General features: G+C 38.4%; 1 protein-coding gene across 2 annotated transcripts; it reads left to right on the top strand.

Annotated features, from left to right (window-relative positions):
- Positions 1–91,633: 91,633 nt before the first annotated feature.
- SEMA3D (semaphorin 3D) lies at positions 91,634–230,241 on the top strand. Of its 2 annotated transcripts, none has more exons than XM_061368179.1 (18): positions 91,634–91,762; positions 136,012–136,202; positions 151,605–151,765; positions 164,800–164,862; positions 166,553–166,672; positions 170,777–170,870; positions 174,146–174,274; positions 180,292–180,434; positions 192,471–192,585; positions 192,957–193,026; positions 194,371–194,515; positions 206,623–206,845; positions 209,861–209,949; positions 211,785–211,826; positions 213,113–213,270; positions 215,442–215,506; positions 217,739–217,878; positions 227,192–230,241. In XM_061368179.1, exons 2-18 carry the CDS (start codon positions 136,088–136,090, stop codon positions 227,603–227,605), a joined length of 2,286 nt encoding a protein of 761 aa, XP_061224163.1. In that variant the 5' UTR covers positions 91,634–91,762; positions 136,012–136,087; the 3' UTR covers positions 227,606–230,241. The 2 variants fall into 2 exon arrangements, with proteins under 2 accessions (XP_061224163.1, XP_061224162.1); XM_061368178.1 differs by lacking the exon at positions 91,634–91,762 and adding an exon at positions 92,033–92,230.
- Positions 230,242–288,358: the final 58,117 nt, after the last annotated feature.

The raw sequence follows: 288,358 nt of genomic DNA on the forward strand, positions 1-288,358 counted from the left end.
CGTAAAGTGGGTCTGACCTTTTTTTTAAAAAAACGAACTCTGGCTTTGGTCAACTGCCTTTGAGCAAAAATAACAACTGAGAAAAGGTCGATCAGACTCAAAGGCCATGCTACAACATGAATAATCAGTTAAAGAATGAAAGTAAATATAACAAAAATATTATAAGCATTTTTAAGAAAGTCAAGGAATTAAAACAAATAATAAATAGTGACTGGCAGATTGAGCAGAGGAGAAAGAGAAGTAAATATGCTTTGTAGATTGTTTTAGACTCATTGACAGCTCCAGCAATTTAGAAATAGGGCTTGTAATAAGTCCAGTAATCATGAGCCAGTACCTAGCTGTACTCTCATTTTCCACATTGCCAGTCAGACAGGAATCAAATGCCTAAACTGCATCACAAATAGCTGCATATTTAGTACTCATGCTTTTATTTTTGTGAGGTCAGGGTTCCTGATCTGCCTGTGTATCTAAAACTCTTATTCATACCAATGACTATTTTTGTAAGAAGAATGCTGTATTTGACCTCATTTCTGCAGAGAGTAAGGCATAGTAAACTTTGATTGCAAGTGGTAATATAGATATCACTCTAAGAAAACACCTCCATCTGGAGGTATATACTACATTCAAAGAACTACAGATAGCTATCTGGAAATGTACATTGAAAGCCAAATGTGTAAATGGATAAAATTGCAGAATCTTTAAATGGGTTGAGAGCAAAACTAGTAATACAATCTAAGTACAAAACTAGTAATATAGTCTAAGTACAAAACTGATCTGAGCTCTAGGCACGACCAGAGAGAGGAAAAAGATGAAATGGCACAGTTCATCTCAAATCCCTGCTTTGACATGTCAACAGGACTCTCAATCAATTGCAGTTTGATCATTCCTAATATGTATACTGTAATAATTCTGATTTTCTTCTTAATTACTTACATTTTTTCTGTATCTTTATGTGTCTTACAATGGAATTACTTCAATGAATAAACCAGCTTCACTCAAATCTTAATTTCCCCCTCCCCCCCCCTTCATGGTATGTTTTTATTCTTAGGGCCATATTTGTATTTCCAGGGACTACATAAAAAATGGGCTTACCTATAGCATTGCTTGAGTCATGACTCCTGTTGAGTTATGAGGTTTAGAGGGGATCCCCTTGCTTTCTAAACTCCTAAAGAAGCCTACTGGTGGCTGGATCTAGTTTCAGTCTTAGACTTAGTCAATGGTACATATATCTAAAGGGTTGCAAGTATACCTGTTTACTACAGAGGAAATTTTTACATGGTTCTCATCTAGCAGAAGTTTTAAGGTGGATCTTATAAAGTGAGACAACAGAATATACTGCACTTGTTATAGTGATTTATACAACACACACTCATAAAGGTACCTGCTAAAAACTCCCCTTGAGGTAGTGAAATATTCACATCTAATATCTCAGCATTTCTCTGTGGGCAAGGTTTGAGTGTCGAGGAGTGTGGGGGTCTTTAACTCAGGTCCCATCTTACAGTGACAGTTCACTTAGAGTTCACTCTCTAAAGCTGAGAGTTTGTGGTAACTCTGAAAGGCACACCACTCAGAGGGAGATTCTGGTCACAACTTGCTGTTGTCCAAGAGAACTCAAAGAGCCTCACTTAGGACCACTGTATGGTTGCAAGATGTTGGCTTTAGTCATTAATAAATTTCCATCCTGGCCACAACCTGGGCTGGTAATTACCAGAAATTTTTCCAAATTGCAGTGACAATGGTACCATTCCACTCAGGCTATAATCAAGACAACGAATGCCCTGAGGCTGTCAGAGAATGACTGATTATCCCTGTTCTTGCTTCCCACCTTCACCAGGTGAGAGGAGTCCCTGGTAAAATCAGGGCCTTCCATCTTAGACACATTAAGAATTGCTGGTAGGTCAAGGAATGATTCACCACCTGTCACAAAAAGACTATGAAAGAAGCAAGAACATGAACAAATGCTGCTGAGGAGAATAAAATAAACAGGAAGCACTTACTTTAAAAACCAGATCATTACATACTCCCTTGCAGAAGTGAATTGCAATCCTATTTTATTGTGTGAACCTCTATTTCCTGCAATACTACTGCATCCATCAGAGCACAAGATGAGCAGTATTTCATGAGTGGGGCCATGTGATATTTTTTTTCCCTTCAGTATAATGTTATGCCTTATTTACTTCACACTAGCTGTGCAGAAGAATCTTTGTTGGAACCCCTCGATTCTTGCTGCACGTCTACTATTTGAGCACATCTTCAACATGAACAAAATCCTTAGATGCCAGTTTGGGACAGAACAGTTTTATCTGTATTTCTCAGAGACAAAAGAAGAGGTTAAGCTACTTTCTCCATACAATATAAAAAGCAAGCATCAAGGGCTTGAAAAGTATCCAGTTTTCTCAGATTGCACTCCAGTGTCCTAATTTATAGAGCAATTAGTCTCTTGTGTGCACGGTGGCTTAAATCACTGTACATCATGCTTTCTCTACAATGAATGTAAGAATACTAAGATTAACAAACATTATCAGGGAGCAATGTGCTACAGGACATTGTTAAGTTCAGCTTTCCTTGCTCAGCCAACAAGCTGCATATGAGCACAATAAGAGCTCATCTAACAAAGCCACAGCAGCAGGGCTGATCACTTTAGTTTTTAACTGCTGTTTCCCAGCCAAGTGTGTCACTGAGACAGACCCTTACTGGTTTTATTGAATTGTTCAGTGGTAGAGGAAAGATCCAATTCCACTTTGTATTATGTGGGCAAATACTGGACCGTAGTCTGGAGAAAGGACAGCACTAAATGGTAGAAGTGACTCTATGATTCAACACTGAGATGGTGACAAAATAGGTGGAACAGCCTTCTTGCAGTGCCAGATACTGCCTTCCACAGCCAAAAGACCCAGTGCTTCCATTAGCTGGTCCTACATGGTGGGAAGCATATATTTCGGAAAATGGAGCTTTACTACTTCTGATGTTTGCTGACTCCTAGCAGAACTGCCCCTAGTGTTGCTCTATCCTCCTGCTGCTCTACTTGCTCTATTTCTACTACAGCTCTCGATTTGTAGGGGAGAATGAGACCTTTTTTTTCTTGTAGGTAGTGCAAATTCTCTGCAAGGAAAGAAGATATTTGTTTACTTTCCTGCAACTCCTGCAGTCATGATGCATTTGATACCCAGTGGTTAGCTTTTTTGATAATGCAAAATACACAATTTTTCTTTCATCCTTCATTTTTGCAGGCTGCATATGATAGGGAAAAAAAATCATTTGGGATTAATACTTGGACTGCAAAGAATCAAGCTATTCCAAAGGGAAAAATCTAAACTGAAAGAGGTCTCACATAAATTTTTGTGTAGCTTTAGTGACAGTGATTGTTTAATGTTCTGACTGTAACAAACTCACATTTCATTGGAGCTTTAACTCCATATGGGAGTCCAACTATGCATGTTGTAAAGTAATATAAAGTGGAAGGACAGTTGTATATTGAAAATATAGTACTGGGTGTCAGCATGTATGGATTTAAGACCTGGATTTGCCCTGGACTATGCACTGAAGTAAACTGTTTGTCCTGTTTCTATCTCCCTCTGAATAACTAGCTAGTTGCAGTACTTATATATCTCTTGGAGATGATGGACTGCTAACCTGGTTTCAAGGAGGGTTCTTTTAGGTTAACAGTACAAGTTGCTGAAATGCCATTTGAGACACGGGAAGTTTTCGCTGTCCACCCTTAGCATAATTCTCAATCATTTAGGTAAAAAAATATCAGATAGTTACAAGCTTTAGGCAGACAGTAGAAGTGGTATAATCAATAACTGCTTCACAAAATCACAGAATCACAGACTAGATGAGGTTGAAAGGGATCACCAGAGGTTATCTAGTCTAACCTCCCTGCTCAAGTAGGGTTACCTACAGCACATTACTCAGGACTGTGTCCAGATGGCTCTTGAATATCTCCAGATATTCACAAACTCTCTAGGCAACAAACGCCTAGGCACAAACTCTCTAGGCAACCTATTCCAGTGCTCACCCTCACAATAAAGAAGATCTTTCAAATTTTCAGGAGGAACTTCCTGTGTTTTAATTTATGCCCATTGCCTCTTCTCCTATAGCCTGGAACCACCAAGAAGAGTCTGGCCCCGTCCTCCTGACACATTCCCTTCTGATACTTCTATACATTGACCGGATTCCCCAGAGCCTCCAGCTGGTACTGAATGACAAATGGACAGCACCCTTGGGTATCAGTCACTCCTTCCAATTCTGTACCATCAGAAGACTTGTTAGGAAGTCACCCTATCCATTCTTCATCCAAGTCATTTATGAATACGTTGAACAATACTGGAGTCAGTATTGACCCTTGGGGAACACAGCTAGTTATGGGTCTCCAACTAAACCCTGTGCCACTGATCACAACTCTCTGAGACCTGTCATTCAACCAGATGTCCACCTCACTGTCCAACTCAAACTTTCTGAGCTTGCCTGAGAGGATGTCATGAGAGACAGTGTCAAAAACCTTGCTGAAGTCCATATAGACAACAACCACTGCTCTCCCCTCATCAGTTCAGCCAGTTGTCTGATTGTAGAAGACAATCAGTTGGTTAAGCATGATTTCCCTTTGGTGAATGCATGCTGACTACTTCTGACCACCTCTTTGTTTTCCATGCACTTAGAGATAGTCTCCCTGATGAGCTGTTCCATCACCTTTCCAGGGATTGACCATTTGCAGAAGTTTGTACTCCGTTTTTTTTAGGTATCTAAATTTAAGCTGCTGCAAGTCTAGACTTAACTTAGCAGAAGTCTTCCTGGGTTACCTCTATTACCCACAGAAAAGACTATCTGCCTCCAAAAGAACTTTTTGAGCATTTAAACCAAATTTTCCTTTAAAAATGACTTTCAGAAGAGTCATCACTGACTATGCAGGGAGTGTAATTAAGCATGGAAGCACTTCACCAGGTTTCAATGCGTGATGGCTACATGTCTTCACCAGAACTAGTCTTTTAGGCTCAGCGGGGAGAAATAAACACTTCAGAGTACAAAATATAAATTTCCCATATAAGATTCATGTTTGTCCAAGCAGACATAAAAAGAATTTACACAGCTGATATTAAGTAGACCTCATTCTTAAAGAAGTCTCAAGATATATTCCTGATGTCTGAATACCTTTTTTCTTCTACCTGCCCCTGCTTTGAAACAGATGTACTGATTATCCTTAGCGTATAAAGGCTAATACCTTGATTTTCAGCACAACTTGAAATGTTATCCCCAAAACACGAATTCTGGCAGTAAATAATTTGGTCTGCCTCTTACTCTGAAGTGAGAAAATTTTGTTGAACAAAATTCTTGGGTTCAGGATTTAATTTTAAGGTAGTGATGCCAAACCCAAAGAGGCCAGCACTCAGGGCAATCTGCCCAACTCAGAAGAGGAACAAGAGGTTTGATTCTTCTCATGCCAGATGAGAATCTTATCCTCCATGCTGTTGGCAGCTCTTCCCTGGGCCTCTCTTCGTCCTCTAGCTCTCACTTTCCTTCCCTCCCTTCCCCCATCTCTGGAAAAGTTTGGCCAGGTTTGACTTCCTTTGTTTCTCCATCAGAATATAATCACATTTTACAACCTAAAATCTGTGAAAAAACAGAAGCTTTGTTTTCAGGCCAGACTGCCTAAAGCAATCCTTAGCATCAGCAGGTCAGTTTTGCTTAGTGGTCAAAAGCCTCTGATTTAAAAAAGAAAAATCTGCATTGTGGCAAGCATTAAATGAAAAAAAAATAAAAAATTAAGAAATAGAAATTAAACTAGTCTCTCAAACCAACTTATAATGATAAAAAAAAAATTGTTTCCTTTCATTTTCTGGCTTCAATTTTCTGTTTCTATGTGTTCTAATTGCATTTCTGTGAAGAGATGTATCATTGTGGTCTTTTTGCTGTAGATACTGGTTTGTGGTAAACAGAATTTCGTCGGGGTAAATAAAATCATTCTAATTCTTTCTGAGTTTGGCTAACAGGAATTACACATGTTTTTTTATTTCCTTTCTTTCAAAGTATCAAGAACAAAAAATGTCTCTGTCTGAATGTTGTTTCCAGCTTAATTTTTACCCTTTTTTAATATTACTCTTTCTGCTCCTGTTAAAATAGTAGGGTTATGATCAGGGAGACTGTCACAGAAAATATAACTCCCACACAGAAGATTTGGCTGACCAAGGGTTACAAAAGTTTTGCTAACAGAAAAAGGACTCCATCATAGTCCTGTTGTGAAGATCCTGAAGTGACAATGCCTATTTCCTTTCGTCATGACCTTTTTTTCCTTGAGCTTGTCCATTCTTTGTCTTTAGTCTTGCTGCTCACTGCCTGTTCCACAGCCACCTTTTTACTTTTTCAGTTTTCTAGTTCTCCAAAATCAAGGTGCCTCCAGAGCCTGTGTTACAGCTGGATAAATCTGTTGCTTGTACACCCTAGACACTCCTATCTCTCCGGCCACTTGAGCAGTGACATTACTATGGCAAACAAAACTGATGCACTTATAGTGGATTCCCTGTGTACTGGGCTGTCAAACCTGAGGAAAGCCCAGGTGCTTTTAGGCAAGTGACCTCTGGTTCATTCCTTGCGTTAGAGGCTGTGCTAAAATGCTGTGCCATTAACTGCACAAAGTACATCAGCAAGTGCATGATGTTTCTGCTCTTTGTTTCTCAGCTGGGTGTTGACCATGTGCCCAGTTTCATACAATGCTTAAGAACATTTTGTTCTCTCTCAGAAGGTCGTTGCATACGTATTGGACATACAATGCAATACTAAACCTCAGAAGAGGTCTCTCAAAGTGATTTTATTTTTCTTGCTAGTAAAAAAGGGAAAAAAATACACTTCATTTTTCATTCTGAATCAAATGAAAATCAGAGTTGGCTGCTCAGGAATTTGTTCTGCCAGCGATGGTGTTACACTTAGAGCCCAGGGGTCACTAAATATAACAGTATGCTCTTACAAGAATAAAGCACAAAGATTTCTGGTTTAGCATTAGATACTAATGGTAATGCCAATTTGAACCAGAATCCTGCCATGATTTTTTAGGTCCATGTAATATCCAGATGCCTCAAACTTTATAATCAATTTCTTGCTTTCTAGTTACTGTCAACCACATTTTAGAAATGGGTTAAATGCTTCCTGTCCAAAACACTTTGTGTGAATAAGGGTAAATGTATGATGGTTTTCATCAGGAGAAAATCTTCTCCAGCCTCTTCTGGATGACAGGTTTAATACAAATACATCATGATTTCAAGCGCTGAACATCTGCTGGCTGGATCTGACCCTCTTCAGATCCTTCCTTGTAGTTATAATGTCCTACTGTTTTAAAGTTTTGGTCTAAATTATTGTGTGCAGTATGACATTTTGCTCCCAATATAATTGAAAAGAACAAAGAGGTTTCATTCTGCTTTTCCACATCCTGAGAAAAGAGATGGTATTTCACTATCTACACTGCTTTGCACAATGTTCCTCTAGTATTAATTAGCACTTCTGTTTAAATTAAAAGATTTTGAAATGGCAAAGCAGGCACATAAATATTGAATTACTTATTGTGGATAAAAGGTAGACAAAACATTTCCCCTTTCAAGACTTTATCATTTGTACCTCATTTTTAGGGCTAGAACGTAGGAATAAAATCTTGGTGTCATTGTGTAGGGTAAAAATTTCATCATTGCTATGAAGTCAAGTTTTCACAAAGGGTCTTCCTGATATATTGAGTTAAAGAAAACCTCTGTCAGCAGATGACAGCAGGAAAGCTTTTTCTCTCTGAATGCAACTCATTACAAAGTGTTGCAGCCATGAACACATAACCAGTGCTGTAGTTGGGATTGGTCTTGTTGCAAGTAATGAAATGGAATGATGCTTTTCGGGTCGTATCTAACATGTTGTTAGATACATCTCATGTAGATGTCTGTAGCAGATTGTCCACCTGAGTCTCCTTTCACTGACAGTGGAGAGAGAGCATAATTTTAAAATCATCCTAGCTATATATGTCCTATATGTATACAGGATGAAATGAATTGTTCCTCATGAATGCCTGTTTTCTCTATCACCTTTCAAGTGATCCACAACTGACTTTGTGGTAGCCCTCAAATCCCTGCATCTGGCTTGATGAAGTCTTTTCTCACTATCCAACTGCATCTGCGTGATCAACCTACGTTTTCCAATTGAAATTGCACTTCCCTTTCATTATTGCAATCCAGCTCCAAGGCTTCTCTGACAAATAAATCCCAGAGTGGTTTAGCATCTGCATATGTGACATACTGCAGACACAGTGCACTGAAATATATTATAAAAATTCAGATCTTACATGGTACTTTGAGATATTTGAGTGAAAGCACAAATTGTACAATCCAAGAGCAGATGTTCATTAATCAGCCTTGTATCCTATGTGTTCTTTACTCTTTATTGTTCTGTTTCAGAACCATATTTCCAGACTAGTTCAGTTATCTCCAAGACAACTTGAATCTTCCATTGTTTCATCAGTCTAAGAATATAGTCAAATTCTTACCTTTTGGAGAAGATATTTTGTCTGAGCAGTTCCATGTGTGCTAAAGCACATCCATCTGGCATCCCTGAAGAGAACTCAGCGTGATAAATATTACTGCAAATTAGCATGGTTTGAAACCCTGGCTCCAAAAAGAAGGTTTTAATTAACTGTATTTACTGAATGGTCTTGGGATGTGTTTTAAGACTACTCCCTGCAGAGAGATGAAGGTAAACAGAGACTTTGACGCTGCACGCGTGTGTTTGCGTGTGTGGACATGTCTCCTGTGATTCTTTTTCTTGTCCAAAATACATGTTTTATTTTCTTGTTCCAAATGGAATATTCAACAACTTAGTCATTGCCAGTAAAACTTTTGGGTGCCTTAACTCTTTGAAATAGAATGTCAATAGCTGGGTTTTTTTACACATGACTCAGGGTAAAAGTGTTATTGCCAAGGTTTATCAGTCATCAAACTTTCACTCAGTGAAGATACAATCTGTTTTCCTGGGAGCTGAAACAAGAAAGAATGTGTATTCCAAAGTGTAAAAAAAACAAAAACAGATCTCATACAACTATAGTGCTGACTTATCTTTGGTTAAAATAATTCCTGGAACAGTGACAGAACACCATGCACATACTTAGGTATTTGGTTGGTAAATTGATGGAGGTTCTCCTTTGCGAAACAGCTAATGTTAGGTGTAGGATGAGCTGTGGTAGAGAAGCGGTCAGGTTTTGGAGAAAGGGTAAAAGTAGCAGCAACAGACAATACAGGGCAGTTAGAACCACTTCTAGGTGGCTAAACAGGTGGAAATTAATTCACTTTCAAAAGTGAATTAAATCATAACAAATCTGCCCAAAAATTAAGACTGAGCAGAAAAAATACATTAGTAAACCTAAAAATTAAATTAAAAAATGGATCAATAAGTGCTCAGCTTTGATGCTTTGAGTGAAATAGAAGTCCAGATGGACTAACACCAAGGTAAGTAAAGGTTACATCAGAGGATATTTCAAATTCATATCATGTAACTAATGCTGATCCACCTGCAAAATCTCACACACTCACAGTAACGTTTTCAGGAAGACGGAAAGAATGTTACTTCACAGGCAGACACTGGGTCAAGTCCTCAGCTGATGTAAATTGGCTTTGCTACCTTGATTTCAGTGAAGTTATGATTTTTAATGGAATTATGCCAGTTAATTCTGGACTAGATCCTCAGCTGAAGTTTTTACTTGTAAAAGTTTCAAATATTTCATTTAATACCTTCTCTATTGGAAAAAAATCTCTCTTCCACCCTTCCTCCATACTTCTGATTTGGTCCTGTAATTTTCTCAGTCTCTTTTTGCAGCAATTAATCTCTTTTGCTTAATTAATTAAATTCGAACAAATACTTTCCAAGAAGGCATAATAGAAATAAGGAATGCATTCTCAAGGCAGAGCAATCCCAGTCAAAATGGTGTTTCAGTTACTCATTTTGGTAATCTACAGTTACACTGGTATTTGTCTTTTATTCTTTGGAATCTGGAGCTGACCTTTAGCATAGTTTTGGGGTTTTTACATGGCCCTTTACTTGACTCAGTACTGTACTACGTGAGGTTTGATGTCAATGTAGTATGCTGATATATGTGTAGTCAGCTTCTCCTTTGAGTTTATATCTGAAAAATAAAAATTGAAAACATGTAATATATAATATATTTTAAGGTATAATAACTGGCATTAAGGACTCATTTCTTAAGGTCCTAAGATATGGGACATGTAGTTACTAGTTCAGAGGTTTTCTACACTACCCTTGGAAACTGTTTACTCTTTTTTTTTTCAGTTTCCTTTTACTTCCGTTTAATGAGTTTTATTTTGTTCATTGTCACTAGTACCTGAAGTGTTAACCTGGCAGATACAGGTGAAATCTGATTCATTCTACCCAGCCTTTTCTTCTGTGCTGGGTCCTTTAGTGCTGTAGTACTTGGTCTACTTTCACAGACAACAGAGGAAAAGCTGCTTTCAGAATGTTTGTTCCCACCCATTTCATATTCTTCTCCTATGTCAAGGTAAAACAATCTCTGGGATGTCTTTTTTTCCTCCCTGGCCTAGAAAGAGCCCAGCTTTTTAAATAGCTTAAACATTCAAATAGCTGAAATTAGAGGACATGATCACACATATGGTCTGTACATTAGTTACATGTACAGCCAAATAAACAATTTTGAGAATAATAATATTTATAAATTGTGATATACATAAACCTAGTCACATAATCACTTATGTTCAGTTCTGGCTGGGAATTTTCCAACATTTCACAGCAGAAGAGTCTGAAGGAGGAATTTGAGGGGAAACAGACAATTGCAATATGCTATGGTTCAAGTAAGTCTTTAGGGGACATTTTGCAGATAAATTGTCAAATATCTCTCTGTTATTATCTCTCAGTTATTAGAAATGCCCTGCGTCAGTGCTTCTAACTGGAAGGGGGCAAAATATTAATGGAAACAAAATCTATGTGTATGATAGGTATTGGGAAGACATAAAATTAAATTCAGCTTAGTTTACAGAACCATTAGAGATGAACCATTACAAAATCTGAAAGCTTAAACAATGTGTCACCCTTAAGATCTATAAACATGCTTGTTTCATGGGCAACCCATAAAAGTGAGCTCTTATGCCTAAAGGGGTTCAGCTGTTCCTTTTGAGTTTTTTTAGCTTTTCCAATTGGTAGGTTATTGGGCAGGCCATAAACTCAAGACATTTGCCTGGAAGGCAGAAGCTCTCTGTTTGACCTGTGATTGCTCTGTTTTTGCCAAAGGAGGTTGCAGAAGCACAGACGAATAGGTTAGGTTTTTTTTGCCAGTAGGACACATTTGCTTGACATCAACTTGCTTTGCTATGGCTGCAGCATATGCCTGGAAATTAAATAAACTCTTTTAGTTCCCTCATCATTCTTCTTTACAGACTGTTTCAGGATGATAACGGGAAGTTTGATGCTCCCTTCAAATCCAGGATTCTTACAACAGTTCTTGGGCAGATCTTGAAATAAATATGTGTGCATATACCACATATATGAGTTATTTTTCACAATGATTCAGCACCAGCATTTTTAAGGTATTTATTGGAAGTTAATCTTCAAACTACTAAACTTTCAGATGGTTTTTGCCTTCTGAAATCAAATTTTTCCCACACTCAAAACTAAACACTATCTAGAAAACAAACAGAAAAAGATGAATCTGTTTCTCAATATATAATGGTGTTCATGAACTAGTGTGCAGGGCTGAGCTGTAACTACCACCAACCCCCATTACCATCAACTGGCACAACATATATTCCCCAAAACTGTTAAAAGACTGTTTTTCCCCCTCTGCAGGAAATTGAGATAAATCCATAAATTCAGGTACTGTTGGCTATAGGTGTAATTTAGTTTCCATATAGTTAGGGCTGTCTTTATTGAGAGAGTTCTTTCCTTGTTTGTTATCAGTTTGGACTCTTATCACTGTACCTACTGCTTTATCTTTACAATTTGGAGCTGTGGGTTTCATAACCTGCTCTGCTGAAAGCAAAATGATAAGGGGAGAAAAGTAACCTATCTCTCAGGGGAGAGTTGTGTAATGGACCCAATCTCAATGGCTTACAGTGACAATGATGACAGATTAGAAAATTTGAGTTCCAAAATATGTCTAAAACCCATTAGCATTAGCAATTACATTTACATCTCTCTCCACGTTTCTTTGTGATGTGGTATTTTTGTCTGCCTGGTTTTGTGTTATTATTGTGTTTGCTATATCCTGTTGCTTGGAGTATGGAGCTCTGCCTGGAGATGGATGAGGAACTAACCAACATCTTATGGGTCAGAATTAAAGGAAGGGCAGGGACAGATGACATTATAGTGAGGGTCTGCTATGGGCCACCAAACCAAGGAACACCCAGCAAAGAAGGCCCGTTATCAACAAATGAGAACAGCATCATGTTCCCAAGCCCTGGTTCTTATAGGGAACTTCAACCATCCTGATGTCTGTTGGAGGGACAATACAGCAGGGCATAAGCAATCCAGGAGGTTCTGGAATGCACTGATGATAATTTCCTTCTCCAACCACACTGCCAAAGTCACAGAATGCAAAGGCAGGAACTTGGAGAATGAAGAACCACCCGCTGTAGGAGAACACCAGGTTAAAGGAACATGAAGGTGCACAAGTCTGTGGGACCAGGTGAGATGCATCTGTGGGCAGAGAATGGATTGAAAGCAGCTCTGAGTAGAAAGACTTGGGAGTGTTGGTTGATGAAAAGCTCAACGTGACCTGGCAATGTGTGCATGAAGCCCAGAACGCCAACCATGTCCTGGGCTGCATCAGAAGAAGCGTGACCAGCAGGGGTTCGGAACTGGATGAGCTTTAAGGTCCCTTCCAACCCAAACAATTCTGTGATTCTGTGATTTTTCTAATCTAAGAGCTAAAAGGAAAGGCACAAAGTCTTATAATAATTTGTGTTTTATTCTTGTGGTTTAATCTCTGATCAGTACTCCGGATTGTCTCAGCTAGTTTAGGGAGCCCAGCAGTTTTAGAACATGGTAGGACTTGCAGTGTAGATACAGATCTACAGCATGAGACTCATTTTTTCCTAACATGCCACTCTTGGGAGATCTCCTACATGGAAACTTACTGACCAGCTCAGTGGAAAATTACAGAGCTATAAAATGCTGCTATCCTAATAGTAATCTATTGGAGTTTATAATATATATATTAGCCAAGATTAACTTCAGCAGACTGTACAGCTGAACTGATTTTTCTGCTCCATACCGAAAATTAGCTATGTGCTAATTAGCTATGAAGCTCTGTGTCTTTCATCCGTCTTCTCCTCTGGATTTCCCCTGCCTTCAGAGATAACACAGTGTCCCTCCTGAAGTTCTTCAGGCAAGCCAACAGTCACTGACATCATCCTAAACTTGGAGAGGGAGTCATATTAAGAATTCTGAAAGTGTATAAACCACACTTTATGAATGATATAATGAATACTTATATTTACCTTTTTTACACCTTACTAAAAACCTCAATGCATTGATAGGTTTTATTAATTTTTCATGGATTCTCTTGGGTGTTTTCATCCACCAAATTTAGAAATAAATATAAAAAAATATTGAAATTAAATCTACTACCACACCTTAAGTTAAAACCTCCCCCCATCTGTACACACACACTAACACAACTGGGTTACTTCCTTTTGACTGAGAGAGAAGCTCCAATTTCAGAAGAAAACCCCGGACTAACCTTACCCTTGCACACAGCTTCTTCTTGGTTCTAACTCAGTACCAATTAATCATCTCTCTGGCAGGGTCTAGGGTACAAAAAGCATCAAAGTAACTTAAAGACACTTTTGTTCTCCCCTTACTTATATGAGGAGCTACAAAATACACAATCCAACCCATTGTGCTTTATACCACTTCAGATCCAGCCCTCATCCAGTTTTCCTCTCACTAATGGCAGTAAAAGGGTCCTTACTAACTTGGGAAAAGTATGGTCTTAAATGATGATGGTTTCCTAAACACAGTTCAGATGGTACATACACTCAACCTTTGTGTTTCCTCGAATATTGGCCTAAACCACCAAGAAAAGTACAAAAACTTCATTCACATTTCTTTTTTTAGCAGGAGAAAGGGATATTATGTAACTTTGGAAATTTGATAAAGACTCAGATTCAGAGATTGGTTAGTTAATGGAAGCATTCTGGTTTCCTCAAAAGAACTTCATCTCTTTGCAACAATCATGGTTGAAGAGTCCCTCCAGGCTTGGAGTCCTCTTCTATACTGCTGAAAGGATAATATTTAGAACAGAATCTATCAACTATTCATCCCCTGCCTTGATTTCTGTTGTACACTTTGGATAACACTCACCCAGTAGCAGAAATTGTAAAAGCTTTGCCTATCTTTTAAGCCCTGGGTAAAGATGGAAGGGGAAAAAGAAGCTTGACTGGAATGGGTTGCCCAAGGAAGTTGTGAATGCTTCGTCCCTGGCGGTGTTCAAGGCCAGGTTGGACAAAGCCTTGGGTGTCAAGGTTTAGTGTGAGGTGTCCCTGCTCATGGCAGGGAGGTGGAACTAGGTGATCTCAAGGTCCTTTACAACCCTAACTATTCTATGATTCTACGAATGATTTACTGAATATGATACACTCTGGCATTGTGCAAAATAGTTATAAACACTTTAATGTGCTTATCTAGAAATTATCTTGACCTCAAGGCGTTCAGAGCTTCCTCTTAGTACTGATTTTGCCATGAACAAGGGCTATTTGGCTATGCATCCATTCTCTGAGGCACCATAGAGAGTGAGTAATGTAGCTTATTTACAGTGTGACATACAGTTTAAGGAAACACCCAGAAATATACAGCTGGATGAGGAGAGAATGTCAGAAGACAAGGAAGACTGTATTTATCACAGGTGAGTAAGGAAATCCTGAGCTTTGGGGAAAACCATGAGGTTAGGAAATGTAGGCACTAAGTCTGATAATTATGACAAGAAGAATTTTTGTTCAATGGTACAGTTTTGTCTGAGATGAGAATGATGTCTGATAGGTAAGGTGATTTGTTCACATCGTGATTAACAGTTTTGGCATAGCTCAAAGAAAATATAGTCCCCTTCTCTAGGCTTTTAGTAATCTATTAGGCTCTGGGCCACCCGGGTTTGCCTCCCAGTTTCACCACCCAGCAAGTTCCCTGTAGGCAGCAGCAGGGGGTACTGAAGAGATTATTCTTCAGACAGCAGCAAGGATAGGTCAGTGGTTGTCAAACTAGGGGTTTTTTGCTTCTCAATGGGAGGCCTTGGGATAAGACATAGTAATAATGGTTTGGCTTTATGACTCCCAGGAACTATAGCCCCTATCTGCTGCTTCTGCTTGTGCGGTCCATCTCTGCCCTTAATCAAAATGACTTTGACAACAGATCCTTCTCCTTAATGCTAACTGCCACTGTTTCTTGTGGGAATCTGCCTGACAATGTGTCCTCTCTTCTTTTTTAACCTCTTTCCATTAGTTTGAGAACTGTGATCTTAAGGCAGGTTTCACAGATTACTTTTTTGTTGTTGTTGTTCCTTTTAATTTTAAATTAAATGAGTTGGTCCTCTGAGGCTTGCAACTTCCTAAGGACTTTGGAATTGATCTGATGAATCATTTCAGGCTTTCTGCCATGGTAGTATCTTCTTTATTTTTTCCTCCTCTCTTTGTCTTCCAACTCTCCTTCCTCATTTTCTTGATTTGGGAGTAACAACCTTGGGGAATGGGGGAGGAAAGGAATAAACCCTCTTTTATCCTCTAATTTCTGTTTTACCTATGCTATCCTTGTTAAACACTAAAAGAAGCCATTAAGGTGTTGTCATTTTCAATCACTGGCATAGATTCAGAGTTCTGAATCATTTTGCTGAAAGGCACCCCTATTTCCCAGCAAATGACTTATTGGCACATGAATGGCTACAGCTGAAACTCTCAGGTGCTCTAAACACACATGGAAGTGATCCCTATTTTCTTGTTTTCAGTTCCCTTTCCTCTGAAATACATGGTATTCTACCAGCTTTGTGGAATTTTCACAAAATATCAGAACTGAGTCAGTTAAATTGCTGATGAATGGTGAGATGATATATAGAATCAAGAATGTATGAAGAATATATATCAATACTAATATATCAAGAATATAGAGGCCATATTAAGCTAGTCCGACCAATAAGGTGCTGGAGCATAGAGGTTTTGGAGTGTGTCCAAAGAAAGGCAATGACGCTGATGAAGGGGCTGGAGCACAAGTCTGATGAGGAGCGGCTGAGGTTGTTCAGACTCCTGGAGAGAAGGAGGCTCATCATCTCTACAGCTAACTGAAAGGAGGTTATAGTGAGGTGGGTGCCAGTCTCTTCTCCCAAGTAACAAGCAATCAGACAAGAGGAAATGGCCGCAAGTTATGCTAGGGGAGGTTTAGATTGGATATTGTGAAAAATTTCTTTACCGCAAGAGTTGTCAAGAACTGGAACAATTTAAAACTATTTTTCTGCTCTTCTGCTATGTGTATTTTTTGACTGTGTAGTTGATAAATGAAAACCATCAGATTTCACCATGAAACAAATGACTAAAGGGTAGATGAACATTTTTTATGCACATTTTGAAGTTACTGTGTTTCAGACATGAAAAGGTTTCATATGTCACAGAAAGTCATTCCAACAGTATTAAAGGAACTTTCTGGGGGGTTTGAGGTTATGGTTTAACTGGCATCTTACCTAAGAGGGAATACATACAGGCAAAGTGGAAAGGTCCTTCTGGATCTAAATGGAAATGGTTACAAAAGGTTTAAAAGAAGAGCTTAAGGAGAAAAGGGAGAACCTCACCATATACTGGCAAAATATATTCTTATTCTTATTGGCAAACACAATCATCAGCAGGTTAAAGCAGACAGTCGCAGGGAATTCTCCCTGTGAAGGTGCTGGACTCAGCAAAGTCATTGTGTTAGATGAATCCTCCACTTAATTGGGTTTTACTTTGCTCCACTCAATTGAGCATGGTGGGTTGACCTTGGCTACCTGCTAGACCTCCAAACAGACACTCTCTCAATCCCCCTCCTCAACAGAACAGCAGCAAGACTTGCAGTTTGAGATAAAGACAGTTTAATAAGAAAAAAAAAAAAAACTCCATGTGGGAATAAAGACAAAAGGAATTTATTCACTTCCCATCAGCAGGCAGATGTCCAGCCACTTCCTGGGAAGCAGGGCCTCAGTACCCATGCCAGTTGCTTGGAAAGATAAATGCCATAACCACAAATGTCCCCGCATCCTCCCCTTTCCCTCAGCTTTTCTTGCTGAGCACAGTGTCATGTGCTGAACATCCTGTTGGTCAGTTTGGGTCAGCTGTCCCATCTATGTCCCCTCCCAACATTTTACCCACCACCAGTGTACCAGCCTTGGTGGGAGGTGTTTGGGGAGAAGGTCCTTGATGCTGTAAAAGTGATGCTCAGCAATTACCAGATTATCGGTGATTTGACACTGTTTTAGCCACAAATGCAAAGCAAAACCCCACACCAGCTGCTATGAAGAAAGTCAATGCCATCCTGGATGTCCTTGTACAGACAGCAACTAAACAATTCCATCAACAAATCATCACAACATTTAAAAATATTAGTAGTAAGTGATCAAGTATGGTCAAGAAGTATAAGCAACTAAAAAGCGCTGAAGGATAAATTTTATAAAATGCTGAGGAAATAAATATGATCTTGCATTTATGAGGTATGCAAGCATTTTCATATATTTTCCTGACATAGTTCCTGATATAATTAAATAATGATCTTATAGACATTGGCATGCTTACTACAGTGCCTGGCCAGAAAGCTTTCACATACAGAGAAGAATGATGAAAGGGAATTATGCAGAAGAAGAAAATTCTCTGGCTTTAATTAACATAGATAAGCTTGATGGTTTCAGTACTTGGTATGGACCAAGTAAACTTTAAAGGTGAAGCTCTGTTCTCTTGGCTTTGCTCCAGTAGAAATTAGAACTAGCTGAATCAGAAGGCCAAGTCCATTTTCTGAAACTGAGATAAAATAGGCTTGCTTCTGGAATTTTTGCTTGGTTCCCACTGATTATTTGAAGGTAGAATGTTCCTATTTCTTGAAAAGAATGTTCAATTAAAATTCATATGCTGAACAAATATATTGCCTGAAACTGAACTACTAGCTAGTGCAGTACACCTAAAGCCCTGAGGTCATTAAATAGTAATGATAACAGAAAGGTGTACCTGTATAAGTCTATTTAAACTCTTAAACTTGTGAAAAATAAACTAATTTTTCGCACATTAAGATAAGTAGACAAAGAAAGAGTGCTCTATTAGGCAAACTCATAACTTTACCCACAAAGACTTGTGTCTTTATAGAATCATAGAATAGTTAGGGTTGGAAAGGACCTTAAGTAACAATCCCCCTGCCATGGGCAGGGACACCTCACACTAAAACTTATCACCCAAGGCCTTGTCCAACCTGGCCTGTAACACCCCCAGGGATGGAGCATTCACAACCTCCCTGGACAACCCATTCCAGTGCCTCACCACTCTAACAGGAAAGAACTTCCTCCTTATATCCAATCTAAATTTCCCCTGTTTAAGTTTTAACCCATTACCCCTTGTCATGTCACTACAGTCCCTAATGAAGAGTCCATGCCCAGCATCCCTATAGGCCCCCTTCAGATACTGGAAGGCTGCTATGAGGTCTCCACACAGCCTTCTCTTCTCCAGGCTGAACAGCCCCAACTTTCTCAGCCTATCTTCATGTGGGAGGTGCTCCAGTCCCCTGACCATCCTCATGGCCCTCCTCTGGACTTGTTTCAACAGTTCCATGTCCTTTTTATGTTGAGGACACCAGAACTGCACACAATACTCCAAGTGAGGTCTCACAAGAGCAGAGCAGAGGAGCAGGATCACCTCCTTCAACCTGCTGGTCACACTCCTTTTGATGCAGCCTAGGATACGGTTGGCTTTCTGGGCTGCAAGTGCACACTGAAGCCGGCTCATGTTCATTTTCTCATTGACCAGCACCCTCAAGTCCTTCTGCGCAGGGCTGCTCTGAATCTCTTCTCTGCCCAACCTGTAGCTGTGCTTGGGATTGCTCCCACCAAGGTGTAGGACCTTGCACTTGTCATTGGTAAACTTCATAAGGTTGGCATCAGCCCACCTCACAAGCGTGTCAAGGTCCCTCTGGATGGCATTCCTTCCCTCCAGCATATCAACCGAACCACAGAGCTTGGTGTCATCGGCAAACTTGCTGAGGGCGCACTCAATCCCACTGTCCATGTCAGCGATGAAGATGTTAAACAAGCCCTGTCCCAACACCAATCCCTGAGGCACACCATTCCTTACTGGTCTCCAGCTGCACATTGAGCCATTGACCACAACTCTTTGTGTGTGGCCATCCAGCCAGTTCTGTATCCACTGAGTGGTCCATCCATCAATTTGATATCTCTCCAAATTAGAGACAAGGATGTCGTGTGGGACAGTGTTGAACGCTTTACACAAGTCCAGGTAGATGACATCAGCTGCTCTCCCGCTGTCCATCAGTTCTGTAGCCCCATCATAGAAGGCCACCAAATTGGTCAGGCAGGATTTCCCCTTAGTGAAGCCATGCTGGCTGTCACCAAGCACCTTGATTTTCATGTGCCTTAGCATGCCTTCCAGGGGAATCTGCTCTTTAAGCAGTATAATGTTTTTATGCTGACATTTCCAAAATAAATCACTGGAAGATAGTGGAGATTATAAACTTCATTGTGAATGCTGAAATATTAAGACACATTCGTAAGCTTTGCTATACAAGTACTCTTTTGGGACAATAATTCTTACCAGCCCTAAAAATCACCAAGCCCTGACTCCACCTTCTGTGTCTAATATTGCACAAATGCACTGTCAATCACTACATTCTATACTGGAATTTTGACATTTTCTACATGACTGAAAGTGCTTATTTGTCTAAATCAAACTTATTAAAATACTGCCAGCTCCAAACCTTTGTAGACAAAAGGAGGAAATGCCTAATACAGATGCACTTAACCCAATTTAACCCTCATTTAGCTTGTGGGAATAAATCTTTTTTTTTTATCACTGTAAAGAATAATTTTGTGTTTATGTCATTGTTTTGAATATGTTGGATACAAAACCCATTTAAAACAATTCAACACTAAACACTGACTATGTTTTAATCATACACTCAGAGCTGGCAAGCGAAGACCCTAAATTCTAAGAGCATGTCTCAGTGGAAATGTTAAACAACTTGCTAGTGGAAATGGGCTATCTAATCTTGCATTAAATAGGAAATATAAATGTGCTTTGAAAGACCGTGACTATCCTGGAAGTCTAATAATTTGAGGCACTAGTTTGTTGGTTAAGAGAAAATTTTCTAGTTCTTTAAGTTGTTAATGAGCTGTGATATTCATTCCATTTCATGCAAGACTTCTAGAATTGTATCAAATTCTGGTGTATAAGCACTTTTAATTTTTTAATTAGAATTTTTTTTTGCTAATATTTTATATCAAAATAGAAAATATTTAGATTTTATGATTTTAGAGTTTGTATGGTTGAAGGTTGCCCTGGGTTCAGCAGTAGCAGTAATTTTTCTCCTTCTCAGTAGCTGGTGCAGTGCTGTGGTTTTGACTTTTGGCCTGGGAACAGCGCTGATAACACCGATGTTTTTAGTTGCTGCTCAGTAATGTTTAGTCTGACCAAGGACTTTCTGAGTCTCATGCTCTGCCAGGGAGGAGGGGAAGCCGGGATGAGGCAGAGACAGGACAACTGACCCAAACTAACCAAAGAGGTATTCCATATCACAGCATGTCATGCCCACTATATAATCTGGGGGAAGTTATGCGAAAGGGTTAGATCACTGCTGGGGTCAGGATGGGTATCGGTCGACGGGTGGTGAGTCCTTATATTCTCTTCCCTTGTTATTTCCCTTATCATTATTACTATTGGTGGCAGCAATAGTGGTTTGTGTTATGCCTTCCGTGGAGTTACATTCTTTCGATTATCCTCCCCATCCCTCTGGGAGAGGGGAGGAGGGAGGGGGTGGGGGGAGTGAGCAAGTGGGCTGCATGGCTGAGTTGCCAACTGGGTTTAAACCACGACAAAGGCGGATGTGTTAAAATACAAACTGTGGTGGGCATTATAATTAGAAAAAAATGTTTGATCAGAAAGAAGGAAATAAAAGAAAAAAAAAAAGAAGTATTTCATCTGTTACTATCCATCAGTTTTATCTTACCAGCATCAGACCTAGAAAAAAGACAGTGAACTGTGTTTAATATATAACTTAACTCAGTCAATGTCTAGCCTGATGGCTTAATTCAGATAAATGTTTTACATGAATCCTATCTACCAAAAAGACATTTGAAAAGCCTTATGCCCACATAAATATTCATTTCAGACTTTATAATTTCACTTGTGCACAAATAAGTCATTGCTTGAGAGTCGAAGACAGGAATTGTTCAGCAGAACCATTCATTTTTTGTCATTAGAGTAGTCAAAAGAGTTCTGAAAGGAGTCTTCTATATGCCAAATGAAAACAGACATGTAGGGAAGAAATGTTTTTTCTTTGATGTAATAAAAGAAGACTCTGTTTATTAGATGTTATTTAGGGGTTTAATTCAATGGATCCTCTGAATAAAACCAGGAAATATTCTTCTGGTTAAAAACTTACCAATTTTCTAATAACTTGGCTGTCCATTCTGAGATTTTTTGTTCTGTCTCTGGATCTTACACTGGACTGATACCACTAGTTACATTCATAAATATTTTTGATACCTTTGATATCAGTAAATTCTAATGCCTTGATCTTTTCTGGATGTCTTGAAATCTAGTTTATATGATGTTGCCTTTATATGCTTTAAGGATTCAAATTATTCATGCAAAGTGGAAATAAGTATATGATTTAAAAAAAACATAGACATTAAAATCTGTGGCTGGTCACCCGAGGCTTTCTTTGCAGGCAGTTGAATTAGTTAGCAGAGGTATGTTTCATCACATCTTAAAATAGATGTCAAAAATAGGTCAAGTGTATCACACCCTGGAAGTGCTTAGTTTTGTCTATTGACATTTGCAAACTCAGCTATTGATGGCTGTTGCAGAAATCCTAGCAGAAGTGTTTATGCTTTCATTGTCAGATGTGATTAGGAACTTCCACATAGCACTAATGTAATTGAAGAAGCATTCTGAGACCTCTACTGCAAATCTGGGCAGCTATTGAAGAGCTGTATTTATTTCACAATGGGAATTTTAAAAGAATCAGTTTAGGACTATAATGATAATGTTATTTTCTCTGACTAGGGATTCTAGTTGCATATGCAGGGGCACAGGTTTATTTGTGCTGATTGATTGCAAATGAGTGGGCAATGAAGGCTAGCATGAGTGCTGAGAGTAGTTTACATTTTGTCAGTAGTACAGACCAGAAAGAAATGTTAAATGATGACAAGTATTCTGTCTGTTGTAGTCATAGAAAAAAGGAAAGAGCAGGGCTCAGAAATGACTGAATTCCTTAAAGTACTAAAATAAGAAATTATATTTAAACCAGTTAAGCTGAAAAGAATGCTGATAAGAGAGGGAAAAGAAACTAATTATTACAGTGGAGAACAGTAGGATAAATGAAGAGACAATCACAAGGAGAGAAGGCCAAGTGGTTCTTTGCTGCTCTTTAAGAGTTGCTGATAATGGACAGTTCTTGGATTCAATCCAAAAGATTTGCTATATTTGATCTAAAAATAACCCTCATAACTTGGAGGTAATTTCATTAATGTATCTAGGAACACTTATCTTACCTCATGAAAACTATCTATTTTTTAGTGATAACAAGTTCATTTCTGTAGAATAGGGGAGAAAGAAGTTGTGGAAAAATTACTTCCAAATGTGATAGGAAAATAAGGCAGTATTTAGTTTAGAAGGTGTGTCTGACAGCAAATTTTAATTTATATGCCCCAAAGCCTTGAAAAATCTGGAAGAAAAACGTAGACAGAAACCTCAACCAAAAGAGAACTACTATCATTCTCAGGTATGATTTATCTCCACTAAGGGGATAATACACATCCTGTCTTGTGTCTAGAAAAGCCTAAGTATGTATGGAGATTATATTCAGTAACAATTAAACCACTGCCTCTGGAACACTGCATGCTTTCAGTTGTGTAACACAGGGAAACGAAAAACTTAAATTTATTCCACTAGATGAGAAAGAAAGATAAAGACAAAAATGGAACTGCATATATGTTATTTAATTCAACATTCAAAATAATAGTATCAGGACATGGGATTTAAGATTAAATTATCATAGTTTAGGTAGCTATTGACTGCCACCTTGCTCAGATTTTTTGGGCAGTAATAGATATTATTAGCCCACCCTCATCCATGAGGTTGTAACTTAGTTGTGAATCTTGAAACTGATTTGCATTGCCTCGTGTCTGAAACAGGATAAGCTGAAATATGGAGACATTATTGTGAACTTACTCTGCCTAATTCCAAGTTAGGCTGCATACACAAGTCATTGAGCCATTGGATCAACACGCAGTCAGAATCATTCAGGAATACGGAGTACTTCTTTTAGGTGTATGGAAAAAAATATCTTTATTTCCTCCAGTAACAACTTTATAAACTGGCTAGGACAACTTTTCCATTCCAAATCAATGTGATTTTTGAAGATGGCAACAAAGAGAACTAGCGCTGGCAAAAGGCAGTTTCTTTGATGTATTTTCCTGCAGGAATGGATTTAGCCCTATCAGATCAAAATCATACACTTTCAATAATATCACAGTGTTCCTTTCTGGGTTTTGGTTTTTTTCCCCTTCTTCACTGGGGATGTACAGGGAAACAAGTCTTGAAGTTTCATTAAAACTAATAGTCATGCAAATGGCCAAAACTGAGCAAGAATTTCACAGTTGCACCTCCCTTCAAGGAAGACCATCCCTGAAGACAATGAAAGATCATGGAAGACCATCCCTGAAGACAATGAAAGACCATGGAAGACTGAGTAAATACCAACTCTGTTCTGAAAACTGAGGTCTGGGGCCACTGGACTCACTGTAAGTCTAAGAGTTTAGACCACATAAAGATCTGGGACTTCACTGAATCAGGAATTACAGCCTACCAGATGAATCGTTCTTCCAAGAAAAATCATAGAAGCTGTGGTTTGACTGTTTTTTTTTACAGGGAGAGTTAGTCTAGGGAAAACTCCAATTAACCCTTTCTGGGAGTTAGCAAAATGGTCATTGAACTGGAAATGCTTCAAAACAATCTGAGTTCAATAAACCACTCATGAATGAAAGCTGTTAATTGAATTTTCCAACAAGTTATAAAGAAAACCATGAAATATTTCAGTTTCTAGGTGTTTCAAATCATAGTGACCAAAAGTAAAATAAATTTATAAATTTATTTCCAATGTAAATTAACCAGTTTTAGTATACATACAGGGGTCCATTTAGAAAGAGAAATGAGAAGGAGTTCTGATTGTTCAGCAGCCAACAGATTTATCTGCTCCCAGCAGAATCCCTTTGGTGAGACACACCACTCTTGTGTCTGAATAGAAAGCAAAAATTATATGCTTCAAGGAAATTCCATTGGTAGTGTTGGGTACTCATGAAAGATGGGATCTTTTTAAGGAAACTCGTTAGTTTCCTATATGCAATTACGAGCACGCTATGTTTTATTTTCCTTTAAATCTATTGCAGTTAAACATGAGCCAGCTTGTCAACCTATAGAAAAATTTACATTAAAAGATGCAATCTGTTCCAGTTACAGTAATATGCAACAATTATTTCATAATTCAGAACTGTGGAGGCGTTAAATCCGTACCTGAACCATTAACATCCTGAAAGGATATAAACAACTTCAGTGTGAAGGAGCCTCTTTTCCCACGAAGCTCCGTCATGGTATTAAAACTCATACCTGAGGCTGCAGGGTAGGAATGTTAACAGCTGAATTGGAATAACATACTCTAGATCACCTTATTAGACTTACTTGTCAGAATTAGTTTCACTTTGTATTCTTTCCATAGAGCTCAATGAATGCATTAAATGAAACTTGAGTATTTGTGTTTTAAACATAGATCTGAGTAAAAATAAATTATTCCAAGAAATGTATGGTTACATTTTCCACAATGCAATGACATTTTGCGTAGTTATCAGCTGCTAATGATGTCTTAAGAAACTGCATTTTTAAAAGTCAGGCTACGTGTGCTCATGGAATACATCTGGCAGGCTCAGAGAAAGCCTGTCACACTGAACAAGTTATTTCTTCTGTGAGTTATCTGATAAGTGGCCCATATCCCTGCAGAGCTCTCAGTTAAATCTTTAAAAAATGTAAGAAAGTCTCATTATGTTCACAATTTTGTCCTGGATGTTTTGTAAAGCCAACAAATCTCCCAGCCAACTTAATATTCCAGCCTTGGGAGGGACTCCTCCCTGTGTTTTGGGAGCCCTACAAGTTGTTTCTGAAATTCCAATATAATCACCAGTTTTATACCAGAAATCCCATGGAAGAGGCCTCATTGGAATGTGTGCATTTTAGAAGACTGTATCATTTTTTGTTAAGACTTCTTTTTGTAGCTCTGTTTAGTGGAATTGATTCCAATCTCAACCTTAAAAGAACATAAATACTTTCCTTCCCAACCTGTCAAAATACTGTCACTTGTTCGGCTTCAGAAAGAACATACTCATATTCCTTTCCATTCTGTCTCTCACACCACATCTACAAGACTATCTATCTCTTTAACTACCAAATACTTCCTTAAAATTGTTCCCTGGGCTGTTTACAAATAAGGAAGCTAACATCAAGGTAAGACTGTTACCACTATTAATGATCATCAGATTGAGCAATATTATTTCATTTCTTTTAAAGCCTTAGTTGCCTCTCTCTCTATATATATATATGTATTACTCACAGATTTATTTTTCAGCATTTGCTGATGCTGGTTTGAGATTCACTGTGCCTCCTTTCTTAATAAAATGTAGATACCATGGCACTGTTGAAAAATAGGCTGGCATGGCATTTAGATCAAGATTAATATACTTCTATGAAAGGCACATATGTGTGTGGTAGATATTTAATTTCCTTTTTTATTTGGTGACAGTATAGTCAACACTATCAATAGAATTTACTGAGCAGTTCAATTCACCTTTCAAGAGACACATAAAGTTTAGTTCAGGATCCTAGACTTAGGCATTTGAGATGCTTTAGAGTATTCAAGATAAAGAGACAGAACTGGCAGGTATGACACACTACCAGTGATCTTCTGAAGTAACAGTTTAGGCATTTGAAATGATACTGGGGATTTAAGATGCATTCTTAGTCTGAAATGGAATTCTACACTGGGCATGTAGAGTGTAATCTAGATTATGTAAATTTATTCTGTCATTAAGAGACACAGCCAAAGTATCTGGCAGACAATTTGGAAAGTTTATATGAGTGATGAGATACTTGGAGTTCAGTAAGAATTAGTTCATTTCAGATGTATATCCAAATTTCTACTTTTCTACAGACACTTCTTGAGGTTATACAGAAGGCATATCTGTTCATTTGGTGGTCCATATCCTGGTAACCTTTCTATTTCTAAAACCCTCACTGTTCTATGATCCTATGATTCCAGTGATTAATGCCTAATCTCAAGGCTAAGTGGAAAGACAAAGCATATGCCTACACTACTATTTCCTTCTACAACACTCTATCTGTGCTTGAGCCAGTAGCCTAGGGACTTTTAATGTTCTCTGTTCCCTGTGCTTTTTACACAAGTCACCCAATGCTCACATCCTACGGCCTGTGCATAACTGGGACTTCTGAGATCCTGAAACTGAGTCATTGATATGTTAGAGCAGTTATTCCTGCGGAGGTTCCTGCTGCTCCTTCTGAACATCCTCCTACTTAAACCACTGACTGCATGTATAGATAGAAGCTACTAGTTACCTGTATGTTTCCTCCTTTCTGAAAGGCTATGAAAAAGACTTATTCTGGTGCAGCCGATGGTTAAACTGGTACCGCTCTAGTAGTTGTCCTTTTAAAACACACTTTCTAAAGGACTGTAGCCTAAATTTAGCATAGTGAATGTTTTTGTTCGAAGGCCGTGCTAGTCAACAATTTCCAGTGCTGGAAAATATTATAAAAATGACTGGGAACAGCAGGCTGTCTGTTTTTTTCTAACAGCATTAGAAATTACCAGCTCTGAAATGAGACCCAGGCTCCTGGTTAGCCTGGAAATGAAATAAGAACCACCTACTTGTCCAATGCAGATCTTGAATTAATTCTGGCTTCTGGTTGGAAACATAATTCATTTCCCTTTAGTTTTGATGTTCTTGTGCTGTTTTTTTAATAAAACTGTAAGGTAATGTGACAGGAGAATGCCAAATTTGTGCTGTTTGTTTCTTGAGAGCAAGAAAAGCAGTTCCCTAATGAAGGCCTCATAAGAAAATGTCTGTAAGTTTGAAAGGAGAGAGGGGGTGGAGAAGGAGAGGGGAGAAGAGAGGGAGAAGGAGGGAGGTTATTAGAAAGAGGAAGCTGAAAACAAAGCTATAAGTGAAGACCACATAATTTTTGGGTTGCTGCTTCCAGGGTTTTGTTCTTGCTGAGTTTCCTGCAGCACTGAGTGCCTCCTGCACGCTATGGAAGGAGCAAGTCTGGAAAAGCATAAATGCTCCCTGGCCTAACCTCTCACAGCAGATTGGCTGGTCTGCCACTGCAAGTCAGTTTTACAGTGGAGACGGGAAAAGGTTGGAGACAGACTTCAGCATGGACTAGGGGTGGACTACAAAAACCCCTGGATCAATGTTCTTCAGAAATGAAGGTGACAATATTGCGATGAAAGCTTATCAGCTCCATCTTTGTAAAAAATGCAAATTTTTCTATCTTAGAGGCTTTAAGTGAATTTTAATATTTGCACAATTGCAAGCAAACACATTTAATGAAAAGGAATCTTTGAGGTATTCTAAAAATGCATCTTAAAAAAAAAGAAAAAAGGAAAAAACAACAAAGAAAAAGCCCAACCAAAACCCTGTACTACAAGTGCTTCAGTTTAGTTTATTCCAGCCTTGACTAGAGTAATTTTATTTTAGGAACACAGTTTAAGAATAAATCTCTGTTCAAGACAACACTGGAGCAGTTGCTTAATTTCCACTGGCACCTGTGGGACCTAAGCACATGATTCATATTATACATATGCTTAAGTGCTTCCCTGAATAAGACTGTTACACAGTGACCCAGCTCCAAAAGTGTATTAATGTATTATATGTGGTCCTTATAATATGCCAGCAACCAGAAATAAAATGGTTGCCTGTGCCAAAAGCATCTCATAATATGCAGCTTACAGACTGGTACGTTGTAGGTTTGCTACTGTAACTCATTTTTACCACTGCAAGTCAGCTGATACACTGAGAGAAAAGATAAACAGTGCAGAAGAATCGCAATGATTCTTCTGTACCTAAAGAGATTTATTGTCAAATAAGCTTAAGACAATTCCTTTTGCATTCTGACAGACAGCAAGCAGCTAGAAGAAAGGCCATGCTATTCTCTCAAACAGTAAAGAAATAAAAGGGTTACTAAGACATGGGTTGAAACTTTGTCATCATTCAGCATAAAATCCTCAAATGTAAGTGAAAGGCAGAAATACTCTACTCCAGATGAATAAATTCATTCAGCAGCTCTTCAGTTCAAGAGTTGAGAAATACCCTCCCCTGTGATAGCTAGGATAAGACACAGTTTAAGACTGTTTCCTTATTTTTATCAGTTTCCTTTGTAGGTGTTTCCAATTTTATAATTAAGAACCTTACTCTTTTGCTTAGATGGAACATAACATGCCTTCAGTCCAGAATTCCATCTAATTACATTAATTTGGGGAGTACATAATATATGTTCAAGCAAAAATATCCAGATAAATCAGTGTTGCAAGTAAGTTTGTTGCAGGGTCTACAGTTTAGAAGGAATTATGGGATCAAAAGAGATGGTACACTTCTTGATAAATTCCAGTGTTTGGATACAAAAAAGAAGAAATAAGAATTACTCCTAGATGGTATTCAGTAATTTGTGACTTTGAATTATAATATGGCATCGTAGAAACATGGTGGGATGGCTCCTATGACTGGAGTGTTGGAATGGAAGGTTACAGACTCTTTAGAAAAGACAGGCCTGGCAGGAGTGGATGGGGAGTCACCCTTTATGTTAGGGATAGGCTGGAGAGTATGGAACTCTGTCTGGGAACTGGTGAACATCTAACAGAGAGTTTGTGGTTCAGGGTCAAAGGGAAAACAGCGATGGGAGACATTACTGTGGGGATCTGCTACAGACTGCCTGATCAAGTTCAAACCTGTGGATGAAGCACTCTATAGACAGATAGGAAAAGCCTCATGCTCACAGGCCCTTGTTCTCATGGGGGACTTCAACCTCCCTGACATCTGTTGGAACAATGGTACGGCCCGGCACAAGCAATCCAGGAGGTTTCTTGACTGTGTGGAAGGCAAATTCCTTCTGCAAGTAATAGAGGAGCTGACAAGGAGAAGTGCCATGCTTGACCTTCTGCTCACCAACAGGGAAGGGCTCGTTGGAAATGGGACTCTCCAGGGCAACCTTGGATGCAGTGATCACGAGATGGTCGAATTCGAGATCCTTAGGACAGTAAGAAGAGCACGCAGCAAACTCACTGCCCTGGACTTCAAAAGAGCAGACTTTGGCCTCTTCAGGAACCTGCTCAGTAAGGTTCCATGGGATATAGTCCTAGAGGGAAGGGGAACCCAAGACTGTTGGTTGGTATTCAAGGATCACCTGCTACAAGCTCAAGAGTGTTGCATCCCAACTAGAAGGAAGTGCAGCAGGAGGGCCAGGAGACCTCCTTGGATGGATAAGGAGCTGCTGAGGAAAATTCGAATGAAAAAAAGAGGCTTATAAAAAGTGGAAGCAAGGGAAGGCGTCCTGGAAAGAATACAGGGATGTTGTCTGGGAAGCTAGGGACCAGGTTAGGAAAATGAGGCCCAGTTAGAATTAAACTTGGCTACGGATGCTAAGGATAACAGGACGGGATTCTATAGGTATGGAGTGAATAAAAAACAGACTAGGGACAATGTGGGCCCCCTCCGGAAGCTATCAAAAGAACTAGCTACACAGGATTTGGAGAAGGCTGAAGTTCTAAATGGCTCCTTTGCCTCGGTCTTCACTTGCAAAGGCTCTGACCGCACCACCCAACTCTTGCCATAGACACAAGGACTGTGAGAATGAAGACCTTGGGCCCACTGTAGGAGAGGATCTGGTTCGAGACCATCTTAAAAACCTGAACGTACACGAGTCCATGGGACCTGATGAAATCCATCCGTGGGTCCTGAAGGAGCTGGCAAATGAAGTTGCTAAGCCACTGTCCATCATATTTGAAAAATCATGGCAGTCAGGTTAAGTTCCCGACTACTGGAAAAAGGGAAATATAACCCCCATTTTCAAGAAGGGGAAAAGAGATGACCCAGGGAACTACAAACCAGTCAGTCTCACCTCTGTGACTAGAAAAATCTTGAAGCAGATTCTCCTGGAAGGCATGCTAAGGCACATGAAAATCAACAAGGTGCTTGGTGACAGCCAGCATGGCTTCACTAAGAAGAAATCCTGCCTGACCAATTTGGTGGCCTTCTATGATGGGGCTACAGAACTGATGGACAGCGGGAGAGCAGTTGATGTCATCTACCTGGACTTGTGCAAAGTGTTCGCCACTGTCCCACACAACATCCTTGTCTCTAATTTGGAGAGACATCAGTGGACCACTCAGTGGATAAAGAAGTGGCTGGATGGCTGCAAGCAAAGAGTTGTGGTCAATGGCTCAATGTCTGGCTGGAGACCAGTAACGAGTGGTGTCCCTCAGGGATTGGTGTTGGGACTGGTCTTGTTCAACATCTTTATCAGTGACATGGACAGTGGGATTGAGTGTGTCTCAGCAAGTTTGTCAATGACACCAAGCTGTGTGGTTTGGTTGATACACTGGAGGGAAGGAATGCCATCCAGAGGGACCTTGACATGCTTGTGAGGTGGGCTGATGCCAACCTCATGAAGTTTAACCATGCTAAGTGCAAAGTCCTACACCTTGGTGGGAGCAATCCCAGACACAACTACAGGTCTGGCAAAGAAAAGATTCAGAGCAGCCTGTGGAGAAGGACTTGGGGGTGTTGGTCGATGAGAAAATGAACACGAGCGAGCTTCAATGTGTGCTTGCAGCCCAGAAAGCCAACCGTATCCTGGGCTGCATCAAAAGGAGTGTGACCAGAAGGTTGAAGGAGGTGATCCTGCCCCTTTACTCTTCTCTCGTGAGACCTTACCTGGAGTATTGTGTGCAGTTCTGGTGTCCTCAACATAAAAAGGACATGGAACTGTTGGAACAAGTCCAGAGGAGGGCCACGAGGATGATCAGGGGACTGGAGCATCTCCCGTATGAAGATCGGCTGAGAAAGTTGGGGCTGTTCAGCCTGGAGAAGAGAAGGCTGAGTGGAGACCTCATAGCAGCCTTCCAGTATCTTAAGCGGGCCTATAGGGATGCTGGGGAGGGACTCTTCATTAGGGAGTGTAGTGATAGGACAAGGGGTAATGGGTTAAAACTTCAACAGGGGAAATTTAAATTGGATATAAGGAGTTATACTGTTAAGAGTGGTGAGGCACTGGAATGGGTTGTCCAGGGAGGTTGTGAATGCTCCATCCCTGGGGGTATTCAAGGCCAGGTTGGACGAGGCCTTGGGTGATACGTTTTAGTGTGAGGTGTCCCTGCCCACGGCAGGGGGGTTAGAACTTGGTGATGTTAAGGTCCTTTCTAACCCTAACTATTCTATGATTCTATGAAACAAAGGCAGACATCTGGAGATGGAGAAATTATGATAGTTAGGTGAAGATGTGTAGGACATTTACTCCACATGGTGAAGCCCATCCTGTGGAAATGAATGCAGAGGCTGGGGCTAACTCAGCGTATGGAGGAACCCTGGTTGGAAAACCAAAATGCAAGAGGTTATCTTGAATAATGGGATGCCATGTGGAAAAGTATGCCATGTGAGAGGGTGTTGCATGGAACATGTACTATAGAACAATAAAAATTTAGATATTATGATGAAAAATGTCACCTGCTGGCAGGTGTCATTGCTGTAAACCATTCACTTTAACATGAAAAGAGCAGAAGTAATTGGTTGCCATGCATATTTGCCGAGATGGATTCAGGGCACTCTGATTTCTTGTCAATGCAGTTTTATAAAATCCCTGCAGTTACCTTGATTTAAGGAAGCAGTAAAAACTACTGTGTTCTAGCAGTTTGCTCATCAGTTGCATTCAGTCTAAAAACTACAATCCTGACAAGCTATGACAGTAGTAACAGCGTCAGAATTCAGATTACCTGCTCAGAGATGATGGGAACAGCACTTCAAAAAGTGATCCACAAATATTTCCATGAAAAGCAATTTAGCAAAAATATAGTGAACAAAAGATTGGCCAGGTCTGGAAAGCATTACCAGGAAAACTGGGAGAAGTGAGGGCTAGCTCCTTCCTATGGGACAGAGGAGACAAGGAAGACCCTCAGGGTGGCTTAGCAGAACATCTCGGCAAAGGCCAGTCCCTCTCAACAGGAGCAGGGCAGGCCAGGGGCATGTGGGGCAGCCCTAGACATGGACATCAGACACATCCATGGGGATAGGAAAAGGATGAGACTACTCTGGGACACTGGCCTGTGAGTGGGGGTCAGGATCCAAATCAGCAAGGAGGATCAGAGCCAGCCCCAGCTTGGAATAGCCACAAGGTGGTGGGGATGGAACAATATGTTATGGGTGCCGATTCCTAAGAAGCCATATGAATACTGTAATGGGTAGCCATGGCAACATGGGCACTCAGAAACAAAAATGCTACAACTGAGAATTTCTAAATTTAAGTGTTTGTCCTGGGTTTAGCAGTAGCAGTCATTTTTCTCTTTCTTGGTAGCTGGTGCAGTGCTGTGTTTTGACTTTCAGCTGGGAACAGAGCTGATAACACTGATGTTTTGGTTTGGCCAAGGACTTTGTGAGCCTCGTGCTCTGCCAGGGAGGAGGAAAGTCGGGAGGAAGCAGAGACAGGACACCTGACCCAAACTGACCAAAGAGGTATTCCATACCACAGCACGTCATGCCCAGGATGTAACTGGGAGTGGCCCGGAAGGGGCTAGAAGGGACTGCAGGGTTGGAGGAGGTATCGGTCGGTGCTTGGTCGGGCTGGGGGGCGAGTTATCGGTCGGCTGGTGATGAGGTGTTGTATTCTCTTCCCTTGTTATTTCCCTTATGATTACTATTATTGCTGGTAGCAGTAGTGATTTGTGTTATACCTTAGTTACTAAACTGTTCTTATCTCAACCCGTGGGAGTTGCATTCTTTTTGATTCTCCTCTCTGTCCCTCCAAGAGTAGGGGGTGGGCAAGAAGGGGGGGGAGTGAGTTAACAAGCTGTTTGGTTGGGTTAAACCATGACAGTGTTGAAGAGGATTTAAACAACAGAGTTTAAATTACCCTGTTTAAACTAATTTCTATAGTTTCTGTATGGAATCTTAATTTTGGTACCATGACTGAATTGTAATCTACGTGATGAAAGACACACATGACTATTTCACATGTTGCTGCCAAATACTCAGTCAGTGCTCACATAGCATTAACACTCATTTTCTAAAGGGTCTACAGCATATATATGATCTGACTTGCCTGATATTTAAAATATTTGATTTATATTCATGGAAACAAATTCTGGTTTATATTGTTAACATGGGCCTACAGGCAAATTTTCTAAGTCCTCTCATCTTTATTAAAGTTACCCTAAAGATTCAAAATTGTGGGAAGTGCTCTTGGTCCCCACCTTAACCAATGTAGCCCCAAAGACTTGGCTTTGGTGGTGATTTCCTCCAGAGAATTTACACAGAAGACAACTGCTCTGAATTCCTGGGCTGGTACATGTCTGAAATCATCCTCCTCCTCTCTTTTTATTACCCACAAAAGAATAAACAAAATTCCACACATACAGTTAAATGAGCTTAAAGTCCAGTACACGAAAATATTTCCCACAAAAGACTTCTTGAGTAGAACCAGTTCTATCATTCAAGCGTGTTCAAATCCACAGTTTGCATGTTCTGATTTTTCGCAAAAGTCCTGTTAGGAAATATTCAAGCAGAATACAAGAGTTATTTGGTATAACAAAAACAAACCCCAACTGCTCTTAGCTTGATTGCAGCTGTAATATATTTGAGTGTCTAACACATCACTAATGTGTTGCTTTGTGAATCAAGAAGCATTTTTATTTGTAGATGTTCTTTCAGCTGCAACAGAATTTCTAATCAACACGAACAACTTTGTCTTTTGTTCCCTTGCTATACATTTTGGCACAGATCCTGTTCACAATGGTGTGACACAGAGCAGTATTTTTGCCTAGTACAATGTGGGATTGAAGATGTCTTGCGTAATTAAAAAGACATATCTTACCTGTTATCCCAGTGTATTTCCTTGCAAATATAGATCTGCTCTGCAAGGTAATGTCCCAGCCAGGTTAGCTGGGTCTGAAAATAGTAGGAAATGAGGGAAATTTCTTTCTCACTTCATTTGGTCTTGCTTTGTCTTCCTTCATAAACCAGACTGAGTATCAAGTGTATAATAACCACTTGGAAATAGAAAAGAAAATGAAGAACACAATGCATTACTTTACTGGTCTACTTCGTCTAAAGCAGACCCCTTTTAGCACATGGTGGTTGGCACGCGATGTCTGTGTTCAGACAAGGACTGTGAGCTGCATGATAAGACACTTCCTCCAACCCAGACTTTCCTCTTCCAATCTGTCAGATACTATTCATCCTTTTCCCTGCATCATTGTGAGCCTTAATCATTTAGGACAATGCTCATATAACCATCAGTGGAAAAGGTTAAGGGTCTTAATGTGCCCCAAGCATTTTAAAAGCCTCGGAGTAAAGGTTCAGTGACTAAACAATATTATCTTACAGGCGAAAAACTTTTTTTTCTCATTAATGTGTATAACTAGATGTGCTTTTACTGTAATGAGCAGAAGTGAGTGTTAGGGTCACTGATAATACTTTGTATTTATAGAACCACTTAGAAATATTCCTATCTCTTCACAGCATCCATGTGGAGGGGTTTTACAATCATTTTCTTTCATCATGTTGGCTAATGGAACATTTTTTTTATAATGGTTTAGATCATGGGTAGGACTTGGTGGAATACTCAGGAATTTGGATGTTTGTGGCTATGCAGTTTCATCATTTTCAGAATTTGTAAAACCTTTAATCCCTCACTGACTTTAGGAAGACTTTCACAGTTGCATATATAGGAAGTAACGGGTTTGCATAAAAAATCTCTGTGATTGAGGAGATTCAAGGAATTTATCCTCCTTTAAATATGAAAAAAACCCATGACCTACCTAGCTGATATTTCAGGTTCTAATCTTGGTAGCATTGACATCTCATATTCTCTTTGTGTTTCTGTTTTGTTTAAAACTAATGAAAATCTGATAGCCTAATACTGTTGTGACAGACACTATGTTCTGTTTTTTCTTTGAAGTGCTAATTTTGATACATCAACATACACTCTAAATTAAATAGTTCAAGTAACAGGATCAGTGTAGCCAGCTTGATTTCAAATTGACATAAGTTAGCCTAACACACCAAGTAAATCCTCAGGGGGCTGGTGTTAAGATGCCACAGATATCCTACCACTGACACCAAAATACTTCCAGCAAGTCCAGAAAGTAGTCATACATTTCCACTTCAGCATAGGCACATCCAAAAGGAAGGAGGGCTCACGTCTGAGGCATGTGGCTCAGGAGGCCTGCAAAGCTTTTGTCTGTATTGTGGATAAACAGAGTATTTCAGGCTCCAGGATGCCCATTTGGCACTTCTTCAAGAATGCAAAAAGCAGGCTTAAACAAGAAATTCCATGTTCTGAAACAGATGAATTTTTCTCAACAGAAGTAATAAGAGACAAAACACTTTCCTCCTGTACTGAAAGCTAAACCGTTAGTCCAACAAAATAATTCTAAAAGCAACAAAATATCTTTTTTTTTCCACAGGATGTGATCAAGTATATTTGTCACGGGTAGTTTGGAAAGTGCATGTCTCCAGCACTGTGATCGTCACAAGATTTGTACATAGCAAAGGCCTAGTAAAAGCCTGGAAAACAAATCCTCGCTCATTATAACTGGAGCATGGAACAGGCTGATATCTGAGCAGTGAGCTAACAAATGACCCATTACAGAGGTTATTTAAATGTTTGGAATAAAAATGGTAATGTCTCTTCAGGTATTGCCAGTGGTAACTCAGTGGCTTGAATACTATAGCAAGAACAAAATGTTACACAAGTTGATGAGAAAAGCCCAAACTATGAAGCCCTGTAAAGGTCACATTAATTGAAATCTATGTGTCAGCCATTTAACTGTAACAGCTTGAATTTTCCTTTTCTGCAGTTAGAGTCTATGATTATCTGAATGTTTTATAAAATCATAAAATCCCCCCACCTCATCCTTCAGCTGTTCCCCATCCCACTTGTGATCCAGGCCCTTCACCAGTTCCCTTGCCCTTCTCTGGCCCCACTTTAGCACCTCAATGTCTCGCTTGTAGGGAGGGGCCAGAACTGAACACAGGATCTGAGGTGCAGCCCCACCAGTGTACAGGGGAAAATCACTGCCCTGTCCCTGCTGACCACACTATTTCTCATACAAGCTAGGAAGCTGTTCAGCTATTAAAGTCCTTCTTTTAACTTGGACTAACATAAACTGAATTAGGATACTTCACTTAAACTGCGGCATTAGGAATTACCTCAGTTTCTTGGATAGTTAATGGAGAAAAAACACTACTATAACTGATACAGTTTCTCTTTTATGAGTGATAGAATAACATATGTTTGGTGTGTCCTGATGGATTTTACAATTCTTTATTTTTCTCTACATTTAGGTTAGTTTTTTAAAGTATTAAGCATTGGCAACCCAGTCACCTACAGTAGGCCATTGCCACCATACACATTCCTAAACATATGGATGTTCATCCAAAGACCTACCCACAATACAGTACTTTAATATTCTACACAATGAATGAAAAAGTCAGTAGGCTTTGAAAGTATTAAGTGTGAGGGTTTTTCTTTATAGCTGAGAGCACCTGAATTCCAGACTGGAGGTAACAAGATTAACCTTGATCACCTCACATACATACATTCTATAGATACTGCAGTCTTGACTCCTGTGCAGTGATATGCTTAAAAGGTGATTCAAATCCCCCATTACAGTATTGTTCATTGAGCGCAGTCCATCAAATATAGAGTGACTTTAGGCTGACTATTCCTGATGTGGATGTCAGACTACAGATCATAGTGTGTATGTTTACAGTGCCATTATGTTTACATTACCATTCCTGTAACATGAATGAAGCTGTATCTTTAAAACTTAAAGGAAGACATTTGTGTCCACGATGTGCTCCTGAGTATGGAGGCTTTAGAAAACTTTGATTATTTAACTGTAATATTAGAGGTTTTCAATTCACAGAAAAGCAAATAGGATTAATGAACACTTACACCTGAAAGACTTGGAGACACACTACAATGAAAACACACATCATCATCTTATACATCCCCCGAGTCAATCAACAACACTCTTTATCAGTCACTGGAAAAATAATTCCACTGGGTAGGTTTTGTTCTTCTTAAACATGTTCTTCTAAAATATGGTCCTCTGAAATCTAGGAGACCAAGTCAACCTAATAGCTTATTATATTTCACTTGCCTGAAACAACCATTCTGGTCTTTTGACTCAGAGACTTTTCAGTCAGTGGTGATGACTAGAGTTCAGATAACTGTTTTCTGTCTGGTCAAGCTTAAGTTTTGTTATCTGATACATGGATAAATCTCTATACAAACCAACCTAAGATAAACAAGACAAACCACTACCTCAGTAAAATGAGAACAAACAAAATGGTAATTGGAGAAGCATTGCATGGGGTGTAGAACATCACAGGCTTGCTATGCCAACAGCAGTTCAGTTAGAGCTGAGTGTTTTAGACAACATATTTTCTTCCCAACTATAATTTCACGTTTGTTTTTATATCATGGACATAAAAATAGCTCCTGCTAAAACACATTGAAGATTACTCCAACAAAGCTGAATTTGTTGCAGTAAACAAAGTTTTTACTTTGTGCAGATAGAACTCAGAACAGCTATATAGTTCTATAACTAGATACAGTCCTTCAGCAGAAAAGTTTGCTTCCTAACTAGACTGCATCACAGAAAAGGATATAAGTGACAGGGCCTTAGCAAAGCAAAGAATATTTATGGGAAACATCTGGCTGTACAGTAGATTTATAGATAATATTAGAATAATTTAAACTCAAGTCACATTCTCTCTTGTAATTAGAAAAAGTGATTTCAGATCATTCTGACTTACAGCTATGAGACTACTAAATCCTTAGCAAAGGTTCATACTTTCAGATCTATATTTGCATTGTCAATGACCCATTCAGGGAAACTGTGTTAAATTAGCCTTCTTCATCACATTGGAGACAAGCAGCACAGCATCTTCTTTCATCTCTTTCCAAATTTGTTTGTTAGGCTTAATTCATAGCCCTGTGTATGAGGTCCACCACCTAACAGAACTGTTAGATGTGGTGATCCTGAGTACGCTTGCATTTTTTTGATGGGCAATCTATGACCTCTCACCTGCTACATTTCACCATTGTTCATTTTTATTTGCATGTTGAATGATTATTTTGATATGCTCCTTTTACTTTAGCATCTTAAAACCAGTATATTAAGTATATTAAGCAGAAAAACTAGAGAGGAAAATATACACCAGAGTAAGCAGAAATTCAGTTTAAAAGGGACTGAATGAAAGTCACAGATGTTTCCATGGAAGCAATAACTTCCATGACTTAAACCAGGATAGAGATTTGCAGTACAACCTCAAATGAAAAGGCAAAGTTTTACTTTTAATTTAACATGTGAGATGAAACAAAAGATGTTTTCAACTAGACAGTCATTTGTAGGACTCAGGTCTGAATTTGGACGCCTAAATTTAGGTGTCTATTATGTAAGAATCTCCAAATGAGTGAAAGACGTTTTTTGATCTCTCATTGCTGGTCAGTAGAGACGTACGACATGACTTATTCATGTTAGATGTCTGGTGGTATTTAAGATAATTTAAGGCAGATGCCTGGCCTCCATCTGCCAATTGAGAAGGACATGGCTGTCCTGTAAGCATTTTGATGTATCTTCCAGTTTGAATGTGGTAGAAGCAAGAGATCACAGCTGGTCAAATGACAGGGTGCCTAAACATAGGTGTCTAATGCCACAACAGTATCTTGTTTGTGCTCCAGCATCACTGTATGAGCATACATCTTCCCTTTGGTCTGTATCATCTGACATGCCAGCATGTTTTTGAATGCACTAGATGCTTATATCAGGTAAATGAATCACGGCATAGATGTCTGATCTAAAAAGAGCTGAATAGCTTTTCCAGGTGCTGTTAACTCTATTATCAAAATCTCTGTTGATCATTATACAATCTGAGACACCTACTGAATATTAAAAAGTCTGCAGTACATTCTTAAATTTAGGTACATTTTAGACAAACTGAATCTACTCTGCCATGAATTTTTGTGTATGCCAGTCTTTTGATAGCTCTAAATAGCCCTCCAGGGGGACAGTCTTTCCACCTAACCATATTCAAATGCACAGATGCAGGAGAATACATCTGAAGGTGACTAATGTACTGATATAAGTTGGCAGTGGACAACAGTAGATGCTAGAACTCCATGATAGAATCCTGGAGACCAGCTGACCCCTGTTTTCGGCTTTGTGCTTCACACTCAAAAACATTCCTGAGTGTACCCAGTCCAACAGTGTTGCATTTTGCTGCCTAATGACTCAGTTAGACAGCAGTTCCAAATGGAATGCTGTCCAGGCCACCTGATGGGAGGCTGGTCGTAGATTGATGGAAGTAATAGCAGGTGTGGAGAGATACCTTTGGCAGCAAAATTGGCCGGCACAATTTTTGTGTTAATACCACATGTGTTCTTAGTTTCATTTGCATGAAACCTTTTCCGTTCACGTGCATTTATCCAGTTGAAATGTTAACATTATATAAAAGTACATATCTAGGAGATCTGTTCACATCAAGGCAGAGTTAGATTATTATTTTTTTTTATACCAAGGCAATTCAATGAAGTCTATGAACAATCTTGTTCTTGCAACAAAGCAAGATTTATCCCTTGCTGTGTGATTTGTACAGCTGCATTGAGTGCTTAAAGGGATCAGGATTGTCTCCTTTTTTACCCCATTCCTCAAAAGCTCAGCTTTCATTCAGCAAGGCCACAGAATCCTTGGAATAAAAAATAAAATAAAATATAGTATTTAGTCAAGAGCTCTGTTTGTTATATTTAGGATCTAAAAGCTCATGTTTGAGCAGTATAGGAAAGGTATACTTATTTTCTGCCTGACATTGTGGTTTTTGGGAATCTTTGATATGATTTGGGTTCACTGTGTGCCTCTTTCTGTCTACCTTGCAATAATGATTGATATTTCTGGACAAAAAAACCCAACAACAGAACACATTCAGAAACCTAATCCTAGAGGAACTTTCTGTTGGAATCTGATTATGAAGATGGGAGCTAAGCTAAAGCTTAAATCTTCTTCAATTTGTATTTTTCTGTGCTAATTTCCTAATAAGGTGTTTGGTAACATTTCTGTTTAAAAAAGCTTGTTGTAACCTGGAAGAAAAATATGGCTGTAATAATAATCTGTGAAAGTCTGAACAAACTAATTATGCTTAGGCATGCCTGGGCTGAGGTGTTACCCTAATTTAAGGCAACATTTTGTGGCTTAGAGGTGCAATAGTCACAAACCTTGAGGAAACATTGAAGAGACTGTTAAGTCTCCTGTTTAGCAGAAAGAAATGTGTGTGGTCCTTCATCCTACAAGTAGTCTCAGTAAATGCAGAAATCACTGGAAAATAAAGTTGATTAGTGGAGCAGGAGCAGCTCAGTGTAGTGAATAGCATCTCACATTTCTGGGTCAGCTGAAACTTAGGTATGTCCTTACTAAAGTTCAGGGCTGTTGTCAAACCCTTGGAAATTGCAGATTGTGAATGGAGCATTAATATAGAATGTCTGGGAAGCAGCCAGTTGCCCAAGCAGTTGTCTTCCCAAGAAATTTAAGGAAAATGCTTTGGGAACTACTTTGGGCAGAGAGCAACTTACTGCATATTATCCTGTTTATTTTATTGTTGCTCATTGCTAAGTCCTCCTTCTTACAATTGTTTACTTGTCTCCTAGATTGCAGGACTGAAGTTTACTGCATTGAGCACCTAGATAGCTCACTATAATTTTACCAATTTCCTCATTGGAGGGTATAATTTGTTTTTATTAATGATCCCCAGAAAGTTAACCTGGCCTATAGAAGTACCTGGTTGAAGGACTGCACATATAACACTGTATTTACTCTTTTCAACTCTACTTGGGAAACATTTCACAATTGCCCACTGCATTTCAGAATAGGATATCCAATCTTCAGTGAGCAACACTGATTAATCCTGGATGAGTATGTGACTAAATGTCTACCTAATCAAGATCATTATTGTATTTCTGGAAGCTGGTTTTTGTAGTTTTCAGATCTGGAATGGAAAACTAGGGTTCACATTTCGTTCACATTTCTGTTTGGAGTGGCACATTCACATCTCCAGTTGCCATGTGTTCTGCATACCTTACAATCAACAACTGAGTTTCCTAACCTAGCAAGAATAAAGAAGAACAAAACAATAAACAATAAACAATAAGACTGCTGTGAAATGAAGGAGTATTAGAAACAAACCAGTATGCCCTTTGTATCTTTCATATCTTGCTGACTATTCTGCATTCCTATGCTATTGCAGCAATTTCTGAGTATGAAACTTCCTTTTCAGTGGTGTGTGGTGGGAAGTTACAAATTAGACCTATAGACAAATGCACACAAATCTGGCATGGTATGTTAGTGTGGATGAGAAAATTTATCTATTCACCATAAAAGAAGGAGCCGTCTTCATTAAAGCTGTCAGTGACTCCACTATCCCACCCAAAATACTAGATAATTGTCTGTAGGGAAGAATTCTGGGCTGGCAACCAGCAGAAGTAACATTAATAGGTCTCCTCTACCTCCAATTTTATTTTTAATTCTTCCAAATCAAGCATGGTCTGGGATTTAACTGAAATATGGTCATTTCACTTACATACTAATAAAAACATGAACATCCAAGCATGATCTTTTTTCCACTTGTAAGAAAAAGTGTCTTGAGAAGTGTCACTCTAAGGAGTTAAACCTCTGAGTACACATACTTTGTTCCTACTCTGTGTTGCACTTCAATTTGCCTTTTGGTTTCCTTTCTTATTTAAAAATTCTCTTGTAACTTTAGGGAGATGTTGCTCTGATGATTAAACACAGATTTTAGTGGCTTGCTGTATTAACAATGTTTCTGTGTCTGCCAAATGTTGTAGCTTCAGGATTCTTCAGTGTGTACCAAGAGCTGGCACATCTTCTTGCATTTGTTCTGGCACTTTTCAGTCCCTACAGTATAGCAGCACAGGCACTAGAAGAGTAACCCAGCAAATTGCCCTGAGGATAGAAATGCCAACCAACCAAAGCCTGGCTTCTGTAATGCAGCCAGCATATTTAAACTGTCCTGGAAAACAAGAACTGGAGAATTGAATAGAATTTTATAAAATATGTTATTAAGAAAAGAAAAGTGGTTTGAATTGAGCCCAGTTGTAAAGCTAGTGTGAGCCTGAGTAAGTAGCAGGGCAGGAATTGAACTCTGGCACACATTTTCCAGGCATTGATCATTTTCTGCTTAGTGCTGGCTAATAAAGATGAGCTGCCTGCCATCCATCCCCATCCCATTCACTTGATAAAAACAAGGCGAGTTGTGACATTCCCTTATCACAAAGCTTCAGCAAGTTTCAGAAATTCAAATAGCCCCAAGAAGGACACCTACCTGTGTCCTGCACAGGACAGCAGGAGTTACTGTACCCATCATATGTGAGACATGAGCTCGCAGAGGTAGGAGGCATAAGCTCAAGTGTAAAGCTGAAAATGTAACTGCTTCATAACCAAGAATCCAAGTTTGCACAAAACAGCACAAAGTAGCAGTGTGAGAAACCTGACAACACACCGGCTATGATTTGAAGCCAGAGTTTCAAATGTGAAACCTGAAGTCCATGCTGTGATCTGCAGCATGAAATATAGAGATCTCCAAACTGCAAGCATTTTCATCATGGTTGGGTAATTAAATACACAGAGAGCTCCCTGTCATAGAAAACAGATAGCTAATGTACTGAAAACAGCTTTGTTAAGGCACCTTGGCCTCAGTCTCCTGGGGAGACCAGACGTGTTCCAGCTCTGTTCCCATACTGATCCTGGACTCACAGCGCAGTTGCAATGGAGCCAAGTTGCTGCCCTACCTGCAATATGGGAGCAATGGTTCTTGCTTAAACTGCTCTAAGATCTCCAGCAAACTGTGAATGATTGATTTCTTTGTTCACTGCTCAAAAGACCTCTTTCTCCCATTTCAAAACAAAATATTTCTTCTCAGATCAGCAATTATTTTTTTTTTTTTGGCTCTATCCCAAATAAAATTCTCTTTTTTGAGATTATTATTTTTCACTTATTCAAACATACGAAACATCTTATTAAATCTTTTCCAGCTCACCAACATTCAATCAAGTTTTAAAATAAATGTAATTTACCTGAAGAGTCACTTCTTACTACAGTATTTCTATAGAAGTGAATTTATTTCTTTGAAAAGGACAGGTGATATTTTCTTTCTTGCCTTTCACTGACATTTTGACAGTTTTTCTTGCCTCTACTTTCAGACAACAAAGAAAAACACATAAGAAATTACAGGGGATTTATTTACACTGAGTGATACATTCATCAGTGAGGTGGCAGTAGCTGCTGTGGTACTCACTACAAACATAAGAGCTTAAACACATTCCCAGACAGCTGTGATACCTACTGTCTCCAGCTGTGCTTCCCATGACAGTATTCATGTAACAAACTGTTACAGTATGCATGTAATGTAAAGGTTCCCTGACTAAACTAATAATCTTCCATTAAAATTCAAAAGTGCTGTTAATGGTAGGGATCTGTATATTTTTAAATATCATTGTATGCTTAACTTGTCTTTCACATGACTCCAAACATATAGTGCATCATTAATGACACTTTTGGCTGTTTTCTGCTATCTTGATTAATTAATCCAGACAGGTTCATCACTGTACGAAATCATACATTAATTAGTTGGAACACTGAATCTGCATTTAGTTGTCATGGCTGCATCTGAACACTTTTCAGATATTTAAGCCTTTCTGCTACCTCAACACCTTTTCAGAAAAGCAACCTCTCAGTTTTCTCCTGAAATTAGGTATCAAAGCAAGGACAATTACCATAACTGCAGAATGACTGAAGCATCAATCAGGAAGCCTAGGAAGAAATCCAACTGTTTTATGTTATTGATTCTCCCTTGATTGTTATCTCAATTGATCAATTATACACTAGTGCTCTGTAAGGTCATGCCGTTCCTGCTGCTCACAATCTCCAGTTCTGTTAAAAAGATACTGTCAGATTACGTCAAACTTGCTAACACGTGTTTCATTTTAAAACTGAAATCATCTCACACAGATGCAAATCTTGTTGCCACCACAGAGATTGCGCAAATTGGCATACACTATTTTTTAACTCGGTCGTAATGTCTCCAGCTTGTGTGTTCCCTTCGAGTAGCCTCCCTCCACCTGCAACATTATTCCCTTTAGAAAAAACTGCTTTCACTTCACTGGGATATGTCAGAAAGAACTTATTGGAGGCCAAAGGAGTCTTCCAAAAAGTTTTATTATAATTAGATTTGAATAATAAAGGCTTCTATGCAAGACTGCAGATTATCTACAGTACAGTTAGAGCAAAATCTCTTTCGCATTCAAATAGTCATTTAGAGAGAAACTCAGCCACCTAAAGAAACTCCTTTCCACTTCATCATCACTCTGGGAAGCATGCCCTGAAACTTGTCCAACAGCCTGATCCACAGAGTTAATTCTACTGGTGTAAAACTGGTGTAAGAGGAGAACTAGACTCAGAACTTCCAAGTTTTACATCTGTTAAGGACCTTCAAGTTAATTTCCTTTTTTGCTATTAATACTGAAAAATGTCACTTTCCTGAAATTCCTCCCTCCCTTTTTCCATTGGGATACTGAAAATAGAAGGGGTAAGACTCATGGCAACATTACAGAAATGAATTCATATTATCACTGCCTTCAGTTTCCCACTCCTGAGCACCATGCTTCACTAGCTGTTTTATATATATCTGCTAAATTATTTATGTAAATGTTATTAACACACAATCCCTTTTTCTTTCTTTTTAACAAAGTAATATGGAATCACTTTTCACTACTTTCAGAAATAGCTCACTAGGTAGATTTCTTACTACAAAAGCTCTTTGGCAACTCAACTGAGTTCCAGGAAAATTAAGGAAGGAATCAGAATTGGGTCATACCTAAACTAAAGGTTTGCTCTCTACAGATCAGTTTAAACATGGAGGTTTTTTATATCTTTATGACAAAGTTCCTATCTATGCTGTTGATGGTATGTTGCGGGAGTAGCACAGGTGTTTGACTTCTGCTTCATGGATACACAAGCACCATTTCCCTCCTCCTTAGGCCAATTATCTTATTATCTTACATATTTTCTATTTCAAAACCTACCAACTGAATTTATTTGCAAGGAAATAATACTTAAAGGATGTTCCTGTGAGTAAAGGATACTGTGTGCAAATGAAGGCAAAATCTGAGTCAAATTATAATACTGGCATTTCAGCTTTTTGGTTTCAGTATCCCAAGAGAATGACATAAATGTAATTTTCTTTTTGAGGTGGAAACATTAATTTTTATTGGGATGTGGCAACATAATTCCATATACATCTCAGAGAATTTTTGAGAAATCTGTGCAAAACCTCTCAGTTGGGTCAGTAGGTACTGGGATGCTCTGATGCAGTTTTCATGGTTGCTTGGAATCATCTAATGTAGAGAGTTATATTTTTTTTCCTCTTTTCCCATTGGAAACCCATCCTGACGGGTTTTGCAATGTACACTACCCAGCATTCTTCTGATTTAACGTTCTCTGCTGCCACATAAACAAGTTGAATAAACTGTAGCAATGGTATGCAGACAAATGTGTTCCTTTGTTTATAGCAACCCCATAAATCTGTGTGTATTGATACTGGTGCAGAGGATTCTGATGATCCTGAAAAAAAGAATTTGAGCAGGATATCAATCTCTTATGATCCTGAAATAATGCCACAGGATCTTTAACTTCCACTTGAACAAGTACTAAAGGCAGAGAGATGGAAACTTGGATTAACTGCTTATCCAAGTGACACCTCTCGCAATGTTTTTGACCCTTACTTTAAAGCTGTCACCGGTTGCCTTGATTTATGGAAACACTATCCTTTTAAATCCTCCTCCCTCTTATCTCTGCAAGCAGTTTCCTGATTTGCTTTTCTTTCTCTTAGATCATCCATATTATTTCTTGACAGGAGCTGTGTGGACAGCCACGCTTTAGATGGTACTCAGAAAGAAAAATGATTCTTTCTTTTCCAGTGGAACAGAAGATATGGACATTTTTAGTAGTTTCACTCTGAAGACTCCAAGTCTTTTTGTTTAAGTTTACAGAAAGAAAAAAAAAAAGGCAGAATAAAATCACTATAAACTTCATTTTGTCTTACTCTGGTTTCACAAGCTAAGCTTCCCAGAAAAATCAGAAGTATACTATAGAAACGGGATACTATTTCCATCATTCCAAAGAGCTTTCGTCAATAATAAAAAACCTGTTAGGATAACACCATTTCACCAATAAAAATAAAAGATTGTCCCAGCCCCAGAGATTGTCTATACTAGTAAATAGTCTAAAAATCCGTAACCAGTGATTAAGATGGAGTATGAACACACTAATATCTATGTCATTTAGCAGTTGCTATGCTCCCTATCTGTGTTTTAACTTGTGCCATTTAGCGCTGTCCAGATAATACCTGCATGCAATTCAGGAGACAGCATGTGTCTTTGTTTCCCATGGGCAGTTTGGGTATTTTCACCCTGGTTTTCTTTGGAGAGAAGTTAGTTAGATGAAGTGTGTGAAGGCAGGCCATGCCATGTCATTGGAGGTCAGGAGCACAGAACAGTCTTTGTTCATTGTTTGTAACACAGACACAGCCAGAGAGTCTGCAGCTGAAGCACAAGAAAAGTGGCGACAGAAGAACACAGTGGATGTCAGCTCACAGGAATTAAAATCTAGGAAAGAGTACATCACCTGGAGAAACATTGTCTATATCGACACAGCTTTGACAGTATTTAAAAGGAACTTTTCAAGAACCTAATGAAAGAAATCATGAAACCTGGTTTAAGTACCGAGAAAGGTAATAGGGAAGAATTATGATTTTTTGCTTTTTAGGCAGAAATATACACTAGTTTAAAAATTATACAGAAACTACCATTTTGTAATTATCCACTTCCCATGTGGGTAGATTTTACATTTTCCATTGGAGAGTGAACCCTCAAGAAGTTAATTCAGCTCTTGGAGAAAATATAGACTGATGACATGGGACACAAATGGAGCAGAGCTTGGTTCTCCTGCTCCACTGGTGGCTGTTTGACAAAAAACTGTACAAAATAGTAAGTTCCATGTATCACTTGAATTTGGACCAGTGGTCTCTGCAAAGTAATAATTTGAATGACAAATGCATTAAGGGGAGGGGTCAGACCCTTGCAATATGAAAATGAAAAATAAAACTACCTCCAGCAAAGTCACTTTCTTTCTGAAATTAGCATTGCAACATTCTTCTGCAAAGAGATCAAAACTGTCCCACCATAAATATTCTATGTGGAAAACAAATTAGGGACTCATGACACAAAGATATAAGTAGAATTTCATACGGTTTTACCTGGGTTTTTTTTTGAGGGGTTGTTTGTTTCTTTGTTTAACATGAACTTGAAGTAAGTTTCCTTTCCTTCTTTTCTGCTGGTAAAAACATGAACTTTAACATGAATGCCAGATCTTTCTGCAGACATCATCTCCTGCTGCTCCAAACCAGCAATTTGGGGCAGATCATAAACAAACAGCACAGTCCCAGTAGGCCCCAGACATCCTGAACTTCCACTTACTGAAACTGGGCCTGAAGATGATAAAATATGGCCTCCCCTAGAGATGTTTTTTCCCAAGAAAAAAGAGTAATACATTGAATATTTTAATTTATATTCTTTTACTCTGTCTCAAACTTTCATGGTGAACCAGGGAAAATGTAGTGTGATTTCATCATGTCTTGAATATATACAGTGTGAATATTGACTTTTTAGACATTAAAAGTGTAAACATAGCTTGCAGATTCCACATGGTTTAAACACATGACTAGCATAGTTTTTCAGGCTGTGGATATTTTAAGAATGTGTCAAGATTGTAGCTATCAGGAACAGATAATTTTACTCAATATATTTATTGTGGCTTTCTTAAATGACTTAAAACTTGCAAAGTCTAAGTCTTCTTTTCTCCAAAGTCAATTACCAGAAAGCTATGGGAGAAGAGCCTTTTCTTTTTTGCCACATGGAACCCAAATTCTTAAGCTCTGTTCACACAGTTGGGCATGCAGAATTGGCAAAGCTCTTAAAGATTCCCCTAGGAATTAATGTGAGTTAATGACAGCATAACAACGCCATAGGGCTTGTCCCAGTCTTCCCAGTAATTTCCAAATAAAATAAAATAATAAAATAAATACAGTTAAATGAAACAGCCATTCAATCTTCTCTTACAGAGATAGTAGTCACAATGGTATTAGCTGGTAAACGTGTTCAGGCCAAGATTGCAGTCCTCGCTGTGTATGCTGCAAGACCACTGCCACAGTCACTGGAAGTGTAGTATGTGAAAATTCTTCATTGTTTTTGCACTACTTTGCTCTGCTGCAGTAGCTGAGGCAATTTAAAGGGCAACTCGTGGGAATTACTGCAGCACAAACGTGTAATGTGAACATTATGCTAATATCACAAACCAGTCTAATTTATCACTTCTGCATCTCTTGAAGGAATAGTACTAGATGGCACGTTGCCTCTTTTGAGCTGAAGATATTCCTTTTCTTAAGGAGGGGACAATTTTTAACTGATCATTGAGGGACATTTTGGCTGAATATTTTACATAAATTTATGGCTCTTATGATCCTGATTCCTTTTTAATAGAGAAAATTTGGCTGGCTTTCTCATATGAATCATTCTGGTGTTGGGAAAGGGAAAACAGCCAGTAAAAGTTACATAAAAATAGGAGAGGAATTGAGTTACAGAAGCACCCCAAAGAATCCAAACCAGTAAAACATATCACATGCTATTCTTGAACAGTGCAGCCTTTTCAGAGTTACTAGAATGCTTCTCTGAAGTCCTGTTTTATATGTGATTGATAAGAAAGCTATACCTCCCATCCTGAAGCTGACTTGACTACTGAAAGTCAGGCTTTTGGCATCTATAGAGGAGCCTCCTTTCATCCTACCAAGCCTGAGCACAGACAAGGTCACCCTGCGTCTGTTCTCTTTCCTGTTGACAAAGCATCAGGTTTATCCTTACTCAGTTTGTATTGCTGTTGTGACAACCTGGGGTGATGCTCTGTGCCACCCTTTCATGTGATGGACACAAGCAGTCTTTGCCCTCTCATTGTTTCAGTCTCTCCTGCAGTTGTCTCAACTGCAAGGCCCACAGAAGTTTTAATAATAATTAGACAGCTGGCATAGATTGTGAGGGGGCTGTTAAAATAAGTGTAATCTGTTTATACTGGAAAACAGCTTGACCCTCCTCCTATTCAATACCCTGTCAGTATAGGCTATCAAGCCCTTGGGCAGCATTCAAGGGGTTTTTAAGATCAAGGTCAGGTTCAGGTTCAATGAATCACTCTGCTCGAGGGCCTTTGAACCTCCCTTGTCATTCCTAAAAGAATACCTTAAGTGCAGCTTCATGACAGCATCATGGCTGAGCTCTTCCACTTTCTATTAACAAACATTCACAAGAGTGTAGCATAGTTACACTTCCCAGCTGAGTGTCTCAAGAAAAGTGGGTGGCATAACTAATACTAGAACTAGCATAATATTTTAATGTGGAAGATCAGAGTTCTCAAAGGAGAAACTGGAGGACATTTCCAAAATTTATGACTTTATGAGATTTACACATTCACTTGAAATCATACCTTGGTTAACTGAATAGTGAGAGGATTGCTGTGGGAGGAGAATGATTTGAATTACTTTTTCCTGTTAGAAAGAAAATTGGATCCTGTGCTTTACAAATTCTGGATGAATTCTATGATTACTGAGTAAAAAATAAGACACTGTTTAAGGCAGATTGCAGAAACTAGCCCTTTTCCTTCCAAACTCATAGAATTGCCTGGACACAGAAATTGAGAAACTACACTTTGTCAAAACAGAATTAAAAAGGGAATTAAAAATTGCCCAGCTTTTACTCTAAATCTTGTCCTTAGATTTAAACTAACCTAACCTAATCCAAGCTTCTCAATTTTCTCAGATGTGCTACACATTTCAGGGTCTCATTACTGTGTCCACACATCAATATTTTGCTATTTATTTATTCTGAAAATTCTTCTGAATTTTCTCATTCATTTTGTAATTATGTACTTGATGAACAGGCTGCTTGATACGGTGAGGCAATAATTCCTGATGGGAGGCACGTTAGGACTTTCTGAGAATGCAAGAAGGGAGAAATCTGAATAAGACCAATCAGAGAGTGACAAAGTATATAGTGGGTAAAGGCTTTTGTTTTTACTGCCTGGTGATATCACAGTAAGACTGTTCTGCACTGCATCTTCTGTGATATACGTTATTTGAAGGAATACAACTGCCATGGCATGTTTCCTAAAGCCAAAACTGAATATACATGTAGAACTCTCTTCCAGAGGAGTTTAACCCCCACAGAATTAGAAAAACAAGCCCCATTAACTAGGTTAAACACTTAACTAGTTAAATACTAGTTAAAACATTAACTAGTTAAATACTAGATTAAATAGTTGAACTTCTTATTTTGGAGGTCACATCTCAAAGTAACATAGTTTCAGATCATGTTTTCCTAAAAGCAACAGGCTTGATCTGTCTTGGCTGGGTCATAAAATTGTTGTTGGATGTTATTGTTGAGCATGTTCTTTAGGCAAGTGTGTTCCAGGTTAAATTATTGGATTCTGAGATGAAACCCCTGCTTTGGCAGCTGGCAAAGGGCTGCATTCTTCAGAAAGATATAAACCCAAACCAAAACCTGAGGAAAGGCACTGGCTGTGGCTTAAGAAACTCTTTTCCAATCACTTCTTTTATGAAGGGTGGAAAGGAAGGCTGGAGACACTGCAGGCACAGAAGGAAGCTAGTTTGGGAGGAAGAGAAGCAGCAGGGTTAAATTATGACTTATGAATAATTATTACTTTTGTTGTCATAGGGTTTTATTGCATTTGGCACTGAACGGCTGTGTTGTTACAGGAATTTATGTTCATGCCCCTTTCTAATGAAAAAAAGAAAAAAAACCTGAATAATTCATTTCTAAAATAAAAAAAACATGCAAGAGCATCCACAAGGAACATTACTGCTTCCATTTGGCCCAGCTTTAAAATGTGTAAAAGCAAGACTTTATTGTCCAGTTAGTTCGGTCAAATTCTGTTTGGTTGTCCTTGGGTTTTATAGTTAGTCAAGCAGAGGAAGAAACCTGTTACTCATGTTCAAAGCTGAACAACCATGGGTAAGTAAGATGTATAAAACTCTGAGTATCTCCAAAGTCTTTTTCACACAGGTTTTCAGTGCTGGTTCTAGAATTAACTACATGAATTATGCATCCCTATAATAATTTATCTGATGACTCCCTGAGAACTGAAAACTGGGCAGCCTGTGTTAGGTTAGGCACATAGACTTGAAGAGCTAGTCAAGTGGAACCAGTGTCTGTGGAGCCTGGTGTGAGAAAACAAGATATTCGACCTCTGTCTAAGCTGAGTGTTGCATTTGCTTCTTTCCTGTCTCATCTCAGAGGTACACCTATCCAGTGACTGCACGTTTCCCCTGAAGTGCCTACATTGCTTTTAAAGCAACATTTTTACTAAAAAACCTAAAGCTAGGATTTGCTGAACCAAAGTTCAGTGTATGTGGGTGTTCTCCCTGTTAGACACTTGTGTGCCCATGGCAACTGACTTCTCATGTTGTCCACTTTGTTGTGTTATTCTTGGATGGCTGAAATAGAGAATGCTTTTATTGCTATTTGCTTCACTTGACTGAGGGTGGAATGGTTCCAGATGTGTAAATAGCTCCTGGTGCTCATCCAGTTTTGCTCCTCACTACCCCATGGAGATGCGTTTGCTTAAGCAGGGCATAGTATGAGAAGGAGCCCTGCTGGATTCCTCCTTCTAAACCTTCCAGCACATCTCAGGCCTGAACTACAGTATCTCTGTCAGTAGAGTCCTTGACCTCTCCTTGAACAAGAAGAACCAATTTTACTACATTACGTTATGGTTTTGTCTAATGGACAATTAAGAGGGATAACTAAACGCATGTGACTCTTGGTAGGACTTTAACTTAAGCCTCCAGAGATGATCAGCTAATATCCCAAACAACTACACATTTGTCTATTCTTATAGAAGTCCTTTGAGATATCAATTGTAGAAAAAGCAATATTATCTAATTAACACATGCAGTTGGAATCTGATGTTTCATTTTCCCTTGGAATGTCTCTACTGAAACAGTACTCACATCACTACAGGATTTATGAGGATTACATAAAGTGCTTTTTCCCATACACATACTGTGTATGACTTTCATCCATCAACGCAAGCTTGCATAAGCCCTGTGAATGGTTGTGCATGACTTTGAAATCCTATCTCAAGTGGCAGACAAAATAGAAAGTGTGTAGAATACAATATGCAAAGTGTAGATACACATTTTTTCTCACATATAGCTGTAATCTGTAGTTTATGAATCTTACATTGAGTCTGGAAGGGATAACATTTTGTATACCATAGCTTTCCTTTGTATGCTTGGTAAACTAAAAAGCATGGGAATTACAAACCATGTTTTGATCTGATTTTAGGGGCTTACTTTCCTCAAAGTTGCAGAGGAAAAGAGTGAGAATTAGTACTTACAAGCCCCTGGCTCCTAGTTTTATGGCCATATGAGTAGATGCTTCCTGGAAAAATGACGGAGGAAGGAAGAAGCTTGAGTCCTGATCTGGTATTAATTCCTGTAGTTATATTTGTTTCTAGACCTGTGTTATTGATATCTGCTGAACATATAATACACTGTTAAAAAAGTATTTAACAAAAATAAAAAGCAGTCACTGCTGATGGGCAAAAATGACCCTCTTTCTCCACAGATATAAAATAACACATTGTACTGAATCTGACAAATCAGGATGTGAAGATTGCCATTACAGATGAAACAAAATGTCCATCTAGCCTTCCCTCATCATGTGATTATTGCCTGGCACACACGGAGAAAAAAAACCACACAAAGAAACAGTGCAAATATAAAGTGGCTTTTGCCCTTTCATAGCCTTTTAGCTTTGCCAAGGTAAAGTCTCATCCAGACCTTTGAAATAAGTGGAAGATACTCAAAGTTTTAGAGTAAGACCATCTTTCCTTTTTTTGCTTTTTTTTTTTTCTTTTTCTCAGCATTAACTTTATTTTCAAACCTTTCAATATTCTTAAAACTTATTTCCCAAGGAAGAAGCAGCAACAGAAAAAGGACACAGAAACAGTGTTGGCAATTGTTTTGCATTCATGAACAATGATCCTTGGTATCCTTTGGTATGTCCATAGAGTGGTAATCATACCAGTTCTTGGGTTCTTTACAAAACAGTGTGAAAGAAAGGACAGCAACATCCTTGCTGTCTTTAGATGAGCTGTCTTACTGCAGAGAGCTGCTAATCATAAAATCAAGATCCCAAAAGAAGTAGGTTTTGAATCCAGCTTGTATAACTTTAATGGAGTCCTAATTTGAAGGAGTGCTTAACACTGACCTGGAAAATCAATTGCCCACACAAATATCTAAGAGGTAGCACCAAAAATCTCCAGTTAGTTTAAACAGCTGAGCCTAGAAAATGCAAATTGTATTGCCCAGAGAATTCCTAACAGTTAAAATAAAATCCTGTGTCCTAGACTAGGTACTAGTCAGGATGCCTTATTTGAGTAATTTCTGGAAAATAAGACCCTATAAAACATAACTTATTTCCTGGTAAAAAGATATTAATTATATTTGTACCTCATTCAGTCCAGCTGGATTAAGTTCTTGCTGAGCACATAAGACAGCTTTTATTTGCTTCTTGTCATGCTAAGTAAAAAGGCATTTAATATAAGAAAATAGCTTCAAAACTGTATAAATCTTTGTATCTGAAAAAGGTCCCACTCAGACTGAAAATCCTTGCTTTAAAAAACAAACTCACTTTCTTAAAGTGTTTTCAGTCCAAATATCCAAAGTAATGTTTAACCCTTGTTTTTTCTCCCCTCTTCTGTGATACCCTTGTTTAATTGTTGCAGGATACTTGATTTAAATTCCAGGTCTTCTTGTTAATCAGTACACTGAGTTTTAAGCACGGTGAAGTCCCATTCAAACAAATAAATGTTAAAACTCCAGACCACACTCCAGTTTTGGAATTTTGTATGTCAAGAGAACCAATGCATGTCTTTCACTATGGAATACTGTATAACAATAAAAATGTCTGGAAAGTTAAATGGCCAAGCCTGGATTAGATATCCATGCAAAATGTCATCATTCTGCAAGCCTGAAATGCTCAATAGGACACTTTACATGTCAAAAAATAATCACTTAAATGCAATGGGAATATTCGCTAGACTTAGACAAGTTGATGCTTTAGGATTTAAGAATATACAATATTGTTTATAAAATATATCTGACAGATATAAATTTGCATTTGTCTATATGTGTCATATACAGATACAGATTTTATATTTTATTTTCATAACTTAGTTTTCATAATGAAAATATTTCTGGATTGCATGAACATCCAGTTCAAATATCATACTGAAAAAATGTGGCTCCTCATTTTTGAAGATGTATTTTTCTGTGTCTACAAAGTCTACTAATCCTGGAAACTTTTTTTGACTATCCACATGTTGAATCATAGACTATAGTTTGAAGAAAAAAATCACGATCATGAGGAAGAAGGATTGATGTAGCAAACAATTCCGTCAGAGGTACTAAACAAAGAGAGGAGATAGTGTTGCATCTGGAAACCACATGCGTTAGACATGGATGCTCATTCCAAGATTGGCTTTTAGCTTACGTTTCTCTGTTTAGTCCTGTTCACTCTTGAGGTGTAACAGGCATAAGCTTCATTGTTAAACCTAAATGCAGATAGTATTACCAGGATTTATATAATCTTTGTGCAAATTCAACTACTAAATGAGATGGTTGCTCGGTTCCTAGAAAATGTTCAATTACCAAAGCACTTACATGGAGAGATTTCTTATTCTGTGTGTTAGTGGAGTCCTACGGCAGATGGTTTCAGGTTAATCATCAGCTATGACCCATTTTTTCTGATCTGAAGTCACAATACAATTTTTTCAGGCAGATATTAGTCTGGGTTATATCTTTCAAGTAGCAGTCAAAATTAAACAACCAATCTAATCTTTGAATGTGAATTTAAGGAACCATTTGAAAGACCCCGCAAGGTTAAATGAAGAGAAAATGTCAGGCACACCCATATGAAGACTGACAACTTCTTGCTGAATTTGTCTAAATATTCCTATGTCTGCAATTGTTTTTAAGAAAATATGAAGAATTGAGTTTGACTTGTGTTGCAATGTCATCTATGTAAAGCTTTACTCATACAGTCTTCATTTCATGTGTGCTTTGATCAGTCAAGGCTTAGAAACAAAGAACAAATTTTTAAAATTAACACGAAGAAATTCCAATAATGAGAAGATATCCCTCAGGAGTTTCAAAGGAACATGGAATGAGTAATGTTAACAGGTATTCTATAGAAAAAATGAATTGTTACCATTCCCAAACACTTGAAAAATCAGTCATCTGCTTACATGAGACTTACCATACACAGTGTTTTCCAAGTGTGGTCTTCATATATCTTTAATTGCTTTTTGTTTTTTAAAGTTGCTATGGTTTGAATGTCCAAGCTTTTCTCTGCCACAGGCTGGAAGCTGATGTTTTATCTACTTTTAACGGAAACTGATCTCATATGAATACAAAGCTTAGAGCTGGATTTTCAGAAATCCTTCAATTATTGCAAGACTTGAGATAGTACAACGAGATGTGGCATCACAGAGGCAGGTAAGAAGCCACTCACTCAACATCAAAAAATTTACTGTATACAACACATTGTATTGTAAGATCAGTAAGACTGCATGAAAAGAACTTTTACAAATCTCAGGGCTTTTCTGTATAGTGCTTTAATGTGTTTCCCAGGCTGATGAGAGGCTGAGAATGGCCTAAGCTTTTGTAGCTTCATTCAACTCTGAAATAACTCCATATCTCTTTCACTGATCAAGTTGGCATTCGATAGTGCAAAGCATCATTGCATTTACTTCTCTGATTCACACACAGCTTGAAAAGTTCCCTTCCCAGAGCAAATCAGTGTGCTGCTGTAAAACCTAAATGTTGTTCCACAAAAGGCTTGTTCCAAAAAAAAGAAAAAATCATAACAGTTTGTCAGGGGCCAAGAAATCATCTGTGATCTTTTAATCAGACCTGTGTGCTCATTGTTTGAGCTCCCTTACTGCAATGTCACACATAGCTGTTCAGGGAGCACTGGCTAAAGAAGACAGTAGGAACCATTTTGTTATATAGCTGCATCAAGCATCACAATGTAACATATAATTAGCATCATAGCACTAATAGCATCATTTGCTCTTTCTCTATGAAAGAAATAAACCCCAGAATGTGTTGAGTACCACAGCACAGTACTGCAATACTGATTCTAGAAAAGCTCATTATCTATGAAATATATTGCACTTCCTTTATTAGATCATAAGAACTGGAAATATACAGTAATTATATGATGTCTTCCTTGTCATACAGTCTTTGTGTATTTATCTTCTTGACAATCTTCAGGAAATTGGTATTAGACCTTCTCATAAACTGGGAGACAGGACACAGGGATTAGATTACCTTGGACAAGTCTTCACAAGAGTTGAAGCTGGGCCACTACCAGACCACACACTTCTTCCTCATCCAGCCAGGTGGAATTCACTTTTTGTTTTCATCTCAGGAAACCTGAGTTCTTTAAAATTAAACCTTCAATTTAAACTACACTTTAACTTCCTACTAAAGAAGACAGTAAAATTGTAGCGGGAGTTTAACCTGCCTTTTATTTCTATCAGGAATGTAGTCCGACTTTCTAAACTGACCTGCTGTGATTGCCAAGTTGAAGACAAACACAAAAGGATTTCATTAAATCCAAACTACTGAGCTTTTTTGAAATGCCCCTGTTTGGTATTTGCTTTCTACACATAAAACCTGTTTTTCTTTTATCCCTCCAGTAGTTAGATTGAAAAACAGTCTGATGAAAAAGACCTTCCAGCCTTACTATTCAGCAGTTGGGCTTTTGAAAACAAATTTGGGGTTATATGAGTTTTTGCAACACATTTATATATTTATTTCTTGGATTAGTGTATTTAAGGGCTGTGAGGAGTTGAGGGGACTGACTGCTTTGTCTAAACCACATGGGGTTTTTTGGCATTAGTGATGAAGCTGTTTCATGCCAGATAACTAAGGCTTATGAACAAAGCTACTTAATTTAAGAGTTCATACATAGGTTACAGAAACACCGGTGGTGTGAGCAGGTTTTCTTCTCCTTTCCTCTTCTAAATGCTTAAACACCTACTTTCACTACCACAGCTAACTCCAGCTAAGGGGCATATATATACCCCTGAAGAAAGCAAAAATGCCTGTACTCTTGCTTGCATGTGCATGTTCAGTAAACCTGGTCAGGTCCTGTGGCAAGCCCTCATTTACTGCTCAATTCTTTTTTACAGGCAGCAGGCATTAAGCAAGCTTCTTGCAGCAGCTGTTCTGGGAAACACTGGCACAACTGTAATCCTGGCGGCTGAAATACTTCTAGGTATTTACTGATTCTCACTGCTCACAGCTGAAAAGGCTGTGAAAAACGTACGTTCACGATCTGAATTTTAGGTTAAATAACAAAAATACCCAAATCAAAACCCTCTATTGTGGGGGCACCCAAGAAGGTTTCCTTTAGCTCTTGAACACTTTTCAAAACCTGATTTTCTTTTTCTTGAAATCTAATTCAGCTATGGAAATATAAAATATAATTTCCAACTAGAATTGGAAACGTATTTGCTTATTCCTCAAAAAGATAAAATAATGTGGGTGGGTTTTTGCTTTTTTTTTTTTTAGTTCTTTGTTTTAGTTGAAAATACATTTCAGATTCTGTTTCACACTTCAGCAACCCTCCAGTTTGGGCACTTCTAAAAACTTTTTTTAAAGCAGCTATAGAAATAAAGTATTTACTGAATAGCATTGCCCAGCTCTGGAAAGTCACTTTGGAAGGAAATATAATGAAGAACGTTCTCAAAGAAAACACTGAAAAGGAACTAGCAAATATCCTATTCCAAAATGAACAGAAATAAAAGGAATATAGACTTCAGTAGACAGATCAGTTCCTCATAAAAGCCTAATCTAATACTCAGTCTGACTAAGGAATTTGTATCCTTTGGTAACAAGGAGGATGTAAGAAAGAGCTGCATGCTAATGTGCTGGTTCACTGGCTTCTCTCAGACATTTAAGTTTTATATTACAGCCTCAGCTGAATTTTTTGTTATTACTATTATTATATATTTTTAATAGCAGGCTGCTTTAGCTTCCTTATCCAGCATCTAGAGTTTTATGGATTGAGCAGATATTGTACCAGTTTCTGAAGTTAAAATTTGTCACTTCTTATTTTATAGAAAATCAGATTGTTTTGAATGGAAAACTTTCATGATCTTTGTAACTGAGACAGGAAAGGTGGACCCCAACATTTTGCAACAGCAGGATAGGTAAGATGTTTGCATTTGTCTGTCTAACTTGGGAATGAACTAATGAATTTTAATATGAGCATAGAGATGGTTGAGCTTTCAAAGACTGGATGGGATTTCAGGCAAGACTGGGGTGAACTGTTGCCACACTTATTTTTGTGAATTCAGATCATAGCAGGTCATACTCTTGGATATGGAAAACACATAGACACAATGAGGTTGTGAACTGGCTTGCACAGAAAATCTCCCAGAGAAAACTGTTCAGATATTAACATTCTTTTCAGCTTTTCTTGGTTATTCTTCAGCACAATATGGTATCTTTGAAGAAACATTAACGATCAGTGCTTCCTCGGGCTCACTGTGCTATTGGAATTGTTCTCACTTGACCATGGTTCTGCAGAGGCAGAAAGGCTAAAACCCAGAAGTTATCACTATCAAGGCAGACTATGAATAGTCTGGTTTCACAGTAAGAAATAAACCATAACTAGCATTGGAAATTTTTTAATTGCTTCCATATTAAGGTGCTACCTCACCTTTTGTTCCCATTTTAATCCATCTTTCTCCTGTTTGGGTATCAGACTGTGTGCACTGCACCAGGTGATGTCTTACCATTGCCTTGTACACAAGTGTTTTTCCCCTCATTCTCTTTGGATCAAACATGCCTTTACACAGGTCTACAACACTAGCAGCTCTCAGTCATGCTGTGAGTCTCTAATGTGTAGTTTTCCTCTTTGTTACTTTCAAGCCCTTAGCACCTAACCCCTCAAGCAGAAAGTTTTAATGCTCCCTAAATGAGTGTTCTCACTTTTCATAGTACTGAATTTTCTCCCATTTCTCTCTCTAACAAAAGACCATCCAGTTCTTTCTCTATGGCACCCTCATCTTTTACCACAGTGACAATGACTTCCAACTTTTGTGTTGTCATGTTTTATTAGATCACTTTTGGGTTTCTGTGCCAAAGTCATAATGAAAACATTACATCAAGTTAGTCCAAATTTGATCCTCAAGAAATTCCACTTGCGATCCACAGCTTCTCACTTAGATACAGCTTGTCATCTCCCATTTAAACAATTCTTTAGCCAAGTTCCAGTTTGCGTATTAATCACCTCCATCCCAAGAAATTTCCCTGTGACCCAGTCTCAAATACTTTACTGAAATCCAGATATGTGACTATATTTACTTTATTTTCCTCATAAGAATATGAAGTGTTTTAGCAAAAGAAGATAGATAGAGGATCTTTAATACATGACATTGCGAACAATGTGTTTTTGTCATATTTTCAATTTACTTTTCTGGGTTTAATTTATCTTGAGTTTATTTTGTCTTTTCATCAAAACTTTCTTTGAGCCTTGAATAATACTACTAAGGGTATAATTGACTTATTTCTTTTTCATTTCTTTTAATATGTTTTAATGCTAAAAGACCAGAAAGCCAACTGTATCCTAGGCTGCATCAAAAGAAACATGACCAGAAGGCTGAAGGAGGTGATCCTGCTCCTTTACTCTTGTGAGACCTCACTTGTAGTATTGTGTGCTCTTCTGGGGTCCTCAATACGAAAAGGACATGGAGCTTTTGGAGCAAGTCCAGAGGAGGCCATGAGGATAATCAGGGACTGGAGCACCTCCCGTATGAAGACAAGCTGAGAAAGTTGGGGATGTTCAGCCTGGAGAAGAGCAGGCTGAGCAGAGACCTCATAGCAGCTTCCAGTATCTGAAGTGTGCCTATAAGGATGCTGGGGAGGGACTCTTCATTAGGGACTGTAGCAGAAAAAGGGTAATGGGTTCAAAGCTAAAAAGGGGAAGTTTATATTAGCTATAAGGAAGAAGTTCTTTATTATGAGGGTGATGTGTCACTAGAATAGGTTGCCCAAATTGTGAATGCTCCATGCCTGGTAGTTCAAGGCCAGGTTGGACGGAGTCTTGGGTGACATGGTTTAGCGTGAGGTGTACCTGCCCATGGCAGGGGGCTTGGAACTAGGTGATCTTAAGGTCTTTTCTAACCCTAACTATTCTATGATTCTATGATTCCATGATTCTATGATTATATACAACTAATAGGTTTTCCACTTTCCCATCATGTAACACTCCAAGTTGGCAAATGCATTAGAACTTCTTCATATCAGAGCTGCTATTTTATCAGCATTTTTTTGGTTGGTGTTCTAGAAATCTTGAATGCATGTTATCTTTCTCTGTTCACTGCTCCTTCAGGTCAAAACATCTAATGCCGAGTTCTCCTTCCACTTCATGTGCTATTTACAATGTCATTGGTTGGATTCAATGATCTCAAGAGTCTTTTCCAACCTACATGATTCTATGATTTCACCATTAGTCAATACACATTTATGAACACTGTCATCACTGAAAGCTAAGAGAGAAAAGAGAGAAAGAAGAGAAAGAGAAGAGAAGAGAAGAGAAGAGAAGAGAAGAGAAGAGGAGAGAAGGGGAGAGAAGAGAAGAGGAGAGGAGAGGAGAGGAGAGGAGAGGAGAGGAGAGGAGAGGAGAGGAGGAGAGGAGAGGAGAGGAGAGGAGAGGAGAGGAGAGGAGAGGAGAGGAGAGGAGAGAGGAGAGGAGAGGAGAGGAGAGGAGAGGAGAGGAGAGGAAGGAGAGGAGAGAGAAGAGAAGAGAAGAGAAAGAGAAGAGAAGAGAAGAGAAAGAGAAAGAGAAGAGAAGAGAAGAGAAGAGAAGAGAAGAGAAGAGAAGAGAAGAGAAGAGAAGAGAAGAGAAGAGAAGAGAAGAGAAGAGAAGAGAAGAGAAAAGAAAAGAAAAGTGTATATTTTCAGTTGGAGGAGGCCTACAATGATAATCTGGTCCAACTGCCTGACAACTTCAAGGCATATATACATTACGTCGTATATTTCATGTGGCTTCTGTTCTGGGCTGCTGTTTCAGGGTAAAGAACAAAGAATGAATACAACCAGACTTGTGTCACCAGTTCTTTGAGGAAGGACATTCAACTGGAAAACTTAAGATCTGTTTCTGTTTGACAGGAGAGAATGATAGGAGTCCTACCTAGCTAACTAATTGGTTTTAAGGAGGAATCAATACAACAAATTTTAATGCCAAAACTTGATGATAAACAAACTATTTTTGTGACTTGAATCCCAGCCTCCTCCTTAAGCCTCATGTAAAATTAACTGTTGTCATAGGGTATCTCTGAATTTCCCATCTTCATCTGGCATCAGTAAGACTAAAATGATATTATAACTTGGCAAAAAGAAAACATTATAGTTCGTGAGTTTGAAGATGAAGGATTTCCAGTCATGGGAAACTGGAAACAGAACTCAGCTGTAGCACAAAAAAGGTTATTAGGTCACTTTCAGCAGAGATACAAAAAGATGGCGTAATTTAGGTCTGGGCTTTGGTGACAATCCAAAATAAGCATAATGTCACATTTAGAAGACAGTAGATATTCTTCTTTCTACAATACACAGTATAAAGACCACTTGTGATCTTTTTACTTTAGTTTGCACAGATAGAGCTCTGCTGATTTAACTACAGCATTACCTTTGAATATCAATACTCATAAATGCCCCAACCATGATAGGCTTATAGTCCTTATAAATACATTATTGAAAATGGTGCAGGTTTACAGAGATTCAGCACTAGTGAATACTAGGCATTCTTTAATTAAAGTATGCTAATATAGTTCCTTAGAAAATTTTTGATTCAGTTCTTCTGGCCCACTGAGAACCTAGAGGCCAGATATAAACCATAGAATTGTTTAGGTTTCGAAGGGACCTTAAAGATCGTATAGTTCCATCCACCCTGCCATGGGCAGGGATACCTTCCACTAGACCAGGTTGCTCCAAGCCCTGTCCAAACTGGCCTTGAACACTGACAGGGATGTGGCATCCACAGCTTCTCTGGGCACCCTGTGCCAGGCCCTCACCACCCTCACAGTGAATAATTTCTTTTTAATATTCAATCTGAATCTCCCCTCTTTCAGTTTAAAGCCATTCCCCCTTGTCTTATTTCTGCATGCCCTTTTTGTTTGGAACAAGGTCCAGGACAAGCCCTCTCCTCATTGGCTTCTCTAGTACTCGGAGAAGGATTTTATCATCAGCCCATTCCAGAAGCCTCCTGGATTGCTTGTGCCCTACTATATTGCCTCTCCAACAGATACTGGGGTGTAATAACTGTCTGTAATAAAGGGCCTCATCTGCTGGGTCTTCCTTGTTGGGTGGCCTGTAGTAGGCCTCCACTATTATGTTGCCTGTCCCTGCTCTCCCTTAGTTCTGACCTATAAACTGTCAGTCAGCTCCTCATCCATCCCCAGGTTGAGCTCTATGCCCTCTAGCTCCTCATATCCCTTGCCTGTCCTTCCTAAAGAGTATTTATCCACTTATTCCAATGCTCCAGTAATAAAACCTATCCCATCATGTCTCTGTGGCAGGCCAGGCAGGCACTTTCAATCACAATAGTAAATTTGATGTATTCAGTTTGTTTTCATGCTGTTGATAAGTCATCTCTTGATCTGCTGTAGAGTGCAGAGTACATTCTTGTACTGGAGAATCAGGAAGTACAACAAAGTCTTGGCCATCTTAACTCCTCTTTGGAGCACAGACCTAAGTGAGATTAATCCCTTCATTTCTGATTCTAAACATTACTGTTCCAGAATAAGATTTGTTATAAAAGCCCCTTATATTGAAAACCAGGAAGGATTTGGGGACATAACCATCTTTACTGCTCTAGCAACATATGTTTGATGCCATCTATGAGATCATCTGGCTAGAACATAGGCTTATATTTAAAATTATAGGAGACAATTAGAAGAATTAATAATTTAACAAAAATCAATAGTGAAATGAAAAAGAATTAGATGAATCTATTTTAGAGCAATTCATGTTAGATTATAGCTAATAAATCAGCTATGCAAAATATATAACAGTTACTGTACTGTGATGTCATATGAATGCAGTAGATGGATTTTTGAAGAATACTAAAGAGATTTAGACACCAAAAGAAACTGGCTTCCATTATCTCTTCACTAAATCTTTTTGTAACCACAGAGTAATTTTCTTGGCTGGCATACGCCAACATGGTTCAGTTTAAATGAGTGGAACAAAACATTTATGAGAGCTGTCAGTTTATTCCTTACACCTCTTTTCCCCCCATTCTGCTTACACAATTTAGCTTTCCTTGCAATTGCAATTTCTTTTACATAGCATCCACTTTTTCTAAGAAGAAATACCATGCAGAAGTTCTCTTTTAAAAGAAGTCTTTCTACTATAGACATTTCCCTGTTGGAGCATCTCCTTCCTCACTTACCCATACACTTGGTCATCTCTAAATTTTTTCACATCTGACTATAAAATGGGGAGGGGGAATTTTTTTCTTTTTTTCCTTTCACCATACGTCATTTTTTAAACATTTTCACTGAACAGTTACACATGTGAGTGGTTCTGCTGACTTCATTATTATATGAGAGCAAAAAGGCTTGTGAAGAACCAGTCCTCTGTGAATAGTGAAAAATGCTTAAAAGTGCATTATAGCCCCTAGTCATTGGACTCAAATTTCTGAATAAGACATCTTGAAATCTAATGTGAACTTCCAGATTTCTGAATCCAACTTTGATACTTTTAGCTGACGTTCCTGCAATGACATCTTGTACATTCAAACATTTTATACAGCCCACCATTATAGAATAGTTTTTTCTTACTTTTTCTCAATTCGAGCAGTGGGGAACCTCCCCCTCCCCCCAAAAACACAACAGATTTAAAATTATCAATTTATTAAATATTACCCAGCACTTATTTGCTACTTCTTTATATATCAAGCCATCATTAGAAACAGTGGGAAAAGTTTAAAACAATCAAAGGTGATGAAAGCCTTTATGGTAATGTAGCTATTGCTTTCTATGAAGCTGTCAAAAATAGAACTGATAAATGCAAAATTTCAGTATTAACATCATAGCTTAATAAAATGTGTATTTTATTGTAACTCAAACACCTTTTGGATTTACATATCTGACAAAAAAGAGGAATCTCTAATATGCATAATAAGTTACAATGTATAGTTCTGGGCTTTCCATAAAATTAACGAATATGTTTAAAAAAGGAATGCATCTCATTCTTCAGTGTTTGAGGTTGGTAAGAAAACTGTCAAACAGTGAACTATTAAGTTTGATGAGGATGGCATTCTTTGAGCATTAAAGCTGTCACTGGGTTTTTACATAGTGACTTGCTTTAATCATTCTTAACAACGGTGTCTTGGATTGCTTAACATTATTTTAATTTATAATGGTATTAACACAGCTGTTCGTTGCATTGTCACTTTTAGGAAACATGAAATGAAACGTGAGTTACTGGATTTCTTTGTAGGCACATGGGAAAATTTCATCATCACAAAAATCATTCTCTTGGGACTGAACAGCTCAGAGTTAGATTTTTTAACTAGGATAAACACTAAATATTTCAGTCAAAGTCTGGTTTGTATTGGAGCTTCTGTTGGAAAAAGAGCCTTGAGAAGGTGAATTTGAATTTCAGTTTTATATTAGTCATTTGTATTAATAAAGAAAAACCCCAGTGAACACCAAGATCCCGTTTACAAACCTATAACCTTGTATCAATCACTCTATCACCAAAATATATTTTCTTGTTTCTCACTCTGTAGAAATTAAACACAGAACAAATTGGGAAAGTGCTTTAACTACATCATGAGTATTGTGTGCCACTACAAGTCTTTCTACAGGATTTCCTGCAACATAAGGACTTTCTGATAAAAGGGTGATATTTATGTTTTTTTCCTCATTCAGATAATCCCTATTTTAATTTCTTTTAATTTCTTTAAGCTTTTGATATCCATGACAGCTTGCTACAGTATATACCACAATTTAACTCTGAATTGTATGAGCAGGTGCTTCCTTGACAGTTGGGACCTGACATTGGATAATTTTTTTGGCACTTAATGTTTCTCACATCACAGGAAGGAACAAATAGTTATTTCCAGCATGCTGTGTCCAAGAGTAGCACATCAAAACTGTATGATGTGCAGACGTGATAAAAAACCTAAAGGACAACAACTAGCTTCAAAAGTAACTCACACAGAACATCACCAACCTCACAGCTTTATGTCAGTGAACTCACAGAGACATTGTTTGTTCAAGCTGTTTGAGATCTTGTGGCATTGTTTGTGACCTCCTCTTCCAGATTTCTTCACTCTGTGAGCACATTTACTTGTCAGAAGAAGCATGTTCCTTCTCCAGCATCATCACTCTGAAATTGCAACACAATGGCCCAAGGAGACGGAATTCTGAGCTTTGGGAAGGAGGTAAAAGATCTATAAACCACATGAAATTATTTTGAAATATGTAGCAAAGAAGAGGCAGGTGGATGTTTTGGCAGTGGCATCTGGATGTTGTCAGGGACATGGGCTAGGTATTCCACTCCCAAAGACCCACGACAGCTGTGTCAGCATGGCAGGCATATCACTGATTTCTATGAACATAGGCTCAGAATCATTTCCAGATTATCCAGCCTGACAAAACGTAATCACTTAGCGATGCTGAGGAGTGTTCACTCATAGCAAACATCTCCCCTGCCACTTTCAACCCTGCTGGGATTGTTCCACTTGTGACTGTCAATGCAGAGGGCTACAGACAGGAGGAAGGGTCCTGAGAATTATGTGTGCCTGACAACCGCTCTGCTCTTCCTCAGCCAAGTATGTCTCACAGGATACCTGTGACAAATCTGTATATATGCTGCAATATGTAAACAGCAGCATCGGCATTCCCTGGAAATATTTAATATGTATCTGTTAATAGGATAGTTTTTTCTTGACACATTTTCCAATCTGTTTATTAACCTGTTGCTCAGGATACTTTGAAAAGAGTAGTGTTTCTGATAGCAAAACACATCATTGTGAAACCTGGAAAGATGCCAGTTTGCCATGAGGATGGTTACAAAATGCTCTAGATTGGCATTCTAGCCAATTTGATTACTAATCTATCATGTAGGCTTAAGTACTGACAACTCCACCTGGTTCCTTCAGTACAAATGAAACTCTCCTGCAGCAAAGGATTCAGTGTCAGTCCTTTGTGATAAATAAAGGATGTGACTGCTTATTGGTGCTTACTTGCTGCCTAAACTATTAGGATGCTTACTCAGTATCCTTACTTAATGGCCTATATTTAATGAGTTAGGATAATTAGTAGATAATTAGTACAGGTTGCTATGCTTCCAAATTGGAAAGCTTTGCATAAAAGCTAGGCAAAGCAATTATTTTGTCTCTCAGAATGAGATTCAAATCATGGACTAAACCTCTATTTGGAAGGAGGTTTCTAGATGTAGATGCCTACTTGGGAAACTATGTGCTGAGGCTGCCACTGTAGCTGCACATGGGGTAGAGTATACTAGGGCACCTCAGATAGCACTAATTCCTGCATTTAAGCAAGTGTATTGACTCCAGAGTACAAAACCCATTTCTGATTATCCTAGAATAGAGGCCTACTGTGAGGATGGAGGCACGGACCCAGAGGTAGAGTGCAAGCTGGATCGTTTACTGCAAAGATTACACGATATTTATATGCTTCACTCTTAATTGCCTGCTGTGGTTCCTCCTTCCCATGGTCTCTGACAGTTTTGATACATTCCAACCCCCACAGCCTACATTTAATTTTACAACACTAATAAATGTGAAACTTGTCATTTCAAATGAAAAAGACTAGTAAGGCCAGAAGGAAGCATGAAAAACCCCTCAACTATAGCTTGTTGGCAGGTTGGAAACACAGTTTAAAAGAACATATTAAGAAATCAGTATTGTGCCCTATTATTTTGACACTTTTTTTAGCAGCTAAAAATGCAAGTGTGCCAAGACTGGGACATAGCAGCTCTTAGAACATTTTAGGAACATTGAAAACACTGATGGAGTGAGTAGAAACATGCTAAGTTCTGCTTTGATGGTTTATTTTGATAGTGCTGCCAGACACTATTTATAGATTTAAAACATTTTGAGTGAAAAAAAGGTAACTAATATTTGTTTCTTTCATTAAGAGATCCAGCTACCTTTGCCCAGCAGACTACGCTGTTTATAGATGTGTGACATGGAAAGGCGGTAGGCTCTGGACACATATCTTCATGAAGGCTTTCAGGCTGTAGTAATCATGTTCACTGAACTGCTGAGTGGTTCTAAGCTACCATCTGGGCTTAAACCACGACACTTAGATCAGACATTTCTTCAGTAGGAAATGTCTAAGCTGATTTTGGCATTATTTGGGGTCAACTTTGGAAAAGAAACTGCATGTTCAGTGTTTCTTCAAATATGTGATTTAGATGCAGGCTTCAGAACAGACCCTGGGCTAAAGAAGGAAAACCTCTGCAGGGTGTGGGTATCTCTGTCTTAAATCCATTTTCAGTGTGGATATTCTAGATCCATTTCTAAGTCACACCAGCCTGAGAAAAAGCTACTTTATGTTCCTATTGCATGATCTCTGCTAACTTGATGATAGTCTCAGATACACCATCTGCTTGGTCTAGGCTGCAGAAGGGGTAGCAGGCTGAAAAAGATGACTATAAAAGGCAGTTCAGGCTAGCTGGTAAGGGTAAGTAAGCTACCTCTTTCTGGGTTAGCACACCCTGTGTCCTTGGATGGAAGATGTTGCTTTTGGAAGTGCTGCAGCAGAAATGGGTGGTGTTTGCTTAGTGGTGTTGTCTGCTTTGCACCTGGCAGCACCACCCACAGCAGCTTCCATGCTGCAGCAAGACTTCTTCATTTGTTTATCTGCATTCTCCCTTTATCTGATGGAAGGAGACATTTTTTACATAACAAAGCTGTTAATTAGTTCCTGGCAAGATTAACAGCTACTTGTTTTGACATAATCTGGGCTAATTCCTGAGGCTAAGGCTGTGCTAGAACAGAGGCTGACAAGCTTTATAGGTAAAATAGATTCAAAGTATTCCATAAGCAAACCTATTTTACGAAGGCTCAATAGACATATGCATGCAAAAGCTGTGTATACAAAGCATGTTTTACAAAAACATTGTATGAAAGAAAAAAACCACGGGGTGCAATAGATTATAATATCAGGAGTTCAGTTATTTCTCACAGACATCTATATTTCTAGCCTAAATTCCCTGACTTTATACTTTTGCATATTCAGTGCTAGAAAGAAAGCAAATTAGCTTTACTGTGGAATTCTTAAATTAAACAATTTGCTTAGGCTAAACCTCTGCCTTTGAAACCCCTATATAAAACTGTCTTTTGCTTGACTAGGTTATCTGGATGGTTAGAACATAACAGGAGGTATTTATAGGTAACTATCCATACCCTTCAAAATATAAAAAATAATTGTTTAGGTTCTTCCAGTTTTTTTTTTGTCTAGCTCCACAAGAAATAAGTGCAAGACAGGCCTTCATTTAGCATTCCTCTGAACCATTCCCTCTTTACTGGAGGCAACACGGGATTTTAGAATCATAGAATGGTTTGGTTTGGAAGGGCTCTTAAAGCTCATCTAGCTCCAAACCCCTGCCAGGGGCAGGGACACCTTCTACTAGAACAGATTGCTCCAAGCCCCATCAAACCTGGCTTTGAACACTGCCAGGGATGGGGCAGCCACAGCTTCTCTGGGAAACTCGTGCTGGTGTCTCACCACCCTCTTCATAAATAGAGTTCTTCCTTGTGCCCAGTTTAAACCTTCCTTCTTTCAATTTCAAACCATTGCTCCCTGTCTGGTCACTACAGACTCAGGTCAAAAACCTTCATTATTTTTATGAGCCCTTTTCATATACTGAAAGGTTATATGTAAGATCTCCCTGGAGCTGTTTCTGTTCCAGGATGAACAGCCAGCCTCTGCTCTCTCAGCCTGTCTTCACAGCAGAGGTGCTCCAGATCTCAGTTCATTTTCATGGCCTTTTTCTGGACCTGCTTTAACAGGTCCATGTTTCCTGTACTGAGGACCCCAGAGCTGGATACTGTACTCCAGATGGGGTCTCCCAAGAAAAGCATAAATTAGGTGTGAGTTAAATGCAGAGAAATCACAGACTCAGTACACACTTGCTATATTAAATGACTTAAAAATAGATACTGAGAACAATAACCACTGAGTTTTGATCTCATATGGCCTGTATTTTTAAAATTCTATACCAAAAGAGTATGTCATTAGGAATCTGGTCCAAACTTCCTTGACTTTAAGATAAATAAGCATCACTGAAAGGTTTTATTGATTTGAGATGAATGAGGTTTGGGTTTAGACAGCTGAATCTTTCCAAATTTAATGTTTCTGTATTATGCAAAGAGGTTTCTTGAATGTTTAAAAGTATCTCTGTCTTAAATCCATTTGCAAAGTGCATATTCTAGATCCCTTGCTAAGTCTATCCAGCCTGCAAAAAACTCCTTTATTTATATTCCTATTCAATGATCTCTGCTTGTTTGACCATAATCTCTGGTACACCATCTACTTGAAAATGGCTGCAGAAATGCCTTATATCTGTAAGGTGTTACCAGAAAAATAAATTTTCTTCCTGAGACATAATTACTACTCATTCAGCTACTTAAAAGCTGTGCTGTATTACACACTCAAAAGGTATAGGATATATAGAACACATGGTCAAAAAAGATGCAGTCATACTAGAAAAAGTACAGGATATATAGAACACATGGTCAAAAAAGATGCAGTCATACTAGAAAAAGTACAGAGAGGGACATCTGATGATCACTGATTCCTGTATGAGAAGTGTCTGAGTGAATCTTGTGTCTGAGTGAATCTGAAGTGTCTGAGGGAATCTTTGGCCTCTTCAGGAACACTTTGGCCTCTTCAGGAACCTGCTTAGTAAGGTTCCATGGGATACAGCCCTAGAGGGCAGGGGAACCCAAGTCTCTTGGTTGGTCTTCAAGGATCACCTCCTACAAACTCAGGAGTGTTTCATCCCAACTAGAAGGAAGAGCAGCAGGAGGGCCAGGAGACCTCCTTGGATGGATAAGGAGCTGCTGAGGAAAATTCAAATGAAAAAAGAGTCCGATAGAAAGTGGAAGCAAGGACAGGCGGCCTGGGAAGAGTACAGGGATGTTGTCCAGGAAGCTAGGGACCAGGTTAGGAAAGATAAGGCCCAGTTAGAATTAAACTTGGCTAGGGATATTAAGGATAACGCGAAGGGATTCTATAGGTACGTAGCAAATAAAAAACAGACTAGGGAGAACGTAGGCCCCCTCAGGAAGCTCTCAGGTGAACTAGCTACACAGGATTTGGAGAAGGCTGAGGTTCTGAATGGCTTCTTTGCCTCGGCCTTCACTTGCAAAGGCTGTGACCACATCACCCAACTCTTGGAAGGCAGACGCAGGGACTGCGAGAATGAAGACCTTGGGCCCACTGTAGGAGAGGATCTGGTTCGAGACCATCTTAAAAATCTCAACATGCACAAGTCCGTGGGTCCTGATGAAATCCATCCGTGGGTCCTGAAGGAGCTGGCAAATGAAGTTGCTAAGCCACTGTCCATCATATTTGAAAAATCATGGCAGTCAGGTGAAGTTCCCGACTACTGGAAAAAGGGAAATATAACCCCCATTTTCAAGAAGGGGAAAATGGATGACCTGGGGAATTACAGACCAGAGTCTTACCTCTGTGACTCAAAAAATCTTGGAGCAGATTCTCCTGGAAGGCATGCTAAGGCACATGAAAAACAACAAGGTGCTTGGTGACAGCCAGCATGGCTTCACTAAGGGGAAATCCTGCCTGACCAATTTGGTGGCCTTCTATGATGGGGCTACAGAGCTGATGGACAGCAGTAGAGCAGTTGATGTCATCTACCTGGACTTGTGCAAAGCATTCGACACTGTCCCACACGACATCCTTGTCCCTAAATTGGAGAGACATCAGTTTGATGGATGGACCACTTGGTGAATAAAGGAGTGGCTGGATGGCTGCATCCAAAGAGTTGTGGTCCACGGCTCAATGTCCGGCTGGAGACCAGTAACGAGTGGTGTCCCTCAGGGATCGGTGTTGGGACCGGTCTTGTTTAACATCTTCGTCGCTGACATGGACAGTGGGATTGAGTGTGTCTCAGCAAGTTTGTCAATGACACCAAGCTGTGTGGTTTGGTTGATACACTGGAGGGAAGGAATGCCATCCAGAGGGACCTTGACACGCTTGTGAGGTGGGCTGATGCCAACCTTATGAAGTTTAACCATGCCAAGTGCAAAGTCCTACACCTGGGTGGGAGCAATCCCAGGCACAGCTACAGGTTGGGCAGAGAAGAGATTCAGAGCAGCCCTGCGGAGAAGGACTTGGGGTGTTGTTTGATGAGAAAATGAACATGAGCCAGCTACAGTGTGCACTTGCAGCCCAGAAAGCCAGCTGTATCCTGGGCTGCATCAAAAGGAGTGTGACCAGCAGGCTGAAGGAGGTGATCCTGCCCCTTTTATTCTGCTCTCGTGAGACCTCACTTGGAGTATTGTGTGCAGTTCTGGTGTCCTCAACATAAAAAGGACATGGAACTGTTGGAACAAGTCCAGAGGAGGGCCACGAGGATGATCAGGGGACTGGAGCACCTCCCATATGAAGATAGGCTGAGAAAGTTGGGGCTGTTCAGCCTGGAGAAGAGAAGGCTGTGTGGAGACCTCATAGCAGCTTTCCAGTATCTGAAGGGGGCCTATAGGGATGCTGAGGAGGGACTCTTCATTAGGGACTGTAGTGATAGGACAAGGGGTAATGGGTTAAAACTTAAACATGGGAAGTTTAGATTGTATATAAGGAGTAAATTATTTCCTGTTAGGGTGGTGAGGCACTGGAATGGGTTGTCCAGGGAGGTTGTGAATGCTCCATCCCTGGGGGTGTTAAAGGCCAGGTTGGACGAGGCCTTGGGTGATAAGGTTTGAGCGAGGTGTCCCTGCCCATGGTAGGGGGGTTGGACTTGATGATCTTAAAGTCCTTTCCAACCCTAACTATTCTATGATTCTATGGATAAAGCCTACTTGGCAAGAAAAACAATATTGAAGGGAAGACTATTATAGAGTTCTGCAAAACAGTAAGTAGTATGGAGAAAAGGTGATCAGGGAGTGACTGTTGACAAGTTATCATGATACATCAGCATTGGGACATCAAATACTTTAGCAAAGGGGGATTGGAACTAGATGATCTTAAAGTCCTTTCCGACCCTAACTATTCTGTGATTCTGTGAAGATGCATGCTCAAATAACCAGAAAGACATGACTATTAACATATAATTAAACAATGGAGGTCACTAAATGCTGTGGGCAATCCATTCAAAAAGCACAGCTGACCAATTCATGAAAGGAATGCAGCATGGGAGGTTTTCTGACATGAGTATGCTACATCAGACTTGAGGAGGATATTTCAGCTGTGAATGAGGTCTTTGGCATAGGTTCTTTAAGAGTGTTCTTGCATAAGAGTACCACCTGCTTATCTATTTTTGTGTGACTACCCACTGTTGGAGACCAGATACAGATACATATGGGCCTTTGTTCTGTTCTAGGGCTGTTGTTCTGAGGTTCTGGGAAGATATTTTATTTCCCTTTTTTATTATTTTTTTATTTCTTTTACACTTGGTGTTCAATGCATTAAACCATAAGAAGCCTTCCTGTTCAGATAAAGTATGTCAGGTGGAAATTAAACAGGGAAAAACTCAAAAGCAGGCTTGAAATTCTGACTCCCTGGCAGTTTATATGGTAGTTGAACCCAACCTGGGAATTAAGAAAGCAGTGCTAGCCTGGGTGTGGGCTGTTTGATAGGCCAGACATAATCTTGGGAACCAGCCCAAACAGATGGCCACCATGCACTGATGCCAATGGAGGAAGCTGGTCATTTAGCAGACTTTCCTCCTGCCCTTCTTCCTAAGCTTGCTGGCGTGTTTGGAGTTGAAGGGAGTTGGCCTTCTGAAAAGTCCCATTTTTGCATCCCTGCGGCAAATAGCATTCTCTGACCACTTAGCTATAATAGTTTATGTGTTTAGTGCTCCAGCATGAACCACTTCATCTGGTGTTTGGATCTCAGTGCTAGAATAGTGCATTTGGCTTAGAAGGCAAGAACAAAATAAAGCATCTTGAGCAAATGTGGAAGTATGAAGTAACCACATGTGACATTTCTGAAGTAAAGCACATTTGTAAAGCTTCAAACTGATCTTTTGCTAAAAAGAGAGCACATTCTTGTACAAACAGCATTCCCTTCTTAAATTTGAGAACAACTGTCCCAGTATTGAACTTATCCAACTGTATAAATGTTTTCTGTGTGATAAAGATGACTTAACTTCAGGTGTGAAACATTTCCTGTCTACTTTTTCCAAGTCTTGTTTTATATGAAACATATGATCATATATAAAACATTAAATCTTCAAAACTTTATACCAAAATTCTGGAAGCAGATCATTTTATCATTAAATAGTTATAAGGAATTACATACTCAGATTGAAAAACTGTAGGCCACGAAAGTCCCTGTGCTACCTGAAACAAAAGAGTTTGCTTGATGTGTGTTCACAGCTACAAAGAGATGACAGGTGACTTCAGAAAGTACTTTCAGCATCTGAATGTTGCCTTAAGGATCCCAGGCTATCATTTAGGTGCCACTAACATTCATCAAATTCCCACCTGACCCCTGTAGGTTCCTTAAGTGCCTAATTTAACTAATTAACTTTGAGTCTGTGAGGCTTTTTCTGTTCTTAATGGACAGAAAGTAGCTACTACAGGCTAACTCCAAGTGGCTGTATTAGGCTTTTGCTCTGAAATGCCCTGCAGGGCAGATCTTATTTCTCAGCAGGGGAAAAAAAAGGGACCAGTGGACATTAGTCTCTCTCACATTATTCTTTGTGATTATTCTACCTAATTTCCCATGCAGTATCTAAAATGAGAAACTCCAGAGCAGAAGAAGGTTCCCAGTCTGAGTGTAAATCTTAGCCTGTCCTAACTCTACATGCAAATGGGATTTAATCACACCCCCGACATTTCCCAAATCTTGTTTACTGGGGAAAGATAACTGAAGCACAGGCTGGATGCCATCTACTGTGAACTGTTAAGAGGTCTCTGTTTTGAAACAGTGCAGGGTCTTCTGTGGTGCAGATCTACAGGTCAGTTTAGGAGCAGCCCAGGACATTTGTATTTCTGTGTCAGGAAATGTCTACTTTGAGGATGTCCAGGAGCAAGGTGCTAAACTCATGCCTTCTAAACTCATGCTTTCATCCTTCTGCATGACTTCATCCTCTTGTTTTGCTAGCCCACCTGCATGCCATGACCCAATAGGCTTGATTACAGCATGTTTAACTCTGAAGTAGACCAATAAATACAATGTTGGTACCTTCCCATGCACTCAATATATTCTAGGCTGTAGATTTTCTTCTTCTGCCTGAGATTAAAAATAATTTTATTTGAAATAGTGGACTATTAATTTCAGTGGCAAATGAAATATAGTTTTCTGTACAATCCTGTTTGTATTTTTGTTAGATTTAGCTATAAGGTTAATTAAAGCATGGGGAGATGCATGTTCAAGGCTTTTCGTAAAGAAAACCTGTCATCTGTGTAAATCAATTAGACAGATTTCTTTTCTACACCTCCTGCAAATTGGAAAAGTGGAAAGAGTTTTTCTAAATTTTTTAATAGTCTTTTTAATGATTTTTTGAAATCCTGAAACTAGTCTTTGAAATTAGAAGAGGCAAAACTAGCAGCCGCCTCTCTCCCTTTCCTTAGCACTTCCCAGGTGCCAGAGCTATTCCTACCACCCCTATCCCCTTCCTCACAGGAATGCTTCAATCCCAAACCTGTTACTTCCAGAGTGGGTCTTCCTTCCCCTTGCCCTTTCCAGGGTTCTCACCATGAGACATAATCTCTCTCTGCAGCATTGGGTGGCACAGCCAGGAAGGCAGGCTGGCCTTGCCGTGCTCACCAGCTGGGCAGACAGGGTGGTCTGGCTGTTGATTAGCAGGGAGCAGGGAGGTTGAGCAGGGAATTTGAATAATGAAATTCAGTGGATCAAACCTGCTGACTGATGAGCCTCAGTTGTTACTAAACAGTGTGATGTGCCGAAGTGAACTGGATGACTTCCGTATATCCTTTCCCATTTTCAAATGCAGTCATACAGAGTCAAGTCAGCCTCTTCTTCTATTACCAAGTGCAAACCTGATGATAAAAGAACGAGCAGAATTCAGGATGGGATCCAGAGACATCAGGCACACCACAAAGCTTGCTTTTGTGAAAACGAAAACATTTTACTTTCCTATTTAAGAAATGAAATAAGCAAAGTCAATCCAAGAAATCACCTAGCAAAACAATGCACAGGGCATTTCATTCTCCACTTTGGCAGAAGACAATGTTGGAGATGACTTGCATATGAGAGCTGTTCATCATATCTAGGAATGGTTATATAAATGCTGTCAGCACATTTTCATCTGAAAAGGCTGTTTTAGCAACAGTGATATATTTAAATACAACACATTACACTGTTTCCAACAGGAGATGCTTTGATCTAGAGAAATGAACATTTCATTTATCACTACATTAAAAAATGTCTTTAGTGAACTGCTGTGAGTTTTCATCTTGCATGTTGGTTTTGGCATGGCATTTCACAGAATTTTGTAACTAGCACATATGTAATCACGCAAAAAATAAATAAATTCTAAAAGAAAAAAAAATGGAAAATATACTCAGGCCTTTCAAAGTTCCATTCAGGTCCAGCAATGCCCTTTAATACATTTAGTGCATAGTTAACCTCATAACTATACCTATATATGGGTAGAATTATTGCTTATCAAAACAAGTCTTCCACCAATTTTTCACCTCTTCCAGCTCTTTCTTAAAACTTAAAATCCTAAGCTGAATTTGTCTTCTCTGAGGCTTAGATCCTAAAAACAAGCTTCCTGAAGAGGTTTATTCTACTGGACTCAGCTCCTGTATTTACAGTGATTTCAACTATATATTTTATAATTTTATATATACAAAACTTCTTGACTCTGTTTGCTCAGTTTCCTATAGTTTGAATAGCTTGCTTTGTCTTTTATTCGATCATTTCCTACGATTTACTTAAATGTAGTTGATATACTCAATAACTTATGCCCTAGAGTAGAATCCCTTTCACAAATTTCTTTTCATATGGAGGAATTAAAAATCTTTTTATGTGCATAAATTTAAGATAATCAAGAATCATCTTTCTTATAGGCTTAGACTGAGAAATATAGTCTTTTCTTTCTCCCATTCAAGGTAAAAAATAAACTTATCTCTTATTAGCAGTGAGCCAAAAACTTGTCCTGTTACCATTGTGCTCACACATAATGAATTTTTAAGGTTTTCAATAATAATCTTAATGAACAAGTCAGGGAATTGACTGTATAACTGAGTGTGATCAGGTCACTTAAAGGGTAAGACAATCTTAAAATTAGTGAGGCACTGGGGATGGCTATTTAGAACATTTCAAAATGTATATGCTGAGATAGATATTCAAGAAACCTTTTTAACTCCATTTTTTGCTATAAAGAGAAGGTCTCCCACTGTCTGAAAAATGGCAAAACATCCATATATAATTTAATCTGTTTTTTATAATTTTACACACTATTTTATTTGGAATAAAAGACACAAGTTTGCAGGGCTTCTCAGCAAGTCGCTACTTTATTTGAATTTCAGGATTTTGGTAGTGCACAGCAGGATAAATATATGCAGAGTTTCTTTTACTCTTTAAATAATGGAGACTGACAGTAGATTGGAAAAGTCTATATCTATGAATAGCGCTTGGTGCAGTTCCATTAGACAAGTAGGTCAGCAATGTAGCAGTGTGGCAGCTGATAATACCTGGTTGTGATGACAATAACATGCATAGGGTGTATGTATGCCTGTCTTCTTGTGGTTGGCAAGCCCACAGATGACAACCTACTGCTTTTACCCATGACTGGAACTAAACTGTGGGTTCCACCAGTGGAGACCTCATTCAAAAGCTGTTTTTCAGACTGACTTTTTTTTTTTTTTTTTTGGTGATCAAAACAAAACAAGAATCTTCATGCTACATTTAATTTAATATTTTTTTTCTGGTTTTATTTTTTATATATGCTATGTTATTATCAATCAGGACAGAAAGTAAACTGACATAAAGTATTTGCATAAGAAAATATTTGTGTTACAGAGTTTTTATTCTCATTAGTGTTATCGTTTTATTGTCCAATGGTCTACAGTAAAAATTCTGAGTCTTGAGTACATTTGAATGTGTGATGGTAGAAAAATAAAATTACAAAAGACAAAACTGAGATGACAGTGTGGCTCATCTGACAAAACAGAAGTAAAATAAAGCAATGATAGAATCAAACTGGTGTGGATCAAAAAGACTTTATGGCCATGAACACTTCATAAATGCTTTTATATGAATCAGAAATACATTGTAAACACAATTGACTGTCTCTGATCACAGCCTGAACAGGGTCTGTGTGGAATGAAGATTGTTCAAATTCCAACTCATTACTGAGGACGAAAAGGCAATGGCTAAAATAATCCCAAATAAAATTAAAGTTTATCAAGGTAAAAATACTTCCGAAGTTCATGATTTCATTTGCTCTGAAGAAAGGCCAGAACAACCCCCACCAAAACCCCTCTCACCGCAAAATGTTGACACTTTTAAGGTATTCTATGGCTTTTACTTCACATGTCAAGTGGGGTCTGCCTACAGCCAACACAATTTAACCATTCTCTATTGAAACTGATCCCTCAGCTTAAGGCTTGTAACACAGACAACTACTGTGTTTAATATACTTTAGGTCTAACCCACTCTTGCAATGGAAAATAAGTAATTTATAATTTTTTTAATAAAACTTTTCACCACTTTTTTTTTTTTTTTTTTTTGTAGAAAACAGTGCATTACTTGGCATAAGTGGTAGGATATTGTGCAATACACAACAGAGTTCATACTTTCAGTCCACTGCAGTGTTTCAGCATAGCTTTGTGAAGGTCATCACTGCTTCAACGAATTACATCAGCCAAGGATCTGCTATGGAACTGAGCTGCAAATTTAGTGTGTAATATACAGGGACAAAAAGTTAAAAAAAAAAAAAAGCACTATTTATAATGAAAAAGTAAGAACAAAGGCTTGAGTCTCTTGTCAAAAAATCTCCTGCAACTCAAATTTTACAATTATTGTCGATTTCAGTGATTGACGATTCACTCTTCACTAAGCCATAGTAGATATGTGATTTGGGGTATTTTGCTTCTATATACCAGATACAGAAAATAACATAGCTTAAGGGTCATGAAAGGGGCAAAGTGACATAATGAAACACAGAAATAGGGAAATCAGCAAAGCTACCTGGGAGGCCAAAAATACAGCAAAAAGCCTCCCAGAATTCTGTTCTTTACATCAGCAGAAAGGTTTGACATGAAAAAGGAAAAAAAAAAAAAAAAAGGAAAAATTACGTATTTTCATTTTTTTAATAAAAATGTCTGCTTGCTTTAATCAAATCATGGAATCTAAAGAACCTTAAGTAAAATATTTCTTTCTGGTTCCAGTTATTTAAAAAGAACACAACTATTCAAATCAATAGAAAATTGTTTCCTTATCCCGTCTGTAGCAGATGCTACTTTTTTCAGGCTTCAGAGGAAGGTGCAAGAATTCCTTTAAAGGATGCATGTAAAACAATCTGCTAGAAGGGAAGCTCCTCTCAGAAAAACATATTTGAATGGTGCCCTTACTGAAAAATGGTAGAACTGAACCTTAAGTCTACTTTCACACATCATCTTTCAAAACATATATCAGACCATGAATGAAAAATGTTAGTGCCATTGTGGGCTATCAGTTAAGAAAAATATGTAAGGTTTTTATGCTGCAGTTTCCTTCACAATGGTGAGTTTATGTCTGCCAGAATATTATCTCTTCTTTGGAGAACATATGTAATATGAGAGTTCTAAATTCTATCGTATTTTTTCCTTGAGTGCCCATGAACAGGACACTGAACTTTAAAGAAATACTGTGAGACCAGAAATCTGAGGTTAATGTGTCTGGTTTGCCATAACTGTGTCCATTTTCTATATGTAATTAAGTGGCTGGTCCTGAGAGAATAATTGTCTACTCTTTCCACTAACCTGAAGATGTGACTACTCAAGACTTTTAGAGTAATTTCCCTAAAAACTGAGATTAGCATTTTATGAATGCACCCTGTGGCTGATGGGATCTCAGAATCAGCCCACTGCAAGTCTTCACCCACCTTGTTCACAGGGGAGTAGTGAAATTTGGCTGGTTCTGATATTTTCCCTGCATGTTTCTATCTTGCCTTATTTATAAAGATTTCTCACCTGCCCATATTCCCCTTCGGACTGCACAGGTATAACAGTGACATCCTGGGACTATGGTGCTACCTGTTTAAAAAGAGTTCTTCAGGGCCCTCATCCCCCTGCTGCAGCAGTATCTATAGTAAAAGAGTGCTACATAGAAGACTTGATACAAGGCAAACATCTGAAGTGGCCTTGAGGGGGATTCAGTGCAGTGGCAAGGCAGAAATTCCTGTCTTCATCTCTGTTCAGCTGTGTGGGACACAACCATGCTTTTCAGTTACTCCTGTTAGATTTGGCTTAGATGTTAGTGCGTTCCCAGTTTACCTCCTTTTTGAAATGATGTGCTCTTTCACACATCCTTCTTCCTTGCTGTTTTACTGTACTATTTTTCACTTTACCCTTTGGTGTGAGGTAGATAATTAAGAAGTTAAGTTAAGAAAACTACATATACAAGACTGGAAAACTGAAGTCCAGAAGATTTAATATCTGAAATTGTTCTGTTTTTCTGGTGTTCCTTGTGGATTAAGATAAAAACCTGGCTTTCTCAGTTGCCTCTAGATGAGAGTAAAATACAAAAATTCTATTCCCAGAAGGATCTTCCTTGGTTGATTTTGTGTGTGTTTGTTTTTGCTTCTGTTAATTTTTTTTTTTTATTTTTTTTTTGTAGGCTTTGCAAAACCTCTCATTGTTTTATCCCAGAAATAAGTCTGACGTGCATGAGCTGCTTCTTTGGATGCACAGGACTTGATTCTGATGGCCACATATGAAAGGAGTGGAACTAATGGGCATTGTCCATTACAAAAGTACTAGTTTGATGTATGGTTTGTATTTTGCCTTGTCAGTGGTGTGGTATCACAAAACTAGGCTTACATATTTTTCAGTGAACTCCAGGCTGTTTTGGAAAAAGAAGAATGTATTTCTGTACAGGCATCCAAAGATATTCCATAAAGCCGTGAGCACAGAACCCATTGCTGCAACAAGGACCACAAAACCCAGGAGTAAGTTGTTTCAGATCACTCCAAAAACCACCTAGATGCTTGCCAAGTCTGTTTTCCTTTATAGTTTAATTCTAGATTCAATAAACACAAAGAAAAGGCCATCAAACAGAGGCTATGTAATTTACAATTAGAACATGTAACTGGTGTTTCATAAAAATATGGATACAGTTATGTTTCTGGGTTGAATTGAAAGAACCACAAGTTTTGACAAGTTGCACCTGCAATATGAATTTGCTGGATTTTGAGAAAAGTAAAATACTACATTACATGTACACAAAGTGCGTATTCCTTAGCCGTGGTCCTCTTTTGAAACCTAGGTCCTGAACAGTCTTGCCAAAAGAAACAGCTTTTGTGCTTTCAGACAGCCAACAACTTATAAAACCAGGCAGATGAATGATGTTATGTGTAAACGATGAATAAAAATATCAAAGATCCGAAATTTCAAGCAGGCTTTTCAGGCCAAGAAAACTGTATTAAAATTCACCCCATAGAAAATAAAAGTAAGTAACACTAGGATCAACCTGAGCATTTAGTCCTGCTCCAGAAGCTAAAGCCTTTGAATTTTCCTGAGGCAAAATGATCCCTCAGTTTGCAGTCAGAGTTCCTAAGACTTTTGAAGTGGGTTTCACCACTGGGTTTGTTCATTGACAATAAAGGTACAAGTCTATGGCTGACAAATTTTATGTTGAATGAATATTTCTACTGCTATTTGAGAGTGAGAGTATTCAGAGCCATGCTCTGGAATTCTGTCTTTTGAATTTGGGAGAAGCCTTTTACTATCAATAGCAGAAGACTGGAATTACATTCAGATTAAAGCCAGAATAAAGAATTTGATAACTCAGACAAGACAGCCTTCATAATTTAAATTACATAAATGTATGAAAAGAAATTATGCTTGAGTTAGCACTTAATAATTCAACAGCATGAATACAGTTCCACAGTAATCTCTAGAGTTATATCAGTGTACACCTTAAATAAATGCAATATATTCCCTAATTTATTCAAATGAAAGAATCAAACCCAACATTAATCAGCAAAGGCACACACTGCTTTTAGACTTTCTCACGCCAGTAAAATATGCAGGTGAAAATTTCCTCCCTGTTCTTCAAAGCAGTTGCCAGCTCAATCTGCTTTCACTTATATGTATGTAGAGCATAAATATTAATACCATAACTATAGCCTGCACAGAGAGTTAGATCTATTTATCAGTTGTTATAGAAATGCACAGAAAAAATTGTTCTTTTCCTAGACTACACTTGATTTTAATCAGAAGCTAGCAACTGACCATCAAAAATGGTAAGAAGAGTGGTAGTATAAAGGTCACCTGCAGGTTAGTTCTGGATGACAGTCATCTCACCTGATTTTACCTATGTGAAGATTAAAGCTTTGACAATGAACTGGTCACTGTAGGTTGCCTTTGTTGGGCACCTCCAAAGAAGTAATATGATCTCTCTAGAACAGAATCTTGTATACTTTGGAGGTGCTTATTTCCCTTCTTGGAGTAATTGGTAGTCTCAGGTGACTGGATCATAATTACTGCCTTTCTCTTGGATCATCCTAGACTGGTTGAGCTTTTAATAAGTTCCCCTGGTGGTGTTCAAGGCCAGTTTGGACAGAGCCTTGTGTGACATGGTCTAGTGTGAGGTGTCCCTATCAGGGGATTGGAACTGGATAATCTTAAGATCCTTTCCAAGCCTAACTATTCTATGATTCTATAAGTTGAGAATAATTCTGCATGACCCAGAAGGACTCCAAAGGCAGGAACATGAGAGGTCACAAACTGAATAATAGGAAGTGAGAAAACAAAAGTGTACTTTCACCAGTATGTTTTTTTAAATGCCTTATGGAATGAGAATGTTCCTTCTTTATTCTATTCTTTCGTCCTCTCTGAATAGAGTTGCTTTAATACAGAGTGATTCTGGCAGTAGTCCTCACTGCTACAATATACATCTTGGATGGATGTAGGAAGCTGGATCAGTTTTTGTCCCTCAATCACACAAGTTACAGCTTGGATATATGTTTGAGCTCTTTGTGACCTTGCAGATGCTTCCATTGTGAACAATCACTTCATTTGTTTCCCTCATCCTTTTTTATTTGTTTTATTATTTTCTATTCAAGTCCAGGGTTTAATAAGGTTTTTTTTTTTTCTTTCTCAACAACTAACTTCACAAATAATACAGCATGATTCTTTCATCCCTTTTGACACCCAAATAGAGTATAGATGTAAATACTTCCAGGTAAACTTTGAAGTTATCAGGTATTTTAGTACTACTTAGAAATGACCTGGAGTTCTCTAACATACATCTGGATCTGCTCTGTTTTTTGCTTTTGCCGACAATACATTGTCTGCTAAATGGTCTACAGGGTCTTATGATTCAGAGACCTTCACAGGCCAAGATAATTTGCTGTTGTACTTTTGCTTTCCAAAAATCAGGATGATAAAACATACTGCTACAATGGGCTTTGCTCTAACACTACTTTAAAAATCAGTCATCTCTATAATGATCATAGTTATTAGACATTGAAACAATTTTTCCAGGGATTTCTCTTACTTTTAGTTACTTTGGTCAGGACTGACATTCTTTCTTATGTATCTGTTCTAGCTCAGCCTGAGTTTGAAGGCTGAACTCAAACATCTTCCACTGAAATTCCTGAGTCAGGTTAGAGATAAGTGATCAGATCTAAGTCTTACAGTCTTTATATAAACTAAACCTTCTTATCTGACACTAAAGTGTAGCTGTTAAGTAGCATAGACTGCAACAATTAATAAATGATAATAAATGATGGAAATGTTTCTACTGATATCAGTGTGAGGAGGTATTAGTTAAGCTTAATTTCCATTTCTTTCTCTGCTGCCAATCTAATCCATACTTAACTACAGAAAAATTAAACTGATCATTTTTTTTTTCTACTCTGGCTAAAGCTGTTGAAAAATACCTAACTTGTAAAAATGTCAGTCTTCCTTTCTAGTCTAAAGCACTTTTTTCCTTTTCTATTTTTTTTACTTATGTTCCTTTGTGAACCTGGAGCTATGCATTGACTTGGTAGATACATCACCTTCCCATATATAATATTATTGGTGTTCAAGTCTATTTTCAGAATCATTCTCTCACTGCAACTGCTTTTCTATGGCCTCAGGTTTCACTCTTATTGTTGTCAATAACAAAAGACCGCATTTACTGAAAGAAGGAAGTCTGTAAGAGAAAATGCTATAAGCTAGCTAACCAAACTGATCTATATGCTGAGTTTCACTTCATATCTGCAGTTTGCTAGGACAGAAGATATCTACCCAAACCACAATATCAAATACTGGCTCTTGAATGCACTGGGATCCTTCACATTTGAGTTCAAATTGCAGTCTTCTCAGCTGATAGAGCCACTGAATATATAAGCATTTTATACGGATGCACATGGTTTCAATGATGCTAAACTTATTAGTTTGTTTTTCTTTTTTTGTTTTTAGAATTTTTTAAGCCATAGCCCTGAAGACTGAATGGCAGCCAGGCACAGCCACATCTAGAAATGTTGCTGATGTGAAGTGAATTAAATCTAGAATAAAGCTGAATAAATGACTTATGCAGAAACCAGGAATAAACAAAAGTAATTAAAAATCTGTTTGTTTAGTTTGAATAAAGTATCTTTCTTTCAAACTCTGAAATCAATTTTATTCAACAAGAAACAAAAACATGTGGTCATTCTGTTTCCAGGTTATAATGCTGACATGAATAGCACCTTTCATAACAGAGTCCTCAATAACCTTTGGACTTGATCCTGAAAACACTTTGTATGTAATTACGTTGGCTTCAGTTGTACTACTTCAGGGTGGGTTTCACTCACTTAACATTAGACATTTAGAAGCAAACATGTAGGCTCCCTCTGCAGTCAAAGGAGAGATATAGGAAGCACTAAGGAAGAAGTTGTGTTCCTTAAGTATTTTGTTTTCAAATGGGATGCATCATCACATAGGGAGATTGACATCAATCTCTAGTGACTGCATAAGAAGCCTCTATGATTGGAAACCTAGGGTTTAGGAAACGCTTATTTGAAAATAGGAGTGTATATAATTTTGATGGTCAAAAGCTGGGATCACCAGTAAGTCAACTAAGCAGTCTGTGGAGAGAACCAGTCAGTGCAATATTCATCACTTTATTTAGAGTAAAGCATATATTAGTAATGATTGGTGCCTCGTTTAGCTAGAAAGGTAGTAGTCTGAAGGTGGTCTGTAGTATAAACAAACCTGGATGCAGTCATGATGGAAATGGGAGTGGTATGCAAGAAGGACTCACTTCATTATGCAGACAAGAATCACATTAATGAGAGGAGGTTACAGCTCCCATAGAAACCAATTCAACTGCTATGAATCTCCACCTGATCACATGGGCAAGAGTGAGTTTTGCTCCTGTAAAGTGCTGTTGAACCGTGAAGCAAAAACAAGACAAGAAAATGGTACTGATGTTTTCCCAAGAGCTCCCCACAAACTACACTTCTGATTCAAAATGTAGCTCATTGTGGATTGTTGAGATACTCAAAATATGATGATACAAGGATTTTGCTAAGCTTTTGGGATTTGGCTGCTGTTCACTGGGATTTAGATGTCTCACTAATCTCTTTTGTCGAGACTAGGTTTCACGTACAGAGAAACCCACACTTAAACCTTTGAAGTTTCCCTCCAGAGCTCCCCAAATCCACAACTTCCATGCATTTCCCTATCTGCACTAGAAACGATGGGGTGATCTTAAGTGAAGAATCCATTTCCTTCAAACCTGTTGCACAGGTATTTTGTGAAAGAATTTAAACAGAGTTCTAACACAGAACAGAGAGACTGTGCAAACAAGTGTACTGTACCAAGTTACTGTTTTCAACCTTCTGACTGCTGATAACTCTTCCATATAAATTTTGTACTGACTTGGCTGGTAGTGTATTGTCTTAAGCTACTAACAACAATCTGTTCTCACTGATGAAGCTATAACAAATTCAGTGTTTACAGTTTAAGGGAAACAACCTTTTAATACAATCAAAATACCTATTTATTGAGGACAGTGAACATGAGCCCATGCAATGTGTGCTGCAAATCATTAAGGCATGTGGTTCCATTTAACACTATTTTGCTTGCAAAGTGATCACCTAGAATTAAGGTTTGCCCTAAATTGGATAGGAAACAAAAATATCCAAGAATAAATAATAAATAGGGTGTGTTTTGAACAAAGCTATCTTTTAGAGCCAGAAAGAACATTTCTATCTATAGAACCATTGCTTGGATGTTTGTCTTCTCTTAACCACAAGCACGTATTTTCACTAGAAAAAAATGACTTTCCTGAATTCACAAAGATTTGTTCATGCTAAGGAAGAACAGAACTAGATAGGTTGTGTTCTGAGATAAGAAAATACATGGAACCATTTATTGTAATAGCACTCATGTTTTATTAAAATGAGAGGGGGTTTATTATTGGTACAGCCACTGCTGAGAGGAACTGGAGATCTCTGAACACAGATTTTATTCCCACCCTCCCCTGCTTGGTGCTGAAGCTAGTAAATCAATACAGCAGTCCTTGCCACTCAGTGAGAGCAGGATGATGCCTTAAACCAATTAGTTCAACCACTGGTTTCAGTGGAAGTAGCAACAGGAGGTAAAAATGCCCTTCCTTAGAAATATTGAAGTATAATTTTTACAGAGCAAGAAAATGAGAAAATTCATTTCATGGAAACTGATTTCTTGTCTGACTCATAAAATACATAGAACTGTGGGCTCTCAGAGGCTGCTTTCCTTTCCTACCCAGGACACACATTGAAATACAACAATCTGTTTTCTTGTCAAGTTATTTATTATGTAGAGACTGAATTAATATCCCAAGCATGATCTGTAGAAAAAAAATAAAAAAATCTGGTCACCATATCTGGGTCAGATCTCAAACTGAAGTTTGAACTAAAGTGAGCAGAAACTGTAGGTGCTTCCTGAGATAGCTGTCTTGACAGGATGGGGACTAGAGAGTGACATACTCAGGATGTGTCATGGCTTAATTTGTGCCTAACCCTGTGATGTGCTGAGCAAAGTTAAGCACTGTAAACTCAAATGAAGTTTAAACATGTTCAGTACTCCAGGATCAGATCCTTTATGACTAAGTTTTGATAATCAGCCAGGAATTTGGCAGCAAGACAAAGATGGATATTCTACTTTACCTAACACTTTTAAGGAAGGCTTTGTCTCCTTTTATGTAATATCTTAGACTTTTCTCTGCAGCTTTCATAAAAATTTCCCTTTGTCTTTTATTTCTTTTTGAACATCAGCTCAGTGGAGACAGATTATCTCTTACATCTTACAGCAATGAATGAAGTGAAATCTGCTCTTATTTGGGAGCTACAGGGGCTAGAAATGCACTTCATGCACTCTAACCCCCAGCAGGATTTCTCCTTAAGCAATTTTCAGTGCATGCTGAGCTTCTTCACAATCTGGTAAACTGAAGGAGGCTTGACCTCCCCTTTCTGCTCTGCTTCTTGTTCTCAGTGGTTTAGATCAGTCAAAACTAGGGATGATCAGGTAAAAACTAAAATTAAAGGGCTTAAAGAAACCCTTGTCAGTAAGGGGTTGCAGGCACAGTAAGAGTCTGCAGCTTCAAGTGCCTTAAGCACAATGTCTGGTGGGAATAACGATACAATACCAATGTCTGGTTCTCTGATGACCTGCATATAAATACTGTTGTGAATAAATTAGATTACAGTGTTAAGGCTCTGTCCTCTTTCCAAGCTATATTATAGAGAAACAGAAGGAACAGATACTGAAACTGGCTTTAAGGCTTCTTGGGGAGGGAGAGACGTGAAATCAGTGTGTCCAGCTGCGCAGGTCCCTCATTATAATTACCAACACTAGAGTAACACAGACTCTTCCCCTCCCAAACTGGTGGGGGAAGGAGTCTTCTTCTCCCACAAGCAGAATCCCTTTCCTTGCTCTGGAGACCCCCAAAGGTCAGCCTAGCTGCATCAGCACAGAGCAACAGGCAAACTGGCTATTCCTGTTCAGACAAAGCAGAATCCCAAGCTGCAGAAGGAGCCTTTATATCCTGATAGACATTAAGTTGACAGTTCAACACCTACTAAAATTACTGTTTCTTACTCACCCTCTTTAAACCAGCTGATTTCTAGTAACTCTATGACCCATATATAATTCTCTCCTCTGTATAATCCCCATCTATCAGTACATGCCCCTTTAGTGTCTTTGGAAATATACCTGCTGTCTTTAACAGATATTGATCCAGATTTGTGGACAGTGTTGGAGTATGAGTTTGACTATATTAATACTGTGGAACCCAGCCTGCCAATAGGCTTGCACAGTAACAGTACCTAGTGACCCACTAGGAACTTGGTGACCCAAGCCTCCCCAAGAAGGCACATTTAGTGGTTCAGTCAAAAGTAGAGGCACTTCAGCTTGACTGAATGGTGGGTGTTCCCCCGGCTGGCTGCTCCCGTCCCACCCTTACAAAGGCTTCCCCACTTGTGGACAAAAAGCTGAACTACACATGAAGCAGCTCCTTCCCTGCTCCAGCTGGCAGTCCAGCAGAAGGTAAACCTGTTCTGGGCTTCAGTAGAGTAACATGCTAAGTATAGAAGTTGCTCCAGGTTTGACACTTTCATGTCTGCTGTTGGAAGCAGGGTCAGGGATGGGTGGCTGGGAATAAGTATGACCAGTCCATCTATTATGTCAACACATAATTTCTTGGTCTTCTCAGTGGAGAATGGGAGGTTCCTTTGAAGTTTTCAGAGTTGGACATGAGTTACATGGTCTTCTCATGAAGGATCTCTAAGACACCAAATACATATTTGCTCAGTTGGAAAAGATCCACTAGGAACAACTTCGCCCTACACTGGGAAAACAGTCTCACCTTTGTTAAAAGATTCAAGTAACATCACTGCATTGCATAGTGCTGCAGATGTTTCTGTCACTACTTACAGAAGGAATAATAGTGCTCAACATAAACATAAATGCCTATAGTGTACCAGCATGCTGCTGTCTCATGTTTATCCTGCAGCCTTTACTAAGACACCATTTATCTGCTTTGATAATATATCTCAGATGAAAATAGTTTCTTCTGAAATATGCTATTTTGGCATTACAGTATCTGGCCAGTGTTCAGAGTTACAATCAAGCAGAAAAGTGAACAGAAAGTACCAAAACCAGCTTACATCTTCCCCTAATTTTAATTATTTGCTAAAGATTTATTTGGTCATTTAATTCATGCTTGTACCACTGCTTGATGAGAAAACAAAAATGCAGATATCTGATGTTTAGCTCCTGTTCTTTTATGAGCCACTCAGCCTTATAGGAAATCTGAACAGTTACCCAGGGCAGAAGGTGTGGAATTTGGTCTTAGGGGAGCCTCAAATTAGTTATAGAAGACAAAAAAAGGGAAAAAACAATCCCCACTTTTCAAATTCATGGTTGTACCAACCTGTTGAACACTTCTTGCAGCAAATAGGCAGTGTCCTTTCTGCAGGAAAAATAATCTAATCATCATTGCCATTATTATATTCATCACATCTTCAAAGCATTGAGAGGGACCTTCGTATCAAAACTTCAGAACATTTCATACGTGTTTCATTGGCAGAAATACGTGTAACTTTTGGGGCATTTTGAATACTCTGGAAGGGCCAAATGCAGTCCTGACCAAAAAGGTCACTCAAAGAGGTAGCAGTAATGTAGACACCAAGAAAGGTAAAATTCCTTCTGATGCCTCACAGTAAAGCTGTCATCTGTTTTGAGATTTTCTGAACAGTGGTTTAAAACACAACGCCAAGGAATGCATCAACTGATCATTCAAAATGATACTTTGCAGATGGTGAACGACCCCTCAGCCCGTGTCCATAGAATGAACTGTTTTACAGCCTTCATAACAAGGAACAAAAAGGCATGCTCGTTCTGCGCCGTCTGCACGGTAGTTTTACGAATTCAGCAGTTTTCATTCAGCAAAGAGCCACAAGAGGGCATCTTTTTTCTTGTTTTTTTCCACTTGAATCAATGAAGCCCTTAATAATTTCACAAATTCGCTTTTATGATTCTTAAAAGATGAATCTTCTGCTATTTGTTCCACCAAAAAATGTGTTTTCATTATTTGCATGGAAAAAAAAATAACTACTAAAATAAACCATTTCCAAATCAATTTCTTTTATATTTCACAGGTACTGCAGACAGGTTCCACAAATGGTAAAAGGGAGCTTTCATGCTGATTTATTTTTCACAGGAGTCTGAAATGTCTCCAGTACATGAAGCAGGCAGCACTCTTCAGATTGTTTAGTTTTTACTAGGATTCACATTTTCAGGGTATCTCAAAGCCCAGTTGTGTAGTACTAGTGAATACTTGAAAATACAATAGCGATTTTTCTTCCATCAACCTGCTCCTCATTTTTATTTGCAGAAGGTGATTACCAGCAGAGTGCCTGTGATGTTTAGTGCATACCTGTGAACAAAGTGCAAGAATCATTCTACAGGAATTTAAAACACAAACTGTCTATGATCTGCATCATACTGATCACAATGATATTTTATTGAACTGTGCCATCCAGGGATTTAAGTAATGGAAAGTTTTATTGATGGTAATGAAATGAATGTGGAAAATTATGTATTAAATCTCCTTTGAAGGCCTTAAACAACAGAAGTCAGTGGCAAGTATGGAACGACCTGTCTTCAAATTCCTTCATTTATTTTGTGGGAATATAAGACACATGTAGATAAGTACAATTTGTGTATCTGTGTATGCAGTTTATAAAAAAACAACATCAACTTGGTTTATTAACTGTTTTTAAAAATTAGATAAAAGCTGGCATTTGAAGAGCTTAACCCCACCACACATATTTAGATCCTATTCTGTATAACCAGACCTCCCATCTGACTTAGGTGTGAACAGCAGATCAGGATGAAGTCCTTCTCGGTAACATGATGGAAAATCCAATATGTCTCTAGACTTCCTTAGTTCTGCTGTTACTTCATGGGAGCAACAGTCAGGGTCTGTTCTGCAACCAGCTGAGGAGTTTCAATCTGAGCTCTTCACTGAAGGAAACACAGCTTTTGAAAGAACCCCAGTGTGTCTTGTCTGGAAGTATCTGATATTATCTGTGCCATGTGTTCAGTGCTTCTCAGCCTGTGGGCAGAAAGGCTTTTCCTCGGGCAGCCACAGAAGGAAATATATTGGAGAGAAAGGTTTGGTGTGGGAGTGGATTGGTCCAGGAGAGAAATTCTGTCTTAGGAAGTGGTCTGCAGCATGCAAAAGCCAGAGAACCACCGATGTAGCACATTCCACGGGCAAAACAAATAAATGCAAAGGCAGATGTATCCCAGGCAACTACAGCTTTGCACGTGGGATACTCTTAAACGCACACCAAGCCCTAGCTCTGGGCCACTGCCCAGCTGTTTTCTCCTTAAGTGTGGTGAGCTGACTTTTTTCCACTCCCTGTCCACCAGCCAGTGACCTGCAGCTCAGCTCCAGTGGGAATATGCCCTGGGAACAACTGGAGTGGAGCTGAGGCTGCTTTAGACCTTACTATCTGAAGCAGCCACCTGTGCAGGGTGATCACAGTATTAGGCTGGGCTGCTCCTGGGCAAACTCTCAGGTGCGTGATCTGAAAGTGCAGGAGTTCTGTGGCGCAGCGGAAGGTCCATGAGCACAGGTTCCCCTCAGTGCCCGGTTGGTACCACAGTCTGTGTATGTGCTGTGTTTGTGCTTACACTCCGCTACTTTTCAGGGAGTTAAACGTTTCCTGGTGGCCGGGGCTGTGACCTACGCCGGCAGCAGCAGCAGTGGGTGTGTGTCTGAACTGGCTGACACACACACACAGAGGCACACGAAGCAGCCCATTTGCTGGAGGGGTGTGCATGTGCGTGCGAGGGAGTGGAAAGGGGTGGCGGGGATGGAGGAAGGGAAGGAGCCAGGGGAAAGTCTGACACTCCGCGCAGAAGGAGCGAGACCCTCCGCCGCCGCCGGGGAGGAGCTCGCCCGACTCGCAACGCCTCCAGCACCCGGCCCCCGGACCCGCACCAGCCTCGCCCCTCACCTCGCTGCCGTTCCGGCTCCACGGCAGGTACCTACCAGCCCTGCGGGGCTCCGCGACTTTGCGCCGGGCACCGGAGCACTTCTCTGCCGCCGCCGACAAGGGGTAGAGGGGGAAAAGTGCGTTGGCTCCCCTCGGCTTGTCCCGGAGCCTCCGCTCGGCTCTGCCCCACCCCGGGGACAGGGAATCGGCCGCCGGCATAGGCAGCGGTGGCCGGGCCACCTGCCTTGCTGTCATCGGGGAGGTGGGAAACTGCTGGCTTGGGAAACCCCCTCGGCTGTGCCCTGGGAGGGCAGCAGAGGTGGGTTTGGGGGCTCAGGGGCGAGGAGGAGGCAGTTTTGGGGAGCGGGGGTTAAAGGCTGTGGTGCTGGTGCAGGGAGAGGTGTTTCGTTCTTTCAGCCCCGGCACCCGTGCGCCTGCTGCTGCCTCTCATAGGTGTCTCGAGACGGTGGGAAGGGCGCAGTCAGCCCCTGGTGACCAGTAAGGAGCTGTTGCGTGCTGGAGCTGTGGCAAAATTCCTTCCTTTCCAGAGAGGCGTCCAGCATTGCCCGGAGCGCGGCTTTGCTGAACGTGCCCATCACTAGGAGCTGCGGAGCACCTGGCTGGCCTGGGGTGCTCACTGAATGAGATTGTACGTCTTCTCACACTGACAGCCTGTACTTTGCTTTGTGCAAGGACACAGAGGGTGGTAAAGCTCCTTGTTTTGCTGTGGATATTACAAAACGAAAGTTACTGCTTCTAGAAAGGAGACATTCCTGAGTGCGTTAGGTAATTGGGTGACTCTGTACTGAAGAACTGCAAAGCAGCCACCTATGCTTCCTCATAAAAAGCTTCACTTTGATTCGAATTTGGAACATTAGTCCAAGAACAGTAGAGATCAATGGGGCAGTCTGACCATAAGCAGAGAGCACTCTGCTGAGAAATCAGCAGCTGAATGCTGCATCTGCAGCTCTGACAGAGGCCATGGATATGCAGGCAAGAACTTTTGCAAGGCTTTTAGCGTGCCACTTTATCTTTTTTACTACTTGCAAGTCTAGGGAACAAGTAAAGAGACTTCACTGTTTACTGCTAGAAGGTTTTAATGCTATATGGTACAATATTATGATACTGGTTTAATGCTATATGGTACAATATTATGATACTGGTTTTCAAACCCTCCTTACTATAGCTGATGTGATTTTAATCTTTGCCTTTATATCAGTGTGTTTAGCTTATTATGGGCCTGATCCTGAAAAGCAGTGCTCATCATTTCTTGTAAGGTATGTAAGGGCCAAGGTCATGACTATGTTTGTGAAAGCTGGGTGTCTGAATAGCTTTCTGAAGAGGAATTGGAGTGGTTTAATTAATTGTAATCCTACTTTCAGAGATACCTAAATCCTGCAGGTGTCACACCTCTTTTTCTTTAGCATTCCAAGAGAACTCCTGCTCTGAGATTCTTCGTAAATAGAAGCATTTTAGCCTTGATAAGGCTGAGCAGTTTGGCTTCACTTTTATTTGAACTTTATTTTGGCTTGGACATCCGGACAAGCCGGAGATCCAGGAACTAAATTTACTTCCCCTCTTTTTACCACTGGATCAATCCAAAACGGATTATTAGGGTATGGGCAACAGCGCACACCCCCTGTTAAGGTGCAGTGCTGAAGCACAGAGAGATTTGTTCCAAACCAGGCAGAAGCATTTTGAGCCAAAGTCACCCGCAGCCCGTATGTGGGCTCTGCCCATGGAGCGCTTTAACCAGAAATGGAAATAGCAGCTTCACCAGTATCCTCTGCCACATCTCAAAATATAAGAACAACTGCAAGAACAAGAGCTGGTATAAGATGCTTCCAGGACCATAATCTCAGGGAGAGAGAAGTGCCTTCTGGGAGAGTTGAGTAAGGGACTACATCTCAGAAAGGTATAATTTTAAGTTGTATGCATGCCCTCAGCTTTGGCTTGGTGGGCAGCTGCTCTGAGATACCCAAAAGAGAGATACCCAAAAGAGAGAGACCTCTTTTGGACCCCACTGCCAAGCTTCTGCCTTCTTCTCTCCAACTGCAATAGCCCTGATCTCACTCTACCTCTTAATAGTTTTGTTTGTTTGCTTGGTTGTTTTTCTGAGAGGTGATGTTTTCACTATAGATACCACAATTATGCAAATTATATTGCACTCCTGAAATTCTACTGGGATTTTGAAGTTGAATTAAAAGAAAAAAGGCCCTAGGAAAAAAAAAAAAAAAAAAAGAAAAAGTTTTAATTAAGCTAGAATATTAAATGGAAATTGATGTTGTTCAATGGGAAAGAGCATTTTCAAGTGTTTATGGATACTGCATCATTAGTTCTCAGAGGCTAGATAATGATAGTTAAGCAAATCAGCATTGTAAACACTAAGGTACTAAAAAGCAAAGCCAAAGAATTAAACAAAACCTGTCTCTGTTTTGGCCCTGGCAGAGCGGATATAGTCAGCATCTTTTTCCATGTTCTATCGCAGAACAAGTGGAGGTGTAACTGTTCCACACAGTCAGGGTCCTGACAGTTTAATTTTTGGAAGGTTATAACCATTGAGAGTCACTCTGTGAGCATGCTGTCAGCTTCAGATGGTCAAAATAATTATGTGTTTCTGGATTCCTTTTGAATCCCTGTTTTGTTTTTTCTTTCCTCTTTTTTGCTGTTAAAGATACGGAATCTGTAATCTCGGGTGTCTCCACTGTGCGCCACTGCAGTGTAGACATACCGGTTACCTGTGGCTCCGGAGAGGCTGATTCATCAGCTGGGAATCAGCTGAATTCCTGGCTCATGATGGCATTTCTTTGGCTGAAATGTCTGGTGCTGGAATGGGCCACTGAGCCATCTCTATACTCTTTGAGGTTTCCTACACGAGGGAATCCTTCGATGCTGGTTAAGCAGGCTTCCCTACCACGTGCTCCTGGCAAGGCAGCCTGTGGGATAGCCAGAGCTATAGTTGGCACTTTGTCTTTTTAACCCATGGAAAATGCCAAAGGTGCATGCTAAGCATTGTTAAAACAAATAGATGTGGAGAACCTGTGATGTGTTTGTTTTCCTTGCTTTCTGGATTTTCTCCAACTACAAACAAGCAACAGAGGAGCTCATAGTAAAGCCATGCCCAGGAGATGTGAAAGCGTGGTGGCTGTATTTAAACTATGTGTGAAACAATTTTTTGCGCCATGGGTGTGCTGTTTTTATCTTTTTATAGCACTTCACCTCTGTGGACTTAATGCAATCTCCCTCCTGTCACACATTTCTGTCTGGGTTTTATATATTTTGTAAATTTAGCAATGGCAATGAGTCAGTGCTTAAATTATTTCTGTAGAAATCTTTAGCCTTTTTATATTTTCCTTTCCATCCTTGTGTATTCGGAAGGACGCCCCTCTGGTATTCTTATTTTTCACATCCTAGACCCAGGCTGCATGAGCATCCATGTGTTATCGGACAGTGAGTGATAAAAAAAAAAAAAGAAGGGAAAAAGAAAACCCCAGCCCTTCTATTCCACTTATTCCCCAGCTTAGATGGATCTAACGTCACATGGAGGGGATCCAGGATGAGTCAGGGAGCAGTGCTGTGGTCCAAAATTCCAGTTTGCATTACAGCTGGGAGGCAGCATTTAGCATCATGTGGATTTGTTTTCTTTTAACAGGAACTGCAGAATAATTTATGGGAGTCATACAGCCTAATGGTCAAAGCAGATAACAATAAGCCAAAATGAACCTGGATTCCCATCTGGGTTGAATTATTGACTCAATTTGACTATCAGAGTGATGGGTGTGGTATTTAAGCCTAGAACATTATACTGGCATTAACTAAACCTTTGCACTTCCCCACAATGTAACTGGAAAATGTGATTAAGGTTCAGAGCTCTGTTGGTACCTAACAGTTTACCTTATAGTCAGCTTCACTGCTCAGACTAAGCACAGCACATTTAAGGCATTTATTTGCAACCTTAAGTTGCGGGACAAATCCTAATGGGTCCTGCATGAATATGGCTAAAGACAAATTCATGCCTTAGAGTTTATATGTACTTGGAGACCCGTAACTCATGAGGACCTTCTGCACTGCCTGAATTTCACACTGTATATATCACTTAGCTTTCTGTATCTTTTTGTACATCTTTTTTTCTTCTGTGTTATTATAAACAGAAATAACAATAGTGTGAGCTTCTTCTTTTAATGTGGTTGGTTTAAAAGAAAAATATATAAGTAATTAAACTGTTTCCAGTCTAGTTGATCAGTGCATCATGAGACTTGCAGGAAGCAGATGTCATACAGAAGAAGAGAGGCTAAAAGTTCTGTAACATCTGAGCATGCTCCAATGACATGTTGGACTGTTGTTTTGCTTTGTTGTTTTACCAAGAGGATAGGGAGAAGTTACCAGTTTTCCTGGAATGACCCCTTCCAAAAATCCTGAAGTCACTGCAGCCCTGAGTCTCATCTCATCTTGCATCAGCATAGCTCAGGAGTAAATGCACTGGAAACAGAAAGCCTAGGATTAACTGAAAATTACGTAAAACTAAGGCTGTCATGAAATGAAAGACCCATGTCTGTTCTTAGTCTCTGTATGTAGTGGCTTCAAGGGACTGAAGCACATGTTTAAAGACAGACTGCTGTGTAAAATGCTCCCTTGGAAGAGGTCTTTTGCTAAAGTTTAAATCTAGAGTGAGATCAAGTCTTTTAAAAGTTAAATGCAGTCCCAAGGGCTGATGTGGCCAAATATTCCAGCTTAATCTTGGCTAGCATTTTAACATTTTGCACAGCTAGATCTAATGGTATGTGCCTACCTAGCTTGTTATATTCCCCTGGAATTTATCAATGACACACTCCATATAATTGTGGTTACTTTTTGTCCGTCTGAAATCCTTTTTTGGTTTTGCAAGGGAGACACTGCAAGAGGGAGTATGTAAAAAAGCTTTTCTTAACCCAAGGCAAAAGTTGATTTTTTTTTTTTCCCTTCCACAATGAAGAATTAAAACAATGTCTGTTACTCTCGTGCTTAATGTCAGAATCTCTGCTAAAAAATAGTAAGAAGAAATATGATTAATTTTCCATATGGAACTTATTCCCTGTAAATTTATAATGCACATATGTGAGGTTTTATGAAGACTTACACTAATAGCCTTTAGGAACAGTGTAATAGAGGAAAACTGTTCATAATACTCTTTGGTATCAAAAGAGCTGAACAGCTACACTTTAAGAGAGGGAAATAAAATGAAGGACAATGACAAGGAGTGATGTACTGCTGCAAATGCAGTTCCTTTTCTCCAAGATTTACATACAGAACCAACCTTAACTGTAAGGTCCTTCTGACTATTTTACTGACATCTTCCACCTGCTTAGAAAAGACCAACCATTTACTTGATCTCACAACTTGTTTCCTTTTTTAAACAGGTGCCTGAAAATATTTATTAAGGACCTAAATAAATCTTCAAAGCTACTACAGTATGTCCTAGCAGGGTGATTGCATGTTGCATATCTGAAAATCCGCTGCTACTTAACAGAAATCAGAGGAGATGCAGGATCAAATTTGTTTGTTTCTGTCTTCTACATTTATTTAAAATCTCGTTTTCAGTAGGGAGCATGCATAAGATATGGACAGTATGGAAAGTCATGATTTATCACTTCTTTTTGTATAATTATTAGTTACAAGCAGTGGACTTGTTCTTATTCAGTGAAGTTCTTATTAATTTATTAGCTAATATTGCAGTAGCATCTGTTGGTCCCAGTCAGAAATGAAGGTCCTCTTGTGTTCAGTACCAGTGATGCATAAAATTAAAAAAAAACTAAACCAGCTTTCAACCACAGTGTAGGGCAGCAGTCAGCAAGCACAGAAGACTGAGAACCGCAAGTTCCCCCAGAAGACAAGTAATAGAATCAGGTTTATTTCATAGAATAAACAGAGATCTCAGCCTGTTTTTCAGTTGTTGAATAATACAAGCATCAGGGCAAAATTCAATTTGTATGGCATTATGAGATCCCCTGTTGTGAAAGACAAACAGCAAATTTGGGCTAATGCCTCAGTGAACTAGTTACATTGAGTTAACCTGACTTTTGGTTCCTGTGACCTCCATAGTTTAGCAGATTATTTTCTGAACAATGCAGCTTCAGAGAATCCACTTTATTCTGGGGAGTTGTATTATAAGGAAGTTAGAGATTTTCTAGAGGCACAGTCTCCCTGTGAACAAATCCGGAATTCTTGGATCCATTGAGCCACGTAATATTTTGAGTTGGAGACTAAGCCTTTGTGCTAGATAGAGCTGCTGCACTGAGGAATTGGACAGTGTCCATGGGGATGACAGTAGCACACAATGGTTGTTCCAAAATAATCGAGGTATAACAAGCTGCATCCTCGGTTGGTGTAAATTAGAGACATGTGACTGAGATTACTGGAGTCATTTGTACAGGTTAAGGCCAGTGCTATGTCTTTAGAAGACATGAGCAGCTTGAAAAGCTGAAAGAGAAAACCGGATATTTAAGTTAACAGTATAGATGAAAGCATTTGGAGAGAAGAGTTGTAAAAACAATCTAGCAGGTGAAGCACTAAGCAAATGCTATTGCTTCTTATCACTGCCTGGATTATTGTGGTGTGATCTCCAAAAGCCCCAGGTCATGAGGAGTACCCTACAGCTTAGTTCTTGAGCTGCAGATTTACGCATCTGAATTCATTTAGGAGCCTTAGCCATGTCCTCTTCCAACAGATAGGTATCTATGTAGGGTAGTCTTCCTTGTGTCAGAATCTAAAATAATAGTAATAAAAAAAAAATCCCTAGCCTGCATTTCAATGGTTCAGGTGCCTGCTCTTGCCTGAGGTGATCTGTTTTTCAGTTGTGGTCTGCATGGCGGTGGTGTTTGTCTTTGGTACCAGAATTTTCTCAGCTGCCATGGTTCCACTTTGTTGCAAGTGCTCTGTTATCAAAGGCCCAACAGAAAAGGACTGTGACGTGGCATAGTCAGAGCATCACCTTTCAGGGATAAGATTTCTCTCACTGGACCTCATCCAGTTAATGTTTTGGCATTGGTGTTGGTAGTTCCTATTTGATACTGAACTACACTGTTCAGTTAATCGTTAGGAGTCCAATCCTACCTGTTCCTAAAATAATGTACTGATCTTGGGACTGCTGGGTAAAAGGTGTTGGGAGAGGTACGTCTTCTGTGGGGGAGCTGGGAGAGCTGGACATGCTTGGAGCTCACCTTGGCTTTGCAAATACGGTGGGCATGGTAATGCCTGGTTTTGAGCACCACAGGCATTGAACAGTTTGGAATAACAAGGAATTTATTGTATGTGTACCGGATGGCCCAGGTGCTATGGGAGACATGTTGTTAAGCAGGTTTTGCTAAATACAAAGCCTGGTAACAGCAAAAGGCAGGTTCTATACTTGTCTCTGTTGCTGAACCTGGCTAACTGAAGAGCCAGTTAAGATCATAAATCTCTGTTATTAATCTAATCTTTTGGCTAAAGCAATTTTAACAAACAAGGATGCTTTACATAACTGCTGCCTGAATCATTGTGGTCTGTTGATCTGTCTTCTACAGTATATAATGTTGTCAGAATTGAGGTTTTCTCAGATCTGATGAAATCCAAGAAGTTTATTTTAAGACTCATTATTTTGTAAATTGATCTCAAAATTCTGAAGGCTTTAAGGAAAAAGCTGACTGTAGGCAATTTTTTAAATGTCAGTCCCAGCTAACTGAGGAAAAAGGGAGAAAATTGGTGCATCTAAGAGAGCTGCTAACATTGTTCAGGCTTAAGGGACTTTTAGGTCCTGTTTCTAGAAGAAAAGATTCATTTATGTCTGCTGCTCTGTGTTGTCTATCATCTTCTTTATATGGGTGTCCTGGGTAATACCATTTGCAGCATACAGATTTGTTCTGTAGTTCTCATTGGTGTTTATAGTCCTCTAGTGACATCTACAAACAGCAGACATTTATTATCTCATAAAGCTACCTCAGCTTGAAAAGAGTGAAAAATGAATATATGGCAAAGAAATACCTTTCACAAGATAACATCTCAAAAAACTTTGCACCTTTCAGTGAAATTAAGGGAGTTTTCATACGGGAAGATTTTCCACCTTTAGAAAAAATCATTATAGACTGCTTAGGCTGAGCATTGATTAAACTCACAATACAAAATGTATCTGAAGGGGAAAATGGTATACTGATACTCTTACAGTATCCCTCTGAAAATTCATTTTATTTTGTTTTATTTTGTTTTGTTTTGGGATTTGTTTTGTTTTTTCCTGGATAGGTTTGCACTTTTAAGTACAGATCAATTATTCTGCCTGTGCCCATGAACCTGAAGCTCCTGTGTCCTTCGCTTCCTGTGGCTTTGCAAGATCTCACTACTTTCTAAATGGCAGCATGAGCACTGTTTTGAAACTCATAATACAGATATTGATCTCTTTGATGGCACTTAAATCCTGCTACTTCGTGATAGACAAATTGTTGTGCTTTGACTCTTACAGTGATGGAAGGTTTGTTCTTTATTCTACATTTACTGCTGTTGTACATTGATGTGTAAGGATGAAGACTAAATACTTATGCACAAAACACTGCTGAAAGCTCCAATTGCAATTTCTGTACCTTTCACAGTATGATGGAAAAGCAGGAGGTATATGCCGCAAACAGTACAGGGAGTTTGTCGCTTTCAATCCCAAACATCTGGTTTCAAAGCAAGAGAAGAAAAATAGGCAGAATGAAATTATCATATTTAGTTTAACATCAAGGGTGAGATTCTGCATAGTTTTTCCAATTTCTTCCATTCTCCTGGGTCTGTCTTGGCTGTCAGTCAGTGTCCTATGGCATGAGGGCTTGGCCACTCTTAGCTGGAATTGCCTGTCCTTGCCTCTTTGCTGCAACAGTTCTCCAGGTGGTTTCAGGGCACAGGACAAGCTGCTCCTGCCTCTAGACCCTTCCCTTCTGAAATTTCATCTCCTTCCTACAGTTTAACTATCTCTTGTGATTTTGTAGGAGCTGCAGGCAAAGTTACCTGTATCCTGTCAATTCCCAGAAATGGTCCAAACATGATGAAAAAAATTCATGTTAAAGGGAGAGAAATTCAGACAGATTTCAGTTCTTGTGTCAGGTTTTCGTGAAAATGGGAAAAAATGACTTTGTGATAATATTTATGTCACTGATATCATAGGCACAGCTGTTCTGCAGTTGGTTAGTGCTGAAATATGGATAGTAATTTTCTTAGTAAAGAAAGGCTTTATTTCTGTTTTTATCCTAGGTTACCACCCTGTTGTAAGGATAATGAAATCTGTTCTAATGAATGGTATTTAAAAGAAAAAAAGTACTTTCCATCCTTTTTGTCTTTTCCTTCCTTCCTTTCCCTGCAAACAAGGTAAATGACACTAAAATGATGTCAGAAAAGCATTTTGGAAAGTGTTTGGATTCATTGTGTTTTGTTTTCCATCCAGGAATTCACATGACACAATGGAAAGTGGGATCTGAGACCTCTAAGATAAATTATTAGATTATCTATAAAGCGCTACACTCATCTTTATGGTGAGTATGTAAGGCCAAAATAAGTGGGACACAGTGGCTTTGAATATAAGTAGCCTTGTTATCTTTGGTGCAAGCATCAGCAGAGATTGCAATGGTCTTGTGATGGCCCTGGGGCCATCTCACAAGGCCCTGCAGTAGGCACTGTATTGTTCATTTTGTTCTCAGTAGTGTTCTGGTGCTTGGATGACATGATCCTTTTAAAACTGTGCTGTCTCTCTTCATCCTTCTTTGAGCCACACAGAAGAAGAGGTGTGAGCACAAGCAGTTAGAGAAGTTGAAAAGGTGCTTGAGGAAGATGGAGAAATTAATGACTGACACTGTGAAAACAGTTTGTTCTGTAGATCTACCAAGACTCTGTGGGCAGATCCTCTGTCAGTGTCTCCAACATTTCCTCGTAGGAGACCAGCAGCTTTTGTCAAACTGATTTTATTGGGTTCTACTGATGGGTTCTGGCCTGAGCTACAAATACATACCAGAAGCTTCCCAGGGTTAGCCTCTGTGTGACAACACTCAAAGGGAAAACACAGCTATACTGTGGAGGCAGCATCAATTGCTCAGAGCTCTTTTTGGACATGCTCAAGTTGAAGATGTGACCTCAGTCCCATGGGTGTCTTTTCTTGTTTAGCTGACATTTCCACCTCCTGCTTTTCTGTTAGGCTGGGGGAAACTCCCCAGATAGGCATTTGAGGTTTTGGCTGTGTTTGCTGCCTAAGTACTCATTCTTCATCCCCTACAGAGATATGGTGTGTGTGGGATTCTCTGGTTAGTGTAAAATGTGATTCTCTTGTGGTTCACAGGACACAGGTTGGAAACCCTGATGAGGGACAAACATGTTTCCTTGTTCTGAAGCTGGCTGATTGAGCAAAACTTTCTCATTTTGATGCAGGAGTTCTATCTCTTTCAATTTCAGAAGATGGGCAAGGCAATGCAATGTAAAGGATGTCGCCGAATCTTGTTTTCTTCATGTCCCCAGAAACTGAATCCTATTTGGATAGTAAACACTAGTCCAAGCTACTGGATTAAATATAAAGGTAACTGTGTAAGGTTTCTTTGGTCTGTTTAATATAGGAGTTGATCAGTTGTCTCTCTAATCTGCAATCTGGAAAACCTGTCACAATTAAGCATTTCTTTTGCAAGATGCATGATGTTTTACCTGTATGATTCCCACAAGCTGTCTGTATTCTGTGCTTGTAGTTTCTGAAAACAAAATAGGGATAGACTTTGATGATAATTCAAAGTAGATTCAGGGTTGTTTCGATTAGTTAGGGATCATGGCTGCTGATGTAGAAGGGGAGAACTGCCCTTATGTAGTACCCAAAACAGAGTTTTATCTTGTCGTTTGAATAGTGTGAGACTGTCATCTCTCTCTCCCTCCAGAAACTTGCTTTTCTGTTTCACCTTACTGAGATAGTAATAAAATAAAAATAAATAAATAAATAAAAAAGTAAAATCATCACAGATTAAATGAATGGAGCCTATTTTGTAAACTGACCCTTATTGCTATCTAGGTGCAAGTCCCAGACAAGTCAGAGAACATGCTTACAGTTCAGCAGTTCTCCCCAAGATTATTCTAAGAAACACATATCTCCCACTACTGAAGCCTGTTTTGGTCTGATAAGGTTTGTCTACATGCAGAAGTCAGCATGCTGTTAAACTAGAATAACAGTGTACAGTGTGGTGTCTCCTTCACACTAACTCTCTGCATGACTGGTCGCAGCGTCTTATGTCCTGAGGCTGCTTTAGAAGTGAAATAAGCTGTTTTCTAATTAAAAGTCTAATATACAGTTCCATGTGGTTTGATTGCAGAGCAGTCGGTATGGTGCTGATTCACATCTTACTGTGTCTGGGCTCTTATGTTCACAAGCCATTTCAATTTTGAGGTCTTGGCAAATTATTTCTATAAGTGCAACAGACAATATCAGTGCATTTTACTGTGATACAGAGCACTCTAGTATGTGCTACATACTAGAGCAGAACTCTGCTCATTGAGGTGAACACAATATATTCAGTAATTTTACTGAAAGATCCAACTTCATGCTGGTGTTTGTGTGTTTACTTCCATCAAAATAACACCTAAAAATACAACACAGAATTTGGCCTCATTGTGCTATTACTGGTAAGTTAACATCTAAGGAGTGCTTAGGGGAGAGCCATAAAAATGAGAAGGGAGTTTTTGAGTCAGGTTTCATTCATGAGGAAAAACTAAAGGATTTGAGTCTGCATAACTTGTTTGAGTTTGACAAAGAAGACATAACTGTAAATACTTCAAAAGTTTAATTCCAAAAACAGCAGAGGATTTGCTTGATGTTAATGACATACCGAAGGTTAGGACAGCAGCTCAAGAGAGTTGGGGTTAATTCCATGACATATGTCCTTAGGCAAGTCATTTCTGCTTAGATCCTAGCAAATTCCTAAAGGCACCCAACTGCCACTTCTTTGTCTACATCATTGTGTGATAGTCAGCTGAGACTGAAAGCCACCTATTTTAGACAATTAACTTGCTAAATATCTTTACAGGTCTAGATCTTGGCCTCTACCTGCCTCAGCTTTGTATGCTTGTAAATCGGTAAAAACTGTCTTTTGTCATAGAAAGAGTGTGAGAATTATAGGTTCAGAAAGTACTGGTGTTGTAACAATGGGATCCATGCAAGTATACTGAGTAGAAAAACTAATTAAGATGGGATTTATTTCACTTCTCTGTAGTGTAAGGTGGTCACATAATCTTCCTGTTTTCAGCACAGACATGAGGCGACAGTATCCGAGACAGGGGATGAATTCACCCCAGCAGTGTCTGTCTCCACCCTCTCTGAAGGGAGCCAAGACAATGCCTGAACTTTAGATGGTTGAAATTAGGCAAGATGAATATTATCTTAAAAGGATCAAAAAAAATCAACTCATCTTGATTTTAAGGGAAAAAAATTCTGTAATGAGTGCATTTGCAGAGATGTTATTTTAATGGGATGACAGAAACCACCTCAAAGAACTTGTGTTTTTCTCCTGTTGTTTCTCATAAAACTTTTAGGAAGCCTTTTATTAAAATATAACTAGATGATAGAGTTCCCGCTTCTGTTTCTTTGAAGTAGTCCTTATGCAGACTAGCAACATCCCGAAAGTGCTATGGTGCACATAGTACTAATGAATGTTGTATCCAGTACTGACATTTGACAAATCTAGGTCTTAATAACTAAATGGGAGCTGGGCTCTTTTGGAAATCAATTCCTAATGTCTCTTTCTTTTATACAACAGCCTCATGCTAGTTGGAAGTACTGTATTACCTCTAGGTGGTAGCTACCTCCTTAATGTGGCTAATTCTCAGAGAAAATACGATTACGGACACTGAGTTTAAAGAAAAAAAGTATGTAGGAAAATTAATGTTATTGAGAGGAGAGCTACAAAAATTATGTGACCTTTTATTAGATTTGCTGAAGGTCCATGTGCAAAGCAGCTGTAGGATGCTGAGGATCTGAGGTAAGGTTGAGCTACACAAAGAAGATAGAGACTCCCTTTTTACAAGGTCTCACATGGAAAGGATGTGGGGTCATGGGTACAAGTTACTCTCAGAGAGATTCAGGTTGGACACAAGAGGAAAATTTTTCACAATGAGAGCAATCATTTGTTGGAATAATCTCCCAGGGAAGTAGTAGATTCCCAAACATTGGACACTTAAGATTTGCCTGGAGAGGGTGCTGGGACATCTAGTCTAGGTCAAACTTTGCCAAGAAGGGTGGGAACAGATGATCCTTGAGGTCCTTTCTAACCTGGTGTTCTATGGTCTTATGGACAAAGACTCCTGGGGAAGACCAAGATGACCTATATGTCTGAGGTCCCTACTAACCCATGCAATTGCACAAGTTCACAGTTCAAAGAAGGATGAGCTTAATTAGTTTGTCCTGCTGTAGGTGTGACTCGGTGATACAGACCTCCCTTATATTACTACGTTTGTTACCCTGCGGGGCAGCAAATTCTCTTTCTGACTAGTTTAAAGAAAAGGCCTGCTTTCAGGCTTTGTCCATCTTGGTTTGATATCTCCCACCTCCAGCCTCTCCAGAGCTCATCTTCTCACAGCTGGACTCTTCTTTCCTTCACAACTGCTTGTCATTTTCCTTCTTCTCTAGCTTTGCAGTGAAAGGGAGAGTCCCTTTTTGATGAAGAGAGAAGGATGAGTGAGCCGTCAATCACTTCAGGGACAAGGACCTGTTGTCAGAGAGACTGTGGCTGGATACTGGACTAGGCTTATGCTTGGGAATGTCTAAAATGTGCTGAATTCATAAGAGCAAAATATGTTTGCAGGAGTTGATACTGCTTTTTCTTGACCTTGCAGACCTGACACCAGTTGCTTTGGGAAATCAGAGCTGAACTGTCCTGAAAACTTAAGAGGGGGATTTAAGTTTTACGCAGGGGATCTAAACATGATGGGGACTTTATAGGGGTATGAAAGCAGGCCTGACTCAGATCAGGACATGAAATAACTCTCTAATTGAAGAAGTATACTTGGATCATAAGGCTGTGAGCTTAAAAGCCCATTTTCAAATTGAGTGAGACTTAATGTATTAGATGGGAGATGCACCTATTACTGGTTCCCTGGAGAGCCTTGGACTTGAACTAGGCACTATGCTCCTGAACACTATAAGGTTTCTTGGATGTTCCTCTTGCAGAAATGGAAATATGTATGTCCTGCACTGTCAATGTGTAAGGGTATAAAGGCAGAGATTACGTGAACTGCACTCAGACCAGCTTCTTGCTGGGCTCCCTTGGCACCCCAAAGTCCTAATTGTTCTCCTGAGTGACTCCAAACCTGTCAATTCACACCATCTGCTTTATGCTCTAATTCAGGGGCTCTGAATCATCCTCTGGAAGTACTTACCTCTTTCCTCTGGTTTACGCCCTCCAAATCTCACTGAGATGCCTCATGTAGGCAGTGAAATAGGCTTACAAGTGGCCAGTGCTTCAGACACAGAGGGTGACTCTGTGTATGAGTGCTTGTCCACAGGTCTCTGTCCTTTTTCAGGGCCAGAAAATTCTGTCAAATAGGAACAATGCCTACATATAGCAAAGTAGTTGTTGTGCTCAACCTGTTACTGTTACTGACAACTATTTCACTGTCTGCTCCTGCTGACCATTTTATCCATCTGATGTCATTCATTATGTACTTAGACTATAATCTGCAAGGAGGTGAGGCTCTTGTGTCCTCCTCTGTACATGTACAGCACTAAGGGGTTCTGCCCCTGACTGGGGCCTCTAGGCACTATCCCAATATAAATAATATAAAAAAATAGATCATCAGTGTAACATCCATCAAGAAAACCATACAGAAACTTAAACAGTGCTTTAGTATTGAATTCCTCTACTGTCTAATACGGGATTCATGCAATAGCTTGCTGTAGCTTTCTGAATTAGAAGACAGATCATACAAAGTCTTATATCTACAGGCAATGTGCAGGGAGCTTGGAGGAAATCTGTAATTACTGAAATCGGGAAGTGTGCCAAAGAGTATGGGGAAGAATGCATCTTTTGTGATGTTTAGGACTTTATCAGGTTTGTCTTGGAGGCTTTCCAAGATTAACAGCAAAACCCAAAAATTTTGAAGTGAAGCAATCAGACCGAATTCAGCTGCAGCAATACCTCCAGTAACCCAAGGGTTTTCAGCAGCTTCCTCTGTCTTGACACAGCACTGATTGTTCCTGTTGCACCAGGTAGGATCACATTAAGCAAAACAATTTAACTGAGTCATACAGACAGCTTTTGAAGTGTGCAAGAGATATGCACAACAGAAGTGGGTATTATTAATATTATCACCTGTATTACAGCCATTGTTTTAAAGTTCAGCTGCACTCAGAGCCTCACTGGATTACACGCTATGTTAAAACTTCCCTGAAGAAAAGTTAACAAGTATGTTAGAGAACAAAGGGGTACCTCACAAATGAGTTATTACTATTCTCATTTATCTTGGAGCCCTGAAGGTATAGTAATTTGCTCTTATATAACTGTAAATAGTTGTTTCTTGCTATAAATTTGATTGGATTTTGGAAGGTGGAAATAAACAAGTCCATGGCTGCTGAGAATTTGTTTCTTGTGACAGCAAGATATTGGACCTGAAGCACTGATTTTCAGATATTTTTTGATAGAAATTGATCGTAGTTATGGTTTTCAGGTCCCTGATCCACTTCCATTTTAAAGATATTTTTGTGCAAGTGCTTTTGTACTTGCCCTATGACTTCACCTGTTGAGTTCCATGCCTGTTTGCTAACCCTGATTGAGGGCTCCAAAAGGCAGGCTCTAAGGATCTCAACTAAGATAGTCATGTAGTTTCTCTGTCTAATCAGCAGGAAGGGAGACACCTCAGCTTCCCATCCAAGAAGTCTGAAGTGGCTGGGAGTAATCAGTCCCTGAAGTGCCTGTTTCTCTCTAATGATTGTAAATGGAAACTAGATAAACTGACACCTAGTTTTCAGATGACTATATTTAGGATTTGTACTGTTCCTTTAATTAATTTTTAATTGCTTTTGAATACTTTGGGATATTGATGACAGAAAGAGCTTGGAAAGCAGCAGCTCTGACAGCAAACCCCAGTCCAAAATATTTAGTTCACTTAGGTTGCAGTGCTTAGAGGCAGTGAGCTGAGGTGAATCTCTTCATTGTCAACATGGGAGCCTTTTTCAGGGCCAGAAGTTTCAGTCAAATAATCTGTGTGCTATTGTTTATTGTTTTTCTTTGTTTGCTTTGTTTTCCTCTCCCCTTCACCTTTGGATAAACATGCTGTTGCAAACTCAGAGCAGAGGCACTATCCCAGTTCTCTTGCTGCTGAACTAGGACAGGCTCCTATGCTCGCGGACCTGTATAGGCTTCTGCACCCGTGGCTGGTTCAGGAAGTTTCCCTGATGTTCATTGATGGTGCTCTGCAGGATTGTATGGTATTCAGGAAAACCACACAGGATTTGATTTAGGATCATCACTGCCATGGCTGTTGAGCATCTGGGTGACTGCATTGTAGAAGGGAGTATAACAGCTTGCTGTGTGCACATCACAAATTCTGTTAATAAATAAATCAAAGAAAATGTGATTGAAGAGACCAAGGCATTTCCCTTAACTTGAAATTGGATTTGGCCTATTCAATCGAAAATTGTGTCTACAGGCACAGTATACAAGACAAACCTTCTTACTTATCTGCTTTCTGTAGCGCCTGTTTTTTTAATGTTTATGGTTTGTAGCTCGAGCCGGAGCCATGGTGGCAATTTTGTTGCTGTCCCTGTACCCAGGTTGGAAGAGAAACTGTTCTGTGGCATTGTATGATTTATTTTTGTGAGCTTTTTTTTGACATGCAGAATCCATGGATGTGTAGGTGCTGAGACTCCTGATTCTTTCTGTATCAGACTGGTGGCTCCTGATTTCGGAGCTTCTTCATGCGAAACAAAGTCCTTCGGTTCTGCAGAAGGCTTTATAAAGCATGTAGGGAGATTTCCACAGGTTCAAATAAACCCGTGAAAAGAAAAAGGTTTCTTTCATTGCTCTCAGGACAAGTTACGCAAATAACTTGAGCAGTGGCAAGAGAAGAGGTGAGTATTTGTGCAATCTCCATTCATATCATTCACACTCACATGTTGGGAAAATAATTTACAGCTCAAGAGTGGGCTCAAAATTAAAAGAGAAACACCCCCAAGGCTTCTGGAATAGGAAAAAGAAAAAAAAGCAACAGAAGCTCAAGTCTCATGAATTATTAAAATAAAACAAACAGCTGGATGGCAGAAGAGCTGTTCTTTGCCATAAAACAGTTCCTGACACTCTTTCTTCCAAGACCCATGATGATTATTTATTTGTTTTAGTTTTTCTTTCTCATGAATTGATTTGATTAAAAAAAAAAAAAAAACACAAAGAAACCCAAACACCAGCATCTCATCTTCTGAATATGCTGAGAAGATGCTTTCACTAATTCTGCTAGTTTCATAAGTGTGATCAGTTATTATTCCCTCCTGAGTATGTGGTGAAAGACAGCAAGGGATCAACCCTAACGCTAACCTTCTTTGTCTGTAACCTCTACCATCTTAAAATCTTATTTCTTATTTCCACTCTCATTTCATCATGAGCCTTTTGTTCTCAGTCCTGCAGATCCATTTACAGCAACACTGAACTTAAGGTGTTTAAAGTAAATCAGCTAATGCTGACTGCCCCGATAGTGACTCCATGAGCAGGTCCTTTGGCAGAAAAGAGGTGGTGACACATGGCACAAGGGCCATGACAAGTACCAGAGGTTAGTAGTGCTCCCATGTCATAGTGCTGCCTGCATGGCTTTTATCACCTCTCTTTTGAGGTCTGTATCTCATGGAAGGTGAACTAAGAACATCCATGGAGAAGTTGGTGAACTGCTCTAAAAGCAGGATCTTGTAGGAGAACGCTTGTCTGCACTGTAGTGGATATATGTTTGCTGTTTTTTTTCCAACTTTCTCAAAGCTTTTTCTGAAAGCAGAGTTTTGGTGATCATAAAAACCAGTTGATGTTTTAGCTTAGCACTGCCTTTTTCAGAACCAGAGTTGAGTTTCACAAGTTTCACCTGTAATTTATCTGCCCAGACCCTCACAAAACATAGATGTCCTTTCACTTTTTAATTTCTACCCGAGGGTCATGTTAGTCTGGTTCAGACATCTGTGTTCACACTTGGAATATTTTCCATGGCTTTGCCACGTCTCTTATTTTCCACAGAAATCGCACAATGAAAGGCAGCGTTTTTCAAGAGCCAAAACTTGATGGGATGCTTTGCTGGCTCTGTCACTGATTTTCTGTCTTGCTCAGCTGATGGCATTAGTGCCACCTTTCCGCTGTGGGTGCAGGGACACTCAAGCAGACCACAGGGGAGGCAGATAGACTGCATCTGTATTTGCATTTTAAACAAGGTTAAAAGGCAGTACTGGTCTTCAGTGTTTGTTGGTGTGCTCACTGGGCTGGTTTTTGCTCATCAACTAGCGCATTTCCAAACTGCCCTATCATCATCTGTGGAGGGGTTCCAGCAGGCAACATGGATGAGACAACTCAGTTTTGACGGGAATGAGGATTTAGCTGTGTGGACAGAAGCTGTGCCAGGCTGCCTTGTCTCAAGATCTGCAAATAGTGTCTGGCACATTTTATTTATTGATACAGATTTAGGCTTGGGGTCTGTAAGCTCAAGTCAGAGCCGCACTGGGGGGGACTGTACCATATCCCTGTAGTTACACAGGCTTTTCCTCCACCCATCTTATGTTTGTTTTGTCTTCTTAGATGTAAGCTCATCAGGGAAGATATTGACACTTGCTCTTTATTTGCAGAGTACTCAGTACCATGTGACCCTGTCCTGCATAGATTTCAATGCTTTTAAAGGCAATTGAATCTGCTTTTACCAGTTTGCTTGCAGCTTGAAATGTTTTCCCAGACTTCAACTTTACCGTTAAGGAAAGAACAAAGGGTAGCTACTTAAGAACTGTAAAACCTGCCTCACTTCAGCCTTGCCTATTTAATTTTGAGGCTTATGTCAGACCTTTAAGGTTAAAAATGTTTCTTTTCTTGTCTTGGCTTGAACAGCAAATAGAATGTTTGAAGGAAAAAAAAAAAAAAAAGAGGAGAGTCTGTATGACACAGGCCAGAGTGATGCAGCCTTGCCTGTTTTTCTTGATCTGAAGCACTTTATTAGCTGGAGTGCAGTATGGTCTGTCTGTCTTAGTTTCCATCCCATTTTTTGGATGGAAATTTGCAAACTGAACAGGTGCAGAAACAATCATTTACTCATGAACAGGCAGATAGTCTCTTGTTTTCTTTGCAGAATAACATTTTCTTGGTTAGACTTTTCTTAATCCCTTCCTCTTCCATGAGCATACCTCAAACTGCAGAGTAAATAACTGTGGCTTACAGTGAACAAAGTTCTGAAATGATACTGAGAAACAGTGAATAAACTCTCCATGTTTTATATGATACAGACTTGAACTCTGCTGAAGGAGCCGTCTGCAGCAAGGTCAGGAGTGTGATGAAGTAGAAGTTTGGAAGGGGAATCTGCTGGAGAGATAGTATAACCCACTGAGTGATAAGTGCTGACAGACTGGCACCCTGATGTTTGAAGTGCTTTCCCCTGCGGCAGAAATATGTCTCTGATCCTGTTGTGTTATGGCCAGACTCAGTCTGTTTTGAAAGACTATACTTTCTTCACATGGAGACTTGGGAAGATTCCGGCTGAATGCATTTAACAGAACCCTAAATTTTGGGCCATGGTTAAAGATAAAGTTTAAAGATCTGATATAGCCTTCTCAAAAGGCATTTGCAACAATAATCATAAACATATGTCAATACATTTACATTATTATTATTATATGTTTACATTAATGTTTTTCTAATGTGTAACCATTAAGTTACTGTGTTTAGTGCACTAGATCACAGAGAATAAAAGCTTTAAATTATTATTTCAAAAGAATGATAGAACAATAACACTGGAGAATTTAAGTCATCTACTAGTGCTTAACAAATTTGGAGCATTATTCAATTTGTCCAGGCAGGCTTTTGTGTGGTTCCTGTTCTTCTCTGTTTCTTCCCTGTGGGTTTAGCTTGTGAGTGCTCCCAGTATGGCCACACAGGAAGAAAACCTGAAATATGTGAGTGAGACGCAGATGGGAGGCAGAAGATTAAGTGAAATGTCCTGGGACCTTCCAGGAGAAAGCTGCTACGCTCTTTACCCAAACCTTCGTGACAGAAGTAGTATCAGAAGCTAGTCAGGGATGGTTTGACTAATACAGGGTCTTAAGAAACAGTAGTGACACGTTTTCAGTTGCTTTGATCAGTTTACTTCAGTTCCATTTGCAAATTTGTCTATGTAAAAATAAAGGAATTACTAAATTTGTAAGTAAACAACCTTGGTAGAGAAAGAGATTTTTATTTTATTACCTTTAGTTTTTAATCTAGGACAAGGAAAAGTTCCTCATCCCATTTCCTTTATCTCTGGGATGGCAATATTCACTTATATTTTCAGAAAATTTCTAGTACCTGACATGGCAATTCTATCATCTAGTCCGGTTCTTCAAAAATGACTGATAAGAGCACTTCACTGGTTTGGAAGACAGAAGGAGGCAGGGATATAACCCTTAATAGTATACAAGACTAATCAGGCCTCCAATTAATTACTTTGATACAGAGGGTATATTTGCATAGATAATGGGAAAAATTATTGTTTTAATTTTTATTATTAACAATAAAGCACTAATAGACATGTTGATATGTTAGTTTCCAGTGATTTGCAGCCATGCTCCCCTCCATTGGAAACAGTGAGACATAACTCACAAGAGCTGCCTATATCAGCATCCCAAATGATAACTGTCTGCACTTTCATTACTTCCCACCTAATGTATATACACACTAGGCTGCATTTTTTAACCATGCAGTAAGAAAGCATATGTTCCTCAGGACCTCTGGATCATTCCTGAATGAGAAAGACACCAAGGAAGTAAAAATGTTGTCTTGTTATTTTTAAATTAACTTAGTAAAACATTGCCTTTGTTTTCCCTCTTTTTCACAGACGTACTGTGAGAGGCAGGAACATGTTTGCCATTGCATTCCAGCCATAGCACTTGGCTGTGCAAGCTTCTTATTTATCATGAAATCAACATTTTCTTTTGTTTCCGCTCAAGTGAGAATGCTACCACAGTAAGGACATGTACACCTAACATTGCTAATATACGTTTAGTAGCAGGAGGACAAAAGCCTGTTACACAACCACTACAAGGATTAATTCCTTTACCTCCTACAGCAGGGGACCATGCTCAGACATGCCAGGCTTTTATGATGGTTCAGCAAGTGATACTCAGTGAAGGGCATTACGTAGGGAGTAATTATATACAGATCTGGAACTGGAGAAACAAAAGCAATTGTTCTACCAATGCTTTTTGTTGGTTTTGGAAGCATGTATTTGGTCTGGATATAGTCAAATAGATAAACAAGTGATAACACAGGCCTACATTTTTTCCTTCAGCGTACGATCTGTTTAATTAGAGTCAACAGAAAAGGCTGAGCAGTTCAGGTTGGTAGTTTTACTTTCTGGCAGTTACTGTTTCTTTCTGTTTGTTATAGATATAGCTTTGAGTGACCAGGCTGTCAGCTTCTGTTTCTCAGGTACCTGAATTGAATGGAAGCAAGTTTGAACCTTAGATATATAATCACATATTTTTACACTAAATTTATTAATGACAAGCTCTGCTTTCATTGAAATGATCTGAATGAATGTGCTGATTATTTTGTCAAAAGTATTCAGAACTGAAACTAAGAGGATTAATTTAATATTTGTATATTATTGACCACAAGTAGCACTAGTATTGCAGGGCCATGATAATCATGATCCATTTCTGTGTAGTTAGTTCAACTTTAGTGAAGTTGGTGGACACATGCCAATGTGTCCCTTACTGACTACTTTCTGTGTTACTCTGACAAAGCTCGATAGTGTAGACTTCCTTATAAAGCTTTATTATAAATCTCTGACTTTCATTAAAAATGTGAAGACATTCAGTAAAATACAAGGTAGGTAATTGCTGGGAAAAGAAAGAAAAAGGAAAATGAGAATGAATAATCAGATAATCGCTATTTGCAACTCTAAACTTTTCCAAAGTAATGATCATCATGATTTAGGCAAAAAAAAGCATTTTCATGTTACCATGTTTAGAAACTGCATGATCTCAAAAGGCTTGAAAACCTTCAGAGGTACTGAACATGGGCAATAGTATTACCATGGATAATAATATTCTTACCAATTTGTATATTTAATCTAAGTAGAAATGTATCTTCTGAGAAAAGATATATTAGCATTCATTTTTAATGTCATGTGTGGTGTTTAGACCATGGAATCTTCAGTATTGATTTCTCCAAATCAGATTCAGTACAACCTTTCATGTTCACTTCTGCAGTTCGTTTCTTTAGGAGAATCAATTTACCTGATGGGTGCCTTTTGTGCTGTGAGACAGCTACATGCCTTTCTAGAGATTCAGTTCATCTTTGTGAAAAGACAATTAGGCTGTCAGTGTGGAATTGTTTAAAATAGTATGCAGTTGTTTAAAATAAGCTCCACACCTCACCAATGTGGTAGGTAAGATCATGACATAGTTTACAGATCTACACAGAATTTTGGAAGGAATTCATAAGGATTCCTATGAGGCTTGACCTTGCTGACAGTGTTATTGACATAACTCATTTTCTTCTGTGTTGCATAATGGCAATCTAAAATGCAGCCTTATTAAATAGCCTCCCTGAGTTGCAGGAGGGTTACAACTTCTTTCAACCGTTTTTAAAGATTTCAGTATTATTTACTAACAAGCACATTTTCCTATTAGAGGAACTTTCTGTGGACAGGAATGAACCAGGAATTGATGCATCATGTGTGATTAAGAAATCTTTAAAACTGAAGATTCTGGAATAAATTCCCGACTTGGTGAGGAGGGTGAAAAGGAAAACTGAATATGGATGTAATTCTGTTTTTCATTAAGGTGCTTCTGCTGTGACAATGGATACAACATTATGAAAAGGTCTATAGAAGCTGAAACTAAAAATTACAGTGCCAAGAAGGTGATGCTGTTTTGCACTGTGGCTTATTTTATACTTCAGATTTTCTCAGTAAATTTAGTGCACAGTTTAAAAAACAAATGGGCTTCTAATCAGTTACACTGCTTGTGTTTTTCTATTCTTATGGGTGCTTCTGAAGAACCACTAACAATATTGTGAACACTGTTTTACAGCAGACTTTGCACTTCTGTATTTGACCACTATTTTTCTTTTTTCTGTTATACCAAAAAAAGAATTATGGTCCCACATGAAAAATAATAATACTTTAAAAAAAATCCAGATTATATTGGCTTAGTGTATTGAATGTGTTCCCAGAGATATGTCCCAGAATCTATCTTGTTTTGCTTTCATAGTTTATAATTAAATTTTGTGTTCCCTGGAGGGCCCTTATTTTGGCTTTCTAAGAGTGAAAAAGCAATGTGATAGATGTGTCTTTGGTCTTTTTCACTTCAGATGAATGGAACAAATGTCCAGAGTTGCCTAAATTAGTACAACTAATGAGATGTAATCTTTAAAAGTAAAAAAAAAAAAACAAAAACCAAAAAACAACAAAACAGCTGTTTGTTTATTTGAAGGAATTCTGCCAGCATTTGGAAGCAACATAAATGCAAGAACAAATGATTATCTAATAATTTTAAAGCACTAGTATTTATTGGCCTATTGTTTGTGCTAAATTGAGCTGTTGTCATGACATTAGTCCTCTTAATACAGCACACAAATATGCAGTTAATATCCTGAGGATTTTTAAACAAGATGTTGCCTTGTCAGATGTCTTTCAGAAGCGACTTTGTTGTGACAGTTGTGTTAGATTGTCTTTTGTTTGGGTATTGTTCCTATCGTCAGTTCACACAGGGTAAATGGATCAGCCCTTTAAGACTTCCAACTCTATTAAGCCTATTTTACCAGACCTGAAGTGTCCCCCTCCTTTTGCAGGTGCTTTTCTGTAGAGATCTTCTGCAGCTTCCCAGCTGCGGCACTGGGCAAAATCCAGCCTAGCAGGGCTGAACAGGGCTGACAGACAGATAAATTAAGGTCCACAGTTTGGCTGGTTGGGTCAAATGGTATTTGTGAGGACATGTTAGCTCAATACCTCACTGACGCAAGGGTTCTCAGCCCTAGCTGTTGCTGATAGCATGTTGCCATCAGAAAGGCAACATTGCCTCTGAAAGTTCTGCTTTTATTTTGAATGCTTCAATTAGTGGAATTAATGCTTGAGGGTTTTACAAGCAGCATCCTGCCTGGTAGCACATGTTGGACAAGGCTGAGCTCGAAGATACACACAGGGTTGGGGTTAGTCTGACACACAGGAAAAGAAGGAGAGGAGTTGTTGCAGGGTTGTCTGTCCTCCAACTTGTATATCAGACTGGGCTAGATCCCAGTGAATGTGTCCTTCTGTTCATTATTTGCACCAACAGACTGTGAAAAATTAGAGCAGGCTTTTGAGATTGACCAAGCTCCTTTAGTTGTTTCATTTTTCTGTCTGTCCTTGGGTATGCCAGGGAGTCATAGCTGACTATTGCAGCAATAGCTTTCTAGGTAAACATACGTTTAGAATTAGGTAATTAACATAATCATTGGTTTTGGATGTCCTGTGACTGGGTTTGATAGTTTCTTTGGATAAGACAATCTGCCAGCTGCTGGTATGCATCTTCCCATTCAATTTTTGCTATTTGGTAGTGTGCAATTTCTGTTCCAGTGAGGTGTTTTAACATTTTTGAGAGGAATACTAGCAAGAGGCAGTAATCCCTCCCATACCAATCACCATGGTGTCTCAGGGTGTAGGCTTGTGCCAGTCCAGCTTGACATCCAAGTACTGATGTAGTGGTGGTTTGGGGTAGCACTTACAGGAAGAGGTGCTGGCTTCCACTTTGCTCAGGAGGTCTCGTCCTTTCTTGGTCTTATGTACCCTTCATCTCTCCCTGTGCTCTTCCACTCTACATCTCCAGCTTCCTTCAGGCTGGGGTTCATGCACTGCAATGGCACATCACTGCTTTACAGGAAGCTTTGCTCAGGTCCCTGTACTAACTGGCTTCCTTGCACCACAAAGGCTGTCCATGCAGATGACAGCAATGTTTCCCAGCCTGGTTTCTGAGATTTCTCTCTCTTCCTCCAGCCCCCAGACTTAAGCAATTGCTGCTGCATGTTGTGATGAACTCTGCATGACCAGTTGGAAGGATTTCTCAACTGTGGTACGGCACCAGAGCCTGCCTCCAATTAGCTCTGGAGCACAATTCCAAACACATGTATTTGGTTCAGCAAAAGCTATTTATTTGTTGGGTGATGATGTTTTTCTAAGCTTATGCTTTATTCATAGCGTGAGTGACATTACTGCAAGAGGTGGTGATGTGTCTCTAAGTCTTAAGTGTTTTTTTTTTTTCCTGGTTTTGGAAATATACATCAAACAGCTATGGCATTGCACATTAGATAACTTCAGCATGAGTAAAACTGCAGTGATAGCCAGGGACATGGGAATTAAATAAAACAAGTATAGTCAATAGGTTTTAAAAACACTATTACTGTTAGGTAATAGAGCTAACAGCATTACTGTGATGGAAGAAATAATTTTAATTCAAGGATGGACTAGAACTAATTTGTGATTATCATTGTATAACTCATGGGATTTAAACACACGCTTTTTAGAAATGAAATGTAAAAATATGACTTTTTAAACAGTTCATTTCAATATCACTAGGTACATTATTACCTCATCTACAGAACAGATTCATATTTGCTTTGATCCTGTTTGATCGCAAATGGATAGCAACCAGCTTTCAATAGTGTCTCTTCATAATGTTTCTTTTTTCAATATTCCCATGCCTTGGACAAAATTGCTTCCAGGAAGATGTTCAGTGGCCCAAATAACAGTATCTGAATTCTGCATTTGTTGGATCTCTCTCCCTGGTTTTTCTTTTGTCCTGTTTTCAGATTAATAATGTAAGAGTAGATAAATTTCAGGAGAAAAAAAGATGTATATTTCGGCATGTTAGCCCAATAATACTACTGTGTAGCATTAAAAAAAATAAAACCATGTGTTTCTCCAGTGCCCTGAGAAGAATACCTTTTTTTAAACCCTTGCCTTTCAGAGATTTGTATTCCTGTGGGAATGTAAGTGATACCAAGGGCAGCAGCTTTTGAGTGCAGCTGTAGTTATCATTACAAGAGATAAGTATTTGAAGGAATTTTGATACTTCAGCCATGCTTCTGTGAAACACAGAGCTATGCCAACAAAAATACAGATGACCATCAATTTGTACTTTCTGCTTCATTTAATAAAAAACCTCAAGACTCTAAAATACGTTCTGGTGTTAATATTTAAGAAATAAGATTGTAATAGGCTCAAAAGTCATACTCAGGTGCTGTAGATCACAGTAGTTCCCTGTGGAACAAGGCAAACATATATATATGTTGTATGCCTTTATCTGAGTATGCACGAGTTAGTTTTCTGTCAATCTTTCATCATTTATATACTTAGACTATTACTGATGTAACAACTTTAAAAATCACTTTAAAATGGCTCTTACACTGGCAGCCAGAAGTTTGGATCACATACATTGAAAAAAAAGCAGAAAAAGTGAGCATTCCTGAGTTTCTAGAGTTCATGTATTCCAAGGCAATACAGTGTATATTTTCTGTTTGTATTAACTTTCCTTATGTAATAATGCAAATTATAGAAAAATAAGATCTTAATTTAAAGTCTAAAAGCCTAGAAAATTAATGTGTAATTTGAAGTACTGCCTTCAGCTCTCACAGATTCTACTGAGAAGTGGAGTCATCACAGTGAAGGTGTTCAATAGCCTCTGCAAAATATAGAGCAGGACCAAAGCAATGAAATCTGTGTCACGTCTACATGATGAAACATTAAAACATAGCTGAAAGAAAACTATTCAGTGTAACTCTTGGTTAATCTAATAGATTCTCTTTTATTTAAGTTGTGTTTTTACCAGATATCAGTCTCAGGACTTTGACAACAGGCACTTGTATGAAAGTGATGGGAAGTGAAGCTTTAGCAATATCTTTTCTCCTTCTGCCATTCTCCCAGAGTGAAACTTGGAGACTCTCAGAAGCCATTTGTCAGCATTTGCTATTAATATACAGCCTATGTTTTTAATTTCTTCTTTTTTATTTTGAGTTATATTCAAGGAATTGGCCATATTAATAAAACTGCTTTTCAGACATTATTCATCTAAGAAACAATACCACCTAACTGTGTTGTGTTTTTCCTATTGTGAAATCTTGTGTTAAAAAATAATAAGTAAATTACTATTTTATTTTTCTGAAGGCAGAGCAGATTCAGACACAGTACCTGCCAAACTTGGAGGGACTTCAGACGTAAGTTCCAGTTTTTATGAGTCTCTAGTGCTTTGTGGACACAGATTCAGGCTTTCTAATTTTGAACATACTGGTATGTTTTAGCTGTTCAATGTTTGGGAGTCAAAAGTCATATTGGCATGTAGCAAAATACAAAAATGCAGTGTATAAGCCCATGAAAGAATGTTACTGCATTACAGCAGCTGCTTAACAAGTTACTGTGGATCAGCCGAAGTGCTGTAATTGTCCATGCACTTGAGCTCGCCCAGAGTGAGGTAAACATCCATGTGCTCCAGGGATTACTCATTAAATAAAGCATTATGTTTTAGTACTGAGAAGTCTCTGTTGTCCTTCCATTATTTTCTAATTTAAAGATAAATTTACTGTGCATAAGAGTAATTTTAATTATGTGGTTTGCTGTGTGTACGTCTTGGATATTTTTCAGTTACCCATGCAAACTGTAGAGAAACACATACATGCGCATGCACACATTTTCCCTGCTATAATTAGGTATTTCTGGCACTTTGCAATAACAGGATCAAAGCCAAATTGTACCTTCCTTTGGAAAATCTTAAAAGTAGCTGCAATTGAAAAAGGAGGTGTAACTTTTCTGGTTTAAAATTTAATAAGGTTTTTTTATTATTATTTTTCCAGAAAGTATAATGTTTTCTGTCAATGTTTTAGTGTTAGTTTTTGATTAAAAAAATTGTGGAAATTTTGAATATGTGTAGTGTTTTGAAACAGCTCTGAAACTCACTAGGCAATGACAGAAATGTCATTACATTATGATGATACAGTGCAGATACTAACGTAATTTGACACTTGACTTTTTGATAGATGTAATGAAAAGAACTGAATAATTTTTAATTCTAAGTAAGTAAATAGAACTAATTTAGTTCTTTGGAATAATTAGAGCTTATGATACTAACTTGTAAACTTTGTTGTTGTAAAAGGAAATGAACTCTTTTCTACAATGTTCACTGTAGCATTTTAATGAGATGTAACACATTATAATTCACTGTGTCAGGTATTGCTAAAGAAGCTGTATTCTGACAGTCCCTTATATTAATTGACTAAGCACGTATAGAGTATGGAGTAATGTATGAAGTATGTGGTCATATATGAAGTATGGAGTATATAAAGTATATAAATTTGGTTTTTTTTAGTATTTATATAAATCTACTGATCCAGTAGGATATGACAAACTCAAATGAGGAATCCCTTTCATAAGCTGTAAATTTCAAGTTCTGACCTATTGACTTCAGGAGAGAAAAAATTCTCCAGTGGGAGTAAGATGTTCATCATGTCTTAACGTAAAGTCCAGGAGTCAAGGAAGCGCCTGACTGGAATAAGCAAGTAGCTCATCTAGTCTGCCATTCTGGCACCAAGAGTGGATAAGACCAGATATTTCAATGGAAGGCATAAATCTTTGCGATTTTACTGTTCTGAATTGTGCAAGAGGCTGTTTCTTACAGTGCTCTCACCTTGAAAGATGAAGGTTAATAGAGCTTTTAAGTATTTCCACATAATGAGTTTATAGCATAGATCTTAAAATACATTTCTTAAAATACTGATCCTAATAGTTTTGAGAACAGAAGATTTTAAAGATATATTATCAACTTATGCAAAAGTAAACCCCTTTCTCACCCCTTCCCTCCTCTCCCTCCCTTCCTTTTATTCCATTTATAATGGGAGTACGGGATGTCAGAAAACCTGGCTATCTCATACAGTAAAACTGAATTTTGCTGCAGTGTGAGAGAGCCAGAGGGCCTTGCCAGGGAAAGAGGGGACAGAGCTACCAGACTGCTGGGTACTGGGGTGTTTTCCATCCTACTCTCTGAAGGTATTCACCAGGAATGAGGAGTGAAGCAGTGCTTCTGCTGCTGGTGCTGAGCCACTGTTAGCTGTAAAACCTGAAAGGTTTCTCTTTCAGTGATTCAAGCTGTGATTTTGCCCTGCTCATGGATTTGCCAGCCTTCGAAAACTCTTTGGTTGAATGTTGAAAGCTGTTCCTGGTTTTAGGAAAAAAAATAAACCAAATATTTAGTTATGGTCACATCTCATCTTGTGCAGACCATAGCAAGATATTTTTCTTCAGTAGCAAACACTCATTGGAGCTGATCACTATTATAATCTTATTTTTTTTCCTGACCAATTTTGTCTTTAATTTCCCAGCCACTCTGTAAAAATGCATACAAAGTAAAATAATGAAGTAGCATGCATGATGCATCTCATGTTAAAGCAGCTGAATGATCATTACAACTAAATCATAATCTTACTTTTATTGCCCAGTGGGATCTACTTTCTGCTAACATTATAAGGTTGTGGTATATGAAGGGAAATTCATACGTTGTCACATGGCATTGTTGGTATTGGAAATGGCTCTTCACACATTGGGTAGCAGACATACAAAATTGTTTGCCAGATGGTGTTGCAGATGCAAGAATTTTACAAGGGCTCAGAGGGAGGCTGGACAAGTACTTGAAAGTGATATCTACTTGGGGGTTACAAAAGAGACAGGCTGCAATAAGCTCAGGAAATCTCCTGAGCTGAAAATAGACAGAGAAGGGGGAGCACTAAGGGTGGGGAAATATCGTATGCAAATGTTCTATTCTTATTCTTCCTTACACTTACTGTTAAAAACAGACTAGTAGACTGGATGAGCCATCAGTCTTGCCATTACAAACATTTTTATATTCTTGTTTAAGCAAAGAGTTGTTGTGTAAGAGAGTTTATCTGGAACAGGAAATGAATGTTGAAGGTGGAGAAAACCCAGAACTGCTTAAATGTAGAAAATCAGTAATGTGTTTGGTGATACATATTGCTAAGGAAAGCAAATCGGGAGGCAATTTTAATGTTGAAAGAAGCTCAAATGTGGTTACTTTCTCGGTTACTGACTGCATAGGTTTGCAGACTTGCTTTTTTAGCTTTTCCATTTCATCTTATATTACTGTGAGGAATAGATTTGCATTGTTTTCTTGGTAATTTATCCTGGTAATTTTCCAAGTACATACAGAAGGCATTTGCTGATCTAGCTTCACATCTGCTATGTCCTACATGCTGTTTTATAAATCTTTAGTCAAACTTAGGTACTGTAACTTGCACTACAGTACATGCACTCTATTGATAAGCAAACATTCAGCTGTAGCAACTGTGTCTGCTGAAGATGTTCCTGCTTTTCAGACAGGACATCATTACGTGGAAAAGTTAAGAGGGGTATGGTCAATTTGTAGTTCATGAGTCTATTCAGTGACTCATAGTATTGAAATTTATTATGCACATAAGGCATTTATTTTAATCTTTTTTTCTTCAATTTGTCTCATCCTTTGTTAGGATTGGCCTCGCATGCTGGATTCTTATCTTTTTATTGTTTTGTGTTAATATTTATACAAGCACTTCTGCAAGACAAGAATTTAGTTGAGGTGCCTCAAAAGGAATAAAGATGCCAAGGTTTGAGTGGCCTTTTTGTATTGACTCACTCTGCATGTCTTGACTTCCAGAGCTGAGTTATAACTTGCAAATGTCACTGGAAACAGCCTACTTTCTTATTACCCATAACATATAAATTTGTATCTGGCAGAATTGTTGCAAAAAAAGTGTTTTTTTTTTTTTAAAGTTATAGTTATGAGTATTATTATTGTTGCTCTAAATATGATAAGTATTAATAATGATGGTGAAAATTATAACTTTCCTTACTTCCAAAATCACTCTACTTAAGAAGAACAAAATTCTGCTGTAGTGTTTTCCTTTGCATATTTTCGTGTTTTGGCAGATGGTATCAGCCACAGACTTGTATAAGCCATCTGAAATAACTGCTTGCTGATCATTAGAATGATTACAACCCACGAGTTTTATCTATATCACTCATCTATATCTAATACTCTGGAACCTGTCAAGAAAAAATGCTGCAAGAGGTATTTTTGCAGAAAGTCCTTCTGAAAGAAAAACTGCTTTTTGCCTCCTCCCAGTTCATTAATTGTGTGAGACGATAGCAGTTTAGCAATAATTTTCTCCGTACAAGTTATCAGTCATCTTCGTTCTTTTTAGATACTGCTTTCAGTAGGCTTTATTTTGTCATTAGTGGCACTTCTGTCACCATTTGTCTTAGTTAATCACAGATCTCCAGAATAACAAAACTCACAGTTTGCATGTATATTTCTAGGTTTTTCTTTGGTTCCAAAGTAATGAGACTGTTATGAGTGTCCTAGAAAGGGAGTTGTGAGACCTTATCCTTCATTGCAGATTACTCAGAAAGAATTAGCAATGAAGCCTTTCTGTGCCTCAGGAGGGGCACAAAGCATCTGTAGTTTGACTAAGGGTCTAGACAGCTGATCTCATTGAGTATGGAGGATGGTCAGCACAACAGGGAAAATGTTCTATAGCTTGTCGATTCATGACCCTGAGGTCTAAGAGACTTCCATTTCCTCAGACAAATGCTGATCCCCATTAATGTGAATGGTTGAACTTCAGTTGACATCAGTCAGTTCTGGGTCTGAGTGCAAGTACATTATTCCCTGTGCCATTAATGAAAGTCACATACGCCAGCTGAGCAGACAAGGAAAGCAGAGTTTCCAGTAGTTATTTTGCTTTTGCAGTACTCTGTGAAGATGGTCAATAGATTTATTCCTCCATAACTGTGTTCTGTGTTTCAGTATCTTCAAGATAATTTATAAAGTTCATCTTTACACCTGTGCATATTCATTTAAGACTGATATGCTGTGTCAGGTAACCTGTTTGGGTAGAAAAAAGAATGTTAAGACAGTGGCATTGATAACAATTAATATAATCTGATTCTTATCCTTATTCACTTCAAATCCTCCTATGATGACTACTGAATACATTTATAATCAGATTCCTCAGCTGTGAAACTGGAATAATAGAAATACATTTCCTTTGCAAAGACTCAATAATGTATGTACTAGTTACTGTATATTTTAAGTTGACTGTACAAAAAGTTTTAAAAACTACATCTTATTAGTGGTTTATTCATCTCCAAGCACAGGAATTTCCGTTTTTAATTGAAGATAAAGAAAATAATTAAAAAATTGAGGATTAATTTGTCTAATAGGTTATCACCTATCTCCTCATTTTGGAGGTGGTTACCATTTAGTTTGCTGAAGGACCCATGCACCAAGGTTCCTTTTGATCATCCAATATCTAATTTTCCTGATGATTTATTTCTAGTAGTTCTGTTTCTCTGGTTCCATGTGAAGAAATTGCCCTTCACAGGGTATGCCTATGTAAGGCTCTAGAATAATACATAGTTAGTTGTTATATTTGCAAGCTCCAGCTGCAGCCATCACTCTCTGAATCTGTCATTGAAGGATTTTGTTTTAAATTGTGCCAGGCTTTGCTTTCAGACGTCTCTGAATTCCTCCCTGTGTTGAATCACAGCTGTGGAAAGAGAAATCTACCTCTTTATTTCAAGGGGTCAGTGGTTTAAAAGCACTAAAGCCTGGTGGGGAATAGCTTAAGAAAGATAGCTAATCATAATGATCCCAAGGGGTTTCATAACTTACATGGGGCTCATCTGACGTAAAGAGACTTGAATACCTTTAAGCCCTGGTTTCTTTGAGGGATGCCTGTTTTACCAGGGAGTGGATCCTCTATAGAACAAGCACCTGTGGTAGACGTTTGCCACCTGCTCAGCCATGGCTATGGAAACACAGCTTAGTCTTCTCCACCACATCCCTTTTCTATCTAAGTCAGCACAGATGCCAAATCCTTTCTAGCTTTTCTGCCCACAACCTTCTGAAGCATTTAATGTAGTAACTAGGGTGGCTTTCCCTTCTTGATCCAACTGAGAAATTATATACTAGCAGGAAGGACTAACAGAATTTGGACAGAAAAGAGAAGTTAGGCTGGGACACACCGCTGATATTTTGTCTTCTGGGTAAACAGAACTCATTGGCTTAGTTTGCTTGTCAGCTGTCCACCCAGTGGTATTTCTCATTTGGCTTCCTCTTTGAGCTCCAGTGGGGGAATCCTGGAAGAAATCCCCTTCTTGTCTCATCAGTTCACACAAAAGCATTATTTCAAATACAGTGTCAATAGTTTCAACACTCGGTTCTGTGTTTAGTTCTCACGGGATGGGTAAACCAGAACTGTGTGGGTAAATGGTATCCTTCAGCCGTGAGATACTGGGTTAAGTTATATAGCTAATGAAGTGTCTGTACCTATTCTGCGTGTATTTCACTTGTCCCGTGCACACATTGCTATTCTTGATACAGGGTTTTATGACCTGCTTGTGAATCAGTTACTGCTACTTTCAGACAGTTTTGAAAAATGAAAGCATTCCTGATTTCAGTTGGGTTTCAGTAGTAAGGGAGTTGATCTATGTGCAGGCCAGGTAGGTGTTGCCCTCATCAGAAGTCCTTGGAAAAATAACAGTGATCACTAGAAAGTAAGAAAAGCCATTTGATGGCTGTCAGATCTGGAAGTTGATCAGTGGAAGGGTTTTGGATGATGCTCAAGGGCATCAATGTGTGATCTGGTTCAGTTATTCCTTTGTCCATTAGCTTTAAAAAAAAAATAATAGAAAAATTCAGTTTGGAAGGGACATGAGAAGTCATATGGTCCCATTTGCAACTCAAAGGCTGAGTACTTTTCAACTTTGGATCAGATTGCTCAGAGCCATGTCCAGTTGAATTTCACATGTCTGCAAAGATGGAGAATCTACAACTTCTCTGACCCCCTGTTCCAGTGTTGAACATCCCTGTAGGGAATGAAGCCTCAAAACTCCCTCAAGATCCAGACTGCCTCATTTTTTTAGGGACAAGTGTCTACTGAGAAAAGGCATTTAGAGATGGTGTTTTACATCCTACCTTCTTTGTATTAATCTTCTGGTTATGACAACTCCACTGTAACTAACTGGTTAACTGCCTAAAAAGCCTTGCTATTTTTCAGCAAAGTATCTGTGCACTCTGTGTCCTCACTTTGTCTTCACGAGACAAAGGAAAGTTATTGTGGTTTTAAACCAAAGTGGAAATAGTTCTGCGTTGAATGGAGGTGGCAGTGCCTGAATTCTTGTTTTCTTTTTCAGTGTGGCTGTTTCAGATTCCAGGAACTGTCATGCTAACACCATTCACAAAGCAGCTTAAAAATAGACCAACAAAACAACTCTATTGCACCAAATATGATTTGATTTCTGCTGCAACACAGGCAGAAATTTCTCTTGAGGTCTGATAGCAGCATGTTCTAACCCTTGAAAATGGCAAAGTTGGTGATCAGTGAACACAGGACTGTTAAATCTTTGATAACCTGCTGTTTGAACTCACACTGGTGGCACGTTACTCCTTACACAGCTCTCTGAAGTTCTTGTTTATGGAAAATGAAACTGTGATTGCTTGTTATTTTCTGCAGTTTTCCAAGGGCTTAAATCAAGAGTAAGATGCTGTGAGAAGTGGTATGTGGGTCATGGATCTTGCCACAGGAATCATGGCCAGCAGTCTGTAGTCCCTGGTGAGAAGTCGCTGGCGGGGGTGACTAAGGCACTGCCTGGACATCGAGGGGATGTGGGTACTGGTCCTAGCTGTTGGTGTGACCTTATGCAAGTGATGTCATCTCCTATGGTAACATTACAAAAAATCAATTAACCCATAATGGCAAAGATAGAGAGTAAATAATAGAGCTATTGAGGCTTTTAAACTGCTGGGGTGCTGTGGTGATAAGTAGCTGAGGGAAACCTGTCAAGATGAAGAGATCCACATTAAGTTAGTGACTTGTGTAAGCTTATAAATGGGATGTGTTACAGTGGCTCTGCTGATGCCCTGTCACACATCTTCCAAATGCAAATTAAATCAAACCTTTAAAAAACAACCTAGGGAGAAAACAAAGGCATGCAGCCTAACAATATAATAACTGGGTTAATGTGCCAACACAGATCACTGCATTGTAGTGTACACATTCATGTGTATATCGTTTTACATACTGGCTGCACAAAATCTTGATCCAAAATTAGTTGGACAATGGATATAAAAAAACTTTATAAACCCCCTCCTCCAATAGAGTTGAAGCGTAGATTATGAATTATTAAATAGAAATTTGTTGGAAGTGTAAATTAAAATCCTTCCGGCTTGTCTCCCCCTATACCGTAGTTTATATATTAAAGCCCTGCAGACTGTGGTGTACAAAGCTCACTGGCAGTACATCAAATAATGAGGCCATACACTGATGAAAGGAATTCTATGAAAATATGCCATTGGAGAGAGAGCAAACATATTTGATCAAAGCCCAGCTGCTATATGAAGTGCATATTTTTTAACCATCGCTAAACTTTATTATCCTGAATTCTTTTGAAAACTATTAGGTCAGACTTTTACACAGCTGACAATGAACTAGGTAATACTGGCAGTTAGTGAAACATCCTGTCAGGATTAATACAATAGAAAGAATTAATAATAATAATTTTCAGATGCCAGCTTTAGCATGCAGTTGTCTGTCCTTAATATTCATAGCATTCTAGTTTTCTCTGAAAGTCCTATAGGCAGCTTTTAGATAGAGCTGAGAAATCTGAGTCCTTACAAGCATTTAAGCAGAGTTCCAAATGAGCTGGCAAGAGATTTCTGCTTATATCAGATAAATCTAGCTACAAATTTTAGCACAATGAAGCATTTGCTGTGAAATGAAATTAACATTATAAATATATTTGTATATGTAAATCTTCATTCCTTTATTTCTGTTTTGGAGAGGATTTGTTTTGTTTTTCTATTCTGGTTGTTTGGTGTTTTTTAGTAGGTTCTGCTGGGTTATGATTGTACGGATGGGGTGGGTAGCCGTGGGCAGAACTATTTCTGCCTGCACACAGAACTGGCTGGCTGGTGGTGCCTCTGATGTGTGTATAGCTGAAACGTGTAATATGTTGTCATATAGTATGCAATTAATGGAGCTATACAACCGTAGGAGTTGGCTTCGATCTGAGTTTCTTCGACCAAGGGTAGAAGAGCATTACTTATTTGTTTATGTAGATAAATCTTGCGGACAGCTCACTGACTATATGCTTTCAGAATATTTTATATTACTTACCTTGCTGCTGCATCATGCCTAGAATTAAGTATGGAATTGATTCATAAGCAATTTCACTAGAGTGCCACGCTGTCTTCCCATCAAGCTGTGTTTTTCATGAGCATACAAAATACATGGTAGGGCAATTCTCTTTTCAAGTAACTAACCTGCAAAATAACACCCCATTGCCACTGGTAACCCCAGAAATACCAGCCCATCCAGTCCTCCAGTAATAAAACTGTCACAGCTAGAGGGCTCGTGCTCCACCTCTGCAGATTTTGGAAGGTCTCCTGTGAAAAGAGGCACAGGGAACAGTTTTTCCATAGCAAACACTGGCAAGTATTCCTGGAGGTGAAAGAGTCTGTAATCCTTCCTTTGAGTTGGCCATTGTAGGTGTGTGTTTCTTCCAGCAAAAGAATGGTAGTTGCAGGGTCAGTGGTTTCGCTGACTTGACAGTACTGCCTGGGGTTAATTCAGGTTCTAGCAGGACAAATGCAGTCTGTTAGTGTTTAAATGTTCAGGCAGGTCTCCCCAAAATGAGCATTCCTTTTCTCTGATGGCCATCATGACACTTTTTTGGCTTTTCGGTGTTTTCCCAACAGCAGGCCAAGGCTGTTCCAGAGGCAAAGCTTCCTGCATACGTTCTCTCCCTGTCTGCTTTGTTCAGAGCTGAGCCAAGCCACCCCGAAGTGCTGCAGGTGGTGACAGGCATTTCAGAGGAAAATTCTCTGGCTCTCTTTGGAAACCTTCAGACGTCACAGTGCTCAGCAGGAAGCGGTTTTCATCTAGTCTACCTTCTCATTAATGTCTCTAGAAATTCTCGTCCTCCTGCCTTTTTCTTTTCTTGGATACCAAAGTTACAAACTCCATCTTAGAATCACTTTTCATAGCTCAAGAGGTTTTTTTTTTGTGGTTTGCAGGGGAAACATGCTGTACTTAATGTAACACTGAGGTTTGGGTTAGGGTTACTTTTGATTCTTACATGTTGCTAAATTGTGCTGTATTCTGCTCTCTTCTTTGTCCTGTGTTTAGTTTGTTTTGGGTTTTTTTTTAGTGATCAGATGTTTAGTGTGCTCTCTTTCTAAATAAAGAGCCTATGGGAAGCTGTTAGTATAGTTGTAATATAGAATGGTTAGTGCTGGAAAGGACCTTAATCTGGCACAGGCAGAGGACACATCCCACTAGACCAGGTTGCTCGAGGCCCTGTCCTACCCGGCGTTGACACTGCCAAATCTGAAGTCTCAGTTCCTTTCACCAGCAAAAAAGAAAGAACAAAAAAGTCCATCTGAGATGTATATGCATCTAACTTCAAAGTGAAAGGCATGTAGGTATCCATGTGTGAAAGATTTCAGTTGTCCATCTGAATGGTGGGACATTTTATTTGTTTGCCTACATCCTCTTTGCAATATCGTTATCAACTGACAAGTTGCTTTCCATTCCACCCCTTTTCTTGGTCAATAGACATTGTGTTTGAGAAACAGGCTATAGACTGTAAAACTACAGGTCTTTCTTTTTTCTTAAAGAGACAGAGTGTACAAAGAATTAGAGGCATTTGTTTTATCATCAGTCTTGGATTTATGCATTGTATGTCCAAAAGATTCAATGCCACAGATAAAGCTTCTCAGAATCACTATTTCTAGTGATATATGTCTGTGTGCATGGCTGTCTACCTGACCCATTCTGAAAGGAGTGCTTCTATGTCCACAGGAAATCTTTGCATGTAATCCTGACCCCACTGACTCTGACCTGAAAAATATCCTGGTATCTTTTGATGATAAAGTGCGCATTTTCTATAATTTTAGGTGCCTGATAGTAAATTTCATGATCAGATAAGCTCTTCATAGCAATGTGACATACTCCTCTAGAAAGGTTACCCGTTCTTACCAGTATTCATCTCCAAACAGGCTGTATGCCTTTTAGAAATGCTTCCATGAGTAGATTTCAGAAAGATGAAGAAAATTATAAAAAACAAGCCAAATAAGTGAGTTCATTCTTCTCTCATGTTTCACTTCCATAGTCACCATTTTTGCTTCTGCTTGAGTTTAGCTTAATGAACTAAAAATCCAATGTAATCCTCAAATATATTTTCTATCTATTGGAGAGCTTTATTATCAGATGGTTGTCTGCAATAAAAACCAAGGTTTTTTTCTGACTCTTTCTTCCTTTAGTTGCATCCCCCTTGTCTCTCAGGCCCTTCATTTTTCTTTATTCTGTTTGGCTCTTCTCAAGTGGGAATTAGAATAGAGATTTTTCTTGCCTTCAAATTACTGGTGTTGAATGGATAGGGTATTAAACCTCTGAGGAGCTCAGTGAAGGTAAAGCCTGTGAAGCTTTGTAAAACTTATTATAAGCTGGGTTATGCTTCATATGAGTCTTTACTTTTCATCTGGGTATTTAACAACAGCAAAGTCTGCTTCATGACAAAACCTTTTCAAACCAGATCTACTAAACCCAAAGATTTAATCAAAAGAAATTAAAAAGTCACCTACTGTAGGATTATTTTTTTTAGATTGTACTATTGTCTTTTTATTTAGTAATCCTTATTGGGAAGTGATGTAATACTGATCACCATTTATAAAAGCGAGAACATGGAAAAGAACATTTGCTGCACTATAAACAGCACAAAAGCTACTTAATAAATGGGAGAACAGTGATGAATAATACTGTTTACCAGTTCTTGGATGGAATTAGCTTTAAACTGAGATTGCACGATGAAGAGAAAAGCCTCCTCTGCCAGGCAGTATATCAACAGACCATCTATCTAAGGGGAAAAAGAACATAATTTTAGTGTGCTCTGAATGAATATCTTTGTTATTTAAGAAGTAATTTAGGAATGTCAAGTAAGCCTGGAGATGTAATTTTATTTTTAGTCTATTTTATTTTATGAGTTATCCATTTGACTGACATACTCTTCTATTTTTCCCCTTTATTAACACAGAATATTGAATATCCAGCTCATTATTATAGTTTTGAAATACACTGTAGACAACCATAGACCTTTTTCTTTTGGAATATGTGTGATAATTTATGTGAGACATCTAGAGGTAAATACTTTGGAAACATATATCTATATATTTGTAGTTAAAGTAATATGCTTTAAATTTCTTTGCTCATATCATATGCATATATTAAGTACATGTATGACATGAGCAAAAGAATAATGTGCCTTTCAATAAAATAGAATTGTAGGTGGGGTCCTTTATGTTTCTTTTTGCAGCTAACTAGTTTTTAAAGCAGTATGTTTGTCTAACTGGCCACTTATGCTACTTGGTTGATGTCTGCAAGGGACATTTTTTACTCTCTTCTCACTTCATGGAAAAATAAGATAAACCTCAAGATCTCAGACACGAGTAGATGAGAAGAAAGAAAAATTCCAGCATCAGACACAGTATAATACATGTTGAGACTTAGTTTACATGTTGAGACTAAGTGGGCTAGGTAACTTCTTCAGCCTGCTTATCAGTCCGTTGTGACTATGACAAATTTTTCTATTCTATTCCAGCTTTTTTAAAACATCATGAGCCACCTCAAAAGTTGCTCTGGATTTTCAGTAGTTGCAATTTGCAATGTTGCTATTAGAATCAGTATATCTGTGCCATACCATTTGGTTAATCACTTTTCCTGTATTTGCTGCAGGCTGTTTTCATTGTCCTCTTTGTTTGAGTACAAAATTCCTAATAGCCTCAGAGAGCTAGTGCTGGAGACAGGTTTTAAATTATACTCCAATTCAGTATAGGTTTTTGTTATGGAATTACATCGAGAGTTACATGAACTACTGTTAAAAAATTGTGTGTGTTTGAGGATGAGTCACAGTCCTTCCAGCTCTGGACTTCATGACGCCAGGAGAAGTTGGAAACCTACACAATACTTGTGAATGTGAGATTTAGATAGGTTTGAGCTGAAGGATCTGAAAAAACTCCCATGAGCACAGAGCTCCCTACTGTCTGTGGTTTGAGAAGGCTGAAGAGCTCTGTTTATTGCAACAAAGGGCCTGGAATAAATTATGTTTAGTAAATTGGCTCCAGGTTTCCCTGCTCCAGACAGTAGCTACGGAGCAATCTGTTTTATAGGCTTCACTAAATCTGACCAATTGCAGGGAGGTGACACCTCATTTCAGGGACGTGATATCATGTATGTGCTGGTTACATCTAGCCCCTTCTCTCTGACAAGGTGGCAGATCTACACTTTGCCTTCTGGCAGGTTTAACCTATAGTCCACTATGAATTTACAAGCCCACAAGGAGGTCCTAGCAGGATGGAGTCAGGCTTCTCAGCACCCCCCCTTCAACATCGTGCCTTCCACCCCCATGAGGGGCAAATAAAAGCTCCTTTTTTCCACTGGGAATACCTGTATTTCAGTGAGGTGTATGCATAGCTTCCTTTCCCAGTCAGTCTCGCAGGTGATAATTAACACAGTGCAGATATTTCCTAGCTGAAGCCAAGGTGGGAAAGCAGTTTTAGCCTCATTGGTTTTCTTTTCAAACTCTTTTTCCTCATTTATTTTGGGTCTCTTCACAATGAGGAAGCTTTAGAGTGTGCTGGTGCTTAGAAGTATCGAAGAACTAAAGGAAACAGTAATATTTCCTCCTCTGACAAAGCTCTTCTTACTTTTGAGGGGAGGATAGAACGGGGGAGTTAGATTTGCTTTTAGGCTTTATATTTTATTTCTGTTCATGGATCTTATTACTTCTGAGCAGCGTGACTATGGCTGTTTTCAGCAGAGGGCACTGATTGGCATTACATATGTTACAGAGAGGAAGAATATTTCCTGAAGATTAATGTCCAGTTAGTTGGTCTGAAGTTCATTAACCTGAGCTAGTCATTAGGCTGCTGGAAGGACTTTGGGTGGAAGCTGGAATTGTGTTAGAAGATCATCATAGACTAAAAATATATGTGACAATCTGGCCAGATTGCAATGAATCTAGGACAAAACGGGATTGGCTCAAGCTCACAGAGCAGCTGTCTCCAGTGTAAACTAACTGACTTGTGTCAGGAATTAAAGCAAATGGTTTTTCACAGACATTATTCAAATAAAAGTTAAAAACTAAAAAAAAAACCCAAACCAAAAAATAACAGAAGAAGAAGAAAGGTTTCCATAAACAAAGGTACCCTACATGAAAAAATGAGGTTGTGAGGTATGGCCAAAGAGGCGAGTTTGGTGCTCATCCTTATGCAAATGACAGTGTGTTCAAGCAACTTTTTTTTTCTGTGATTGGCAAATTTAGTCCTGTTTCTTCACTGTGCTTTGCCTTGAGAAAATAAGCTCCAAATCCTCTGGTGAGTTCCCTATTGGCTGAGGCCCAGACCCTTAAGCCATGACTTCTCAACATACTTGCAGTGAGTGACTCCCTCTTCATTGCTGATTTTGAATTATGGTTTGTCTCTATCATCCCACTGAAGATGAAGAGGGCTGGTGCCTCTTGTCTTAATATAGGCTGGTGCCTTTTGTCTTAATATAGTCCTCCTCGTCTTCACTTCCTTTCTTTTCCCCTTTTTCCCTCCCAAATAAATCTCATTAAGGTGACAAAGTCCTGTAGTAGTCTAGTTGATATCAGGCCTTCATAGTGCAAACACACATAGATGTATTGGCATGGAAGAAGTGAGGGCCTTCCCTCGAGATCTTATGCTCTAATAAAGGGAAAGGAAAGATGAACCAGAGGCGTTTCATGTTTGTTTTGTTTTCTTTCCAAGTCATCTCATGAATATGTAGTGACACTTGTCCAAAAAAAACCAACTAGTGACACTAGTTCATTCGGAAGCTGAATGTGAGCATTGAGGAAGGGACTGAGAAGACAGAAGCTCAGTGTTCTGCAATAGGAATGATGCTTTGGGGGTTTTACAAATCGTTTCCTTCTTTCTCTTTCCCTGTCATGCCCTTCCTGCACACTCCCTTGTCTCTTGCTATTGACAGAAGGTCTGGAGGCTCAGAGAGCTACAGCTTCCTCTGAGAGAGGTTTCCTCTGGCAGAGAGAACTGAAGGGGTCTTCTTTCCAGTCCCTTCATGCCAGGAAGGATGTACAGCCTGCATCATGAGGTGCTAAATTGATTCTGGATGCCTCTGCATCTCACAGAGATGCTTTGGCAGCAGTGTTGCAGTGAGCGTAAGTGCCAGACTGCTGGAGAGGCTCAGGGGCTGTGCTCTGTGAATGTGGCTCTCCTAGGCTCACAATGAGCCTTTCCCTTGATGTCCATGTAAGTGCTGGCTTATGTGGGCACTAGGATTACTCTTTTAATCAGGCTGTTTCAGTACCTTTCAGAAAAGAATTTTCATGGCAAGTCATGAGCCATTAATCTCATCACTAACCATAACATTTCCCTACTTCCTGATTTACAGCCTTCCTCAAACACTGACATTTGTCATTTCACTGTCTCCCTTGACCTCTGGTATCATGCACTTGCAGGGGGGATGATCTGGTCTCGCAAATATTTTCATACCCTGATCTCTGTGATTTATTAACCATCAAATTCTGCCTTCAGAACTCAGGATGCCATTTGAAATAATTTTAATATTCAAAAGTGGAGTTATTGGGCAAAAGGGATCTCTTACAACTGGGTATGAACAGGACACCAGGACTGCGGTTGCTGCTTTGTGTTCAAGTACTGTGGTGGCTGTGTGACCTTAAGGAAGTAGGTTCACTGCAGTTTTATGACTCTGTTTTTGCACAGGGAATATAAGGACAGTGATAATTACTTTCATTTGTAAAACACTTTAAGATTTATAGAATATGAATGACTGTTAGCAAGCGAAAAGTGTTGCAAAGCTGGCTTAGTTGCACACTGTGCTAATGAAGTCCCATATCAGCCTATTGACCCCAGTGTGAACCACTTATCAAAGTTTATAGGACATTTTGGTGGGTGAATTGAGGCAGTTATTCTGCTGGAAATATCATCCTGAAAGCGCATTTAAATCCATCAGCTGCATTGACTTTTTTCTCTATTAAAACTAAACACAACTTCTTGATTTATCCAATTTTCTTAGTTTATTTATGAAAGTTTATGATGGGTATGTACTCACTGTTAGCTCAGCTTGTATACCCATGATATCTGAGATATTACAGTTTATTCTAGTCGTAGCATAAACATACAATAGCTGTTGTACTGAGATAAAGACAGTTATAAAACATTAAGATATCCAATGAAGCAGTATGAACTAACGAGTTTCATGGTCACTTTTTAAGGGCAAATATTCTTTTTATGGGTAGTGCATTAATTTAATTTCTGCTTAAACTTCAGCCATGCTAGACATTGGTGTTTGAGAGGTTTACATGTTTTTCATACCTCAAATTGTGTAAGTTTAATATTAAAGATATTTACAACATTTTAATTAATACTAGACGAACTTTTTTAGCAAATGTATTAAATGAGCTACTCTTTAAAGATAGGTCTGGCTTGTTTTCAGAATTATTATGTATATAACAGTGCAAAAAAAGTCTACAGATGTTCTTTTTTCTTCCAGATTAAATTTGGATTGCTTGAAAAGTGGGGAGATATTTCACCATAGCGCAAAAGAAGATACAGACGAAGAGAGCAGAATGAGAGCTTTCAAAGTACCACATGCCTGCAGCCTGTTATCTTTAATGATGCTGTTCCTTCCAGTCACTGGAACATCAAAACAAAATATCCCAAGACTTAAGCTTTCCTATAAAGGTAAACTTCTGGGTAGTTCATCTGATTCCACCACTTTTGTTTTGATGTGATATTGCCAGCAACTGATTTTTATTATTAACTAGGAAAGTGAAACACTGTCGCTACGGTTCCCAGAAACACATGATAGGGGCCTTAAAAATAGATGAATTCTTCCTAAAGACACAATTAAATTATCTTTTTTGGATGGAAGGGTACATGTTTGTGAAATAAAACTGGGGTTGTAAAACATTATTGCAGTCTGCTCCAAAAGGATATTAGTATACTATATGTAGATGAGGCAGGAGTCATTGCCTAAAGAATGGTTTCTAGCGCTACTTGAAACACTGGAAACATTCCCATGTGGCTAGTGAGTATGATGTGGAGTGTGGAGGACACACACCTTTCTAGAACATCAGGGAAAGTTGAGAGAGCTGCCCGAGTGTTTCGAATGGCACTGACCTTTTATTGTTGTAATTCCCTTATCACTAAGTTGGTATGTGAAACTCTTGAAATGTTTTCTTTCTTCTTCCCTAAAAAGCATGTTTTTCTGAGGCATGTCTTAACCTCCTGTGTACCTCTTGTTGTGAATGTTACTGGCTGAGGGGTTTAAATACAGTTGCATCTATGTATTGGTGGACAACTTTTTATAGAAATCAGATTTCTTTTTTGCTTTGAGTGTACAGCTCACTTCCACCAAGCTTTTACAAGGCACATAGATACATCACTGATACTGTATTGTTTAGTTAAAGGAAATTATGTCCAGTTTAGTTATGTCAGCACCCCATCCAGCAGCTAATTCTGCTCTCAGTTTTTCAAACTTAGGTCTTTCTCTGCTTTGCAGGATTACACTCAGGGTGGTATGATGGGACAGGAGGCTGTAAAACCTTCATCAGTGGTTATGATATATTTATCATGAGCTTAACACATACAGGGATTTATTGAGTAAGCACAAGGATATACTGTTTAGATTCGTGTGCCACTGTGTGTGCTATTCTGCTGTGTATGTATGTGTTTTACTGTGTTTGTGTGAGAGAGATTCAGAGGAAGAGAGATCCAGGGATCTTGACAACATTTTTATAAATTCAGGAAACAGTTGCACTCACTTAAGCCAATGAATACAGAAACCAAACAACCTGACATGAGTTATGAAAGTTAGCAATAAACCCCTCCTTACATACAGCCAGGCTTTTCACAGCTAGGCCTTTTGAGATAATTCCCAATAGCAGCATATACCATATGGTAGTGGCATTTATTGTGGATTTGACACTCACAATTAGTGAATTCCTCTCAACTTCAAAAGCATATAGCCTTTGACAGAGTCCTGATGAATGTAGTTGGCAGGTAAGGAGGGGGAGAGAGAAAAATTATTGAGGTCAGCACAGGGAAAAAAGAAATCACTGAAATCTTAGCTTAAAATAGTGGCAGAGACCTGCTGGGAGTGGTTGGGAAAATGCCTGAGCTCGTTTAAAAAGACAATGAGTGGATGATTGATATGTAGGCCCTGACCCAAACTTTTATTAGCAACTTTATAAACCTTTCAGTTTGGCTTGAGGGGTATAGTTTCCTATCCAGACTTATCCACCTATATCCCTGTAGGGGGAAAAAATCAACAGCAGATACAAAATGGCACATAAATCTTAATTTGGAGAGCTGTGATGGAACTGAAAAGCCAAAGGAAAGAGAATATCAGACTTTATTTTACCTTCTCTTGCCCTTTTTTGGGGGGGAGGGGGAGGAACACACAACTGTTTTTCCTTTTCCACAGACAACAAGAAAAAAGTTACTGCTTTGTTTTCACACTTTTGCATTGTAAATGGTGCAGGTAGTGCTTGTCATAATGAAATTATATTTTTGTTGCTTATGACAGCATAACAGAAGTTGCAACTAATACAGTTGTCAGAATTAAGCTTACCTTCCCTCCTCCCCCATCAGGTATCCCAGCCAAAATAACTTCAGTGTTTCTGAGAATAAGGTGTAGGAGAAATGAATTGTCTTGCCAATTCCCATAAAATTATTACAGTCGTATCAACAAGTCCTGGCATCTCTGTTCTTTGGAATTAAGACTGCATGAGGAGGATAATAGGGGGCCCTTTTCCTTATTCATGGAAGACTGACCAACACTGGCCACATCAGGCAGCTCTGAACACTTGGTCACACATATGTGTTCATTTGGCTGCTGAAGATGTTGTCTTTGAAGGGAAGGTTTCATTCCTTTCCAAGTGCAATGTGTTTATGGGGTAGCATAGCATCATCTTCCCAGAACAGCTGAGCATTTGCTCAGGCAGGAGAGCTGGAAGCAAGCAGGGCTTTTGCCCTGCAGTTACTTCATCTCACAGCTGCAGCCCAGCACACCTCAGCTGAGGGCTAGAAAATGCTCATGCCCAGAGAGTAGGGAGAAGAAAACAAAGTTGTCAAGTGACAAATGCTGTCTCTCTTCTGGGTAGCAGTCTTTCCCAATGTGCTGACAGGTACATCTATACAGATTTTGTGTGTGTGTTTCCAGGTTTTACTTTATAGTGAGAGGCAGAGAATAACCAGACATAAAGGTTGATTGTCCTGTAGGAAAAGATTAAAAAAAAATCAACCTTTTTCAAATTGCGACTATCCTAGATTTTCCAGTAAAAGTGCAAACTCCTAATCGCAGATTTAAGCCTATTGCTTTGCTTTACTTTGACACTTTTTCATGGACATGTTAGAAGCAATTTGTGCACTCAAATAATACGTTTATTTGAAGTGTGCACCCTGTTTTCTTGTTCGGGAGGCATGCCCCAGCCCAGGTTTGGACATTGTTGCCAGTGATAAATCCACGTTGACATCCACAAATTTATATCATTCCTATACAGGAATGCAGCCATGCCCCAAAAGCAAGCCACACTTGCTGTGACCAGTGGTGATTTGGTCAGAAGACCAGGATCCTGCATTGTGGCAGATCACATAGGAAAAGGCAAGATGAAGGCAAACTTTCACTTATACAACAGGATTTACTTAACACTGTTAAAAACAACTATGGCAGTAATTTAAATCTAATAAACACGAACATTATTCTCAGCTGATTGTTTCTTCTTCACATTGAATGAATTAAGATACAGTCTTACTCCCACTAAAGTCATGGCAAGAGGTTTCCTACTGGAGTAAATTGAAGCAGGATCAAATTTCCACTCACTTTTTCATCTTAAATACGTAAACTAAAGACATGTTTCTTTCTCTCTGTTGAAGGATGACAGTGCTAAATCATCAGCTCCACATGGAAATCAGCCACGTTTAAGGATTAACTTCACGCGGTGTTTTGCACACATGATTTTCTTTCCCCATTGATTTTCTTTCCCTCAGAGTGCAAAGAGAAGCTCTGTCTTCTTTCCCCTCAGAGTGATCCATTCTTACAGCATGGTGAAAAAGCAAACAGAGGATAACATTTTGGTGCCAGGAATTCTTTTGAAAACTTGACTGGATTAGTACATTTCCTTAATGTTCTAAAAATGATCCTTTGAACATGCTACTTTATAATGTCAAGCATCCTGTTTTCTAAATGATTTTTGCTTTAAACCTGTTTCATTTTATAACTGATGAGATGTTTAACTGTTGCATCAGAGAAGTTAGTTTGTTCTCTTTCAGTAAAGCTGGCTTGTTTCCCTGTCATGCATCATTTAATTATGCATATAAATTATAGTTACAATTGTATAGCTCCATGAGACTCATTTAAACTGTCTGTGACACTGTGGTAATCCCACTGCTCTGATGAGGGTGTTGCACAACTATGAATGGATGGAACGTGGTAAACTGATGATGTACAAAAAAGCATAGAAATGATCTTGCATTTCAGCAGCTGTGCTTGCCCTACAGGAAGAGGAAGAAAAGTCAGTAAATACGTGCTTTTGTGGTAATATCAGCAGCTGTAATTCTGAATGTCTATGAAAATCAAGGAAAATGTGCTGAGTGAGGAAGTGCTGCTTTTCTTGAGTCCCTTTTTGTTTTCTTCATTTTTTATGATTTCTGGTTTCTCAGAAAAATCTGAGATTCCTTAGTAGAGTAACATAAAATATTTATATGAGAATTAAGATCCCAGCTTCAGATGACTGTCTAGTTATAAGATAGATTTTTGCCTGTTTTCTCTCAAAAAGGCTTTCTGGAGACAGTGAACACTGAGACTTACAATCCACCCTAGGTTAAAGATGGATGGGCCTTCGCTGTCCATGTGAAGAAAGACTCTTATATATGCTATAGACTAAGTATAAACTTGAAGGCATTTATTACATTTTAGTACTGGGAAAACAAGCAAGTTTCTTACAGCTATTTTTTTGCTTTTTTTTAAACTAGTGAACTTGGAGGTCAGATCCAACTATATGTTGCATTTTCTGTCGTATAATTATCATATATATAATGTCCTGGAGAGCAGCCTCCCGTCAGTGACATCAACAGTTTACATAGCAGTTGAACTAAGAATAACCTTAGAGAACTGACCCATATCAACCTCTTAACAGTGTAAACAGCCTGTAGCTCACAACAGTTGTCTTTTTTTCTTGATCACAAAAGGGCCTCAATTGGATAAAAAAAGAATTGTGTTCACGAAATGCCAAACTATTCTGCTGGATGTTCACTTGATTAAATCTCAGAAGATGAGAGAAAAAAACAAAGACTTTGGTTTCTTCTTTCTTGGCAAGACTTTGGGAAGAGTGATTGGTTCTTGTAAAAAGGAGGATGAGACAACATGAGAAAACTGCTTGCCTAGAAGAAGAATGTGGGGAAGATATATGATCAATGGCATCAGCTTCGAAGAGGGTACTTTCAAAAATATTTGTCTAATTGCACTTTACTAAAGACGTGTAAAACAAATCCAATTCACAGTAGTTTCAAAGATCCCAACCTTGTTCTCTTTCTATGCACTAATTTGAGGGCATGATCTTCTTGACGTCAGTGCATGTCTAGCAGTGGACATCTGTGGTTGCAGTGCAGGTCCTTGAGTCACATCCTTTTTCCCTTTCCTCCCTCCCCATTTCTGATGTTCCATTTATAGATGAGTTCCTCACAGAAGGGCTGGGGGGAGCAAGGGAGGTCTGTTCTGTAATCAAAGTCAAAGATAAATGCACAAAGAGATGGCAGAAAGAGACAGAGACAAAATTTCCTTTATCACTCCAGAGCTCTACCAGGGAAGTCAGAGGGATTGGCTCACTGGTTAAACAGAGACATTTAGACAAGGGTGGGAGTGACAAAGGTACCCTTTTTCCCACTTCTTCTTTGTGATCTGAATAATGTCTGTCGCGAAGAAGTGTTCTGATTTGTGCCAAAGAATTTGATGACAAAGAGGTTACTGAAGGCACTGAAACTTTATGCTCAATTTATCTGGCTATTTTGGGACAGCTTTACAACTCTCTCTGCATCATCCATCCAACCTGGATGTCTTTGAAAAATATTTTTCACTATACATGTAACACAGCAGCACTATGTGACACCCACTGGTGCCCCCAAATGGATAAATAAATGTAAATATTAATAATTAAAAAATGACCCCCTTCAATATTAAATAATAGATTATATGCTTAGGATTGACAAGAGATAATGATGATGTTGCACATAACTATGTTTTGCAGACACACGTCTCTGATATCTCTTGCCCTATAATGTTAAATTAGTATGGTCCTATCACAGTGTTGCCTAAATCTACAAGGCAGATGTTGGCTGCACCTGCGCATCTGTATGTCGGGCTCTGAATGTGACAGAACTTGCAAAGCCAGCTCCAACATATAATGAAATTAATGCAGTTGTTCAGTGACTTCATAAGAACTTATCTCCTGTCAACATCAGAAAGTATATCTGATTATTATATTTCACTTTGCCATAGGAGATAATTGTACTAGTCCAAGCTATTATAATGTGAATTGAGTTTATTTTCCTTGTTCAAAGAGGTCCTTCGCTATTGCCAATACAAAATTATTTTGAAAACTTACCTTCACATTAGCCAATTGAGTTACCTTGCTACACTTGATTATTTTTTAATCAAATAAAATTATATCTGAAAACCTGGAAAAATCTTTGAAGTTTCCTGAAAATGGTCTTTCTCTACATTTAAACCAGATTTTCTTAGAGAATGTTCATACTATTCAGCTACCCCAAATAATGGCTTAATAGTATTTCCCTATAGTATTGTATCTCTGCACTGCACTTCTGCAGCGATGTAGAGCAGGGCTATTAATTTTTCCCATGTGAACTCAACCAGCAGTCAGGATGGTAGAAATAGCTAAAGTATTAATGTCCCCACTGTCATTATAAAAGTTCTCGTTCCTCATTCAGAGCATGGGAAAGAAAGATTATCTGACCCATGTCAGAGAGGGAACCCCCCTGCGGGACAGGAACAAGCAGTTACATGTGGGGAGAGCAAGCAGGAACCTCTTAAAGCAGGTTTGCTGCCAGCAGCGGAAATATCTGTTCCACTGGCAGGTAAATCTGCTCGCAGAGGTCCTGCCCTTTGCCTCCTTTCCTGTGCAGGCAATTCTCCTGCTACAGCCCCTGCAGCCCTGCCAAATGTTGCCTTTGCTCCCTGGGAAGTAGGTCACGCTGGTGAGCTGATTATTGTTTCCCAGACTTGGTTTCACCTCTTTTACTGTATCTGCTGTGCCCATCTGGGTCTGGCTTGGTTGAGTTGAGAAACCAGAAGAGCTTTTTGAAGCCGGTTATGAGAAACTTCCTTGCCCTGAGAGGGGCTCTGGGAAGGATGTTCAAGGACCATCTGCACTTAAGAGATCTTACAGGCTCTCTCAGACATGGTTTCACACCAGCTGAGCCAACATAACAATTTGCAGCTTCTGTAAAGAGGACCTCTCCTTCCCTGCTCCCTTTTCCCCCAAGTACGCATATTCAATTCTTTTCTCCCTCATCTGCTCCCATATGCATGGGTCTGCCCTTTCTCTTGCACCAGCTCCAGCTCTAATCAGACTCTTTGGCAAGAATGTACAGTTAGTAGTTAGGACTTTATCTTTGTATCTCATTTAGCTTTACATCCTGACCATATAGCTTGTGAGGACTCTGGTCCCATTCTTGAAGAGAAGAATGGCCACCGTAGCTTCTTGCTATACACTTGGGTGCAGATCCTCAGCTGATAAAATTATTGCAGGTCCCAGTGGTTAAACTGAGGGTCTGGCTCCAAGTTTTGATGCAAGAGCAAATGGGATATGTGTCTGTGGAGCATGCATAGGGAGGGAAAGGGTGGGATGTACACCTTTTGAATATTTCCATAAAAATTTGTGTTGGTCATGGAAACTGGTTATAACTGGTGTGTAGGATCTGATTACACTAGTGTAGAAACTGCAAACGGTTTTCAATAATAGCAATGGTAGGCAACAAATCTGTATTTTTCTTGAAAATAGAGGCACTAATGAAGTAACTAAGAAAGTAAATCTGTTTGGTATTGACTCTCATTTGCAGTGTCAATTCGCTTTCTTCAGGAACAGCTTATGCTCTCAGTATCTTTCCCAAGGCTGTGTCAATATTAATGTGTTTTTCAGGCCTGTGCCATCTGATATTTATTACAACAGTTGTTCATGGCACTGCAGTTCAAGGTCTCTTATCTTTTAGCGTGAAAGCTTTGTCTACTTTGTTATGAGCATTATGCTTATTAGGAAGCTGACAAATAGGTTTGAACTTGGTGAGAAAAAAAAAGTTAAAATATTATTAAGATATCTGACCATTTTAAAACTGGCATCTTTCATATATAACAGCTGTAGGCTCAGTGGAGCAAGTACTAGTGTCAGATGCACAATCTGAGTAAGCGGGTCTGAGTAAAGGGAGTCAGAGCCTCAAAGGAATCTGTCAGCACCTATCTGTAGTGTCAGAGCAGCTGCTGAACCAAATCCAAGTTTCTGTAGCCAATTATACCTCAGATTTATTTGAGAAAACTCCTTGCAGGTTTAAATCCCGGACTCTGAAATCCACACCAAAGTTCTCATTTGCTCCAAGTGTGAAAGAGTCCACTTACCTTACTTCCTAATGCTGGAATTTCATTGACAAAGCAAAAGCTGACCAAGGTTTTAAAGACATGTCGTGTTATGTACAGCTGCTACCAGATAATGTGGGCGGAGTAAATATCACAACCTGCTGTTATCTGGCCACAGCTATATAAGGTACAAGTTGTAGCAAAAAGACCCTCTGTCCTCAGGATGCTGTGTGCATCTCCAGAGAATATCATGTTCTCAGAAGTTTGTCTGAAGATGCAGTTAGTCGAAAACTGCAGGTAGAGGTGCTTGAAAACACTCCAGGCGTTTTTGCATCATTCTGAGCAAAGTCAAGCCCAAAATAAAGGGTTGGTGCTATTTTGAAGGCAAGTGCAATATAATGACAGTAATTTGTTTTGAAAGGAAGGATAGCACTGCATATAGTTTTATGAACCATACTTTAATGAAGAGCTATGTGCCTTCAAGTGCTAAATATGATCACTATGTTACATTTATAACACCTGGGTGTACTTGCAAAGTGCATGTCTCCACCCAAGCAGGAAAGAAAGAGTCCACTGCTTTGGAGTGGAGTGTGTTTATTCATGCAAGCTAATAAAAGTCCTAGATCCCCAAGATGATTTTGATGCTAGACTAGGTGCAACCCATTGTCAGTGCATTTTTTCATGTTGCCTCTTCCTCAGAATATAAACAAATCTCCACACGTCATTCCTCACAGCTATGCTTTCATGAGATTCATGCCTTTCTGATTGCAGGTCGTATGGTTATACATCTAAAGGTACGTGCAAGGTTTATGAGATGAGATAGTAGAGTAGTTGGAGCAGTAAAACTGATTCACAATCAGTGAATTTAACTCAGCTTTATCAAATAAGCCAGTCAAAAAGGATTTTGCTGATCTTTTCAGCTGAAGCTTATCATCACTCTCTCGCTTTCTGTGTATTTAATTGGGTGGTAGAGTGGGAGAGACAAAAGGCTGGGAAATGGTTAACCAAGGCATGAATGAAATTACTTTATTTCGAGTTGCTCCAAGGCATATGAGAATTGAGATTATAACTAGAGAGAGTGAGAGTGGCATAGTTCATTTAAAGCTGCTGTTTTTGAGGGTCAGTAAATTAATAGGCTGTTTGCGACTATGGAGTTAGTAATGTGTGTTTTCAGAATAGTTTTAGGAATAGGTAAGTTTATAAGTCATCCCCCTCAGAACAGGGCAGAGGTTTTGTCAGCTGCTTGGAACTCAGGTCACTGAAAGAAGACATAAGGAAAATCTTATGCTCTTAGACAGCAATATCCTCTTTCTGTTGGAATACTTTGAAGGAAATTTGAAGTGAGGTTGAAGTGGAAGAAAACAGATTTCATTTAAATGATTCAGATTATTTACCCATTACACTGGCTGATGACCTGTGAGAAATGAAGGGAGAAAAGATATGTTTGGTCGTGACAGTTGAAAGGGATGAAGTAGTCATGATGAATCCATTGTTTGTATGTTTAGCCTCTCCTTTAAAGAGGAGCTTTGGTACTACTGAAGTCTGTCAATGTGCCAGGCGTTCTTAATGGACAGGTATGCATAATGAGATGCCAACGATTATCTATACATCACCAAAGTTCATATGCTTGCCAATCATTTTTATTGAATTACATTTGTCATGCATATTCTTTAAATATCCACAGTATCACTTGGATGAAAAAGTGATTTAATTTTGCCTTGAAAACAGCAGTGAGTTTGCTTACTTTGGCAATTTTGCAAGAAAGATAAACTACTTAAGAAAAGGGAACCTGTGCAAATCCACACTCTTAGGCCTTCTTCAGAAAAACAGATGTTTCACTCGATACATTTTCAGTTGCTCTGTCTAAAGTTAATTGTTTGGTTTGGCTCTGTGAAGTTTGTGAATTGGGCCTTTGCATTTTTTCAGTAATAACATGAGGTCACAAAGCAGCTTTTAATCATCTCAGCAGTAATAACACTTTACAAGTTATTTGTGCAGCTTTTTTCACTATTTGAATTTATTTGCAGCTAAAACACAACTAATACACTTCTATAAACATAAGCAAGAATTGTTTAGTTCATACTTTACCTGGGTGCATTTTTGGAGGTAAGCAACTACCTATTTTGTTATACAGTATTACTATTTTTGCACATTTAAGAAACATTGAGTCACACAAAGGTAGGACTGTAGATTGATTATAGCCCTGGCTTAGAAATAGATAAACTAAATAATCTGCAGTACCCTCAATTCCTATCTTGCAGAAGCACATCCTTTCACATGAGCATTACTTATAACAGAAAATCAGGACTTACAGCATGAGGCTCATTGTTCTTTTCTTTCTCCTTTTTTTCTTCTTTATGAGTGGAGTAGCTATATGAAGAAAAGATAATCTTGATGAGCAGTGTAAAAATTCTCTTCACAGTTCTCTGTCAAGAGAGCTATTGCTTAGTTACAGTTGTCTGTAATGAAGGCTTGAGGAGCATCATGCATAATTGAACTACTTTAATTATTTATGATTTTTCTGGGTTGTAAAATGCTGAAGTATTTGACTTTTTATCAGAAAAGTATTTGCAAATAGAGATGTGGGAATTGTTAAGTTTGCTGATTGCAGAGCAGACAAATGTGAAAATGTCCTGAAATGCCTGTGGAAGACTGTTTCTGAATTTTGGAGTAATCTTCGGAAAAGTTCTCTTTTAAATGTCAATTTCCTTGACTGTAATACCCTTCTGGAGAACAGTTACATCCTAAAAGAGGAACGTAACGGCTTAACTCCAAAATGGTGTATAAAGGTGGTTTTGTGGGCTACACAGAAAGAGAACCAAGATCTTGATACAATATTGTAAAAGCAAGGAATCATATTTTCTCTGTTTCCAGTAATACATAGGCTTTTGGAAAGGCTTTGCTGTTCCATGAAGGTGGACTTGGCAATCCTGGGGTAACAGTTGGACTTAATCTTAAGTCTTTTCCAATCTAGTTGATTCTATGATTCTGTGAATATGACAGTTTCCTCCAGGCCAAATAAAATTCCTTATATAGCAATGAGAGCCATGTGACATGCAGAATAAATCACACACACACAATCAATCATTGTCCGTGGTGAGATGCAACTAAACAAAATAGAACTTGCTTTTTGCAGTATGTTATAGAGGCTAGTAGTAGACTGGAGCTGTTCTCTTTGCTTTCGTACAAATACATCTGGGATCAGGTGGATCTTTTAAACTCAGAATACTTTAGGAATCAAGTAAATTTCTGTGGTTTTGCTATATAGGCATTAGCTCAAAAGTTTAGTTGAGGATTCACACAATACCCATGTAAATTGTCACACGTGTTTTCCAGTACATGAAAGGACTTCCATCCAGAGGAAAACAATGTGATGTTTGGTTTTTTACTGTATATGAAAATTACAGTATTATGTGTATACAGCGTTTAAATTCAGAGTCATTCAAATGTGTCATTAGATGTAGATGTTTGGGAACAGGTTGAGAAGTTCCCTTTCTGCCACTTTTGGCATAGCACATCATTACAGAAATATCAGTGACCAGCCACAAAGGCAATGCTGAGTCTCAACCAAGGAATTCCAGGTTGCTGCATGCTTATGGTCACCACATATGTCACTTGAGGCTAAGATGTCTAAATGTGCTGTGTAAATGTAAAGGCATATTATCAGAACAGAATGACAATATCTCATTCAAAGCATTTATGCCATGGCTCTGCTGCTGGAGGTTATTTAAGTAAGAAATTATCTTGCTGTTGTGAGCCAAGTCCACTGAGATACTTTTCTAAATGAATAAAAGTCACTATTCCAGCTTCCACCATTCAGCAGTGAAATATTAACCCAGAAAGGGAGTTTGCTGAATATTCATTAAGTTGCCAGACTGGAAAAAAAGGTATTTAATTTTCAGTAAACCAGCAGATACACACTATAAATTTAGTGCTGAATTTTCATGTATTCATGAAAAACCATCCCTGTAACTAGCTTTGTTTCTGTGCATTGTAAGAATGCTGTTTCTATATTAGCCTAGCTACAGAGATGCAGTAATTCAAATCAACAGCTTTCTCTAAGCTTGAAAACCATTGGGCAAATGTGCTTTTCATAACAATTTTGTCCGGTATTATATCCGTGGTGATATTAAATGTACATCACTGAAGGGCAATTTCAATCCATAAAATTGGACTGTTTTCCTTTTCTGGAGTAAAACCAATTATTTATTTGGCTGTAATTTAATCAATTCTCTGTTAACATTTATTTGACAATTTTTACTAGGTCATGTTTCAGTTTTAATCTTACCAGTGGCTGTGTTCAGGGTCTTTTTTCCAAGCTCTTTTCAATAGTTAGTAAATAACTGACCAAACCTGATTCTTTACCACTTTGCAGCTTGTGTTGACATTTGCATTAGTAAGGAATCAGTGTTCAATGCTGTCATTTCAATCTGGAACATTTTACAAATGTTTTTCTTATGATGCAGTGAAACAGATGACTGTACAAGGCACAAGGCAGGGCTCATTCCCACTTGGTCACTTCAGTCATGAGATAGCTTTTCGCCCCCCTGTTGTAGCTGTCCTAGGTGGCTCTTAACTGAGAAATACAAGAAGTGTTAAACATCATATGACAAATGTCCATTTGGGATGGTCATTACAGAGATTATTCCTTCTGAATAAAAAGGAAATGAGAAGTGAAGAGCAGACTCGGTCATCTCCTTTTAGGTATGCGGGGAATTAGGTCTACATATTTTTGGCAACCAACACACTTGCAAAGGTCCATGGACTGCATGACTCTAAGCAGTGAAAGTACTTTAGAGCATTTGCACAAGCGTATCATTTATCCATACTTGGATCAAATTCCTGTGGATGGAGATGCAAAGGAATTTTCCCTCATATTCTGTGTCTTACTCATGTCCCATGGGTGAGCACTGTGATATGACTGGAAGCTTGTCATCAGAAGAGATTTAAAAGTAACAGGGTGATACGGATTGTTGAAATACAGTAGCTCGTGAAATTCATTAATCTCTGCTGTTTATTGGTGTTAATGACGTGAATGACTGATTATTAGATATTGTGATCCTGTATTCCTTGTCTTCCCTCTATCCTATGTACTAACCAGGACACAGAACTGTTAAATAAGGATTTAATATGGAGTGCAGAATTTATAAGGCATTTGTTATATACAGTAAATCAGATAATCTAGTAATGCAGCCAGGTTTTATGTCATGGGTGGAGAAGAGAAATACGTTTGCTCAGAAATTATGTGCTTCAGCAATGCTCAGCTGTACTTTAGAAATCAGCTGAAAAGAATGAGTAGTCCCTGGGAGCTAAAACCTCCTGTGATTAGCACCAGAGAACCTTTTCCTAGTAAACAGCTCCATCATAACCATTAACAAGGATTTCCAATCACAAAAAAAAAAAAAAAAAAAAAACAAGGGAGGAGGTTTCTACAGAGAATGACATCTAATGAAGAAACATCTACATCACACACAAAAAATGAATAGAGTTTCACTAGAAGTGGCTGTCCGGTAAGAGAGAACCCAGTAAAGACAAGGGTCAGAACAGATAGAGGTTCTGTGTTCTGAGGGTATTTATTTTTCCTTTCAAAATTTGTATTTATTTATTACACTGGCTTGGCTGTTCTTCAGACAGGCTGTTCATCAGCCAGCTCTAGTGTAAAAAGTAGTTTGGATGGGACTTTGGTTAGCATGATACTACAATAACCTGAAACTGTTCTGAAGTGATCTTGCTGTTAATTAATAAGCAGGTCTTTTAAAGTGTTACTACTTTAGGAAAAATCCCCTGATGTTACCTTCAGAAAAGATATGTGAGAAAGGGCAGTGCTGGTGTAAGGTAATGTAGTGCTTAATGTTGGATTTGATTTTTTCAATGTGGAGTAAGATTTAATTTCAAAGTGCTGCCAAATAAATCTCACCTAGGGGAATAGGAGCTGCAATACAAGACAATTTGTTTTCAGACTGTACCATAATAACATTCAGCAGTGAGCCAGACAAAACCACATGATCTTAAGTATAACTGACTGAGCCAAAAAATAATTGTCATGCTTATATGCCAGGTAGTCAGATTAATAATGATAAAATATTTTTTTCTCCCATGGTGCTGGTAGCCAGCGACAGGGCTTAATCTTTGCTTTGCCTGTCACGTGCTTTGGGAGAGACCTTGAATAAAAACCGTTTGGTTTGGTTTGGGGTTGTTTTGGTGGTTTGATTTTTTTTTTTTTTTTCCCTTTTAATTTCATTCAGGAGTTTCTCTGCAAAATACTAGCTCTGGTTTTGATCATGATCAGGAAGTGTAAATAACTTGTGCTGTGATTCTGACTTCTCTAACAGGAAAGATACATTATCCAGTGCCAGGAAGGTGGAAATAACCTTAATTTTATGGTCAGTTAAATACAGAATTTGCATTTCTGTCCAAAGATTTTTGAATAGTTTAGCTTGGAGAGTTTGCTTATGGAAGAGTTGATTCATATGTTTAATTTCATTCTCCCCAAATTAATTACTACCCAAAAGACTAAACTCTCATTGTGCTTTTTTCTATGTGTTTGTGCCTTCCTCCTGAATTATGTCCACAGAGTATGCATTATGCAGAAAATTATGAGCTTTTTACTCTACAGCTTTTTAGCATTTATACAAAAGAAGCATAGATTCTCTCATTAGTTTCACAGAGAAGCATATTTTTCTTAATTACCTTTTGGAAGGGATTGGAAGCCACTATTAAATCATAAGAAAACTTAAGTGTCAAATTTGTGCTTTTAATACGGAAAAGTTCTGCAGAGAGGGCAAGGATGCAGGAACACCCATCCACGGCCACCTCTGTAAGGAAAGTAAAGACCTCAAGATTTTAGAAGCGTTGCTACCGGATTCTCTGCCTCCCTATTGCCTTCATTTCAGTACTGTGCCCTAGGGATATACTGCTCAATGTCTGTTGACTCTGATCTCAATTGAAACTATAGTAACTGAAAATTTAATTGTAGCAAATCTCTATATTGCCGCCAGAATTAAATACTAGATAATGGACAAATTAAACCTTGCATTGAACTTCCTATACATCTTATGGTTGTAACCTTCTTCCAGTTCTTCTTGACTATATATACTTATATGTATGTATATTATTTAAATATATACATTAATGTATGTATGCTTATTTATTCATATACTTTACTAAACATAGTAATTATTTATATCTATAAATATTTATATATATTTGTTTCTAATTTCTGATGAATTTCTAATTCCTTTATGTCTTAGAGATAATTTATTAAGAAAATTTCATACAGAAAGATGTTTTCTGAAATTAAATATTACCCAATTTGGAAATAAAAAACCCTGAAGAAAATCAAGGTCAACAGCAAGTTTATTCTGACCCTGGAAAGACACGCTGTAAGGCTGCAGTTATCTCACCGGCATACTCCATGCTGGTTGCATATATTTATAAAAGACACCAATGAGTCATATGTAAACATTTTGATTATAAAGATTTTCTTCTTTTTCCCACAGACTTGCTGCTTTCAAACAGCTGCATCCCATTCCTGGGCTCAGCTGAGGGGCTTGATTTTCGAACCCTGCTGCTAGATGAGGAGAGGGGCCGGCTGCTGATTGGGGCTAAAGACCACATCTTCCTTCTCAACTTGGTTGATTTAAACAAAAATGTAAAGAAGGTCAGTTTATTTTCCACAGAGTTCATCTCATAAGTTCAGTTTTGTTCTCTTTTCTCTCTTTTTCCTTCACTGTCAGATTCATTGTGCAGTGCTGCGTACCAGGATTTCATGATCTCACCTACCATAGTTATACAGATTATCTCAAATCAATTTCATTTTCCATGTTATATGACCTTCTGTAGGACTGATGTCCTGCAAAAGATAACCTACCTGGAGGATCCCTGCAGTGTGTGAAAGTAGCATCAAAATATCAGCAAATAGACAAAAATGCAACTGAGTTTTCTTAGTTTCTCTGGTTTTTTTTCCCTTTGAGGAGGTCAGCCTCCTCAAATAAAAGCATTTGAAAGAAGATAACTGAAGACAGGTCTTTGCTTGCTTCTTGGCATCACTGGGATTACTTTACTGTGATATTAAACAGAGCAAAGACAATTTCGATGGTTTAAATTATAGAAAAAATGTTAGGGGCAGTTTTAATATTAACATTTGTATTAATATCTAGAATTACTAGTGATAGGAGAAGCTTCCATTATGGTCTACTGTATTCCCTTGCCCATGCCTTATGACAGCATATTAACTGCAGATAATAGGCTGACAATTAGCCTTAGTATTTCTAGCAGACATGATAAACTGGAGCTTTTGTAAGCATAATTGACTGCTCTGTGTAAAAACCAGATGCTTGTACAGGAGCACACATGAAAACTGATTTCCTGTTTGTTCCAGATAGGCTACTTACTGAAGAAAATTTGAATTCTCAGCTGTGTTTGAGATATTTTCTTTAAGTAGCAGAAGGAGGTTTTAAATTACTGTGTTCTGCTCTCTGCTCTGAAGAGGTAACTGACCCTGGATTAATGCAACTGCAGCACAGGGTCTTAGCAAGTGTGACAACAAAATGTTTTGCCCCACATGTCTGAGCCAAACACTTGCTGTTCCTGTAAAGAAGGGATGAAGTACCAGGCTGAATATCTTATTTCTTTTTTTGACTTCTGCAATGCTCCATATGCCACTTTCAGGAAATTTCTTCCCTGGGATGCTTTATCAAACATTTCCCTTGCATCTGCCATCTCAGTAGTTTGCTCAAAACCCAGCACCTACTCAGGATGTTGCATTAATAACAGCATTATTCATATTGCAGATTTTCAGGCTGCAGATTGATTTCTGGCCTAGGCTTTCTGTAGGAAACAAATCTTGCGTGTGTGTACGAAAAGCAGATTTCTGTTTCTGTGGGATGCTGCTTACCTGCTGAGAGATACTGAGTGCTGTCACCTCCTGTTATGTTCAGCAGGGCTTGATAGGTTTAGAGATTCCTGGAGGTGGTAACACCCTATGTGATCTGCCCCTCTGTCCAACCTGGTAACATTTTCCTTTTAGCCAAACCACCACTGATCATTATGGACGTTGTGTTTTCCAAGAAGAGGAGAACAAGGACTGAGCCAGGAGAATTAGATAGTGGCAATCAGACAGTGCCATTTAATATAGATATTGTGGAGTAAAACCTCACTTCACATTGAAATGAAAGCTCGCATTTGGTAAGCTGATTGGAGAATGTGTGCCTACATATTTGTGGTAACCTGAAAGAAGGGAATAAAATCCATAGCCAGTAGCATACCTGGACTAAAGAAATGATTGCAGGTTCAAATACTTCTGCTTTTTAGTTTAACCTTTCATGTCATATTTAACTTTTCAGGCAAAACACTGAGGAAAAAGGGTATTTAGACAGCTAAAACTGACAGAAAAGCTCTGCAAAGCATCCTGGTGTGCTGATTTCCAAGATCTCCGTTAGTATTCAGCAACTGTAAACTTCTCCTCTTAGGTAAAAGCCAGGTAGCATGAGCTACCATGATACCACACAAACATTTTTCTGTGCTGTGATGATAGAAACTTGTCCGTGGAGGGAAGAGATGAGATGAAGGAGGTTGCGTTATAAATCTCGGTCCCTCACAAGGTTTCAATGTTAAAGGATACTCTCCAGTAGCAGGGAAGTGTCAGAAAGTACTGTTTGCCGGTGCTGTGTTTAGACTGACTGTGGTTTAGGTTGGCGCCAGGCCAGGCAGCTCGCTTCCAGGCTTTCCCGGTGCGAGGAAACCACACATGTTGGGACTACAAGGGTCTGAAGTGTGTCCTTTGTACTCTGGAGTAAGAGTTGTCTGGAAAAGAAATCTGTCCGTGCACAGCCACTAAAATGAGAAGTAATTGATTAGAATGTTAAATTTCTACCTATAGGTGATGTTTTTAATGTCTTTGAGGAAGGAGGGTTAAAAGAGAGCAAGTTGAGGGTGTAAGAGAGTGGTAAGAGCTTTGAAATTAGAATACAGGATTGTGCTTAGTTTGGGGGTTTCCTTAAAACAAAACTGAACATTAACTGTAGAATGCTCTATGCTGGTTCAGATTACTTTATAAAAAGTCTCACTTTCAGATATTTGTTATATTAGGAACTGCAATACCTCAAAAAGCCAACCAGTTACTGTCAGAAAATCCTCATTTGTGAGTGTAATTACTTGGCAAGATTATACTGGAGAGTCTGATGTTTTGAGACATTTCTGGAATAGTATTCAAAGAACATCCAAAGCATTGTATCCTGCTCCCTTCTCCAATGTACACATATATATAATTTAATAACTTCCTTTTTGCAACCTAATTATTTACCTAAATTAGTTAATTTAACTTACATATATTAAGTTATGGCTTTATTTCCTGGTATATTTTTCCTGATGAAATAAATCAGTAGTTCTCCTGGAGTTCCAATTTCTTAAATCATTGTATTTTTTTATTCAATTTATTTTGTAATTGGTTGAAACTTTCGTTAGCTGGCAGCTTGAAAAAATCCATCCAATTTCCAGTGCTTGCAAACCTCGTTATAGAACAGTAAGTAGCATAGTATAATAGGAAAATTCTCCAGAACAAAAGACAAATGCAGAAAGCTAAAACGGTTGCACCCTACAAATATCTAAAGCTTAGTGAAGGATAATCATCCCTCAATAACAACGATAGAATTTCTGTGTAGCTGTCCTGAACAGAAGCCTTCAGCTCCTATTGCAGGAATGGGATTATCAAATGCCATAGTCTTTTCTTGAAAGATCCTTAGATGCCTGACAAGTGTTGCAAGCCATTTGTAAACTGAAAGATTTGTATTTCCTTCATATGAGCAAAGTAAAGATGTTCAGCAAAAGAAAGTAGGAAAGAGCAGCAACCTACATTTATCAAGGCATTACAAATGTGGAAACCAAATCTGAAGACAGCTATGCCATAACCAGTAGAAGTGCAGTGTAAAACAAACATCTTGAATAGCATCAGAGACTGAAAAGCAGAAAAAATTCTATAGGAATCCTAAGCTCTGGGATACTGCTGGGAACATTACTTTGATACATAGAATTTTCTTGTGAGTTTGCTTAAAGCCTGTGTTGTTTTACTCCTTAAACTAAGTACAGAATCTTGTCAGCTGGGTAAACACTTAAGAAATGGCTGAAAGAAATTCTGCACCTTTCTCTAAGTCCTGTGCTTGCTAACAGTGCACATGGGGTTATATGTCAGCACTATTATCACTGTGTAATCCGCAGTGTGACCCACCCATCTCTGCAGGAATAGGAATGCTATCAAGGGCTGACAAGTTTTTGAAAACCTGCCAACCTGCAGGAGCTGTCAGTGCTAAAAGACACAGCTACATGTGGGCCAAATAGATAAACATGCCAGAGCCCCCAGTAGCAGCTTTGGGACAAGCTGTTTTCATTTGCCCCTCTGTGTATTGGTGCAGGATCACAAATTATCATTGCTTGGAGCATCCTCAGTTTGTAGTTGCTAGTATTTTTTGGCATTTCCAGTTGCAGTTGCCTTGCAGCATCCTTGAATGGTCTCTTGTATTGCTCTTTATCTGTATTTCATAGCAAAAGCCACAGCAAAAGCCACATATATATATACACACATGTGTATGTGTGTGTATATATATATCAGCTGGGTAAATGTTTTTGAAATAGCTTGAAATTTTGCATCTTTCTAGCTTCCGTGCAACAGTCCAAGTGGGGTTATATGTCAGCACTACTATCTCTGCAGGAAGGGAGCGTATATACAAATACATATGCATATTTATGTAGAACAGCAGCCTTGAGATAAAGGGATTGAATTTTACCTTCATTGCTTTGGGAAACCTCCTGTCAGTCGGTGTAAGCATGTTCTCAATTAAGAAGGAACTGAGTGGGAATTTAGCCCTGTACTGAAGAAAGCCTTTGGTTTCTGTCATCAAGTAATACATACAGAGTCTGAGATACCTACTGGAGCCTTAAAACACAATAATACCAAGCCTGGTACTCCCTAAACAAATATGTGCTGCTTAATCTTTAAATCAAAGGACTTAACTTTCTGCCAGTCAGCAAAGTTGTAGACTGTCTGAAGATGAAACTTTCCTGACTTGTCAGGAAGAAAAAGGCTCACCAGGAAATATCATTGAAGGCCAAAAAGTCACACGGAAACCACGGAGGGCATGGTAACTGGGCAAGTCTAGAATAAACCCAGTACAACTGGGGAAAGCTGGTCATGAGTCCAACCAGAATCACATTGGTTTATTCTCAGTCTCTTTGTGTAGAAGTTCTAAGAAACTCATTGAAGTGAGGCTGAGGTTTGTCAGGGGCATGGTTTGATGACCCTCTGTACATGGGGAATTATTTCCCAGTTGTAAATGCGTACTAATGGCCTTGTTTTGAAACAAACTTTAACTGATGTTGCAGTTGTTATGACACTCATTTCCATCTATTACAGTATTCACCTGCCAGAATTATTAGAAATAGGTACCATCTTATCCATTATTTACAAAAAAATTACTGATTTTACTAGGTATCCATACAGTTTAGTGTCCTGCCCCCAGAATGTTTAACAGTGGGCACTCAGAGTGTACGAAGCAGCTGTAATGCTTTAGGTTAAGGACTTCTAGAGACAGAGGTGATAACTTTGTGCTTGCTAGCGCTATGAGGGCTCCTACGATTGAGCTATTTAACTCTTGTTTTGAACCTCTGAAAACCTTTTGGAGTCCATAAAATTGACAGACTTGAATTTAGGCACCTGTGTAGACAAGGCGGAAGCTTTTTGACAGTGTTTACAGACACGAAACAACATAGGCAAGATGTGAAGAAAGCAGAATGACAGCAGTCCTAGGTGGAAGAGTGTGTCTCTGTTATTTCCTATTGTATTGTTGCCATAAATTGTTTCCATAAACATCCGCTGTCATTTTTGTGTTTTACCCGTATGTTCAGCTATAAAGAATTGCCAGTATCCTGTCCTCTGAAAATATTTGCTCATATTTGGCTTTGTCTTTTTCGAAGGTAGTATTTGTCTTCAGTCTGAAGTGATAAACATGTCAGAAGGAATGCCATTTACCCTAAAAATCCTGGTGCACAGTTTCCTTTCAGGAAAAACAGACAGTAGTTGAGTCTGCTGTGGTTTCATTGTGGAAAATGAAGTGTAAAAGCACTGGAGCCTTTCAAAATTTAATCCAGTGTAAATGAAATCAGCATCTGGTCCATTTTCTTTAAGCTTTCACATATGTTCATAACACACACATGAAAATGCGCTTTTCAGAGAACCCGTAAGTAGTGGAAGCATCTGACTACTACTTATTTTATTTTGAAAAGTGGATCACAGTTGAAGAGGAGAGCAGTGGTATGTGGAGATCTTGCTTTGCCCCATGTAATATAAAAAGCCCATTTGGTTCCAATAAGTTTCACTCTTAACAGCCACCTACCAAGTTTAAACTACTAAAAGTCTGTGAATCTGTCATTCAAATACATAACTGTTAATTCCCTCTGAATTCCAGTGCATTTTACTCAGTTTGACAGTACTGTGAAAATAAAGAATCCCATACACTGGCACTTCCTGAAGTGTTGTAAATCACCCTGCAACAATCCTCCTATCCTCTCTTCCCTCTGCTCCCCACGCTATATCAAATTAGGTCTTTCAGAGATCCAATTTATTGCTACTGTGAAATAAGTGCAGTTGGAAATTCTGGTTGGTTCTTTCTCTGGATGTGTATTTCAGGTATGGGAGTTACTATACCAGCTGTAGGAATACCTGTTGAAAGAAGGAAGTTCTGTGGCAGATATAAAAGGGACTTAAGAGTACATTCCTGGCTTTTAAGGATTTCTAAATATTTCTAAGAGTAAGCTAAACCATGACAAAAGTGTTAAGAAAGTTAGGTGAAAAAGCCTAGCTCTGAAGACAGCCTGGTTAGGCTTCAAGTACAGGGAGAAATTCAGGTAAGGATCTCAGATATATTCACGTCCTTTGCTGGTGACTAAAATACTGAATTCCAGCATACAGTAAGTACAATAAGAGCCAGTTACACGAACTACTTTGGGTAACCTTCCTCTTAGGTTTTGTATATGAGAACAATCTGTCCCGCTGTCCAGGCTGTGGACTTCCCAATACCACACACATGAACACAACAAATGTGAGGTATTTAGAGAGCACCTGGTATGCATGAATGTATGCTAAAATCAGCTAATTTTCAGAATTAAAATACTCTTTGTTTTCAGCAAAATAATACTAAAAAAGCATTAAATTCTTTCCAGGGCTTGTTGGGAAATTCAATGAATTTCTAGTGTTTGCAGTAATTTTCAGTGAAGTGACCTGGGGTCAGTATACAGAAGTGACAAATGTCCTACTTCTCAGGCAGCAATCCACCAACACCCACTCTTATGGTACTGGGGTGTGACATTTGTGATATTGTCTTATGCAACAGCATAACTGTCGTACTGGATCATTGTCATATCTTTTCTCAGCGCTCCTTGATCCTACTGGTTTTCTCTGCTGTTCATTTTTCAGCTGTGAATTACTAAGTTCTTCCATTTTTAAAAAAAAAGAAGTTACGTTATTGTTGTTTTAGTGGTGGGAAAATTGAGGCCTGACTGTCACATATAGTAGGGCAATAGCAAAACTGGGATTAGGCTGTCTCCTGGTTTACTTTAGTGTTCTTGGATCATGTCGCCCTCTTTTCTGTACTCACTTTATGGTCACAATTGAGCTAAGTCATGAATCCTTTTTTATTTTTCCACACAGAGGAGTAGTTTCTCATGGAGGACAGATTCCCAGAGGGAGTATATTGCATATGCCAGCGTGACAATGGGTTTACAGCTCTCTCTGGCTTTGTTCTTTGGAAGCTGGAGTTGGGACTGTCATATAGGGAATTCACTCATACCAATGAGCTTAAGCTTCTGAATTATGGTCTACATGAGTCACAAAGCCTTAACAAGACATTTTGATGCCTAAGAAGCCGTAATTTTATTGCATGCCTTCCCTCAAGCATTGGTATAACAAATAGCTGGTTTGCAGAATAAAACAAGGGATGAAAACACCCTTTCTCTTGCTGCATCAAGTAGCTGGTTTAGGTCGGTGTATTTTCCCTAAGTGCTTCTAGTATCTCTTATTCCTTCAAAGTAAGAAGGAAGCAATTCCTTTCTTCACAGGACTCAAATTCAGAGAGTGAGTGTTATGATGCATGCTGATCAGCTGATATCCTTCACTCCAGATAGGGAGACATCCTGCTGGTGCTGCATGTTCCACTAAAGAAACACTCTGGAATTTCTCGTACCAGAGACTGTACTGATAGAGAAGTGCTGGAGCACGTGTGCAGCAGCATCAGGCACGTGAAAGGCTCCAGTGAAGCCCCAAGGGCTGCTGAAAGCCATCGACCTCAATGAGACACTCAAGTGCTTGCTGCTGGCATGAGTGTGACTCTCCTGGGAACAAGAAACTGGAAGGTGTCACATTGATCAATTGGTTGCATTTACTGCTATCACCAGCAACTACCTCATGTAGCAGTTATTCCATTTGTAACCTGGTCCAAGATAGCTTCAAGGGGCCTTGTGGGAGACTTCACGCAACTTCTTTAGCTATGCTGCTGCTATAGACCAGAACTTTGCTACTCTGATGTTTCATATTTATTGTTAAAAACTACAATCTATATTTATTTATGACCAGTTTATACCCATTTCCAATGACTTTGTAATTCTGGTCTTCAAAGCCCTTTGATTCTTCCTGCTTAATATTACCAGTCTTCATTTGTATTACTGATGCTTCCCACCTTTGTGTCACCTGCATGTGTTGTTGCAGAGTGCTGGGGTTTTGCCAAGGCTTCTGAAGGTTATATGAAATAGGATGAGCTCTGACTATTTCTTGAGGACTTTCATTAACAACTTCCTGTTGCAAGTTCTTATCAAACCATATTTTTTTTGTAACAATGCTTATTTTTGCCAGCTATGAAAATCAATTTCCATATGGCAACTTGATAAATACTTAACAGGAGGCGTGATGGAGGGAAGCTCTACCACATTAATGTAGTATGCAGTTTGGCTATGTTACTAAAGAAAAATACAATATTGGAGTGGTATAACAGCTTTTTAGCAAGTTATATTCTTTTGTACCATATTGCATTTTCATGGAAAACTTGTTGTTCATTCCCTAACAAAAAAAATCTTTTAAAACTTTGCAAGTAGATAAAAAAGGACCAATAGGCCTGAAATTCGTTTAGATATCTAGTGTTCTTCCTCTTTTGTACTCTGACAATATATAGTATTTTCCACTCCTTTGGTGAAGCCCTGCATCATCTCAGATTTAGTAACTTCATTAGTAATGAATTCTTACGAAAGCTGTACTTTCATAAATATTTTCCTTGAAATCAGAGTTCACTGTTTTATTTTCAAGGCATCACTTCTAAGGATTTATGATTTTAAGTGTTAGCCTAGAAACAAAGTTGGATAGAAAAGGATAAATACAGAAAGATGGGTAAAATACTCACTTTTAACAGGTATTGTTAGGGTATTTAGGCTGAGAAAGTTGGGGCTGTTCAGCCTGGAGAAGAGAAGACTGCATAGAGACCTCATAGCAGCCTTCTACTATCTGAAGGGCCCTATAAGGATGCTGGGGAGGGACTCTTCATTAGGGACTGTAGAGATAGGACAAGGGGTAGCAGGTTAAAACTTGAACAGGGGAACTTTAGATTGGATATAAGGAGAAAGTTCTTTACATAAGCGTAGTAAGGCACTAGATTGGGTTGCCAAGGGAGGTTGTGAATGCTCCATCCCTGACAGTGTTAAGGCCAGGCTGGACAGAGCCTTGGGTGAGATGGTTTAGTGTGAGGTGTCCCTGCCCATGGCAAGGGGGTTGGAACTAGACGATCTTAAGGTTCTTTCCAACCCTAACTATTCTATGATTCTATGATTGTGAATTCATGACAGATGGCAGCTGAAATGAAACTCTTACAAGTGAGTCCAACTATTATTTATACATACATATAATGATATACATATAGTACCTATGCATCAATTTATGTATGTAAATAATATTATTTTTAAAAAATGTTTAATTTCCTCTTTCTTTCCATATTTGGAGAAAGAAAAAAATGTTACTTTTAGAAATTACTCTGCTCCTGATCTGAAAAGGACCTTTGTGGTTTTTAGTGTTTTGTTTTAATCAGAAATCAATTTCCAGCTACCCTTTAAAGTGACACCTTATCTGTCCTACCCTTATGTACTACTTAATTTTGTACTCTGGGGAGGTTTTCATTCACTCTGCTGGCAGAGAACTTATTAACTTTCCTTTATTAGGAGATTTTAATTTCTTTCCTGATGCTAAATTTAAGAAAATATTCATAGACTGATTTAAAAATAATGGTAAAATTGGTTGTTTTTTTTTTTGTTTTTTTTTTTTAACTGGGCTATGAGGATAAAGTTATGACAGTTGCCGACCTTTGGAATTTTGATAACGGATATTTTGCAAGGAAAATAAACTAAAGATTAAGAAAAGAAAATCATCCTATTTAAGTATATAATTTCTGTATTTCAGTTGATCGCATACTTGCCTTAAATTCAGTAACTCCACCTCCTATTCGAAGATTTCTCCAGATGTTTCGAATACAGATGCAACCATGAAATACATATATAATTTGTGCTGTTTGTGACATGGAATTATTGTAATTTTACATGTCAGTGGTCTTGTTATAATGATTATGCATTGATTTTGAGTTTTGTTTTCTTGTTTGTTTGTTTGCTTTATTTGAGGTTTTACTTCTTGAGGAGTTCAGGAAAAAGACTGTTAAACAGGATGATACCATTGTGAATTTAGCACGTAAACTGAAAAAAAGCCTAAACAAAAACCGTTACCAATCTGAAAGCATCAAATATTTTACCACCTCAAAGATTTTAATTATGCAAGAAACTATGAGAGCATCTAATCTTACTTTTTGCATGTTGTGAAACTAACTCATCTGAGTACAATATAATACTAAGAGTTTATTTCACCCCCTCAAAAAGGTCAGTGCAGATGTATGTAAATAATCATATGCATGTGAAAGCTCAGTGAGACTGTTTTAAATGTGTAAGGTTTCTTGTGTGGCAGTATTTGAGGAAACCCGACCTGTGGCACTGTTACCCAGCATGCGATGTAATAAAACATTGAATTTATGCTTCCTTGCTCAGCATATTGGCTCATTATTTATTATGCAATTTTCTTGACTATTACAATTTGGAACTGACAGTTTTTTGGAACCTCTTATTTCTTATATGGAAGGCAAATAAATATCACTTTAACTCCCCCACACATACTTGCAAATCAGTTTTGAAGTTGGACCACTTGGCTTCACTTTTCATTGTCTAATGTGACCTTGTATAATGCTAAACCCTGAGGATGTTGAGTAACCAGAAAGTAAAACAACTGATATTTTTCTAAATAATTTACTGTGAGCAGTTATCATAGAAAAGGGAGTGTGTATAGCAGCCTTGTTTGACAAACTCTGTTTCCCATGAAGGAATCTGTAGAACAATTGAGGGTAAAGTTGAGTCCATCAATATGGTATGCTTTCAAGCACATCTCTTCAAATACAACTGGGACTCCCAAAGCAAAGGTCCTATTCTTTGTAGCTGGCAAGGAGAGCTGGGCATTTTCAAAAGCCTGCAGAAGAATATCTTGTCTACCTAATTACGTACCTAAACTTTGGCCAGAAATCTCAGAAAGCCCTCAAATATCTCTAGGCTTCTCTGTTACTGATACAGGAATCTTGAGCAGAATTGGACATAAAGTTTATGTACGAAAGGACTGAAGATCAGATCTCCTGGCCAAATGTATTTGGGGATCCCTGATCTTGTATTTCTTGAGCTGTCCCTTTTCATCATATTTTTTTTCAGCACACTCAGCTCTTCCTTAACCCAGTGGTACTTGCATCAGACTACAAGTGTCAGTACTAAAAGTGGGACTCATCCCACTTTGCTCAGGCAAAAAACAGATTCGTTCCCTGATGCTACCTTCAGCTCTTTGTGATGCAGTGCTCCCAATGCTTTCCTCTGTTCTTTCTGGCATGGTGCACTGTGTAATCCAGACACACTGGCACAGCTGATTTCAAATTGTGTTTTTGTACCTGGGTGCTATCATGACATCATTCTGAGAAAATGCTCTGGGAAAGTAAATTTATGCTCTGGTGCTTAGATGTTGTTCTATTGCCTTATCTCTGACTTTAAGTAAATATTTCTATAAAGGGTTAAGGTTTAAGCAACTTAAAATACATTATCTGTAATAAGAGCTCCTAATCAGAAAGGTAACTGTAAATTCACTTGAGAGGAAATTAATTTCCGTGCAGAAAGCAAATACGTCCATTTTCACTGGGAAGAGAAGTGGAAGAATTCAGGAAATAAAAAGATGTTTCCAGATTGAGAGAGGAATGCTGACTGTAGATTTTGAACAGTGATAAAGCTATTTGACATAGGGCATTCTTTTGCTTTTCTTACCAGTGTGGGACTGAGCCTGCAAATGTGGCAAGCCACATCCTACAAAGTGCCAGTAGCTGGGTGAGAGAAAGAGAATATTGCAGCAAACTCCTCTTGCATGTGGTTGAGTTGTGCACTCTTCCTTAATCATGATTTTTCTAGTATGTGTTATATTAAAAATTCTTTATTCCCATATATTTCACTATTTAATATTATCTGTGATTCTGTGAAGTGTGACTTGAGACTCAACTACTCATAATCATCTGTGACTACTAGTAATCTACATTCTAGTTCCTGGAAGTTGAGGCAGTAATCAGTATTTGCTCAAAAGTTTGTGTGATTTGTTGTCGTTGTTGTTGTTAGTCATGAGAAATGGCTACAGCTTTGCCTTGACAAAATAAGAAGGAAAAATGATACATTTTTAGTGTGGTGATTCTGGAAGACTTTAGCTTCTATTTTGAATTTAATAGAATAAACATATACTCAATAATATCCAATTCTGACTGTTTAATTGAAATCAGTGAGCCAGACCTGGAGCTGTTCTTCATTGATATTTCTTCACTAACATCATTGGAGTTCCAGTAACTGATAGTAATTAGTCATCTGGCTCTACACCAAAACCTAGTTTATAGGATTTTGCAGTGCAGATGAAAGGAGAAAGAGAAGTAGTAATAATATGTGCTAACAATTATCTAAAGTACATGATCCTCTTATAAACTTGTATAATTTTCTTACTAAACTCAGTTAGTGTTAATGGGTGACATTTTTTAATTGTGCATAATCAATTTCAGTCAAATGTTCTTTTTGTTCTACAAGTTTCCTGTAAACTATCTTTAGTTTTCTGAACAAAACTTTTCATTTGAAAATTGGCAGTAATAGCTAAGTATTTTTTTTATAACAGCATTGCCAAGTTTACTGGACCAGATTAATCACAAATGTAATTTGCCTTGTTTCGCTGTCAGTTTAATTTCAAGATGATTTTGTTCATTATATCTTTGAGAAAAACACACAGTTCATAATGATGACAAGGTGTGCTAGCCAAATCAACTAAATTATTTTAAAAAGTGCATATAGCCAATGAAGAAATGTTCAAAGAACAGGGGTTTTGATTTAAAGCCTCTTCACTTTTTGTAATGGAACCCTGTATTTGAAGTCGTAATCATTTTGAAACATGAAAAATCCTTCAACACGCATAAATTTGATTTTTTTTGGTTTGTTTGTTCAAGGAAATAGTTACACTGCATTCACAGGACAATTTATAATATTCATAATCTTTGGTTTATTTTAACTGTCTTACAGATTTACTGGCCTGCAGCAAAAGAAAAGGTAGAATTATGCAAATTAGCTGGGAAAGATGCCCATGTAAGTATTATTGCTGAAAGTATTGTGTATCTCTATATTTGTGTCTAGGTGAACAAAATGTGTTAGTAAGCTGTTTTACACTTTTTTCCTGAACTAATGAACTATGTGTTTTAATTAAAACAATAGTTACACTTCTATTTTTTTCTATAAATATCAATGCTTGAAGAAAAAAATGTTCAGTATTCCAAGCAACAATTTTGTTAAGCCATCCTTGCATGTAATAAATGCAGCTGAGAGATGGACTTTCCTCTGAAATATATCCCAGGAGATGCTCCCCTGAAATCCTTTCTTTCCCATCAAACTGCTTTTTTCTTGTGAATATCCTGAATGTAACTTCATTATAATTCATTAATGAAACAGGGTAGCAGAGCAGAGTACAAATTAACTTAATTTGCAGACAGCTGCAGTTAAGGTTAAGCCAAAATCTCAGACTCATTAGCTTTTCCCTGGAACCACAGATCATTAGTAAGAAAGAAGTGTATTTAAGGTGTATTCATATATAGAATAAAACTTTCCTATCTCTTTTACGTACCACAGATCACATCATGTGCCCTGAGACCACTATAAATGTAAACATCTCTTGGCTCTATAACAAAATTTCTTCCTTTTCTCTCCACAAATCTTCCTGGACCTATCCAACTTGTCTGTTAGCAAGGTGGACTTCAGCTCAAAACACTCTCTCAGCTCCCTGCCTGAGGAATTTCAGCTTTTTATCCTAACTTATTGCTACCCTTATCTTTACAGCAGACAAAACCTAAACAACACCTCTGCTGAGCACTGGGAAATTTCTGGTAGTGGTCTGTATGGAGGATTTGTGCTGATCTGTTTTTATGCTAACATGAAAGTAGAGGGACCAGAGAGAGGAATGTTTGTTTTGGACATAGATAGTAAATATATCCTTTTTGCTTCCTACACTGTTTCTGCAGCTTCCCTCTCACTTAAGTGTAGGGTGGTACCTTCAACATATGAACAGGTTTCGTGTATTCCCTCCAAAGTACCTTTTTTATGTTTATGTTTCTGTTTGATTTTGGGGAAGGCTGTAGCAAGCTAGCCCATGTAGCACAAGCATGCAGCAGCCCCTTGTGCTACTTGCCACCAAGGACCAAAACCAGTTAGAACCAGGACTGACCAGAGGATCCTGTAGGACTCAGAAATGCCTAAATAAAAGTGACCAATAGGATGTGGTTGGTGCAAAGAAAGTTCACTTAAACACAAAATATACCCTTGAAAGTATTCTGAAGCCCTTCAGTTCACCACAATGATTTCTGTCATGTAATCTCTGGTGTCAAAGCTTTTGCAGAACTCTGAACTGGGAGGAAAGGCAGGAGTATTGGTAGCCAGACTAATGCAGTGTCTCTCCAACCTCTGCTTAGTTGTTGACAGGGGTTGTTTGCTACAACACAGCTGAGCAGATATCATCCACACTGTGCTGTAACCACATAGCTTCACATTACATATAATGTAAGCATTATAGCAGAATCAGGCTTGCAAGTCTGATTGATGAACTGCCTAGTAAATTGCCACTGCAAAATTGTACCCATCACAACTTTGAACTGTTTAGTAAACAGTCTCTGCTACAGTAGTTTGAAGTTTAAATACAGTGATACTATGGCAATAACCTAGTACCATGTATAAAGTGAAAGAGAAGAAGAAACATGAAAATTAACCTTTCTCTTTCTTTTCCCAATAGACAGAATGTGCCAATTTTATCAGGGTTCTTCAGCCCTACAACCGAACCCACGTTTACGTCTGTGGCACAGGAGCATTTCACCCTCTTTGTGGATACATTGAGCTTGGAACTCACAAAGAGGTAATTTAATTTCCTCACTACTCTGACATGTCAAGGAATAACCCTTGTCTTGTTTAGCATTCATCATAGATTGGAAAATACTATGTGAGTGTGTAAAAAATGAACTGACAGCAGCTTGCATAAATAACAGGGTAAATGGTGGATTTTTCAGCTCAGACGGGAACTCTTGTTCTCACATTTGATATGTGCATATCTCTTTTCAACAAAGCACTTTCCTCAGTAAAGCTTAATACACAGAATTCTTCTGAATGACACTTTCCTATGATTAACTAAGTGAAAAGAACATTTAACCCAGATGTCTTTCTTCCTAGTAAGTCATTTCCACACATACTTTCTGCTTGCATACACACACACATGTTCAAGATGACAGACAAGTTCTGTCTTTAAATGTCCATATACCCTTGGTCCACAGAGATGGTTTCCTATTCCTTGTGCATAAGAGTAATACGCAGTTTGTAAATAGCCTCTGAGCCTGAGTCCAGGGACAATATCTCAGAACTTGATGTTTTGCAGCCCTGTTGCTAAGTAGATGTTGGGTATCCTCCATCACTAGGAGCATATTCCTGAGCTGACGTTAGCAGCTGATTGGTCTTCATTTGCTGGTGACAAAGCAATCTCTATCCTAAGTGGCAAATGTTTGAGACCTAACCCCCACAACAGAAGAATTTTGGTGTCGTGTCAAGCAGCCACTTAGTACACAAGTCTCTTTTTAACTCCTATATGCATAACACCTTGGCTGTATTTATAACACTGGCTCTGTTCTCAGACAGTGTTGAGATGTGACCTGTCTGGCTGCTTGCCTGTGTTGCAAGCTTCCTCTTTTCTTTGAGTCTTGGTGAAATGGTATCATATAAGAAGTGAGGTTTAATGTTATGTTATTAAATGTGATAACCTGAAGTATGTACATATTTGAGTTATTCTGAAAAACAGAATCATGGGCTCACAAAAAAAAAAAAAAAAACGGGGGGGAGGAAGTTATTCATGCTTGCTCAGGCTGAGACCCGTCATTATATTCTACACAACTGACTAGCCCAGAAGGGCTTCATATATTACAGAAAACTGAAGTTGCCTTAAATCTGCACAGTGGTGTTCTTTCCCTAATAAACCATTAATGCTCCTGGTATTGTTTTGTATAAACTGTATAATTGGGCTTGCAACGAAATAATTTTGTAAGCTTCTTTGCTTCACTTCTTTAAATATTCCAGTGGAAGCAACTGAAATTTTAGATCCCTTATATCATGCTGATTCCTTAGCCTGAATGATCAAATACATGGCTGAATTGAAAAGAACAGCTCTCAGCAAGAGTATAAGCAAGGCTCTGGTTTACCTCCGGGTCATTAGCAAAATGCCTTATTCATTCCACCATCAAACCTTTAACTACTTCATTTGTGAAGGCTGTTTTCATCAAACATTATGAAATTATAGAATTGGTCTGATTGTTCAGTCTGGCAGCAGTCTAGACAAGGGGTCTGTCTCAATTAGAAGTGACAAATTACCTTATGAGGGGAAATGGAAGAATTCCAGTATTGTATTTCCTAATCCACTCACTGTCTCCCAGTCCTGCCTCTCCTGCATTCCTCCTGGTTGCTCAGCTGCAGTGGTAGGTTGGACAGTGTTCAGTGCTACTTATGCCTCTTCCCATGAAGCGTCTCTTCTACAGCCTTCTACTGAATTAACAGCTTTGAATTGGGGGTTGGAACTTGATGATCTTAAGGTCCTTTCCAAACCTAACTGTTCTATGATTCTATGATTCTATGAATGGCATATTTTCCTTTTCCTTCTTGGATCCCAAACACCCTACAGTCAGTGTCCTTGCACTGCTTCTCCAGATAGATGTGACAAGGCAGGAGGGAGCTGACAGGCTCACTGACATGAATTTGACAGGCAGCCGAAAACACCTCCTCATTTTAGTAAGCCAGGAGTCCTATGTGGTAAAACAAAGCACTTCTATTTCAGATTCACTGGAGAGGGAGGGGTGGTGGTCCCTTTTTTAACTCTCCCATTCCCCATTTTTTCATCTCTGGGTTATAAGAATGGGTAATGGTTGTTTGGTGATTAGCAACCTCTACAGGAAGGTGTAGATATCTGGGAGAGCCAGGGCCTGAGGTAGCCTTGCAGAGGCTGTTGAAGCAGGCAGTGCACTGCTGACATTTGAAAGCTGCTGCTGGATCTGCCTAGTGCTTTGCCGGCCAGTGCCAGTGCTGTGAAAACAGAGAGGAAAACAGCGTGGATCAGGTGACTCAAAACCACAGCAGACACTGCTTTTGAAGCAGTACAAATCCCCTGTGGGATCACACAATTAAAGGGGATTAAAGTCCTAGTCTTGCTATTGCTGAAGTCACTGCCAAAACTTTTCTTGGCTGGTGAAGAGGCTTGGCCTGGTTGGTGCTGTTAGCCACAGCTCTCCAAGGGATGCTCTTTTCTTTGAAAGCTTTGTTCAGAGTGAAAGCAGGAGGTTAATACTGTATGAATGCCTCGTGGTGTCCATTAGTTTGTCTGGGTGAAGTATGAAATATTTCATGTTGATCTATAAATCCCTCAGTTCCTTGAGTACTGCTGGACTTGAAGCCAGCTTCTCCGTGTGTGCTACAGCAAAGGTCCTCTGAGCAGCTCAGGCTTGCACATCTTAGAAGAAAGAAGGATGGGACACTAGCATTTTAAATTTATTTTTTTCCATTGATGTGCTCTGATCCACTTCAGCAGCCCGAAAATTTGGTTTACCTGATATGCCACAGGTTTGGGAATGTGAAAAGAGTGGTTGTTTGATGATTAAATTCTGCTTTGTATCTGATAGGATTGTTGGAGGAAATGGAATTTATGTTGACAGATGGAATTGATTTTTCTTTTCTCTTAAGGAGCTTAATTATTCAGTAACCCAGGCTCTTGTCTTCTGAGCCAAGAGAGTTTAGGAAACACCTCAATGAAACACAAAGGCTTGGTCATTTGTAATCTGATGTACATTAAGGAGAAATTGAATTAATGTGTTGTAAAGTCTGATCCTATGTGGCTGTCTTTGGGCATACTTAACTGTACTCTTCAGTCCTCTTACAAGGCAGAGTTATAGAAACAAATATTTAAAATCATTTCACCTTTTTTAAAAGTATTTTTTTAAATCATAGAGGTGTTTTGATTTTTAATTTTAAACTAGCTTCAAATTTATGTCTCTACAATAGACATTAAACCCACAATGATTTCATTCTTGAACACCAATGGGATTTTAAGTGTCACTGTAGGTAAGACGGTATGTTAATAGCACTTCTGTAGGCAATCTCCCTTCTCTAAGAGCAGCAGAATTCTGAAAATCAAGCTTCTATACCTGCAAAGACTGTGCTTTGCCCCTCTGAGCAATCAGTTTGCTTTCAGAAGGACTCACCACGAGTTTTAGGTTAAGCGTGCTTTTAGGAAAGTAATGAAAGGATCAAGTAAAAGCATCCTTGCTGGCAATTCAAAACTATAGTAAAACTTCAAATCGATGCTTGCAACAATTGTGTTGTTGATTGCCCACTGAAAACATCAGGAATAGTTTTAAAATCATTTCTTTTCTTTATCTTCCTCTTTGCCCTTGTTCCATGACCCAGGAATTAATCACACTATATTTGAGAACTACAAGGAAGGACCTATTCTGATATCTGTTGTATCATTAGCCTTGTTAAAAATAACAGGAGAGAGCATATGCTGCTTTCATTTAAAAGGAGCTAAACTGTGTCTGCTGTGAACATTATTCAGCAGTCCCTGGAGAAATTTAAGTCAGCCAGAATCCCTTCTGGGTCTCCTGTTGCAACACAGTCTATCAGCACTTTGCCAAATACAAGCCAATGACTTTTAAGTACAATCCAGCTCTTAATTTAAGTAGAAATGAACAATGCATCTATTTTTCTGAAAATAATTGTATTTTTTTAAGATTTGTGTCTCTATAGAGTGAACAGGGTATGTTAAAACAATGAGGAAAAAAAATCTAGATGTAAAACGGAGACACAGATTGTAAACATCAATGCTGAGATGGCAGCTGTGTGATCTAACGCAACTTCACTTTGTATGTTAGCAGAACAGTCTGTCTATATGAGAGTTTCTGTACCAGGATAATGAATATGTATTTGTTCTCAGGAAATGGTATTCCGGCTGGATACTCAGAACTTGGAGTCTGGCAGGTTGAAATGCCCCTTCGATCCTCAGCAGCCATTCACTTCAGTGATGGCAGGTAAGAAATCATCAGAGCCAAGTGCTCCTTTCAGATGTGTGAAGGCTTCATATGTGAGCCTGAGTTCAGAGGCTCAGCAGATGTCATCAGTGGAGCTCCACTGGTGTTGGTTGTGTTTCTGGTTTGTGCTCTCAGCCTTCAGCCTGCAGAGGTCAAGGGGCTGCAAATGCAGCAACATAAACAGAGCCATTTGAGTGGCTGCGAGTCCTCTGCCAGTTGAGCAGGGAGGTGGTTTCATCCTCACCCAGTTTTCTCCTTTAAGAAGACAACCAAAAAAACCCATGGACAGACAATGTTTGAAGTGCTTCTGGGCCTCTTTCTGCAATTATCAATGTGTTCTGCCCTTTGAAGTCTGCTGACCTCCACTATTTCCATAAATACATTTTTGAGGTTTCTATTTACTCGAGTAGCCACTTCTGAAGCTGGAAGCCTAAGAACAAGATAGTGCAATCTGCCTGCTGTGTGCATCACAGCACTGTGTGGTCTGACATTTGGTGCCGAGGAATGTCAGCTTGACCTCCAGATTTCAAATCACTATAAGAGCTACTTTTGTCGTGGTTTGTTTCATAGCTTTGGACAATTTTCTTTTAGCTTGCCTGTCAAACGTATGAATACAAGATAAGAGTGAAGCACCATGACGTTTTCATTTGCAGCCAAAGAGCAGTGGTGACAATGCTTTGAAGTATCGGTCACTCTGTGTTATAAAAAGAATATGACTAATGTTCAGTCTTTATTCTCAGATAATAAGATAGATGATTTGTGATTCTGACCCTACAGATGGGGCAGGACTTCCTTTATTAAAAACAATAGATTAAAGCCAGTGCTTATTCTTCTCAGGGACCCCTAGTACTATTTAACGACCATGAAGTCTATTTTTAAAATGGGTTTCTAGAAACTTTAACTTTTTTTTTTTTAACTTTTTTTTTTTTAATGCAATAGAACTCCATGATTTATTATAGCGTTGGCTAATTTCAGTAGCACTCTAATGCTTTGACTGCTCTATTAAATCTTGTGAAATGAAGAAGCTGCTGTCTTTCAGCTACCTAAACATGAACTTCAATGCAAGAAACTTTGAGCTAGATAAAAATTAATGGTCAGGGTATTCTTGTATCCCTTTTCTGGCTGTGCTTGGTGTCAAGTGCTTCACAATAACGTACAAGGAGCACTGTAAAGAATTACAGGCCTGACCAGAGCATATGTGCTTGGCCTATCTTTTGATAATTACCTTATTTCTAAAAGTTCTAGGATAGCAATATATCTCACAGATAAGATGCTGCCCTGGGACTCAGGGGAGCTCAGTTCCTGCCTCTCTGCCACTGATGAGAGGAGTAACCTTTGGCATGCCACTTCTCTCTGTCTAGCTTTATTTATCTGCAAAATGGTGATAAAGATTATTTGTGCCCTTCAAAAAGAGCTTTCTAATCAGTTGTACATATATGAAATAAATATCAGTATATTTTCACTCCTGTCTGTACGTTAACACAGCTGAGTGATTTTCATTCTTTGTAAGAATACCTAATCTCTCTTTGAATCCTACATACATTTCTCCCTGACTAAATGTCGCAGGTAAATTTGAAAAACTGCCCTTTTTAACTGAAAAATCACCTGCTCATTATCCACCTTCTGTTACAAATTACTGCTCACCAAAACCATTCTGGACATAACTGGAACTTGGAGTGAGAGATAACCAAAAGCTGAGAGAAGTGCTGAAAAAGCCTTGTCAGCAGAGCCTAAGCAAAGATGGAGAATTTCTGTTAGCCCTTCAGTTACATTGATCACTGAGTGCCTGTCAGTTAGCAAACACCAATTACCCTGCCCATTCCTCATTATGACAAATACCTTTCAGAATGCACTATTGTTTCTTTACAAAGGCGACATGCTGTCTGAAAGATGTGCTTTCCAATACTGTCACGGACATAATACATAAGTAACAATAATGAGGTAAAAAGAAAGCTGATTTTTTTTTTTTCTTTCTGAATAAAGGGCTTAAGGTGAATCATGGGTTGTGGTTTTGTTAGATTATTTTTTCCCCTTGATCTCATATTTTTAAGTGCATTTACATCTTTTGAAAATGAAAACACAAACATCTACATTGAATGGTATTTGCTCTTCATTCACTCTCAACAAAAGACTCCTCTCTAAAAGATCCAGTGAAATGCATCCACCCAGAGGATCAGAAAACCTGGAGAAAAGGAACTCTGGGAAGGGGATTTTTATGTATCATATAGCTTTTTATATGGTTATTGTTTATGAACATGAATCTTTTCTCCTTTTATGGACTCCAGGGATACATTGTTGCAAGTCATTAAACAAAAAACAAACTCCTCCAAACACTAAAGCTATCTCGTTATTTTGCAGAAAAAAAAAAAAAGACTTGTAACTTACAGTAAAAAACTGAGTGATTGATAGTGTTTCTTTGCTTCTTTTTAGAAAATAACAGAGATCTGAAGTGAAACAGAAAATATTGTACAATTCTTAAAGTTGTGAAGTTTTGCATATTCCACAAGGCTGGCAGGAGACTAAATAGTAACTGCAGTTGCAGCAAAAACTGTACTGCATTACAGATATAGTTTCCTTGTGAGACAAATTCTGTCTGCCTTATTCAAGCAAGATGTCTCATTTATTTTTGTGGGACCACTCGCTATGTTAAAATGATCATGATTTGGGTCTGTAGCCATATCCCTACTTTTAACACATTACATAGTTCAGAAGAATTCTCATGGTGCCTAAATTCCTCTTCGTGAATGAAGTGTTGGATAGAGATCCCTACACCGGGAACGGGCCAAGTTGCAAAGTTCCCGTAGTGAAGCATCCATCACGTTTCTTGCTCAAGCCCAGGAGCAACAAAGCCGTTGGGACTGCAGCAAGCCTGGGACACAAGAGCTAGCTTGAATGCAGTAGATGGTCATGTCCTCTCCATGGACCCCAGTTCCATGGTCAGTGCTCAAGGGGCAGGATGCACAGATTGAATATAACTTCATACCTTTAAGAGCTCAGCCTGGGGAATTTATATTTCTGACTGCCTAAAAGGTCTGAAAATTAGACTTGGACTCCTCTACTTCTAAGGCATATAATTGCCAATGTTACCCGCAATTAAATGTAAATTACATCACAGAATTCAAAATCCCATTAAAATATAAATGGATAATACTTCAAATCATTACATTTGTTCATAGTCCGATTAAACACACGTGTTGTTCACCCAACAAAACACAAATAGTTTCAATTTTGTTTATCCTGCAGCTGTAGAAACCCTGTTTCTTTTTCATTTGCAGATGAGTATCTTTATTCTGGAACAGCTTCTGATTTCCTTGGCAAAGACACTGCTCTAACACGTTCTCTGGGCCCTTCTCACGACCACCATTACATCAGAACCGACATTTCTGAACATTACTGGCTTACTGGTAAGATCCCAAACATGTGCTGTTGTCATTTGCATTGTCCCTGCCTCTCTGAAGTTAATAGACCCTTTCTTACATAAATATATGTCTAGTAACTATAAATATAGATACTGTATCATGGTATCTTTGGATTACATAGGCTTTTTTGTAAAAAAAAAAAGCTCAGTGGAACAAAAATGCACTTGAGAAAAGTCATAGAGGTGGAAATGCTAATTAAGGAAAGAGTAGAAGCATATGACCTAATCATTCTTTCCGTCTTTGATCTGTACATCTGTGTATAGTCCTGTAATTGGAATAATATAATGACTTTAATGCTTCTATTTTCAGTCTTGTTAGAATAATTTTTTCTAAACGATTTTTCCGATCACTCCTGAAAGCTGTTCCCTACAGCATGTGGAAATGACAGACTAGAAATTCCATGTTTTTAGGCAGGAGGTCTTTTTTTTCTTGTCTTTTCCTTTTCTTTTGAGGAGGAAAAATACCCTCTGTTACTGTGATGATCATTTTAAAACCACTAAGGGCACCCTAAAATAGCTTCCCAATCAAAATACTGCTTTTTCTTGCCCATTAAAAAACATTCTGAGCTAGTAAACCCTTTAAGAAACTGGCTGCATTTACACCCAGCCAGTCTCAAACCACACACAGAGTAACACGGAAAACTTAGCTCACAAGCAAACCATGCTCAATTAAAGCATCCCACTTTTAGCCGTCAACTGTCTTTAAAGATGTGGCAACATTGGCCCTGATTCAGGATGCCTGTGTAACTATTATGGGTGTATTGTAAAGCCAGGGCCTGCTGACCACAGGGTTAAGTTGTCTTCCCAGCAGACAACTTCTGAAAGGGATAATTTTGCCTCTTAACTCTTTGAGACCTCAACAAGAGGAAATGTTCCTTTTTTATTTTATTTTTCATTCCACCCAATTCTTTCCTTTCTTGTAAGCTGTTGCCTTACATTTCTGTCTAGGTGTAACTCTGCAACCTCAGGATTTCTCCTGTGAGATGAGGAGGAAAGGAGAAGCCATATAAAGTCGTTCTACCTGTTTAAATAGAAAAAGTCCGTCAGGCAGATAGAAAAATCTCACATCTGACTCTGGTGACCTTCCTACTTTCATCTCCTGTGCTCAACCCCTTTCTTGTCCCACCTTTCCTATCTCTTGTCTCTCATTTCTATGAATCCCTTGTGCATTGTAGACCAGAAATGGGTTGTAAGTGATACGGACCAGGATGGGTCCTTCCAGCAGGCAGTTCTCTAACTGTAATTCACCATGCAACAGAATATGCAGTTTTATCACTGGCAGCCTGCTGATGCTTAGCATGGAAAGATAGCTTGGGTAGGTGCTTTCCTAGGGGTTGCTATAATATCCAAAAAAGAAAGATTTACTGCAGTTTGGCCCTGAGGAGCATCTGGTGTTATCATTATTATAGATCCACCCTGATGAGCATTACAGTGTTCAGCTCCCAGCCCAAAAGAAGTTACAGCTTAAATATCCAGTTTCAAACATTTCTTTGTGCTATTAATGTTTCTTCATGAGCAGTTTGAAGCGAGTACAAGAACACAGAATAAACTAAAGGTTTGAGAATGGTTTATGTGTTTTAGTTTGGAGGCTGGGTGGGGGAAAGGCTGTCTGCCTTTCTTCTTTCTTTTAGGTTGATTCATGTTTTATTCTGTTTTCACTTAAAGCATCTGTATTTATGAAAGTTTTCTAAGGAGAATAATAAATTAATACATCTGGATTTGAAGAACAGCTTTAGTGTGTTAGACTGCGACGTGAAAATTACCCCACACTACATAAACACTGAAGACCCCATATATTCTTCAGTTTTACCTTGTTTCCAGCCATATAAAAAAACTACAGCCACGCTCTAAGACTTCACATACACAATCCATGCAGTGTTATGCTAAGAGGCATAGGTATAAACGAGGTACATTTAATATTTTGAAACAGTCCTTTTAAGGTTGGAGAAAATTTTGAGTGCAGCTCTAAATGATGGGATCTTATCCTATGGCAATAAGCTATAGGGTAGCCAGTATGTTTCTAGTTTATTGTGTAACACTACCAACTGCATACCATTGTGCTTTCAGACGATATTGGTATAAAGAAAATATTTACTTGATTTCAGGTTTAAAACTCCCATCTCATCTAAATCCCCTCTTCCCTAAATCTACCACCCATTTACCAAGCATGTGTTAGACCTCCAGGAAAAGTTGTACATACTTGAGTAATTGTACAATTAGAAATAAATTATTTCCAGGCATGACTCATGTTTTAGTTAGGATAAGCATAAAATGTGTAGCTTGTTTTTGACCAGGGGGCTGAGGAACTTTTGCTGTAATGCACCCTAATATTTTTTAAGTTTAGCCTTATTTTGTTTCTGGAAACAGGATTATCCTTTCCTGAGGGAAGGGAGGGAAAGACAAAGCATAAGGGAAAAATGCGTAGGATACCTTCCAGTTCCTTACAAGGCATCTCTATCTTGACTAATTAAGACATGCCGTAATCTCAGTGACTGAATAGCAGCTCCACGGAGGAGGAAAGGAGGAAGGCAGCTGATCTTTCCCATGACTCATGCTCACACAAGCTCATACTCCTGCACACAGTGGCATTGAAGACAGAGGGGATGCTGCCTCTCCTCAGACTTCAGCCCTTCTCCCGCAGAGCTAAAGAACTGGGGGCTCCTGCAGCCACTGACCGGAGCCATGTCACCCATGGCCATGGCTGGGCTCAAGGCACGTGGGGCTGGTGGCCTGGCTCCAGATGGCAAAGCCGCTTAGTGGAACTGGCTCTGCACCACTCCACCCCTGTGGACAAAGCAGAGCATCTCATGGTGGGATACCCAAGACCTACATAGAGGCATGAACTAACCAACTTCCTTTATAGGAAGCTAAAACCATTGCTGGATGTGTGCTTCCCTGACTTACTTCTCCCCCCCCCCCCCCCTTTTTTTTTCACTGCACTTTAGTCAGTTTTGCCAGGGCAAAGACTTGCAGGCAATGACTTCTTTATATTCTGTGAAACTTGGCTGGGATTCAGCTCACTTAGCAATAAGAGGCAAAAGTTAGTATCCTGTCTGCGCTCAGTCGTTTCGCTTGTCTCTGTAATTTACAGAGAGAGGTGGCACTTCCAGAGGGTGGCTCACCCCACCTATGTAGGCATCTGTCTGAAAATAGGATACTTCATTGCCACTTTCTTTCTTGTGTCCCTCCTTGAAAGAGCACCTGAATGAGCATGGGTTAGGCACTTGACTTCTAGACAGTGAAAGGTAAATGAACTGAGCATTGTCTTTGCAATTAATCATGCTGCGTATTTCTGGCAGCCCAACTATAAAGACGTGCCTCCCACTGTTTTGAGTTGCTTTTCCATTTCTTCATGTTCTGGGATTTGCTACTCATTTGCTATGCGTTTTTTTCTGAGCCTAATGAGTCTTACTTCCATGCAGGTCTTACTATGGCATGCACAGTTGCGGTGTCTTAAACTTCTGCTGGTGTTAGAAGGGTGTGATAGCCGACAAACATCACCGCTCCACAAACCCAGCAGTGAAGAATTAAGTGTAGCAGCTCTTCCCACTAAGCTACAAAAACGTTGAAAAAGCATAAGCAATACCTGAATTTATTGTACCATCTGTTGTCAGAGCTTGTGATGCTTTTGATCCCCTCTTTGGTTACTTACAGTCTAGCCATGAAAGTAGTATGTGGGAAAACTGTCTATTAAAGCTATTAGGGGGCACAACTGTGCATATGGGAAAACAAGCAGTGGTTTAAAATCATCATCATATAATTTGTTTCCCATGCAAAGTATCAAAACCCCTAATTCATAGTTGGTTTAAAGACACTTTTCTACATTGTATGGATGGGTTACAAAAGGTGAGACAAAGATCTCATTTGCAGAACATAATGTGCTTTTCAGATCATGATCTCTTTCATTACATTTTTTTCATTCTTTTTGTCTTCATATTTTACAGAGTATTTTTGTTTGGATTTCAACTTCAGTGTTTTCAATTGTGATTTAAAATCAATAAATATCTGTATTCCTTTAATTTGTTAGAGATTCTTCTAAATCTGTTCTAGGCATTGGTACTGAGACATTTGGTTTTGCATTTGACTTGTCAAGTAAAGGAATGAAATTTAATTAAAAAAAACAACATATATTCAGAGTTTTGTTATGTGAATATGGATTTAAAAAAAAATCTATGTGAAATTCCAAAGAGTGCTATAGAACTATTTAACAGGTTTTGCTATTAAATGCTTATTTAACTAACCACATATGTAAGGAAACGTACTGGAAGCCTATTTATGTATTTATTCATGCTCAGAGATCTAATCTTCAAAGTATCCTTACAGGCCCTGAGGGGTAATTGAATATTTTCTTTAAGCTCATTTTGAAATCCTAACTTAAATTTATGGAGCTTAATGCCTGCATCATTTAATTTTTCTGCTGACACCATTCTATAGCATCAGAAAAGTTTAAAATGGAAGCAGCGCTGTAGCTATTTTGACCCATAAATTTACTCTTCTCTCACGAAGGTGCACATTCAGCACGTAAACACATCCCATTTTGCCTTCAGCTTTTGATAGTGAACTTTTGAATCAAGGACCCTCTTTTTGTCCTGTGTATACTATAAGGTTCACAGTGAAAATCCGTCAAGGCTAATGTAAAGTAACAGCCATTATAAAAAGAAAAAAGTCATGAAGATGCATTAAAACCTGATAATAATATTTTCCACATATTACCAGTGTGTTCTGTTTGCTCTGCCGTCTTACAATGTCCTCCTTAGTGCTTTCTGCTGCAGCCTGTCTGCTTATGGGGGCAAAGACTGTGTGTTTTATTGCTGAAAGAATGTATTTTAGTGTCAAGGGTCTCTTTGCACTGTATTTATATAGCCACTTCTGGTTAAAGAAAAACATAATTGATCCAAGTGCCCTTAGAAGAGCTCATCTATTGTAGCACATTAGGGAACATATTTAAAGGCCCTTCCCCAGGTATCTGGTTCACTCATGCAAGGCTGTGTTGTTGCCTGCTCTGCTGCAGTCAGAGGCCCCTGGAATTAGTTTAATTGATGATTTTAGTACTAAGTTTAAATAAATAAAAAACAAACAACCCAAAACAAAACAAAAAAACCTACCACTGGTGAGCAGGCCTGCAGATCATGGATGAGGGAGCTGAGGAAAGCAGTGAAAGGTGTATTAAATCCTTGGCTTGATAAGTATGCCCATAAGATGCAAGCAGAGACACCCAGGCTTGTTTTGGAAGAGACCAGAAGTAATGTCACAGCTCAGCACATCAAGACAAGGCATGCTGTGGCGTTTCTTGCAAAAAAGCAGATTTAAATAACACAAACAAACCATGATGTTGATACAGCTAATCTGTTTTCACACAACAAGGAACTGTGTCCTTAAGACTGACTAGTCAACTGAGGATTATCATGTGCTGACTTCGTAATCCAAGTTGGGTTTGGTAGATATGGGCAGTAAGATTGTTATAGCACAGGTATGTAGGAAACATTTAAAGCTGTCATTTATACTGAATTTTTAATCCATCAGTGAATAAAGGTTCATTCATTACTTTGCAAGCTATCTCTAGAAAACAGTAGTGTATTTCTGTACTCATAACTGCTGCAATGTGTAACTAAATTAATTTCAACTCTACCATATAATTTCAGCAAATCTATCTGCTTGGTATTGGTGTCAAGATCAATAAGGCAGGTTTTTAGGCAGTATTTTGTACCGAGGGTTATCCTATTTTCAAACAGAGAATGATAGCCAGTGCTGCATATTTATGCAAGTGGTAGTAAGGTATATACACAAAAACGTTACACTGAGAGTAAAACATTACACTGAGAGAATCTCTGGTGTTTTTCACTCGGAGTTAGTAAGAAACTTGCCACAACATGTCTATATACTGATATTTTTATCTCACTGGAAAGTGCAACATAAATGCAGATTCTGAAGCATAAATGTAGTAGCAAGTATTAAAACTTTTCTTCAGATTTCTAAAACCTTTTTTCTTGGGGAAACTTCTAGGAGCAAAATTTATTGCAACTTTTCCAATACCGGACACCTATAACCCAGATGACGACAAAATCTACTTCTTTTTCCGAGAAATATCACAGGATAGTGGCACATCCGACAAGACAATCCTTTCCCGGGTTGGCAGAGTCTGTAAGGTGAGGATTTCTATCTTTTATTTTATTTAAAGAAAATAAAAAAAGTAGAAAAAATTTTTGTTCTGTTTCTGTGAGAAATCTGTTTTCCCCTTCAAATCAGGAGACAGTGTTACTGAGCTATCATAATATTTTTCTGAACGTAGATTACCAATGTTGACTGAAATTCACTTATCTGAAAAATAGAATTGATATTGACTGTGTACCTCTTTTTAAAAAGCTGATATGCTTATAAATTATAATCCTTTGTCTAAACAACAATGTATTTACCTTCAGATATGTAATAGTAACCTGCTTTTTTTCATAACCTTTCAGTGAGGATTGACATGTTGAAGTGTACACAATGGCAAGGTATGCAGGTTTTTGTGGAACATGCCCACTGAATGGAGGATTATTCAAACCCATCCCTTCAGCCTAGCTCAGTACATCATTCCTGGGCATTACTGAGAGCTGGGGTCAGTCATTTGTTTCTTCACATTCCTGATAATCAGTTGGGGTGAGGGGAGGATAAAAACGTATATAGCTACTGAGCTACACCCACATCTGCCTGGATGTTTTGTTCCCTGGGAAGAAGTGCAGTCCTTGACCTTCTTGACCAGGAGGAGCCAGGCCCTGCATCTGGTGCAGTGTAATAAGTTTCATTTGATCGGTGCCTGACCTCCTTTAAACGATTACTCCCTTCACTTTCTCTTTCATTCATCCTGATTTTGCCCCCTATGAAAGATTTCCACCCCTATGGTATTTATAATGAAGACTCAGATTTTCAGGAGCTGCACTCTCTTTGAAAAAATGTCTCTGTCAAGGGCAGAAGCATCCTCAAATGATAAGAAGAGAAACTAATTCTTGCACATGAAGACAGCAGTCAGTGTAGAGTTTGCTGTTTAACAGCCTCCTGGTTTTGTCAAGGTCTTTTTCCCAGTACAGCAGAAAGGTCTATTGGTTTCTGTGTCATACATATTCTCTATTCACTCCTTTGTCCCATAATACTATGGGGACAGAAGCTGTCAGTGTAAGTGGTCCTATCCTGTCCTCAGCTCCTCATTAAATCCAGGTACCCAGTTATCACTGGTAAAAATCAGGAAAATGGGACTTCACTGTCTTCATGTTAGTAAATATAAGCTTTGAGCAAATGTTTATTTCATGTAGCTAACTAGATATCAGCAACACCATCACAGCAGTCTCGCAAGTAGGCACATTTCTGTGATACTTTGTTCAGAAGTTTTCATTAACTTGCATTTTCTGAGCTATGTGCCCCTCCTGGCAGAGAAAATTATCTTCTTAAGAAGCTTGAAAATTAGTAAACAGACAAAAGAGTTCCTGATTTGCAGTAAGATGTGTTTAGAAGAGCACCCATTCAGCTAATGGTCACACAATGAATCTACAACTTCTCTTCAGTCTGATAGACTCCTAAATCCAACTGAGATTTCTGTGACCGCAGCCATTTCACACTTCTGTCCTTGTTATAAAGTGTTAAGAAAACAAAAAGAAAAGCTTATTCATAAATCAGTTCTCTAGTAGGTTTTTAGCCAGGCAAAAGAATGGGTAATCTTTAGCTGGGTATTTCACAGCACTGTGATTAATGGCAGAATGGAAATGCAAACATATATGATTTGCTGCTAGACATGGCATTTGCTGATTATGAGAGAGCACTTAATGCATTAGGAGAAATTGGTAGACAACATTTTCAAGCCAAGACACAAGAGAGATTGTAGTGAAGTAAGATATATTAGCTACAGATCTCTAGCATCCTTTACCTAGAGAAAAAAGGAGATAAGGTATCAGAATAAAAGCAAATGTATTATAAGGAAATCCTAATGACCATGCATAATTGTACCTCAAATGAGACTAAATATGTAGAGTAGTCATGTTAATGGCAAAAAAAAAATCTTGATTTTTATTTGTAATAGTCAAAGCAAAACAATGGAAACTGATAAGTAAGGTGATTAATATTAATGTTAGTTTTGTACTATCTTCTTGATTTACTGAGCACTTCCTGATGGATACAGAATTCTCTTGAAAATTCAGACGCGTTTTTTTTTGTACATTTATCTTGATTGCCTGCAAATAAAAAGACATTATAATGCAAATTATTATAATACAAATAGAATTATTATAAGTATTTAATATAAATTAAAATATGCAGGTGGATTCCTCTGTTTACTAAGATGCTCTGGAGTTGTGCTCTGACATGAAACATCTGCTATGCTTAATTCTCTTTGGTTTCAACTGTTAGCATAACAATTTCTACTTGAACTGTCTCAATAATGTGACCTGTACTGCATATAGTTAAGCCTTTGCCTTCTTTCCCTAGCAAACAGAGAATAACAGTGGTGGGAGGAGCCCAGAAAACTTGTAAAATCATTTGCTTGGTCTAAACCCAGATTTTTCTGCTAGAACTCAATTGCTCTCTACCTCACTGTGCCTTAGGCTCTGTACATTAATGCCAAGGACACATGCTGAAATTAGAATAGGCTTTGTTCTTAATAAGGAGGTTAGTCAATGCAGCCTATTCTTTGGCTAATTTTCAATGGCTCAACAATATGGTCCCTCACTAATTCTCCCCCTTAGGGAAAATTTTCTCTGGAAAGCATTCTCTTTTCCTAGCTACTTTGAGACCCAGAAGATTACAGTACTCATGTTGGCATCTCTTTGCCCAGAGTCACACAGCTGCCCCTTGTCCTGTTACAACACCATACTTACCATCTTGAAGCATGGGTTGTAATAACGCAGCCACTGTAGCACTAAATAGCACTAATTCAGATTTATGTCATCTGCATTCTGTATATCACTAGGGGATATCAGTACGAATTGGGAGGAAGTGCTTTCAACAATCACTTTCATAACCAGTTGTGTCATTTATCATGGCAAGCGGCATTTCCTATTTTAGGTTTGAGGGAGGCAGAAAAAACATCATTGGCCTATCCTTAATACCTGATACTAGTTATCACATGTTCCTACTTACATGAAGTGTAATCTGTTATGTTATTTGCATTCTTTTCCAGCAGAGTCATAAGTAGAAAGAAAAAATATATTAAAGATTAGCCAGAAGTGTTTGTTTTTTAAAATACATATTTACACACACACATGTATATTACATGATCATACAAACTGTAACTTCTTAAAACCATGGACCCAGGCATAAGCTTTTATAGCTATGCTGTCTTCAAGCCCACACTACTGAACCAGTCTGCATCAGCTGAAGACATGACAGAGTCATTATGAACTGAGCCAGGTTTAAAGAGAAAATAAATCAGAGCATCCATGCACTGTGCCCTCTGCAGTCAAGTAATAAGTCAGTTACACTTCTGTAAACATACCTACCAGTAATGATGACAGAATTGTAATTCTGCTTAAGGAAAAACCTCACAAATGCACAAATATAGCCCTAGAAAAGACCTAAATTTCCCTCCTATTTTTCTTACTCAAAGTGAGAAATGAAAATCCTACCTTACAGGAGACCACAGAAAGTTTTTGGAGAGGGGGGAATATTGTTGTGGCTTTTGTTTGTTTGTTTTCTATATAGAAACACATTTTTCATAGTTACAACCTCATTCTATTGGCATGGTGTGGAAATTAGCCAAAAGCAGTAGTCTCTCTGCTGCAGTATGAAAATCCTGTTTATTATTACAGCAGCTCGCATTTGCTGTGTTATAAGCTTCTCTTTAATGGTTTTGGTGATGTATTGCAAAAGTTATGGTGTGCAGCCTTATTTCTGAGACCTCAACTGCCAAGAAATCAGACTTCAGCCCCTGATGTTTTCCCACATTTCCCAAAGTGTTCAGTATCCAGAAACAGCCTTTGTTCTAGCAGGAACAAGTGAGCTCTTTGTCTTTTTTCTTTGGTATACTATTCCACCCGCATATATACCATGCTGTACCTGGGGACAAGAATATAGCAATTAGACACAGACCTCTTGGTTAAACTGCACTTTCTAAACATACTGGAATGTAATCATTTTAAGAGCTTCTGAGTTGAGAGCCCAGGACACACCCTGCATTCCACCTTTGGGTAATTTATTTCCAGAGCCATGAACGTGAACAGAGTTCAAGGCTATGACCTTCCCTCCTGTCTGGTGCTTTAAGGCAATTTGTGTTTCCAGAATGGCAGGAGGGAGCCATTCCACTGCGACTCCGAGTCCTGGGTCTCCTGTGGTCTCTGCCATGGGGCTGCTTGTGTGTGAAAGTTAGGAGGTGTTTTCCTTGTCCTGGAAATAGTCTAGCCATGCCTTTATGGTAACTAGGGATAGCTGGGTCATTAACATTCTTTGTATTTCTATATCATGTAATGCATCGCTGTGTAGATAATTGATCTATCTCCAAAACCATTTGAGTTGTCCGCACAGTGTAATGTTTTACCATTCAGCTGTATGAGCTTCAGTCCCGGAAGCAAAATACCCATGTTAACATGTTCTCAGCAGGGCTAATTAGTCTGGGCTCAGAGCCATACTCGTGCAGCTACCCTGCTTCTAGTTCTGGAGGCAACCCATTCCAGACAAGATTAAACTTACTGCCTATTACATGCTTACATACTTTCTTTGTCATCATATAGCCTAGCCACAATGCTAATCATGGGTAATGTTGGGGGGTGGGGGTTGTGTGGGGTTTTTTTTATTGTTTCTCAATGATAATTATTAAAACCACTTCAAGAATATCATCCCTAGAAAAACTTTGGCCCTCATTTGCCCATTGAGCATCTTTGCAGCAGTGAGTCTTTGAGCAGCCAAATCCTCTTGGACTTCCAAATTTGATATTTGAATATTATGTGCCATTTAAAAGTTTTCAAATTCTGTAGGAAAGCTGCTGCTCATCAAGATGATTTCATTTTAAGGGCTGATGTGTTGGAAAGAGGCCAGTTACATATAGTATCTGCTTCTAACTGTGATGAATTAAGAGATATAACATCAGGCTTTGTCAGGTTTTTTGGTCCAGCTTTCATTATTGGCAAGGATACAGGCATGAGTATGGGAAGTTTTGTATATTTTTGTCCCTCATGGGTGTGTTTCAACAACAGAATCTATGTGGGGTTTTTTGAGAGGGGAGATCATGATTTGCAGATGAAGCAAAAATATGTAAGTTATGCTTGTATATAAAGAGGTGTGACTGAATTTTACTGAGCCTCTGGGAAAATGAAAAAGAAATTGCAGTGTCAAGATAGAGCTTTAAAAACTGGATTATGGAAATGCAGCTGCTCAACTTCTGAAGCAAACTCTGGAAAGCATCCTAGTTGCCAGAGAGACTCATTGCAGAATACACTGTCAGTAAGCCACTGGCTTGTAAATGGGAAGCCTTCAGAGTTAATTGGAGTGGAGTTCTTTTGTCTAATCCAAACTCCCTGACTTCAGAGTGCTTTGAATCAGATGTTCAGATACCTCTAAGGGTAGCAAATAACGTCTTTGTGATTTTAGAATTTTTCTGATGATGTGATAAAATTAGCTTCCTGTGTTGTTGTTTTTTTCCTGTCAGTACATTTGATATGAAAACACACCATGGTTTACTGTGCAGGCTTTGCTGTTATTGATTGAACACATTGTTAAAAATGTAGATGTTTCAGAATATTTAATTCTAAAAGACCTACCTTTGTGTTTCTTGGTCTCATGCTTTTCCAGCTCTCAACATGTGGTTGTCAATATTGGGGTCACACAGCCCCACACTAGTGACTTTAGTAATTTATATGTATCCAAGCAAATAAAGTAATTATTAGACATTCACTTCAGTTAATAAAGGCAGATCAGTATTTTTTATAGGAAGACTCCTTCCATCTTCAACCCAAATCACCCTTTCAAGAATTTATTTTCCACTGACTATAAAGGGAGCTTTGCACTGCTGTATCCCTGGAATGTGAAATTCAAGGCTTTCTTATTTGAGAATGTGAAATTTTGAATGGCAAATTCAGGCCTGTTTTTTCAGAAAGAAACCAGGCTATTCTACTGCTGCATCTAACCCTGCTTCAGTTTCACAATGTCCTTAGTGCATTCAAACCATATAAATCTGTTCTCCTATTTGACATTAATTGCATGCTCCATCTTTGCTTAACTGTAGCTTTGTGACTAAGAATGTTACATTTCATAACCTGAAGGTTTTGTTCTTGGTTCTTTTATTTTCCCTCTGTCTTTTTATATCTTTTTTATGTATTTATATCATCTAATTTATATTAAGTATATATGAACACTTAGATGATAGACTGGTAAAGGCAAGTCAAATGCGATGAAATAAACCATGAACAGGTTATACTAAAAAATTAAATAGATTTTCCTGAGAATTCTTTAACATATTTTCCTAGTTCAGTCATCACCCTTTGGTCACTTCAAATTTCAATTGAAGTTGGAGTGAACAGCCCTATGATGGATTTAGTAGAGTACATCTGCTTTGTGGCAGCCTTTAAACAGTTTTTGGTTATTTCTTAATACTAGCAAACCTGCTAGAGGATTGCTAAATGGCCTTACAGTAAAATGGTGCTAAATTTTGTTTTCATTTGTCCTAAACCACATTAAGTCTTGCTGTTGTCATTTCCCTGTCTTTGCCTAAGCCTTTTAGGTCCTGGCTTTCATGGTATGCTTAGTAATAGTCATAATTTTTCTTTGCTGTACAGTTAGATTTTCCAGTTTGGATCCCATCCAAAGATAATTCAGTAGAAACCCCTGGGTATGATGTTTAAATACTTTCCAAAATAGAAATAAACATTTTCTATAGTGAACCAAATGGTTATGCATGCTTAATGTGAGTATATTGCCATTCTGAATGAAATAGCCACAAATATGCTTGAGGAGCAGGAACTCAAAGCTAAAACACTTTATCTCACTTGTAGTTTAGACTATAAGGCTGAGGGCTTTTCCACAGTAAATGTGGCTTACAGCCTTGTAGTTTTGGCTATGGTTTCGGTCAAGACCCTCTTTCCCATTGTCTTAATACCTAGAAATATGTGAATGCCCAGAGTGGCATCCTTACCCATAGGTGTCATAACAGCTTTCCAATGACACTGGGTCATCTTGCCATACATTCAAACTGCTGAAATCATGGGAGGAATGTTCATCTGGCATTAGTCTGGTTTGGACAAGAAATTCCAAACCTGAATTCCTGAAGGTGGAAATCTTACTTTCCTGTGTTAGGTCAGTACCTAAGAGAGCTGGGTAATATGCAAAGTAAAATGGACTAATTAAATTTATCTGAGTTTGAAGACAGGATTCTGAAGTATACTGTTGGCTGTTTCTCCATTTATAGGATCTGCTAGAAGGGGTTTTTTGTGTTGGTTGGGGTTTTTTTTCCATAATGTAAGGCTTTGCTGCAGGGGATGCCATTTGTTTCTGGTGGCTTTGTAACGTAGCTAGGCTTCACACAAGAGAAGGGCTAAAGGGCCTTTTGCAGTTTCAGCACTTTCCTCTGTTCTTCAGCATTTCCTTTTATTTAGGCCAGGAGTTCACTTTGGATGGTCCTTCTGCACATCTTGCCACTGGCTGTAATTAATAACCTGTTTCTAGAAATTCCACTCATTGTCTTTTTTCTTTTTATTTAAGAAGCTGGTCAGGATAATTACTGTTATTAAAGTTTTATGAATCACAGTGTTTGACATCTTTGATGTTGATTGATTTTCAGAAAACTACACTTTTTTGTTCTAACTTTCAGTTTGTCACTGTTACTTACAAACAAATAAAAGATTTAAAATCCCAAAGATGCAGGTGTTCTTTAGCTTTGTTGCCATCTGTTTTCCTGCCTACTGCGTTCCAGGACTAACATTTGCACATTTTAATGAAGCTACATTGATATAATATGTGATACAATAGAATAGAAAATAGATACAACAGAAAGCCTTTAATGCAAGCTAATTAAATAACTTCTTCATAGAGTAATATTTTTTCTAATTGTTTTTATTTTCATAATAAATTTATCTTTAAATGGATGGCTTGAAATAACTGTTATTTTGCTCAGTTATACAAAAATTTACTGATCAGAAAACAGAGATTTCCATGGAATTCTTGCAAGAAAGGCATATGATATGACCTTAATTCAGTTCACATTTTAAACTGTGGCTCTTAAACAGCATTCTTCCTGGATGTCCAAAAAACATTACACTTACCTGCTGTCATTGCAGTTGTAGATCAAATATTTAAATTCTTAATGTAATTTGGTAGAAACCTGATTTCTCACTCCAACAAATTATTTTTTATAACTAGCTCTTTGAAAAGGGTGGAAATTTTAGGATTTCTGTAGAATAAAAATCTATCTGATTTCTGAAAATCATATTTGATTAATTCCCCGCTTACATAGATAGTTTCTGTTTAAATTTTTGTGACATTTTTTGACAATATTTCCTCAACAGGTGATGGATTGAACTGCCCACTTTCTAGTTGGCAGTTACCTAAATCTTTTAAATCAGGCAAACACAAGTAACCAAGACTTTACAGTCACTTCTTTCTGTTATAAAAAGTTATTTCAGTCATAATAGTTGGCATCTGTTACAGCTTGTGAGATTACAACTCAGCAAGTGCTAATTAAACCTTTTTTTATATTCAGAAAGAAATACGCAGTCCTAAGTGCCTTCATCTGCACTATAACAGAGTTTATAGTAAACACTGCTAATCCAGTGTGCTTAGAAGTGATATTTTGGGAGATAAGATTTCAGATACTCGTGGCTGCTCATCTGTTACAAGTAGATTAGCCATATTTTTGGAATGAAAGGCTTGCTCATGCTGCCTTCCCTTCTCTCAGCACTTAAATTAATCCTGTCGTCTTGTCTTATCTCCCTGAAATATTTAGTGTTCTTTGTCTTCAGTACCAGTATCACTTGTCCAAGGTTATTTCAGTGCATCCATTTTACTGCACGCTTCCAGGAGGGTTGAGGCAAATCCTTGCTTAGTGTAAATCAGTCTGTCCAGTGATCTTCTTATGATTCTTTAACTTTGTGTTGACTCCTTATTTGTGTTTACTTGCTCACTGAATGGTCTTTCTTTGGTGATTTTCTCTTTTTCATCCATTTTTCCTAATCCACTGACTACCCAGACTGTAAATCATATATACTGTCATACTATACATTCAGCTCACATTTGAGCATGTCAGAGATTCACTGCAGGCTGACATTATTAAATAATCTTTTCTGCAGAAGAAACAATTTTCTTTCTGTAGCAACCCAGTTTCAAAACTATTTAGGCCAATATGTCCTTTGTCCAGTCTCTCAGAGGCCAGTAATTATGAGCTATGTTGGTTCAAGGAACCTGCAACAGAGTAAGCAGATGTAAAACTAATGAGTTCATGCCAACATGGTCTGAGGAAAAGAGAGTAATTGCATGTTCCTCCAGCACCTGATGCCTCAAGACATGCCAAAGACTGAATTAATATGCACCAAAAAATAGTCTTAGGAAAGAAGGGGTGCACTTTCTTTAAAAAAATTGGGATTTCCAGAGCTTAATTAGACAACTGCTGCTTGATTGTCCAGGAACAAAGATACGCCTATATTCTTAGTAGTTTTTGAACCTCCTTCGCCTAAGCTGAACTAATTCTACTCTACCTGTAGATAAAATTGCCACAGCCTTTGTCAGCTTCTCAGTCAGTGATTCCTGGGCACATATTAGAAAGCAAAGACACTATTATTCAGGGATGACAAAGAATTTAAGAGTACTAGGGCTGCTAATAAGAACCAATAAAAAACAAAATAACCCCCACCCCGCAACCACAAGCAAAAACATCCTTCTCATAAGACATACATTTTGTTTGATTCAGCCATGGCAGTAGGAAGAAGCATGTTATTGTGCATCTGCCTAAATCAGTGAAAGGGCTTTTCAGTCCTTTCTGCACCATAATTTAGTCACTCTCTGGCTTCCAAAGGACTTGGTAGATCATGGAGTGCTCATCATCAAATTCTCCTTGCTTCTATAAACTGTGCAGTGTTACTGGCAACTTTTGGATATGTAAGGCACACCTACTGAATGTCTGTTGTAATGTCTCAAAAAGTCAAGTGGCATGGTTAACGCTGTGTCCTGGCTTGAGAGTGAGGGAATACAGATACATCTTAAGTCCAGTTTAAAGCACATAGCACTTGCTTAGGCTGCTTCCTTTGAGCATAGTACTTGGTTCACACTACTCTTTAGGAACGCAGTGGAACTACTGATATATTTAAAATATGAATGTGTGAAAGTGGTGTTGGATCATGATTTAAGGGTGGTTAAACACAAGTACGTATTTTTCCATCTCTCACAGAAGTTGAATGCTTGTGATGACAGGAGCAGCAGCTAGACAAGGGTGTTTTTTCCATTCCAGCCTCAACACATCTTGCTTCCTCCCCACTTTCCTAGCCAGCAGTTAGAAACATCTCATTTCCTGTAATGCTGCACTGCATCCACCAGAAATCAAAGTGGAAGCCCTGCAATGTGAGAATTGCTTAACTAATCCGAATTGCCAGAGGAAGGAAAAGCTTAACACTTCTTGCTTCTTAAGATTCTTTGTTGCATCTTTGTAATTGGTTTTAATTACACAACAAAGATTATCTGCTGTGCCTTTGAACAGGACACACGCATGCAGAGCTTCTTTTTCCTATTGCCTGCAGGCTGCTAATTTTGACACCTTTCTAATAAATCTGTTGGTTAGATGTAAAGCTTCAGGCTTGACAGGACCTCAGGAAATCAAGAAAGGAGTAGTAATTCTTGTTAGAACAGAAGTTCCAAAGGCTGTAGATTAACAGGAATCATTTCCAACTGAGATAACCTATTCAAAAGTAGCAAGCACATGAAAAGAGAAAATGGTTAGACTGCATTACCAGAGAAGTGTTACTCCTTGTGAAGTGGATTTCAGCACCAGAAAACATCTTATTGAATGCCTGCAATATTTATGATACAGCCCTGAAGGGCCAAATACTATGGAAATACCACCTAATTTACAACACCCAGTGCTTCCTGCTGGCTGGTTCTATACCTTCAGAGTTGCAAAGACAATTAACAAAAAAAGTGATTTCTCCTAATGAATCTGGAGGGAATGAATATTTCTGACCAATTTTGTGGTACTTAAATTTACATTAGAGATTCCCTAAGCTTCAGAGTTTATAAATGAAGTAGGCACCTTCATGGGGTAATTCAGAACCTATAGCTGCAAGACTACTGCACTTAATTCAAACACGTGTCTGAATTCCTGCCGCAATACCATTGCAGTCTAAATAGCAATATCACTGGGGCCTGAATAGCTTTGCAGAACCTAAATAGATCTGTTATTGGAGGCCAAAAGGGTCAGGTAAATGTCATTTATTAGTTTTTTTTCATGTAAAAATCTAATAAATTAGAGGAGGTAAGCTTTTAAGCAAACTGATCCAAGTCAGTAGAATGACATCTACCCTTCAGAAGGGTTATTCAGATTTCAGGTAACCTTTCATAGATTTTTATTTCTCCAGTGGAAAAAAAAAAAAAAGAAAGAATTTGGGCAAGTATGCTCATATCTTGGGAACCCATAGTAAAGTAAATAAAAAAAAAAAATCCTTTTTGTGGACTGTAGGCTGGTATTTCCATAACAATTATTATTAAAATAGTATGACTGGTTTTCCCTGGAATGTGTACTATGTACACAAAATAAAAACCCAACAAGCCCAACAGTACAGTATTTACATTGCAAGAAATGCTGATGAATGTAGTTTTTCTTTTTTGAGAAATCTATCCTGAATGTTCTGTATTATTATTGGGTTTGTAAAGAATTCTTGAAGAACAACTGATCACAAAAAATAGTATCACAAGGAACAAGAAATCACATGATATAGAAGTGTTTTCACAGCAGTCCAATTGTAGAACTGGTGAAGGGATTTTGCAAACAGGTTTGGGTGTGATTAGGAAATCTTGGTTGCCCACTCTCTGAGCTGAGAAGTGACTACTAGAGCTACTTACAAAAAGGCAATCCACACTAGTTTTGAGAAAAAAGAAACCCAAACATCAAAAGAGAAGACTTTGTTGCTGTTAAGATCAAACTGGAATCTGACTGAAAAAGCACAGTCAGTACTGTACTACCATCGAATATAATATCTTAAAACTCTTATTTGTTTAATATTAAAGTCTTCTAATTTTGTTTGTATTAGAATGATATGGGAGGTCAAAGGAGCCTAATAAATAAGTGGACTACTTTTCTGAAAGCCAGGCTTGTGTGTTCGATACCTGGTCCTGAAGGCACAGATACACACTTTGATGAGCTGCGTAAGTTGATTTGTCTTTCATGCTTTATTCTGACATTGGTATTGTTTGGATTTATTTTGTTGTTTGGAGAAGTACTGCATCTTGCTTTGATTTTACTGCTTTTCCAAACAGTGCTGGTAAGATATCTGACTTTTACCTGAAGTCCCTGATTATAACTGAAATTAGTTGGAATTGCAGAAGGTGGCAAGTGAAAATCCGATTCTGTATAAAAAACCAGACTGTCTGCATATGGACAAACTTCAGAATATTAGCATAAATTCACGTGGCATAATTTAACATTTGGACAAAAATAAACCTTTGTTGTTTATTTACAAATGGTAAGTGCAGAAATATTCAGTGAATGTTTAATTATTTTTTTTCTCCCATTGCAGAAGATATATTCTTACTTTCCACAAGAGATGAGAGAAATCCGCTTGTATATGGAGTTTTTACTACAACAAGGTATGCATTAGGATCACTTTTGCCTCTGGAAATAAATCCTTTATTAAATCCTTCTGTTACTAGATCCTGATTCCTGAGAGCACTGAGAGACTGCTTGAATAAGGCTTGCTGTACTGGGGCTGTAGTCACTAAGGGCAACATTTTCAGAAATGCAAATCATACATTATGTCCTGAAACCTTTGTGAACCTGACTTTTCAGTATGATTGTAAAATATAATTAAAATTTAACAATCAAAAGCATGCTAGTTTATTTCAACCTCATCTAGCTGAATTTAACAATCTCAGTCATATTTATTGAGCAACCAAGAGTTACTGTTTAAGACAAATCGTTGTGAACCATTGTTTCTGTATGTAACAACTTGACATCAGCTGTTTCTTAGGATCAACCCCACTATGCTCTGAAGTGATATTTCACTGTTTTTATAAGCAGGAGTTGATGGTAGAATAACTTTATGTCAAGGGGATGGATTAATCAATGAATGAACATCTCAGCTGTAGTAATGAGGTGTTCTCTATAGAGCTGTTAGAAAGAAAATAAGTAATTATTTTGTCAGAACCTTTGAATTAGGTGTGAATTATAAGGACTAGCTAAATGCTGAACAGTATGAGTACAATGAAAAATTGCCAAGGCACTCTGTAACTCAGAAGCAGCCATGACAGTGGCTCCATTTATGTATAACCACAAAAATATTTAGAATTTAATGACATGTTGAACAATGATGAAATGGCATGCAAAGTAATTAAACTACATACCACTCAACAACTCGTCATGCTGTTCTTTTGAAAACTGAACTGTTTGGGGTTTTTGTTGTGTGGGTTTGGTTTTTTTGGTTTGGTTGCTTGTTTTGGGGTGTTTTTTTAGAGAAATATGTGAAGAAAAAAGAAGGAAGAGGACATAGAAAAATAAATAAATAATTTCTTTCTATTGTCTGTCCAACGCAACTTGTAATTCTCAGGCATATGACCTGCAATATCATTAATATACACCCTTCCAGATGTGAACACAATGTAAAGATATGTCCTTCATTGGCAGAAAATTTGAGTCAAAATAGCTAATAAATGATAGCTGGAAACTGTCAGCCACTAGAAAAAATGGCTGTCTATCAAGTGCTCTCAAAGTCTAAGTCCTGGTTTCAACCAAGCAAAGCTTTAAGTTGTAATGAGAGTGATATTAAATATCTGTAGTTATCTAACCTGTACATATTGTCTTTTAGCACCCCTTATATCAACTCTCAGGTGTAGGCTTGATCCAAACCCCATTAGACTCTGTGGAATTAGTTAATCCACTGGATGAGATGTGCACTGAAGAGGTGTTTACAACGTGCATACACACATCTTTTTCAGCTCTGTCTTCAAGGGCTCTGCAGTTTGTGTGTACAGCATGGCAGATATCAGAGCTGTTTTCAATGGCCCTTATGCTCACAAAGAGAGTGTGGATCATCGGTGGGTACAATATGAAGGTCGCATCCCGTATCCCAGACCTGGTACAGTAAGTGTCTCCTTAATTACATGCTTCTATTTATACTCAAAGGCAGTCGTACTTCACACCCGTTCCTGGCCTGGTAAATTATATTTTCCACTGAGGATGTTTCAAATTATCCTCTCAACCCCTTCCCTTCCATTGACAGCTCAGACTTCTACGTACCCTGTAGGTATATAAATATACATTTTTCCATGACTCTGAGATAGCATTGTGTCCAGACTGTCTATATCCTGATTGTCTTTCATACTGTGGTCTCCTACTGTGTAGCTTTATTTCTGTCTGTTGGGACCGCCTCTAAGGTATCAGTACTTTATAGAACACCAAAGGCATTTTTTTATGGAATATTAAGTTATGGTGAGGTATTTTGACTTGTATTTCTGTTATTCTGTGTCTATTAAATTCCTGTTCTTTGATACATGGTCATTGATTCTATTATGTGTGTTTGTGCATGTGTCTTGTTTTGAAGTGAAATAAAGAGTTAGTTGCTGGAGACTTTATGTGATAAACAGTAAGTGGTAGGAAGAAAAGAGAAGTATCTGGAAACACTTCTAAATCCCAATCTCTTTAGATTTCAGGTATAATAATTGGGCAAAACCAAATAGAATATTAAGTTATTAAATAACTTTTCTCTCACTTCTGTCTTGGTGTTAAATTTGGAAAAGCACAGACCTACATTATAGCTGAGGAAGAAAATGGTTCTAGAAAACACATCTATTTTAAAAAAGTTATCAAAACTTTAAGCAATTGTACATATGTAGAACGTAGAAGAGTAGTGCTTTAAAAGTAAGATAGATATTATTCAGGATAGCTTTACATTATCTTGGTCAGGTATTCAGTGACCTAGTACTAAGCAGACGCATAAATCTAGCCAAGTACTGAAATGCTGAGGTTGGACTACTGCTGGTACCTTGTCTAGGAGCCAGACGGGTATATTTGTTTCTGTGACATCAGAGCTGGTGCAACCTTTGCTTCCATCCAGTAAAGTCAGTAAAAGCTGCTGGATCTAACAACTATTAAAATTGTGACAGTTATTTGGAAAACTAGCCATAAGGTGTGTAAAAAAAACCCAAAAAACCTTTTCATTTAATGATGCATCTTCAGCTCAGCAATGCTGAATGTTTAAACATTCAGAATGCTGTTCCCTGTGAGCTCCAAAAGGGTTTCTATTTCCCGTGTATTGAAAATCCCAGTTTAAAAAGAGACTTCTCACATTGAACCTTTGCTTCAAGCCTTATTATCTGGCTTATTTAGCTCTTCTTTTCACACATTTACTTGTGCCTATGTGTTTTGTTCATTATCCTTCCAATGAACCTAATTGCATGGTCCAGATTCATCCTTTTAGCTGCACTCAGCGGTCCCATGTTCTGATTCTTTCCTCTCATCTGCAGGCAAGACACACAGAGCAGCTCTCTCTAAAGCCTAAGGCAGCTCCAAAGACTGATTTGGCCTGCCTAGCATCTATGCTGCTAGAGCAAATGCACTCCTAATTTAGACAATTTAGGCACTGTAGGCTAATTGATTCGGAGAAAACTCCTTTGTCTCATTATATGCATCTCTCTCATGCAGAATATATAGTGCCCCCAGCAAAGAAATTAAATTTATTTTTTTTTTTTTTAAGCAAGTGCAACTCCATTACTGGTTAAGAAGTGCAGATGCATTTAGTTTTAAGTACAAAAATGGTGCCAGCAAGAACAATAGCTGGTCCCATGGCATCTAAAGAGATTAAAATAACTCTCTTGGAGAGTGCCCCATAAGGATGAACACTCTGCATAGATGGACGGGTCATAAGCTCATTGCATTTTTGAGTGTATTAGACATCACATGGTTGAGCTGGGATTCCCAATGAAGGAAACATGTCATGCTGAAGCATGTCAATGCTGATCTTTATCACTGATTTGAATATCCATGCTCACAAGTATTCTAAAAGTTGGAAAGTTTAAAGATAAATGGTTATTTTCCATAAGCTGCCACTTAACTCTCCAACTGCTTCCTTTAAGCACCTGATAACAGCTGTGAGAAAATGGTATAGTTAAAATCCTTAGGACCTCCATACTCAGTGGATTTTTGTAGGAGTTTGTCTGAGCAAGGGCTGAGAAGTGGATTTTAGAGAAGAAAGCTCTCAGAAGAAAGATATGCATAATAATTGCTATATAGATAAAGTAAATGTGTTGCTGCTTAGTTAATTCTTTTTTCTTAGTGGGGTTGAACTGCAATAGTAGTTTAATACAGGGAATCCGAGTAAGTAGATTCATGCCATGGTCTCATAACAGGCTAAGCCAAATCTCTGGATATGAAGAGATTTAGGCTGGGATCTGAAAAAGCAGCGTGGTGCTCAAAGACAGGGAAAAACAACAGCATGCTATATACCCCTGCAGAACACTGCCGTGTGAACACTGAAATGTTCTTCCTTAATTTCACCGTTTCTTGCCAGCTTAAAGGCGGTTCAGGGATGCTCAGGACAAAGTCAGAGGCATAATCTGTTCTTTTTTAAGTTACTGTAACATTTTTGAAATTTCAGCTCTACCTAAGTGTTGCCTACATGACAGTCACCAGCACTGCCCTGATTTTGTGTTCGTGTATTTTAAGTCACTGTCAAAGTCTAAAAATGGCTATACTAGGAAATGCATTTCTTTTGATGTTTAGTTTTGAGAGAGGCATTGACTTCCTTTCATCATTTATACAGAAGCAGGAGACTGCTTTCCCTAATTTAACTTTCTGCTCAGCTGCCTTTATCTCCTAAGTAAATAAAGCTGTTCACTGTAGAGGCTGTGACCACTTTGATATCGAAATTTTGACAAAATGCTTCCTGTGGCAATTTGTGTCACAGATAAACTCCCAACATGACCATGATATCATGCCTTCGCAATGCTGGGCGGTGTGCAGGCAGCAGGAGCCTTTGCCTGCCTGGCCCTGGTGCTGCAGTGTGGTCTGCCTGCCCTCTGCCGTCGTAAGGAGACCTCCAAGCAGGGTGACTGGGGGTCTCCAGCACACTCCACACCATTGTCACTGCAAAATGTACAGCTCTTTGGCTACTAACTTCTCCCAGCAGTATTGAACAGCAAGTGGAAATAATGGAAATTAAACAGTGGCAAAGCTTCAAGTCTATTTCAGTTTAGAAGCTGGAAAAAGGAGACAGAAGAAAAATGTAACAGGCAGCCATGGCACAAAGGGCAATTTGAAAACCAAGGAAGCTTTTGCTCTTTCTTCTATAGCTGTTTAAAAACTGGACTTGCATATCTGTCCCCAGATGAAAAATCCAATTTTCTTACAGTCTGTTAGGGTTTCATCCAGGAAACTATCCATTGATAAAAAAATCTCAAAGGCTTTCTTAAAAGTGTGTTCTGTGTCATGAAACAATTTCATAATGCCCTCCCAGTAATCATAGAAGGCATCTGTACAAGATTTTCAGTGAATTAGGAGTAAAAAAAGCCAACGCATTTCTAGCTTATTTAGCTAGAAAAGTTTTTTAGCTGTGACCATTGTACTATCAGAGTAACTCATCACCTCATAGCCCTCATATGGAAATTGTGATGTCATCCTCCTCTCATTCATGGTGAGCAAATGTAATTAAGATCAGATTTTTAGAGGAAATAAATGTTTAAAGATACACTAAAGATTAATACTGAGACTGATCTACTGCAGAACATAGTACTCTAACTGCTATCCAAGACACCAAATATTTTTGGTAGATCTAGATATTTTACTAACTGATTTCCCAAAGTTCAAAAGTAAGATCTGCATCAGCAAAGCAAGATTCTTGCAGTCTGAGTCATCTTAGCTACAAGAAGAAACAGCACATTGCTTTTGTCCATTTGAAGTCTCACATCTTTCCATTCCAGATCTGAAAATGGCTCTGAGCTCCTTAATTCTTTGTGTATTTCTTTTTAAAAAGAAGTTCCCTTACAAGCCCTCAGATTCTCCTCTGATCTTTTTCATCTTTTTCTCTCCGTATATCTTTTTCTCCCACTCTTCAGTGAAATCCCTTCCGTTACTTCTTCCACTAATCTACTGCACGGGCTGGTTGAGGTGTGGTGTCCATCCCTTTGGAACTTAGCTGAGCCACAGAGAAATACTGTCTGCCAAAAAGTCTCCCCCTGTCCTCCCATCTGGTTAGTTTTGCTGCTTTAATAGGTTTCTTCATAAAACATTGAGTATTGCACAGATTTCCTTGTTATTTTCAGGCTTATCTTCCTCTTTCACCTGATTTTTTATGGGATGGAGTGCATTCTTTGCTTCTCCAATTCCTCTCTCCTTTGATCTCCCCACTGTAAATGGGGCTGCTTAATTAAGTGAAATGTTTCACTTATGGGTTTATTTTCATGAGAGCCTCCTCCACCTCCTGTTACTTACCAACCTGTTCTCCCCAGCATGAATCACCTTTCAGTTCCTAGTAGCTTTTCAAAACTCTGTGAACCCAGTCACCTTTCCTCCTCAAAGAGACCAGGAGAGAATTGCAAAGTGCCACTTGCAAAGTCAAATTGACTCACCTAGGTGGTCTGAACCCAGTTAGCTTCAGATTAATGCTGTCTTATATCAGCCTTTTCTGTCAAAAACACAGGTGTGTTAAGTGGAAAAACAGTACAGAGTGCTGAAGACAAGCAATAGAACAGGGTAGAACAAACCTTGCACATTCAGTGGATGTAAACTCTATCTTAAAAAAAAAAAAAAAGGGCTTCAATATATTTTTTGTAGGGATTTGTTTGTTTGTTTTGTTTGTGCTTTTTTCTGGTGGTGGTTAAGTGAGGTTCATTCCATGTGTCTCTTTGTAAGACCAGAGATAAGAAGCCAGACGGTATTTAGGCAACTCAGGAACCCAGGTTTCATCTTCAGAATGGCTTATGGTTGAATCTCCAATGGCACGTAAGTGCCTACACCCTGAGAGTCATCTCTCAGCTGTCATCTAAACCACAGAAGATCATAAGCCTATAATACCCTATTTTTTTAAGTACTTCTGGGAATCTCTGAAGCTCATACCAGTCCTTAGTCTTATGTCTTAAATCCTCAGGACTTTGCGTTTCTTTATAAACTCTACAAATAAAGTTCAATGTGTTGGGTGTGTGAGAGGTCCCAATGTAACACAGAAGTGACTAGTTGAAGGTAGTTCATCTGTTTCTCTGGTTTTTGCTTGAGGGATCAGTGATGAGGAAAACTATTTACAGCTTTAGAAAACTTTACATTACATCAGAGAGGAATCCTGACTACGAGGCCTTATCTTCTTGCTAGTTAAATATTCATTCACTGAGAGCTTGGGAGAAAAGGACCATGTGGTTAATTCATTCCCTCTAAGGGAAGGTCTGGTGCTCCAGTTTCTATGGCACTTAACATAAAATAGAAAGTTTTTCAGTGGAAAACAAATCTTCTCCCTTTCTGATTAACATCTGGGCAACATTCTTACTACTTTTGGCTTAGCTGAGAGGTAATTATCCCATGAAAAAGAAAACACCTTCAAAAGGAAGGAGTGAGTAGCTCCTAGGATGGCTCTGGTCCACATGCTTGGAATAGAAGAACACCTCCTTTAGGAGGGAAGCCCAGACTAAGGCATCTAATTTTCCGATATGGAAGAGATTTAAGAAATATTTCACTCCTAAGTGTTTCACACTGGCTACTTCAGATGCTCCCAAGAGAGTGACTTGCTGATATGGTGCTTAGCTCTCCTTGTGAAATGCATAAAAACTCCCAGCCTGGACATTGCAAAATCCACCAAGCAGATGCCTACTGCAGTCAGTATTATCAAGACCCTGTTGTGTATCTAGCCTATGGGTGTTTGAGTCTCGTTAAGTGTGTCTAAGGCTCAGTGTGACAAGTCACTTTTAAACTGGGATTTTCAACACACTGGAAAGAGAAACCCTTTTGAAGCTCACAGGGAACTGCATTCTGGTTTAGAATTGTCACTAGAGAACAGCACTGCTGACCGAAAGATGCAAAATTAAACAAAAAGGGTATTTTTTTTACATACCATATAGCTTTTACATACCCAAATAATTGTCACAATTTTAATAGGTGTTAGATCCAGCAGCTCTTACTGACTTCACTGGATGGTGTGAAGCAGTATACATTTTGGCAAATTGGAGGTTTATTTAGGAGCCCGGCTTCTGGCACCAGCTTTTGAAAATCTTGGCTGGGGTTCCTGCATAATGTTAACACAGTCACATCATATGTCTCAGTATTGTGCGAGATCTACAGATCCAGTACTCTGCTAAGCTGCAAATTTAATAAGACAAGTGAAAAAAAGAAAAGTTTACATATGTGCAGTGTTGCTAAGCTAGTATGTAATTTCTTTTATTTAAGAAAGATTAATCTGAATTTACCACCTCCTGATTACATTTGGATACAAATAAAAGGTGTGAGGGAACAAAAGGCATCTTTGTAGATCATCTGGGATCAGGACTTAGTCCAGGGTGATTCTTGTCAAATCAAGATCACACAGAAGGCACTGGAAAAACCTGAAGTAAATATTGAGTTGATAATTTACAAGTTTTGTGCCACAGGGTTTATACAACAGTTGAATGCACTTAGCACTTTCAACTCTACTTCTGTTGTTTTGTTATTTGGTTTTGGTTTAGGTTTTTTGGTTTTGTTTTCTTTTAATTTCCTAACATGTATATTTGTATCATTATCATTCAAGACAGTGAAGGCCTAAGCAACCTCTGAAGAAATAATTATATGGTGAATAATTTTATTATAGCATTCTCTCTATCAATACTAATTTTACTAATTTAATGTGATACATTTTTCTTGATGTCAGCTATATAGAAGAAAAGCATTAAATCTGAGCTAGTTTAGACTTTCCTATCAGAAAGAGATAGGGTCCTCCTCTGTGCAGTTCACACACGTACAAGGATCTAGGTCAGGTGAAATAAATACCACCCTGCTGCAAAAGCAGAAGATGCTGGAAAAGCACAGTGATGGTGTTATGAGAACTTTTATGGAGCCAGGTTCTCTTGTAGTCTGCATGAAACATGCATGCTAACCTACTACTATGACATTTGATATGAATGCAAATCATTTATTATCTCCAGTGGGAGATGACACGTCTGAGACAGCATCTGGTGCTGATGATGGGAATAAATGCTCTCTGTGAACTGGGCACAGAACAGCGGTATCATGAGATGCAACAGGATGTGAACTCAGAGGTGAAAGGTTGCTTCACTCACCCACTTGGCCACACAGCCTTTGCCATCATACATCCTATTGATTGCTATGAAAGGAAGCACAAGCCCACACAAATTGTTCTGACATGATGGGTGGACAAAGCTTTAAACAGCTGTCTGAGGACTTTGCCAAAGGGTGGCCAAAATAAATTTTTCATTCCCCTGGTCTGTCCATCATGCCACAGTGAGTGATGCCTCTGGAAATAGCTCCCTTGGCCAAGCATAACAGGGTCACACCTGCCCAGCTGTTCTTGGTGGTCGTGGATGGGATCCAAAGCCCACTGAGGTAATTGGAAAAGGCCCTCTGGACTCAAATGGATCTTTGGATCAGACCTTTAGTCCTTGTTTCTACTAAATTAGCTGCACAAGCTGGCAAAGAGTTCCCTATATCATGCATGGTAGGGTTTAGGCCTCTGGGATTGCTGTAACAACTTTATAGTACCATATTGGTAGACATTTTATCCTAGTGGTTTTTAGCTAAGTGATGTCATTGCTCTCATCTTCCCCTGTTGATGCATTTTTGGCAAAAGTGAGACAACTTTAAGACGCATGGAGCTACTTGCATTTTTCACATAGAAATGGATTTCTGGGATTGAGCTGTGAATAGGTAAGCAATCACAAATTTCCAGAAGACACAGACTGTAACTCGGAGTAGCGAGTGAAAACATGAACCACAGAAAATGCACATATAAGCAAAAATCAACCTCTAGTACACAGTGAAAGGAAGAGAGCTAGTGCATGGTTGGGAAAGTGAAGAAGTAAATTTGTTTCTCATCCTATATAGAATAAATTGAGGAAAAATTTTGGTCTGAAGGCAATTAAAGTACATGTGTTTCTTTCTATTGATTCCAACAAACTGTTGTTCAACCCATGCAAAGATAAACATGGTTTTGAAATAATTTGCGGTTTTGAGGTCTAATTCTGGTACAAATGGCAAAGACTGACCTTTGTTGTTTTAAAAGTGAGAAGAAATGTTCATTCCTGAAGCCCCGGAAGAGAACAACAGACAGTGAAAACCTGGTGCTGTGTGTGCTGTTCCTAATGCAAATGTTTTGCATAATGTCAAACTTTACATAGTGGAATAAATCCTAAACAAAAGCCCTTGACTGGCACCATAGATTGAACACAACAAACTGGAGATTTGGGAATGTGAACTAAAGTCTTCTCTGTCAAAATTAGCTATGAAAGAGGACTGTAGACCAACTTCAGAAAATCTTAACTTTCTCCTAAGTGAAAGCATTGCCTGCAAAGGTTTTATTTAATCACATGTCCTAGTTTAAGCCCAGTCAGCCATGCAGCCGCTTGATCACCCCCCACCCCCTTTCCTCCCCCCTGTGCTTGGAGGGATGGGGAAGGGATTCGAAAGAATGTAACTCCCATGGGTTGAGATAAGAACAGTCCAGTAACTGAGGTATAACACAAACCACTACTGCTACCACCAATAGTAATAATGATAAGGGAAATAAGGGAAGAGAATACAACCTCTCACAATCTGCTGACTGGTACCCAGCCTGACCAAGCAGTGATCTAGCCCTTCTGGGTAACTGCCTCCAGTTTATATAGTGGGCATGACATGCTGTGGTATGGAATACCTCTTTGGCTAGCTTGGGTCAGGTGCCCCATCTCTGTTTCCTCCCATCTTCCCTTCCTCCCTGGCAGAGCATGAGACTCAGAAAGTCTTTGGTCAGACTAAACGTTACTGAGCAGCAACTAAAAACATCGGTGTTATCAGCGCTGTTTCCAAGCTGAAAGTCAAAAACACAGCACTGCACCAGCTACTAAGCAGGAGAAAAAAAAAAAAAAAAAAAAAGACTGCTACTGCTGAACCCAGGTTATCACATTTCTTTCTTCACAGACTGTGTCATGGCTCCACCTAGCAGGAAACACAAGGATTACTTAGTTAAAAATAGTGTTAAAGAAGCGATCAACAGTATATATGTAAAAGGGTGTCACCAACTGGACTGGTGTTTCCAGTTCATCTTAGTGTTATCATCCAGGATTTGTAGTGCCCCATTAACACTAATCAAGTAAATATACACCTAAATACTTCAGGTTCAAAAAAGAAGCATTCTCTGACTCAGGTAAGAGACTAAATGTAAAACAAGGATGGAATAGAGACGCAAACAGCCATGGGAGGGAAAGCAGAGATAAGTGAGCTTGAGAGATGATGGGTCACCAACATGACTGACCTTGCAAATGTGTTGCTAGGCTCACCCCAGAAGGCACAAAAAAGAAAACTGTAAAGGAGGCTGAACAGATAGGTTTGTGAGCAGTATTCAGGCAAGAAGTGTGAGAACTAACTTACTCTGTAAGCCAAAGGAACAGCTGAATTGATTAGTTTGTCAGTATGGATCTAACAGAGGGGGAAGCCAACCCCAGCAACAAATGAGTGACACCAGGGAAGTGTCTGAGGGGGTGATAGCTGTAGCAGTTGTCTGGATCAGAAGAGGATGAAATTATGCCGTTCAAAGACAGAGAAAAGGATGCTGCAGCAGCTGAGCTATGGTCAGGGCAAGAGTTTAAGTTACGTGGATGAGGAGGGAAAGTCACATCTGAGAAATTATGAACTACAGGGATCATCTGGAGAATCTCCCTTCTTAAGAAAAAGAAATAAATGAGAGGTGTGGGAGTTGTGGGAGGTGCAGTTCACTGCAAAGTTATGTTATCTGATTGCAGACCATATACAGGGAAAAGATAGATAGGTGTGTTGCAGTCTGGAAAAATGAACATAAAGCATTTGCCAGGTCCTTCTGCACTGGTAACTCTGAGCATACCTCCCAAGAGGAATCAAGCCGTTAGTGTAACACTGGGGCATGCTGGTGAGGCTCTTCCCCAGTTCTGTCTAACGGCATCAACAGGGCAGAAACTTCACCTCAGTATGAGGAGCAGAAATACAAAAAGCAAGTAAACTGATGTGTGAGAAGATCCCGCACTTTAAATACTTGGTGTTATCCCATGGTAGCCACAGGAGGGCACTCTAGTCTTGCTGTTGAGAGTCCTTTGCACTGATACCAGCGCTTCTTTGCTAAGCATGCAGCAAATTTAACTGCATGGTGGTACCTCTGCCTCGAAATGAAAGCTAAGCAGCGTATCAGGTCTCCTTCACTCCAAACTTGATTCCCTTCTCTTTCTAAAATATAAACCGTGATACTTTGCCTGTGAGTGTAGCAACGGATGAGGAGGTGAAATAGTTGCAGATGTACTGAGCCCATTGTGATAACTGTTACAGTTTCAAAAAATGATCACTTTAAAAAATAATGGTGACCAAGTGCTGCTTTGGGATGAGAAAAATCGTTCAGCAGCCTGATTTCTTACTGGCTTTGCAAGCGTCCTCACAGAAAAGTTGGTTTCTACTTGAATATGAATCGAATTTGTGACTTATTCATAACACCACATTTCCAAAGCATCCTGCACTTTTGGCATCTATAATGGTATTATAAACAAGTAGTTTCTGAAGAAAGCTTTTAAAGAAAAAAAGTGATATTTTTCTATATTATTACATTGTTTATGGCTATATTTTGCTGGCTGCAATATGTGATTAAAAAAAAAAAAGGTTCAAAGTGAATCGCAGCACTGAATGTACTGCTTGAATGTTAATAATAATAGTAATAACAACATATTTTCATTAGTTGTGGTAGCAGTATGAATATGAAGGCATGTCTCACCTTCTTCAGGAACACGGTTAGATGAAGAAACATAAGGCGTCTTGCCTGTGGTCTTAAAGAAAATTCGCTAAATAAAAAAAAAAGGTGTAGTTTTTAGTAGTTTGTGTTTAGAGAGATGTTAATGCAATAATTATTAACTAATTCACTTTATCCAGCATCAAAGGGATGTACTAATGCTGTCTTCTTTTCCTGAGCATCTTAGAGAAGCTAAGGAAGTTCATCTTCCGTCTAAGTTTTAATTAAGGTTATCAAAATCTCTGACTGAAAAAGGAGAAAAGCCTATAAGAATTCTTCTCAAAGTTTGCATATAGGTAATTGCAGATATGGGCATATAACTAAAAGGAATGGAAGATTTATCAGTTCTGAGTAGCAGTAAAAATGAGTGAGATGAAATAAAGTAACAAGTTTGGTTTTAAAAGATAAAGGAGAATAAGTGGGAGCAGGATAACGGAAAGTGAAGGAGAAGAGCTTTTGAAGACAGGTAAAAGATGAAAAGAGAAAGAGAGAAGAAATGAGGGTGAAAACGACCATTTGAAGAACCAGAGGAGCACATACTGCTAGTGTGCTCCCATGCTTTCTAATAAAAACTGACCTTTTTCACTTTTAAATCAAACTACCAGCCACTGGTAAATGAGCTTTACAAACCAATACAGCTGATCAGCACCAGGCGGTTTTCCTACTACACAACTGTCATGGTTTTAAACCAGTCAGGCAGCTCATTCACTCACTCCCCCCCTTTCTTTCCCTCCCCCTGCTCCTGGAGGGATGGAGAGGAGAATCGAAAAGAATGCAAATCCCACGGGTTGAGATAAGAACAGTTTAGTAACACAAATCACTACTGCTACCACCAATAATAACAATGATAAGAGAAATAACAAGGGAAGAGAATATATCACCTCAGCACCAGCTGACCGATAACTCGCCTCCCCAGCCGATGCCTTGTCCAACTCCGCAGTCCCTAGCCCTTCCAGGTAATTCTCAGTTACATCCTAGGCACGATGTGCTGTGGTATGGAATACCTCTTTGGTTAGTTTGGGTCAGGTGTCCTGTCTCTGCTTCCTCCCAGCTTCCCCTCCTCCCTGGCAGAGCATAAGGCTCAGAAAGTCCTTGGGCAGACTAAAACATCATTGTTATCAGCTCCGTTCCCAGGCCGAAAGTCAAAACACAGCTCTGCACCAGCTACTAAGAAGGAGAAAAGTGACTGCTATTGCTGAACCCAGGGCAACAATCCAACCTACTAAGTAATTGTACTTCTTCCCTAATATTCCGTGTATCTTGTGGTCTCTCTTCCATTCAGTGTCCAAGCAAAACCTATGATCCACTCATAAAGTCTACCCGAGACTTTCCTGATGAAGTTATTAGCTTTATCAAACGTCATCCACTGATGTACAAATCCGTGTACCCAGTGACGGGAGGACCGGTTTTTACTCAAATCAATGTGGACTATCGTCTGACTCAGATCGTGGTGGATCATGTCATGGCAGAGGATGGGCAATATGATGTAATTTTCCTAGGAACAGGTATGAGAGATGACTTACACTATCATTCTACACAGATCACAGTCCTTTAAGAATACTTTTACTCCAGGAAGTCCTGAATAAACCCGTTGATTAACATATGTTTCCTACACATGCAGCTTCAAGAAGCATTTAGATGCTCATGGTTCTGTGCCAGGTCTTCATGTAAATCCTAAGATTAGATTAATTTGTCAGCTCAAGAGATTGCCATTACCATGATTTTAATGCTTCCTGGTCCCTAGGTGATAAATTAGTTCAGGGTCAGAGTACCTGAACTTTCTTACCCTCTGAGTACCATTCAGTACCTGTCTTTAAATTACGTGGTAGTCTCCTCTCATTCCTGCTGGCAGAATATCAATATTCAAATAAAAGGAAAAAAAATTACCTTAACTTCAAGGAGTACTTCCTGTTACCAGCAGTGACACGGTACTTCATTAAATCTCATGTGACACTGAACAGCTAAGAAAGATTCAAAATTGAGCCTAAGGCAAAACTTATACCTAAATACTTTTAAAGATACAACATAGCAACATGAATAGCTCCTAACAAGAGAACTAGGATTGAACAGAGAGAGGTTAAACAATTCTTTGAGGGAAGAGACCTGCTTTGCAATCTTTCTGTGTATAATTATGTATCTATTTATATTGTTATGATAGTTATATGCCTTTAGGAAAATTCCTAATTTTATCATAGTAATTAAATGTAGGATCACTGGATGAATCACCTAGCAGCATGGTATGCTAAGAAATATTAACATATCTATTCATAAGTTTTCTCAAGTAATAATCTATAATCTGACTTCACTGGAATTTCTTGTTCTTAATCCACAATTTGACTTTCTCTCACTAGCAGTAGGTCTTATAAAGCACTTATTATTTGATCTGAATGCACTAATAAGGAAGTCATTGCTATTATCCTCATCTCACAGCAGCTGAAACTAGGGTGCATGTGGGTAAAAAGGTTTATTCAGGTGCGATGGATGAGCTCCTGCTATGAGCTGCAGGGAAATTAAGATTTCTGTTTGAATCCTACCCCAGTGCTGTGGAATTGCACAAAATTTTATCTGGCCTATAAGCAAATTTGGTGTCATAGCAAGTAGCTTGATGGGTATAGATATTCTGAAGTGATTTGGAAAAAGGAGTGAATTGTCACAAAGCATCACCTCTTATAAAGTGTGGATTGTCTCAGCCTTCAAGAACTTCCCAGCTGCCTTATCACATATGTGACTTCAGAGATAGACTCTCTCTTGGATCGTTAAGTTCTTTCAGCTAAATCCCTCTCACAACTCTTCTGTCTTCCTAAAAAAGACATTGTGAAAGACCCTCTATGATTTCCACAAGTCATGTACAGTGGTGTCAGAGAGAAAAACACAGTTTCGTAAAAAAGAATGTGCTGTTTGCTCCCCTGCTGCCTGCGAAGGCTGTGAATAAACTTTAGCTGTGATGATGGAAAATCCTTTTTGCTCTCTGAATGCAGTCTTTAATACAGCCAACAGAGAAGGAAAGGGAGCACATTCCCAGTGAGATGCACAGGGTTTGGGAGTACTCACTAAAACATATTTTTGTTCTGATAAAACTCAGGAAAAGTAATTTAAAACTTAGCTGTCTGAAAAGATTACTAGTTAAAATTAACAAAGCATTCTTTTAGTGGCTATAGAGGTTGCTTTCAGATGTTTGCTATCCTCCACTATAAAATTTGTTATAGAAATAAAATTATATTGAGGGATCAGCGACTTGAATACTCCCAGGTTAACTGTTATAACCCAGCACCAATGCTAATTCTTTCAGGGTAGATCCTCAGATTTAGAGATGTCAGGGACAGCATAGACCATGCAGTCACTAGGTGGCACTCCATAATATGCAGATATTTATCTTGCAGTGCTTTCCTTAAAAATGAGTTTTCTTTTCCAGAAGCACATGGTTTTGTTCTATTTTATCCTCTAAACTTGTCCTATGGAAAAAAAAAAAAAAAAACAACCCAAAAGGTGAAATTTCAAATATTATATAGAATCTGAATTCAGATATACCAAATCACCCAGGAGATTTTGAGCAGCAGATCAGAAGTTTATTATATGTTTGAATGTATGCAGCCAACTTGTACATCTGCAGGCTTTGGCATTTATGTCAAACAAACAAACAAGAGCTCTAATATGTAAGGCAAATGAATAGTTTTAGCTTTGATTGGTAATATGATCTTCAGTATGGGAAAACAAAATGGAAAAATCTCATTTTTCTATTATAATGTGTTATTTTTCATCATTTCAATACTGTGCATAGTGTAAGCTGTGCACATCCCAGCACCCAGACTGCTTCCCCTGAGCAGTTTTTAAGGGTTCTTTTTCAGGCCATTCAAAATTCACCACTATGCAATGGTCTGAGATTAAACAAGCAGCTATATTTTATTTTTTTTTAACCAAGCAGGACTTTGGCTTAAAATTGATGAATAGTTTTAATTAAAAAAAAAAAGAAAAAGCTTCTAAAAAAGTTATTTCTCTAATGATTAAATTAATATTTTGATGCTGAATGGAGATTTTGTTCAAAAATTTCCCTAAAATTCAAAGATAAATTTTAAAAGTGCATTGCTTAACTCTCCAAGTTAAAACGAAACCTACTTCAGGTTAAGGGGCTATACTGGATGGAAATTAATTTTATAAAAGAGAGGAACTAGTTTTTCGACAATTTAGTCTCTTTAGGGTCAGATGTCTTCAATTCTTTATCAGGAAATCTGTGGAAACTTCTAGCTGGAAGCATGGATGTGCTTGTCTCTGTTTCTGTGTTTGTGTAGCAGGAGAGTTAGACAGTCCCTACCAGGGGAAGCCTACAATTGTCCTGGCTCAGGCATACAGTAAAACCAGAAACACATATAGAGTTACACAGATAGCAATAGATGCAGAAAAGTATAGATGTTGTTTGAAGGCTGCATCCTTGATGCATTAACTTTTTTCTTCAGGGCATGAAATTAAGTGGCAGATATGTACTGAAACAACTGTGGGGTTTAAATGATAAACATTTATTTCAGACATAGGCACAGTCCTGAAAGTTGTGAGCATCACAAAGGAAAAGTGGACTAAGGAGGAGGTGGTCCTGGAAGAGCTGCAGATATTCAAGGTAAGCATTAACAGCTGCAACATCAATTAAATAATATTCAGGGGACTTAAAGGCCCAAACTGGCTTTGTCTGTCTAGTTGGTTGTTTACTGGAACTAGTTCAAGTTTCCAGAGGGATGCTATGTAAATTTTTAAATGCCTTGGTATTCTTAGGGTAAGTCAATTGAAAAAAGTCCAAAACCAAACAGACCGTGATGTTTCAAACTCATAGACAGTCTCATTTATCCTGCCTTTTCTAGTTGGAAATCTTATTATGAGCCCCAGTTTTTTTATTAGCTGTATTTTAATTTTAATGCCAATTTTTCTATTGTCTCAGCTTTGGGACTGGTGTTGTAAAATTATAATTGGTTTAAAACAAGCAAACAAACAAAATTCCACAGATGCAGAGAGATTCTTTACAATAACGACCTTAGGGATTGAAAACGTAAAGAAATGAAGCAAAGTTAGTTTTGATTATTGGTAAAGGCTGACTCAGTGGTTTTGACTGTTTTCATTTGGTTATTCTGGCTGAGTGAAAAAGACAAAAAGTAACTGGAGCCCTGCTAACACCAATGACTTCTTAATAAACAGAGTTTGTAAAAAGCCCAACTTCCTTCTTTCTGTTGCACAGGCACAATTTCTCATTAACCTCATTGCCAGTGGGGGAGCTGATGTGGACATACCATTGCAATAGGAAAATGGAGACTTGTGTCTTCCCCATCAATTTTATTTTCAATTTATTAGGTTCTTCTTTGTTCTTTACATTCTCGCTTTGCTCTATTCTTATGCTGTATAGCTCTTCACTCTTCACCTCGCTTTTTCATCCAAATTTACCCACATTCCTGGCATTCTGATTACTTTCTCACACATCCTCTCTCCTATGTGCCATATGAGTTCATAGCCAGAAGCCAGAATTTTTTTGTCCCCAGTAAATAAATGAATTTGAGACTTAGAGAGTGTTCTCCAAGTGTAAGGAAAGGATCTTTAATAATTATTTCAAATGATGTATTTCTCCATATGTTTTTTGATATGTCATATGTGTGATAAAACTTTGATTTAAAGGCTCCTTCCCACTGTCTTTGACATCAGGTATAGATATCACTCAGAAAATACCAAGATTATTCAGTAGCCTGCCAAGTAATCAGTAGTTTCAGTATGTGCACCAAATTGCTGCATTCTTTAAGCATAACGTCAAGGGCAAATATACCATATCATATTTAAAACAAAAAAAAATATTATTTCTTTTCTGCTCAGCAGACATTCCTTTGTATTCTTATTGGTAACATCCATGACTGTTACCTCTATGGTTTTGAATCCAGAAAACTGAATGGGGTGAAGGGCTGAAAAACATCCCTTATTTCCTCAGACTGTATTAGCATTAAACAATAGGCTTAGATTAATCATATTCTATTAGGGGATAGATAATACACTGAGCTTTGTCCTGTTCTTACATCACTCACTGGCAAAAATTCACTCTCTCACATCCTGATGCAGGGGATCTGCCAATGTATCCCTTAAGTGCCATCTAAGCCTTTCAAATAGTCCTTAATAAGATCTTAAATTGATATGAAGGCTCATTGTTAGTCCCCAGGATGCAGTAGATAGCAGATTCTGAGAATTGAAGCCAGTTGCTTCATAAGTAGCAGGGAAAATTTATGGAACCTATTTTTGAAAGAATGAATTTAGTGGTTTTTCTGTGTTGGTTGTTTTATTTTTTGTTTTGTTTTGTTTTGTTTTGTTTAAACCAAGCAAACGAATCTGTAAATTTGTTTGATTTTTGTATGTTAAGTTCTGCTCTCTTTTTCACTAAGAACAGAGAACGTGTGAACTAAAGCACCTCCTTTATTCATTTTTCAGCACCCTTCGCTCATCTCAACCATGGAGATCTCTCAGAAGCAGGTAATCACAGAGCTTGTTCAATTACTGCAGGATATATGGTACACTGAACACTCAGCTTGTTGTTTTCAGGTGACGCCTGCTACTCACTGGCCAAGCTTTCCATGGATGGCTCTTAAAATGTATCTGGAAAGAAGGAGATATGTTTGAATTTGTTTGCCTGTCTAATTCACGTTTGCTTACAAACAGTAATTTGTTTACCCAAGCTGGTAATTATTCATGGAAACACATCTTTAGTCATATGGTAGTGGGATTTGTGAGTGAAGTCAATGCACATTCATTTTCCGGACACTAGAAATAACATGTCTTTTTACAATCTAGTAATAAATTATTACTATTCTTATTGTTATTTTTATTAGTAGCCAAGAGAGATCAGGGCCTCATTGTGCTAAAAGTTGTGTGCACAGAGAGTGAAACCCAGTCCCCTCTCCTCTAAAATTGCAGTCTAAATCTGGGTGGTCCAATCCTGGCAGCACACGAGCCAGTCCCCGTTGGGAATCTCCCGATGGGAAACAGTTTTATGGCATCCAGGAGCTCTATGATGGCTACATGCATGTTTGGGAGACAGCGTGACACCACAGCCATCCCTCCCTGCCCTGCAGAAGTGGCCAGAGCAGCTCCAGCACAACACGACTCCCTCACATGGAAGGAGGTATTTTGCCATTCAGGCACGCACAGCACAGCTGGGTCCCATCTCCCCTGAAAGAAGGTGGCAGGCCAGCTGGAAGTATTGCATGAGGCAGCTCCAGCTCAACAGCAAGCACTTGGACCACCCTTGTCTCAACAGGCAATCTACTCACACACTGGGGAGAGAGGGGAGTAATATTATCCTCATCCTACCTAAGGATAAGAAGCAGAAGATGAAGTTTTATCCACACAGGGTCATCCCTAGTTCCCAGATTCCTCATGTCATGGCTATCCAGCTCCTGTTTTTTAAAGTGTTATTGAACCATTCTTTCCATGGTTTGGTTTCTGGTTGTTTTTTTTTTTTTTTTTGGTTTTTTTTTTTTAATTACAGCATAATTCCGAAGGTGTAAGGGTGTTGAGTGTCAGCATCTTTCCAGTACCGCAGTCTCCTTTCCTCTCTGCCATGTTGTCAGGGATGGGTGGGGACTGACTAGTTCACACTGAGCCCTGAGAAACATTTTATGGTAAAGGAGGAATTCTCTCTTGTTTTGTAAAATGTGGGAGAAGGTTGAAAGTCTGTAAGCATGGCACTGAAGAAGGGAACTTTTTAAACAGGCTGCTCGGAGAACACTCCTAATTCATTCGCTTTGCCTGATTTGCAGCAACAATTGTACATTGGTTCCAGGGATGGATTGGTTCAGCTCTCACTGCACAGATGTCACACGTATGGGAAGGCTTGTGCAGACTGCTGCCTTGCCAGAGACCCATACTGTGCTTGGGATGGAAACTCGTGTTCCAGATATGCCCCCACTTCCAAAAGGTAAGGAAAAAAGATACATGCTGTAAAAGATCTTGCTGCTTGCAAGAATTTTAGAGGTTCCTAATCAGAATGTGTTACTTTTACTTAGCATGTCATTTCCCTTAAAATTTGATCATACTCTGGCCATGTTACACACTTCTGCTCAAGGAACTGTGAAGACAGCACAGTTTTTTCCAAGTCTGTATTACAGTGACTCAGCTACAGCAACTAACAACGTAAATCCCTCACTTTCCTTTTTTATGCTGAATGCTGTAAGGCATGAGATCCTTAAATGGAGGTCCAGATTGTGGCTAACACTGCCCAAGATGCAAAAACCTCTCTTAAGCTTCTGACTTTTGCACAGGGCACCACCATAGTTATAAAGTGGAGTTTAATGTAGTATCCCAGAGTGGACAATAACGAAATACATCTAATTCCCTGATCTAAACAAACAATTGTATTTGTGCTGTAGCCATGAGAGGGAGACAGAGATTAAGTACTGGGATTTGACCACATCAGGAGCAGTTTTTCCACAGTGAAAGAAGTTTCCTCTGAACTTTCTGTATCCACCAGCTAGGACAGCAGCATGAATCTGCATGGAGAGAGAGCATGCTGCAGGCTTTAGCAGTGCAGTACCCAAGCTGCTGCATGTGTCTCTTGGAGATTTGGGGCTGATTTAGCTGGAGCTCTGAGCTCTCATTGAGCTGGGTGCTTTAGAGCCTCTCCATTCATCTTTGGGTGAAGCCTTCCTGACAGCAATTCTTGCAGGGAGGTTGCTCTGGAATGGTATTTTCTGCCTTAGGGGCTGCAGGGCTGGGACCAGAGCAATTAGACAAACCATTGAAGTTAATGACTCATAGGTCATCCTGTCATGGTGTCAAGGAACTTTATGTGTTTTCCCTCAAAGCCAAAGCAAACTAGATTCAGAGAAGCATAAATGAAAGGAGAAAAGCAAGTGTTCAGGCTCAGTGCAAAGTTAGTGACACATAAGGCTTGCTGAAGCCTGAGGTGGGCTGGGACGTGGAGATTGATGGTCCATGTTTTTTAGCAGATGTGCAGTTTGGTGGGAAGGCCAAAGTCTATGGCTCAAAAATAAAGGATGGGTGACTAGCCTTGGGAATCCTCCAGTGGATCAGTTACTTGAATGTTTTTCTTCTGTGTAGCAGCCTGTGCTTCCAGCATGTGTACAGCATTCACTCGAGAGGACAGCTCATCCTTGGGAACCCGCTGTCCTGCTGAGGCATTGCTCTGCACATAGGAGCTCTCACTTCTGCTATCTTCAGTGTGACTCTAAGGGACGAACCAGTCTTCAATCCTTCTACTAAAAAATTCAAATACAAACTAGGGTTTGTAGCTCTTGAGAGATAAATGCAAGATAAATGCAATCATCCAGGGAAGAGTTGTATGTTTTTTTCAGTGCTCTTATTCTGAAATTACACTAAATCACAGTAAGTTTAAGTAATGCACCCAGAGATGAGAAGGCAAGTTAGTTGTGGAAGGGAGCAGACCATCTCAGACCATTCTCAAGTGTTTTTACTATCCATAAATATTAAAGATAATCAGATTTGCCGATTGTTAGTTACATAATGAAAACATAAGCATTTCTGTCTTCATTCTAATGATTGGTTTACTAGTCAGTATTATCTCGGGTCAATCCTGAGCTCAGTTTTTGATATCGCCTGTTGAACCTCAGATCTTTTTAATGACCTACATCATTAAGGATGTTTTCAGGTATTTCCGAATTTTCGTGTGAGGTGTCCCTACCCATGGCAGGGGGGCTGGAACTTGATCTTAAAGCCCCTTCCAACCCTAACTATTCTATGATTCTGTGATTTCCAAGACAGTCCACCCCACCAGGAGATGTATGCCCCATGTTCTTAAGCAGGTTTAGATGATTTTTCTGTCACTATACCACACACTTTATATTCTAAGCAGACTTTTTTCTCTTGCTTTTTCTCTTTTCCCTCCTAGTGGTTTTTGCAAATCACAGACCTTTCTCTTGATGTCAATTGTACAAATCTCTCTAGGCCACATGCTGCTTTGAGGGTGAGGCTGGTTTTAGTTAAGACTGTAATCGTCAGCAGTAGGGTGGGAGCCATGCAAGTCCACATCTGCTGAGCTCCTCTGTATTTTGTTGTTGAATTCCAGCAATTATGCCTGAAGTGTTACAAGTTTGCATGTTCTTCCCATAGGCGAGCCAGAAGGCAAGACATCAAATATGGAGACCCTGTTGCACAGTGCTGGGATGTAGAAGACAGTGAGTACTTTGCACCTTTCTTGCTTTTCGTTGCTTTGACAACAAAGTTTTCTGTGAGGGTCTCTGTATGTCTGTGAATACTTGCTGTGTTTGACATAGTAACACCATTAAAGCAGTTATCTTTCCCACACTTCACATACAATGCCCCTCCAGCAGTTAAATTTGCAGAGCTGGGATGATAAGGGACAGCCAGCGTGGGATGGCACCTTCTCATCCCTTATGGGAGACCCTCCACAGCACTCACTCAGGGGAGGGAGATGTGCCCTGACGTAAAAACATCACACACATCCCTACAAGTAGCTAATGGGATGTGTGTGATGTTTCATCCAGAAACTGGGGAGATAATCCCACAATGAAACCCACAAGGGTGAATGGGGAATACGCCATCTTCTCCCGTCCCACTGCATACACTTGAGTCCCAAGGCCAGACTGCAGCTTGCCAAACCAGCCCCTTCCCCTTCCCGCAGCTACTTAAATACTCCTGTTATTAACAAGAGCCTACCCCCCAGTTCCCTGTCGGCTTCCCCCTCCTTTTCCCACACCCTCTTTTCAGATGCCAAATGGTCTGGCTTGCTCCTTTGGCAACTGCAGCACTTCTCTTACAGCAAGCACTGTCAGTATGAAATCCTGCGGTTACGCGGCAATCTCTGTGGCAGAGTAAAATAAATGAAAAGCATTCAAAACCAAGCTTGGGTTTGTCTGGGGCTCTTCTAGCTGCTTATTAAAAGCAAACAACTCAGTCAAAACAGTATTGATTGTATTGCTGTGCCGAACGTTTGATTTGGGATGAACCACCACTTCCCATTGATCTCTGGTTATTTTTGTGCTGCTGCGGTGCTGGCTGTCTGCTACAGATCTCGGCATGAGCTGCTCACCGCAGGATCAAAGCTTTAAGGCTGTTGCACAGTACAGAGAGTTCTGACTGTACATGTGTGCTTACATAGTTAAAAAGTCAGTGTAAAATCTCATTTCCATTAGAGTCAATGACAAAACTGCTATTAATACCCAGGGGCCAGAATTTACTTGCTTACTGCTTAGCATGCCTCTCCAAACAGTGGTATCTGAGACTGTGCAAAGCTCAAAGTTATAGAAACCCTAGCAGAAAGGCTGACAATGTTGCATTTTCTTGGAAGGCTAAAGAGATACTTGAAGAGGTAGCTTTACTAAACAAATGTAAGATGACTTAACACAGAAATTGGTATTAATCCTTTGCCCTGATGTAGCGCCACCAATAGAAATTCTATCCAGCTCAGGATCACTCCTGTGTGCCATTAAACTGTGAAGCTGACCTGTGCCACTCCAGGCTCTGGGCTTATTTATGCCATTTACGATAATTAATAGCATTATGGCCCCAAAACCTATTTAAATTCAGTGCTCCACTGTGTGAGATTCCCTCCCAGAGACTTCATTGGCTGCATGAAGTTGTTTGGCTGTACTGAAATCTCAGTTGCACAGTGAAATAGAAGAAAAGCATTTAATGCAGAGAGCTTGAATTTCTATAGATCTCATATAGATACTTATTATATTGAAAAAGCTATCAAAAATTGTATTCATTTTGTTGTTGAGCTAACTTTTGATTTAGGAGATGCCGCTGCTTTCACCTTTCTTTCTATTATTGGCAAGGTATAAAAAACAGCTTTAGTCTGATGGTATGGCTGATAAGACACAGATAAGACAGACTGGAAAGGGAAATGGAGGTGCAGAGATTAGAAATTACTTGCATAGGTTTGCAGAAAGCCAAAATTGAGCCCAGTTTGTTCATGGCTCCTTCATTGTTTGGTCTGAAACATACTACAGAGCATTTCAAATTATACTAAAGGAAGGTAAACTCGAGTTTACTTTATCCCTGTAACTCCTTTAAAGTGTTTGGGATGAACAAACCAGACTGTACAATCTACATTTAGCAGCTTTAGTTCAGGTTTAATAGTTGCATTACTTAAGGGAAAAACACAGGTCAGATTTTAAGTTCCTCAAAGGTGAAAGCCTCAACTTTAAAACAGAGCAAGCTCATGATACAGATTTTATTGACCTCCTTAAAAACCAGTTGCACTAAAAGAAGGTTAGCAACTGCCTCTAAATCCTTCATAGCTATAGTTTAAGCTAAAAGTTAAGTTTCCTTTTGCTTTTTTATAATTCAGTCACTCTTACAGCATCTGTTCTGAATCAGGCTATTTTCCCATTGCTTTAAAAAACAGGTCAGGGTTAATCTCCTGTACCATGTTTGCTTTCCAGGCATTAGTCATGAAACTGCTGATGAAAAGGTGATTTTTGGCATTGAATTTAATTCAACTTTTCTGGAATGTATTCCTAAGTCCCAGCAAGCTTCTATTAGGTGGTATATTCAGCGCTCTGGAGAAGAACATCGAGAAGAGGTAAGTTATAGTCATTAAGGCAAGTTTCCTCTACAGAGAATTCAGCTGAGCATTGAAAGGCAGGAGTTATTGGGATTAGTCAATATTTTACTTTTCCTTGCTTCACCTTAGGTATCACATAGCATTCTGGTATCACCATTTGGGATGATATGGGGATGCATGCAGTGGGGAAGAGAGAAGCCAGTTGCACTGTGTCATAAGCAGATTTAGATATTTATTTTGACTTACATGCTCATTCTATTGAAAATTAAAAGGTATGAAGAAAAAAAAAAGAAGTTAGGCTTTAATTAGTGATAAGAAATGCAAGTAATGAAAAAGAAAAACCCCTTTTGTCCTGTAATTAACACTAACACAACTATTTCTGTAGGTAAACGTATGTTCAAAGCCCTCTGTTTTAATAAAATCTCTGCTCCATTTAGTGTCTGATTGCATTCCCTTATCATGTTAAGCAGCGTAGTTAAGAATTGCATGTATTGCTTGCTGCTTCTCTTCACCTCTCCCCAGAGAAGGAATGGTCTATGCAGTAAAAGACTTTTTATTTGCTTTTTTTCCTTGTTGGTGGACTCTGAGAATTATCTTCAATGGCACTCTGAGCTGATACAGACATGTCAGGTTAAAGACTTTCACCTTGTATCTGGAGAAGAAAGTGGTGAAACATGTCACGGCCCTTAATTCCTGCAGGAACCAGGTTTGGTGTCCTCACTGGTGGAAAAGCCCTGGAGAAGCCTCCAGGTCCCTACATACCCCCTGCAAAATTTCTTGCTGGCTCCTCTTTGAGCTGGTGACAGAGGGGCCCTCTGATTTGCCCAAAAGGTCAACATGCTGGGACTGATATGGACTGGGTTTGAGTGACTTTCAAACCTCAGGAGTTTTCATAACCTTTTTCTTACATGAGTGATTTTGTGTCTGAGGCCACGTCCTGCTGTGATGGCAGCCATGGCAATGGGAAAGGACAAGGGAAAAGAAGTACCTTTTCAAAGAAGCTGGTCCCAGGTGTTAGATACTCTCTTCTGTTGAACGTTCATCTGAGACAAACATTAGTTTAAATGACAAGAACTATCAAACACCCAACTGCTCTTCCACTCTCAATGATAATTCATTCTATGAGACCTTCTGAATGCAGAAAATGTACTCTCTAGAGCCTGGGGAGATGAAGGCCAGGGCAGGTGCCCATCAGAGTATCTTTTTGGGTGAGATGTGACTCATGGAGAAAGTCCCAAAGTTACAGCTCCAGTCATGTCTTAGCACAGAAAGCCAGAGTGAGGGGATAAAAGGCGCTTCTGATTTTCCACCAGCTAAGACAGAAAAAAAACCCCACAAGGCTGTACACTGACTATGACACTGTGGTACTTTTAATTTACTCCCCTTCTATTAGTCATGCTTTGGATTGCAAAGATTCTTTTCTCTGCTGAGAATAAAAACTTCATTAACTTATAAATACAGTGCTTCCCACCACATGTAGTAGGCACCAAAAGAGAGAGAATACTGGTTTGAAATACCTCTTGTAACCTCCATTGCAGTCCATACTTGGAAAAAAAAAAAGAGATCTTCTGATCAGCTGGCCAGGCACACTCACAGCTGCAGGTAGTTGAAGTGAAAACCCAGTTAGAAGTGTATCTACCTTTAAAGACCTGTGGGCATTCATTGATTTACCTTTAACTGTCCTGGGCAGAAGACTGTGCTCTACTTCCCTAAGGCGGCAGTTTGCAAATGCACTTAATGTACTTGATCAGGGAAAGCACTTGCTTAATTCTAACCAATGTGTCTAAATGTGTTTAAGACTCATTTTTAAGTAAATTTAAGCAGATAGTTAACAGGGTTTTTTGTTTTTATTTTGGTTTGTTTGGCGGGCGGGGAGGGTGTTCTTTTTTATTTTTTTCTGAACAGGAAGTTATGTTTTGAGGAGACTCAAAATCATTGCTTAAAACAATGTATAGCAACTAAGGCATGTGCCTGAGTTTCTCAAAAAGAGCTACAAACTTTGCATAGAGCAGCCAGTTCCCTGTGAAGAATGTATTATTTCTGCACCATAATAAGTTGCAATTTCAAGATTTGACAGCCTGTTTTGAAAGACTGCTTTTAAATTTTATCTCTGTCAATTTAGGGGGAAAACAGTTGATTTTCTCATAAATCACAGGTTCAGACAGGCCTCCGAAGGTCAGGAAGCCAAGCTCAAGCTATCTTTCTTACTTGATTGTAGAACAAACTGCAGGTCAAACCAACCTGTGAACAAAGTGAGGGCAGGCTAACCTATATAGCATAACCTAAGTTAAGGCTATATTAAATTTTGCCATGTTTTTCTAAAATGTTCATTCTGGCAGTGACCTGGCCCCTGCTACTTGTTCTGGGTCAGAGGATAGCACGGTAATGTCCAGTACTGCAGGGCTGCCCAATGCACCAAGGATGTGCACACAGAGAGTAAGGGAATGCATGCATCTGTGGGATGGCATTTGAAGCTCCAGCAAGCATGCAGCATACATCTCTGCACATTAGCAGGCTTCCACAGCAATGTTTACTGGGCTTGCTCTGTGTAAACAGTCTGACATCTGTTTGTATGAGAAAAGTAAAGCTTTGCTAAAAGGCTAGATTAACCTTTGAGGCAAATTTAGAAGAAAATTAGAAGGCGAAATCTGCAGACAGATTTTCTACATTATGAATGCTAACAGTAGGCAAATAGCTTTTTACCACATATTGTCCCTAAAGCCATAGCAGTGTTTCTGTGATCTAGCTTTGATAAAGTAGAAGTTGGAGCACATGTTCTGCAAATCCTTGGGGTGGTTTTGTTAGTTTTGTTGGTTTTTTTTGTTTGTTTGGTTTTTGGGTTTTTTTTTTCAGTCTTTGAAGATAACAGCCTATATAAATGCATATGCACACACTGATGATTATAGGGTCAGATCACTTAAAGGCAGTGTATACCTATTAGTTTTGTTTATTCCTGCCAAAAAATTCCTACAGTAACTGAATTTCTAGTATTTTGACCCCAAGAACTTGAAGTCCTTCTTAGCAAACTCAGCTTGCACATCTTGAATCAACATAGTGGGAGTTAGCATTTCTAGAAGGAGGAAAACAAAAAGAAGCTTTTTTGGTTTGGTTATTTTTTATAATTTTTTTTTATGATAAAGGTACTAGTCTAAAAGTGTCACATTTTAAATGCATGTGCGTAAAGTTACATTCCTAATTTCATATATGGCTGCCTAAATAAATGACCGGGTCTGTAGAGATCCGGAGCAATCATTCTTCATATTACATAGAATAAGGGTATTTGCAGGTTCAAATGTTAATCCCTTGTTAATTTGGGGATCCAGAAATTGAGGTTTTTCAGATTTTCTGATTTAACTTATCAGTGAAAATTAATCATCGGTATTAGAGCCTAATTGGAGGCTTCCTAGAAAACCCAAAGATCAGCAGAGCAATTGACTTCTTTTTAAAGTACTTCAATTTGACAGAAATACCATATGTGACAGAAACAGTGTGGTCATATTTAACATACAGCTCGATCTTTGCTCAGCCAATGCATTACCATAACTTTTCCCACTGCAATTATATTTTCTGCTCTTTCTCTCCCTTCTTGAAGCAGGTTTCTCAAATAACACTGTACGTTATTTTAGCGCATGTCTTAGTAGTGTAACTTATTGTGATGACGATACCATGCTTTGCAAATGACTCCATGCACCTGGAACTTAGGTTACGGACTTTTAGTTCCAGGGCTGGAACTGTAATGTCTCAGCAAGTCTTTAAACCTGTCTTTATAACTAGATGGCTTTGCAGTGTCCCAGACATGCACTACAGCTTCCTGAGGGAAGGAAAAGGGCAAAATCCAGACTAGATGGGAAGCATTTGGCCCAGCAGGATGTCCCTGACTTTTCACCCATAGGGTCATGGTTCAGAATGTGACTTCCAGGCAAAGCAACCTGTGGGGAGGGACAGGATCTCCTGTGGTACAGAAGCTGTCACCAGGTCATTTTGCTGCCAGTGGGAGTACATTTCCGTGTAGTGTGGGGCTGGTTTAAGGTCAGGAGCCAAATATTTAGTGCTTTTGCGTTTAGCGTTGCTCACGCAATTGATCATGTTTGTTCCTGTGCTTGCAGGGTTAGTCGCTGAGATGAAGGAGTGCATTACAGTGCCTGGAGTTCATAAAAAGAAAGTGGGACATCATCTGTTCATAATGTTAAACTGATGGTGTTTTCTGAAGCTTAAAACATATATTTATTTCTTAAAGAAATTCCTATATGTTATACTAATTATATAATAGGTGTCAGGACTGCAAAAAGCAAATGCATAGCTCCCAACAAAGCCATTAATTTTGGTGCCCCATGTCTCTGAAAAGTATTAGCCCCCTCCTGCTTTAGGCTGTACTTTACCCCAAATCCCCTGCAGCTCTAGGTCTGTCAAGCTTCCACCTCTCCTTGCAGGGATCGGAGCAAACCATATGGTCTGAAGTGACAGAATAGGTGCAGATCACATTTACCTCTCTCCTTCCTGCTCTATTCATACCTGAGGGTGAAAATAAACCCACCGAAAAGCAGGAGGGCATTCTTCTTTGGTGGTTCTCACCCTTTCCATATTCCTGCCCCACAGCCCTGAGATGGGTTTTTTCTGATGGACCCATGAGAGCATCTGATGGTTTGGTAGGTACAAGAGTTTGACCCACTCTTGGACAGAAGACTTTGCCTGGCAAAAGGCTGTGACTTACCTACCCCATGGTAGCAAAGAGATGTTTCCATTCCACATTTTAGCCATACTGTGAAGACATATTTCAGTTTATCCAAGACATAAGTTTCCATCTTTTTTTTTGTGGCTGAAGATTATTGTATCATGATGGTAGCTTTCCTTGTTACAAACATCTGATCAGCAGCATCTTGTGAGTAAAGGCCAGAGATTCAATGCCAGTCCTAAAATCTGAGTTGGATGAGACCAAGGACTGAGTTTCCAGTACCTTCTGTTAGGGGAATGTAGCATAGTGTTTAAATCCTTAGGTCAAGGAGAAAGAGATTGAGAGTGGGAAAAATAAGAAGAGATTCATTCTGCAGCTCAGGGACTAGTTACAGCTCTCATGCTTTCACTCTTCTATTTTATTATATTCGTGGGCTTTCCCCCCCTAATGCCTTGAGATTCTTAAGTAAGACAAATATTTTTGACAGTTTTTCCTAGGGAAAAATAAAAGAAGTAACTCTGAACTTGGATATAGCTCATGATGTTTCTGCTTTGATTTGGATAGACTGGGGAGGTAGGATTTTAAAATTTAGTCTCAGAATAAGAAGTTAACTTCATCTTGAAAGTAATAGGAATCATGCATTTCCATAATGACATTGTACCAACAACACGTTCTTCATTTTTTTCTGTGGGAAAAGAAGAAAAGAGAAATTAAGTTTACAGCTGTGTTGGTGTTAGATGATTATTTTCCCACTATAAGAGAAAATTGTACATAACAATAATGCAAAGAAAAAAAACCCAATCAAGAGTGTTCTTTATTTGTAGTGAAATGGTAAAGAAGAAAACAGTGGAAAAACAAAGATGAATGTGAATTCTCGGCAAATGTTCCCCATTTTCCTTTCTCTCCCTCTCAATTTTTCAGGCATTGCAGCTAACCTATGATTAGTCCAGCTTTACCTCTTAACATTTTTTCACTGTTGATTAATGAGGGAAGGCAGGCTTTGAAGCCACTTTCTTCTCCCAGACAGGTGCAATGTTTTAACTGTGAAAGAGTTGACATGTGAATTATTTGTAAAGAGGGAGCTATCTAAACACATCATTAGCAAAGGACAAAAGGCATTGACCTAACCTGGTGCCACAGCACTTTCAAATCCTTGGTTGTTTTCCAACTTACTGATTGTTTAAAGATTTGCCCCCATTACTGGCAATGCCTGTTTTTCCTCCATTGTTAAATTCTGTTCGTGAAAACCAAGTGTTCAATTTGCATGGAGAGCTTTTCCCTTTGTCAAATATTGCCAGTATCTATGGCATGTGCCATAATTCAGGTAATATAATTTTAGGCAAACTTATCAAGAAGGATGGAAAGCACAAAAACACAACGATGAATCCACAGTTGACCAAAGCAAAATGATGTCTTTTATCTAACTAATCTTTTCACTCTCCTCAAAATTTAATAAAATATGTTTTACATCTATAGGTCAGGGACCAAGGAGCACATTAAGCATTTGAGTGAAAGGTTAAAGATCTACTACCAAGTAATGAAATGCCAGGTGTTTATGAAACTCCAGAGCCCTGTGGGGGAAAAAAGTAGAGAGGAAAGACAGGAAGAGTTCTGAACCTATGGGTAAAACAACATAAACAGGATATCAAAAAGAGAAGTAAGGGAGGGGAAACAGTAATGAAATGTTGCTCAATACACATGAAATCGGAGCCATAATTTCATCCTGCCAGAGGATAAGAAAGGAATGAACGATGAAGGCACAGAGAAGGAAGAGGTGACAGTCAGCGTAAATCAATACCCAAGGTTAAAACAGGACATTCTGTAAGAATGCTGCTTCATTAAAAATAGGAGTCATGATGGGCTGGGATTAAGAGACACAACCAATTTAGATTCTGTTAACTTTCTCTGCAGTATCCCGAGGCAGATGGGGGGGGTCAGCTCCATCAGTTAACATGTTTACAACAAGAAAGTGATGGCTGCTACTCAAATGGTAAATAGTTATGAGTAGTGGGGTGCTGGAGTTGGGGGTCCAGTGATCTTTTCAAGTCTAGATCTGCCATTATCCTGCCTTCTTTTCACTGAAAATAGGCGAAGCCCTGGTGAGGGCTCCTTGGACTGGCACTCAGCCAGCCAAAACACCCAGCTGGAGATCTTCCAAGTGTGGGAGGTGCACAGCTGTCAAGACACTCTAGACTACAATACTGGCAGAGCTGCTGACAGGCAGATGCTACTGTGGCAATTGCATCAAGCCCCGAGCTCAAAGAGACCCATCCTGTTTTCTCTCGGACAATATGGGAATTTGGTCTTTGCATAGTCCCTAATGAAACCGAAATGCCCGGAATTTAGCTGTTTCTTCCCATCCTTTTCCCTACGTTTCTCAAACTTGGGTCTTCATGTTGCATGAAACTTGGGCAGAAGAGGGGCTTCTTTGTCATTTTGCAACAGCCAAGCCTCTTAGCCCTGTTACCTGGCCCCTGCTCTTGCTTTTCTCTGCAGAATCCAGCACTACAAGGAAAGACCTTCCCCAGACATAGTTCTGCCTACAGCTACTTATTTGTGCATTCGTTTATACATTTTATGCTCCTGTTTTTATTGTATGCAAGGTACATGTACTTGGAATGAAGTGTCACTATTTGATAAAATTGAGGATTACTGCTCTATGCTGCAGGCTCTGGTGGTAGAAAAGTAGTTATTTCTATTCTGTCTCCCTGGTATCTTCTGTGTATGCATTTGTGGCTTGACCATGATTTCCTTAGTTTAAACTCAGTGTAGTAAATCAAAAGTAGCTTGTGCTTATGTAGCACCTGTTGTCGGGACAATCGATTTTCCATGAATTTCCTGAAATTAGTACGATTTCACCCTGCTGGTGCCAAGTAGGCATGCTTATATACAGTTTACAAACAATGAAATTAAAGCTCAGGGTTAAGCCAACACCATCAGCTGGTGACAGGAACCACAAAATACTTGGCCAAAGAATCAGGCAGCCAGAGCCATGTTCTGACCAGGATTTTGTAGCAGCTGGTTTTTTGTCTCTGTTGCAGTCAGATCGGTAATAGCACACAGGCCTATATCCAACCATCCACATATCTGACGCATGTATGTATGTACCTATCTATCTATATATATCTACCTACCTACCTATCTACCTAATCTATGTTACTGAAGACTGTTAAAGCTCATACAGTAACAAGCCAAAGTCTCTGTGCATGCATTATATATATGTGTATTGCTCTTTAATGGTGACCTCAAAACGGTCTCTCAAATCATTTAACCCCTCCAAAGTCATTATTTTTTAAACTTAGAAAAGAGTAAAGCTGAAAGCCCTGGAAGGTTATGTTATCTATCTCATTGCTCCAAGAGACCCTATTGTAATAAAGTGTTAGAATCATAACAGATGGAGAATTGTATGTATGTATCCACTTTTTCCCATGGAGTAGAAGAGTGAATGATGTGCATATTTTTTACATAAAGAAACAGTGTGTAGCTTACCCACTGTGAATAAATCTAATTTAGTCATCTTCATGTCTCCCTGATCTTCACCCTCTGAAGTTTGCTGGAGGGTCAGATGTGCACTCTGGGAAATCTTCCAGATTCTGTGTTCGTTCTCCCTGCTCCCACTCCCCACTTCTTACACCCACTCCTCAGCCTTGTGCTGATGTTTTCCTGTGTTCTAGCAATGGCACCAGCACTGCTGAGGCTGGCTGTAAGGCATTGGCTCTGCTGTGGGCTGCTGAAGCTGCACTGGGGGCCCTCCACTGCCGTTGTGGGCTGCAGCCTCTGTGCGGCAGCAGAACATAGCGTGCCAGAAGTGACAGCTCCAGACTAGACCAGGATCATTTTCAAAGGAAATTCTGCTATTGGGCACTGGGAGTTAGGGGTCTTTTTTTCTGCTTCCATCTCTGCTACTAGTATTTATACGGTCTTTAGCAAATCACTTACCTGCTATGTTTCCCAGCTGCAAAAATACTTGGGTGCCTCGTGCCCCATCCTGTTTTGTTCTGTTTTGTTTGGGAGGGGCGATGGGGGGGTATGCTTTTTTTTGACATGTATTTTGGGACTGATTTTCAGATCACCGGATATGTAATTTACCTGACCGTGTTAGTACTTAAAGGTGAACCTTATTCATAAATGAAATCACAGTTCCATGCTGACAGACTTCAGCTCTTGCAATCTCATTCCTTTCTTTGCTTTTGTATTTCTTTTTTTTTTTTTTTTTTCTCTCTCTAAGTTCATTTTCACAGTTCTTGACAATAAAAGAATTGTACTCAGTTGCAATTGTCTACCCTCACTGGATTTTTTTAATCACATCTCAGTAAGTCAAAGCCAGGATCAACTTCCTTTTGAAAAACCCAGTTGAAGAAGATCAGAATCTCAGCATTTCCCTTTAAAAATCAGTAGTAATATTTATTTTCAATGTAATAGGGGCTCAGCAGTCCTGATATATACAAGCACAATGGTATATTGGGTGCATTACAGATACCTCAAGAAAAACAGTTAAAAAATTAATGGTATTTGTAGCACTAAATTGCTACCCCTCCTTGGAGAATGTAGACTTACTGTGGCGAGTGTTACTGTCCTTTCAGCTACACAGCATGTGTCATGCTCTGGTTTTGCTGATGAAACTCACCTATCACATTCTTCTTTTGTCCAACCCCACAGCTGAAGGCTGACGAAAGGATCATCAAAACAGAGCATGGGTTGCTGATCCGCAGCTTGCAAAGAAGGGATGCAGGAGCCTATTTCTGCAAAGCCCAGGAGCACACCTTTGTCCATACCATTGTAAAGCTGAATCTAAACATCATTGAGAATGGGCAAATGGAAGGCACTCAGAAAACTGAGGATGAGGAGGGCCGGGTTAGGGATTTGCTGACAGAGTCCCGGCTGAGGTACAAGGACTACATCCAACTTGTCAGCAGTCCCAGCTTTAGCCTGGATGAATACTGTGAACAGATGTGGCACCGAGAGAAGCGGCGGCAGCGAAACAAAGGTGGTGCCAAGTGGAAGCATGTGCAGGAGATGAAAAAAAAGCGAAACCGAAGGCACCATGAGCCAGCCAGGCCCCCATCTACGTAGTTTGTAAATGCTGTTTAAAGAAAGGACATTTTCCATAGAGAAAAACAAATACTGTGTTCTGGTTTTGTGCATCTTGCCTATGAATTAGTACTGCTTCTTATTGAAATCAGATAACTTACCATCACTATTAATCTGTATGGGACTGTACAAGGGGATTTGATACCAAATGAGATGTTCTTTATTGGAGTACCACACACCAGGAAATAATTTCAAATGCATTCATTAAAAAGAAAAGATGTACACTTTTAGGTAATTTCTGGGTAGCCTGAGGCTACGTGAGCTGTGTTCTGTACTTTATGCATAATTTTCACATAGGATTTAGTGTCTGTGTTCCCATGTTGATATTTGCTGCCACATTCCACCCCAGAGGTGGCTACATTTCAGGAGAGTGCAGATGTATTTCTAGTTCTTTGGCATCTTTCTGAATAAGAAGCATGGTAGAAATGTGTGACAGATCTGCAAAAATACCCTCTAATTTACCCCTTGGGCTTGTATACAGGCACATGGGTGGGGTTTGCTAGCACAGAGAGGCACAGCAAAAAATCAAATTAAGTATTGGCTTAGGGACAGCATTCATTCTCCCCATAAAAAAAGAGAAATCATAATTGTAGTTTAAGAGAGGGAAATTATTGAGCGTCACTCATTAGAGTCTGAGTAGCCTCCAGTTTGCAGGCCATCTGCTGAAATGAAATGTTGACTCTAATTGAAACTGCCACCAAGATGCTTGGGAGTAAATTTCCTAAGTGGTCCGTGGGAGGTATGCGCATAATTCCTATTAGCAAATAACAGGATTCCTGCCTGCACCTCTCCTGTATCTCCAAAGGTTTGACTCTGTCTGTTTCTGTGGCCCTTTGCTAGCTTTGTTTTATGCAGAGGAAAAGGAAAATAAAAGACAACAACAAAGCTAAAATAAAAGACGATGAGGGAAAATACTTAGTGGCTGAGACCAGTGCTCTTGACACAGAGCTGACATTCCTCAGATGTGTGTATTCTTTGGGATTTTCTCTCAAAGGTCTTATGTATTTTTAAGTTGGAAATTTGCATTGTTGGGATTAATACTTTTATTTTAATTAAATAAAACAAAAAGTGTTCATGTGTAAATAAAACCTGTGAGTTAGAAATTTGCTATATGCCACAATTCTATTTGTAAAGTGTTCCTTGTTCCTTGGTTAATATTTTAGTTTTAACAGTGTAATTTTTTCCATACAAACAGGCAACATTGGCCTCATTCTTATCTATTTTACATCAGTGCGATTTCATTGATTTTATTCCTGATATGCAGCAACAAACACAAGCTCAAAATCAGTCCTACTGTCTCTTCTCATGAGTCACAGCCCCCCTTTCCTCTGTTCCATCTAACCTCCCTCGTTTTGCCTTTCACGCCTTTTTGAGTGTGAAATGACAAATTAGCCACTTCCTCACATGGAAGAGAGCTTTGATGAATACCAAAACGACAGGCTTTACTTGTTTCTCATGCATTCTACAGATCTTGAGAGCAAAGCCTGTGGGAAACCCGTGTAATTGGTGTGCACCTCATTAAGGAACCGAAACTGTTGGCTCTGAAAGTTGTAGATTTGCCCTCACCCTTGCTAGTGTTTGTATGTGCATTCAGTCCCTGGTCTATAATTGCGTAGGTCCAGTTTAAATCGTTGTTCATTTCCTCTCTGTTGAAAGTCAGATATGGCAAAGTGTTTGTCAGAATCAGAAAGGAATCTTGGCTTACCCACATTTCTTGTAAAACCTGAAAGCTGAGTTTGCATGTGTTGTATAAAAGCCAGCCATACCATATGTCATTAATTTTAGATGCTTTTTTTTTAATAGAAGATGTATGAGTTAATTAGGAGATATTAGATAGCATGTGTACAATGCTTTGATAGTGTAAAGCACTGAGTGCTAACTATTATAAAATACGTCTGGGTGGGGAGGGAACTTCAGCACAGGACCTTTAATCGGCAGGAAGAGTGATGCTGCAGATGTTAACCAGTCATACAGTACTTCAAGAACACAGAGAGGACTTTTTGGCATTTTTGCTGCAAAATAATGTAGTCCAGGCATTTCACAAGAGACTCATCATTTTGGGTACCTTGATTTTAAGGCCAATTAAGACTACTTAAAGGAGGTATGGTGGTGTATTAAACTGCTACATACAAAGCACCCTGTGACAGGGATACTCAGTACTCTTGGCTAGAAGGTTATGCTGCCACCATATGGAACCTACCTAATTACTCCTTATTAGATTTTTATCAGCCCACAAAGTCCCATTTTTCTGACCTGGACATTAAGTAAATGAGTGGAACCACACCAAGGTTATGGGCTAAAAGGTGGTCCTCATTCACATGCACTGGCAAAGGACCTCTTCTTCTCCCGAGTGTTAATACAGTACTGCAATTACTGCATTTCACTCAACTCTTATCACCTTTGCCTACTTCATAAAAAGCAAATCAATTTCTTCTGCAATATTTTATTCTCCCCGATGAAAACTAAATAATCTGACTTAAGATATGACTAGGGGTATGTATTCTACAAATGAACCCAACTGACTGACTTTAGTAGAAGTCTGGGATGACTAGGGGTCTCAGTCCTGGGAGCATCAGATTTAACTGGTTGAATTAAAATATTATTACCCTTAAAAACAACTTTCATGTCATTTATTTCAAATGTTGTTGCAATGAGATTCTTCTTAAAGAAATGACCTCATCACTCTTGGGTACAGTGGTAACATAAACTCCCAAGTGAGATATAAGCCCTCTTCCATCATGGGAAATAAATTTAATATCCTCCAAACCAGTGTGCTGTATTTGTTTCATGCCACTCCAGGGAACATATTTAATAATATTGCATAGATAAATGCCTGTGTTTTGATACACTGGGTAAGATGCATTCTATAGCTGGCACTACTCCTCATGCACAGCAGGTATACACATGCAAGGAGGACAGAGGACCTTGGAGACAATGGAATGAGAACTACAGGTCAGAGATCACTACAGGAGCTAAGGCATGGTTTAGTTAGGCAGGACTCAGGAATGCAAACACAGGAGTAGGAGCAGGAGGAGCAGTGGGTCCTTCCGCAACCTGCAGTCCCAGAGAGCAGTTGGGAGGATGAACTGGGCTAGAAAATAGAACAAGAGAGGATCACCCTCTTTTCAAAGATTTCCATCTGTATAATTTAAAGGCTCAACTCTAAGACTGCTTAAATTTCAAATCAATGATTTGGGTTCCAACTGTGCTGCTGTGAGCTGTACTATGAGCCACAACAGGCCCATAGTTAAAATGAAACTGAGCCTTACCTCCTTCAAGAGCTCCATAAAAATGAAGTTAAATGAAGTTTTGGTGCAGAGTGGAAAAAAGTTGCCTCCACCTTAATAACTGTAGGTTTTAAACATACCCCTTAAGTGCATATGATGCAACATAGATATTTATTTACATAAGCATTCAACCAGGAGTCCAGTTATTAATACATTATATCTTCCTTCAACAAAACCATGCCATTGACCCTACACCATCAAAAGGTCAGTGCTGGACTGAACTGAAGTAGCTTCAAACAGATTCTTAGAATAACCAACACAATGTGAACTGTAGTTGTAAAAATGCTGAAAACTGACATAAGCTTTAAAGCTCAACAGGGCCCTAAACTTTGTAACATTCTTGCAGTCAGTTAAAATAAAACAGAAAATGGGATTAGCAGAAAAAGGAATAAAGTATTAACACATATCGTGATAAACTAGTTCTGTTACTGGAAACTGTTCCAACAACAGGTGTGAATGTGTGTTCATGCCATAAGCAAATACTTTTCTCTCCCAGCAGTTAAACTTACATTGCTTGAGGTATCTAAGAACCTGAATACTTTTCAGTTCATAAGTAGATTTTGGACCTGGCTGTTACGCTACTCATGATGAAATAATTAGGTTAAATGCAACAGATTTCCTCGGGTTCATATGCTTTTGAGATTAGAAGATCCCAACAGTTCAAATGCTATGAACCCTTTAATCTAACAATGATGGGTATTGATCTGCATTTAACAGTTTAGATAATGAATTATAATTTTTACTCATTATTCATGTGATGAGCCTGTGTCTCATAATAATGTCTCAATATTTATAACGACAAATGGAAATTGAGTTTGTTAGTGTTTACTCATATGAACATATGAGTATATGAGTACATATACAAGTGTTTTCTGTTCATTTTGTAACAGAGGTTAACTTGCAAAAGGCAAATGTGATGTCAAAAGTGAAGGTTCAGCTCAGCTTCCACTGACAGCAGAAGCTAAAATACTTCTGGAACTGAATCGTAGTCTAAATAGATTATAATCTATTTATAGTCTGGTAGTCAAACACCTAAAGCTACGTGTTGTTCTGTAGAGTATGTTGGCCTGGTTCTTCTTGCACACAGTTGTAGATGCGATCTGGAGGTTTAAGGAATTACATCTGCATGAATGTAAAATTAAGCCCACATGCTTCTCTAATATATTCCGTTACATTTTATAAACTTTAAATGGTCTCTATTGTAATATTTTACTACAGTGTTGCTAGTATTACCCTGAACGAGGCTCCTGTCATTAGCTGAAGTGTGACATTCTTTGCAGTTGTAATCCAGATTTCAAGGTTTGTAAAGTCAAGTCCATTATAGTAACAAAAAACAAAGGCATAGGAAAAGAGTTTAATTATAAATTCTACAAGGTGGATTTGTAAGATCTTATTTCTACATATCAAAATAGTGGTTATCCTAAAATGTGTTAGAAACAGCAGTATTTGTTTTCCTTTTTTGATCAGGTAAGGATATATAGCAAATTTTAATCCTGATTTTATCACTTGTCAATGTGTGACTGAAACATCTGGCCTGACAGATGTAGCAAGACTGGGTTTTACTTGCCTGTTCTTTTCTTCCACCAATTAAGTCTACTGTCTCCTGCCTTTGAGACTTTCTGCTCTTTCAGGTAACCCCAGTTTTATATGGAAGAATACTTTGTGATTTGGTGTTTCCGCAACATAAAAACATCTTTATAAAGTCAGAGCATCATGCCTTCAGATGATGACTTTCCTAAGCATTAGCTTTTGCTCCCTGTTGCAGATGGAAAACAAACGCTGTAAGGTAGATCTGAGACCAGATGGAGTTTTCATTTACAAAGGAAATTTTGGGGACTGTAGTTTAGAGCTCTCCTTTCTCTTTTTACTTATGCAGTTGCTGTGTATAATTCTCCAATTTAAAATCAAAGCCTTTTGTGCTTTAAAGCATAAGATTTTCCATGTGATGTAAAAAAACCCAGAAGAACATTTCCAGGTGATTTTTTTGATTGATATGGACTGCTGGTTAATAGTTTCAAACAGAACAAGCCAAGGAAATAATTTGTCCAGCCATAGATGGTTGTGATGTTTGTAAGGAGCCCAGGCATGTTTCAGTTTTGGTGGTGTTTCATATTCTGTTCCCTTCCTCTTATGGTATAGAAGTGCTTGGCTGGGGGTTTTGGGGCAGGGAGAGCAGGGTTTTGGGCAAGGGAGGCTTGAGTAGGTTCTTTTGGAGGGGTTGTTTTGGTGTTTTGTTTTAGTTTGAGGGGTTTTGTTGTTTTTGTGTGTGTGTGTATGTGTGTGTGTGTTTGGTTTGCTTTTTGTGTTCTACTCTTTTTCTTTTTTCATGTTACTTCTCCTACTAAAAGAAATTATGCCCAAAGCCAGATGCTTTCTGCTGGTGCAACATATGACGAAGCAGTAAGAGTAGCAGAAGGTTTGGGCAGAAATGAACATAATACATTTTCAAGAAGCAATGTCATCGCTTAAATGGCTATGCTGAGAGTATAAAGATCATTGTGCCATTTCTGTGGTCGAAAATTAGATTGAGGGAAGATTTAGAGAAGGTGTATTTTTTAATTTCTGAAATCTTGTCAATATACAGATCCACAAAATCTAATCTGTTATTAGGTCTGTTATCTCTAGTTGCCAGAATTATATTATGCATTAACAGAATTTCAGAGAATATAAATTTCTAAATTTATTTTCATATTCTGAAATTATTTATTTAAAAATGCTGCCATTTTCATTTAATTTTTCTTACAATGTTTTTCACTAAGAAAAGATTTTTTTTCTTAAAATACTTTTTAATATCTGCACTTTAATGTCTCTGCAAAAACATTGGAAAAATGGGAACTTGGTAAATGGACTGCAAGGCTTATGAGCAATATCTCATATTTGACCAGTAAAGGATATATTTTTTTCTAATTCATCATTCTTTCAGAAGCTCAGCATAGGAATTGTATGCCATATATACCTTCTTTTTTGGTTTGTAAGGCATGAGGGGTACTTGGGTCGACGTGGTACTTAGGTTGACATGTTACTTAGGTTGACTTTGTGAAGGAGACTGATTTTCATTCTGTAGAATAACTATATAGAGAGCAATAAGGCTGAAACATTTCAATAAGAGTATCTATTTGTAAGTGTATCTATTTGCTCATTGAGTTGATATAAGCAAAATATAGCTTAAATAAGCTGTGTTTGTCATGCCTGCTGTTTTATTAAATCTTCCCATCTTATATGCAAAGGTAACCAAAACAAATGTATATTTTGTTTGTACTACAATAAACTTCACATTCTGAGATTTTGCTTCTTTTTTAAATTCATATCAAACTACAGAGTAAAATATGAGTTTTCAGAGAAACAAAGTCTATTATAGCATGTCGTGGAAGTGGCAAAGATATTAATGCAAAGTTCAGTAATCTGAAGTGCCTTATTTCAGAAGTCTTATCTGAGAACTCTGAGATTCACCCCTTCACTGAGGACAAGCCTAAGGCCAAGAGAGTAAGTCTACAGAAGCAACTCAGAGAAGCCATGGGCCTCACAGGGATGAATACACACAAAGCAATATACAATAGGCAACTCTATGCTTTTTAATTTAAATTCAATAATGGCTTTTTAATGCATGCATTTCTAGATTATTAGCATCTACTATTGCCCTCAAAGACTGCACTGACATTGTGTTTTACAGTTATCCTCAAGCCAAATTAATCACCCATTCATCTTGGACTGCCTGAGGAGCACCTTTGGCTCTGAGTTTGACTGCATACCCTCCCTCAGAGTGTTTTCAGATTGGGGATAATTGCACAGAAGGAAGGGTTGTTCATTTTTAAAATCCTGCCCCTGTCCACAGTTATGGAGAGAGGGAGATTTTAGAGAAAACAATAAAATAATACTAATAAAGAAAAGTCTTTAGGCAGGAAAATAAATAAGTTGACTGGTCCATCTCCTCTTCCAGCCTTCAGCTCAGCACCCTGTGTTTCAGGTGATTTATTAAAGGTTAAGGAGGCTATTTTATTAACAGACAGTCAGCATGTTATTTCCAAGGACATCAACATTAGTGCACTCAAGGATGCCCGATTCCCAGTCCCATGCTGTGTCCATTAAACCACGATGCTTCTGACCCTTTGCTGGAAAAGGTCCCAGGGTACTGCTGGCCTGAAAGCTGACGCCAAATCCCAACTGCGGCAATAGCATTCTGCTCACCTAAATTCCACCTGCAGTTGCAATTGGATATGGTATTCTTCATTTCCGAGCCTGAACTCTTGTTTCTGTGTTACAATGCACTCCTAAACAGCTGCTGTATTCCCCCACTCCCTCCCCACAGGTGGCTGCATTTGATAATGTCTCATGTAGGATCAATCTTGGTCCCATTGAAGTAAGTGGGAATTCTGCCAGTGTGTCCCAGATCTGGTCCTGCATCCAGCTGGTAAAGCACTTTCAGCTCCTGCAGGAGAAGAGTTCCTCTGCACAGGCTGGCTGATTATCCAGGTTCGTTAGCAGAGGCAGGTGTCAGAGGGAAAGAAAAATAAACCCTTCGGCTTCTTTCTGCCACTTCTCACTCAGTAAGAGCTTAAACACAGCACTGTTTTGTGTGCACTCAGAGAGACGAAAGCTAATTAAGCTGAAATCTGTCATTTTCTCTGTAAGGATTTAGCAAGGTCAGACTTTGAGACAAGTAGTGATGAGTCTCGGGAAGAAGCACACAAGCTCTTCTGCAGTTGCTCAGAAATATTTCCAGAAGTGATCTGCTTCCTGAGCTCTCCCTGCTCCCCTTTTTTTCAGGCCCTTAGAAACCAGAAGGGCTGTTAGCTGAGGAAGTCCGTACTTAAAGTAAGAGGTATGAGGTAAAATCCAGCCCTTCAGGATTCAAATGGCGGGAAGTGTTCTGGGATGTGTTCACACACAGACTACATATGTACTGTGAAAACAAGCGACTGGAACTAACAGCCTGTTCATAATCATTTATATTTCTGCAAAGTAAAACATGGTGTGGAGGATGCGTAGGGGTTCATACAGTTTACACCACTGCATCCATGTAGTTACCGTGCAGAGTAACAACAATACTGGTGCACAATAACAGAGTCTGCTGTTCCTAAATACATTTCTGCTGGAATGCTTATCAAATACTGGACAAAAATGTAGCCCAGCTTACACAGGGCAATTTATGAAATGCTAATCCATATTATCTCCCTCCGTGCTTAAAATTCCTTATAACAATTTGTAACTGAATAAATAACAGAAAAAGCTAGAAAGCATTTGTAAGAGTTGGTAGATGAAACTGTAAGTGTTGTTAAAACAGGAAATTACAAACCTTTGCTATTTGGCCAAAGTTTGATTCTTTGCCTTGCAATATAACTGTTAATGGCTATCATTTTTTACATCTTCCAGTGTCGCAATTACATTACATTACAATTGCGTCTTCCAGTGTTAGATGCATTTCCACATGCAGGAAAGAAAATCAGCAGCAAAAGAATAAGCTGCTCCTTTTCTGCTTCTCTTACAGGTAGGTGTGGCTCCTAACTTTCTCCCAGGAAAACCTGGCTGTTGTTTTTTCCATCATAAAGAAAACAACAACAATCACTCAGTGTTTGGACTGTGTCTGCTAACACATACTAGTCTTGCTTCTCTCCGTGGCTGGGCTTATTCTCAGTAATTTCAAGTTAAGCACAGGTGTTGGCATGTGCAGTACTGAAGCTGTTGTTTTAGCTTTGGAAGTTGACAGCTTGGGCACATAGGCGGCCTTTTGAAAATGCTCACATGAGTGTCTTTTTCATTAAGGTTTATTATTTAAGGAAACACAGTACTTTATTAAAGAATAAAAATAATATGGATTTTGGGTAATGCTGCATTATGGAGAAGACCAGGCACGATATAAAATTTTTGCTCCCCTTAAGGCAAAACCCTTAGATGTCAGCAGCTAAAGTAAGCTTTGCTCCATTTCCCAAAGTACAGAAGTATTTGAAGAGCTGATTTTCAGATAAATAATAAGAAAGCTGCAGGAAACACTGGTAATTCTCCTTGAATAGAGGAAAAACTAGAAATTCCCTGTTTCTTAATCTGACAAAAGTCAGTGTTCAGAGTGTGTCTTAATTTGGGTCTTCCAACAAAAGGTAAGGAATGTAAGGTATGCATGGTGTGCTGAGGGCATATCAAGGTATGCATGGGCTGTGCTGTGCGAGCTACTTTAGCTAATGCCAAAGAGGAAGATGTATCTGTTTCTACTGCTGGTTATTATATGAGATAAGTGTCACTGCTCCCAGTTAACATGAGAGAGTAACCTGGCCTTGACAGTATAAAGATGGGGGATTTGGAAGTAGATGATCTTTAAGGTCCCTTCCAATCCTAATCATTCTATTATTCTATGAAAATTGCAGATTTGGTGCCCACCCTCATTGTGATTCTCTATTTATATAACTGTGTAAAGTAGCAGATATAATGTATTGGAGTTAAGACGTGCTCAAAAATTCTGCTGGGCCTGAAGCAATTGAGTAAGTGACCAAAACAGGCTGTGCAACTGCAGCATACACAAGGATCTGTGTATCTGCTTGAGTCACTGGGGCACTGGAATAACCCCAACATAGCATGGTACAAGAAAATTTACCAGATACTCTTCTGGGCAACAAGCAGGATTGCCATTTGTTGTTGATCTAACCATCAGCTGTTTCCCCACACACACTTTTCCAACCCCCTTACAGCTTTGTGTAGGCAGTCAGTCACACCTTTCAGAGGAAACCTCATTTTGGAGACTAATCAGCTAAAGCTCAGCAGCTGTGCCACAGCATAGCAGCAAGTTTTATTAAGGTTCTAGCCCTAAATCACAAATTTAACATTTCTAATACAGAGAAATAAGTAAATGCTAAACCTTACAACATTGGCTAGCACCTGGCTACTGAATTAAACTTTTTATGTGTGTATCTGCCTTATATTGCAAAGAAAAATTCTGAATGTTTGAGCTTCAGTTGAAGGTTGCATTGCTATCTGCAAGATGCCACTACATAAAGAGGACTGCTTCAATTAGATTGAAACCCAAGGTTTTAAACAGGGGAGAAGTTAGAACATTTTTCAGTTTTCAGAATGTTCAGGTTTTTCTGCCTGAACGAAAAAATGGACAAAGTCAAAACCTTGAAAAACTTTACAGCATTAAGGCTGTTTTGGAAGGAGAGAGTGTAAGTCTGTGGTTATGTACCTCTTGTCCACATAGAAGGCAATGGCAGTAGAGAATATGCTGTCAGGTCAGAAAATCATAACTGTAGTCTCATTTTGGATACAATAGACTATGAGTAAAGTATGTTGCAGAAAAAAAGGCATATTGCACCTTTCATTTCAAATTATTTTGTGAAAATTGTAGCACATGAATAGGAAACAATCAACCCTTCTGAACCTGGGTATTGTTTCTGTTGCCTCTTTCCAGCTCATTTTTTTTCCTGTTGTATTTTTTTCTTTCTTATTCCTGAGAGGATGGCATATTCTTATATGGAGCATGCTTCAAAGTGCATTCCTAACTGTAGGATTTAAAACATGGTGAAGAGGGTAACAGTGTTTTATTTCACTTAATACAATCTAAACTCCATTTTGTAGAGGTGCCTTTATCTCAGGAATTCACAATTCACTTTTTGCATACTTCATCTTCCCTCTTTGGTCCTTTTCAGTGTCACTAAAGCAGCACATCAAAGTCCTCTATGATAAATAAACACGATCTGGAATATAAGTGGTAGGAAGCTCACGCTATTTTACGCACTGATGCAACTCCATTCTGTTCCTATTAAAAGAATTTTTTTTCATCATGAGTGCTGTTGTCTTTTTTTTTCACACACAACACTAAATCTTCTGGGATTTATTTTCCAGCTTTTGTTGTTTGCATTGTATGTTCTGCTTTTGTTTAGACAGTAAGGAGAGCTTTTATATTCATAACAGAACGTAGGATTACGTTTATACATAGAAGTTATTTGAAAGAGGAAAACACAATACTAAGAAACTGCCAAAATTTTAGACATAATATGGGTAGCTTGTTTTATGCAATGGGCAACCAACTGGCTAAATGAAATGACAGGAACTCAAAAGACCTGGAAAGCACATGTGGAAGACTGCTGCATGTCTTATACTAGGTTGCATTTTGTTATGCATCAAGGTGTGTCAAAGATGAATCTTTTTTGTTTGCATAATGCAGACTTAGATTTAATCATAAATCTGAAATTTGTCTGGGGCATGTATATAAATGCTTACAATAACAGGAAATTTTGAAGAAACACAGTAACAACAATACACGTTAAGAAAATTGAGATTTAAGAAAATCCTAGTCAAGAAGAAGTGACCAATATTTTATTGGCCGTGACACCTTCTTTTGCAGGGATTAGGTATGTGATACCTGTAGAGGAGAGAGAAATTCAAAATACAGAATCTTAATCATATCTTTTTGGGAACAATGAGAGATGACAGATCTAAAACATTCTAAGACAAGGTAAATCCTGCTGTAGTTGAGGAACTAGGACTATGTTGCAGTGAGTGTCACAAAATAATTGTTTCAAAGGTGGCAGAATGAATAAAAAGTCTTATACTGAAATGATAATAACAGCATTTTTTCCTTTCTCTTGATTAAGAACTAATGGAAATGATAATCTGTGTTCTGGTTATTAATTTTTTTTTTTGGGGGAATACAGCTGTGAAAATGCTGAGCGTCTATTTGAGAAAAGAAATAAGATACACAGATGTTGCATATTTGTACCTATGTCTTTGTAGATATTGTTGCAGGAACACAATATTTAAAAGGAAAAAATAAAAATCTTTCAAAGCATTTTCTGAAATACTGTTTTATAGCCCATACACAAGGATCTTATTTTATTACAAAGGATAGTCTATCAAAGGCTATTGGCAAAAGCCATCATTATCTGGCTGTGTCATTTGTAGCTTTACTTCCTATTGAAATATGGGATCCATCTGCTCACTGACCACAGGATAACAACCATCATTCCCACTTGCTTACCATAAATGATATATCTGAAAGTACCAGAAATGTGATGGAGTGCAAACCCAAGCCTTGGTCATTCCCTTAAATTATTCACAGCTAACTTAATTTAGGCCTGGTATGCCTTCAGCGTATTAACTGAATTCCAGCTTCAGTAAACTCAATCTGATCCACTCAGAATTTCCAAGTCATGACTAAAAATCACAACCTTCTTTATTTATTTTCCTAATAAGCTTATTTAAATTTGTGCCCCACTTCAGTGCTGTGTTGGTATGTTTGAATCTGCTTTTATCTTACTGCTGTGCTGTGAAAACAGCATTGCTAAACCTCGAAGAGAGTGTATCACAGAATATGAAGAACCCTAGCTATGAAATCTGGCACAGTGAAGACCAGATCTATGGATTTGTGAGATATCTGGAAGTTGGTCACAGCCGAAATGAATTTTAATGTCAATAAAAATAATACATTGTTTCTCCATAGGCAGGTTGACCTATTTTCAAATTCCGAGAGGCCTGTAAGTAGCATTTTCTAAATAGGAAAACTTTTGTAAAGACTCTGACATAAGAATGTAGTCAGCACAAAAAAATGTGATCTTTTGCACTCTCATTGGTATAGGTGAAATGATAAGCAGCCAGGACTCAAATTGCAAGCAAGAAAGTTTCCTAATTGTTCTGTGATTTATAGGATATCTGAAAGCTAGTTCCATAAATGCATCTCATTCCACAACAATTAACTCTCCATCTCTTCCCAACTACTTGTCCAAGCTCATAAATAACCTAACCTCCCAAATTTTAACAAAGTGTTTGGAACTCTGGTGAGTCCTTTGGATACACCTACCTCCAGCTTTAATTCTATCAATATACATTTATCCCTTTTGCCTAGTTAAAATGTTTATTCAGTTTATTTACTTGGAAACATTCTCCAGATAAATCCACCTATGAAATGGCAGTGAACATTATTAATTCATGAATGGCACAAGAATCTGCTGGGTATGGTCAAGGACCACTACCTGTGTTTCCTTATTGACTGTACCCTCAATCAGTGAGCTCTCAAGCTTTACACAAAAACTGCTTAAACCATATGTTGAAGATAAAGGACTAAAGATATGTACTTTTACTATTCAAAATTCCTTCCAAATTAGTTGTTTAAAGTGATTAAGAGACACAGGAAAATAGATAATAGACTTGGAGTCCCCATCTTCTGCTTTGGTAAAGAGAACGCTTCTTCAACCTTAATGCAGTACGTACAAAATTATTTTTGCTACTGAAAGATTGCTACTGTGAGAGGGGTGAGGCTTTGGAACAGGTTGCCCAAAGTGGTAAATGCTCCATCCTCTGGCCAGGTTGGGCAGAGCCTTGAGTGACATGGTCTAGTGTGAGGTGTCCCTGCTCATGACAGGGTGGTGGTGGTGGTGGAACTAAATGGTCTTTTAAGGTCCTTTCCAACCCTAACCATTCTATGATTCATTTAACACATAGTGCAGGGGCATAGTATACAATGAATTGTACATGGGAATGGTCATAAATTCATTTTGCTTGAAAATGGAAGAAAAGTGTCCCAGAGCTGCACAGTTAATCTATATGATTTGACCAAAGACACATTGTCACTGAGTAAGTTTAGTATCCCATTTTGCTGTCTGACCTGTGCTAAGCAGTACTCTATTAAGTGCGTTGTCTTACTGAAATCTTTTGACCTCTCCATGATTAGTTAGGAGATGATGCAAGCAGTGCTGAAGAAATAGGTTGTAAGTCACAATCTGACATTATTCCACACTAGGCAGCTTCTGAGTAAAAAAATAATTCAGCTGATTAAAATGAAGCAGCTTCTGTTCTGTACCAGCATTTGAAAAGGCTTGGGCAAGTTTCAGCTAAACTTAAACCTAGAATTAACTGTTGCTTCACAAAGTGTAGTAAATATATCCAATTTACATTTGAAAACTTCAAAGAGAACAATGTAAAGATAAAATTTAAAAACCTTAGAATTTCTGTCAAGTATTTTAAAAGTTCTGCTAAGTCACTCATTTAATTTTGCAACTGCTTTTGTAGAAGATATTTTAAATGTTGTGTGTCTCTATTTCAGTGTTTTTAAGTGTTAATGGTTTTAAATCTCAAACACCTCCTGAGTTGCCTGGGATGAGCTGGGGAAGAAAATGACCAAAACCAAACAAAGCCCGAAATCTATTTACTGATCAAAGTGAAATGTGCTCTGAAATAATTTTTTTCAGGTGTTTATTTTTTTTTCTAAGAGCAATTATTTGGTGTTGAACGCAGAATTTTTCCTTTTGCTTTGGAGTTCAAGAATAAGAATCCAGTGGTATTATTTGTTGATTTACATTAAGATATTGCCATAAACTGTGAGCTCAGTATTTCCAGGAGAGACTGATTTCAAAGGAAATATTTTCAGAACTGTAGCATTAAACAGGTGTTAGCATGATCATGATGAATTGAAAGAAATACTTTTATTTTTCTGATTTCCAGCTAGGAAAACACTGCTAAGCATCATTCCAATGCTTTGTGGAAACAGGTGGTATGTGATAGCGAAAGACTACTTCAGAATAAAATATGCTCACTCTTTTTTCTTATCATTCCTATCATATTTGCCAACTGTCCTTCATTATAGTAATTTGTGTGCATATTTCCTATAGAGGGTTCTTTCAAAAATATAACCCAGAGCTTTAACATTTTCTATGCTTCTGTGCTGAATCAGATCAAACCTGGGTCACCAAAAGAAAGATGCTTGTATTTTCTGTGTGTGCATTTTGCCACCCTGTTCATATAATTTAAAAAATCTAGTTAAGTCCACACAGACTGGTTTCATTTGTGCATTTAACCCCTGCAAAGGTAAGATCAATAAAGATCGTATCCAACTGTCACTGTGTTAGATCAAGATCTCGGACTAAATGTATGGTGCAGAAAGGTTTAGGTATATAACCCTTGAATGTGGATTTGTGGCATAGCATTTCTGTTCCTGGTAAAAGATGTGACTGTCAGCAGTTCAATTTTCTCAGCTTACATAGCTGAAAGTCTAGCATGTCAATATATCAGTATGCATTATAAACAGAAAAAGACCAGGTTTTAGCATGCACTCTTTTCAAATGCCCGTCAGTACTGCTGAATAATTTAGTAATTAGACTTGTCTTTATCCAATATGAAACAATTTTACTAACTACTGCTATCCTTGTGGGAAAAAAGCTGGTTGACAGCAGAAGCCTTTTTGCTGTTGTTCTTTTTTATAAGACAGTAAGGAATAGTGAAGTGCATTTCTGTGATTTCCTCTACTAGATAACTTTAGTGACAAAGTGTTACATCAGGATGAGTAGATAATCTATTCTAGTACTAGTATGATAATTTTCCTGTGAAAAGGAAAATCTGTCTTCCATTAAATATAATTTAAAAGTAAAGGTTAAAATGACTTTTTTTTTTTCTTTTAACTTTCAAATATCCTTTCTTCCACCATCTCTACCAAAACCCAGCACTGTGGCTATACTGAATGAAAAAGAACGTATTAAGAAACAGATCAGTGAAAAAAAGAAAACCCAACCCAGAAGTATAAGAACAAAAACTTTTTTTTTTTTTTTTTTTACTTAAGGGTTTTTTCACATGCTTAAATACCCTGGATTTCTGTCCTTTATTATGCCGCTTGGGAGGTAGGGGAGGAGAGAGATCAAGGATATGCTAGAACAAGACTCAGCGTACTCAGAAAAGGAGTACTTCAGAGAAAGAAATGGAAAATTCTGCTTTCTAAAAGGAGTCAAATTTGAAGTTCATTATATTGTAGTGCCATTATAAACAATAAAATCTTTCCTTTACTGATACACATATGGCTTTTCAAGCTGATTTTATACCTAAGGAAAGCTTTTGATTTGATAATTAATCTCACTCCCAGAACTTTTATAGATCACAGGTTTTTTCCATATTTCATGTTATTAATGTAGATTCCATCTTCCACTGTGAACTTATACTAAATTGAGGAACTATTTAGATAACCCTCAAAGGCGGTACATTCCTGCAGTCATTTTACTATTGTGGTATGAATCATTAAAACAATTTACTTTAGCAAAGGAAAAAAATAAAGCCTATTCTGAAAGAGGTTTTCATTCCTGTGCTCTTTCAGAATTTATTTGCCTATTAATGATTCCATAATAACCTAAGTAGTCGTATTGCATTCCTGCTTCATCCAGTAACTTTTTTTGAAAGTTGTAAGACTAATTGCAAAAGTGATTATTTATAATATATGAGTGCTTTATTCAGGGACCCATTAAAAGCATAAACAGTAGGGACAGAGAAAGGTTACAACTGTTTTAATGAAAAGAAACATATGAAAGCTTAATGCAAATATCACTCCTAAACTTGTCCAGATTTTAAATAAATACTTCTAATGAATATAAAGTTTTCCTTCAGATGATCCAGTGTGTTTTATACTAACCAAAATAGACTATTTTACTCCCAGCATAGATACTCCACTTTACTTGCCAGTGCTGTTGTCAAGATTTTCATGTGGTATTCCCTAAATCAGATGTTTTCTTAAAGCCATGCTCTTTAGTGAATTAGTGAGAATTTCAGCCTGTTCTTCTTAGAAGGAAGGCCTCCAAAACCACAACTCCGAGTTCAAGTGTTTTTTGTTTGGTTTGTGGTGGGGTTTTTTTAAGGATCTTATTACTGGTAAATCAATCTGGTGACTGTCTGGGATCAGAATATTTTACATTAGCACTGTTACCAGTCTCTTTTTAGATAAATATAGCACTTCTGAGGGCCAGCAGGACAAGTGGCACCGTACACCGTCTGCTCTTCACTTCCACAGACTGAATGATCCAACACTATTTTACTTGCCACAGCCATGATTCATGTGCTAAATGATGATCTGTTTGGAAATAACAGTTTTTACTTTCACATGTTTTCACTTTTTATATGTTGTTGAAGAAAACCCCAACAAAACCCAAACAAACTTTATGCCAATTGTTCCCCAAAAGATAGGTAGGTTAGGTTTTTGTTGTTAAGAATATGATATTTCATGTAGACAGAAAAGTACTGAAATTCAGTTTCAAACTGTTTCAGTTTTGGTTTTACAAAATGTGATTTTGGATGGGAAGAGAAGAAAAAAAAGAGGCTGCTTAATGCTCTTTGTGCATGGTAGTCATGGATTAATGCATTATGACACTCAGCAGGGATGAGACCTCAGTTTAATCCTCCTATGACAAACTGATTTTGCATAACTGCAGAGCCAGAAAGATAACGTAGAAATCTGAATATTTCATAGCCCATGCTAATGTCCTGTATGGGCACTCAGTTCCGACTAATTCTTGAAATCATCCTCTGAGACAAAATCCTGAAGGTTTCATTTCCAAAGGGTTACTTTAATACGATTTTAGGTTTTGCAGCTTTTGTGAAGTTTTGTTTTCTAATGAAAAAAAGTTGTGAACAGTCTCAGGCAATTCCAATCCCCCATGTACCTCCAATACTGAATATTTCCTACTCCATTGGAATCAGTTGTGACACTAAGGTATTTTATAGTGAATCTATTTTTTTCCAAATAGATAAGAGCAGGTTAGTGTAGTTTGCTACGATTTTTCCATCATTTAGCTAGTACTCTATTGTACCACTTGCTGTTCTAAACCGTTATGTTTCTCACTTCTTTCTTTCACTTCCCAGTCTTTGGACAATATTCTACCTGAGACATTATATGAGCAAGTCACTCTTTTACTTTGCAGTGCCAGCTCTATGCTGTGTCAATAGACAGAAGTGAGGAGTGTATGAAGACAGTGAGGGAATAAAAGCTTCTGTGGATGGACTTGGGAGGACAAGGATATTGAGTAATAGGTTGCGTCAAGCCACACTTGCAGCACATCTGAGTGTTTTATGCTACACCCCTCAAACTACTTTTGCAAAATAATGAAGACTGGGGCACATAATGTCAGTGTGAATGTATGTATGATCTGAATAAAGATCCACATCTGGAATGTAGATGCCCTCCTGCAGAGTTAGGTAGCCCAAACATCTGCATCTGGATACATCTTGGAGTAGAAACATAGTTTTACACAGGGAACAGTGCAACATCTTGACCTTGAAAGCATTCATTATGGCTTTAGAGGGATGTTTTTTAGACAGAATGTTCTTACCAGCTCTTAGTTGATGGGTAGGGCAGGGGATAGCTTGTGTTTGATGTGGTGAAGAGGAAGCCATGGCAAAACTCTCCACTGAGCTCCTCCCGGGATACCAGGAATGGATTGCATGTGAGAGATGTTAGTCACTTTAGTGAATAATTGGAGGGGCCTCAGATACAACAGTGATGAGAGCATTGTAAGAACCCATGGAGAATATAATCGTGATGGTAACAAAAGATGGGGGAATGTCTAGCTTCAGAGAAACATACCAAGTACATGATCTAAGATTTTAAACTGGCTAAAGTATCAACAGATCAAACTGAGTGAGGCTGAGACATAATGTCATCCTTCAAATTGGAGATTTGGGACTGAATTTGCACTTAAAATAGCAGTTTGATACTCTTCCCACTGAAGTTTGTGGCAAGCTGCCAGCTGACCTCAACAGTAACAGACTTAGGCCAGACGCTACTGTGTAAATAGAATTTGCTGAATTGGTACATTGGAAACAGAATTTGCAGTTTGAGTGCCAGAGAATGCAGGGGGGAAGGAGGGGAACACAAATGGCTAAAACACATGATAAAGGACAACACACAGTCCATGATGGAGAGTCAATGGCAGCAGGTAGTTGAAGAAGACAAGGTAGTGAAAGATGGACGAGAGAAAGAGAGTGAAACCAACACCTGCTTGAATAGAGAAGGGATTTGGTCTCTAACCAGCCAAGTGGCACAGCAGAGACGTTCTGGCTGCTGACAGTGGCAATGTGTTGCTGATGCAGCCCTGCAGAGGATAGGCTGAATGGGATATTAAAAAACAATTCTTGTGTTTTCTGCTAGTGTGGGCATGAATGAGAATCAAACATATGCTGATTTAATAGGGAACTATTTACTCTTGTGGGCAGTAGGATTAACCATAGTAATTATATATGATTTCAGAATAAAACATCTGCCTACCTGAAAGAGTGGATAGAGCATGACAGGTTTTGGAAGCAACTGTAATATTGAAGAAAATGGCAATATGACAACAAAGGAATTAATTCATTTTTTTAAGAAGACAAAGCATTAATGTAAAATGGAGCTCTTGCACTGATTTCAGCTTTGACCTGCACTTGCAGGAAATCAGCAATGATAGAAGCAATCTCAGTGCCCTGACTAGGCAACAAATGAGGTCTAACATGATTTGATTTAAGAGTTTAAATTAAAATATCACATTCCTGACAGTCACTGTATCTATGAATGTGTTAGGAAATTGTCACAATGGATCTGTCACAGAACACAGCACCACAAATAGAAATCACCCAGAACATTGCTATTGTTATTGCTGATGATCCTTAGCTTCTTGTCTTTGATGTGTGCTTGAGCTCTTCAGCTTATTAGCTTACACTGCATACAAATGCCAAAATATTCCTAACATCAGCTTTTCATGGTAACCTCACTGGTATGTGAGATTACTGGATCATGGATCACCCATCACTGGAGTGTGTAATAGGGGTGCCAGAGCTAGCAGAGATCCCTGCTGACCCAGCTGATACATCAGTATGGCACAAGCTTATTAGCTCTAGCAGCATGACTGTTGCAGCTATATTTACTCCACTATGTGGGCAGGAGTCCTTGATCTGGATCTTCTCTGTCATCAGAAGTGAGCTAGCACAGAATTGTGCCCACATAGGAACAACATGTTCTTATTGAGTTACATTTTTATTAGCAACTAACAAACATCATTAGTTGTTTGTAATGTTAATTGTGCCCTAACAAGGGTACCTCTAACACTGAAAATTTTAAATTTAGCATGTACAAGGCTTTTTTTTTCCACCTTGTGGGATGCTCAAAGCTTCTGAGTGTGGGTTTGGGGGGGTTTTTTGAACATTGTTTTAGAAGAAATTTTGTCAGCATTGTTGGTGCTGAAGATTGAAAAAATATCAACTCAACTTCAAAATATAAGTAATTAATTAAAAAAGAATATTTCATTTCCAAGATATACCTGACATATATATTCACTTCACTTTTGTTAATATATATATCTGAAATCAAACATGTTATTGACTTGAAAAATTAAAGTTTTCTTTGAAACCAGTACTTTTGGGGATTTTTACATTTTAGTTTTTAACATTAGGGCTTTTTCATTACGTGAGATAGCACAAATCTGCAACATGTTGTAATCCAAAAAATACCTTGTTAAATTTTTTTTTTTCTGAGTCTAGATGTGATCAGCAATAGCAGAATCATCGTTAACAGAGTTTGTTTTACAGAGGTGACCTGAACTCTACAGGGTTCCAATTTATCTGTGACTGCCTGTTTGGTTTCGATGAACTGATTTGTCTGCTTGCCATTCATCAGTTTCTGTGGACAAATGGGGGGAAAAATAAAAAGCAAGACGAAAATGCAGGGTTTTGGGGTTTTTTTTGCCTTTTTTTTTTTTTTTTTTACATTGTAAGATAACATTAGTTGAAATTGAGGCACCTTTTTCTATAATTACGAGAATATTAAATCTGTTTTTATAAATCTGAAGTACAGAAACATGTCAATAATATGTAAGAATGGCAGATAATAAGGTGAAGGATCAGAGGCTTAAACAATTGCTCCCTGATGTCAAACTGAGAACCAGCAGAAATAATCACTTTGGCATCAGACAGGAAAAGTTAAAGGTCAGGATTTAATGCTGTCACAGAAGGATTCTTCAAATAAGACAAGCAGGTGCTTACTAAAGCATGATTATTTGTTTTGCTTAGGGATTCAGAGCAAAGCATGATGTGGATGGAAATGCAAGGTTTCCATGGAAAAACTAGAGAACTATCTTATCTGGAAAATCTTTCCCACAGTAATTTCTTTAGTTGAACAAATCCATTGAAAGTGGGTGGGTAGACTTCTCCTGTTTCTTACTTCTCTTCAGCTAATAAGACTTGTATTAAAGGTATATATCTTTTTTATGCAATGAAGTAAAACACAGTGTCCCAGTTCACTGAAAACTTGATGCTCTGGTGAACAGCAAATGCAAAATTGCCAAGCACCAGCCTGTCAGAACAGAAGCAATATCTTAGTTATTGTTCCATCACAAAACAATAAAATGTGACTCCTGATGCCTCCTGCATTGATGATACTCAGCTGCAGAGATGTAAATTTGTTGGCTGGATGGCTATCCCTGCAAGAAAAGAAGGTATATACTTGTGCTGTTCTGACTCTTCCCAGTGGGCACATTAGTTCCAAGTCAACCAGAAGTTTGGATGAAGTTCCTGGGTTTACAGATCTGTGCTTAGGATGATAGTTCTTGCAGAAGCTCACAATCTCAACTATCTACTGGGTAATTTGATCAAACAGCCACCTCTTGTAAGTCCTCTAAATATCCACACTCTGTTGGTAGCTGCAATGGATGAGAGCTTGCTATATCTACTTAATTTGAAAAACTGCCGTTACACATACCTCAGCAGATCCTAATTTATTTGACTGTCGGGACCACTGGGAGAAATCAGACAGAAGGGAGGCAATGAACTCAGTTCACTGTATAATTAATTCACCTGTATTGGATATCAGTCTTCATGCTCACTTTTCAGTGAAAGAAAATAGTTAAAGAAATATGTCATTGTTTGAGGGTTAAGGGAAATGAAAAAGGAGATCTAGATCAGGTAAGAGAAATAAGCACCAACTCTGATAGAAATTTCATCATAGAATGATGAAATTTCACATATGACTTATGAAGTTATCCCCTATTCCACATGGTGGTGAGGGGAGAAGGGTGGGATTAAGTAACCTCAGTCTGCTTGTACAGGACAGGATAAATTTCTGAGGTCAGTGTAACAAAGCTTTCCTTATGCTGTTGATTATATCTTCAGAGTTTCACTTATTCATTTCCCCAGCCTTACAACACAGATTAATGTGCATGTGTACATGTATGTGTATATGCAATCTGTGTAATAAACTGGAGATTTCAGAAGTTGAACGTTTTATCAACTCTTGGAGAAAGTATCTAATTCATTGCCCCTCCAGACTCTAATCCTTTCAGTTGCAGCATAATAAATTCCCTTTAAATGCAATAGGAGCAAAATACATGCTCTGGATAGCTCAATATCTGCTGTGTTGAATGCCAGGAGATTAACATGGAAGAAAATAAGAGTATAAAGAAAATAACGGTAAAGTTAAATCAAGACTAAGACTGCTACAGGTAGCATTGGCCATACCATCAACCTCATCCTCATACTTTTAAACAGTTGTAATTTGAGGTCTCAATTTTTAGATCCTTGAGAAAATCTCCTTTCTGATTTCTTTGATGTCCATATGATGCCAATTTGGAGCTCATCTTTGAGTATTTGGAAATTTTATCTTTCTATTTTTCCTTCAACTTCTTCCTTATTTTGGTTTATCTTCCCCCCACCAGCCACCTCTCACACCATATTTAATGCACATGGAGAATGAATTTAATGCACAGTCAAAGGATGAATTTGCAGACGGTCTTGAACACCTGCTGCTTCTGTTGACACTAGCTTAAGGGGTTTAGATGTTTCACAAATAAAGTTCCTACTGGTTTCCAAAATTATAAAGTAAAATAAGTCTCCTGTTTGACATGAACTAAGCAAGGGAGTCTCCTGATTCCTTTTCAGGCCTTGCTGTGCTGTGTGTGAGACACCCAAGTTGAAGCTGTTGGATTCCACTGCGTGAAATGAGTCATCAGGTTAAGGGAAAGATATAATAGCAGAGGAACTGCTTTAGCAGGATAGGTCAATAATCTGTTTTATCCAGCATCTTGTCTCAATTCTGGATACTTCAGAGGAAGGTGTTAAACCCACTTAGTGCATGTGATATTGTACCTTTGGGGATATTTCTTCCTTGCCCCATCTGGTGATCAATTTATACCCTGAGGCTTAAGGATTGAATTCACATTGTAACCATTCAATACTTTCATTTTAAGATTCAGAAAATTTATATTTCTGAATGATGCTACATCTGACTACCAGACACGGCAAGTTTGTAATTTTAAGCAAACTACCTATACTGTTTTGCTTAAAAAAAAAAAAAAAAAAAGTCAACAAAATCAAAATACAAGCAGGTAAACAATAAAAACAAAACAGATAATTAAAATAATGCAACCAAAAGGGATACGGAAAAGTATAGAGGAAGAAAAATTATATGATGAATTTTTAGTTTTTTCACTTATATTTGAAGATACAGCTATTCTAAAACATTTTTTGTCTGAATATCAATGCCAAGATTAATTTCCAAGCATTTCAAGCTGAAACTCTAAATAATGTTCTTTTAACTAACACTGTGACACTATGAAGTTTACTTACGTGTTTCCAGTACTTAAGAGAAGAATAAAGGTTAAATGTCACTGAAGATGTTCAACTTATTGGGTGGAATCAGGACATACAATGTTAATGTTTTCTTGTGATTCTAGGGCCAAAAATTCATCAATCTATTGTAATTTAGGGTGTAACCTGCTCAAAGGTCTTACTTCCTTTGTTCTTGGTGGCTAAGATTCTCAAAGAAGTCAAAGAATATAGTGATCTAGCTCCATTCAATTCCATTACTCAGTTGTTCCCACGTCCTAACACAGTTTTTGAAAAGAATTCTCATTAGTTTATATAGAAGGGTGTCTTGCCAATCTGCACATCAATTTTCTTTGTTACAACTTATTGTAATACTTGTCCTAAGAATGGGCTTAAAACCAGTTTTCCAACCCATGGTAATTCTGACATTTTAACATTTGTTTTCCTTCTGAATTGTTGCAAAATATCAAACACTTTAAAACTTTCTGTCAAACAATGTATTATGAAATATTTGTTTTGACTTTATTAAAGGTAGATTGTATTTTAAAGGTTATTTACCAAGATAAAACAAGCATCCTGTTTTATAAAAAAAAATAAATTGATAAAAATGTCATAATTCTCTGAAATTTTAAAGCTAATTTAGTCAATGTTTTTGATGAAAATCTTCTCCTTTGATAAAAAGTAATGCCTAGCTCTTCTATGACTGATCGTTGAAATCTTGGACTGTCAAATTGTGGGGAGAAAGTATAAATCTAAGTCTGCTGTCATCATGGATGTTCTTATTAAAATAGAGATCACTTGAAACTTGACTAGTTAATCATAAATCTGAATAGTCACTTCCAGTAACACAAGCAGGACTTGGTTCTCCTTGGCTGTTTCTTAAAGGAGTAATGTTGCTAGTATCCAGTGTTCTTTGAAGCTAAAAGTATTCTGCAATATTATCTTTGTTGAAATTATAGTTCAGATTCTAGTGAAAAAAAAAAAATCTATGTCAAAACATAAAGCCTTTCAGATAATTGCAGAAGGTTGTTGCTTTTTATTGTCCCCAGGGCTATTGTTCTTCAACTGGCACAAGAAAATGTAGTTATTTTTAAGACTTCCATACTGTATGGTGTAATCCATTTGCTTCATCCCAGTACAACCAACCATGACATCACTAGGAAGGAGGAAAGCATGGAAAGATAAGAAATAGTTTTTATTCAACACGTAAAAGGTGCATTTGGTCCTACTACAATGAAAAGGAATTGCACAAATGGGACAACTTCACCCTTATAAAAAAAGTACCGCTAAGGTGCATGTCAAACAAAGCAAGATTTTCAGAAGCAATCAGCACAAGGCTAACAGCTTCTGCTGAAAGCAAAACAAACAGGTTTGATCATAATCTCTCATGTCCTTTCCTAACAGCAAAGTGTCAAAACTGAAAAAACTGGTCTGAATATCTCCATATTTTACTGACTTAGAGTTTATCTTTACATTCTAACAATAATTTAGAACAAGCCTTCTAAAATTGCAGTGCATTTTATTGAAGGGGAATAAGTTACAGATGATGTGTTACGTACTAGAGTATTTCCATGTGAAGTTAAATGATACTGTCCATGGCACTCAGTTATGCCATTTACAGTTGGTCTTATCTTGAAAATGCAGATTGCTCGCCAAGAGGCGTTCCTGATCATTCAAGTCTGGGCAAAATCTCACATGATCCAGAGGGCACACATTTGATTTATGTCTGAGATATTATTTTACACACCATTACTCACACATTTTAATTGCAAAACACTGCCTAAGCACATGTGTTGGAGGACAAGACTTATTTACTACAGTCCAAAGGGGAAGCATCAAGTTTTCTGGATTGATATTTAGCATTGAACAATGAAAAATGTTGTATCAAAGCCAAGGAGCTGGAATGACTGTCAGCTGGTGTCATCTTTGCTCTGGCTTTCAGTCACTTTCTGTAATTAGATATTAAATTTTGTGCATGGTACACTTGATACTCCAAACATATCAGCTAAAACTCTTCAATTTTTTTTTTTTTTTTGCAGTTTTTTCCTGTCTTTTTTTTTTTTTTTTTTTGCTTTCTTTATGAACAGTGAAAGTCAAATACCTCACAAGTTCCTGGGGATTGATGAGTCAGATGGAAAGCTACTGAATTATGATCTTCAGTCTGGTGAATTAATAGATGTGGATTAATGGTTCCACAAGATCTTCAAAGACTGACTTCCAGCTAAGAATACTTTATTGCTGTATCTGCTGATTCAGCTAAAAGAAAGTTCCTGGTTTGAGTCTTAGCATTAGACACTTAAATATTAATTTTAAATAAAGTCTATTGTTACCCTGTGATTCCAGATTTGCAAGGTGGGATCTTTAAATTAAAAAGCTGATCAGTCTCAGTCCTTGAAGTTCTTATTAGGCTACCCAATTTGAGGCTGAGTGCTCAAACCTGCAACTTAAATGCTTTGAACAATATTCTGAATGTAGTGTACTTTTATATGGCATGCCTGTACTTTTTCATATGGTGGCTTTATTTAAAAACAGAAGGAAAAAAAGAAAAACAAAAAACAACAAAAGGAAAGCTCAATCATTTCCAGAGAAGACATTTGATGGTTAACATGAGGTAACTCATAAATTGATGCCTCGTATAAAAATTGGTGACTCTTATAAAAATTATAAAGCGCTGTTGTAGTCATTTGCTTTTCCAAACTTCTCTGTGCACTGTAAAGCTTTAAATACATATAGCTTCTGTCTGAACCAGCTGTGCTTCAGCAGCTAGAAATAATCATAGAATTAGAGGCAGGAAAAATTAAGATGAAATTTGCTGTTGACCTGGTTGTGAATCAAAGACAAAAGCGGGGCTAATAAAACCTTAGAGCCAAACTCCATGAAATCAGGAAAATTTACACTCGTTGATAATCTGACCCTTAATCTACTTAAACAGACAGGTCACAGTTTGCTTCTATTGGTCCTACATTACAATCACATTTTTCTTCCTTTCTAATTTGCTATTGTTATTAATCACTAGTCATATTATTACTGCTGTTAACTTCTTATTAAACACTGATTGACCTTAAACGAACTTCAGGAAAGAACTGAAACTTGGACTTAGTGTAATGAAGTGGTATTTTAACTCATTTGTTTTCCTAATATATTTCAGTTTATTAAATGCTTTGATGTTACATATATATTTGATGTGAATGAGGGTTCAGCACCTGCTGCTTGATTTCTTAATTTCTTAAATAAATAAATAAAGAGGGAAAAGAAAAAGATAGTGTCAAAAACGTTGCAGTGGCCATTCATGCTTCGTACTAGAGCATGCAAATGTAAGTATACAAATTAAGCTGCTTTATGCTTTAAAAACCTATGGAAAAGAGATGTTATAACTGACCACAATAGTTACAAAATTGTTTTGTAAATACATATGTAATATAGTGAGAAACAATAGGAAAAGTGAGATATAACTACAGAGAAAGACCGAAGCATAGTTTTTACTTTTTAATAAACCTCACAAATCATATAATATCCTCTAAACAATGGTTACACTTTGGACTCCCATCGAGCCCACTGCACCACTGATATTGCAAGTGTGACACCTCTTATCCTTTTATTAACCTCTCCATTTTACAATCTGTTAGTCATAGATGCACAACTGCTTCACAGGCTATAACAGCACCACATGCCTACACATCTTGAAGTGCCTAAGTACATAAGCAGGGCACGTGCTACCCAGCAATGAGGAATGTATCCTATTGGTAGAGCCAGTGGAGCAGTAATAGCCTCAGTGGCTCACATGGCACACACTTGTGGTCAGCTGGCATGGGGTTTGGCTGAATAGTAAAAAAGTCTCAGGTTCAAACAGCTGCAAATTATTTTAAGGGAATAGGGGTTTGAATTTATTATGTGATTGTGTAATGGAAGAGACTCTCATGATATATATGTGCAAGCCATAGGGTCAAGGTTGTGAACACTAAGCCTAAATCTCTGTATTTTTCATGGAGCAGTACTGTAGCTTTCCACTCAGTAAAAATAAACCCTGTAAAAGTTCAAATGAGTTCTCTTATTTAAAGCTCAGGAGAAATAGCTTTGGTGTCCTGAATATTCTAGTAATCAGATGGTCCTGTCAAGGAATAGTGTCTAGCTTGTAATGCCTCTGTCCCATCTTTCCTTCCTCACATACTTCAAAAAACATCCAGCCATTGCTCCGCTGTTGAATGAATATTCTTGCTGGAGACAGTTACAGGAAATAGTTCCTTGGCAGCCATTCATTGGAAAAAACCTGTCTGCTGACCTTTCATTTAATTATTTGCTTAGCATAGGTGTCCCCTGAAATGAAATTATGCTTCTTCTTATATAGATTGAACTAATAGTGGGAACACGAGGAGCTCTTCTCTCAATATTTCTTTTTTTAGGCATAAGTATCAATCAAAGGCTAGAGAGTAGGGGCAGAAAAGGTGCACTGCTGAACAAACTCCACCAAAGGGAGTTGTGTTTCACCCACAGCTGCAAGCCAAAACCATGGTTTATAATGGTGTAACTGGTGAGGCAAGTCTGTGTTAACATTAGAAGTAGGAGAAACCTGGACTCTGGTCTCACCACGTCTGCATATCCCTGGGAAGTCAGTGGCTGGGAGCAGGAATCAGTGCTTCCTGCTTGCAGTGCAGCCTGCACTGAGGATAATAGACTGATGACAGAGAAGTGACCTTTTATTGCTCTTCGTCTGGAATGAGAGGCAGCCTGGCACTGAGCTTGCAATCCGAGTGCTTGCTTGTTTGCTTCATACAAATGTTCTAGCATTTTCTCTCATAAGCTGCTGTGTGTTCCTTCCTTATCTGCTCTTACACTGTGCAGAAAGCCCAGTGCTAAAATAGGATCATGCAGAAATTTTAACATCATTACTCTCTTGTGGGTAAAAACAAGACGATTTTTCATAGAATCATGGGTGGGTTGATGTAATTCATTGATTTAAAAGATGCAAACATGTGAGGAGAAGCAAAAATAAATTTTCCAGTAGTGAGTTTTCAAATGGCTCTCAGTGGAAACGCTACTGCTCTGTAACCAACAAAACAGTTCATTTAGCTTGTGTCTTTTTGGGAATCCCTTATCTGACTTTAATTACTGAAATACACTGAATGAAATCCTGGTCTTTCCTAAAGCTATTAGCAGTATTCCCCTGGACTCCTCCAGGACCAGGATTTCACCCACTCTCTCACATTCTTACTTTGGCCTCCAAGCACTGTAGCTGAGAAGTTTCATAACCAAATCGCTCATCTCAGGCCACAGGGCATGGTTGTTGACCCCACTCTTACACAGCTGGTGTGGAACACAAGGACATTTCAGGAAATTTCATCTGCCAAGAGGCACTTTCCTCCACACTATCTATCACCTTAACAACTGCTGGTGATTGAGTGCATAATGTACTTGACATTAGCTCCTGTTTCTATAACACTCCAGTTAAATACCAGATGCCTACTGGGTCTTATCAGAATCCTGCTTACCCTCAAATCAGATTTTTTTCCAGAAAATGTTGGAGAAGAAAATGATTTCCCAAAAGAGAGTCAGCCTCTTTAATCTACTGGGGTGATTACTTGTGAAAAATCACTGATTGCACCTCTAAGTTGAAATCAGTCGTGTTTAAATGTCACTGATTGAAATACCTGACACGGTAAACTTAAATGAAAGGGAGATTGACAAAATATCCTAATCAGGAAGCAGAGCCTTAAATTAACTTAATATTCTAATGTACTTCATGAATTATACAAAGGGTGATCAATCCAATTCTAAACCAAAGCAGTAGTGGCAGGCAGTGGATATTTTAGTTCTGCTTTTAGTGTTTACTTAAAGAGTTCTGTGGTAATGACTTTGTTAAAATCCCTGCCCAGTTCTTTGCATTAAGATATCCAAATAAAAAAAAAAAAAACTAATAAATAATAACAATAAAGAATAGAAAGTATTTACCCCATGTGCACCAAACAGTGAAGACAACATCATCATCTCAGAGAAGTCAAGCAAGGAGGAATGTCCAGTGACTGTATCTATGAGCAGAAAGGAGTTATGATCATGTGGTTTTATTCTTGATGTGGCACAAGTTACATCATTTTACCTAATAATTCTCTTCCAAAGTTCACCATGTCCAACACAAGCACATATTTTGCTCATCATCATAACCTATATTTAAAGTTCTGATAACTTTACCACCATCCTAGGAAAATTATTCCCATGACAAATAACCTTAGTATTTGTACTATAATCTAGTGTCTGGTCTTTGTATAATGGTGTTCATGGTTTTACCTTATACATAAAGAATCTTTTTCTTAAATTAAGCTCTGATTTTAATAAATTTGATAATTATGATACATCATAATGCATAGGTTTTCCAAATATTAAATTGGATAAGCCTTACATTCCTAATGCTGAGCCAGTATTACGTTGTACAGAAAGAAGATTCATCATTCCATAACTACCCTTAAGAAAAAGTTAGATAGATTTATGTTACATTATTTAAATGCTACTTTTTCCCCACTATTAAATAACAGAAATACATCAGTCAGCTTAATACCCACATTTCCATATTTTTTTAAATAAATTTTATATTGACTATTGTATATCTAACATTTATGCATGATAGGCAGAAAAAGAAAAGATAGAAATCTAATTTATACCTTATTAAAAATGTGACATTAGTAATAGGACATTCACCCTAGGATCTGAATGAATATTCAAAATGCTGCATGCCACCATTGACAAATGTCTCTTAATTAACTGAGAATACCATGAACAGTACATTGTCATGTATGACATAAGCTGTTATATGTGATTGTTTAGATTTCCCTTTCGTATTTTTCCAGTAAAATGTAATACTAACAAGCTACCATACCTTTACAGGTGAAAAGAAACCCATAATTTTGGTATGCATCACTCATAGATGAAAAAACCTGACATAAGGTGGACCCTTCTTTCTCTGACCAGCTTTACCTTAGTCTTATGATTAAAATATCACACAGTCAAACAGAATTATATTGTCAAGGAATTCAACAACAAAGGTAAGATTTGCTGCTTTTCCATTACTTCACATAATTCTTAAGATGTCTACTGGTTTAAATACAGGTGTTTGTGGTTATCAATCACCTTGGAAAATAAACCCCCAGGCCAGTTTTCAGTGGTTTGTTGAGGGGATGAACACATCTGCCTGCAGCCACTGGCTAGTAAGCACATGTAATTCAGGAAGACATAGTTGCTAGTTTCTGTGTTGGAACACTAAAATTATGTTTATACTGTTGGTAGTGTTTATGGGCAGAGGAGAAAGTCAGTAAATGATTTCCCATTCAAAACAATTTATAAGGTATCAAATTAAAATTTATATATTTCTGTGTATTTTCTAAGGCATATAACTCTTTATCTTGTGTTTCTGAGAACTGTAGTCCACCCCACAAGCTTTAACAGTACCTCAGATGTGGAACAGTATTAGAGAGAACATTTAGCAAGCTGGTGTCTGGGGCAAGGAAACTTGATTTCTGATTTCTGCTTCTGGAGCTGAATTACCTGTAAGTCAGGGAGCAGAGACCAAAGTCTCCACTTCAGCCACTGACTGTCTTAATCACTCTTGTCCACAGGATCATCAGTCTGTTTCGAAGAAGTGGAACAAAGTAAACATTGGCCTCTGAAACAGCTCACACACAGTTCTCCCCTGGGGGAGAGAGTGGTGTGGATTTTAAATTAATTCTTTTTATGAGAAGATGAGCTTTAAACCCAGGTTTTCTGATTCCTCTCTTAGTTGTCTGGACAGGGAGGTAATGTATAGAAGTGATTGCTCTGTGCTTTTAGAAACTGACAACTTGGGTGTCTGGCCTCAGTAGGCAAATCCAGACTCTGAACTCTACCTGAATATTGCCATGAACTTTATCATGAACATAGAATCTGAGCCTTTGTAGAAGGCTCCAATAGTCTAAATATCTATTACTGTCTGTTTTGGTTGGCAACCTCAAGTGGCTTCTATACTCCACCTTGAGGAACATTGAACACAGTATTCAAATATCTAATCAAAGGTCTAACCACAGACTGCACTGTGGGCAAACATTTAGAAGTTCAGCACTGTACTAATACATCTAGTGATCCCTGAGTTCCTTTGTGGATTCAGATTTTAATTCACTTTAATTTCTGAAACTGGTCATCTAGGGCTCTTCTCATTATCAGTGGAGAGGAATAGCTAACTCCAGGGAGAGAGTGACCTCATCCTAAAATAAGATGTGCCATGCCCGAGGCACTTCTCACTTAAACTAGACTTTGTTGGTAGGGTTTTGTTTGGCTTTGGGTTTGTTCCCCCCGGCCCCCTTGACTAGAGAACCATAACTGATCAACTTAGATTAAATATCTAACTTTCAGTAGGTGGAACCAGTTAAATGAATCATAGTCTTCATAACTTACTTTGCCATCTGTAAAATTACAGCTGTTCTCTGCCTCACCAGGAGCCTGTAAGGCTAAATACATCAAAGACTGAGAAATCTGATTAAAAACTCAAGCTGTCTGTGAACTATGAACACAGAACTCAGCAGGAATTTTGCTACTGACTTCAGGTGTGCCAGGATATAATCTGAATTATTTAGCTTATATTTTGAGGAAACCTTTATTGATTTTTTTTGTGTCCTAGTATTCATAGAACAGGCGAAAAATTAAGTATTTGATGGCTTTCAGAAAACCAGGCTTCCTTCTTATGAACTGCTTACAAAAGACAATAGTAGAACTCTGAATAGCAAGGAAGGCTTAAACAACCTCTTGACCATATTGCCTGTACTATATTTTGTAACATCTCTAAGCATGATCACTTTTGCAGATGCTGGTTGCTATGGTTGTTGCATGGGGACTTCAGTTATTTAGAGATGCATGGATGCATATAGCATATTGTTTCACTGAATGTCAGCTACTGAGCCATTGGATATACAGAACTAGAGAAAATGTTTTGCCATTAGTGTGATAAATTTACAGAATATTTTTGGTCTCGATAGTCTCAAAACAATAACAGCCTTAAAACCATCTTATATTTCCTTAAGCAGTAAAGATGCAGAGCAGACATGATTATGTTCTGCCTAATATCATCAGATGCTGGAGTAGTTCCCAGTTCCTGCACTTAACTGTGCGTCCTGTTGCATCCCAGGCAGAGTACAACAATTTTTCTTTCCTACCTTGTGTTTAGACAGGGGAATGGGCAGTAAAACCCTCAGTGCACTCTAAGAAGTTTGTTGCCCAATGGCATATAGACACAGACTTTTGTGTCGGAGGTTGTTTTCTGTTTTAACAAAAGTCAAGCTTTTGCAGACAGGTCACTGGTTACTTTTCTCCTGATGACTGCTGATCACTTCTCAAGGAAGCTTTCTGTTACTCTTTCTCCAAAGTTTCAGGAGAACTGGAAACACGAGTATCTAATAAGACAGAACATATGAAAATACATTCTCATGTAGATTTAGGTATGCACTCAAGAGAGTAAAAACAGACTTTGCCAAACACTAGGAATATCCTAGGCAGTCAGTTCTTTCTATGGAAACTAGTGTTGGTTCACTGCTTTTGAAGGATGATATCTTATCAAGAATATGTGTAGGACACTCAAAATCTTGCAAGATGCCTAGAGGTATCCTAAACATTGTTGTAACTAAGGGCAGAATTTAAATTATCTAGTGGAATCATAGGATCGTAGAATAGTTAGGGCTGGAAAGAACCTAAATAATAGTACCTTACAAAATGATGAAAGCAGCAAAAAGTTCCATTTACCTAAAAACACACATCCCCAAAGACCTTTTTAGGTAACATTTGGCTTGTATGAAGAGAAATTGCTATATTTTTCCAAATACTGAGAAGTTACACTTTTCCCCATAAAACTCAGGAGTACTTGTGGAGTTTAAAATGCAAACTCCTCTCTTTCTGGAGTTCCAGGAAAAAAGGTTCCCAGCAATAAGCTACAATTTGCCATCTCTAGGCTTCTGGATGTCATGTGTTTTCAAGCCCTCACAATCTACAAGAGAAAGTCTGGCAAAGAGGGAAGTGTGTGTTGCTAAGAGAGTTCTACACCAAAAAGACCACACGTTAACTCTGTGAGTGAGAGGGTAACCCCTAAATCACACACTGGAGTAAGCCCAAATTTCAGATACTTACGGGTCAGCAGAACAGAATAGCAGTGGCAGTGCTAGAGAGAAATCTCTGATGTTTGAGAGGATGTGAAGTGGAAAGTACTAATTTAAGGATTGTAAAGCTTTTATCTTTAACAACTCCTTTACTGTTACAGTAAGCTCAAATCTCATCCAAACTGAAAGGTGACCTCAATGTAAAAAATACATACTTATTAGAGGATTATTTGCATCACCATGACAGAAACCCCTACATATGACTCACCAAACTAGTAAAACTAGTTGAGCTGTTCATGCTGAGCCTATTTACCTGGAATACCTGTAAGTTCTTTGTTCAGCAGTAAATTAAAGTAAGTCTTTCTGTAATTGGCTATAACTGTCAATTGAAAGCCTCTATTCCCTCCCACTTCTTTTGCAGAACATGCCCCCTTTTTAGACATATTAAACACATGCAATTCAGCACCAGAGAACATTCTCAGTTATGTGTGAGCCTTAGCTACATCTCCATACTGTTTTGTTTGATACATGCAAGGGTATATTCTGAAATGCCTATAGCTTATAATGTAAACTGAAACTATTTTTTTTTTATGTGGTCATGTCAACCTAGTTGAATTTTTATGCAAACATCTGTCAGTGATGAGAGTCTTGACTATGTGGTAGCCATCCATTATGTATACATATTGGCAATAATAATAAATGGTCTATGTGTTTGGCCCATTAATAAAAACACATATGGAGTCTGTAGGCTTAAACTTTAGTGTTATGTGTTCTGAAAAGAAAAGATAATTCAAAAATTAATGAAGAATCTCTAACCTTTTCTTCCTCTTCCAATGCTACCATGAGAAAGCTTAATTTCTCCTAGGGAAAAAAAAACCAAAACCAAAACACCCAAATCAGAAAAACTAGATTAAAAAAAAACTATTATTCATGGCATTTTAATTGTTTCAGTGTCATATTCTCCAAAACTAATCAATAATATAGCAGCTATCTTCTTCCTGTAACCCTATAATGATTTTGGATTTTAAACCAGGTTCAAGTAGCAGCCACTGTTCTTCTCATCTAATTAAAAAAAATGGAGTCACAATAGGTAGATCTTGGTAAAAGAATTGTACAATAGTTCAATAAAGAGGAATAGGATCCTTTCTTTACTCAGTGGAAAACTGATTTAAAAGCTGTCTGGTTCACATCAAAATGTCTTCCACAAAACTGATTCATTCTGCTTTTTAAATTACACAGAACTAAAGGGTTTGGGGTTTCTTTTTTTTTTTTTTTTTTTACAATGTCCAAGCTACTCACATAGAATATTTTACAATGGTGATCAAATCTGATGCCCAGAAAAAGCTGTGGGAATTGAGGCCCATGAAATCTTGTTTCAACTGCTTTTATATTTGCTGTCGGAGATGGATATCATTCTCAAAAGGAGAAGGGCGTTACTTTGGCTCCTAGTGTATTGCTGATCCCTCGCTTGTGTGCTTGTCTCAAGAGAAGCAGGAACAATTGTATAGCTTAGCCCTCAACCAGTGATCAGTAAAACTATTTATTGGTCATCACTATATTCTCAGTAAGAGTACAGTCTGGGAGCCTGTAAAACCAGGAAAGAGTTTCCCAAACGAGAAAAAGAAAGGCAGTTATTTTCACCAACCCCCTTATTATTGTGCTTTTAAATAATTAAATAAGTTGTTGGGCTTTCAATCACTTTTCCCTAGCAGTTTGCTTGGACTCCAGAGGAGGGAAGTAAAGGAAATAATTCAATAGTTTCAAGGGAGGCACAGGACATTTAGGTCGGTGAAGACAGATCTGCTATAGAAAGCTCAGGTGTTCATTAGCAGCTAGCAAAGCAGTGCTTGAAATTAGGGAGGAAAATATCTGAAAGCAAGAGATGCAAGAACTCTTTGCATTATTTAGGGCTACAGATGTATGCTGCATACTTTTTTCTTCAAAAAGTAGGACACTGAAATCATGAAGGCTATTAGTGGATTGCAGTACTATGTCTTGTGAAGAAGAGCCTCGTATGGATGAATTTTTGATGGATTACAATAAAAGAAATTATCCAAATCCTCTGATTATTCTATTTAAAAGCCCAATATAGCATAAAGAGTATTAATAAAGTTTTTTTATGTTCAAGTAACTATTTTGGTATGTTTCTTTTTGCTTATAGTGTAATATTATTCTACAGTTGCCGCATGTAATTTATGCTTAGTATATTTTTGTGAATTGACATCGGACATCTATTGCAATTCTCAACAAAAAGCTTTAAAACTGGTTTAAAAGCAATTTTCTAAAAGTGTAATGTAGAAATACAGTGCAAATAGCTGCAATCGCACAACTTCAGAGCCTATTACACATATTGTGCTGCTGGAAACTCCAAACAAAGGTTGTGTTGTAGAAACACAACAGTTAAGCAGCCTATAAGGATATGAGTTTTTCCAGGAAACTCACTCAGAACTATGTCTTCTAACTTGGGAATGTTTACACTGTAAAAAAGCACTGATCTAATTAATCTGTGGCCACTGTCAACAAAACTGAGAGCAACAGTCACTGTGTGAATCAGCACAAAAGAAGCAGTCAGATAACTTTGAAACAAGCTGCCTAGCCCAGATGGGTGGTCTTGTAGGTTGTCACTTGGTTTGCCCTTTCTGTTTACTTCACTTAGTTATTTTTTTCCATTAGAGAAAGCCTTCAGATGCAGGGCTGATTGGTGTGGTTTCTTAGTTTCATACCCATTCATCATGTTCTAATTATTGATTCTGCAGCTAGAGTGCAGTGTCACTAAAATGCTGGTTACTTGAATCAATAGAGGATGTTCTTGTTACTAGCTGATAACATCTGAATATCTGTGACAAGCCTTTTATTTTCACTGCTAAGGCCATCAGTATGTGAGATAAATTTGCTTGTGAAGGACCTATTTTTTAAGATACCTGCATATTCACAATGAACATACTATGTTCAGAGTTGAATCAAAACCATCTTTTTATCCCTCTATCTGAAATCTCTTTCATCTGGTTCATGCTACTGCAGATTTCATGAAGGCTTTGGGGAAAAAAGGGACTACAGTTCACTTCGTAGGGTAGACAGTAACCTAGGACAAACAATTCAGAAATCCAGAACTTTTCACATACCTGCTTCAAGCAACATGTTTTGTGAAAGTAGCTTAAATCAAATAGCTTGCAGTTACATTGGCTACATGCCAGGTTGTCTTCATTCCACAGTGCCTATTTTTGAGTAAATGAAGATCTTTCTTTTCCTCCCACATACACATTCACTCATCTAATATTACATTTAGAAAGGTCGCTTCCAGCTTGGACTCCCAAATGTTTCCACTAGGAGACAGTAAATACTCCATTTGTAACATGAAAATTTGGTACATGTACAATTGCTGTCTAATGAGATAAAACACAAGCTGAAGGTCTGAATGGGTCTTGGATACACTTGCAAATTAGACACTGAACCATATGTCTAAGAAAAGAAACAAAATTTCACTGTACTGAGGGAGAAATTGGGCAAGGAAAATATGACAAATCTGTGTTTCAATTTTGTGATTTTTTTTAAGCTAATATTTACTGACAAACTATATTTCACATAAAGTTAAGAGACCAGTGCAGATAAATGTACATACATCTATGTATATGTATGTATATACACACATACAACACATGAACTGTATTGTACAGAGAAACAGTCCATTTTGAGAGGGATGAAATTGCAAAGATACATTTTTGCCTCTAGAAGAAATATTCACACCAAGAAGATAAAAGAATTCTTTATGTTAAAGTCCAGCACCTATAACAACAAAACCTTAATCTGTAACTATTTTAAAGTTCAGTTTTTATCATTTACAACCAAAACATTCAGCTATTGGTTGAGATACTGATTTGCTGTGAGTACCAGGGCAAGAAGAGGGTAAGTTAGGGTTGCTTGACTTGCCTATTGAAAAAGATGCCACTTTGTAGAGTGAAAGAGAAGGGAGGGAGCAGAGAATTTCAAAATGGTTATAACAGTTAAAATTAATTTTTCTGTGTAAAAGGACAATTATTTTTATTAAAGAAAAAAGTTTGTGAAATTTTCAGCCAGTGTTCAGCAGCTTTTTTCTTTTTTTTTCTCATATCTAGTGGCAAAGTTTCTCATTAAATGAAAAATCATTTCATGTTAAAAGTTTCCTCTTGAAAATACCAAATATATTTTATAAAAATAGATCCTTCTTGATATGTTTAAATATAAAGAAAGGTAAGTTCATATGTGTAAAGGTTTTTTAAAATCTATTTTCTGGAAGGAAAATGTTAAGAGATCCACATGAGGGCACATGACACCGAGTAGGGGCCTACAAACAAGCTTTAGAAAAATGCAGGAAGTAAGGATGTAGACAAACTTTTTGTAATAGTTTGAATGTTGGACTGAGGCCTTAGTTTGGGTGTTTTGTCTGAATCAGTTCACTTGTCACTAGCTCATATCCGTATAGTGAACAAATGAATACATTTGCTTTAGAATACTGGTATGGTCAATACGTGATCATTCTTGTTGATAAATGGACTCTTAAAACTCAAGTGAAAAAGTCATAAGTAAGAGCTGAGTGAGAATTCAAACAAATAATTTGTCAGGAAACTGTAACCACCTGTCAGTTCATTGCACTGTTAGGCTTTTTTTCCCTGTTTTCCCAGGCCATGAGAGAAGACATCCAAACTGTCAAAACCAAATAAAGAACATATCTTTAGGGCTTCTGATCAAAACAAGTGAGAAGATGATCAGTCACATAATGGAAAAAAAAAATTAAGATCACAAAGAGATTACTTATATCGTCAAAATGAATCACAGATTTACACTATAAAAGGGAGTCCAAAGGTACATTCCAGAGTTATTCTATGTCTGTAGCCATTTTCAGTGGCAAAAATCCTCATTCTCCAGCTCTATTCCACCATCAGCTCTGAAAGAACTAAGGTCAACATGGAAATTATAAGCTTTTGATATGTTGATATGAAACAGCTGTTTAAAAATACTGACATCTCATTAAAAATGACCTGACTCTCCAAAGTGTAGAGCTGCATGAGAAACCACTCAGTCTCTGACTCATTTAGAATTTAAATGCCATATTCTGCTTGGAAACTACACCAACTTCTGACAGGTTGTTGAGGTCATTTTTCTAGTTTGTTACTCACAGAAATGATAAAGACAATCTGTGATATAAACAGTCAGTGTAGACCTGCTCTGCTTTAGCAGGTCAAATACCAGCAGCAGAGTTATCTCTTGGAAACAGGGTACAGTAGCCTGCACAGGCTTGTTTCAGTAAGCAGAACTCTGCTACCCAAGGTCAGAATGGTCTCATTTACTGCATCTATATTTCTTCCTCAGACACTCCTCATGGTGATGTGAAAGAAATATGCACTTTTAGCGACTAACTCATCTGACTTATTTTAGACATCTATTTTAAGAAGAAATCAAATGCCTATGCTTAGGGAAGGCACTGAGTATCTAGAGACAGGTTTTCCTAAAGCTGACACTATATATGCTGTGTGGAGATTCAGCAAACAGAGAATCAGCCTACTCACCTGTAGACCATTAACACATCTAAGGGAAAGGCTGCTAATTGCAGGTAGACCCTGTTGCAATTAAGTTTCTTGACTTAAAGTTGTGGTTGGTTTATTATTTTTCTGTCTTCATTGCTTTTCCTTTTTTCCACACAGATCCACAAAATTCCCGTGTGCTGGATACTTCCTCAGCAGCGCATGATATCTGGTCAGTAAAAAACTTCAGAGTTGCCAGATAAGATGATAATTGACTTCTTTGCTTCAGTCTTCACTGACAAATGCTCTGAACACACCACCCAAGTCTCAGAAGACAGATGCAGGGACTGTGAGAATTAAGACCTTAGGCCCACTGTAGGAGAGGAACTGGTTCGAGACTAACTTAAGAGCCTGAATGTGCACAAGTCCATGGGACCTGATGAAATCCATCCACGGGTCCTGAAGAAGCTGGCAAATGGAGTTGCTAAGCCACTGTCCATCATATTTGAAAAATCATGGCAGTCAGGTGAAGTTCCTGATGACTGGAAAAAGGGTAATATAACCCCCATTTTCAAGAAGGGGAAAATGGATGACCAAGGGTACTACAGACCAGTCAGTCTCATCTCTGTGCCTGGCAAAATCTTGGAGCAGTTTCTCCTGGAAGGCATGTTAAGGAACATGAAAAACAACAAGGTGCTTGGTGACTGTCAGCATGGCTTCACTAAGGGGAAATCCTGCCTGACCAATTTGGTGGCCTTTTATGATGGGGCTACAGAACTGATGGACAGGGGTAGAGCAGTTGACATCATCCACCTGGACTCGTGCAAAGTGTTTGACACTGTCCCACATGACATCCTTGTCTCTAAATTGGAGAGACATCAATTTGATGGATGGAACACTCGGTGGATAAAGAAGTGGCTGCATGGCCGCACACAAAGAGTTGTGGTCAATGGCTTAATGTCCAGCTGGAAACAGGGAACGAGTGGTGTCCCTCAGGGATTGGTGTTGGGACAGGGCTTGTTTAACATCTTTGTAGCTGACATGGACAGTGGGATTGAGTGCACCCTCAGCAAGTTTGCCGATGACACCAAGCTGTGTGGTTTGGTTGATACGCTGGAGGGAAGGAATGCCATCCAGAGGGACCTTGACACTCTTCTGAAGTGGGCTGATGCCAACCTCATGAAGTTTAACCATGCAAAGTGCAAGGTCCTACACCTGGGTGGGAGCAATCCCAGGCACAGCTACAGGTTGAGCAGAGAAGAGATTCAGAGCAGCCTGTGGAGAAGGACTTGGAAGTGTTGGTAGATGAGAAAATGAACATAAGCTGGCTTCAATATGTGCTCGCAGCCCAGAAAGCCAACCGTATCCTGGGCTGCATCAAAAGGAGTGTGACCAGCAGGTCGAAGGAGGTGATCCTGCCCGTCTATTCTGCTCTCGTGAGACCGCACTTGGAGTGTTGTGTGCAGTTCTGGTGTCCTCAACATAAAAAGGACATGGATCTGTTGGAACAAGTCCAGAGGAGGGCCATGAAGATGATCAGAGGACTGGAGCACCTCCCATATGAAGACAGGCTGAGAAAGTTGGGGCTGTTCATCCTAGAGAAGAGAAGGCTGCATGGAGACCTCATAGCAGCCTTCCAGTATCTGAAGGGGGCCTATAAGGATGCTGGGGAGGGGCTCTTCATTATGGACTGTAGTGGTAGGACAAGGGGTAATGGGTTAAAACTTCAACAGGGGAAGTTTAGATTGGATATAAGGAGGAAATTCTTTCCTGTTAGGGTGGTGAGGCACTGGAATGGATTGCCCAAAGAAATTGTGAATGCTGCATCCCTGGTGGTGTTCAAGGCCAGGTTGTACAGAGCCTTGGGTGACATGGTTTAGTGTGAGGTGTTCCTGCCCATAACAGGGGTGTTGAAACTAGATGATCTTAAGGTCCTTTCCAGTCCTAAATGTTCTATGATTCTAATTGCAGACTTTGTGCAGTCTCCTCTGTTTGGCATATACTCTGATTCCCTAAAGACATGAAACTGCTATTTGTAATACTTCAGAGTGCTAATACTCTAAAATCTTTAGCGTCTTCACTGGAAGCATGAAATGTTCTTAAGTTTTCAGCATTTTTAAATCTTTTCAGCAATAAAACTGGGCTTTCAGCAACCTGGTCTAGTGGGAGGTGTCCCTGCCTGTGGCAAGTGCATTGGAATTAGATGATATCTCTTCCAACCCAAATCATTCTATGACTCTTGCATGCCTCTCACTTTTAGGAGCAGCTATCTTCAGAAACCAACAACAGAAATTAAGTAAAATTATTAGAGCTAGCAAGCTGGTTCCTCGCCCTCAAATACGACATTGTATAAAGAAACCCGACAAAACTTTACTTTTCTGAAATGTCTGCTTTGTGTGAACACGTTCAGTATGCTAATGCAAATTATGTACACAACTTCCTTGTGATCCATCTGCTTAACAGTTTTCAGTGCATTCTTAATGCTGTAAGTAGAAAGAATGGTGTAGAGCCAACTATTTAGCTTAGAACACTTTTGGTAAACTATTTATTCTAATGTTCTTCTCTAACTTGCTAAAGTGATATAGGTGTTTGAAGATATAGGAATAATGGCTGTGGAGCCTCTGCCAGTTAGACCATTAAGATATTCAAAACCATGCTCTAGGATAATGTATGGCTCAAGGAAGTGTCTAACTGCATGGGAAATGGAGAAGTTTTTTAAGTTGGCATCTCGACTGCCCACAATTTTATTTTAAAATACTTCAATATGAAGGCAAGAGGCTTGCTTTCTTCTCTCTGAACTTTAGGGCATAACATCTGAGAAAATCACCCCATATCTATTTAATTTACATTCTAGATCTGAGATCATTGCATATGGGCACCTCTCTGATCCTATAAATAATGACTTCACTTTCAAATATGCCATTTTGAAATGCTAACACAACCATTATTTTTCATGATGTGCTATTCTGATGAAATATCACCAAGCCCTGGCCTCAGTCCCATGTATAGGAAAATATTTTAAGTTTCTAAGCCTGTTAAAAAAATAAATATAGGAAAACAGAGAAATAGTTTGTGGAAAGCTATGTAGAATAAATCCCAGTTCTTATACCAGGCAATATATAAACAGTTGAAAATCCAACAAAATATGAAATACAAAACATTATATGATACAGTATCTATAAGGTACTTACATTATGTAGTAGTCTATGCAATGTGATTGAAAACATGTTGATTTTCCTGTAGAGTATATTTCAGAAACATTCTTCTATTTTAAAGAAAAATATGGACCTAGCAAACAGATGTATGGACTGAGATACAAATTCCTGAGTCTGCCTGAAGTGTCATGTGCAATATTGGGAAAATTAGGAAAATAAGTTTACTATATTTTCTGTGTTTCTCTTCACAGCCTCACCTCCCTATGACCACCCTAGTACTACTCCTGCATGAACACCCCAGTATCCCACTTAACAGCTAGGTATGGGAGAGCTGGCATCTCCTGAGTTCCAGCCAAGCTTTTCTCTCCTGATAATCTTGCAGGGTAGAAAGTGAATACAGTGTCTAACCATGGCTAATGCCTGCAGAAGCAGAGTCTGTAGATTTAAATAAAATATCCTGAGTTTTGGTTTTCTTTTGTTTTCTTTTTTTTTTTTTTCTTTTTTTTTCTTTTTTTTTGGCTTTGGTTTTGGTTTTGGTTTTGGTCTTAGTCTTGGTTTTTGTTTTGGATTTGGCTTGGTTTGGGTTTTTTTATCTTTATATTTTGTTTTGATTTTGCTAGAAAGACATAGAGTAGATGTCTGCATTGCTTTGCAAAGTGCCTTTTGGCATCTTTCTTATATATTGCTGCTAAAACGTTCCATGTTACTGAAAGTTGGTATAAAATCATTTTGGGGACAAGTTAAATATAGTAGATTTTCTTCACATTATGACTACTGAAAAATTGTGTAAGAGTCACCTGCAGAACTACTGGAAAAACTCTACAAACCATACTACATAAATAGGTATGTGCTAGTAAACTCAAAGTTATGCATCTTTTTAATTATTGTTTTGTATCCATGTCTAAAGATTGCAAGCTTGTTATTTTGACCACGGCCAGATTCCAGTGCATTCACATTGAGAAACATAATTTCTGTTTCCTTTAAGTACTCCAATAATTTCTGCCCGACAGTAAGAGATGAGCAAACTAAACAGCAAAAACTTGAACCGGTTTAACTGTTTTCTCTCAGGTAGTACCCGAGGTGTCCCTCGCCAGCATTTCTCCACCTTCAATTCCCCCTGAAGATTTTCTCTCTCCTGCAGAAATCATTAACATTCTCTGCACTGTTCGACGTCTCTACAAATCCTGTGCAGCAATATGGACTAATATAACAACAGTCAATGTCCCTGGCAATTCACACACCCACCTCTGCTGGTGCAGAAATTTTTCCCCCTCAAACTTGACAAATGTAGTTCTCCATTCCCACGAATGAAGGAATGAAGTTTCCTAAAACAAGAAAGCCACTATTTGTGTGAAGCACAACAGCAGGCCCTGCTTATCAGTGTGCACACACTCGAACACACCACCAGGATGTTCTCTGACCATGCTGATTACATGGGGTATGTAGGGCTTTGAATTATAGAATCATAGAACGGTTAGGGTTGGAAAGGACCTTAAGATCATCTAGTTCCAACCGTCCCTGCCATGGGCAGGGACCTTCACCCATGAGGTTTTTCTGTAGACATGTATTGGGTTTTTATAGACAATAATTGTTTTTTTTTCCTAATTCTTATAGTTTTCACAGGCTTTTCACAGTCATAAATTGATTACATTGGACCTAAGACTTCTTAGTCCTTTTCCAAAGTAGGGACTATAATCTCTTGAGAAAGGGGGTCAAGAAGATAATGGGGAGGTATCCAGAAAGACACAGGTAAAATCCCTGATGGTGAAGGGGACACATTGCAGCAAGAGGTGCTGCTTTACCTCAGAGCATTCTGCCTAACTGCAGGACACTCCTTTGGATCTTGTGTCCTTCAGGCCTCTGGAATAATTTCTAATTCCTGTCTACCCCATAGTAAGAGATATTCAGTTAGCAAGGTGAAGGCGGGGAAGTGGGGCTGGCCATCTGGGAGCTAGTGGATGTGACTCAGTGCTGAGTGGATCTGGCACAGGCATGAGCAGTCTGGGAGAGAAGATATGCGTGTGCAGCTCACCTCCTGAGAGAGCACGGCTGCAGGCCTCATCACTTTTGGAACAAAACAATGAAATTCCCCCGTTTAATTTATGGCATGTCTGTTCTACAGGCCACACCGGAGAGTAAGATTAGCTCAAGGTAGCTGTAAAGGAGCCAATTCATGCACTGTACAGCATGACAACAGTGGGATGCAACTCAAAGGTATGAGCTTCACTTCTCAGATGTGCATAACAGCATGAGCTATGCTCCAGCCTTGCTTGTTTAAAAGCTAGTTTGGATATCTCTAAATTATTCTTCAAACAGGGCATCCTTTTTCTGACCCCCCCCCCCCCCCCGAGCTTTTACTCAGGCTCACAGACTGGAAAAAACAGAGCCAAATAAGTGAATCAAATCATGTTCTCTAGACTGGCAAGACAGGAAATAAGAGAGATTTATTGGTTTTAATTTTTAAATCTTGGGAGGTTCTCAAAACCTGTGCGATGGGACCATATAAGTAGCTAGATAGAGACAGTAAATATCAGAAGAAGCAATGATAAATTTCTCTTATGTTTTTATTGGGACAAATCCGAGTTTATATAGCTGAATTACATGCCAAAAAATTTTGAAGTTCATAGTCTAGAAATAAGTACCCATATCCATGTGGGAATCAGTGAGAATTGTGAATTCTCAGTACCTTTGAAAATTGCTTTCACATAGATAAAATTTATAAGACTACCTTCAGACATCAAGCTTTGAAAAATTTGGCTGCTATTCCTACCTATTTATTGTTTCCTGGGCCAAAAAAGAGTGATGAAAGTAGCTGATTTTTTATTATTATTTCCATATGCAATATATTTGTAAGAATATTTGTGCAAGGAATGTTACAGAAATTCCATGCTTTATTTCCTTTGTGAAAGATACCTTCCTTATAAGAAACACATTATGTTTGGTCAAATATTTCTCTCTATGGGAGGATTAGATCCACAGAACTGTGGGGTTCTCATTTATCAGAAGCACTTAATTTATCACCTGGCTTTTATTAAAAAAAAGAGAAAGAGATCTATTCTGTTTGGACAGCCACTGTACACTGGATTTAGGAGATTAAGGTTTACTCTAGAAAAGTGTTATTGTGAGATATGATATGGAAAGCATGACATCATTTCTGGCAATACAGTATCAGAGAGTGAAAGGAAAAAAACCCAGCATGAAGACAGCTTTCTGATAAAGGCAAAGATTTCTTTACTCTTTTCAAAGTTTATTTTGTTTTAAGATTGTGTATGTCATATACCAGTCTAGAAATAAGAATAGGCAAAACAGACATTAATTTTTCAGAGGGCATCATTAAAAAATATGAAGTTTTTAAGTGTGGGACAAAAAGGAATTTAGGGTAGATTACTGAGAAGCTGGTGGGCTTAGATATATTTTCTTACTTACCAAAAAGCTAAGTATTTCCAACTTTTACTTTAAGTCTTTGTATAGGTATAGTACTTCAGATTTGAAATGGTATGTCTTTTTTTAAATGGTATGTCTTTTTTTTGACCAGCTATATGACATTGTTCTAATTTGCATGACACCATGGGAAGACAAACTTACTCAAAAAATCAGTTAATTAGAAACATTACATTGTCCCTAAAATCAGGACAAATGTTTATTAAATTATTTCAGTTAATCCACTTGATAAATTAATTTGCATGAAATCAATAAATATTAACTGCCTATAACCAACCATATTCAGTTACACAAGATTTTGTTTCAGTTATCAAAAATTTTGGTTTACTTATCTTTCTCTTTCCTATGCGATTTTTATAATGTACTTTCTTTACTTATAAAATCATTTAGTATCACTACCAAAACCTGTGTCAGGATATTATCTGGTTTACCAATATGAAATCCCCCCTTGGATTTGAGATACATGAGACAGCATCATAAATAGTACTGTTACTGGGTGGTCTTAACAGAAGCAATGGATGCATACGAGGAAAAAAAGTACATACATTTTCCTGAGTTTGGACAGGAGATATACAAGTTACACTGTATCCTTAAAAATTCTAAGAGATATCACTGGTTCTAACTCTGGTGCTAAGTGGTGCAATGGATTCACTAAAAGGTATTCTATACCCTGAAGTTTTTAGCAGAAGGTTTTGATATGAGACTTGATACTTATAAACTCATGACAGACTGGTTTTGCCAGTTTCTTGTTTCAATATCTTAATTACTAAATAACATTTCATATACTGTGTGTCATAACACTGACTTTTAATCATTGAGTTTCTCTTGTCATACCAGTTTGTGTTATAGATTTCACTAGGTTTAACTTCACATGTCATTAATGTATCTCCTAAATGAGCCCTTCTTTACCGTAACACACTCTTTTCTATCCTTGAGTTTAACAGCAGCCATGCAGTATGTCTATAAAGTTTTAGTAGTTGTTGCAGATATACCTCCATTCCTGCAGTTCAGTTGAGCTCTTTGGTTGTAACTGATTAATTATATAATTTCTGTATCAAGTTATTCCCACATATAGAAATTATGTGAAAGGATTTTTTGTGTCCTATGGTCTATTTATCCTTCTATTCACACTGTATTCTAACAGTCTTTGACAATTTCCTTACATTCCTAGGATTAGTTTATATATTGCTTTGTCTTATGTTAATATTTGCAATCCTTTCCGTTATGTCAATTAACTGCTAGGACATCTATCTAGACACAGTGTACTCAAGTATAATAAAGAAAAGAAAAATACTTCAAGATGCTAACAAATTATAACCATGCCCAGATATAAACCAGATGTATGAGTGATAAACACAGAGATACAAAATTGTCACCATCCTTCAAAAACACAATTTTAAATGCCTCCACCTTTGACCTGTGGTAATAAGCTTTACCAGGGCATAACAGAGATGGAAGTCTAGCCTTGTGTCTTCTTACTGAGTTTTTTAAAAGGTTTCAAATTTTTTTCCTTTTACTTTTTTGTTGCTTCTTTAGCAACAGAATTTCTCACACTATCCTTAAAAACACTAACAAGAGTGGGGAAAAAAAGTGGCTAATGCAGTGTAGTTGCCTGTTAGTAGTGCTCAACACAAACATGTTCTTCAGGTTATGAAATGGAGAAATTCTCTCACTACCACACAGCCTTCTTCCTTCATTCACTATTTCACAGCTGTGTTTAGTGCTGGAGAATATATGTGCTGATATAAACCAAGAGCACACATAAGCCAAATATGTTTTATCCATGCTATCTAGTAACAGCATAGTTCCTAAACAGACCCCCAGCCTCGGAAGACTGTTTAATTTCTAAAGGCAATTTTGTCACCTCTGATTTCATAGTGGTTGAAATGCATTGACTTTTTCTAGCAATCCAAAGAAAGCATGTATCAACGAGTGAAACATGATATTTGTTTCCTTTAAATGTCTATGAAATGGTTCTTATGAAACTTGAAGTAAAGCAATATCATCTGAATTTCAAGGTGTTTTTTTTTTATAACTGTAAAATGAAAACAGATCCTTTATGTCAAGATTGATTGGTGTTTTGTTTTGTTTCCTTTCACCTGGAAGATACATCTTGGTATAGTGGATTTCAACCTCTACCCTGTGTTCCCTAGTGCTTAAGGAAAAATCATAAGGGTTTAGAAAAGAGGATTAGATAGAGCAAAACCAGCTCTCAAAGGGCTTTACTTCACTGTACTTCTACTGTAGTCACTGGGGTCTGAGTCAAAAAAGATGTCAAAGTTTTAGTTCTAGCAACAGTGATAACCAGAAGTCTTGGGGTCTCTGTTGAGCAGGCTAGAGATTCAATACCTTTCTTCTGACCTTTCAGGCTGTGAGTCTTGGCTGTGCTTCACGTGACCTTTGACCAGATTTCAAGCATAGCAATTCATAGTTCTACAAGGAAATGATGAAATTGACTCGTCTAATACAGGTTTTCTCAAATGTGAGGAAACAATAAAAGCTTTTTTTTTTTTTTTTTTAATCCGAGTTTTAACAGTGAGATAATCTGGTTGTATTTTGGCTACATCTGTGAAGGATCTGCATTAACATAATGTATGGGAAGAAAAAATAATAAAAAAATCAAAACAAAACCCCCTACTGTGAGCTGAGAACAATATAGTTAATATACATGTCAATCATGCAGTCAGTGCTATAAATAAATACAGTAGAAGATAATTCTATGAATGTAAAAGAGCTGAGTAGAGTTTTACTTGGAAAAATTAAGTCTTGGATCAACTGTTTGATGAGCCTGCTTGAAAGAGTCTAAATAAATCCAAAATTCTGCTTTGAATGTTGGAGAAAGTGAGTGAATTGAAATGTCAGTCTGACACTGATTTTGACATGCAATGCAAAGGAAAAAGACTGGTATTTTTCAGTTAAAGTATTAACCAAATATGAGTGCTATTAGCCATTTAAAGAAGGTAACTCCTTTTGGAGATGAGGTACCTAAAGGCCAGAAGGAATTCCTGTCTCTGAGTACTTGTACCATATAGGTGCATTTGTGTTTAGGCTTAAATCCACCAAAGGCAAAGAGAGAATTTCAGCTGCATGATTCACCCTAGCATTTCTTATTTAACTATCCATTGCTCAGCAGGTTGGCCATTGTACCCTGTTTTATTTATTAGGAGAGGCATCACCATAGTGTCTGGTGCCTATAAGTCTGAACTGGCAAATTTAAGCTGGAGCTCTTGAACTGACTCTAGAGATTGCTGGCATCAAGAGGCTGCCAACACAGGCATTGCATATCAAAGACAGGATTTAAAAAAGTCAAGGAAAAAGGTACAACTTTTAATCCTTTAAAGTATGGCTGTATTATCTCACCCAGTGCAGACTGCACATATCCATTGTTCAGAGGATATTATGTAAACTGCCAAAGTCCCCATAACACCAGACGTAGTTAAAAGTTTAAACAGGAATAATTCTGTATTTAAACATTATAGTTCTTCTAGTTGTTAAACTATCATTAGAACAGGATGGAAGTTGGTTTACAAGCTCCACTGCTGGATGTCTACGCTGTGGGTGGTACAAGCCAAACCATTTTAAGACAATAAAATTTCCTTGTCAAATATACTGCAGATGACTGTTTATACATGGCAAGATTTGCCTCTCACCTTCTGAACCTTCAGGATAGAGCATGGAGGAAATGGATATGCTGGGTTTAGTTGCTGTAGCAGCCTGGAAAGTCGGGACTTGAACCTGCTGATGTTGCTATCGTTATTTGCCAGTTCTTTCCCTCAGTTGGAGAATTAGCCCTACTTTATTCCTGGGTGCATAAGGCATGCTGAAAGATTTCTCCTTTAATACTTCAAAGTGAAAAAATGAAAAGTTGGAGCCTGCATGGAGATACAGGTGCTCTGCTGTCTAAAAATAATACTAGTTATTAAGAAAACAATTGTTTGCTATGTAAAAGATGTTAGAAACTTACTGAAAATACTGTGTAATGACAGTATTTAGCATATTTCTGTGGTCTCCAAATAAAAGTGACATTAATGCCACAATTTACACTTTAATTGAAAGCAAAATTTATTAATATATATTGACAAAATCTAATCCTATTAGTAAGATATTACATCTAAAATTAAAAAAAATCTCAGCTTTCATGTATCAGTGCTGAACCTTTTGAAGGACTAGGGTCTCAAACCCATAGAAGGATTCAATCATCTTACTGTCATTCAAAACCGTTGCTTTTTAATACGAATCACACCAGCACCCTTATGGATTTGAGCCAAACTACATTCACAGTTAGTTGCAGCATCTGAATCTCAAATCACAGAGATGTACCACCAGAGTTGCCTTTTGAGTACCATACAGTAAAGAGAAATGCAAATAGAAATCAACCTCACATATGCTGACAGCAACACAGTGCATGTGCCTTGATTCCTACCACTTTAATTGTGCAGCCTAACATGATATAGGAAATAAAACCAGAGAAATTTCTCTTGAGGGAAGGGAATTGCAATTAAGTTTTGGAAAGTGCAGGACAGGATGTTTATTTTAAATCATGTTATCAACACGCCACTTTACTCTGTAACAGCCTGGTGTTTAGTGTCCTTTTCCAGCACTGAGACAGCAAACGGATGCTATCCTGACCAAATCCTTGGAAAATGTACTGACATTTAAGGGCTGTTCTGAATGGGATGCTCTGCAGGAGCCCATTCTGGGTGGAGCACTCTGCAGGAAGAACTATGGTATTGGTGATGTCAGAGGAACAGCTAAGAGGTCACTGACATGGGAAAAAGCAGTCCTGGACACCTGCCTCTGCTCACAGATTTATCTCTGCTCTTTTCCTTCCCCTACAATAACTTTCCTTACACTACAATAACTGTGCAATGTAAAATGCCACCAATAATTAATTATAAAGCATTTGGGGAAATTATGATATTTCTGGGTCTAGTTACTGGACCTGATAGAGAAACATGGATTTATTTTTTTTTAATGAAAAAACAAGGAATAAAGTTTCATATTAAGGAATGATTTGGGAAAACACATAATCAATCAAGTGGTTTTGCTTCCCTGACAAAAACAGTATTATTCGAACAGGGCACTGTTTAAAATAGCATTTACAGTACATTTCAACTCATTTCAGTGCTTCCTTATTTTTGATAGCTTTCAATAAAAACTAACATAACTCTAATTTAGACACTCGTCTAAGAGTTTCAGTACTTGGGAGCTTTCGGTGATCTATTTGGGTTTACTGATAGAAGGCAAATATCCATTGTATTGCTATATCTAAAGCAAGATAAATACCATCATTAAAAAGAAACCCAGAAGAGTGAGTGAGGATGTGAAGAAAGCACATTAGCTCCTTTCCTAATCCTGATATATGCACATAATCAAGACATGCTGTTCTTCATACAAATAATCCATATCTATTTTTTGGTAAAGTCTCTTGATAGCATAATTTTTTTTTCTGAAAAATCCACGTTTCTCACATGAGATATGAAATCAGGGCAGGGCAAGTTTGCTTACTGCAGGGATCTATGGATTAAAGCATCTGTGAATCAACGTACACAATTAAATAAAGCTTTTTATCTGTTTTCAGCTTTGTAATGATATATTTTCAATCACACCAAATTTATGACCCGATCATTTGTCAACAATTCATTATTGCAACTTGTATCTATTGAATTAATTATCTCATAAAGTTCAACAGATTGGTCTCATTTTAAGACTGCATTGTTAACATTTTTAAGCACATTTGAAAGAAAACTAAATCATATTCAATCACTGAAAGATTCTCTTTATCATTCCCATCTTAGCTTCCTAAAATAATTTTTCATCTACATCTACTCAGTTTTCTTCAGATCTAATTAATGTACAACAGCAGCTTCTAGTTGCTGAAAACATTACCAGCAAGTTTTCTGTTAGTGGATATGGAAATGTCTACTTAGACAGGGGGCAGTCAGCATTTCCACTAATTTGAAACTGATTTTTGTTTGTGTTCTTTTTATTTCCTTGCTTGTAGGTTGGTTTAGTTTTGTTGGCTTTAGGGACACTTTGTGGGGTTTTTGTGGGATGTCCTGGGTTCAGCAGTAGCAGCCATTTTTCTCCTTCTTAGTAGCTGGTGCAGTGCTGTGGTTTTGACTTTCGGCCTGGGAACTGTGATGATAACACTGCTGTTTTTAGTTGCTGCTCAGTAATGTTTACTCTGACCAAGGACTTTCTGAGTCTCATGCTCTGCCAGGGAGGAGGGGAAGTCGTGAGGAAGCAGAGACAGGACACCTGACCCAAACTAGCCAAAGAGGTATTCCATACCATAGCACGTCATGCCCACTATATAAACTGGGGGCAGTTACCCGGAAGGGTTAGGTCACTGCTCAGTTGGGCTGGGTATCAGTCGGCAGGTGATGAGTGGTTGTATTCTCTTCCCTTGTTATTTCCCTTATCATTATTATTATTGGTGGCAGCAGTAGTGGTTTCTGTTATACTGTTATTCTGTTGCTGGATTGTTCTTACCTCAACACATGTGAGTTACATTCTTTTGATTCTCCTCCCCATCCTTTTGGTAACGGGGAGAGGAAAGGGAGGGGAGTGAGAGAGCGGCTGCATGGTTCTGAGTTATGGCTGGGTTTAAACCATGACATGGGGTGTTTTGTTTATTTGTTTGGTTATTTTGGGGAGGGGAAGGATTTTCTGAATGCTTTTGTAAAATTAAGACTAGAATGGAAATGTGGTTATCACATGTTGACGTATTAGCCTATCTGGTAGATCTCAGAATAGTTTTTTTGACTTTGCAGTGTAGAAACTGTTCAATCAGCTAGAAGGAAATATTTATTTGTACTGTGCCATAAATTTGTAGCAAATTCAACACATCCCAGAGCTAACGTCAACAGGATTTCAGGGGTAATCCCTATGAAGAAAAGCTGTGGCTGCCCCATGCAAGACACAGCTGGTTCCAGTCAGCTCCAACAGACCCACCAGGGCACAGGTAAGCCTTGCAGTCAAGATGATGGTGCCTCAGGGAAAAAGTATTTAAGAAAGGACAAACCCAATCCATACAGGTAGAGGAGGTGAAAGCAAAAGACTGAGAAACAGCCGAGGGAACAGTAAGGTCAAAGGAGGTAGGAGAGGAGATGCTCCATGGCACAGGTATGTGTCGCCTGTGGCCCATGGAGGACCCCACACCACAGCAGCTGGATGTTTCCTGAAGGACTGCTGCCCACGGAAAAGCAGAGGAAAAATGTGAGGGGGAAGGAGAAGCAGGGAGAATCCATTATGTGCTGACTGTAACTGCTATTCCCCATTACCGTCTGCTGTTCAGAGTGGTATAGAGGACACAGGAATGAAGGAATGAAATTGAGCTTGGTCAAGGGAGAAGGAAAAGTGTTCGTTTAATGTTTGTATTTTTATTACCCAAGTCTATTTTAATTAGCAATAAGGTTAATTTTTTCCAAATCAAGACTGTTTTGCCCATGATGGCAACGACTAAGTGATATCACTGTCTTTACCTTGATCCATGAGCTTCCTCTTCCCTTTACTTCCTATTTTCTCCTGTCTACTGTTGAGGGGAAAGGTGAATGAGCAGCTAGCTGGAATTTTGGGTATTAGCCAAAGCTAGCCGACCACATACAGAAACAACTCACTTGTATGTGTTGTTATCACTTGAGAGACAAAAATGGCAGTCTGGCATAATAGAAAGAATCTGTGGACTTGCAGGGACTATGACAAGATTAGTATCAATGAGAATAGATCTGAGATTTAAAAAAAAGTCTTTGCTCCTACAGAATCATATTTACTCAAGATTTCAGTGCTTATCACCAGAACACAAATCTGTCAGAGTTTGAAGCACACTAATAAATAGATCTCCAAAGAATTCAGTTCTATTCCCAACCATGCCAGGAAGCTGCTTTAGCAACACGAGCAAATCACTTGATTCTTCTTTCAGACAGGTTTTGCTGACAGTAGTCAGACTGCTTTAGACCAATACTTTGAAGTGCTTACAAAAACAATCCAAGGTTTCACACATGGAAGTGTAGCAATGTTATAAGTTTAATAGAGGTTATTATGCCTTTGCTTCCCCTGCAAGTCTTTTGTCTGTTTAGTCTATTTAGCTTATATACCCATGAGGAGGAATTGTCTGTATATAGTGTTTAGAGCAATGATATTTAATCCAACTGTATTACCATGCATAGTTTTAACTAGAACAGTGGTCTCACAGAGGCCATTTGTGAATCCATTTGGAGTATGCTAAGCATGAGCACAAAAGTTTATGGGACTTAAGTCTCGAAATGCCTGAGAAGTCAATATGAAATGGGCAAAATTTGGAATGGCTGTACTGAAATTAGGTAGGAGTTGGTTCTGCATTAAAGAAAGGATGAAAAGGATTTTATGATAAATGAAAAATCAGGTCTATCTTGAATTGTTAGTGATCTGAACACTTATTAAATCACAGGTTCACCATTCTACAGAATCATATGGAGGTATTTTGTTTGTTTCTCGTGGTATTCAAATACATAACAAGGGGCTGCCAAGCACCACTTTCAAGATGAAGTTTGAGGTAAATCCCATCAGGATTCAGACACAAGACTTTTAGATTAACACACCTCTGCATGCTAAGACATCTTTGAAAATGGAGTTTGCATATGCTTTATCGTCAGTTTTTAGTTTCCTTCCTTACATTCACTGAATAGTCATAGAAACTTAGCTGAATGCTATTTTCCATTCGGTTATGTTTAACTCAGCTTTTATACTCAAAAGGTTTTGCTGCTAAAAAAAAAAAAAGGTGATTCTGAAACACAGCATTTACAGGAAAGTCATTCTGTCTTTGATTTCTGGCACTTTGCTACACATAGGTGTGTAACAAGAATCACTCATTTAAAGAAAGTGTTCCTTATAATTTTGGGGAGATAAGCTTCCATTTAAGTCAGAATTATGATCTTGTATGTTTTCCGTTTCCCTGAATAAAATCCCCTGATAAGACTTTATCGTGAGAGGTGTGGCTGATTTGGTTGTGAGCTGGGCAGAAAGCACTGAAGACCATTAGTGATTAGACTGGGAGGTGAGAAGCATGGCACTGCTGGTAATGTGGTGCTTGCTTGTAGAGATTGTTCAGTGTGTGTCAGAGGTGAAAACAAATGCAGTGCTGAGAAATATAAACCAGATTTCCTTTTGTTGGCCTGAGGATGGGAAGTGGAGAGAAGAGAGAGGGGGAATACTGTAAATTGAGGCTGAAGTGAATTTTCCACAATAAGACTACTATATGAGCTAGTATAAGCTCCCTGAGGGTGAAATTTACTCTTCTGTACTGTGATAACACATGAGTGGGGTTGAATCTAAAATCTCTTTTGAAGACTTTAAGGCAGCTGCAGCTCTGCTCATGTAATTCACTGGCAAGGAAGCAGCCCTTACAGTGCTTAATCCCCATGTGTTTGGTGGCCACCAGTCAAGGTAGCAAATTCAACACATTAAGAACCAGAAAAAAATATGCTTTGTAGCTTGAGCCAGATATTGAATTTTTATTTGTTGAGAACTTACAAATAGAAGTCCTTTGTGAATAACGAAGTGCAGGTGGTGCAGAGATTGCTTTCTCAGCAAACTATATTAACATTTTCAAAGACTGAAAAATTAACTACAAAATCTAGTAATACAGAAGCAGAGAAAGAAGGAGAAGGGAACTTTCATCATTAATGTAATGTATTAAAGTCTGTCTCCTGCAGCAGCAAACCCCTCTAGAACCAGTTGTGTGGGCTCAGTGTGTCAGAAAGAAGAATTTGGTCAAATATTTATTTTGTGCCATTTTTTTCATTGAAGCGAGTTTCCCCTTTAAAGAAAAAGATTTTAAGAGGTTGCTTTAATAATAAACTTTATATAGACTTTGGCAGCACTGTTGAATTAAAACAAATTGTATAGTAAGGACAGTTTTGGGGCTACCTCTAAACCAAACAGAAATTTCATTTAGTGTTGATATCAACTCCCTAGTCCTGATTCTGACAGAATAAATGACAATTATGAATAGGCTTATAGATTTCAATGAAGAGATATCAGTCAGCCTGAATAAGAAGACGCAAAGAAGCAAAATCTACATTCTTGATTACATTTGCAATATAAGGATATACTGTATGATCTAAACTACAACATAAATCTTTAAATTAGCTCTAAAATAAGCCAGACTTGGTTTTCATTCCACTGCCTCTGTAGCAGTCATAATTCATGACCTATTCTTCCTGTGAAAGACTAATGGTTGTTTTAAATTCCTTTAACACTAAACCTACAATTTGAGGAATAAATGCTAGTGGGTGGAATGCTTCTTAATGCTTCCTTCCTACTCCCAAGGTGCTAACATACTTCTACCTAGATGGTCACCTAATGTCTTTATTTAACAGTTTCCTTGTTTTATGTCTTCCTCCTCATTTGTGTAGCCTGCCATCCTCTTGGCATTTCCCTTGAATTTACTACATAATTGAAGGAAGGAAAGTTCTCCTGCTTTGTAGCTGCTGTCTGCCTTCCCTTTCTTTTTTTCCAAAGATAACTCAATTCCAGAATGCAGGTATGTGGTTTTTATTTTCCTTATCTTTCACAGTAAGATTTATGAGAGAATCACTTAGTGAGGTTTTCCACATAGGAAAGAAGTTACTAAAATGGAATGACAAATATTCCAAATTCATTGCCTTATCATTTAATGTCACAATACCATTCATTTCCATCAGGTGACATCAAGACGTTATTGTTCTGGAAGATGTATGTATGCTCGCTCAAGTGATGCGAAGTATTTTTTTGTCATAGTGAATCACCTGTGTTTTAAACTTAACTGTACAAGGCCTTTCTACTCTAATGCAAGCTAAAGTGTTGGTAAAGAATAATGTCAAGTGAATTGTACTACTGCTTTATTGCTCATCCCAAGGAGGCATTTTTTTTTATATACATACTTTATTGTTCTGATGTTTTAATGTTTTCTTATATATTCTGTGTATAAAGAAAAGCAAAAAAACCCAGTTGCATAAACAGCACCTAATGAAGATGGCTTTTCCTTGAAGAGGCTAAAGATGTTATAGGATCATGTCCTCTTTTGTTTGTTTTCTTCCAAGGCCCTGTTTTAAGCTCATCTCCACCCCCTCCTAACCCTCTCCCCCCACCTTCTCATTTAATATGGTAAATCATCAAGTAGCAATATCCAGCTAGTACATCCAGACAACTAAACCTATGAACCTGCAGCGCACCTGCATGTATTTCCTGTATTGCAGAAGGAAAGTAAATTCATTCATCAGGATGTATTGCAGAAGGAAAGTAAATCCATCCATCCAAGGATTCAGCCTTAAGGAACCTGAGTATGCCCATTTCCTATGGAAGTGATCTAACCTCGCCTTGCTAGAAAGGGATATAAAACTTTTATTACCTTTTTCTCTATATCTGATTAAGAGAGAAATTATTTTTTTTGCTGTACATTGCTTTGAGCTTGGTGCAGCTGGCAGAATGCTTTAGTTTATGCAGTTTTCTGTTTGAACAGTGTAGGAAATGCATCTTTTAAGTTCGGGTAGCCGAGCAGTTACACAGATTATTTAGTTCAGTTGTAGTGCTTTTTCATAAACTAAGTTGGTTTGGGGAAGTAAAGATGTCATTTTTAAATCTAAATATAGTATTTTCTCAAGGCACCTTGCACCTTTGAAGGCATAAGCTATATCCACTCTTCTCAACAGTCTAGTGACCACCTAAATGACATTATTCTTACTGCTGATATTCAGCTAATGGTTCTGAGTATCCCCAACTTAATGTTGTGCCAATAAATTCTACAATGCCACTGGGAGTTTTCTATGACAGAATCCTGAAATGTTTTTGCATGTGTAGAAGTGTTTTAGAAATTTAATTTAGTATCACCACCACCAGCTGATACTGTAGAATTTTGTACATTGCAGTCTGCATAAACAAAGTCAAACTTTCTTTTTAACGTCATGTTCAAAGATGCCTACTCATTTGTTTCACTTCTTGTGTGTACTTTAACTCATAATTTCTCCAGAACATTTGTAATACTGATCCCATATACCTAGAGGTTTTTCTGAATAGGTGGCACAATGTTCTGAATAGGAAACATGGTTTTCAGAAGCAGATAGCTTGGGACTACTAAAGAAATATAAAGAAACAATTTTCCTGTGTGTTTATTTCATATTTTCTGAAAAATATGTGTACTTTAAACTGGATAACAAAGTTTCAAGACGTTTCTGAGGGAATTTTAAGATATTTTTTGTGTTTCTATTTTGTAATAAAAACATCTAAGTTAGCATTTGCAATACTTAGGCTATTTACACTCTATTTCCTTTGGCTACACCCCTTTGTATGGTAGTTGGAACTTTTGCAAAGTTAAGAACAGTAGACACTAAAAACTGGTTTAGGGATTAAAATATCAAGTAGAGATGGATATGTAATAATTTGAAGCAGCTTCTCAGGTGCTGAATGAATCTTGTTTCTCCTTTGCTTCCCTTAAGTGTTTGCTGGCAAAATTGTCTCTGGCCAATGTAACCTTTTTCTAACGGGCATTTTATGGCCTAGACAAGTCATCATGGTAATTAGCTTACAGTTTAAGGCTGAAAGATGTGTATTGTTTTTGTAAGAAGCCCAAGAACCAAAATACTTGGTTTAAAAATACAATGGTTTTCAAACACTGAGTTATGCTAAATACTGTGCTGTGAGAATGAAACAGGGCTCGTTCTTACTGCCCCAAGAGAATTAAAACTGAGAACCTTATCCTCTGTGATGTTGATTATTTGGATCTGGGGAATCCAGTTGAAAGGATATAGCTGCAATTTAATGCTATTAGCCTGCTGTATCAAGTCATTGGATAATTATAGACCTTACAAGACACTGCTCTTATGGTGTTGATATGCACTGGCCTTTAGGAGCACTAATTGAAGAGGAATGATGAGAGTAAAATAGATTCAAATAAAATTAGAGGCAAGGGGGGCAAATAGATACGGATTTCCTCATTTTAGCACAAAAAAAGTTTAGCTTAGGTGAAATGGGATCTGGCTGTTCTATGGTGAAAAGCTACTTATCACAACTCCCTCTGGTATATGAAACAAACATGCAGAATAAGCTTGAGGTTTAACTGGTCTACTCAAGTTCATAAGAGATTTTCTGCGTTAGGGGGAGAATGTCAAGATCAAAAACTCAGTTCTCATTAGCTGGCAAATGTGCACTATTGTAGTACAGAGCATGTACTGATGTATAACTACTTTGCCATATTTGGAAATCAATTTGTTTCATTCCTGTTGAGGAAGTAGTATGGTATCATTTCACAAGAATAAAAGGCCTCAGTTTAATTGCTGGTCTGAACTTTTGTTCACCGCTCATACCTCCCACAAAGCATATGTCAACTCCACTGCTGTAATTCTTCATTATTCAGAGATTATACTAATTTTGATTCACAGATACTAGCTCAATGCATAACATTTATCTAAGGATGGAACAATCCAAGCATCATCAAAATAGGTAATTAATTTGATAGTGTGGGTACAACCCACTGATATTGCTACATATAAACAGGTCTAGTTGAATAAATAGAAGCTGTGCCTTTGAAGAAACAGCAAATTAAATTTGTGTTGTTATTTATAATCCAAACTTTGCAGTTATTCATCCAACACTTAAAAAAGCAATACAAATTCCCCCTACAATCTAAGGGATTGAACTGTTCTAAGTGTTTTTAAGGATCTGTGCCCAAGTTGGTAATGTTTTTTGTGTAACACATAATGAACTGCCCAGAGTGAGTTATTGACAATGAGTCTAGATTAATATAATCATACAGACTCCTCAGTGGTAAAGTGCAAAATTACATTTTATGATAATCAGAAACTTCATCTTGCTACTTTTTCCTTTTCCAGATCATCGCATCTGAGAGAACAGATTCCACTAAAAAGAAAAATTAGGATTTGTTAGTCTTGACTAATATAATTATAATCAAAACTCGGCCTTATGAACAATACTGTAAATTGCTGATGAGCACAAGCTGGGAGACTTCAAAGAGAAGTGTCATTCAGTAGTTTCCATATTTTTTCCTGAACTTTTTGTATTTCTTTGATGGATAGAGGGTGACTGTTTAGAGAGTGATCAGCACTCTTAACTGGTTTTAAACTTTTCAACATTTTAAAGTGATAGTCATATTTTTTTTTGAGATATCTTTCTATCCTGCATCTCTTACAGTCTTTATTCGATCCAAAATGTCAGGTCTGAATACCTTTTCAACATTTTTAAGTGATAGTCATATTTTTTTGAGATATCTTTCTATCCTGCATCTCTTACAGTCTTTATTCGATCCAAAATGTCAGGTCTGAGTTCTTTGGGTTTAAAAAAAAAAATAAAGTCCACATGGAATTCCTGGGTTTTTTTAGAAATTCTTATTGTACACAAGTTCTTCAAAATTGCCCAGACTTATTCAAACTCTTGATAGTGATATTAAACACAAAGTTTAGGAATAGATTGATAGTAAAATTTGGAACTGTCCTGGTTTCAGTTGTAGCAGTTATTTTTCTCCTTCCTAGTAGCTGGTACAATGCTGTGTTTTGGTTTTGAGATCAATCTTGTTTTTTTGTTTTGTCTGAGAACAATTCTGATAACACAGCAATCTTTTTTAGTTGCTACTTACCCTCATCAAGGACTAGTCCAGAGTCTAAACTGCATGGAATGACTTCCATCAATACTACAAAAATATCTCATCCCCTTAAGGTACTTGACTGTATATTACCAACTAGTAATAACGTATTATTCTGTTATCTTCTGAGGTATACCCAGGAAAATTTTGGGATGGTGCCATCTGGTCCATGTCGAAAGTTTTGAAAATTTAGTATTATGAATCATAAACATTCGCAGTGCCTGGAAATGTTTTTTAGTACTACTTAATAAATCAATAGAGTTTTAGCCTTTGAGAGAATAACTAGACCAGCCCTGTTGGCAGATCCTCTGGTGTTGACCAACCAGGTGGCTTTTGGTAAAT

Source organism: Neopsephotus bourkii, unplaced genomic scaffold (assembly GCF_033783945.1).
Source record: "Neopsephotus bourkii isolate Nb327-2 ecotype Australia unplaced genomic scaffold, CSIRO-AGI_Nbou_v1 NB_1423, whole genome shotgun sequence".
NCBI lineage: Eukaryota > Metazoa > Chordata > Aves > Psittaciformes > Psittacidae > Neopsephotus > Neopsephotus bourkii.

Coding starts and splice junctions, on each gene's coding strand:
- SEMA3D (XM_061368179.1), top strand. CDS start 136,088: ATGAGAGCTTTCAAAGTACCACATGCCTGCAGCCTGTTATCTTTAATG. Junction 136,203..151,604: donor ACTTAAGCTTTCCTATAAAG/GTAAACTTCTGG, acceptor TTTTTCCCACAG/ACTTGCTGCTTTCAAACAGC. Junction 170,871..174,145: donor ATTCACTTCAGTGATGGCAG/GTAAGAAATCAT, acceptor TTTCATTTGCAG/ATGAGTATCTTTATTCTGGA.